The 214962-nt window shown below is 35.4% G+C and overlaps 8 protein-coding genes across 17 annotated transcripts; 4 read left to right on the top strand and 4 right to left on the bottom strand.

The window, feature by feature from the left end:
* The first annotated feature begins 17833 nt into the window (after nt 1–17833).
* On the top strand, nt 17834–32578 carry LOC111049828 (zinc finger protein 287). 6 transcript variants are annotated; one of them, XM_039423605.1, is made up of 7 exons: nt 17834–18168; nt 23537–23641; nt 25365–25477; nt 25762–25857; nt 28919–29056; nt 29810–29867; nt 31049–32578. In XM_039423605.1, exons 3-7 carry the CDS (start codon nt 25385–25387, stop codon nt 31675–31677), a joined length of 1014 nt encoding a protein of 337 aa, XP_039279539.1. In that variant the 5' UTR covers nt 17834–18168; nt 23537–23641; nt 25365–25384; the 3' UTR covers nt 31678–32578. The 6 variants fall into 6 exon arrangements, with proteins under 6 accessions (XP_039279539.1, XP_039279538.1, XP_039279541.1 ...); XM_039423606.1 differs by lacking the exon at nt 17834–18168 and adding an exon at nt 20674–21310; XM_039423604.1 differs by lacking the exon at nt 23537–23641.
* A 5798-nt stretch (nt 32579–38376) lies between these two features.
* On the top strand, nt 38377–54005 carry LOC111049839 (zinc finger protein 470). Of its 3 annotated transcripts, XM_039423609.1 has the most exons (6): nt 38381–38779; nt 42799–42927; nt 43133–45712; nt 46314–46529; nt 51943–52030; nt 53413–54005. In XM_039423609.1, exons 4-6 carry the CDS (start codon nt 46338–46340, stop codon nt 53907–53909), a joined length of 777 nt encoding a protein of 258 aa, XP_039279543.1. In that variant the 5' UTR covers nt 38381–38779; nt 42799–42927; nt 43133–45712; nt 46314–46337; the 3' UTR covers nt 53910–54005. The 3 variants fall into 3 exon arrangements, with proteins under 3 accessions (XP_022191706.2, XP_039279543.1, XP_039279542.1); XM_022336014.2 differs by lacking the exon at nt 43133–45712 and having other exon boundaries at nt 38377–38779; XM_039423608.1 differs by lacking the exon at nt 43133–45712 and having other exon boundaries at nt 38381–38650.
* Nucleotides 54006–75459: 21454 nt separating this feature from the next.
* On the top strand, nt 75460–77631 carry LOC120350215. The gene has a single exon (XM_039422774.1). It carries the CDS (start codon nt 75460–75462, stop codon nt 77629–77631), a length of 2172 nt encoding a protein of 723 aa, XP_039278708.1.
* A 1387-nt stretch (nt 77632–79018) lies between these two features.
* On the top strand, nt 79019–87696 carry LOC111049838 (membrane magnesium transporter 1). 2 transcript variants are annotated; one of them, XM_022336013.2, is made up of 3 exons: nt 79019–79335; nt 81140–81192; nt 87298–87696. In XM_022336013.2, exons 1-3 carry the CDS (start codon nt 79254–79256, stop codon nt 87508–87510), a joined length of 348 nt encoding a protein of 115 aa, XP_022191705.1. In that variant the 5' UTR covers nt 79019–79253; the 3' UTR covers nt 87511–87696. The 2 variants fall into 2 exon arrangements, with proteins under 2 accessions (XP_022191705.1, XP_022191704.2); XM_022336012.2 differs by lacking the exons at nt 79019–79335; nt 87298–87696 and adding an exon at nt 82589–85416 and having other exon boundaries at nt 81135–81192.
* Nucleotides 87697–87800: 104 nt separating this feature from the next.
* LOC111049837 (clathrin heavy chain) lies at nt 87801–94070 on the bottom strand. The gene has a single exon (XM_022336011.2). The coding sequence runs from the start codon at nt 92911–92913 to the stop codon at nt 88006–88008; it is 4908 nt and encodes a 1635-aa protein (XP_022191703.2). The 5' UTR covers nt 92914–94070; the 3' UTR covers nt 87801–88005.
* A 3351-nt stretch (nt 94071–97421) lies between these two features.
* LOC120350405 (long-chain fatty acid transport protein 4-like) lies at nt 97422–99458 on the bottom strand. Its single transcript, XM_039423612.1, has 2 exons — nt 99301–99458; nt 97422–98270 (listed from the first exon to the last, which is right to left on the bottom strand). The coding sequence occupies exon 2, from the start codon at nt 98241–98243 to the stop codon at nt 97965–97967; it is 279 nt and encodes a 92-aa protein (XP_039279546.1). The 5' UTR covers nt 98244–98270; nt 99301–99458; the 3' UTR covers nt 97422–97964.
* Nucleotides 99459–104636: 5178 nt separating this feature from the next.
* LOC111049836 (long-chain fatty acid transport protein 4) lies at nt 104637–143731 on the bottom strand. 2 transcript variants are annotated; one of them, XM_039423611.1, is made up of 8 exons: nt 143423–143731; nt 115143–115293; nt 112914–113151; nt 111802–112033; nt 110142–110343; nt 108995–109187; nt 107712–107858; nt 104637–104798 (listed from the first exon to the last, which is right to left on the bottom strand). In XM_039423611.1, the coding sequence occupies exons 1-8, from the start codon at nt 143584–143586 to the stop codon at nt 104653–104655; spliced, it is 1473 nt and encodes a 490-aa protein (XP_039279545.1). In that variant the 5' UTR covers nt 143587–143731; the 3' UTR covers nt 104637–104652. The 2 variants fall into 2 exon arrangements, with proteins under 2 accessions (XP_039279545.1, XP_039279544.1); XM_039423610.1 differs by lacking the exon at nt 143423–143731 and adding an exon at nt 130020–130225.
* Nucleotides 143732–145620: 1889 nt separating this feature from the next.
* On the bottom strand, nt 145621–206520 carry LOC111049835 (long-chain fatty acid transport protein 4). Its single transcript, XM_022336009.2, has 13 exons — nt 206275–206520; nt 185531–185814; nt 173657–173807; nt 172658–172895; nt 169665–169899; nt 168331–168532; nt 167156–167348; nt 157561–157704; nt 156442–156579; nt 155737–155803; nt 153140–153230; nt 150491–150644; nt 145621–148606 (listed from the first exon to the last, which is right to left on the bottom strand). The coding sequence occupies exons 1-13, from the start codon at nt 206326–206328 to the stop codon at nt 148452–148454; spliced, it is 2106 nt and encodes a 701-aa protein (XP_022191701.1). The 5' UTR covers nt 206329–206520; the 3' UTR covers nt 145621–148451.
* Between the last annotated feature and the right edge of the window lie 8442 nt (nt 206521–214962).

Genomic DNA, 214962 nt, shown 5'->3' on the forward strand with positions numbered 1-214962 from the left:
TTAGCGTTCAAGAGAGAAGTCCAGTGCGCGGGCTCCCACAACCTGCCGATACCATCCGGAATCAAAAGAGGACCTCAAGAAAGGCTAGGGAAAGCCTTTGCGAGAACTCCGAGACCGATCTGGACCCCAGGAGGACACCCGGTGCCCGAAGACTAGGACTTAGTCCTGTCACAGAGATCTTCTTCGTTGCAGACACCGCAGCGTTCCTACTCCTTTCACTCCACGCCCAACCCTGTTTGGCAGTGCGAAAGCACGGCACCTCTTACCTAAAAGAGGGAAACATTTCTCTAAAGTACTCAAGACCCTGTTTCAACCCCCGACTCGAACGAGGGTGGTTGACGGACGCCCCACCAAGATTCCCGTCCCCTGCTGCGGCCCACCCCAGTCGCCGACTGAGTTTAGCCGGCCCAGAGTGACACTGGGAATTCTAGTAGAAGAAGGTGTGGGCAAAAATCTACTCAGAAGATTGGCACATGAACGTGGGGCCCAAGGTAGGAGGAGAAAAGCAGCAATGAGTGCAGAAGAGAAGTGTAATCGCGCCGGAGAAGACAAGGAGGCGCGAGAGGATAGCAGCGATTGAGGAGTGTCCTGGGTTTACAAACTCCACCGGAATGAAGCAGTGGAACTAGCAGCATCAGCAGGGCTACCTACAACAGGTACAATGGCGGAGCTAAGGAAGGTTCTTGTGGACCATCACAGGAAGACGGCAGACAAAACCAGCAATCCGAACCAGGCTAGCAATGGAGCTAGTACAAGCTACCACGAGGCGGAAGGAGCAACGTCTCTGTGGCCTCCTGTAGAGGAGGATCATCAAGAGTCTTCTAGACTCAAGAAACTGCCTGAGGAGGCGTCACCAGCTTCAGATGGCGAATCATGCCATTCATGGGTGTATTGATTGCGGAGCAGAGACGCTGTCGATTTACTCCTGGACTCGGTGCCCACAGATGGCACCTGTTCCGAGTTGCGGAGAGCATTAACGGAGCAGCGGCAGCGATGTCTCACAATGCTACCGCTGCCTCCAGGTGAAGAGACTGTGATACAACCAGCACTGCCGAGGTCAATGCTGGCACATGCGGATACTGGCCCACTGTATCATGCGAGACCTGCATTAGTGAGACCAGAGGCATCGTCGGCTCACCAGTACAGGCCCCCACACGCACCGCGCTCACCGATCCGAGCTGCAGCCCCTCACACTCCATTTATGGACCCAGGGACGGTGTGTGATAAGGTTTGGGGATGGAGGTTGTCATATGATGGCAACGGAGACGCTCCTAGTTTCCTAGAGCGCCTCGAGGAGTTACAACAAGCCTATGGGCTGACAGGGGAGCAGTTGTTCCCGGCGCTACCAGAAATGCTAGCAGGAAGGTGTTCCTTATGGATGCGGAACCGAAGAGGGTTCTGGCATCATTGGAACGATTTTGTAAGGGACTTTCGGTCTCGTTATTATCCAGCAACCTATGAGGAAGACCTGGATACTCAAATCCTGGGTCGACAGCAGCGTGAAGGCGAGGCTATCGACGACTACGTAGAAGAACTTCAGACCCTCATGAGGCAAAGAGGAGATTTTTCAATCAACCACCAGGTTCAGAGGCTATACAAGAATCTTCTACCCCGGTACAAGCTGTACATCAGGGAAGCCGAAGTCTATTCGGTGGACGATCTGCTCAGGCTGGCCAGGCAGTATGAGAGGATAAAGTCGGAGGAGAAAAGTGCTCAGCAGAGGCAGAGGGCTGCAAAACAGGAGGAGGTTCGTAAACCTGTGAAATCGCGCCCCGAGCCGGAGCCTACAACAACCCAACGATGAGTGGAGTCGACTCCAGTGGGACCTGTGTGCTGGCAGTGCAAGAAAGCGGGTCACTGGAGGTCAGAATGCCCTGAGATTTCTCTCTGTGCGGCCTGTGGGAAACCTCGTCCCAGTTGCGCCTGTGAGAAGGACCAGAAGAGGGCAACAGACAAAGCCACAGTGGTGAGAACTGGGAACCAGCTTCAACTGGAACCGGAGTTGCAGTTCGACAACAGACTGTATACCACAGTCGAGGTAGCTGGGCACCAATATCGAGCTTTACTCGATACAGGAGCTGAATCCAACTACTTAAGCTTGGCAACGTTCGCAAGCTTAGAAGCGGCTGGATGTGCAAGGAGAACTCCGACGGAGAGAGGCGCGATTTTGGCAAATGGAACCGCGGCGCAGCTGTATGGGAAGGTGGAAATCAACCTGAAAGTCGGCCAAGAAGTCCTCCCCACAGTGATGACGATCATGGAGGGATTATCTCCCGAATTTTTATTCGGTATGCAGTTCCTGCAGGAGCACAGGGTGAAAATCGACACCCGCACACGCACGGTGGAGTGGGAGCCCCAACCCAGGGAGAAGAGTGCTCCACCCACCCAGGAAACTGTGAAGGCCGGAGGAAGGGAGGTGAAGTCCGGTGCAGCCGCGATAGACATGCAAGGAAAGTGTCCGCAGCCCCAGGAGACACGCATCTTCATGCTGGTATGTGTCCGAGATGTCTGGCTTAATGCACTGGTCGATACCAGGGCTGAGTCGTCCTATGTCTCTGGAGAGGCAGCACGACAACTGAAGAAGTCTGGCGATTGCCAGATTAAACCAATTAGTCATCAACCTGTTTTGGTGACTGGAGAAAAGCTTCCCGTGGTGGAGGAGCCGAAGCTGACCGCCGAGGTGTGTAGTAGACGAGTCTACTGGAGGGTGGCAGTGATCAAAGAGTTAGAATCCGAAATGATTTTGGGATTAAGTCATTTGAGAGCAATTCAAGCAAGACTCGATCTAAAGCAGAGGAGGATGATTTTTCCTCCGGCTTTAGTGGGACAGGTGGCAGCAGTCGCTTCAGAAAAGGAGGAGTTCGAAAAATTCCTGGAGATGGAGCTGAGAAAATTCAGAGATGTACCAGGTGCGACTCACCTCCTGGTTCATAAAATCAGGCTGAAGGAAGGAGCTGAGCTGTTCCGACAACGTCCGTATCCCCGCAACCCACTTATGCAAGTGGTGATAAACGAGGAGGTGGACAGTATGCTCGATCAGCAGGTCATCGAGCCGAGCAGTAGCCCTTGGAGTTCACCAATTGTCTTGGTGAAGAAGGCTAATGGAAAGATGCGATTTTGCATCAATTTCCGGCAGATTAATGCACTCACGGAACGAGATGCATATCCCTTGCCGAATATGACAGGTATTTTGGATCGATTAAGGAATGCTAAATACCTTTCTTCAATCGACTTGAAGAGTGGGTACTGGCAAGTACCATTGGAGAAGCAGAGTAAGCAGCTTATGGCGTTTACGGTTCCTGGAAGAGGGCTATTCCAGTTCTGGATGATGCCATTTGGTCTACACTCGGCTGGAGCTACATTTCAGCATCTCCTAGACCGGGTAATTGGACCAGAATTGGAACCCTGTGCTTTCGCTTACCTAGACAACATCATTGTCCTGGGAGAAACGATGGAGGCTCATATGCTAAATTTAGATAGAGTGTTCAGTAGGCTGAGAGAGGCTGGCTTAATAATCAACCAAGAGAAATGCCAGTTCTTGAAGTGGGAGCTACGCTACTTGGGACACATAGTGACAGAGCAAGGACTCAGGACCGATCCTGAAACGGTGAGAGCGGTAAATGAGTTCCCAACTCCGCAGCGGCTCAGGATGATCCGGAGTTTTCTAGGATTGGCATCCTGGTATAGGAGGTTTGTCCCGAATTTCTCAGACCTTGCAACCCCTTTACACCGGTTGCTGAAGGCAGGAGTGAAGTGGCACTGGGGACCAGAAGAGGAGAGAGCTTTCCAGGAGATAAAGGGGGCCCTCACTAGATCTCCAGTGCTCACGTATCCTCACTTCGAACTTTCGTTCATGCTCCAGACAGATGCCTCGGAGTATGGATTAGGATCTGTGCTTACTCAGGAGGTCGATGGAGAGGAGAAGGTCATCGCCTATGCAAGCAGAGGGCTCAAGGGGGCCGAACTGAGGTATTCCACCACCGAGAAGGAATGCCTGGCTGTGATTTTCGCCCTGAGAAAATTCAAGCCATATATAGAGGGGTACGAGACTACAGTGATCACAGATCACCAGGCTCTAAAGTGGCTTAGAGCTATCCCCAACCCGACAGGAAGGCTGGCAAGGTGGGCCTTGGAGATGCAGCAGTACAACTTGGTCATCAAATACCAACGAGGAAAGCTGAATGTGGTCCCGGATGCTCTCTCACGAGCGTTGCCAGGACGCGACGTACTGGCAAATCCACAGGAAGTCCAGAAGGAACCCACAGGAGCAGTGGCCACCATTGTCATGGAAGACGACAGATGGATAAGGAGGATGAAGAGCAATCTACTCCATCATCCAGAGAAATACCCCGACTATATGGTGAGGGGTGAGGCTTTGTATCGACATATATGGACCCGTCAGCAACCTCCTGATGCGCCGGAGGGTGATGGCTGGAAGCTGTGTATTCCGAGAGGTGCAAGGGTGGAGATACTTCAACAAAGCCACAATGCACCGACAGCAGGCCATCAAGGAGTATTCCGGACTTATCACCGGATAGCCTGTTGCTACTACTGGCCAGGCTTGTATGCGGACGTCGCGAAGTATGTGAGGCGCTGCGAGACCTGTATGAAGCATAAAGTGGAGCAGAGCAGCGGCCCCCATATAGGCAGATGAACAGCCAGAGGAAGGTGGTGCGACCCTGGGAGACTGTTAGCACTGACATTGTAGGCCCATTACCTCGCTCGAAGAGAGGGAATAAATACCTGGTGGTATTTCAGGAGCAGTTCACGAAGTGGACGGAAGCTTGGCCGCTAGCTCAGGCAGACAGCAATGTCATAGCGCGAGCTTTGAGAGAGCTGGTCGTCACCAAATTCGGGGTGCCGAAGCTGCTCATCTGTGATAATGGAACACAGTATACAAGCAGACTTTTTAAGTCATACTGTAAAGATAATGGCATCACATTATTCTACACTCCACCTTATACACTGAGCTGCAACCCTACAGAGAGGGTTAATAGAGTCATGAAGACTATGATACAGCTCTAAGTGGGCGAACACCATGCAGATTGGGATCGCTATGTGGAGGAATTCCGTTTTGCCATGAATACAGCAGTACACGTCGGTACTAAGTATACTCCTGCTTTCCTCAACTTCAGAAGAGAATTGAGAGCACCAGGAGATGCTTGCTGTGAGGAGGAAGGCGATCCCCGACAGGAGGATGGAGGCACGAGTCGAGCAGCCCAGCTGAGGAGGCTGCAAGTACTGAAGCATGCGCAGAAGCTTGTTTTAGATAACCTAAACGAGGCCTATAATAATGCCAGGAGGTATTATAATCTTAGGCGAAGACCGCTGGAACTAAGGACGGGCCAGTTGGTATATAAGAGGGATTATCATCTCTCATCTGGAGTGAACCAGTTTGCGGCTAAGCTAGCTCCAAAATTTTCTGGGCCCTATGAGGTAGAGAAAATGTTGAGCGCTTCTGTAGTGTTGCTAAAAGGAGCTGCCGGTAAAAGGCTGACTGTTCACGTGAAAGATATAAAGATCTTGCCGCCCCTTCCCGAGGAGGAAGAGGAGGAAGATGGAGGAGATGGCAGCGGAATGCGAGCCGGCCGCAACAGCCGAGAGGGCAACAATGGAGGAGCCAGTGCAGAGGAGAGCGGTGACGACAGGAGGAATCGTGTAAGCCGGGTGTCGCTGCCCACTCGGCTGATGGAGTACCGAGGAAGGGTAATTCAACATCAGTAATAAGGTGAGTGGCCAGAAGGAGAAATAGCACCAACATTTTGAGGGAAATACATTTTGAAATATAGCACACTTAATTATGGGGTTCGAGATAATTAATAGCTTTGGTACTAGTTGAAACTAGCTGTGATATTGGAGCATGAAATAATTATTTCTCGGTTGAGAGAAATACATTGACATTAGGCCTATATTTAAAGGTAGCAATCATAACAATTTTTTCTGAGTAAGAGGTCCTGTTTAATCAGAGTCAAAATTAAGCTGAGTGGCAACTCAACCATTTTAGTTCAATCGATCAGATAATCAGTCTCTGGGCTTTATCTGTTAAGTCGGGAAAATCTTGTTGCTTTTTCTTTCATCTCCAATAATATCGCCATTTCATCGTCTTGGAACTCCTAATCCAATTCCCCTTACCAAGCACGGGTTAAAGAGATGGAATTTGTACTATTTTATTTTTCAGGTCGTCAATTGCAGCCTGTGAACTGTATGACGATTAATAACATTGGAGTAAATTAATTATCAGATTTTCTGATTGATATTATTTATCCACGAGGTTATGGATTAAATGTTTATTATGATCATAGAGTGAAACCGGCAATAATTTCTTGGGTCCATGGTAATTAGTAAATTACAATGCAGTAAATAACAGGAGTTATTTTTCTGTGGATATAAGTCAATTATGTTGCAATGGATTATTCATGGTAATTGTTGCATGTGATTGGGAGTCATGATGCACTACAATCGTATTTTTGTTGGTTTCAAATATGATTAATTTGCTCCAATATTTTATTGAAAATGAAAAGGACCAGAAGGTGTTTTAAGTGAAATAAAATCTTCATTATTTCAACTCGTTTAATTCCATCTCGGTTTTGAAAATTGCTGGAGCTGTATTGGTATTGCAGTAGTCGAAGTTCTATTGTGCTATTGTTCGAACTGTGATTTAGTCACATTTGGTAGACGGATCCAAGTTTCTCATGGCCTGTGCTTGTGGACATTTTCAGTGGCTATATTTTTATCTTCAATAAATCAATTCTATTAAGGAATTTAATGAGAAAAGACTTTGTCATCTTCTCATATTAGAATGGGCATTGGGAAACAGCATTTATCCTGTTCTGCAGTTCTGCCAGTTTAATCTGAATCTCAGTGCTACGTGCCTGTTGAGCGGTCGTCGCTTGCGATAAGATAAAATAATCAACTTATTTTGTCTATTAAACAGATTATTCTCGTCTGATCCTGCATTGTTTTTCATTTTATTCAAGCCAATAATTCCAGATTATTCCTGTTTTTCTCCCGTTTATTGTTGCTTCTCTGACTTCACTCTGTCAGTCTGTTGTGAGCTACCGTGCAGTTAACATCAGGTTACCGGCTATTGTGAAGCAACTCTTTACTATTGGACACTGTGATTGTTTTTTATTACTTCTTTGAGTCTCTCATCTCTGTACTGTGTTCTTTGCCTTCTAATACAAACTTTGTCTCGTTTCCTGGTGTATTTTTCTCGAGTTAGTTGACTTGTATTTTTCTTCGAAATTCCTTTTCCTTCAGTGCCGTTCATCTCTCTTTTATCACCTTCCTCTCGATTTTACTTCGTTCTCCTTCCTCAGTCTGCCCTTCGGAAAATGCCATCTTTCCGCACCTCATTCACAGACCAGGTGCTCCGTGAGATGGAGCGGTTATCCTTGACCAAGAAGGCAAGGTTTTCACCATTCCAAGCCCTACGCAATTGGCATGCGGGTCGCTCCCCGGAAGGACTCCGGGAAGTGCTAAAAAATTTGAGGAGTGACACCCTCCTCGGTTTCCCGCTGATTCGGTGAGGAGGCATCGCTCTCGCCGTAAGGAATCGGAAGGAAGTGCTTACCACTATCCTTGATCCGGGACACAGGACCACCACTGAGGACTATGATGCGGTCCACGCCGTCATGGCAAAATTTTGCCAAGTGAAAAGGCTGCGACGCATCCAGGGATGGAACGTTCAGTGTTTCCAGCACACCCGAGAAGGCCTGACCTGCTGGCAAGCCGAGAGGATTATCGGGCAGCAGCTCCTCCGGCTCCTCCAGCGACAAACCCCTCCTGTGGATGCCTTGGTAGAGGCTGCCTCCAGTTAGTTGTTCGAGGTCCTCCCCACTCTGCGAACGGGACGCAACCACGATATAGTGGTCACTGTGGGCCCGTCCTCTTCCAAGACCCCTGCCGACTCAGATAGAGCCGAGGTCCATTTCCCCTCGACCTCTGCCACCGCCGACTCCCCGATGGAGATTCCAGAGATCCCTATGGAGGATGCCCTGCTGGAAGGAGGAGGTGGCGATTTTTCCATTTCGCCGGCGTATGGAACTCCTGAGGAGGTTGTGTGACCCACAACTCCTCCCTACACCATGACAAGGCCGGCAACCCCGACTCTTCTCACCCCGTGCTGGATTCAGGAGAGGGGACTCACCGAGGCTTGGGGAGCGGCCTCTGCTGGACCACGCGGACCACCTGAGAGTGCTGGTGGGCTACCACTATCCTGCAGCCAACCGCCGACACCTCCCCGCCCCACCGCCACCGACAGCCATGGAGTACCGGAGATCATGGAACTTTCCTCCCAGGACGAGGAGGAAGGCACTCCGCTTCTGCCAGCTATCCGCCTGACTGCCGCCAACCACGGACGAGGCCTTGCCCTTGTAACTATTGGGGACTGACCTTCGGTCAAGAAGGTGACTCACCAATCTTTCCGCCCTGGGAAGCGCCCTCACTCCGGGCGCCCGAGGATCAGAGTGCGACTTCCCGATGAACGTCGGGCTTAGGTAAAGTGCAAGCACAGCACACTTTGGCAATGCGAGAGCACGGCCACGCAGGGCGCAAGCCCGGCAAATGCAGTGCGCAAGCACGGCGAAGCTAGGCAGTGCGAGAGCACGGCCGCGCAGGGCGCAAGCCCGGCAAATGCAGTGCGCAAGCACGGCGAAGTTAGGCAGTTGCGAGAGAACGGCCGCACAGGGCGCAAGCCCGGCAAATGCAGTGCGCAAGCACGGCGAAGGTAGGCAGTTGTGCAAGCACGGCCGCGCAGGGCGCAAGCCCGGAAAACGCAGTGCGCGAGCACAGCACACAGTGCGCAAGCACGGCACGCAGTGCGCAAGCATGGCATGCAGTGTGCAAGCACGGCATGCAGGGCGAAAGCCCGGCCTGCAGGGCGTAAGCCCGGCAAAGGTTGTGCGCGAGCTTGACCACAGCAGTGTGGGAACACTGCGGCCAGATTACTAGCTCGTCCAAACGTCATGCGCAAGCATGACACATTGGTCAGTGTGTGTCTGGATTGTCATTACGCGGATGCACACCTTCGTGGTGTGGAAACACCACAGCAGTGTGAAAACACAGCACACAGTGCACAAGCACGGCCTGCAGTGCGCAAGCACGGCACGCAGTGTGCAAGCACAACATGCAGTGCGCAAGCATAGCACGCAGTGCGCAAGCACGGCATACAGGGCGAGAGCCCGGCCTGCAGGGCGAAAGCCCAGCAAGGGTAGTGCGCGAGCTTGACCACAGCAGTGTGGGAACACTGCAGCCAGATTACTAGCTCGTCCGAACGTCGTGTGCAAGCATGACACATCGGTCAGTGTGTGTCTGGATTGTCATTATGCGGACGCACACCTTCACAGTGTGGAAACACCGCCGCAGTGTGAAAACACAGCACGCAGTGTGCAAGCACGGCCCGCAGTGCGCAAGCACAGCACGCAGTGCACAAGCACGGCACGCTGTGCGCAAGCACGGCACGGAGTGCGCAAGCACGGCATGCAGGGCAAAAGCCCGGCCCGCAGGGCGAAAGCCCGGCAAGGGTAGTGCGCGAGCTTGACCACAGCACTGTGGGAACACTGCAGCCAGATTACTAGCTCGTCCGAACGTCGTGCGCAAGCATGACACATCGGTCAGTGTGTGTCTGGATTGTCATTACGTGGACGCACACCTTCACAGTGTGGAAACACCGCGGCAGTGTGAAAACATGACACACAGTGTGCAAGCACGGCACACAGTGCGCAAACACGGCCTGCAGGGCAGAGGCCCGGCTTTGTGTTCTGTGTTACCCTTTATCCTGCAGTGCGCAAGCACGGCTTGTCCGGACGGGGCGAAAATCCTCATGCCTTGCTGTGTGCAAACACGGCCCTCCAGCAGAGCGTGAGCTCTGTTTCCTAGTGTAAAAGCAGGGGCCAGTTTCCCGGTAAGTCAGCGGGCATGTACACACCGTGACGACTCGAGCTCTCAGAGCCATTCGGGTGTGCTGTTCACCTTTTATGTTTTGTGTGTTTCTGTGTTCTGTGTTACCCTTCTATCCTTGCAGTGCGGAAGCACCAGGACTCTCACCTGCAGTGCGGAAGCACGGCGTCCTTTGGCAGTGCGGAAGCATGGCGACTCTTGCAGTGCGAAAGCATGGCGTCCCCCTTTCAGTGCGAAAGCACGGCGTTTCCTTACAGTGCAGAAGCACCGCGACTCTCACCTGCAGGGCGGAAGCACGGCGTCCTTTGGCAGTGTGGAAGCACGGCGACTCTTGCAGTGTGAAAGCACGGCGTCCCCTTTGCAGTGCGAAAGCACGGCGTTTCCTTGCAGTGTGGAAGCACCGCGACCCTCACCTGCAGTGTGGAAGCATGGCGTCCTTTGGCAGTGCGGAAGCATGGCGACTCTTGCAGTGCGAAAGCACAGCGTCCCCTTTGCAGTGCGAAAGCACAGCGTTTCCTTGCAGTGCGGAAGCACCACGACTCTCACCTGCAGTGTGGAAGCACGGCATCCCCTTTGCAGTGCGAAAGCACGGCGTCTCCTTGCAGTGCGGAAGCACTGCGACTCTCACCTGCAGTGCGGAAGCACGGCGTCCTTGGCAGTGCGGAAGCACGGCGACTCTTAAGTGCGAAAGCACGGCGTTCCCTTTGCAGTGCGAAAGCAAGGCGTCTCCTTGCAGTGCGGAAGCACAGCGACTCTCACCTGCAGTGCGGAAGCACGGTGTCCTTTGGCAGTGCGGAAGCATGGCGACTCTTGCAGTGTGAAAGCACGGCGTCCCCTTTGCAGTGCCAAAGCACGGCGTCTTCACGCAGTGTGGAAGCACAGTGCAGTTCTTTGTTATCACTGTGGAAAGCTAGGCCGAGGGCGTGGCCAGATAGCTTGCTGTTTTCTTTGGTTGGTGCCAACGCACCGCCACCGGTTGGCAAGGAGCCAACCTGGCGCCCAGTTGTTGCTCGGTCTTCTATGACTGGTGGAGAGGCGGCAGAATGTACTCAGTCTCTTGGGACATTCTGTCAGCCATTAACCCTTATCATCCTCACCCCCCCTCTCCTCCCCATTTCTTTCCCCCCCCCCTTCCCTTAGTAGGAACAATGTGTAACAATGTATATCATAACTAATGAAGGGAATTGAGTTTAGGGCTCATTATTTGACGCTCAGTTATCTCTGATGGAATAACAGGGGTCAACGACCAAGCCAGCTGCTGGGCTACCGCTCAGCAATGCTGCGCATCCTTACTCCCCTCCCTCTCGGCCACTGAGGGATGCTCGTGCAAGGCTAGTAGGAGGCAGTCGTGTTCTGAAAACAAGTGTGAGTGGTCGACAGAGGTGAGAAGGAAGCAGCGAGCAGCTTGCAGTAAAGTACAACTCGTGCTTTGAGTGTACTCCAAATCCTTCGACAACCGGGAGTTGTGTCTGAGGTTAAAGGCGGTTTATCTCAGTCACTGGAAGCTCCGCAGTTCCACACCCACTTGGACGAGTAATGACCGACGTTTAAAACGGGTTTGAACTTCAGCCTACCTGTTACAACCAACAGCAACACGTCAGGTTTTGGTCAAAACCTGACTACATCTTGGTACATCATCGGCGGAACCTGGAAGCGCAAGAGGACCTCAAAAAAGGCTGGGAAAAGCCTTTCCAACAGCTCTGAGACCGATCCAGACCCAAGGAGGACACCCAGTGCCCGAGGACTTGGACTTAGCGTTCAAGAGAGAAGTCCAGTGTGCGGGCTCCCGCAACCTGTCGATACCATCCGGAATCGGAAGAGGACCTCAAGAAAGGCTAGGAAAAGCCATTGCGAAAACTCCGAGACCGATCCGGACCCCAGGAGGACACCCAGTGCCCAAGGACTTGGACTTAGCATTCAAGAGAGAAGTCCAGTGCGCGGGCTCCCGCAACCTGCCGATACCATCCGGAATCAAAAGAGGACCTCAAGAAAGGCTAGGGAAAGCCTTTGCGAGAACTCCGAGACCGATCCGGACCCTAGGAGGACACCCGGTGCCCGAGGACTTGGACTTAGCGTTTGAGAGAGAAGTCCAGTGCGCGGGCTCCCGCAACCTGCCGATACCATCCGGAATCGAAAGAGGACCTCAAGAAAGGCTAGGGAAAGCCTTTGCAAGAACTCCGAGACTGATCCGGACCCCAGGAGGACACCCAGTGCCCGAAGACTTGGACTTAGCGTTCAAGAGAGAAGTCCAGTGCGCGGACTCCCGCAACCTGCCGATACCATCCGGAATCGAAAGAGGACCTCAAGAAAGGCTAGGAAAGCCTTTGCGAGAACTCCGAGACTGATCCGGACCCCAGGAGGACACCCGGTCTTCGAGGACTTGGACTTGACGTTCAAGAGAGAAGTCCAGTGCGCGGGCTCCCGCAGCCTGCCAATACCATCCGGAATCAAATTCAAATTCAAATTCAAATTTATTGATTCTCAAAAAAAATATACAACACTTTCAAGACAAAAAAATATAAGAATCTACAATCGAAAGAGGACCTCAAGAAAGGCTGGGGAAAGCCTTTGCGAGAACTCCGAGACCGATCCGGACCCCAGGAGAACACCCGGTGCCTGAAGACTAGGACTTAGTCCCATCACAGAGATCTTCTTCGTTGCAGACACCGCAGCGTTCCTACTCCTTTCACTCCACGCCCAACCCTGTTTGGCAGTGCGAAAGCACGGCCCCTTCATTGACATTTCTCCAATGTACTCAAGACCCTGTTTCAACCCCCGACTCGAACGAGGGTGGTTGACGGATGCCCCACCAAGACTCCCGTCCCCTGCTGCAGCCCACCACAGTCGCCGACTGAGTTTAGCCGGCCCAGAGTGACACTGGGAATTCTAGTAGAAGAAGGTGTGGGCAAAAATCTACTCAGACTATAATAGTTCAAAAAGTTGAGTTGGGATTTAAAGTTAAAAAGCATAAATATGAATGAGAACACAATGAAATTATTTGTTGAAAAAGTAGTAAAACATTTTGTCATAAAAAAGTTGTATACAGTAAGCATTTCATTACAAAATTTCAAATAATTCAAGTCAAAAGGTCTGAAAACTTGTACTTGCAACTGGAGTTGTAGAATTCGAGTCATGGTAAGTGTGAGTATAGTGAGGTCCACCTTATAATGGCAGTGGATGAATATAGGAGAATGTTATCGATTCTCTGTCTTGTCAATGCCTTCTATAGACACAGCTGATACAGGGTTATTGATGTGATATTAATACTGTTCATTCTTGTTTAAAATAATCAATTTTATTCTATTGAGCAAGAAATTATTGACTAAACATAGTGAGGTCTATGTTTCAACTCGATTTACTTCTGCCTGTCTGTATGTAATGCCATTGATAGAATTCAATGAGATTTGGCAGAAATACTCCTTTTTCAACTGCACATCGATGTATACACAAGGTTTTTTGAAATTTTGCATTTTAAGGATAATATCAAGAGGAAAGCTATTCCTCCATACTCTGATATCACATCTACTTTGAAGATAGGATCAATCAAACTATAGAATTATTCATAATCAATCAGCTGACACATGGATTATTCATTGCATGCATTACACAGATGTCTATCAGTATTGATATTCTCACATTTGAAAAACAAATTTAATAGGTGATTGAAAATGAACTAAAAAATGATTGAATAAACAAAATAATGGTGAAAAAATTATTATATTCTTGATTGAAGAAAAAACATTTTAAAACAGTTGAGAAATATTTTTATCAGATGGAAAGATTATCACGGAACTGAATAAATTATATGGGATAAGAATTCAAAAGTGAACTCAGTTTATTATCATAAGTGAGTTTTTGATCTTGTAGAAAACAAATAACACTTTTTAAGAGTAAATTATGATTAAACTGAATCAACTAGAACAGGTGACATCAGATACTTGTGATTTGAGAATACTGCGTGAGGTCTACTGTTCACAGAACTACTAGTATTTTCAATAATTTCATAATGAAGATGAAATATTTTGCTGATTAATTATTAATTCTACATTGTTGAAAGACGATCTGGCAACAGAGCAAAGCGAGAAAGAAATAGCACAATTTGTTTTGTTGAATGATAGGCAAGGATAGCAAAACCCATTGCTAATCAAACACTGCCATGATATGCTAGTGAGGTCAAACACATGCTAGTGAGGTCAATGTTATGACAGTGAAGAAAGATAGTAGAAAGACGTAGCTGATCCTCTGTCTTGTCAATGCCTTTTATAGACGGTATCTGATACAGGTTTATTGATGTAGTATCAACTGTTCATTCTCGTTTAAAATAATCTATCAAACAAGAAGTTATATTTTTCAATAATTTCATAATGAATTTTCATAATTAAGAGGAAATATTTTGTTAAATAGTTATCAATTCTACATTCTTGAAAGACAATCTTGCAACAGAGCTATTCGAGAAAGAAATAGCACTATTCGATTTGTTGAATGACAGACAAGGATAGCAATATCATTGCTGAACAAACATTGTCATTATAACGTGGACCTTACTATAATGTTGATGCTGCTTGTGGGTATGCTTTCAGAGACATCAAAATACGGTCAAATTCCTCAACGTAGAATCTATTGATCCATTTTTGATGCCCGAGAGGCACTATCTATACTTCGTCTTTTTGATTATTGCACAGAGCAGAGCCAAGACCTGACCTCACTAAGGCCAACCTTGGACCAGTTATAACGAGTGTTTCAAAAAGGATGCACATGGAAGTTTGAGAATGTGAATTTATTACATTAAGTTATTAAAGTAATTATAAGTTATACTGTATGAAATTATTACCTTTATTATATTCAAATTACCTTTAAAACTTCACAATAAATGTTCAAAATGGCTTCCTCCACTAGTAATGCAGGTTCAAACACGTTTCATAACATTTGCAGCCACTTTTCGTAGTGTTTGGTCAAAAATGATTTTAATCTCACTTTCAATATATGCCTTCAATCCGTCAAGTGTATGAGGATTGTTGTTAAAAACCATACTTTTTAAATTCCCCCAAATGAAAAAGTCAGCTGGAGTAAGATCTGGGGATCTTGGCGGCCACAATCCTTTTGATATCACACAATGGTAAAAAGATTCATGTAACATATTCATTGTTTCAGCAGAAGTATGGCATGTTGCATTATCCTGCTGAAACCAACAATCTCGATCATCTAATTCTAACAACACTATAAATTGTTCAATAAGGTTGCGATACACAACACCATCTACAGATGAGTCGCATGAATTGGGAATATCTGGAACTCAAAATATCTTGCAGCTGAGTTTGAAATATATGGAACTCCGAATATGTCGACAGGCAGAACTCGGAATATCGTGCAGACCGGCGGAACTCAAAATATCTTGTCAGCTGGTGTGTGCCAATATATCGAATTCACAATATCGATCGTTATTAGCGAGACTGTGTAGATGTGGGATGAAACAAATTTATCGCAAAACAAATGAAGGGTTCTACAGTTAACCTAGAATAAATTCATCAACACATCAACAGTCGTCAGTCTTGTTTGTTGAAACAGATAACACAGTTTTGAAAACTTGCATAATATGTATGAATATAATGAGTATAATTGAAAAAGAACGACAGACCAGGTCCAAAAGTATTCTATTCCCAAATTTTGATAATGAAAAACAAGTCCAAAAAGATCAGCAAAGTTGTTTCTACTGTTTAGAGTTCAATTTCAATATTTCTGTCCAAAATTAATATATAATGAGCTATGAATTACCCCAAGTGGGCTAATTAGTCCATATCATTCCAGAAAATAAGTCAGACTTGAACCATTTCTCAATAACAAACACATTACCAGTACTCCCACTTTGGCACTGATATTTTGAGTTTCAGATATTTCCAATTCCGCCATCTGACAAACAAATAATTCGAGTTCCAGTTACTCCCCAATTCTGCCTAGCAACATATTTCGAGTTCCGGATATTTCCAATTCTGCTGTCTGACAAATATTCGGAGTTCCACCCAGCAACAGTTTTCAAGCATAGGACATTTAACATTGATATTTTGAGTTCCAGATATTTCCAATTCCGCGGCCCCCTACAGATTTGTCAAAAATAAAGACCCTACAATACGACGCCAGGAGATCGCACACCAAACACCAATATTATGTGCATGTAATGGTCGTTCTTGAAATGTGTCCATACTCAGCGGTTTTGGCTGTTGACATAACCATCCAAGTGGAACCACGCTTTGGCACTGAAATAAGCATGATCCAATATTTCAATACTGTTGTCATTAACAATGACAATACTGTATATGTTTTCCATGGTCAACATCCTTCAGTTCATGAATGACTCCGATGCGGTAAAGATGCAGATTCGTTGTTTCACATTGTCCAGAACTTGTTCTGTTAACACTGACAGTCGACCTGTGCTTTTCCGATCCTGTATACTTCCAGTCTCACGAAATTTATTGATCAGACGCGTTATTGTGGCGTTATTAGGTACTGAAGAGTTGAATTCAACCTGAATTCGTCTTTCACTCGTTTGTAAGATTTATAATTATGCGAAATAACTTTCAATAATAAACACACATTCATCCTTCGAAAAAGCCATAGTTGAACATACAAAGACACTACAGATTACAAATGAATACTAACAGGCACTATTAAATGTAAAAGGTGCATGCTGGTGCATGTAACAATGAGTACGATAGTGCTAACTGTTATTTGGGGGAACAAGATATTCCCCATACAGGAAATATATTAACTCAAACTTCGATGTGCGTCCTTTTTTAAATACTCATTAGAATAGACACACTGGGAAGTCTAGCCTCTGTAGCCAACATGTACTGCCATATTGCCCTATCGTGACGTCAGCATCAGATAAAAAACTTCTCTGCAGAGTTTGTTTACATTGTTTTCCATAGCTTATTGTGTCTATTTCAGATGGAAGTGGATTATTGTTTATAAAAATGATAAACTCCCGCTGAAATAGAAATCAATGTAAACAAACTTCACAGAAGTTTTCTATCCGATGCTGACGTCATTATTGGGCAATATGGCAGTAGATGTTGGCTTCATCGACTTTCAGTATGAATATACTATGGGCCGTGTCCATTCCATAACTGGTATAAGAGGCCTTAGACCAGTTATAGAGTAGAGAGACCAGTTATAGAATAGACACGCTGGAAAGTCTAGCCTCTGAAGCTTACGTCTACTGTCATACCACCATATCGTGACGTCGGCATCGGATAGAAAACTTTTCTGCAGTCTGTTTACATTGTTTTCTATCCGATGCTGACGTCACGATATGGTGATATGGCAGTGGATGTTGGCTTCATCGACTTCCAGTATGGATATACAATGGGCCGTGTCTATTCTATAACTGGTCTAAGTAAGAGGCCAACAAACTATTCAATTCAATTATTCTAATTCAATTCAGAATTTCAGAATCAGTTTGTATGGCAGAGCCTGACCACAGTATACATACAGTATGGTACAAAAATCCGCCATCTTGTTAGGAGGTTCCGCATTGTAATATATTGATGGGAAGTTCGGATCACATCCGGATCAATAATAATAATTATAGTTCACTGCCACAAGCCAATCAAAATACCAGGATTGGAACTTTCTAAGGCCACGTGACGTGTCTAATTATATAATATAGTGAGGTTCACGTTATAATGACAGTATTTGATTAACTTTGGTTTTGCTATCCTTGTCTATTATTCGACAAAGACGGTGGTACTATCCTTTTCTAGATTCACAACGATGCCAATTATGTTTTTAACAGTGTAGAAATATAATTAATTAATGCAGAGAATCGTCGGCATCGCTATTCTTCTATCTTTATCCACTGCCATTATAACGTGGACCTCACTATAGTATTTGCGCCATGTAAATAGAACATTGGTTGGATAGGCGTTTGATTGACAGTCTCTATTCTGTGGCCTGACTGACTTGAAGTGTTTACATATTAGTTTTTAGGTTAAGTAATTTTATTTTTAAATTATTTTTATATCTCAGGTAAATTATGCCTTAATTGATTCAATTTGTTGAAAGTAAAACAAACAAGTTCAAAAGTAAAGATTTTATTGAAATTTTTAAAACTCGAAGTTTGAGGTACCTACCTACCTGTGTATGGCTATTCAAAGTTTTATTTTTTTATGTTGTGAAGATAAAATCCAAAAAAGAACCAAATAATTATTTAAGTAGGCTATATTTAACTTAAAATTGCAAAAAATATTTTTAAATGCCATTATACATTATATGGTAAGTAGAAATTTGAAAATTTAATTAGTATAGTAATTAGGTTCAGTCTGAATGTTTGCAGCACAAAAATCATTGAATTGCATTGGTGTCAAATTTTTCAGTGTCTGGCTCATCCATGGTTATGAAACCCCTACTTGGCATACAAACTATATTTCCATATCAAGGTCTTGGGCTAAATTTTAAAATTGCATGATTGAAAAATGCATGGATTGGTGGATTTTAAAAAGAGATATTGAGTGCCCGAATTGTAGAAGCAGAATGAATTTGCGTAAAAACAAAGTGTCATTAGATGGGTACAAATGGGAGTGCACAAAATTTGTAGTTAAGGGAAGCAAAAGAGGAAACGATGCCAATATTCAATGAGCTTAAGAAAAAACAGTTTTTTCGCCCCACTTGGATGTAATGAGCTGGTTTTCGTGCGTCATATGGAGGCCAAAAATGATTGTTTTCTGACCAGGCCGGTAAAATTTTTACGGCCCTAGGGCTGTAAAATAACCTTGAAGTCAGCTGATTCTGATTCGATGTAATAGTATATTTCGCACCTAGGGCCGAAAATGAGACTTTTCTGGCTCGAAATCGGTTTTCAAGTCCGAGGCCGTAGACCGAGGACTAGAAAAGATTGAGAGCCGGAAAAACATTTTTGCCCATGGTGAGAACGTTATTTTTCGCCACACCGAAAAATAAACAATAAATATATGAAAATAATTGTCTATTATAAGCACTTCCGAAAGCAAAAGTGGAAGGTCATAGCTCTAGCAAATCTGAGGTAATCTGAATATCAAGAAATTGTCCAAGTATTCTTATTTTTTATTCTGATTTGTCTAAATAACCTAAAAGATTATGTTCAATTATGTAAGAGGTTGAGTTTATCCTTTTTATTCTTCCAAATGACAATAAGATGATATTATTATAAATGTTTTAATTATTGAATGATAAACACAAATAATGAAAAGTTTTTGATCAGCTGTTTTAGCACACTTGAAATTTAGCCAATCTGAATGCCAACGGAAGTTTAGGTTAGAAGTTCTATCCTACTCTGAAAATCGAATTATTTGAATAGTTTATAATATATATCTTATCTGTATTTTATTCATCCAAATAAAATGACATTATATTATTACAGAATACTTTATTGAATTCTAGAAGCATAAAATGATTCCGTTTATCCACCATGTTCCGTGATAAACGCTGCACTAGGTGGTTTGAGGTTAGATTCTATTATACTCTGAAAATTGAATTTGAATAGTTTATAATATCTCATTTGTATTCCATTCATCCAAATAAAATGATAGTATCTTATTGCAAAAACTATTCAATTCTAGAAGCATAAACTGATTCCGTTTCATAAACTATTTTGTAAACACGTTCACATCAAATCAGAATCAGCTGACTCCAAGGTTATTTTACAGCCCTAGGGCCATAAACTTTTACCGGCCTGGTCAGAAAACAATCACTTTCGGCCTCCATATGACGCACGTAAACCAGCTCATTACATCCAAGTGGGGCGAAAACGTGTTTACAAAATAAGTTATGAAACGGAATCAGCTTCTAGAATTTAATTGAGTATTTTGCAATAAGATACTATCATTTTATTTGGATGAATGAAATACAAATAAGATATTATGGGTTATTAAAATTCAATTTTCAGAGTATAATTGAATCTAACCTCTAACCTGATCATAGTACTGCGTTTATCACGAAACCTGGTGGATAATTTTGGAACTACTAGGGCAAATCCTTGGTGCTGAACATTTTTACAAATAGCTTATGAAACGTAATCAGTTTATGCTTGTAGAATTAAATACAGTATTCAGCCATAAGATACTATCATTTTATTTGGATGAATGAAATACAGATAAGATATATTATAAACCATTCAAATTCGATTTTTAGAGTAGGATAGAACTTCTAACCTAAACTTCCACAGTGGACAACAACAAGCATTGTTGATGTTGGCATTCAGATTGGCCAAATTTCAAGTGTGCTAAAACAGCTGATCAAAAAACTTTTCCTTATTTGTGTTTATTATTCAAAGCATTTATAATAATATCATCTCATTGTCATTTGAAAGAATTTAAAAGTATAAACTCAACCGACCACATTAAAACATAATAATTGAACATAATCTTTTAGGTTATTTAGACAAATCAGAATAAAAAATAAAAATACTTGGAAAATTTCCTGATATTCAGACCTCAGATTTGCTAGAGCTATGAACTTCCAGTTTTGCTTTCAGAAGTGCCTAATAAACAATTATTCTCATATATTTAAATAGTTTTATTTTTCTGTGTGGCAAAAAATAGCATTCGCACCACGGGCAAAAATGTTTTTCCAGCTCTCAATCTTTTCTAGTCCTCGGCCTATGGCCTCGGACTTGAAAACCGATTTCGAGCCGGAAAAGTCTCATTTTCAGCCCTAGGTGCGAAATATACTATTTTGAAAAACCATTTCTTCCATGACGGAAAATTTTAGGATTAGTCTATTTATGGTCCAAAAACGTGTCATCAAAAGTGATTTGTGAGAAGTTGAATATAATAATGTAAAAAACTGTTGTAGATTGGAGCTCTTTTTGTTGAGAAGTGACATTTGATGCTGTACATGGTGTAGGTAGAAAGGTACAGATTGACGAAAGTAAGTTTTGGAGAAGGAAATATAATAGAGGCCGCCTCATTGAAGGGCAATGGGTTTTTGGGGGAGTAGATAAGGAGTCAGGTTACACTTTTATGGTTGCTGTAGAAGACAGAACATCCGATTCATTGGTAATTATAAAAGAATTCATTTTGCCTGGTACAACCATTGTATCCGATTTTTGGAGGGCCTATTACAGTATTGCCTAAAGGACGAGGGCTATGAGCATCTGAAGGTGAACCACAAAATTAATTTTGTGGATTCTGACTCGGGTGCTCATACCAATAAAATTGAGGCCTCTTGGATTCAAAAATCAAGTTTGCCTCGATATCATAGAAAAAGCGTTTTTCCTGGATATCTATCCAAATACCTTTTTATTAAATCATGTAAAATAAGAAAGGTGAACTCATTCATTGAATTCTGCAAAGAAGCGGGAAAACTATGATCCTGCCAGAAAAAATTATAATGATGAGAATGAAGACTTGGAGGATGATATTGGAATGATTTGAATGAGGTATGCATAATTTTTTGATATTTTGATTAATATGATTGATATTATTTTATAACTAGTTGATGATGGTTACAATTAATTTAGAAACTTATACAATAACAAAAAACATGTTGAAGTGGAATAATAATTTTATCAAATATATCCAAAGTCTTGATTGTTAGCCAGGTGTTCCCGGATAGATCGCGTGAAAAAATAAAAAAAACTTTAAACTTGATAATCAAGATGGCGTGGCATCACACTCCCTCAAAGCTATCCCCAAGGAAATCATTGATACTGTAATAGCTTCTTTCAATCAGCCACCTTGACAGCCTCTTCTTGAAAACACCTATAGGAAGATCCCTCACCGAGCCCAGCAGCAGGTTGAACATTTTGAGTGCCAACACTGGGAAAGAGTCCTTCACTCTTGACAACCTACAGCGTGGAATCTCCAACTGTAGCCTTCCGCGAGTACCGTATGAATGCACCTGACACCTACTCATCATGTTAGCCCTGTTTATCTTCACAGCAGTAAGAGAGGCCAGTATATACAGTTCAAAGACGGTGTGCACTTTCAGGCGTCTGAAGATGGGTTGACAATGGGCAATGAAGTCACTGTAGGTAAGGATCCGCAGTGCCTTCTTTTGAAGAAGCAGGATGTCATTGGCATGTGGAGAATGGCCCCAGAGAAGAATTCCATACTGCACATGACTGCCAAACACCGCATGATACATCATTAGAAGTCTCTTGAGACTCACGAGCCTTCTCAGCTTTCTGAACAGGAAGATTACTTTAGACAGTCTCCTGCATACCTGGTCAATATGCGGCTCCCAACTTTATTTGGCATCAATTCCAAAGCCAAGCAAAGTGACTTATTCATCCCCTGGAGTGTGGGTGCTAAGAGCACAAAGCATCTCCTGTGTCTTGGCCTCGTTCAACTTGAGTTTGTTTGCAGCAAACCACTCTTTAGCCTCGGAAAACAGCTCCTGTTCACAGCGTCTAGCTTCCAGGGGTCCACTGCCCTTACCAACTATGGTAGTATCATCAGCAAACAGCAGACTAGAATTCTGGAGGTGGAGATCATTGATGAGTACCAAGCACAGATCCTTGAGGAACTCCATGTGTTACTCTCCTTTCCTCTGAAGTGGCACCCATCACCGACACAACCTGCCTCCTGTCGCTTAGATAGTCTGCCACCATGCTCCATGCACTGTCCCTGATGCCATACCTATGTAACTTGTCCAGCAGGATGTTGTGCGACCCACAGTCGAAGGCTTTGGTCAGGTCACACAACACAAGGTCAACCGATTTGCGCTCCTCGAAAGCCACATGTATTCTTTCGACCAATGAAAGCAATGCAGAGGTGGTAGATCTGCCTTTCCTGAAACCATGCTGCATATCCCCCATCAGGTTGCTCCTCTCCAGATATACAGTCAGCTGCCTCAACATGGACGTTTCAATGATTTTACCCAACACCGGTACAATTGATATTGGTCTGAAGCTGCCTACATCAGTAGGCTGCCTGCTTCTTAAAAATCGGGACTATCTTTGCGATCTTGAGGCAGTTAGGAAAAACACCTTCCATGAGGCAGCTGTTGACCAGCGACAGCAGAGGTTCCATCAATACCCATATCAATTTTTTCAACAGGAACACCGATAGGCCATAGACGTCCTGGCTGTGACTTGTCTTGAAACCCTGAACAATGCTCATCAGGTCCTCCTCACTAATGGGTTCGAAACAGGTAAACCTATGATGAGACAAAGAGACAGATAATGCTGGATCTACCACAGATTCTGGTAGACCTTCAACAATCTCAGCGACAGCATCCATGAAAGCATTGTTGACCTCATCTGGACTCTTTCTGCATCGAACCACTGGCCTGGTTTTGTATGAGTCGCTGATAATGCTCCAAGCCGCCTTAACAGGATTGTGAGATTCGTCAATCACTCTAGCATTGTAATCTTTTTTAGCTCGATCCACTTCCTGTCTATGTTTTTGGCTCTGATATAATGCCTGTGTTTCTCATCAGATAGCACAACATTTGACTCAGTCTTGTAAGCATTGTACAACATTTCAACAAGCACTCTCAAGCTTTGCAAATCAGATGTGCAAAATCAAATTAAGGCAAAAATATTTATTTCACAGATTGTAATTATTGTGATTCATATCAGATTCTCATTTAGTTTTCATTGAAATATTGTTTTTTTTTACGTGCTAACACCTACAAAACTAACTATTTCTATATCCCACAGCCATAGCCTACAACAACAGCCTACAGCCTTAGCCTATAACCACAGCCAATGGCAAATATAGAATACTAGCTTACCCGGCGAACTTCGTACCGCCAAAAAGTCAATGTAAGTTATCTCATGTCACACTTGACTTTATTTGGTTAATCATGAAATTAATCTGATAATCAATATTTTCATTTTAGTACATCTCAAGACTTCCTATGTGCTTAGTCATGCAGCATTTATTATCCCGAAAACATATTCTTCTCAATCAATTGGTAGTAATATCTATCAGTAACGTGTTGAATTAAAAAAATAGATAGGTCAAATCAGTGTTCCAAAGATGAATTTATGTTTTTATAATGTTGATTGTCAATAGATGGTCCAGGAAAAATGCGATGTACCATGAATTACACAGAATTCCATATTCTTCCCATCTTTCATTTTAGGATAAATATAAGCTTAGCTAAATTGAAAAAAAATTAATTTAGTCTCTCATTCTTCAGTAATTAATGAATTCAATATGAATTCTTTCATGAGGTGAATATTCTATCCAACCAACATTTTCCAGTTTCTCAATGATAGGGGTGTGATAATTATTTCTATAGGTCTTCTAAGGAACGATTATCTACTGCTGGTACCAATCAACTACACTAACTTCAACTCCAAACTACCAGTACACTAGTTTTAATACCAGTACACAATCTATCACAGGGTGACGTATTTATTATACCGCTGGTAACTCTAGATGCTAAATCATATCACAATATGATCTTGAATCATGATCATCATGCTCTTCGGTAGCCGCTCGGCTGAAAAGTTCGAAAACATAGGTCTGTAAAATGGATTAATAAATAATTATTATTAGCCTCCCCTATTAAAATTTCTGGTTAGAAACCATCCCCAATATTCACACAACATATTCCCAAAGTTTTCTGCAAGCAAACACCATGCACATTGCATGCCAATTTTTGACTGGGTATCCTAACAGTAGCCACCCCCTTCCTTCTCCTCTACCTCATGTATATTCAGAAGAATCATCAAAATGTGTTGTCCCGGACTGATGTACAACACTAGGCGTCGAGTGCTGTTCGACATACCCAGGGTGCGCCTCCAGAGATCGTGGGTATGCTACAGGAGTGCAGCTCTCCGCTACTTCAACAGGCTACCTGCAGGAGTGATGCAGTTGGATACCAGCAAGTTCGAGAGGGTTGTGACCAGTTTTTTGAGAGCCAGGGCTTATTATGATAAGGAATTTTCAAACGATCACCTTTTTTCAAATGCTATCTGTCCAATTTGACAATAATTCAAAGAGCTAGGCCTTAAATGTCAACTAAGTGTGAGTTATCTAGATCTCTGCCATCTTGATGAATTAGTGTTTTTATTGTTTGACTTTTATTGTGACCGATCTCACAAGTGTGGGCAATGAATGAAGAAGAAGGTATAAGCCAATGTTTTTAGTTTTTCAATTTTTAAATAAACCTAATTATTTGTACCTTCCATCAATTTTGGATTCCATCACGAACTGCGGTTATAAATAGATCAATCATGACTATTTTTTATAAATTAACATTCTATTTTCTGAAACTTTTAGGTTTAAAAGTTGTGCAAGTGAGTATTGTTTACCAAGTCAGTGATATAATTGTAGCCTGTTTTCAATTGTATTAAATTTTTATATCAAGTAGGTTAAAAAGTCAAAACAGAAGTTTCAATTATCAAGGCCTAAAATACTGCCAAGAAATGACATGCTATAAATAAATTGAATAAAACACATCATCATCACCTTTAATCACCTTTACTTGCTTGAGAAAGCATACTGCTAAGTTTCAACTACGATTATCCGTTTCAGGTAATGCCAATATAGAGAATATGGAGGAAAATAATACTACAAAGGAGACAATTTCAGATGCTCAAATCAGAGTCAAAAATGAAATTGAAGCCAATGTACTAAAACATTTTCAGGTAATTTATAACAGAAGGTCTTGGATTCTTTTGAAAAGCACTGGATAGTGACTTAATCAGTTATTACTTAACCGTATATGGATGGTATGATACTTTTTGATATTGATAGAATACTTCAAACTTTACGATTGATAGAGTCTTGCTGTTCGATCCGATTAAAATGTGTATTGAATAAGAAAAATAAAAATATAGGTGACTATTCCAACAAGTTTTGGAACTTATTTTTGAAATTATTTTGGGAAAATCCATTTTCTATTTTCCTTTTTCCATTCATATGATTTTAGATCAAGGAAGAGAAAGATGAAGACTATACTGATGCCAGTTCAGAAAATAGCAAAAATATAGCGGATGAAGTACATAATAATCTAGTGCAATCAGAGGTATGTGATTTGTATCATGTAGATGATTCATTCAACTTGATATTTAGTAGATTTTCAGTGAGTGCAAATTTTTAATTTTTTTATTAATTCACTTAATTTAAAATAAAAACAAAAATTCACAAAGTGCAAATTTTTAGTTAGAAAACATGAAGAACCCAATATATAACCTATAAACTTGAGTGTTGATAGGAAATAACATTGGGTAATACGGCAAGGCAGAACATCCGAAAGGATCTCTCTATGACTTTGGTGTAAACGCAGCTTTAGCAAGTTCTCATTTTTGACTTACTAGAGGCCAAAGTCGTTTTTGTCTGTTTGTATGTTCTACAAATACTTGAAAAAGAATTGATAAATCAGTCAAATTTTGAACACGTATCCTTCGAACCTTTCTACAGCTCAAGCTTGTTGGACAACAAAATTGACTCACTGCCACTCCTTCGTCCTTTTTCATGATATAAAAATCTGGTGTGGCGCACTACACAACTTTCCTTGCCGTTATGAAAATTGATCACCTGACGCTAGTGGTCACGCGCATCAAGTCTACTATTCAAAGTTTTGAGCCAGCTGGTGACAGGACAATAACGCTGGATACACACGAGATCTCTTCATAGTGAATGATTTAATAGAATCAACAGTTTGCAATAATTGAATAATCACATTTTCTCAAATTTCTCACACACACACACACCACACACACACACACCACACACACACACACACACCCACACCCATTGTTCGTGTCGGATCCTTATATTGTAAGGACCTTAAGTTCCTTCCAAATTTCAAGTCATTCCGTTTATTGGGAGATGAGATATCGTGTACACAGACGCACATACACTCATACACACACACACACACACACACACAACACACACACACACACACACACACACACACACACACACACACAGACCAATACCCAAAAACCACTTTTTTGGACTCAGGGGACCTTGAAACGTATAGAAATTTAGAAATTGGGGTACCTTAATTTTTTTCGGAAAGCAATACTTTCCTTACCTATGTTAATAGGGCAAGGAAAGTAAAAATAACATTAAAAGTGCATAAGAAAAAAATTGTTGTGATTTAGTCAGCTGAACAGTTCATTGCATGCAGTCACTACAGGTTTTCCATTCATTCATATCATCAGCTGGGGATTTTTGGGAACCAATACTCGCTCTGACCAATGATTTCAGCTGGTTAATATTACACTAGTAGCTCTGTGAACAGTAGACCTCACGCAGTGTTCTCATCCACAAGTACCAGATATCAACTGTTTTAAATGTTAACAAACTCAGTTCACGTTTGTATTTGTATTTCATATGATATAATTGATCCAGTTCCGTGATGATCTTTCTATCTGATGAAAATTAATTTTTTAGAATCAAAAATATTATAATTTCTCCAGCATTATTTAGTTCATTCGTTTATTTTTATTCACCTATTAAATACGTTTTTCGAATGTGAGAATATTGATACTGATGGGCACGCATAATAATACCATGACTGCAAAACAAAATATTGAAACCAAAGACCTTAAAGCTGCGATTACACCAAATTTATTAAAAAAATGTTAATAACTCAATCCTTTTAGATTATATTAGATTGCACATAACTTATCATACACATGATGAACATATGTGTTTGTCAACTTAAGGATTAAGGTATAACCATTTTGTTAATAACTTTGGTGTAAACCCATCTTAAGATGCAAATTAAAATCTTTAATGTCTTTGATTAAAACTATAGACCAGTATAGGCTGTATTACAAATACAGTAATAGACTGGCTTCTCCACACATCTGTGTAATCACTTGTCAGCTGATTTATGATGAATAATTTATTCTATAGTCTGATTTTTACTCTAATATTGGCGTATGAAGGAGGCTCCTTTTTCCTTTTATATTATCCTTGAAATGCAAAATTTCCAAAAACCTTGTATATACGTCGACGCGCAATTTAAAAAGGAACATACCTGTCAAATTTCATGAAAATATATTACCGCGTTTCGCCGTAAATGCGCAACATATAAATATTTAAACATTAAGAGAAATGCCAAACCGTCGACTTGAATCTTAGACCTCACTTCGTTTGGTCAATTAATATAAAACTTTTACATCAACAAACTGATAAGAGTAACTCTTATGTCTAGTGAGATATCAATGTGCGGTTCTAGGTACCTTGGTTTTCACTATATTCATTTTCTCTTGGAACTCATGACCACCTTCTCATTTGAAAAAAATCAATTTGGATTAATATAAGGAACAAACATGTTTGAAGAGTCATTTCAAATAGAACCCCAATGAAGCCTACTGTCAAATTATTCTTGTAAAAGAAATATTTTGTTGTTTCTATCATTTTCACCAACTCTTTATGATTAAAAGTTACAATACAACAGTCCTTGAGCGAGTTCTCCAACCCAGGGGGTCACTAGTATAAGGAAGAACAATAGAAAAAGACTAGATTAATACTGCAATTATAAAGATAAGAAAGCTAGTTTCAGCGAGCGTTCATACATACTTCATCATTCAAACTTTCTCTCTAAAAAATATAAATGAATAAAAATCAACTTCTTTCATATACAATGAATAATTAATTTCAAAGACATAAAAAATATCTTATTTAGTTGAGAACAAGAATGTTTCTCTCCTAGCAAGATTCGAACCTTCACATTAGAATGACCTCTATCCCACTAAAGCACTCAGCAATAAATTAAGGCATGGTAGCATTCTTACTGGCCAAATCAGACATGTACTACATTATGACACTAAAGCTTCTGTGTAAAGCAAGCTTTACATCAATCAATGATGTCCTGGTGTCCCAAGTGTAATGATCGCAATAACAACTAATGACCCCCCCCCCGCAATTCGCTCAAGCACTTGTTCTGCCACTGGTGTTCCAATCTAATGTGGTTCTGATAGTCAGTGAGATAGATCAACGTTATAAAAAACGAAATAGAAAGCAGCAAAATACAGATTTTCCTTTTTTCCTTCTAAAATTATGTGCATAATCCAATAATAGTAATTACAGATTGCACATCATGTTATATAAATATTCGTTTTCAGGTAAAAAGAGATGGCCCAGGTGAAGAAGAAGAAGATGATGGATGCAGAGACAATGTTAATTTTGACATAGATATTCATTATAACTATGATATAAAAAGGGAATTTCAATTGCTCGATTTTGAAAGCGATGTTTCAAAGGTATTAATTACAATTTTCTATCAACTATCTAACTTGAAGCTTGCATCTCTTGTCTAGTGTATATAGTGAATATATAGTATATATTATTATATATATAGTATTATAGTGTATATTATTGAAATTCTACGTGAAATCTTTGCTGCATTATTGCATACATAAACGCAACCAATGCCAAGATATCCAGACTGGTCTGTTTTCGAAAAGGCTATTTAAAATTCCGCATCCGCACTCGACTATGCCGTTAGAATACTGCAAAAGGCTTGTCAATGCTAAACATGCCTGAAATCATATTCCCAAGTTAATCTGAGGAGCTAAACTTGACAATTGGGCGTGGTAAGTGCTAGAGACTTGCAGTTGGTGATACTTGCTTTACACTGAAAATTCCAGAACTGAGCCATGGTAGTGGGAAATAATTTCCTCTAAAAATTATTTGAATTGATGAGTAAGGGGTTAACTCGTCGTGTGCCATCTATAGTATCAATTTATCATACACGAAAAATATCACCGGTTGTAGATTCAGAATCTATGTAAAATTACAAGTTAATCAATTCAGCAGTTTAGACATAATGATTTGTATGAATTCATGAATTTCCTATCCCGTACAATTCTTTCCTTTATTATATTATAAATTATATTTATAATTCATAATGTTTTTTCAATAATACCAATATTTTCTTATTTTTTTTTTTTGATTGTTGAATTGATACGAATATTCCTATTTTGTAACTAATAGTGTTGTTAAATTGTTTTTAGACAAATGAGACACTAGGGAATGAATCATTGCCGAATAATCACTCTCTTAAAATTGAAGGTTAGTTTCTAATGTTATTTCTATTATATTTTTTTAAGTAATTATTATTATTCTCATAAAAATATGTTTCAACCATTTTTATCTACAGAAACCTTTTCGGTTCTTTTCAATCCAGTATTCTGATGATAGATGGGAAACCAAATTTTATATCATCAAGTTACTATAGTTTTTGTCTTTAGATTTAAATTTTCTTCATCTCCCATACTTTAATTAATATACAGGTTCAACATTCATGAAATACATTCTATGATGGCTTCAGAATCTTGAGAATTAAACTCTTTACCTTTCAATATAACATATCATCAACTCAGCCATCATTTGAACATGAAATCAAGCTCTCCAAATCTACTATTTTGTGGAGTAACTCAATTACTACCGCACTAACAGACTATCACTCGTTTGAATTTCATATAACTTGGGATCTTGCAGTCTCTTGTAGAAAATATTGATCCATTCACGTGATATGGTTTAATATACCTTTAATATATCATTATTATTCTATTTTGATTTCATAACAGTGAAGTCAGTATTCATTGCAGACAATGTTCGCCATTGGCAGGACTTTGGTACATCTTCCATCTACTCTATTGATAAATGCTCTCATAATTCAATTAGACCTATACTGGGCTGAGTACAACTAGCATGCCATATTTTTTCTCTGTGACACAAAGTTTTTTGTTACTATTATCACTCATCATTGTGTTTTAACACTTAGGCTATGTGTTGTATTATTCACTTTTCTCAGCATAAAAAATGTGATTTTGTGTTGGAAATCGGCTTAAGGCAATACTTTGACAAATCATCATAAATATATCTATGTTCAAGAATGACCTAAATATTATTATAAGCGATTATACATTTGCAAAATACGAATATTTTAAATCCTGTTAGCAGATTTTTCTTGCTAGGTATAGTAACCTTGTTAAGTGTTTTAATTACATTTTATTGGAAATAAAAATTATTTGATTGAATTATTTAATTTAAAGAATAAATCTCTCATCAGTTATCAAGACTTATTTCTTGCTGGTGGTGCCTAAAGAAGATGGGTTAGTATTGAGGTTTCATGTGACATTAATTTTAGATTAAGAAAAATTGTTTGTCAAACTTGAATTAGTTTCAACCGAATATTTTTTTAGTATTTTATGAGAAATTCCGGCTTATAAATCGAATTTGAATTTCAGATTGTGCCAGTAGAAGCAGTGATTGGTCATCAACAATTGAATATAATATGGAAGCAGATTTCTGTAACGATCGAATGGAAGCAGAGCAGGCGATGAAAAGTGAATTCTGTCAACCAAATGCTTGCAGTTTGGTTGAAAATGAAAACAATAATTTACATACATTGAAGGACTACCGACGTGCTTTGGATATGGAGAAGAATGACAAAGAAGGAAAAGTGTTTGTTTGTAGTCTGTGCGGCAAGAAATGTGCATCCGAGTTCCTGCTGAAGAAGCATTCTAACATTCACTCGCCGTCAAACCTCTGTCCGATTTGCGGCAAATTGTTTTCGCACCCGCATAACATGAGTATACATATGAGAGTGCACTCTGGTGAGAGACCATTCGAATGCACAATATGCAAGTGGAAGTTTCCACGAAAGGATCATTTGAAGAGGCACATGGACACTCACACGGGTGTCAAACCACACAAGTGTTCGATCTGTGATAAAACGTACCGAAGGTCGACCCATCTCAATAGACATAGAAAGAGTCATACTGGGGAAAAACCGTACCATTGCGTAGTTTGCAATAAAATGTTCTCTGATATCAATTTTTTAAAGCGTCATCAGGCTGCTATGCACAAGTACTGATGTTCAAATACTAGGCATTTTCGCTGGTTATTGGTTGCAGAAAATATGGTCGTAAGAAACAAATTTTTTTACTCGCCTGCTCAGGTGGTAAGAATTTGAGTTGAATTCAGACTGTCACGCTACGCCTGCACCGGTATAACGGACAAGGCTAGCACACACGTTCCAGTTTACTTGAAACCTCTCCGGTATTACGTGTTTAATGCCAATCGAATGATGGGATTTGTCCTCGTCTTTCACCATTCAGAAGGGTGTCTCCTGGTGGGTCGGAAGCCACTTAAAATTGTAGGTCCATTCATCATTCCTTCCTTTACCTGTATCTTGGGCATCATCCTCATAAAAATAAGCTTAAGAATAGTGAGAGACATTTTAAAAATATATTTGTTATTTATTTCATTAGTTGCAATAATGATAATAATACTTTTAGGAAGACCCAGAAGGGTTAAATCCAAAACTGTTACTTAGTCCAAATAAAGCTTGTGACACATATTTTTCTAGTTTGATACTACTATTCGTGAAGGGGGTGAGGGGCAAAATAGTTGATACGCATAAGCATCTCCGAAATATTAGTGAATAGGAATTAAATGTTTTGTTGACCACTTGTAGGTGACGGCTACTCTATTGATGCACCACCTTCTATTGTACATCATCATTCAGAGTGTTATGATTTGAAAAGTGCCTTGTTGAAAATTGGTTTTAACATAATTTTGTTGAAAACTAAGCTCATACATTAAAAATAATCAAATAAATGTTTTATCAAGTTGTACTATGATATTATATGCTAATATGCCTAATAGATTTTTTATTAATTTTATACAATGAAAAACAGGATATATTTTCTGTGATGTTATACTTTAAAGATGTTTAAATATGGAATTACAATATTTACAAATTAATTATAGGATATTTTTGATTCATTTCTCTTTCCCACTAAAGACTACAATTATATACTTTTTTCAAAACTTGGTACCTTAGTGGAAAATGACATAAAAAACGATAGTATTTCCATGTTATTTAGTAACGGTATTCATTATCCAGTGGAATTTTCTGTTACTTCTTCTTATCCTCCTACACCAAACCTCCTCCTAATCCTCTTGATTTTACTGTATTTAAATTTTATGCTCTTCCATTTAATTTTTCTTATAATCGTATGCTCTGAATATTATATTTTTCAACTCCTCTGTTTTTCTGGAAATGCTCTAGAAATCACTAGCAATATCTTTTATTGTATTCTGCAATGATCAAAGAGTATTTCTCTTTATAAAAAGTAAATATTTTTCTTCACTTTAATAAATATATATATATTTTTGAAAATAAGAGACAACTGTCAACCAAGGGTTGGGGTGACTTTTTCTCACTTCACAAAAATTGTAGAGGAAGAGTTTTAAAATATGTTCGTTCAAAAAACAGTCAAATAATTTGAACGGTTTTTGAAATACGAGATATATATCAAAACCCTAGAAATTTTGGCGGCCATCTTGTTTTTGAGGTGTTTGCCTGTGATTTTTACTTATCATCTTCATCATCACGATCCTTATTATGCTAGATCTGACGAACAAATTGAGACATATTTCACGGCTGTTACACAAAAATGACCATGGAGCGCCTTTTTCATGACATTCGCGCCCGGACTATAATGTAGGTACTGTAGTTATTTCTTGTGTAACTAGTGCGCAAAGACTTGACACTGAGGAGTGACACACCATTTTTATGGCACATGCGCTTTGTATTCAATCATAAACCACTGCCGGAGATGGAGGTGGCTTGGATGAGTGTGGTGGGGGGTGGTAGAAATGTAGCGACCATTGATATAATAGTATCAGAATATATAGTATAGAGAATTCTCTATATCAATGGTAGCGACGCAGTAGGCGCCAAGACCTGGTTGGGCATTTGAATTCCAAAAAAATATTTATAGTCTGAGTATTTAGTATTTTTAGTATTTATTTAAATAGGTCCATAAAAGGGATCACTAAAGTGAAGCCCACTGGGACACGTCAAAAATGTAAAAGAAAAAACAACTGCCCAGAGGCAGAAATCAAATGAGAAAATAGGCACTCACCACACTGCTCTCCAACATACAGAACTCACGGAGTGAGTACAGAGGGTGATCCGTCAGCAGGCTCCTCAGAGCCCCTCGAAACCGCACAGCAGGCAGATCCCTGGCCAACAGAGGCAGCCTATTATAGAGGCTGATAGACATATGAGCCAGACCAGTCCGAGTTCTGCTCAGCCTCTGGTAGGGTAAATCCAGCCTGAGTCTACCCCTAGTCTCATATGGGTGGAAGCTCTGTCGGGTCACGAGCAATCCCACGTTTGCATGTGTTCTGCAAAGGGTATGGAGAACATAGAGGGAGAAGACGGATCCTCTCTTTGATAAAGAGCGGGCGACAGTGGGCCAATCTACCAGCCCCACAAATAATCCTCAGGGCCCTCTTCTGGAGACGAAGGACTCGGGTGACATCTGTGGCTCCACCCCAGAGGGGGAGGCCATATAAAATCACGCTCTGAAAAAAGCCAAAGTAGCACATTTTAAGATAATGAGGTGGCACACTGTATTTGAGACCCCTCAGCAGGAAAACCACTCTGCTCAACCTGGTGCAGACTGTCTCAATGTGCTCGCCCCAAGAGAGCTTCCTGTCAAGGGTAAACCCTAACAGTTTGATGGGGGCAAAATTGTATTCATTCCCATTTCTGAGACTGAACACAATAGACTGAGTTTTGTCTTCATTGAGGAGGAAGCGATTGGCAGAGAACCAGTCCGATGCAAATGCTCCAGTCTCCACCATAGCCGCCCTCAGTCCTCCCATCTCACGACCAGCATTGAAGAAGGTGGTGTCGCCCGCATAACAGACAACACACCTGCCATCCACCTGAGCTATATCGTTAGCTGAAATAAGAAACAACAGAGGCCCCAGGACAGAGCCCTGAGGCACTCCACAGTCAACACAATCCCTGATCTCAGAGAGAACTCCATTAGCCAGCACCGCCTGTCTGCGACCCCCCAGGTAGGCCTGAATCAGTTTGAGAGGAGACGGTCCCACACCATAATGCCTAAGCTTGTCCACGAGAATAGCATGATCCATTGTATCAAATGCCTTGCTGAGATCACACAAGGTGAGCCCAGCAAGTCCACGTGCCTCAAAGCAATCAAATATTTTGGAAAGCAGGAAATCTACTGCATCAGTGGTGGATCTATTTTTCCTGAAACCAAACTGGGTGGTCGCAAACAGGCCACACTGGTCACAATAAGCAAGGAGTTGCTCGGCAATAAGAATTTCAAAAATCTTTGATATAATAGGCAGGATGGAAATAGGCCTATAGTTAGTAGGATCATGCCTATCACCCTTCTTAAAGACAGGCACTGTCTTAGAAATTTTAAGCTGAGAAGGATATACAGACTGCTGGAAACACAGATTAATACAAACAGTCAGGGGAGAAACAATTAGAGCTAATACATCCTTAATAGTAGCACTGGTCATACCATAAATGTCTTTACTAACCGAGTTGCTCAAACAGTTCACAACTCGAGTGACATCATCACAAGTAATATGGCGCCAGGTCAACAGCCGAAGAGCGGGGGGCCGAACCGAAGCCGAGAGCAGATCCGCTGCCACCACAGGGGAAGCTCAGATCCCCTCGCAGATACCGTGAATAGAGCTGGTCCACGCATCGTGAAGATCATCCGCAGATACTGGAACAGCACCAGGAGCTGGTACACCCGCAGCGGCCCTGATGATACCCCAGGCAGCTTTGCACCTATTGGGTGCCTGGTCAATCAGCTCAGAGTTTTAGCGCATCCATGCCGCACGAGCAGCCCGCTGGTAAGATCTCCTCATTCCCATGTAGGTCCGTTTAGAGGACAGAAGTCGATCAGCCCGAAACCGCTCATATGCCATAAGAACCAGGTCTCTCAGGTCAAGAAGGTCATCCGTAATCCACAGTGCACCACGTTTACGAGGCCTTCCAGAGAGGAAACGTTTTAGTGGAAAGCAGTTGTTGAAGCCAGTCAGGAGTCTATCAAAAAACGCCGTGAAATTGGGCTGTGCATCAGGATGATCCTTCAGAAAGCTCCAGTCAATCAGAGTCAGATAATGCAGAAAACACTCACTGTGATAGGTCGCACCCAAGTGAATCGATCACACCCTGCAGGTATAGAGGCAGGGTAGGTGGAAGTTGGCAATTCCACATTGCAGCCAAGTGCCAGGTTGTCACTGAGGAGAGGATTTACAATTGAACAACTAATGTTATTGCCAATGTTCAGATTTGTAATCACATTATCGAGGCAAGCATCAAATCTAGTGGGCTGCCAGTTAGCCACATAGAGGTCCAGAGATCTCAGTAGGTTAACGAACTCCCTTGTCCTGTGGTCAGCCTTCAACACGTCAATGTTGAAGTCACCGCCAACAATTATGTTAAAACCTGGATTTAAATTAGCTAACTGAACGACAAGCCCCTCAAGTGAGTTGAAAAAATTTTGAAGGCAACCAGCTGGTGACCGATAGACTGTAACCATGTATAACTTCGCATGCAACAGGGATACACATGCGAATTCATGCTCTTTTTCAACACAGTGCATAGAAATGTAAATGCATGCAAAGTGGGCAATCACAGATTTGTCTATATAAATAGCAACCCCACCACACTGGAACTCACTTCGACAGAAGTAGGCTACCAACTCATATCCAGCAATTTTAAAAAGTTTTAGATCATCCAAGCACATCCAATGCTCAGACAGACACAGCAATTTAAATCTCATGTTTGTGCTAAGAAACAATTCAAGTTCATTCACTTTATTTTTAATGCATTGCACATTATAAAAAAGCATGTCAAAAAGCAGTTTATCACAAGGAAAATCATGCATATACGAGTAGTTCCTTCCGCGTCCACTTAGCATGCAGTGCAGCGCTAGTGTCGGATTGTAGGAATAGATTAGACTTCCTACAACGCTACAAGCCTTCTTATGTTGCAAAACCTTACTGCTCCGTATCTTTCAATTCCGTATTTTCTATAATATTTTGATAGGTATTCGCATGCTCCTATAACCTATAGATACACTATGAAGACATTATTATTATTCTGTATCAAAGTGTAGGAACTTCCTCACTTCCTACATGGAGGAATCGCCCTAGAGTTTTGGACTGCCTAAAAAAACATTAGATGATTGCTTATTTTTCCTGTTTGCAGGGATGTATTTTTTAACTAAAGTCCCCTCCGTCCAAAATTCAGCAGACAGCACACGATCAAAGAACTTATCGGCTACAGCCAACTTGAAAGAGGAATAGGAGTCATACCTGGAATTCAATTTTTGGCAGTCAAAATCCGTGCTGGCTATGCCAGACTGATTCAGATACGTGGTAACTTCAGACACCGTCACTTCAGGCTGCAGCCTAGATACAAAGATTGATCTACGCTTATCAACCGTTCTCAGAGGCAAAACACCACTCTCAACAGTCACAGTGGAAGAACTTTTTACTGAGCCAATAATATGTTTTGACTTTTTACCTACAGCGGCACTATAGTTCATACGCGACACTCGCGAAGTATCAGATTTCTTCTGATTGGAAGCAGAAGCACTTTGTTTGCCACTAGAAGATTTTGTTTCAAACGTTTCGACAGTTCGTTAACACACTAACAGCAGGAAGTTTATCAGCTACGATTGTTTTAACCTGTAACTGCTTGTGTCTGTTGCACAAAAGCCGGTTAAGTTTTAATCGTGATTAACTCCACGAGAACCAATCAGAGAAGCCGTCTTATCAAAAAATCCTCTGATTGGCTCTTGTGAAATTAATCATGGTTAAAATTTAACCGGGCCTATGCTACAGATAACTCAACTAATAAATCAACAACTATTTGTGGACAATATTTATTGACCGAACGCAGTGAGATTGTTCTGACTTGGATTTTCTTTTGTATTGTATGAAAAGCATTTACGGCCGAACGCGTTCATAGAATTCTATAAACTTTGGCAGAAATATTCCTTTTTTAACTGCGCGTCGATGTATACACAAGGTTATTTGAAATTTCGCATTTTAAGAATAATATGAAAGGAAAAAGAATTTCCTCCATACTCCGATATCACTATAATCCTATTATATTAAGCGAGCAATATCTGTATTTATTTATTTATATATTTGGTTATACAGTATATCTGGTTATAATATTTATATAATAGTTCTGTATCTATTTATGTCCAACGGATCTCGAAAACAGCTCCAACGATTTTCACGAAATTTGGAACATAGGCTACCGGTAAACCGGGGTGACTTTGTTCCAATTTTGGGGAGTTGAGATTTTAAACCGCTTGCAATCAATACTCGAGTTGCAACAAATCTCTTGACATATTTTTTTATTGTATACTGCAATGTTTGAAGAGTACCTATTTCTCATTATAAAAAGTTAGTATTTTTCTCTACTTAAAGAAAGATATATTTTTACTTTCCTTGCCCTATTACCATAGGTAAGGAAAGTATTCCAAAAAAAATTAAGGTACCCCAATTTCTAAATTTCTATACATTTCAAGGTCCCCTGAGTCCAAAAAAGTGGTTTCTATAGTGAATATTATTATAACTTATTTGATAGAAACCTTTTGCCTGTTATAGGTTTTATAGACCTTTGATTTTGCTCGTTTTTCAGTTGCACCAAGTGGCTATAGATGGAACTACCATTCAATATAGAGCGCATGCGTCATTATGGGTGCTTGTGTTCAAATAGTGTGGCGTAGTCAGAGCAGAGGCGATAGACGTAGACGTAGTCACAGCTTATCGTGTTTATAATGAGCTTACGATCTCTTCACTTTTCAAAATGGTTCATATTAACTTTTGATGACTATTGATAACGATATAGGATATAGTTACTGTACGATATTACATTTATTCAAGCCATAGAAGCCTTGCAGAAAATGCAGACTTGTTAGTAGACAGCTGGGCCTGGGCGTGGCTGGGCGAGGTTTACATCCAGCATCTCCTTGATTCAAGTAGGACATTTTCATGAGTTTCTGAGTACCGGTAGACTAGGCCTACTTAAGACTGGACTACCTAATAACATGTTCTCGTCTTATCAGTGCTAACGTAGTGAGCTTACGACCTTTTCACTCATCAAAATGGTTCGTATTAACTCTTGATGTCTATAATTGATAACGATATAGGATATAGTTACTGTACGATATTACATTTATTTAATAATATCTATAGTTATTTGTGTAACTGGTGCGTAAATAAGTGAGGGATTGCTGCACCGAGAGAAATAGTTTCTTTCACGAGCCACAGGCGAGTGAAAGAAGTTTCTCGAGTGCAGCAAACACTTTACTCACGAGTTACACATTAAATGTTTCCAACAGTTACCATTGAATATGAAAAGTGAGTGATTAGGGGAAATATGTAGTTCAATTCATTAAATGTTTGTAATTTTGTAGGGGTTTTTTGCTGATGATGAAGATTGCAATCAATCATTCCACACAAGAAATTCCCTCAGAAGAGGGTGTAAATGACCTAAGAGATGATATTCCAAAGCTATCTCAAACTTAATTATTTTGATATCCCATCTATAATTATTAAAATCACAATTTTTAATGTGAAAAGTCAGTAATGTCATAAAGGCCTATAATATTTCTGTCAGAAATTTATTCACAAAAACAAAATAATTATACCTATCTATTCATTTTCAAATATAAAATATAATTGTTAACTTTTTATTAAATAAAAAACTGATTTTTAAAAATCAAACAGTTTTGAAATTAATTGATTAAATCAGATTAATAAATTATTAATCGTATATATATATATATATATATATTATATATATATATATATATTATATATATATATATATATATAATATATATATATATATATATATATATATATAATTGACTATATTATTTTCATATACCATAGCTATTATAGTGAGGTCCACGTTATAATGTTCAATTTATTATAAAATTATAACGGCAGTGTTTGATTAGCAATGATATAGTTATCATAGTTACTGATTGAATATGTTCCATATTTAAAAGTATTGTGTTGGTGACCTTGTTATTTTTTGATAGGATTACAAGTTTTGTGTTGGTGACCTTTCTCGCTTTGCTCTGTTGCCAGATCGTCTTATAACATGTAGAATTAATAATTAATTAACAAAATATTTCATCTTAATATGAAAATCCATTATTAAATTATTGAAAAAAATATAATTTCTTTGCTTAATAAAATATAATTGATTATTTTAAACAAGAATGAACAGTTCGAAATTGAGTGCGATGGCCAACTATTAAAGCAGACTGACAACTACCAGTACTTGGGCACAAACATAAACTGCACTGCCAAGCTGCAAGAAGAAGTGAGACAAAGGACTCAAAAAGCTATGCAGGCATACTATTCACTCAGTAGAAGCATTTTTGGAAAGGCTGAGATGAGTAGGAGAGTAAAATCAAAAGTTTATGTTTCAATCATTGAGCCCATCCTGTTGTATGGAAGTGAAAGTTGGACAGTCAATAAAAAAGAAAAGAGCCAAATAAATGCGGTGCAAATGAAATGTCATGTGACATGGGAGACAACTGTTTCACGGATAGCAGCAGAAAGAGGCAAGACCGTGAATCAGTTGAAGAGAATGGCTATGGATTGATTGATTAGCTGCCTTTATTAAAAACCTAGGAGGGCGAAGTTAGGGCGCAGCCGGCCCTCTCTTACACTTAACACTCCAATACAATTCTAAGTAAAACTAAAACACTGTACAACAAAGATTATAAGATGAAAAAAAACTAATTTTACAAAATAATAAAAAACTTCCAAATAGCGAATGAAAGAAAGAAAAAAAATTCTTTCTAATTTGAATCAGTGAAAAGAATACAATAAGAAAAAAGAGAAAAGTGAAAGTGAAAATGGAAGAAACGTCAGTTCAAAATCCATAGATCATTTCGATAGAAGTAGAAAAAGAAGAAAGAGAGGAATAAATTGAAGAAGGAAGAAGGGACACACACACACACACACACACGTCAAGATTCAGTGAACATTCCAGCCGAGTCCACCACCTCTGATCCACCGCAAGACAGCCGCGCCGAACCGACGATGTCCCTCAACAAGCCTTAGCACAGCAGGCAGAGAATTCCACAAACTACAGGCTGTCACAAGGAACGACTTGTTTTACATAACAGTCCTATGTGTTGGGACAGCCAGCAGATGGATCCATGCCGCGTTCCTCCACGACCAAAATCACCCAAGTAACGGTACTCTACTGCCAGATACTTAGGGGTTTTAGTTCTCAATATCTTATAGAGGAAGCACAAAGCATGATGGACAGAGAGCAGTGGAGAAGATGGATCCGAGGCGACCACCCAACGCTGTGAAAATGGCACATTGGGTTAGAAAAAGAAGGAGAAGAAGATTATCAAATTATTGAAAGAAATATCATTTCTTTGCTCAATAAAATATAATTGATTATTTTAAACGAGAATGAACAGTTAATATTACAACCTGTATCAGCTACTGTCTATAGAAGACATTGAAAAGACAGAGGGTCGGCAATGTTGCTCTCCTATCTTTCTCCACTGCCTTTTCTACTTTCCTTGCCCTATTACCATAGGTAAGGAAAGTATTGCTTTCCGAAAAAATTAAGGTACCCCAATTTCTAAATTTCTATACGTTTCGAGGTCCCCTGAGTCAAAAAAGTGGTTTTTGGGTATTGGTGTGTGTGTGTGTGTGTGTGTGTGTGTGTGTGTGTGTGTGTATGAGTGTATGTGCGTCTGTGTACACGATATCTCATCTCCCAATAAACGGAATGACTTGAAATTTGGAAGGAACTTAAGGTCCTTACAATATAAGGATCCGACACGAACAATTTCGATCAAATGCAATTCAAGATGGCGGATAAAATGGCGAAAATGTTGTCAAAAACAGGGTTTTGATCAAATTTATATACCTAAAATAGTCATTGATAAGCTCTATCAACTGCCACAAGTCCCATATCTGTAAAAATTCCAGGAGCTCCGCCCCATCTATGCAAATTTTGATTTTAGATTCCCGATTAGGCTTCAGATATAATTTAAACAAAAAAATCCAAGTGGAAAAGATTGAGCATGAAAATCTCTACAATTAATGTTTAGTAACGTTTTCACCTAAAATTTAAAATAAGCTCGAAATTCGAGAAAATGTTATTATTTCAATATTGCAAACTGTTGGCAACTGTTGATTCTATTAAATCATTCACTATGAAGAGATAGCAGACTTTGTGTGTCTCCAGCGTTAATGTCCTGTCACCAGCTGGCTTGGATTTTTGAATAGTAGATTCGAGATGCTAGACTCGTGAACACTAGCGTCAGGTGATAAATTTTCATAATGGCAAGGAAAGTTGTGTGAGTGCGCCACACCAGATTTTTTATTCATGCACTTTCAATGTTATTTCCATATCCTGAGAAAGGACGGAGTGAGTCAATTTTGTTGTCCAACGAACTTGACCTGTAAAATGTTCGATGATACCTGTTTAAAATTTGAAGCTGATTGATCAATTCTTTCTAAAGTTATTATAGATCATACAAACATACGGACAACAACTTTGGCGTTCAGTAAAGCTGCGTTTACACCAAAGTTTTTAACAAAATGTTTATTTCTGCGTCCTTATAAATTCTATTAGATTGAACATAACTTATCATACACAAGATGAATATATGTGTTTGTCAAGTTCCGTTCAATCTAATAGAATATATAAGGACGGAAAATAAACATTTTCTTAATAACTTTGGTGCACCTCAAGTCAAAAGTGAGAACTCGTTGACGTTCGTTCAATTATCACACACTAGCTAAAGGGTAAGAGGGTAACAAGACTAGAAAGAAATTGCCACACACGCACTAATTATAGGATAGGCCTAACAGGACTAAAAATCACTCAGTATAATGTTCCATTCACTATTTTACTTATTTATTATTCTATTCTGAAAACTGAAGTTCCAGAGTTGATCCTCTAAAACTGGAGGAATGCTATCTACGTTATTAAAGTACCTACTCTATTTTAATTGAACTGAGATCAATAAGCTTTATCATAGAAATTTAGTATCAAATTTATATATTTTATAAAATCTTCTTAGTCTTAGTATCGTAGCTTACGCTATTTAACATTGAATGCTAATGTTTTCAGACTGAAGGTGAATATGAAAAGGGCATAGAAGAAGTGGAGCTTGATGATGACTTTATTTTGATGGATGATGTGCAAATTATTGAAACTAGACACGATGATCATGAAGAGGATTCAATCATCTACCAACAGGTAATAAAATTTGTCTAATGCTCTAATCTATTCAAGTGAATTCAAGATTTTAAAGAAATCTGTTTAATAATTGAATTAGGGTTGCGATTTCCTATTTTCAACTCCGTTGAAAATAGTCAACACCGTTGTCCGTATGTTTCTTTGTTCGTGTATATGTTAAATACAATAATTTTTTAAAGCTTTGATGAAAATTTGACGCTTTCAGGTATGAAGTGGGACTATGAAGCAAACTGCGTCATTGAAATTCTGGAGGAGGAAAAAGTATTCTGAGGAGAGGGTGCCAAAATGATGTTGAAGAGGAGCAACAAAGTTGATAGGAATAGAATTAAACTGTTTTTTTTTTGGTGGGGGAAGGAGTGGGGTTTACTCAATTTGAGGACGCTAGTGTTAAATGTTTTGTATAAATATTTTTAGTACTTTATTCAGCATTGATTCTGAATTTGGGGGATCACTCCTGTACTTTTAATTTGGCTTTCTATACTTTTTGAAGTAGAATGAGCATTGTAAATGAATACTGTAACCAAAGTACCTGGAATACATTGAATTGCATTAATTGACTGTAAAATTGCTATTTGTTGAGTTTTATGATGATGTTGCTTAGGATGATGCCCACATGAGCTCCTCCAGGCTTGTGCGTGGGTAATGAGAGATGAGTTAATCTACAGATTTAGGTGGGTTCCAAACCACCAAGAAGCGATTTTTAAATTCATGAAATGTATTTAGAAGAGTTCATCTCATCCTTACAACGGGAGTAGCAGGTGCAGGAAGCTTAACTTATCTTTTAGATAGCTTATCAGCATGGCCACTATACCAATCGCTTCCTAACATACGTATCATATAAAGATAGATAGAATGATACTTTTAATAAATATACTAACTTGATATTTGATGTCACTTTTAAAGACTGGGGATTCCATATAGACAGTGTCACGAACAGTTGTGAGTTGGTTGCTAATTTGGCTAGTCAGGGAGGCAGCATACAGCTTCTATAAAGGGGCTCATCTTCAAGCTCTCAGCAAATGCATGTAGAGTGACCTGTAATTTATGTTGTATTTCTTTATACCTAGCAATTTACCACGTGGTAAATTTCTCAATGCACTAGGCAACTTATTGATGATCCGAATGTCTGCAGATGAGTAGCTATTGTACGAGCTACTCAATCTAGTATGGGAGGCCTCAAGGTCAGCTGCTTAGCGTGTATCATTGTGACTGTGGATTTCACCTCTTCTTGTCAAGGCTTCCTGGTTGTCCATCAAGCGAGTGAGAGAGCTCAACACTTACTGACTGTACATGGTGAGGATCCCCATCTACCAGAAAAGTGGTTTAAAGTGGTCCCCACTTGCAGAAAATGTCATTGAGTACGAATAGCAACACATTCCTCACTGCTGGCATATGCCCCCCCCCCCCAAAGGATTAGTCCGTACATGATGTGACTGTGAAAGAGAGAGTGATACAGTGATACAATATCACCATACTCTCCCTGTCTACCAAATGTCTGAGCTTATTTAGCAATTAGAGTTCCTAGAATGCTTCCTGCACTCTTCAGACACATGCGGTGACTCCACTCCAACATTTCATCCAGCCAGAAGACAAGCAGCTTTCCTGGCTCTTGTTCTGCCTCCTGTCGTCTCAACGAGCAAATGAGAGTGTTTCTTGTCTTTTGTAAGCTTGAGTCTATTCGCTGACAACCAATTTTTTGCATCACTTCGTTGTTCTGAAGACCTCACACATGCCCCACCACTTGTTGGACCTCTGGCAGTTATAGTGGTGTCATCAGCAAAAATCACTACTTCCTCGATTGCTGTCAGTCATAAGAAGAATGAAAAGCAATGGTTCTAATATTGAGCCCTGTGGAACAACATACTGAACTTCTCTGGTCCTTGAGGTTTCCCCCTTTATTGAGACAGCTTGCATTCTATTTTGCAGTTAGTTTGCTATGGGCTTGAGCACAGTCGTTCATCACAAGGTTTTTATTAGAAATTCATGCAGCACAGAATCAAATCTCTGAGGTCACACATTGGGGGCTAGGGCTAGGGTTTCACCTCTGCTACCACCCTCGAAGGCACTTTATATTCTGCTAATCAGGCTGAGCAATGCACTTGTAATGAGCGTCCATTTCTAAAACCGTGCTGAGATGATGTCAGGATTTCTTATTCTGGATATATAGTCAACGTATCTACAAGTTGTAATATTACATTTTTATTGATTAAAATCGAATCTTCAATTTGATTTTCAAAATATTAATGAAACTTGATAGCAAATATCGGTGTAATCGATATGCGGACTTAACTTTTTACTGAAAATTGATCAGCTAGGTACTCAAATGTTGGACAACTAACTTTGACAAAGTTCTTTTTCTGAATAAACACATAATTCTAAACAACATAAAGGGTAAATAAATTTTCAAAACAGTTTTAAAATAAAGTTTTATTGAAAACAATAGATATAATGTTTGTGGACTTGTGTTCTTTGCTAGTTGACAATTGATGACGTGTTTATGCTTTGAAGCTCTAGGCAAAATATAAAACTTACAAATTGAGAATACTTATCTATCGTTGACAAAAATTTCAACAGCAAATAAATGTTGAAATTTTTCTAAATAATTGAAATTTAAGATGTTTTATTTGTGATCTAAATGTTTTTATAAAGTTTATTGACGTTATTGAACATATGTGAAAAGTAGATTTAAATTTTTCTTTTCAATTTGTGTTAAATTTTTCGTTTAATGTTGAAAGCCTTAAGCCTGCCTTGAAACTTGTCAACGATAGATAAGTATTCTCAATTTGTAAGTTTTATATTTTGATCTTTATTTAAAACAATAATTTATGAGTTTTAGTGAAAGTTTTGAATCTATTTTGATGAACGTATCAAACATAATTGTAACCTCAGTCATGTTTAATCTATGCTCGGTCCATGTATGATTATTTATTCTGATGTAAACTGAAATTTTTAAATCATTTAAAAATTATAATTTGATTTGCTCTGAACTGGACTTATTATTCATAGGCCTTAAATCCATTCATAATTTATCAAGATATTAGCATATTTGGAACCAATGACTTTCCTTAGATGATAGGTGAAAGCTAACCAACCTATTTGGATAACATTTGGTGGCAAAGTTTATCAAGACTTAATAAATTATGACACAGTGTGTGGTGAGATGTAGTGATAATTCATTCATATAATTGAAACACAAATATTTTTATATATTTAGTCAAATATTATGAATTCATTTGGATAAAAACACTTGCATGTTTCAACGCCAAAATGGTGTAATATTCAGTGTCAAACATCTTTGTGTTTTGATTATAAATATTTATATAAGTGCTCTTTGGATTAGTTGCTACCCTTTTAACTCAGACCAAAATAACTCCATATTTTTTCAGATTGAGGATGATGAGTTTAGAAAAATGTATGAAGATGATGCTCATGATGTTGAAGGAGAAGATTATATCTTGATGAAAGATATTCTTCTGCAAGAAGATGATTGTGGTGGTGATAATGATGATGATGTCGATGACCACTCTAAGCATGAGGAACACGTTGAATTTGGACAGTCTTCTCCAACTATAATCAATGATAACATTATTAACGAACAAGAGGTAAAGAAATTAAGCCCATTCAGGATAAATAAAAATGAACAAATGTGAAATCCAAACAAGTAATGTATGCTATAATTTATATCCTCCCTGTTGAGTAAAATTTAATTATTTCAAAAATATGACTTCAGAGAATTAAAAATTCTTCAAATAAATCGATTAAAGATGATATGTGCACAATTCATAATTGAGAATGATATTGTATGTATCAATGTATAAATAAATGATAAATGAATGTATAAAACTCAAGCCAGGTTGACGGAACTGTTTATGTACATATCGTCATTAATCTAACTGGATGAACTACTGTAGTAAATAAATTCAACACTTCCACTTCAAATTCAAGGAAAATTTTAGACAATCACAAGAAGAACCAATAATATCTTTTGCTAAGATTCGAACTTCAAACCCTTAAAAACCATTGTTTAATATCCCAAAAAAGTTGTTAGCGAGCAGGAGTCTAAATTCTAAGTATTATTGCAGGAATGTTTCATAAATCGTATAATCAGTGGTCAAACGCCGCTTGTTTAGTTCAAACTGTTTCCAATTGTCTTCAGTCTTCTCTTTTATATGTACATTTTAGTCTATTCCATGTAGCAATCAAAATCAAATCCAAGCAGAAGTTCCACCATTCATTTTGTCCATTAATGAACTACGACAATTGACAATGAACAATAAAGTTGGCAATGTTTTGAATTACGGTGCCGGTTCAATATTTTAGTATTTTTCCTTCACAAGAAAGGTGATTGTAAGGATCCGGAAAATTACAGAATGATAGCTCTTTTAAATATTATGGTTAAAATATTTACAAAAGTATTGGAACTTAGACTCGCGACGTGGGCAGAAATGTGTAACGTGCTCCCAGAAGGCCAATGTGGTTTCAGAAAGGATAGGGGTTGTGTAGACAACATTTTTGTTTTGCATTCCGTAATAACCCATTATGTTGAAATGCGTCATAGGAATATATTTGCACTATTTATTGACTCCCAGTATGCGTTTGATAATGTCCCCCACTCTAAATTGTGGTACAAGCTTGGAAGCATGGGAGGAGTTAGCAGTAAAATTATCAGATTGCTCGATCATGTGTATAGCCATGCAATATTAAAAGTAGGTGATAATATCATTCCTGTGGAGAGGGGTGTTTTGCAGGGCGATTCCATCAGTCCGCTGCTCTTCTCTCTCTATGTAAGCGATATAGAGGATTATTTCAGGAATCAGGGTTTACACGGTGTAAATATGAATGGCCAGTTTGATCTATTCATGCTCCAGTACGCGGACGACATTGTAATTTTGGCTGACAGTCCTTCAGACATGCGTAGAAAACTTCGGTGCTTGGAGACCTACTGTGAGAGCATACAATTAAAAATAAATACGGATGTAAAATAAAATAAGACAAATAAAATAAATAAGACAAAGGTGATACCTTTCCACAAAGGAAGATTAGGGAAGTTTTTACCTTTTTACTACCTCAATGACAAAATAGAAATCGCAAAAACTTATATACTTGGGGGTTGAGTTCTCCAGTTCAGGTAGATTCAATTATTTTTGCTCATCCATGTGTACAAAGGCAAAGAGCATCGGTGCAGCTATTAGACATGCTCTGGCTAAGGCGAAATGCAATACTTGGGAGGGTAAAATAAAGTTATTTGAGACTGTCTTATTACCGGGAGTATTATATAACTCTGAAATATGGGGTCTGTTCAGCATAGAAAAAATTCAATGTCAATTTTTCAAATGTCTCCTTTTCTTGAATGGCGGCACTCCTGACTGGGCAATCTGTATTGAGTCAGCAAGGTTCAAATTGGCTTTCATTGTGTTCTGTTAAGACGTCAAATGGTTGATTCGAATACTGGAAATGCCAAATAGTAGATACCCCAGGAATTGTTACGATATTATGGTATCAGAATTAGCGCAGGGAGGAATTGATCATTCAAAGCTCAGATTCAATTGGGTACATTCACTAAAAAGCCAGTTTTTCAATGCCTCAGCAGAACGCTATGAGGAGCTTATAGAAGCATATTGTGGTAATCTGTACAACTTAGATGTAGGAAGAGCCATCGATTCCCAATCCTCTCCCAGTTTCACGCAGTTGAATCCAAATTTCATTTTAGGTGAGCAGTTCAGATATAGATTGGCCTTTTCAAAGATTCGTTGTTTATCCCAACTAAGATTGGCTAACGACCTGAGTATTTACCTGTATGTTGAAGGGAAGGGTATTTGGATAAATTGCAAAGAGCACTGTCCAATCTGCAACTTTCGAACTGATGAGACCGTAAAACATTTTTTATTAGTATGTCCCATGTATTGCCACATCAGGAGGCAATTCACTGCAAAATTTACTTAGAATATTGTAAATGACGCAGATAAAGTAATGGTACTGCTATCCAACTTGAGTGTAGAAAAAATTAATTCCGTGTACAATTTTACAGTAGAGGCGCTCAAATAAGATCAGAGATACTAAGCATAACAGGTTGAGCCGGCAGTGAGTCTTTTTAACAATCGCAGCAATTTAATCATGACGTTTCACTCAATTGAATGAATTGTGCTATCCTGTTTGTAATTATAATCAATGTTTCCATATTGTTTGTGTATTTTGTCTGTTTGTATCATGATGATTGTGACTTTGTATGGGGCGTGGCCCCGATTGCAAATAAAGACATTTATTATTATTATTGAAAAATATTTTTTGTCTTAATAACTAAGTAGCCGGAGATCAATTCTGATCTCAAGACTAAAATAGTTGCAATTCAAAGCAGAGACTCATTCACTCTTTCCCAGATCAGAGGCTTAGAAACTTACGTACAATATTAGTTGTACCAAGGACTGCTGCTTTCTGCATAATTCTCATATGCCAGTTCTCTAACTTCAGTTGTTCCATTGCTTGTCTCCATTCTTTTGTGACCAGTCCATTGGCAGACACTACTATAGGGATTATCACCACCTTCCTTAATTTATACATATCTTTCAGTTCTTCTGACAGGGGCTGGTATTTTCTTTTCTTTTCGGCAATGGTACTCACAAGATTCTCATCAAGGGGCACTGCCACATCAATAATTATGTAAGCCTCTTTATTCTTTCTGTCAAACAAGACGATGTCTGGCCTGTTAGCCTCCACTGCTCTGTCAGTTGTCATACAACAATCCCAAAGAAGTCTTCCCTTTCCACCATTCAAGACCATTTCTGGCTTACACTTGTAATAGGGCATCTCACTCGCTATCAACTCATATCTTTTCGCCATTGCCTGATGAACCACTTTGGCCACATTGTTGTGCCGCTGCAAATACTCTGTATTAGCTAGTACAGAGCAGCCACCACAAATATGCTGTATCGATTCTATGGCTTTCCTGCAGAGCCGACAGCTACTATCCACTGTGAGTCCCATCACATATCTTTTGTAAGCTCTAGTGCTGATTACCTGGTCCTGAATGGCAAACATGAAACCTTCAGTCTCACCGAATATTCCACTAGTCTGCAACCATTCAATTGATTCTTTTCTGTCAACACAATCAGAATAAAGTGCTGCAGCAAATCTTCCATGCAGCTCTTTCTGCTTCCACGCTTCCAGCCTCTCTTCTACTGTACTGGCTGTTAGCTGTTGGACTCCATGTGCCAGCTGCAATGGGCTGTACTCCCTGTCTACCAGACAAACAGCCTTTAGCAGACCACTGTTTGCATTCTGGAAGTATTTCCGCAGTCTGTCTTCCTGTTGACGACACATAGTCTCCAGACTCAAGAGGCCTCTTCCACCAATACCTCTAGGCAGGTAGAGCCTCTGGATTGAGCTACGGGGGTGATGAAGTCTATTCTTTGTCAAAGTTGTTCTTACCTTTCTGTCAAACTCTTGCAAAGCTGTATCTGTCCACTTGACTATGTCAAATGTATACATGGCCACAGGGACTGCCCAGGTATTTATAGCAGATATTTTATTCCTAGAGCTAAGCCCTGTTCTGCATACCTTCTCAAGTCTTTGCACAGTCTTCCTTTGAATTTCTCTTCTTATGACAGTATCAGCTCTGCATAAGAGCTGAGCAAGACCCAAATACTTGTATTCATCTGGCCTGCCTAAACTCTGAATAAGCACTTCCTCAGTCAACTGTATAGCTCCATCACCCTCTCCTGATATTTGGCCTCGTTTCACATGCAGCACTTTACACTTTTCCAAACCGAATTCCATACATATTGAATCACTGAAGTTCTTAACAAGCTGGAGCATATTTTTCAACTGGTCTCGGTTGGCAGCATAAACCTTCAGGTCATCCATATATAAGGAATGTGATACCTTCACCTGAGGATTTCTTTTAAGCACATACCCATAGCCTGAGTCACGGAGCATTCTACTCAATGGGTTTAGAGCCATACAGAACCACAGGGGGCTCAAACTGTCCCCCTGGAATATGCCTCGACTGATTGGGAGACCTTGTGTTCTGTATGATTCACTACCCCATCCCACCTGTAGTGTGGTCGTCCACTGAGTCATCACACCAGACAAGAAGTTCACAATTCCTGGGCTCACTTTATACAGGTCCAGCACATGCCTCAGCCATGAGTGAGGGACTGAGTCAAAAGCTTTCCTATAGTCCACCCAACCTACAGATACATTGTGGGATCTCTTTCGTACTTGCTGGGAGATTATGCCATCAATCACAAGCAACTCTTTACATCCCTGAGACCCCTTGCGACAGCCATTCTGTTCAGGTGCTAATAGTTCATTATTTGCTAGATGCTCATGGATTTTCGCAGTCAGGACTGATGTAAGCAACTTGTATATTGTTGGCAGGCAGGTGATTGGGCGATAGTCCTTTGGATCAAGTGAGTCTTTCTTCTTTGGCAGCATGTATGTTATTCCCATTGAGAAACTATCTTTGAGTACATCTGGTTGTTGAATTGCTTCCTGGAACAGATTTGCCAGTACAGGATGTGTACTGGGTAGGTACTTCCACCACACATTGTGGATACCATCTATTCCAGGGGCTTTCCAATTTTGAGTCTTGCTGATGGCCTTTTTTACATCAGCAGCAGTGATCACTACTTCTGCCATTCTTGGCACATCTTGAAGGGCAACATTCTCGTCCTGCAGCCAATAAGATTGGCTATGCTGCTTTGGTACTGACCATATTCCACCCCAGAACTAATTATTATTATTACTATTATTATCATTATTATTATTATTATTATTATTAATTACGGTGCCGGTAGCCTAATCGTCATTTTTGACAATTAAATATTAATAGAACCTTCGTTTTGGTGCAAACCTCCTAAATTGACCCAATCGAGACTCAGTAGATGTCAATATAGTTATGCAATGTATTACTAGTAATAATACAAGCATTACAATTTGAGTTTTAAAAATATCCTACAATTATTTTAATATTGATGTTTTATTTTTATGTGCTCATATGAAAAATGTTGTTTTCAGGGTACACAGCTATTGGGTGTTGAAAATAGGAAGCAAGTCCAACTGAAGACAGATAAAATACTCAAAAAATCTGATTGCTTACAAGAAGGTAATAATAATTTAGGAATAGTAAATATTTATATTTTTATTTAAATATAAAAATTTATATATGTTTATTTAAAAATTCATTCATTTTTTTGGTAATCAAAAGATTTGTTCGTACATATCATGAAGCTTTGACCTTTTTAAAAAAGTGTAAGGTAGGAAGGACATGGTCGTTTGGGAAGATGGATTCTTGAATTGCATATTTTTAACATTGGGTGGGAATTTGTAGCAGGAAAGGATAACATTTTGCCAGATATCATCTCCAGAACTGATTATGAAGGTAATTTAGAAAATCGAAATTCAAACGAATTCAGAGTACTAAATATTATCAAGAGTGACAACAAGTTAATTGAAATAGTAAAGAAAATCAAGGCAATTCAAAAAGATGATGTTTGGTTGAAAAATGTAAGAGATAAGTTAGAGACAGTTCGTCTACAAGATGTACTGCAAAGAAGATAAAGGATACCTGAGTGCTTTTGAGCTGCGACAGGCTCTGAATTCGGCCGGATATCGGCTCAACAATCACATTCTGAACATATTGGTGCACCGCTACGCATCCAAAGAGGGCAAGCTATCGGTCGACGACTTCATGATGTGTGCTGTCAGGCTAAAGTCCATGATAGATCAATTCAAAGGCCGGGATCCAAACAACACAAATGAGGCGACTTTCAAAATCGATGATGAGTGGGTGGAGATGACTTTGTATTCATAACTTCTAGTTTCTATTATTCTAGTTCTAGTTCCTATTAACATTTTTGTGGATAAAAACTGTAATGATGATTGCGATATCTGCAATTTATGACGTGCAAGATGTATTTTACTAGACTTTTTTGCATAAAAACTTGTACTAAAGCAAAATTAGTGGCATCCCGACACATATTCATATATATATATATAGTGGGGGCCACATTTTTTTCTCATATCAGCAAAATCAAGATGAATCTAAATAGAATAATTCAGAAGGAATAATGATTTATTTTACTATATATATATATTATATATATATATATATATATCTATATATATATGGTTTTATTCAATCACAGTATTCCTCCACTAAATTTCCATAACATCTTTCTAGGCTAAAGTTGAAATTTATTAGTTTTTTCTGGTATCAAACGTTCGATTTATCGGCTGTAAACATTCACATTCTTCGTCCTGGTGTAGAGAAAATGGCAATTTTGCATGATTAGCTTCAGTCAACATGTGAGCCCGAGCTGAAAGCAATTCCTGTGAAAACTTTGTTTTGATAACTGCATCCATTATCTAGTATTATTTCATAAGTGGTAAACATCTCTGCTCACACAACTGTACTTATAGTATGTAGCATCAGTCGTAAGTACCTATTTTGTAGCATCCTTATTAATATCCTATTGAATTTTACAGATCTAGTGCCCCAACACCAACCAAAGCTGCAATTGAACTGTGCAGTCATAGAAGAGACTGCTGAAATTTCAGAAACCTCAAGAGACAAATATTCATCAATATTTCTGAAAGTAAATGGCGTTTCGTCAGTTTTGGGTAGAACAATGACCGATAATGCTAATTCAGAACTTATATTAATAGGTGAAATGGTCACCGAGCCTAATGTGCAATACCACCCTGGCCATAAAGTACCCAGGTTTAGTCGTTTTTTCAAATGTATATATTGCAATTATAAAGCTCGTACCAAGAATAAACTAAAAGTACATTACAGAGTGCATAGCTTAGAAAAGCCATACGATTGTAAAATTTGTGGAAAATGGTTTAAACAAAATCATCATGTAACTGAACATTTACGAATTCATACAGGCGAAAGACCTTTCAAGTGCTCTGTCTGTGAAAAAACATTCATGAGGTCTCATCACCTCAAAAGACATTCCATCCAACATCATAAAAGATAATTTTTCAAAGTACTGTACAAATATATTAATATGATCGTAATCTTTTCTTTACATTTTGAAATAAATCACAGTATTTTGTTGTGCTCTATAAATATAGTTTCATTTGAATCTGTATCCCAAGACCAGAATATCATATGTAATTATTATTTGAATTTGAAAACTTTTTAAACTATTGATGATCATCAATGTTGTACGTTGAGCGGAAACTGCTATAGCCTATGCTATGATAATAACATTAAGATTAACTGTAGCATCAACTCTAATATAGATTTGTCTTTATTTTTCAATGCTGGGTGAAATGAAATATACAGTAGAGCTCGCCACTACTAATATTTGTAGTTGATGATAATGAATTGTAAAATGAAGATTCAAATAAAATTCTTATGAGTTTGAAATGCAGATACCGTCCCGAACACAATGAATAAGTTTCATAGTTTGCTTAATTTGTTATTCAATTTCAATTTGGTCCAGTCAAGGAAAGGTTATAGAGGGAAAAGTTGTGAAGACAATTTTTGACCCCGCATTTCTGTTTAGGGTAGTAAGGAGGTAAACATATCAAAAGTCCCCACCCCTGTGCTAAGGGGGTGGGGGTGGTTTAAAGGTACCATTCTTTGGTTTCTCGCATAAAACTCAAAAACTATGTATCTTAAGGACTTGTCTGTCATAACACAAATAAAAGCTTACATAATTTCCTACAATATTCATTCCACAACTTTCTTTTATATCTCCTCTAGTTTTCGAGATATCCGCTCTTGAAGGTGTGACATTTTTGAAAAAACACGTTTGCCAACAATTTGTTTTCTATTTTTGCTCTTATAACTTTTTTAAAAATCGATGGAAAAAATCCATGCTGATCATGAGCTTATAGGGCATTAAATTCTCTTCAATTTTATGTATAATTTCACACTTTTACAAATTTCTCTAGACCTTTTGCAGCAGCTTTAGTGATGAGTGTGAAATCTCCATTTTTGCAACAATAGACCATTGGACAAAGGAATCTGGAGGAAATGTTTTTAACAAAATATTTGGCATTGCAGCTTTGTTGAGACTATTCAGAAGGAGAAAATATCAAAAGTCCCTATTCCCAACTCATGTGCTGAGGGGATGAGGGTGGTTTAAAAGTTGAATTTTTCAGCGTTTTGCTTCCACGTTCATATCTTGAGTTCAACCGACATAACTACTCAAAAATGAAGCTTGATAAATTCTCTACACTTTTTGTTCAGTAAAATTTTGTGATATTCCCAACAGTTCCCGAGAAATTCGCTTGTAAAGGTGTGTAATTCTTAGATTAACAGGTTTCTTTCAGGGCTTATAACTCTCCAACAATGCATCATAAAAACTAGTGATGTGGATCGGGAATATTCCCAGTGGGAAGGAACTTATGATTTGGCAATATTTCCAAGGCAAAGCAATTTATGGGAACTTAAGGGAATTTATAAAATTGTTCTAAAAATAATTGAAATTGATCAATCCCACTCATATTTTACATCAATATAATCAATAAATCATCATTCTATTCGATATTGATCAAGCTCAGCCACATTCTACATTGATATAATCAATAAATCATCATTCTTTGAGCCTGTTTTTGCTCACTCACTCACTGTCTTTTTACTCATATAGTCCAGTCAATGTAAGATTATAGAGGGGAAATTTTGGAACACAATTTCTGACCCCGTAGCTCTTTTAAGGATGGTAAGAGGGTAAACATATCAAAAGTCCTCACTCCTACCCCCTGTGCTAAGCTGGTGGGGGTGGTTTGAAAGTGCCATATTATGTTTTTTGCATATATCTCGAACAATATGCGCCTTTAGGAAATTTTTGTTGAACACAATCATAATATTAAAGCTCAAAAATTATCCTACAAGTTTCATTTCCAACATTTTTCCATATCTCTCATAGTTATCTATTTATGAGCTCTTTAATGTATGACATTTTGAAGAAAACCCCTTCCGGCTCCGATTTTTTATCTTTTTGGCCTTATAACTTTTTAAAGATTCATTGAAAAAATCCGTGCTAATCATGGGCTCATAGAGCATTTTTATATCCTCTTCAATTTCATCTCATCTATGGTCTCATTATTTTACGCATCTCCCAACGATTGTTGCAGCCGTTATAGTGTTGAGTGTGAAATATTCAGTTTAACAACAATAGATCAATTGTCAGGAAAATTGGGAGGGAATGTTTGGAACACAATATTTGACTTCGCAGCTTTGTTTGAACTAGTTAGAAGGTGAACATATTAGAAGTCCTCATCCCTACTCCTTGAGGGATGAGGGTAGTTTAAAATTTGCATTTTTTTCAATTCTGGCTGACACGCATGTAACTGGGAAACAATGCATTTCAGCGACATGGCTGAGTAAAAATGAAGCTAGATACATTTCCTACAAGTTTTGTACAGTAGAGTTTTGTGATTTCTTCTTTAGTTTTTGAGATATTCACTTTTAAAAGTGTAAAATCTTTGAAAAGACAGTTATTCTTCCAATTTTTTGCACTTTCAGGGCTTATTACTCAACAAGAATGCATCGAAAAAATGTATTTTTTTTCACACAGGGGGTAGGAGTGAGGACTTTTAATATGATTACTCCCTTACTATCCTCAAAAGAAGAGCTACGGGGTCAAAAATTGTGTTCCAAAATTTTCCCTCTATAATCTTTCATTGACTGGACTATAGGAGTATTTAAAAGACAGTGAGTTGTAGAGCATTCAATTCTCTTCAATTTAATATATTATTTCATCATTTTATGCTTTCCATCAATTTTTATTGCAGTTTCAGTGTTGAGTGTGGTAAGAGTGAGGACTTTTTATATGCTTACCCCCTCACTATCCTTAAAAGGACTGCGAGGTCAAAAAATTGGGCTCCAAACGTTTCCCTCTATATCTTTTTGAGCATTCGTTGCCTGGACTAGTATCTCATTACAAGTTAAGTGAGCCTCAATGACTCTTGAAAGGTTGTGAGCTGTGGAATTATTTTCTTTTTAATATTGAATTAAACTGGATTATGCTCCTTGTTTTAGTTGAACCTATTTTGCTGTATTTTATAATTTCTAATTTTTGGATTAATATTTGTCACATTATTTTTTATAATTAAATAACGATTAGCCTCCTGCTTGGCATCAATCAGTAGAGCATGAAAATATTTAATAATTATTATAAAAATCAGGTCGTGGTTTTTACTAGGATATAGTCTCATAAAAATCTTTATAGGCCCAGATATGAGCTTCCACAATAATACTGATAATTTATTAAATATATATATATATATATAAAACTTATATCCTACAGTATAGAGGAATAAAAAATAAATCATACACCATAAAAAATTTGATACCTATATTAACAAATATCTCAAAAATAAATCAGAGCAAAAATATATAGAGCGACAGAAATATATAATATAAGACAAAACAATAATCGAAATCAATAAAATATCACAGGCTAATACTATTCTTTACGTTCTACAGCACGAAACGCTACCATGTGCTTTCATTTTATGATCATATACATTTATTTGCATGCAGCTTCGATATCAGCTTGCTGATATTTGTCAACTTGGATGATTCTATTTAGAATCTAAATTTCTTAAGTCAGCATGATAAATTGACAAACATCCAATATATATATATATATATATATATATATATATATATATATATATATATATATGTAAAAGAATTAACCGGGTACATCCGTTTGTTTTGACTTACTTGAGTCTGACGTTTCGTCGCCATCGCAGACGACATCTTCTGAGGGTGGCGTCGAGATCCACACTGAGTCCTAGGTATTCTTTCTGGGTCGAAGAGCATATCTCCTACCCCCTCCCTCCACTTGCTTGTGCTGGCGCTGTTGGGTGAGTGAAATTCCAGGAAAGTTGTCTTGTTTTGGTGACAATGGTGCTGTAGCGGGTTTCATTGTACCAGGTACTGGGCAATGGTACAGTTATATTTTCCACCTGGCTGATAAAATCGTATGAATTCTTCACATATGACTGGGATTTTTCTATTATGGGCTGGATAAGGCCGGCTAAGTATCTTTCTAATTTTTGAGTGGGAGAGTTAATTGCACTGACGATCGGTCTCAAGGGTGTGTTTTCCTTATGGACTTTAGGAAGACCATAGATTTTTGGGGATCTGCTGGATTTTTCTCTTGGAATTAATTTCAATTGGCTGTCTACATCTATGTCTGAGGCTTTGATTTTTGATTTTGTGATTTTTTCTAGGTAGGTGGTGGGATCTCTTTGAACAGGCTTGTAGGCCTGTTTTCATACGATTTTATCAGCCAGGTGGAAAATATAACTCTCAACTCGGGGGATATACTAGCCAGCTTGGACGTTATCTCTCTATACCCCAACATCCCAGTCGACGAAGCCCTCTCCATCATGAAACAGAACAAACACTTCTCTAGATCAACAGTAGAGTTGACTAGCCACTGCTTGAAAAACACATATTTCATACACAAAAATCAATATTACAGGCAAATTGAAGGAGCACCAATGGGATCATCTCTCTCTCCAGCCATAGCAAACCTTTTCATGACACATTTTGAAGAAGAAGCCTTGAACAAAGCTTTTTTCAAACCGAGCATCTGGAAAAGATATGTTGATGATATTTTCATAATTTGGCCTCATGGTGAAGAAAAACTATTGAATTTCTACAGCAGCTAAATGAAATACACCCCAAAATCCAATTCACACTAGGAATAGAAAAAGAGTCATCTTTACCCTTTTTAGACGTTCTATTGATGAGACAAACCGATGGAAGTTTGAACTATTCAGTATACAGAAAGCCCACCCACACTACAGGTACTTACATTTCCAATCACATCACCACCCGGCTCAATCCTCCTCAGTTATAAACAGCTTAATCTTCAGATCTCTTCATCTCACCAATGAAAAAGGAGAGAAGAAGAAATAAAGACAGTGACTAACATTCTCAAATCCAATGGCTACCCAACTACAATCATTCAAAAATCAATAGTAAAAAATCTGTCTCCACTTAAAAAAGGGAATCAACAAGAAAAAGAAGAATATTTTGAAAAAACAGTACTCCTCCCATACATCAAGGGCACCACAGACAGAATTGGAAGAGTATTAAAAACCCACAAAATCAAACCATTATTCAAACCCCACCTACTCATTTCCCAAATCTTAAAAAAACCCATCAACAGACTGGAGCTAGAAAACCAAGGAGTCTACAGTATCCCCTGCCTGAACTGTGACAAGCAATATGTAGGCCAAACAAATAGGAGAATCTCTGCTAGAATAGATGAACATAAATTAAGCATAAAAAATCAACAATCAACCTCAGCCCTATATAACCATGTGAAAAATACTGGTCATACAATAAATTTCGTGAATTCCAAACAAATAGCCAGCATTCGAGATTTTCAAGTCAGGATTGTGAGAGAGGCGTTGGAAATCGAAAAGCAAGGCTCTCTAAATAAAAGAGACGACAGCCTCAACGTGTCTCCCTTATGGAAGTTAATTTTGAATACCAAACGCCCAGTACCTGGTACAATGAAACCCGCTACAGCACCATTGTCACCAAAACAAGACAACTTTCCTGGAATTTCACTCACCCAACAGCGCCAGCACAAGCAAGTGGAGGGAGGGGGTAGGAGATATGCTCTTCGACCCAGAAAGAATACCTAGGACTCAGTGTGGATCTCGACGCCACCCTCAGAAGATGTCGTCTGCGATGGCGACGAAACGTCAGACTCAAGTAAGTCAAAACAAACGGATGTACCCGGTTAATTCTTTTACATATAATATATCCATCCGCGAAACACTCAAATGTAATATATATATATATATATATATATATATATATATATATATATATATATATATATTAAATTCTATAGTTTCTAATAGATTTCTTTGTAATAAATATATTTTTTATCTCAGGGTGCAAGATTCGGCACCTGATGGAATAGATAGATCAATTCATCTAGTGAATCAGAGCTACATTAAATTATCGCAAATTATATTGTAGAAATTAATGATCATATAAATAATGTATTACAGCCTAGATCTTAGTATTCTTTGATTGATGGATCATTTGATATATGGACTGATTCGTTACTATCTAATAAAATACCTTTTATACTATCTTTACTTGCGCAAGTATTTTTACCAAATTCTTAATTTATAAAAAACCCTTTCGACAAGCTAGCTTTGATTCTTATTTAATTTCGAAGCACTGAGGGCGCCCTATCACTATTTCAATATTTTTCACTCACGTGCCAGAATTTTCTATGAGCTGCTGGTGTCGACCCAAACTCCTGGTGGTCCTGGATTATTGTAGCCAGAGTCGTCTCTTCTAAGGGGTTATAAAATTATTCAAAAATGACTTTTGCTTTACATTAGCATCACAAAGTCTTATGAGGAAATTTAGTAATTTAATTTAACTTTAAATTATTAAAAGGTACAGTAAGGTATTTCGCTCTATAATTTTTGGTGACCTCTCATGGTGGTAGTTGGCAGGCGAGTGGTGGTTCTCCTTTCTCATTTTTACAATTTTCATTTCTGATTTCCAAATTTACATAAAATTTAAATATTCTGTTCCTCCGCCATTAAAGGCTCAAATAGATCGTACCAAACTATTAAATTATTACTTATGTTACATCTTTCATAATTTCTTTGCTTTCGGGCCGTATACAAAATAAAAACTGTACAACAATAATTTACAAATTTTTATCATTTGTAGAAATATATACAAATATATTTGAACTGGCTCACTATTGCCGCCTATCAATTGCCACTATTTGATTGGTGCATGCAAATTATTACAGTATTCATGCGCCCAGTAACCTCCTACTTCCTTAATACATTTAATTATTTTTGTTGGGGTTTTTTAATATGCCTTTTACATGCCAAGTAATTTTATAAAGGTTATAGATTGATTCCTAAATTACAACAATTAGCCACGTGTAACAATTAGTTCCTCAAGTTGCATGCTGTTTTGCCACAATAAATTTCTGCCAAGGTGTTTGGTCAGATTCTACATTGTGCGACTCGGTCAATCATTAGGTCGCCGATCAGTAGATGTTTTATGCCTGACCTCAAATTTTCAATATTTTATATAATATTATACCGGTGGCAAAAATTATTTCCATTTCTATTAGGCTGTTGTACAATTTAGCCAGGATGTCTGATATTATCTAATCTTTAATGTTATCATCTTTGGCAATATTAGCCTATTATTTCACTTAGACCTATAAATCTTTCAACTAGGGATTTTTATTTATCCATCCAAATTTAAATATGTTACATATTCTACTCTGATCTTCATTTAGGGGTCAATTATTTTTGTGCGGAGGAATTGAATAAAATAATGCAATGAAAGTTAAATTACACTCAATACTTTGTTGACTTTGTTTACCTGATTTACAGGCATTTATTAGTAAGTAAAAAAATCTCATTCAACTTTTAAGACATGAAAGTAGCATAATAATAGTGGTGCAATTCAATGATTTATTGAGTACTCATTTCTCCTTTCAGTCTATGAGCTTCAAATTACTGTTTTCTTTGAACTTACTACCATTTATAAGTTATTCATCCTCATATTTTTTAAATAAATCTGTTGTATAAAAGGTGATTGAGACCATGTGTAACAAAAAACGTCTTTAACGGTCATTTTTTATGAAAGAATCATAAATTTCCTTAAGTTCTCATAAATTCCCGGGAATTTATGATTTTTGGGAATATTTCCCTCAAATTCCCTGGGAATATTTCCTCGATCTTAAATTCCCGGGAATTTTACATCACCAATAAAAACTAATGCTTATGGTAGGTTTGTAGAGCATTGAATTCTCTTCAAAATGATGTATTATTTCACTATTCCAAGTGTTCCATTCATTATTATAGCAGCTTCAATGTAGGGGGTAAATTTTCATTGCTGCAGCAATTATTATTGATCGTTTAACAATAACATTTGAAGGGGGTGTCTACGACACAATATTTGACTTTGCAGCTTGATTTGGACTAGTTAGTAGTTGAACATTGCAAAAGTGCGCATCTCTATCCTCTCTGTTGAAGGTGTGCAAACGCTGAGTTGACACTTGTTGCAGCAAGGAAAATTTTACCCCCTACATTGAAGCTGCTATAACAATGAAAGGAAAATGTGGAATAGTGAAATAATACATCATTTCGAAGAGAATCGAATGCTCTACAAACTTACAATAAGCATAAGTTTTTATGATGCATTGTTGGAGAGTTATAAGCCCTGAAAGAGCAAAAAATTGGATATAAACCTGTTATTTTAACAATTACTCATCTTATCTTTAAGTCCGAATATCTCGGGAACTGTTGGTAATATCACAAAATTCCACTGAAGAAAAAGTGTAGAGAATTTATCAAGCTTCATTTTTGAATAGTTAGTGATGTCAGTTGAACGTATTGTTCTGAAGATATGAGCGTGGGAGCAAAACGCTGAAAAATGCAACTTTCAAACCACCTACATCCCCTTAGCACATGAGTTAGGAATGGTGACTTTTGATATGTTCTCCTCCTAACTAGTCTCAACAAAGCTGCAAAGAGAAAATTCTGTTATAACATTCCCTACAAATTCCTTCGTCAATTGGTCTATTGTTGCAAAAATGGAGATTTCACACTCAACACTAAAACTGTTGCAAAAGGTGTAGGGAAATTCATAAAATCGTGGAATTATACATCAAATTGAAGTGAATTCAATGCATTATAAGTGCATAATAAGCATGGATTGTTCCCGTCGATTTCCAAAAAGTTATAAGAGCAAAAATAGAAAAAAAATGTTGGCAAACGTTTTTTTTTTTTTTCAAAAATGTCACACCTTCAAGAGCGGATATCTCAAAAACTAGGGGAGATATAAAAATAGTTGTAGAATGAATATTGTAGGAAATTATTTAAGCTTTTATTTCTTATATAACAGTCAAGTTCTTAAGATACATAGTTTTTTAGTTTTATGAGAGAATCCAAAAAATGGTATATTACTACCACAAATAAAATGGTATATTAAAAAAAATTACTACCCTTAACAGAACTGTGGGGTCAAAAATTGTCTTCCAAACATTTCCCCCTATACCCATTGAGCATACCCATACCCATATACCCATTTTTGAGCATTCATTGCCTGGACTACGGTAATTAATTTCAGAAAAAACATTACAATAAAACGAAATAATTCAGGACATAATTTATAAATACTTCTAGCTGGTGGCTATTTGGAGTGAATTGAAAATAAATTTATAAGAACTGATAAAATAAAGTTCAAATTGTGGAGGAGATGTGGCTACCTGTTCTCTCCATTAATAAATATGTCATGGTTCAATTTCTATCTCCAAAATGTTGGGTAACAATGAGATTCTCTACAACTAACCTCATAAAATATCTTAATTTACTTCCAGAAACCCTTTCTTTCTGCTATTGAACGTAGTGTAATCATATTATTATTATTGTATGCTAGTATCGATCGAGCAGTCTTAGCGAGCAGACGTAGTTTTTTTAGTGAGAGTAGTTGAGATAGTGTATGCAATAGTTAAAGTGCTGAGTTCAGTGTTTTAATTGTTGTGCGCGAGTTCAGTGCCCTGCGCCGAAAAATCAGTTCAGTGCTGAATTATCATCTAGTCCGGCTAAGGAATGTAAAGAATGTGAGGAATGATGACTCCCAAAAGATTGCCAACCTTCCTCATGCCAGAGTTGGAAGAGGAGGAGGAAACAGTGGATGACGCAACTATGAGTCAACTAACACCGGCTAGGATTGTTGAACCAGCGTCAATGACTGGAAACGTCAACACTTCCCCAGAATCGTTTCTAAAAACGAACCAACTAAAAACTTCAACGGAGCAGTTTTTTGTACAATGCATGGAAAGAAGTCACTTTCCAACAGAGTGAAGAGAGAGAAAGAATGCATAAGCTGGAAAAGGAGTTTGGGGAGAGCACGGTTGGAGATTAATCAGCTGAAAGAGATGTTTTCATCAGCATCTACAACCACACAGAATCTTCAATCTTCAGCTTCACATACAATGCAACCAGTAGCATCTTCTAGATGTAGCAATAAAAGTTATTCACCACCGAATTGGGAGGAAGAAGAGAAAATGGTAGCATCAGAGACTGCATGGATTCTCCCTAAACAAAAGAAGAGAAAAATCCGTGACTCACCAGAAAAAATAAGGCCTGCAACTGATTCTACAAGTATGAAACCGACAGAAAAGAAAAACAAGCCACCACCAGTCATATTAAGCAATATACAAGAGTATTCGAAAATTAAAGAGGCATTGAAATCGAAAAATCTCAATTTCAGTGCCAACATGATGAACAACAACCAGCTAAAATTGAATGTTGAAACTGAACAAGAATACAGAGATTTAACTAAGATGTTGAATGAAGCTAAATATGAATGGCACACGTACGAAAATAAACAAACTCGTCCAATTCGTGTCATGGCTAAAGAGCTTCATCCATCATGCGATCCAGAGAATATAAAGAACGATTTTCTAAGCAGAGGCTTTCAAATAATCAGTGCTGTCAACAAAATGAAAAAAGTGAAGAAGGATGGAAAAGAACACATTATCAGACTTCCAATGTTCATGTTAACATTCAAGAATCCAGAAGATACAAAAAGAATATTTGAAATTAAACATATTTGCTACATGAAAGTGAAAATTGAATCAATTAGAAGTAATGAAATGATTCCACAGTGTAAACGTTGTCAGCGGTTTGGTCATACACAGACATACTGTCAACATGAACCTGTGTGTGTGAAGTGTGCTGGAAAACACTGGACTATTTCGTGTACCAAGGCTAAAGAAACCCCAGCCAAATGTTTCAATTGTGCTGAGGCTCACCGCTCATCCAGCTAACTACAGAGGCTGTCTCATCGCTAAAGAACTTCAGAGAAGAACTGAAAAAGAAAACCTAGTTAAAAGAAGTAGCGAAGTACCACATACAACTAAACAGAGAAATTTCACTTCAAAAAAGTACACTGGAGAAATATCATATTCCCAAGTAACGAAACCCACTCCAAGCCTACAACAGGAGAGCCAACCAAAGCAACAACAACAACAACAACCAGTTGAAGTCAATAAGGTTTTGCTGGAAATTTTGAACAGTTTAAATATTCTTTCAGGACGACTTGTCAGCTTGGAAGGGAAGAGTAAGAGTATCGAGAAGAAAACTAGAAAATGAATATTGCGAACCAACAAGATATAAGGATTGCTACTGGAATGCCAATGGAATAAATAATATCAATAATAATAGAAAACAAGAAATATAAATATTTCTAAAGACACGAAATATAGATGTTTGCCTCATCTCTGAAACCCATTCAACTGAGCAGACTCACTTCAAAATCAATGGATATAATGTTTACGAGACTATTCATCCTCAAAATCAAGCAAGAGGTGGAAGTGCTGTAATAGTGAAGAAGAGTATTAAACACTATGAAGACTTCAGTATTCAAAGTAATGAAATACAGCTAACTGTAGTTGGAATAGAGTCCATCAACCAGAAAATACTTGTTGGAGCTGCATATTTTCCACCACATTACAATTTAAAGAAAAATGATTATACAAATATTCTTCATCAGCTTAGAGATAGACTCATAGTGGGTGGAGATTTTAATGCCAAGCATAAGGATTGGGGTTCAAGACTCACGACTACCAAAGGAAAAGAACTCAGAGAGGCTATCCAGGAGCTGGGCTTCGAATTCCATTCAACAGGGACACCTACATATTGGCCAACAGATTTGAATAAAACTCCAGATCTTCTAGATTTCTTCATAACAAAGATAATATCCAGTAATTTTATCAACATTGAAGAGAGCTTTGACCTGGATTCTGATCATTCAGCTGTAATTCTCAGACTTACCGGTAGTGAATGAATAATAAAGAAAGAAGACAGACCAATGTTAGTCAACAGAACAATAGACTGGGAAGCTTTTAAAGTGTATTTGGAGAATGAAATCAACTTGAATATTCCACTTAGAACAACTGAGCAGCTAGATGAAGCCGCAGAAAATTTCATGTGGCAAATCCAGGAATCAGCCTGGAAAAACACCAGACAATATACCAGGAGAACAAAAGGATGCAATTACCCTCTGGAGATTCGACAACTTGTTTTAGAAAAACGAAGGGCAAGAAGAAGATGGCAACAAACTCATGATCCTGCTGACAAAAATATCTTGAATAACAAAACACAACAATTGAGAAAAGAGATAAGGAAACTAACTGAGGAATCCATTAATAACTACCTTCAAAATTTGACAGCTGATGCCAGTACAGATTATTCATTATGGAAAGCAACAAAAAGAATTAAGCGGCCAATATTACAATCCCCTCCAATTAGAAAACCAGATGGTACTTGGGCAAGAAATAACAGAGAAAAGGCAGATTTATTTGCTAATCATCTAGAAGAAATCTTCCAGCCAAACAACATTCAATCTGAAATTGATCCTGAAGAAGATATAATAGATGATTTAGATACAGAGATTTATCCAGTTTCTATAAATGAGGTTCAAGAAGAAATAAAATATAATCTGAATACCAAAAAAGCACCTGGGTTTGATCTGATTACAGGTGAAATCTTGAAGGAACTTCCAAGGAAAGGTATTGTCACACTAACATACTTATTCAATGCATCACTCCAATTACAGCATTTTCCTACAATTTGGAAGGTGGCAGAAGTCATTATGTTGCAAAAGCCTGGGAAATGTCCTCAAGAAGCAAAATCATACTGCCCAATATCTCTTCTACCTGTAATTTCAAAGCTTTTTGAGAAATTGCTAATGAAGAGATTGACTCCCATCATAAGTAGCAGGAATCTGATACCAGCCTATCAATTTGGTTTCAGGCAGAAGCACTCAACCCTGGACCAAGTACATAGAATCACCAATGTAATAGAGAAGTCATTAGAGAAAAATCGATATGTTCAGCAATCTTCCTTGATGTGGCACAGGCATTTGACAAAGTGTGGCATGAAGAACTGATCATTAAACTTCATAAAATTCTCCCCACCCAACTTGTAAAACTTTTAAAATCATACATCAACAACAGATTATTCAGAGTAAAACAAGGTGACGACATCTCCGAATTGAAGGAAATAAGGGCTGGAGTTACACAGGGTAGTGTTCTTGGACCAGTTCTTTATGTGCTGTACACAAGCAATCTTCCTGAATTAGGATGCAGTGACAATAGCTACTTTTGCTGATGATACTGCAATACTGGCAGAAGGGGAAACAGTACAAGAAGCAGCCACAAAACTACAGAATGCTAGCAACAGATTCAGTGACTGAGAATTCGATTAAATTAAATGAAGTCTATTCATATCAACTTCACAAACAAAATTATCAATGACCCGATTCAAATAAATCTGAATGGGAATGTAGTACCACACAGCAACACAGCAAAATACCTTGAAATGACTCTTGACGCCAAGTTGAAATGGAAAGAGCATAAATCAAGATGAAAAGGAGTGAGCTAGGACTCAAATACAGTAAAATCTATTTGCTGTTGGGCCGTCAATCACAACTCTCATTGAACAACAAGTTATTGATTTACAAACAAATTCTAAAACCTGTCTGGACATATGGAATTCAACTTTGGGGCTGCTCTAGAACTTCTAATATCAGTCAGATTCAAACATTCCAAAACAAAGTACTGCGGAACATGGTGAATGCACCCTGGTACATAAGGAACAGCGAATTGCACCGAGATCTGCACATCCCCTATGTGACCTGTGAGATAAGATGATTGGCAGCCCATCATGAGTCATGTCTTCATCAACATGACAACACTGAAGTCATCCAACTACTAGACAACACTGAACTCACTAGGAGGTTGAAGAGAACAAAGCCCTTCGAGTTGGTGTAGTGCTAGTGGAGTGATTAAAGTATATTGAATAAAACTGTAGTGAAATAATTTAAAGTAGTGAAATTAGAGATTGGAACTGTAGGCTTCACTGGAGGACTTTAGCAATAAAAATTAATTTAGGATAAGAAATAACAGAACAAAATTAATGGTTAGTCCTAGTGACTAGTTTTAATAGAAATAACAAAAAAAATTGTATGCTGATATTATACTAGTAAAGATAGTGGTATCAATCATTAGTCACTCTCGAACCTGCAGTGTACCACTCAAACCCCCATATTACCATCACAGAGGAGAAGGCATAGCTCTCAGAGGCAGCAGTCTTCCTTCAGTTGTCACTGGTTCATCACCAGACCTTCATGTTCTCCCACTGTTGTCACTGGTTCATCACCAGACCCTCAAGTTCTCCCGCAGTTGTCGCTGGTTTATCACCAGACCCTCAAGTTCTGCCGCAGTTATCACTGGTTCATCACCAGACCCTTATGTTCTCCCACAGTTATCTCTGGTTTGTCACCAGACCCTCAAGTTCTCCCCCAGTTATCGCTGGTTAGTCACCAGACCCTCATGTTCTCCCACAGTTATTGCTGGTTTGTCAACAGACCCTCAAGTTTTCCCACAGTTGTTGCTGCTTCATCACCAGACTCTCAAGTTCTCCCGTAGTTGTTGCTGGTTCATCACCAGACCTTCATGTTCTCCCGCAGTTATCACTGGTTCACCACCAGACCCTCATGTTCTCCTGCAGTTGTAGCTGGTTCATCACCAGACCTTCATGCTCTCCTGCAGTTATCACTGGTTTGTCACCAGACCCTCAAGTTCTCCCACAGTTGTCGCTGCTTCATCACCAGACCCTCAAGTTCTCCCGCAGTTGTCACTGGTTTATCACCAGACCTTGATGTTCTCCCACAGTTATTGCTGGTTCGTCACCAGACCCTCATGTTCTCCCGCAGTTATCACTGGTTTGCTACCAGACCCTCATGTTCTCCCGCAGTTGTCACTGGTCCATCATCAGACCTTCAAGTTCTCCCGCAGTGATCGCTGGTTCATCACCATACCCTCATGTTCCCCCCAATTATCGCTTGTTCGTCACCAGACCCTCAAGTTCTCCTGCAGTTGTCGCTGGTTCATCACAAGACCCTCAAGTTCTCCCTTAGTTATCCCTGGTTCATCACCAGACCCTCAAGTTCTCCCACAATTATTGCTGGTTTGTCACCAGACCCTCATGTTCTCCCAAAGTTATTACTGGTTTGTCACCAGACCCTCAAGTACTCCCGCAGTTTTCGCTGGTTCTTCACCAGACCTTCATGTTCTCCCGCAGTTATTGCTGGTTTGTCACCAGACCCTCTAGTCCTACCGCAGTTGTCACTGGTTCATCACCAGACCGTAATGTTCTCCTGCAGTTGTCGCTGGTTCATCATCAGACCTTCATGTTCCCCTGCAATTGTCGCTGGTTCATCACCACACCCTCATGTTCTCCAGCAGTTATCACTGGTTTGTCACCAGACCTTCAAGTTCTCCCGCAGTTGTCGCTGCTTCATCACCTGACCCTCAAGTTCTCCTGCAGTTTTCGCTGGTTCATCACCAGACCTTCATGTTTTCCTGCAGTTATTGCTGGTTTGTCACCTGACCCTCAAGTTCTCCCGCAGTTGTTGCTGGTTCATCACCAGACCTTCATGTTCTCCTGCAGTTGTTGCTTGTTCATCATCAGACCTTCATGTTCTCCTGCAGTTGACGCTGGTTCATCACCAGACCCTCAAGATCTCCTGCATTTATCACTGGTTTGTCACCAGACCCTCAAGTTCTCCCACAGTTATTGCTGGTTTATCACCAGACCCTCATGTTCTCCTGCAGTTATTGCTGGTTCGTCACACCAGACCCTCATGTTCTCCTGCAGTTATTGCTGGTTCGTCACCAGACCCTCAAGTTCTCCCACAGTTGTCGCTGGTTCATCACCAGACCCTCAAGTTCTCCTGAAGTTGTTGCTGCTTCATCACCTGACCCTCAAGTTCTCTCACAGTTGTCACTGGTTCATCACTAGACCTTCATGCTCTCCCACTGTTATCGCCGGCTTGTCACCAGACCCTCAAGTTCTCCCGCTTTTGTCGCTGGTTCATCATCAGACCTTCATGTTCTCCTGCAGTTATCGCTGGTTCATCACCAGATCCTCAAGTTCTCCTGCAGTTATCACTGGTTTGTCACAAGACCCTCAAGTTCTTCCACAGTTATCGCTGGTTTGTCACCAGACCCTCATGTTCTCCTGCAGTTATCGCTGTTTCATCACCAGACCTTCATGTTCTCCTGTAGTTATTGCTGGTTCGTCACCATACCCTCAAGTTCTTCCACATTTGTCGCTGATTCATCACCAGACCCTCATGTTCTTCCGCAGTTATTGCTGGTTCATCACCAGACCCTCAAGTTCTACCTCAGCTATTGCTTGTTCATCTCCTGACCCTAATGTCCTCCCGCAGTTATTGCTCATTTGTCACCAGACCCTCAAGTTCTCCCACAGTTGTCGCTGCTTCATCACCAGACCCTCAAGTTCTCCTGCAGTTGTCACTGGTTTATCACCAGACCTTGATGATCTCCTGCAGTTATTGCTGGTTTGTCACCAGACCCTCATGTTCTCCCACAGTTATTGCTGGTTTGCTACCAGACCCTCATGTTCTCCCGCAGTTGTCACTGGTCCATCATCAGATTTTTATGTTCTCCCGCAGTTACTGCTGGTCATCATCAGTCCCACAAGTTCTCCTGCAGTTATCGCTGGTTTGTCACCATACCCTCATGTTCCCCCCAATTATCGCTGTTCATCACCAGCCCTCAAGTTCTCCCGCAGTTGTTGCTGGTTCATCACAAGACCCTCAATTTCTCCTGCAGTTATCGCTGGTTCATCACCAGACCCTTAAGTTCTCCCACAGTTATTGCTGCTTTGTCACCAGACCCTCATGTTCTCCCACAGTTATCGCTGCTTCATCGCCAGACCCTCAAGTTCTCCTGCAATTGTCGCTGGTTCATCACCAGACCTTCATGCTCTCCCACAGTTATTGCTGGTTTGTCACCAGACCCTCTAGTTCTCCCGCACTTGTCGCTGGTTCATCACCAGACCTTCATGTTCTCCTTTAGTTGTTGCTGGTTCATCATCAGACCTTCATGTTCTCTCACAGTTGTCGCTGGTTCATCACCAGACCCTCATGTTCTCCCCCAGCTATTGCTGCTTCATCACCAGACCATAATGTTCTCCCGCAGTTATCACTGGTTTGTCACCAGACCCTCAAGTTCTCCCGCAGTCATTGCTGTTTGTCACCAGACCCTCATTTCCTCCCACTGTTATCGCTGGTTTGTCACCAGACCCTCATTTTCTCCCCCAGCTATCGCTGGTTCGTCTCCAGACCCTCATGTTCTCCTGCAGCTATCGCTGGTTCATCACCAGACCCTCAAGTTCTTCCACAGTTGTCGCAGCTTCATCACCAGACCCTCAAGTTCTCCCGCAGTTGTCGCTGGTTCATCACCAGACCTTCATGTTCTCCCGCAGTTATTGCTGGTTCGCCACCAGACCCTCATGTCCTCCTGTAGTTATTGCTGGTTTGTCACCAGTCCCTCATGTTCTCCTGCAGTTATCGCTGGTTCGTCACCAGTCCCTCAAGTTCTCCCATAGTTGTCACTGGTTCATCACCATACCTTTATGTTCTCCCGCAGTTGTCACTGGTTCATCACCAGACCTTCATGTTCTTCAGCAGTTGTCGCTGGTTCATCACCAGACCCTCATGTTTTCCCTCATCTTACTGATTCCTTCAGGCACTAGATTCAAATAATGCCTCATTCTATAGCAGCTGAGGAAGCTAACTTCACTTCAAACTGTCAGCATTACTCACATTGGGGGTATTCACAATGTTGGAGTTGGGCTAAGTCAAGCTATTCGCCAATTCCTGCTTCCTGGTATTTGCTATGTCTGTGTTAACTCAATACTATAGTAGTATATTAGAAAAAAGTAAATTCATATGGCTTTTGTTGGTGAGTAGTCCCTTGCAGGAAGGTCCCACCACCTGAATATATAATTTAAGCCATCAGTGGGCCTTATGACTGTCATACTTCAGCCGGAACCAACTAGTAGAAAAAAATAGCAGATAGCGCAGGTTTGAGTCTGCTAACTCTGTTACCACGGCGGCCATATTTGGTAGCATAAGTGTGGTTATAAACTTTGAGTTACACAAATTAACCGCTTGGACCTCTATATTGCAGTTAGCTAAATAGAAGATGGATTTAGATGGGGCTTCACAATCCATAGTTATCAAATAGCATTTTAGCTGACTATAACAACAATGTGAATACCCCTATTATAACTCTGGCTCTAATAATATTAGAGAATGACTGTTCCTTTTCAAGGTTAGTTACAATAAGCAAAAAAATGAATTAATAATATACAGGGTGATTCATAATTATGGTAAAATAATTTAATACATGATAGTAGAGGTAAAAATAAGAAAAAAAGTTCTTATAAACATATATCCATAAACGCTTCATTAGCGAGCTATACAGGGTGAAAGATTTCGCCTGGAATTCAGTTCCTCTGGTGAAATACACCGATGCTGAATTGTTTGGGGACTAGTTTTTGAAAAACTTATGCTGGATTCATATGGAAAAATATTTGAAAAATTGAATAAATTTAGTCTGGAAGCTGTAGTGTGAGTAGTTTTTGAAAAAGTTGAAATATGCAAAAATATAAGTGGAAAAACACAGACTTCTACGTTTGATGCCCAATAACTTTCTTTAATGACCAGTAAACAAATAATTTTTCACAAGAAAATTGTAGAGAATTTAATTCTGAGAAGAATGATGTAAGCTGTGTAAACTAAATTCGAATAAAAGTTGGATAAAATGTATTCTTATGTAGTACATTACACCACAAAAATTTGCTGTTTTATGAGGAGAGAACTAACTCATAAGTTGTACCTGATTGCAAATAAAATATTCGGTTTTTTATGAAAAGTTTTTTTTTATATGAAAGTAACATATCTAGATGATATTAAACTTATAACAAAAGACTAGTAGATTATGCCATTAAGCCTAGAAGGAAGCTCGAACAGAAGTAGATGATCTCCTATGATTCCTGCCCAAATGTTTACTGAAAACTGATGTTGTGGAAGATTGGGATTGATGGCATGAGGATTCTCAGCTGCCCAAATATGTTAGTTGTGGACGTTAACGATAGCTGTTCTTGTAAAGTGTGCCTCATCGGTAAATAAAACGGTTGTTAAAAAGTTTGGGTAAACAAGTTTTACTAAAAACCATCGGCAAATACCAGCACGGGGAATACAGTCTCGTGGCAATAGAGTATGAACTTTCTGGAGGTGGTATGGATGTAATTGTTGCTCTTTTAGTATCCTCCAAATGATAGATTGATTGACATTAAACTGCACTGACAATTCTCTTGTGTTCTTCTCGGGATGTTCATAAATTTCATTAAGAACTTGTTCTTCTAACTCAACAGTCTTAGTAGATCGGGGTCTGCCTGCATAAATGTGCTCTTTGGATATCAAAGAATCTGTCTCAGACAGACGTTGATGAATAGTGGCAAAAAACCTTGAACTTGGACATACTCGGTTAGGAAAGTTCTCGGTGTAAGTGCAGGTCCAGTGCCAACATAGGTACCTATTATCAAATTTTTGGTTTGGGATCGATTTAGTATGTTATTTTGAGCACAAAATCACAAAAATTAAACAGCGCTCACTATTGTTTTTTAAATAAACTAAGTTCAAAGTAGCACAATTTTACATGCATTTAACCTATGAGTAGCAGCCATTTTGATTATTTAAATCATCAAATTATGATATTCCTAATCTGAGTTTTCCTAACCCAAAGCTTTTCCTAACCTAAGCTTTCCTAACATAAAGCTTTTCCTAACCTAAAGCTTTTCCTAACCTACAGCTCTTCCTAACCTTAGCTACTTATGGTTGCTACTTCTAGGTTAAATGCATGTAGAGTTCTGCTACTTTGAACTTAGTTTATTTAAAAACAATAGTGAACGCCGTTCAATTTTTGTGATTTTGTGCTCAAAATAACATACTAAATCGATCCCAACCAAAAATTTGATGACAGGTATGTTGGCACTGGACGTGCACTTTAGCCAAGTTCTCTTGATACAAACGTCTTGCTTCAGTACTATTACAGTAGTGTCTCATTCCATACATTAAATGCATGTCAGCTAATTTGGAGTATGAATAATGTCTAAAATTACCTGCCATTTTTTAAAAAGTTAACACTTAACACAAAAGCAAAGTGAAATGGTTACAAATAACTGGTTGATAGGTTAAACAAAATACACAACGTGGCTACAGTAGGCCTAACTTACAGTTTGTTTTTTTGTTCAACAGTGAGCTAAAATATTTCTGAAAATAATTTTCAGCTGATAATTTCTTTTAAATATTTTTTCATTCAAGACAAAATATATCAGCTGTTTTGTTCCAAAGGCCTACTGTAGCCGCGTTGTGTTTTTTGTTTAGCCTATTAACCAGTTATTTGTAACCATTTCACTTTGCTTTTGTGTTAAGTGTTAACTTTTTAAAAAATGGCAGGTAATTTTAGACATTATTCATACTCCGAATTAGCTGAGAATACATTTTATCCAACTTTTATTCAAATTTAGTTTACACCGCTTACATCATTCTTCTCAGAATTAAATTCTCTACAATTTTTATTGTGAAAAATTATTTGTTTACTGGTCATTAAAGAAAGTTATTAGGCATCAAATGTAGAAGTGTAGAAGTGTGTTTTTCTACTTGAATTTTTTGCATATTTCAACTTTTTTCTCAAAAACTACTCAACTAACGCTTCCAGACTAGTTTTATTCAGTTTTTCAGATATTTTTCCATTTGAATCCAGCATAAGTTTTTCAAAAACTAGTCCCCAAACAATTCAGCATCGGTGTATTTCACCAGAGGAACTGAATTCCGGGCGAAATCGTTCACTCTGTATAGCTCGCTAATGAAGCGTTTATGGATATATGTTTATAAGAACTTTTTTTCTTATTTTTACCTCTACTATCACGTATTAAATTATTTTACCATAATTATGAATCACTCTGTATATAGCTATTGAATGTTACTCCAAGTCAAAGTTAGTAGACAAACTACTAACGTTGACTCCAGGTATCTTATCCATTTATTGATTGGTGCACCCGTATGTATCACATATACTTCTCATGAATAAATTGAGAAAATTTAAGTTTTTAAATAAATTGAGAGCATGATTTTGCTTACCACACTAGGGTTCCTAGATTCTGGCTGCCGACCACCAAATGTTGGTTGGTGTCTTTCTAGGGTCCTCATCATGGCAGCCATCCAATGCTCGTTTTCACTTCAAGAAAACGCACACAGCAACAGACGACGCATGCAGACAGAGGGAGGAAAAATCTCACGCTAGAGAACGATTATTATTGTCGGCCGACAGTCAGTAAGTTTGAAAACGGCTATTCCTGGCGTCACACTGGTGCGAGCCAATTATTGATCTCTGCTGACCCATTAATGGTTGAGACTGGTGACTGAATCTGAATGCTGAATGTATGGGAACCTTAAAGCTGGATTCCCAAATATTATCAGTACTGTATCAGTGATATTTATTTTTTAAATGGCAATATACTAGTATTATTCAGAATTATTCAAACACTAGCAGGTAAACTGTGCTCCACAAAGGTCTGTTTAAGGTCTTTGTGGACGAAATGGAGCCCAGCATTATGTGCATCACAGAGCACTGGTTGAAAGAAGAGGAGTCAAATTTCTATGGAAATATCGGCACAATCAGCCTAGCCAGCATCTACTGCAGGAATCTTCATAAAAATGGGGGTGCTGCAATTTACTTGAATAAGAAACTGCAATATAAAATAGTAGAGGTTACTAATTATTGCAAGGAGTGCACATTGGAGCTTGCAGCGGTGGAGCTGGTGGACTATCATATCATTGTTGTGTCAGTGTACCATCCACCAAATGGAGATTTTGAAGGATTCACACTGCTTCTCGATGAATTTTTGTCCTTCATCTTGAGCAGGCAGCAAGACAGAATAATCATTGGTGGTGACTTCAATGTACACCTTGAAATTCCATCCAAGGAGAGAGATATCTTTGTCAACCTATTACGAAGTCACAATCTATTTGTTGGAAGTCTTTGTCCCACGAGGGGTGATGCTTGTCTGGACACTATGATAACCAACTTGAACTCCTGGGAGTATACTACCAGAGTGGTTGATCCCTTCATATCCGATCATAGCGCTGTTGTTCTTCAAGCAAATTTGCATAAGACTGAACAAACTCAGGAACCGTGGAAGGCCAACTACATCAGCTACTCCATTGTGGTGAGAGAAGAAAGAATTCCCATTCTTTGCAGGAAGCTTGAGGGCATCAACTGGACGGAGGTTTTTGGACTCACAAAGCAAGAATACATGTTGGATATCCTGTTGGCTGGTTATGTTAATGTCTTCAACACAGTATTCCCAAAGACCATGAGAAAGGTTTCGAGAAACAGCAGAAGAGGAACTCAAACTGCAAATAGGCCATGGTTTGATGAAACTCTAGCCCAGGTGAAGAACCTAGTGGTACTGCTTCATCATAAGTACAAGACAGCAGCGACACCTGAAGATAAAAACTACTGGTTGAACCAGTACCAAAAACAAAAAAAAGAGTATAGGATTCAGGTTGGCATGGCAAAAAGAAACTACACGTCAGAGACTATAATGTCTGCTGATAATAACTGCAAAGCAGCCTGGGACATTATAAATACCCATCACCCAAAGAAACCTCAAATGGAATCACCTCTCAATCCAGATGACTTTAACAATTACTTTGTTAGTGTGGCAGAAAACATTCTGCAGGAGTTGCCTGACTGTGGCTCAAATCCCATGAATAATGTAGGACAGGTGCAACAGCAGATGATGGACTGGAAGCTGGTGAGTGCAGACCGTGTGACCAAAATTGTTTCAAACCTGAAAAACTCCAGGTCTCAGGATATCTATGGACTTTCAACCTTTGTGCTAAAGGCAACAGCAAAACAAATAGCTGAACCATTGGCTGCAGCCATTAACAGCTGTTTTGTGGCAGGAAGGTTTCCAGACTGTCTCAAGACAGCAAGAACAGTGCCAATTCACAAGAAGGAGGAGACCAGTGATCCAGCAAACTTCAGGCCAATCTCCATGGTGCCTATCTTCTCAAAGGTGATCGAGACAGAGATGAAAATGCAGATGACCAACTTTTTTGAGGGGAATGGGCTGCTGTCATCATCGCAACATGGATTTAGAAACAGACGATCCACAACTAGTGCTCTCCTGGCTTTGACAGAAAACATTCAGAGAAGTTTTGAGGATGGTGAATCCCTTGCCCTCACATTGTGTGACCTTAGCAAGGCCTTTGATTCGCTGTTTCACAGCCATATCATTTATGGATTGCTCCTGTGGGGTCACGCACCAGCTGTCCACGATGTGCTGCTACTGCAAAAGAAGGCTCTGAGAATAGTGACATTTTCCGGCTTCAGGGATCACTGCAGGCCACTATTTAGGGATCTTGGGATACTCACAGTATACAGTCAATTTGTATTGTGCTCGCTTATGTATATCAAGAAGAACCTGGTGCAGTTTCAAAAAAGGTGTGATATACACAGCCACAATACACGACATGCCACTAGACTGGAGGTACCCCGGAGCCGACTGGCGGGGAATTACAATAGCTTTCCTTCGCAGGCAATAAGATTTTTTAACAGCCTTCCTAGACCAATTCAGGAAACACCGAACTCTTGGTTCTATACCACTCTGAAAAGTAAACTCCTGGAAAAGCCACTCTACTCACTACAGGAGTTTTACAGTGAACCTCTTTTTGGGAGTCAAGCACCTCCACAGCGTGAATGACCATGTAGGTTATTTTTATTGAGAATTCCGACACTGCCTATCTGGAAACCCCAGTCATTGGCAACGACCTCAAGTATCAAGTAAGTAAAGCACAAATAGATTTAGTTATATAGTTTCATGCTGATACCTATTGATAGTAACAACTGTACGGTAATAATTAAAAATTTGACATAGGTACTGAAAATTTGATGAACTGGAAATAGGCCTATAACCATCCTCGATAAATTCAGAATATTTTTGCAACATTTCAAGTTAATCAGTTCAGTAGTTCAGACATGATGATGCGTCATTCATATTCCCTATCCCATAATATGAGATCAGAAAATGCTCAAATACATGATATAAATGTATAAGCCAACAAAAACAATTTATGTACATTAAGCCAATTCTTTTCTTTTAGTCCGGGCACAAAAATGTATTGAAAAAAGCACTCTGTGCTCCATGGTCATTTTCGGGTAACAGCTGTGGGGAATGTCTCAATTTCTTCCTTAGGACTAGAATGATGAGAAATGCAAGACGATTATATCCCTTTGCGGATTTCAAGATTACAACACAACAGTTCATGAACGAGTTCATCAATCCAGGGGGTCACTATTAGTATATTTATATGGGTCGATTTATATCCTATTATATTAAGCAAGAAATTTTTGTATATATTTTTATATTTATCTGGCTATTTATGTCCAACGGATCTCGAAAACATCTCTAACATTTCTCACGAAATTTGGAACATAGTAGGTTTTTGATATAAAAATTTGATCGCACTAGGTCTCATCCCTGGGAAAACTCACTGAACAAGAAGGAAGAACATGAAAAGGATAATGATTATTCATCCTTGGAAGAACATATGATAATTTCGTCGTCTGTCAATAACAGAGAAAGAATTATGTTTAGCTGTTAGAATATTTGAAATCAATTAGCTTATTTTACGAGAAAAAATAGTCTATCTAGAAATTTTAATCGAGACTTGATCAAATTAATCTGATTTGTTGACATGACATGGAATATCTTTTCAAATTAGAGTATATCATAATTTTCAAAGTTAATCATTATTTTACAGTTTTAAGTGATTGGTGAGTGCTATTTTGTTATTAAATTTAGTTTGTAAACAATCTGAATTAGAACTTTTCTTTTTTCACATGTTTGGACCTAAAATTGGACCTGAATTCAAGTTTATGGAACATATAACCTACTTTTTGAAATATTTATAGAGTTTGAATCAAAATTCGGGGAAGAACGAGCGAAGCTCGGTGCCCCGATATTTATATATTACAGAAATTCATAAATTTCTATTATCAGCAATTTCAACGTTGTAGCTGACAAAATGAGCACCTGGAGCGCTGAATGCTATCGGAAGTTGGAACATGCGCATTACAATATTCGAGAGTTCAAGAGGAAGAGTGTGCAAAGAAAGTGAAATGTGACGTCTGACGTCCTTGTATACACTTAAGTAAGACATAACCTACAATTTATATTAGTAATAATAATACTAATCTACTATTGAACTTGTGTTTAGGCGCATTGCTTGTTTATATTTTCAACTTCAATTGATCTTGGACAAGTCTTAGAAAATACTTCGATATAAATATATCTTAAACTTGAAATTTTCAAAATTTGCAGTAATGGCTAGATCATCAGGTCATAAGTTGTGTTTAATTTTTGGAGTGATTGCATTACTTCATGCAGCATATTCAGCTGCCCAACGTAAGTTATAAAATTATCTATACTTATTTTAATTATTATTCAAAAGCGAGATTTCATTAAAGTTTTTCATTTTTGATTTAATAAATAATTAGCAGTTACAAGAGCACTATATTTTATACTACAGTCAGGTTCAAGGCAAGGTTCTGTATTAGTAAGCTTGTAGGCTCTGTTAAATCTTTAAATTTTTTCAATATAATTTTTATTTCAAGAACAAGTTACTACCTACAAAGGTGTAAGTCAAAACTCTTTGCCAACATAGCTTACCTGTCATCATACGTTTGGTTGGAATCTAGGCTAGTATGTCATCTTGTTCATTCATTTTTTATTATTAGAAAAAAATGAATGGCCGGAGTCTAATTTTTGTGATCAAAATAACGTACTAAATCAATTCTAACCAAAAGTGGAATGACATTGTTCACAACAATTTACAAGTGAGTGTTGCCTAAGTAGCCTATGCTATAATACTTTACAGCTATAAAGTACATGCAATTCATATAAGTTGAGGAAACTTATATGTTAAGCAAACTTAGAAGTCAGTATTAAGCAAACGTATAGGTTTCCGTATACGAAGAGTTACGTAGATTATTGGCTAATGCCCAAATTCACCAAAAATGAAAATTATGTTTGAGCGGTAGTTGGTTCTAAGTCAGATGATTTTGAATTAGTTTTGTAAGATGATTTTCTTGTCTATTAAAGCTGCGTTCACACCAAAGTTATTAACAAAATGTTAAAAGGATCAAGTTATTAACATTTTGTTGATAATTTTTTGGTAAACGCAGCTTTAGAATCAACTGGAGCTCAAACCAAGTTTTCGTTTTGGTGAATTCGATCCTCAGTAAGAATAAATCAGATATGTGTAGGCCTGATGCCGCATTCATATGTTGGCCCAATGAAGGTCAATACGACCATCGCCAGTGTGTGGTTTGCCAGCGCTGTTCTAGATTTGAACTAGGCATTACCAGGCGGGGACAGCAACTGACTCAACATGTGGACTAGGCATAATAGGTTGACTGAAATTAAGAGGCCCAATTTCTAAGCAACAACTCTAACCACGCTGTATTAAGACGGCGTTTTTCAGGCAGATCATATATGCCAATATATAAAGACTACACTACAATAGTGTACAGTACAGCTTTGAATACAGCGCCGTTTGAGTCGTTGCTTAGGAATTGGACTTTTACTCACGTGAACCCTACCGAAGAAAAAGTATTTTGACAGTTCTCCGGTCACTGGACTCACAGTGCGCTGGTGCTATCAAACTGCTTCTCCTGCAAATCAAATGGAATAATTTTGATAACCCACCATACAAACTTGACTTGGCCACTATTAACTTATATATTTTCCCAAACTCAAGACATATGAGTTTTGAGGGCAGAGCTTCCAAAAACTAACAAAGAGCTCCAAAACAAGTCATAGCTCACTTAAACTCATTTGGCAGCAACATTCTATGAAGAGGGTTTTTTCTTGTAGGCTGGACCACTGGTATGAAAAATGCCTCAAACTTTGCCTAGAATAAAAAATAAAAATCAGAAAAATGCCTAATCGTAAGTGTAAGTAACTTTTGGTGAAAAATGATACTTTTATATACTTACATGTATATAAACATAGATAATTTATCTTTATCTATGACCAATCTGAGGTTGAAAAAAATGTCCCTCATATATAGTGTTGAAATAAAGTTTGATTTAAAATTTTCACTTAGTTTTCAGCGTTTCAGTGATAGTCTTTCTCAATTTAAACAGAAGAAATATCTACAAACTAATGTTGTGTGTGAAATCTATTATAAATAAATATTGTTTTCCAGATCGAGCTTACTTAAGAATTACTGAGCAGGAATTTACGTCTTTACCGCTTGATGTGAGTACTCTACATTTTCAAGGTTCAACTTCCTTACTTGGAAACAAAATTAATAACTTAATTCACGTTACATAGAAGCAGACGATAGACCATGCAAATATCTAGATTGAATATCAATGGTTTCTTTGCGTTATTCCTCACTTGATAATCAGTTTTTCTTTGAAATTTCCATGGATTTGCTAATAGGGGATTAAAAGTGTGGTTAGTGAAGGTACAACATGAATCTCATTGTAGAAAGAATTGGAAAAATGATCGGTTCAAGGTACGATGGTATTGACATGTCAATAGCCGTTCATTTTACTATTACCAATCAAAATGGTTAATTCGTTCACATGGACTACTGCACTGTTTGTACTATACTGAACACCTGAATACTGATCACTCTAAACACGACACAGATAGATTAAAAACTCTTGAAAACTTACATTATAAACGAAAATTTTCGAGAGCTGGGCTCCCTTTGTCAATCAAACAGGAAGTGGTGCAGATTTGAATATTCCAATGGTCGTGACCACAGAGACGCGGTGGAGATGTTGTGTAGAGCATAGAGCACAGACGGTGCAGTACAGACGAAGGGAGGCGTACTGATTGAAGGAGTATTATGAAAGTAGTTGGTGGGCCATTATGGGTTACAAGCGGGAGATTTCAAATTTGAGTGGGTTATGGATAAGGAAAGGTGTAGATTATGAATTGATAGAAAAGAGGAGATTTAAAATTAGAAATCAGAAATGAAGTAGAATAAAATTAGAAAATGGAATTATAGAATTGAATTGGAATGAAAATTATTTTTTATTAAATATGTTTTTATTAAAATAAATTTTTTATTTATATATGATAACTTGGTCAAATTTTATTGGTTCCATTACAGAAAATATCAGTCATTGAATTTCAAAATACTCGCCAGATCTATTTATTTGAAACTTTATCGATTTTTGTTTTTCCGCTGGTATATCACTCAGGACACCCAGCTTGCTTTACACACGCACACCACTGGTGTCCTCATGTAAATGAACTATTTTTTCTCCAAATGTTTATCCTTATAAATCTACTTTATGTACTTGTCCATACAGCAGCAGTTCAATTAACAGTTCTTACTTTTTCTCAAACTATTGTAAATAATTTGATAATTATATGTAAATACAGAACGATTAGTTAAATTTATTACAGATAACATTTCTGAATCCACTAATGTTCGGTCTCCATGATCAGTTGTATTCCTACTAATGTTCAAATTCATCAGTCAGATTTTGAGTTTTTTCAAGCTTCGAATATCTCACGACTTTCTTATGAATTCAGCGCAGGCATTCTATGTAATTCAATAATGTCCTCTATTAGATTTACCGTATTCAATTTGTTGAGAAGTGATTAGGCTACATAAAAGGCTTTCCATTTCCAGATCAAAGTGCTCTGATGTGAGAATATATCGGACGCGATATTGCTGCTTGAGTATCATCATATCATCACTGGAATTCTATTCACGATGATTGTCAAATGTGTAGAGTGTAACAAGAAATTCAGTAAAGCGAGCAACTTGTACAGACATCGAAGAGAACAACATGGAGCAAACGAAGAGTCGTATTGTGTGACCTGTGATAAATATTTCAAGCGAAAAGAACACTATCTCACTCACATGAATGCGATTCATCTTTTCAAAAATAAGAATGTGTGTTCATTGTGCGACTACTCAACGTTCACTAAGAGTGCCATGCTCCGTCATGAAAAGCTAGTGCATAAAAATCCTTACTCAGAGTTCAATATGAGGCGAAATGATCCACGATTCACCTGCAGTCTGTGCTCTAAAAAGTTCTCTTCGAAACGATCTCTTGATAATCATCAGCAGAAGAAGCATGGTTTGTTGACTTCAAACTTACGAGTAAAACGAATTTGCCCTCTGTGCGCGCATTCTGTTCTACATTGCTCTGGAGGAAAGGCGAATAAAATTATGTATGATCACTTCTTTCAAAAGCATGGAATTTATTTAGATATCGATTTTTTAGAATCTGAAAATTTGATTGCATTCCATAACTGGAAAGCGAACATAGAGATAACAACTTCCTCGAAATTCAATAGATCAAATAGAAAAGCGAAAAAATGTTTCCGATTCTCTTGTTATCGTAGTGGAGTTTTTAGCCCGAAAGGGAGTGGCAAACGCGTTTCTCGAACTATTGAATCTTGTAAAATCAATGCCTTTTGTCCTGCAGCAATCATTGCTGTTTTGAAAGAAAATGGAAAGGTTCAGATAACTTTTATTAAAACACATGTAGGGCATAAGAATGATACTTTGACAAAGACTTCCAAGAAAAAAATCCAATTGAAAATTAAAGGAATTAGGAATCGTCACAAGGCTAGTCTTAGTATTGGTTCTGAAAATGTATTTTTTCAGTCAGATGGAGAATGGCAAGTTCCCTCTTCCAAAGGTGACTGCTATTTCGGTGTTGAAAAAATCCAATCCTCAATTTGTAAAAATTGTAACATGAAATGCTACCACTGCAACGCTTGTTTTCATCAATACACATGCACCTGTATAGATTACACAAAGAAGAGTAACATGTGTAAGCACATACATTTGGTTGCCAAATTTTCTGGTGACCAAGAAGCTGTTTTTGTCAATGAAGATGATTTATTAGTAGTGAACGAGTCTTGTGATGAGAATCTCGTAGTAGTTGATATACCTCAAGAAGAAAAAATCAGAGAAGAAAGAGAGGAAGAAGAATTAGAAGACGATAGAGAACCAGAAGGAACAGAAGCGGAAGAATTAGACCTTATCAATGTTTATTCTCCCAGTAATGATGATGAAGTTGATGACCAAATACAAAAACTGTTTGACGATCCGACGGTTGTTGACAACTTCATTCTAAGTCATGTCGAAATCGCAAAGCCAACCTCTCCTTCTTCTCCCCCTCCTACTCATCTGCTGCCTCCTCCTCCAAGTCATCAAATGTTCGTCGAAGCAAAGGAAAGGTTTACTGAACAATTATTGACCACATTACAAGATAAGATCACCAACTTCCAACAACTTGAAGCTGTACAGAATCATTGGAAATGTATGGATTCGATTTTGAACTCTCTACCGTCAAATTCGTCGCATGTGGATACAGTTTCTCAGCGAAGCATGCAGCAAGTCCCTCCTGAGGAAATCGTTTCATATCAAACAAGTTCCAGTCCTACTATTACTAATACTAGGAAATACAATTCTCATTCTACTAAAAGAAAGGAAATTATATGTGTAAAAATAATTCCTCCTTCTAAATATGATGAAAAGTCTCTCAATTTTTTATAATCAGGCTCGATTGGTGTTTTCTTGAATAGATTTTTGTGTTGATGATTTTTAAAAATTTGAAATTATTTGTTAATCATTTGATAATTGAAGTGAATTTTGTGGAATCGGTTCATTGTAAGAAGAGGTCTATTTTCTCTTGTTTGTTGTGTTCTAAATGACATTAGGGTGATATAATTTTCGTGTATGATATGTATTTTTACTAAAATGTTATCAAGTATTTCTGAATTTCTGATTATTTTCCTAATTGCCTACTAAGATGTATTTTTTCGTAGGCCTATTGAAGTGAACATGCTAGTACAGTTTGAATATTCTGTTGTTTTTTTTGAAATTTGTCCATTTAGTATTTTTAATATTTCTACTTGAATGAAAAGCCCCTAAAATTATTTAAATTTCACTCCTTGCAAAGTATCTAATTCAAACTACTGCACCTATTTTCGAACATAATTTCAATTCTTAGTTCAAGCCACACCTGGGCTTGATTGATTGATCAGATAAAATAGAACGTAAGCTACATTACATTCTGGGCTTGATTAGCGTCTACTACGAATTCGTACAACATTATAGAATAATAGTATAATTGATAATAATTAATTGTTATTGATAATATAGGTTCTAATAATGCTATTAATTGACAATGGAATTAAATTATTAAATTAAATTGATTATTCAATGTACAAAGTTTTAGACACGCTCTCTGAAGAAGCGTGATTCAAATTTTCTAACTTCACGTTTTATTCATGTGTCAATATAGTTCCGATATTTCATATTTTAAACTGACATTAATTAATATTTGTTTTATAAATTACCATCAACTGAAAAAAATTACATCATTTGTAGTCATAATTACTATAGAAATTTAATGCAGGTTTGGTTTGGATGTATTATTTAGAATTGGAAAGTTATTTGTAATTTAGCATTATAAACTGGTTTTCAATATCTTGAAACTATTCTTTTCATTTATTATCGAAAGATACCATAAATCCAACTATCGGTACATTTTTGAGTTCTGGATACTTTACTATTGTAGAATGTAGCTATATAAATTGAAATTAAACCTCTCTCTATCTCTAATGATGATATACGTTTACTCCTATCACTTTCATCCCAACACTAAAGATGTATTACACTTTTACAATAAGTTAATCTAATGATATCAAATTCACGTGGCTTTTGCCGTTTGAACAGTGCCAGTTTAAATATAATCTTTATTTAAATTGAATTTTATCCATATGTTATATATTTTATCTCGTTTGTCATAGTGTGGTTCAACAAAAACTAAACATAAGTTTTGTTTTGTTTCAACATAAAACATTTCATGCTATTTTCCTACCTTTGGATAACCATGGGCCCCACATGGTGAGATCAACCCTTTCAAATATGGATTATTCATTTCTTAAAGATCATTTTTCCAATTTAAGTTAGTACAAATGTCTAAATCAATTTTATTATTCACTATTTATTTATATTTCATTGTGATTGTATCATGTGTTGTCTATAGAACTCTCCTCCTCACGCAGAGAACTGGTCGTTGTGGAGGAAGTTATTATAATGCAATCAAGTTGAACTGACAATTCTCTGGATAGACAGGGAATGTTGAGACGGAAAGTTACTGATGGTCAGCGCCAACTTTCCATTGATTTACATTAATTAGAGAGATGTTTTGTAAAAGGAAAGTGAAGTAATGAAAAGCACTGGCTGCCAACAACTTCCTTTCTCTACTTTTTCTGTCTATAAGCAATTTACTTTTATAGACAGTGAAATGTATTTTTGTCAGTATTATTATGCATCACTATAAGTAAAAAGTATGTAAAGCTATTCAAAGAGACTATATTTTTACAATCATTTTTGTCTATGAAAATAGATACAATGCTCCAATGCTCAACAACTACCTCCATAGCACTATATTTACAAGTTACATCACTTGTAGACTTGTAAAATTGTAAACTTGTAGATCATAAAGTTTTGTGAAACGTGAGTACTTGTAAACTTGTAACTACAATTACTTGTCCGTAACCATGGTTGGTAATAATGCTTGTACCTTTGTGAAATAGGCCCCTGGTAGAAATCATAAAGACGGCAAAAAATCGAACGTCCAAAAATAGATGTGAGTGTAACCACTACCTCCGTAAACAAACCCGTAGTGCATTCGTGTGACAGATAGGGCTCCTACTCCAATAAAAATTTGTCGATTTCAGCTGTTCTATATCAGCTAGTGTTTCTATTGGTGCAGGACCCCTACCTGTGCTGACGTTACCATCAACCACCTGTCATGCTTTGACACACATGTATGGCTTTGTTTATGGAGGTAGTGGTTCAGCTCGCTTTGTCAATAATTATAACTCTGTTTATTACTCTTATAATTTATTCTGTACTCTGTTCAATTAATTTTATATTACATGAAAATAATGAAGTACTGTTATATTTTCAACTGACACAACTCATGTGTTCCGTGTTTCGGACAGTTTCCGTCGGTCCCGGCTGCCTAAAAAGCAGTCGTTAGGTCATATCAGAGGCCCTGAAATTGATCAGTTGCGACCTGAAATCTCTGACACCAGACCTGAGCCAGCCAGGTCTCTCGGTATTATTATATTAACTGTCCCATAATTGTTTTTCACAGAATTATGTATATGATAAGTAGATTTTGTATTTTATGATACCTACGGTACTCACACTGATATGGCACAAGGGCACTAGTTAAACATTATTTTATTACTGTGTAAGGAAATGCGATCGACTATATTGTAGTGCTGAAAATTGCTGTAATATCTCGAAATTTTACAAGGCATTGTGTCAGAAGCTATTACGTAAATTTTCTTTAATTTCAGATACTTATCCAGGGGATAGTGAGCTTGTTTATGACAATGTACGGCATAATGCAAATTGCTGGCGAGTTCAAAGAAATACGAGCGACTGTGGAACTGGAATCAAAGTCGTGGGAAACTGTAAGGAATCTTCCTTCGTTCTACACATTCAACCATCGCGGTAAAGCTCTGTCCCCAGATTACATTCCTCCACATCGTAGGGAAGCTGCTTCGTGATTCCAATGCCACTTCGATCTGTAATTCATCATCTTTTTAACCTTCTATTCATTATTGGCTCAAAGCATTGAACGTTTTTATTGATATGTGTTCCACTATAATATAAAAATCTCACTTTTGTAAACGTCACCTTGATTATGTTTTTGTTAACTATTTGATTATAAATTGTGTTATTCGCCGTTCATGGAATTTTCATTTTATTGGATTAGTGGGAAAAGTTAAAAAATATTACTTGAACAACACTACTTTAGACTAGGATTAATATTGAGAAATGAAACTACTTCTATGATTTTCTAACTTGTTTTAATGTAAGAAATGTATGTATTGTAGAATAACAATTTGAATATCCAGTAACTAAAAGATATTTCAAGATAATAATATTTTATGTCTAATGTTGAACAAATACTGTATTCACTTTAAACCACCCTTGATAAAATAATGATTATCGACTTCAATGAATTGAATAATATAGGTTGAACATAAACCTGTTTCAAATCACTGCTGATTTGTCAATTCAAGCAATGAATTGATTTTATTCATGTAGTCATGGATTACTTGAACAAAATAAGGCATTGCATAGTTGAGAGCATCGTATTTCCATGAAAGTTCCATTATTACATCAGGTCGGAGTTGATTGTAGCACTGAAATAAAGCAGCAACAAAGAAATCGAATTTTCCTCCTTCCAAAAAGTAAATCAATAAATCTTCTATTAGTTCATGTTTGTGTGAGTCTGCAGCGTATTCGATAGCGTCTTTATAAAGTCCGTTATCTCTGCAAAGCTGCATGCTCCTATTCCATCGATTGTTCTTTTTATACAAGTATGCCGCTATTCTCCGAAATTCTATGAGCTGGTGATCTTCAAGTTTTTGAGCCAAAACAATAATATCGAAATTGTCATAATTGTTGATTGATGTTATCAGTTTGTCGTAGTTGTATTCTTCAATGTACAAACTGTTTAATGCTTCATTGATTGCCTTATTGTTTAGAGATTGCACTGACATAAGATATTTCTGAATGAATTTCAAATGTCCGGCTCTTGAAAAGAAATTTATGCATCGTGAGTGATCTATACGAGGCGCTAAAATTAATAAGATTTCGTTGAGAAGAAGAGGTTTGTACTCCAAGTAGAAAGAGACGGCGCTATAGTAGAGCTCAATGTTTGTTACTTTGGGTATCATATCTTTGAAATAACAACCCTTCCAAGCTTCGGTGGGATGATCAATCATAACACTTATTGCATTATCATAGTCCTCACACTTGTCGTAAAGAAAAACTAGGTCAGACCATAAGTGTGCTTTCATGGCAGCTTTCAAAACTTTTGGAATATTCATACGAGACCAAAATAGTTCCAAGTGTTCTCTCAATTTATTAGTCGCGAATTGAGAATACAGAATCGCCAGTTCAGTAAAAATTCCCATGTTTACATTTTCAAGACTTAGAGCACTCTCTAATAATGACATGAGCTCATTGAAATATCCTCTGTGGTTGTAGAAGTCAATAACATCGACTAATTCATCGACACATGTCACAACATTCAGTCCGCAAACTTGGGCTAGAGCAAAATGGCCGTTTTCGATGCAAGCAAAACAAACCTCTTTCCAAGTCTTCAAAATATTTGCTTTTCTGGCATTGCTTACTGCTTCCTCTAACTCATTCAAACGAACACACGTTGAGGCTAGGGCAGCAAAATTTGCAATTTTGCTGAAAAAAATTTTGGCAGCTTCAAACAAGGAGCTATTGAAACACCTTTCACCAAGTTTCAATAGATCAGCATGATTGCTCTGTGAAAGAAACTCCTCAATCTCTGTGTGTTTTTTGGAAATTGCATAAATGTACAAAAGTTCATCATCTACATATGAATTACTCATCTTTTTCCTGGCCATAATCAGAAAGTCTTTCAGTTCTTTCAAATTGTCTCCTGCCTTTCCAATCACATCCATTGATTTTGTAGGATCTTCTGCTTTTATGAATGATTGAATAGCTTCTTTAATAAAGCCTTTTTCAAGTTGTGCTTCAGCCAAGTGACTCCATACAATTGTTTCATTACAGCGTTCAGCAAAATTGTATGCTCTTTCCATATCATCTAGATAATTGATGATGGTAAGGATAGCATTAGCATTGTCATTGAATTTCGTGTGGATTGCGATAACCTCTTCAAAAAGTCCATTGTTGATTGCTACATTCGAAATCATGGTCGGATCGTACGCATTCAGCCTATCAATGTACTCCAAAACTCGTGACTTGTCCGATTTCATTGCTGTTAGTAAAAGTAAATTCTGAAGAGTGCTGTTTGTAGAGAATTCTGAAAATGTAGAATTATCGAAAAGTAATCTTTCCAACAATTCTAATAGCTCGTGAGTTACATTAGCTGCTACAAATGCTTTAATAGTGGTGGTTATTTCTTGTGGGTTCTTTGTTTCTAATAGGTATTTGACAACATGATCGACGAGTGCCTTCCTGCTCCTGTTCGTGTTTTGCTCCTCATTCAGGACTTGTGCCCACAGATGCAGCTCGCCCCTTTCAATCAGATAGCCAGCTTCAAGCTTGAATAGTGACGCATCTTGGCATAGTTTGATAACCTCCTGATCACACTGGCCGCGTTTGTATGCTATGAATGACAAGTGAGGATTTCGTTTTTCACAATACTTTCCAATTGTTAGACTGTCATAAAATCGGTTCTCTTTCAAGAAGCGTTCGGGGTTGTTGTTTGTGTCAATGTGAATTTTTGCTAGACTATTAGAAATGTAGGAATTTCCGTTGCCTTTCTCCACCTGCTGTTCAAGCCACGGCAAAAGCAATTTCAATCTGTTTCTTCTTTCAACTTGATCAATGAGTTCAACTGTGGAGTAAAGATTCGGTACAGTGCTGATCAGATTTTTGACAATTTCCTCGTGACAGCCAGCATCCAAAAGCGACCCCACTACAGCAGGAAGTCGAGACGCATTGACCTTCTGTACATAAACCTCTATATACTTATGTAAATTATTTTGGTATAGATAGATTACTAGTTCGTCAACAAAGTTGAATCTATCACAAACAATAATGATGGAGATCTGATCTTGGAGCTTAGCGCTCTTCAAGTAATTGAAAACATTCCGCCCATTATAGAAATTCGATTCTCGACACATACGCTCCAACTCTTTGAATTGATTTGTTTTACATGCAGCTTCTATATATTTAAAATGTACCTGCTCTTCATTATTGAAAGCAATTACAGATGCTAGAAAATGAAAGATACCTTCATAACACTTATACCTCTCAAAAATGTCAATTATAACTTTTATTGTTAGCTGTTCATAATATCTGACAGCTATCTGTACACACGCTTGTGTATTATGCCGCATATTTGCTAAAAGCATAGTATCAAGGCAAGTTAATGTGTCTTCAATTGAAAGTTTGCTGAAGAAATTGACAAGCCAGACTGGATTGAGCAACTGACTGTTGACCAGAATGCGTTTGATGTCATTCAGTTCAGTGTAATGATCAAGAGCTCTCTCAAACAAGCCAAATTTCTCACAAAGCTGTGCAATTCGATTTTGATCATAGTGGGAGAGAAGCTTCCGCTGGAGAATATCATCGGCTACCGCTGGCGCTGAAGTTATAGTCATTTCCAAAAGACGTGTCTGAAGCGAGCAATCCTCTGGACTATTTCTACTTAGAAAATCCAGCAAAAAATCAGTACATTCTTGAATGGAATTATTCTCAATAAATAAATCAACAATATTGTTAACATCTACTGAGATATTACTGTCAGCGACTAAACTTTTTGCAAATGAAACTGCTTGTTTTGCATCAGACCAAATTATAGATCTCAAAAGAGTTAAATAATCGGGGTTGTAACCAACTTTTTGTGAATATAAAATGATTTTCTGATATTCATGGGTTTCCAAGAAACATTGAATGACTTTATGTGGAATATTTGCACGTAAATATACAGAAAGCGCCAATAGTGTATTAGCAGGCTTAATTAGATCCCCTAGCTGTTCAGAATATTCAAATTTATCGTCTTGTAACCATTGATGGAGAATGTTGATGCGATTTTGAGCTATCACAGGTTTGCACAGTGCTATGGATTCAAATGCATTCAGTCTTCCATTCTCAAGTAATGCTTCAAAGTACAAACGAATAGGAGCTTTTTCCCCAGGTTGACAGCTTACGCTTTGGAAGACTTGCATAGTTTGCGGTGTTCTTAGTATACCATTTGGAGCATTTGCTGCTATTTTGACTGCTTCAACAAAATTTCTATTAGCAACAGATTGATTGAAATTCTCTAGAAACAGATCATCAGCTCCACTTATATTATGTTTGAGAGCTAATCGGCATGCCAATACTGGATTAGCAAGAGTGTGTCTTAGGTAATCTATCATATTGGTCTCATTGATTGCAGCAGATAGTAATTTTCCTTTGCTGTTGATTGCCAATATACCACCAGTCTCATTTTGTGGCACCGTCAGAAACACTGTGCCATCACTTGGAATGTTCAAAACAAAAATGCAAATCGCCGTCTCCACTTCAAACAAATGCAAATATCCATACTTGGTAATCACAAAAATGAAGTCATACTTTGAACTGGGTTGAATCGCTACTGGAAAGTCATAGTGCTCAGATATGAAAGTCATATCGACCGTTTTTTTAGAAAACGGTGCATTGCCAGTAGGTGTTTGGCCTGTTTCTATAATGTACAGTTTGCCACTTTGTTCCTGTCGCGACGCTAAACATATTAAATTCGATGGTGTCTGATTGCCCTCCATTTTGAAAGTGGTGAAACACGCTGAGTGCGCTTCAATGATCTGGGACCGAGCCACCTGCACACAGTAAAGTTGCATTGTGCCGACTACTCTATTATTTTGACAGCTCAACCCAATCAGTAGAACCCAATTCAATATATTATCAGCCTTGTAGCTGATAATCTGATCTCCTTTCATTATCTGATGTCTATCAAAAATCTTTACTGGATCTGAATCCCCATCTATTGACCAATGATAAACACTACTTCCAGTAACAAGAGCTATCACGCTTTCTGAAATCCATTTCCAAAATACAATATCAGTATCCATTATAAACTGTTTGATTAAGATTTTTGTTTTGAAATCAATTATTTGTAGTTTCTTATGTACTAGGTCTCCTTCTATTGTTAATTTTAAAATGATGATACTACACCCAGCATTCAAACTCATTGCCTCCGCGTTAATCATTTGTCTCATTATTTCTGATCTATTTTGAACATCGACTATAGCTAATTGTCTCTTTTCTCCATTTTTTTCTTGAACACAAATGTATCTTTCATCTTCCATACTAATTGAACTGAAATTAATACTGTTTGTTTTAATGCCGATTTTATCAAAATCTAGGTGCTCCTCTAATGTGATCGGCAACATACTGGTAGCTAAAGTTGAACTCATTTGCTCTTATAACAATAATAAATATCAAGCTATTTTAAATTATTTATATAGTAACTCATACCAAAACGTTGACCGCTTCTAATCCGGTTATAATATAATGGAATGCACCAAAATACGTATTTACTATCTAATAATATCCATGAAACAGAATATCTCAGCAAGGCCAACAATCAAATAAATCTCGTGCTATAGAAAAATCTAAATAATTTGAAAATATATGGAACATATGGTTTTGAATTCATATGTTTTGTCAAAAAGTATCTTGAATGAGATTAATATGGACCGGTTAAATTTTAATCTTAGTTAATTTCACGAGAAACAATCAGAGAAAGCTTTTTTGATCGGGTTTTGGAAATTTAATCACGATTAAAATTTAATCGGCACTATAACTGCTTGTATTCTAAACCAACCTTTTTGCAGTAGCTTGATTGAACAGCTGCACTCATGCAAAATAATTTAAGAAGCAAATGACAGTTGTCACCATTGGTTGTATTATAGTTTTGTATTATTATATTTTAATTGTATAGTCCAGGCGCTAGCTTACATTGAGCATACATGAGAGAGGCAGAGAATTTGACCTCAGATTATTGTTAGGGGGTCTTTAGTGTATAATGAAAATCGATGTCGTCACGTCCCAGGGTGGTCGACTGATTGAATGAATTGATTGCTTGCTCTCACACCTCTATTTAACTGAGGTCCACTCAATAAATTTCCAACAGTATTCTCTCCAAATATTCCAGATTCAACAAATATATCTCCTATTCCACTTCCATTCAAGTACTACCCCAATACAATCAGCCAAATTCAGCCAGATAAAAAGTAGTACCTATTCGTAGTTACAGAAATCAGTTGGTTAGATGTAGGCCTATTAATTTACTTTGCAATCAAATCACATGGATGTAATTGCCATTATTTTGTGCTTCAACTGTAAATTTATAATTTTTCGCTCCTGTTACACGGTGCTCTATATGGGGTATATTATTTTTGTTTACTCCATTACTTGACTTTTGCAATTCCAAAGTCATCATTAAACTAAATTGAATAATTATTATTCACTCTTTATAAAATATAAATTTTTTATCGACTGAAAAACACTAGGATTCCTACCAAGATGGTTTATTATTACAATATAATCATAAATAATGATAATGAGATGAAGTTTGTAATTTTGATCATAATTTGTAGAATATGATGAGAATTATCAATTATTGAGGCTTAGAGTTGAAAATTCGTGTTTAAAGACCGAAAATACAGAAGATAGCGTCCCTGAAATACATAATTTGAATAAATAGACTAGTAGGAGCGATGTGATAGGTAGGCCGCTACGCGTATTAATCATAGGGTTGTACCGCGCCGCAGTGTATCAGTGCTACTTATCCCCCTCCCACTGCCGCATCTATGATCGTAACCCCCAAATTATAAACATCATTGGATTCAGGAAGAAACGGCCTACAACGTTTATTGGGAACATTTTCCTCCAAGTCGGCTAACGACTTAAATATTCGAGAAATAAAAAAATACATTTTTCGAGATATTTTATTTTTTACGGAAAACTACGGTTTATCGTAAAAATGTATTGATTTTTTTCAATTATTGCAGATTAACCAATTTATTACTTCTTTCTCACTCCAGAAGGTTAGGGTGCGATTACATTGGATGTTGAAGTGCACTCTTGGTTGTGCCTGACCAAGCGTGTAGATGAGAAAAACTATGGAGAGAGCAATAGAAACACACACTGAACCACTACCTCCGTAAGCACGTCACAACGTGTTAGTATGGCTCTCTCCAAATTTTGTTTTCGGCTGCATGCATCATGAATCTGACGTCCACCTGTACAGATACACAATCAAAGTGATCATACCTTAGGCGGATTTCACACCAATGCTAGGCCGGACCGGGCCGAGCCGAGCCGGGCGGATCGATACGATGCCGAGCCGAACGGAATCTGCCTGCGTTCGCACTGAAGCCGATTGCCTTTTTAAGTCACTTTTTAGTTGAAAATACAAAATACTGCACAACTCACTACCTGGGAAGATCGAACTAAGAGATTGTTCACTTGACAGCGATTTACGCTCGATTTGCCAGCCTCGTACACATGACAGCAATTCATGAGCGGCTTGCCCTCGGTTGAGACTTTGCAAAGGCTGAAATTAGACTTTCTACTGGTGATGTTTTTCAAAGTTTTTTGATTTGTATATAATCAAGCTATCAAAATGGAAAAATTTTCTCAAAAAAACATTTTTTTTCGATCATTACTTTTTGAGATTTGAGCGCCTAAAGTTTAAAATTTTGAACAGAACATTTCAAATACGAAGAGATAAATCCTTGAGATTTGGAAGATAAATCAAATACAAAGAGATAAATCCATGAGATTTGGAAGATAAATTCTTCATGGTATTTTTGATTGAATAAAACAGAAATTTTCTGAAAATAGCCTATCAATTTTTGAGAAAGCTATTCAATTTACTAAAAATGACCAAAAATAATTCATTATGTACCTAAACAACCTAAAAGATTATGTTCAATTATGTTTTAATGGGGGAGATTGAGTTTATACTTTTTAATACTTTCAAATGTCAATATTTATTTATATGTTTATATTATTAAAATTGTTTTTGCAATAAAAGAATCAATTGACAATCAATGCAGTTGCCATGAAAGTGTAAGCAAATACAATCAATATAAAATTAAAAAAGGAATAATTTTTTTATTTTTGTCCAAGTTATAGCTGTTTGAATTTTGGTGACCCAACGTGGACTAGTTTACCCTACTATGAAATATGATCCTCTAAAAACTAACTTAAACTGAACTGAAAATTGTAATAGAATAAATTTTTATTGAACTGAAATTGTAATAGAATGCTGATTCCGCTCGGCTCGGCTCAGCCCGGCCCAGCTTTGGTGTGAAACCACACTTAGGCTAGAAACACATAAGGCGTTTTATTAGACGAAACGGCTCGATTAGACCAGGACTTCCTATATACCGGACCTGCGCCTACAAAAAAATAATGGCCGCCATTGATATTTTAAACGGAAACTAGACGAACTGAGATTTCGAGAAACTGAGACGATTAGTGATACGAAACAGATGATTAGTGATTTTTTCTCAGTAGGAATTTCTATAAGACCACAAACGGCGGCCATTTTTTTCTAGGCTCAGGTCCGGTAGTATATAGGGGGTCCTGATTAGACTTTGATTAGGAGCCGATTCATCAATTATTGTGCCGAGTCCACCAGTGCGCATAACAAAGATCATATCGGAAATCATGCGACGAGTCGTCTGCCACCAGACGGCTCCATTAATCCATTACATTGCCCGAACCCGAACCGCCGCCAGTGCAAAGACCATGCAAAATCCGCTACGTTTGGGTGTGCCCTTTTTGAGCTACAACACACCTGTAGGCAATAAAAAACAATTTTTAAAGGTCAAACATTGTGGAGCGGCGAACTTAAGAGGTTAGTAGAAAAGAAAGCTGAAACTTGAATCTCCTTCTACCTTCGCCATTTCACTAGATTCTGACTCATCTGAATATATTTCAGATTAATTTTCAACACTCAACTACCATTATATCGTTGAATATAGGTTTTACAGAATCGTGATTAGTGTTGTCTTGAATTGAGTATATTAACGAATTAACGAAAGAAACAACACATGAGAAACCATAGAAATCATAACCATAGACCATAGGGATATGACAGTCTATACTATGGATTGTATCGTCTGTGAAGTTTAAATTCACAGAAATGCCTTTTCTTCTTCACGATCTTCAAATATCTTCACTAGGAATTCGGCCGGAAATTTTATTTTCACATGCTAGTGGTGCCGCACAATACCAAAGTATAAAATATTTTGTACTTACTTTTACTTACATTGGTAGATTTTCACTAGGAATTAAATTGGGTCGGATGTAGATACGTTGCCAATTGTGATCTTGGAGGAAGTTGAAGCTAAAGTTGAGTAGGCTAAGCTTTCCATTATCAACAACACTTTCCCTTGAGCTGTAGTTGTCAAAACGTTTCAGGTTGGGTAACAAGAGAAATGTATCTTTCTTTTGAGTCAAAATTTTTGAATATGTTTAAAGAACTGGTGGATCTAGGTTTTCAATCAAATTTAGCAAATTATTAATTATATCTCAAATACATCATAATATTCACTAAGAAATCAACTCTTTTTATGATTATAACTTAGAATTTTCATAATTGAGATGAACTATTCTGTTAGTTATATTTCTGCATAGCCTTCAAAAGTAAGTTTTCTATCAAAAAAGGAGCTATCTGCTTTGTCTCATGACAGAAACATATAGCAAAACAATGCTAATCAGGTACTGATTTAGGCTATACATAAATTTATAAGATGAATCTCACAATAGGTATCTGGTCTGCAGAATTTAACAGCATCTCATCATACATAGAACAATACCTAATACGATTATTGCCTTTTATTACAAACTTAAAAATCAGGTCCATTAATTATAACTTCTATTGGTATGTGAAATCATCAACGACACATGAACAAAATTAATATTTTAATAGATAAAAAACAAGAATACATCACCATAAAATTACATGGTAAGTACAATCTCCTTGGAACAAATTAATATACTATATCAGTAAGAGGTACTAAACGATTCTTTGGCTAGTGTTTTTAGCTTTTATACGAATGTTTTGATCGTTGAAAAAGAAAAATATGTTATAATTATTGAAGAGTGAAGAGCACTTAAGTAGAAGAATTGAGAAACTATTTTTCCATTCCAGTACTTTAAACCGTAGTTCAAAATAATGGATATTTATCAATATTTTACAACCTTCTATAAAATCAGATTAATTGACTACTATTTATTCCACTATCATTAATAATGTGACACCGTTTTTGAAGTGAGAGTTACTAACAGACTTCCTCAAGGATGGATCGAATCCGTCGTAGGAATTCAATAAGATTCCTAAAAAGTGAACATTTCTCTAGATTGATACGAATAAAATGAAATCGTAATTTCTCAACAGAATTATTTACAAATTGTAAATAAATTTGTCTAAGCGCGCTAAATCAATATCTCATAACCGTTCCTCGCCGGATACGATTTTGGGAAACACGTCTAGTGTTAATGGAATGTAAGTGCTGCCTTTCCTATAGAAGAGCTTGTCGGTGACTTTGGCAGGGTCGAAGCCGTCCTTCTGCAGGTCGCCCTTCTTCATCTTGAAGGTGCCGGTCATCTCGACCGCATGCAGCAGGCGCACAAACAGAGGCCTCGCATAGGCTGGCAGCTCCTTGTCGAGTCCCTCGGCCAGCGCCGCCAAGTCCACCTGGCCACTCGCGTCCGCAATCGCCGCCATCCCCGCCTTGCCCTCATTGTCACCCACCTGCAACGCAACGCAACATCAACTTCATTGCTCTCCTCTTCTACATGACTACTACTTATTCTCGTAGATGACAAGGTTTTTTATAAATTTCAAAGTCTGTGACTAGAGAGACTAAGAGGAGTACTAATCTACAATATTATTATATAATAAACATATCAAGTGTTTCTATCATGTTGATTTTTTAGAAAAAACTTTCTCATTCCTTCATTCATAGCAGAAAATTAAAATCAACTAGATTAGTTTAGTTTATTATTAATTTTCTAGAGGAAAATTATCCCGGCAATAAACCTGAGTTTAGGAATTGGTCCCTATTGGAATGAAGAATAATAAAATTATTATTATTATCTTTCAATTCTATTCTATGTAACCGAAAATGCAGACATTATAACAATGAGTAAATTCATTGTAGAATTGAAAGATAATGATTATATTATTGTAGATTTATCTACTGAGAGAAATAGTGGAAGATATCACGAGATATACAGTGACTTGATTGTTCAGTACCGAGAAAAGGATTGATTGAAATTGCTGTGGTGTAAGGGCAGCCGACTTTTTTCTCATGACTCAACCATCTATAACTCGATGATACAAAAATTGTAAACTGATTGTTCTATTGACAATTAAAATTTTGAAGATAAATGATTTGATGTGATTATAATAAATTGAAACTAAATGAGACAAAATCTCCTGTTCCATCTTTTCTAAAATATATTAAACTCGATTAATATCTTCATCCGAATTACTGCATATTGAGTAGTTTGTTATTGAACAAAGAAATTTCAATATTTTATTCAAGAGATCCAATGCATCAATCTATCTAATCGATATAGAGGATACCTTTTTATTAGCCCATATAGGAATATCGATATAGAACACATTATTATTATAGAAGTTAAAACTGATCTTCTAAATTTCCAACACTTGAAATTATAAAAATCAATTAATGTATACTTATTAATTGGAAAAAGTACGAGTATTGAAATTAATTTTAGTGCACATTTGAATGAAAAGAATAAGGGGAGATACTAACCTCAACACCGTATACGGTACAGTCTTTCAATCCTAGTATACTGCTTATCACAGCTTCAACTTCTGTGGTGGCCACATTCTCCCCTTTCCACCTGCAAATTGTATATTTGAATATTAGTATCTGAATATGTTTTCGTAAATTCCAATGAATAGTACATAATTATCTAAATTCATATAAATTGTCCGGAGTTAGCTTGTAGCTAGGTCTAGTATAGCAAGTCACTTGCTCTTCTCTGCAGGAGGAAGTCACTTAAACCCTACCTCTTGTGATGATTCGTTCAAACCTCTCCCTCAAAGTTGCTAGACAGTAATTTCTTATTTGTTGAAAAACCTCAGTTAGTTAAACCTCGTTATTTCGTTTTACACCTCGTCAAGTGTTTCCAGTGAAAGTGTCCAGTACTCTGAGGGATTATATTATGCAGAGTGATTCTTAATTATGGTAAAATAATTTAATACGTGATAGTAGAGGTGAAAATAAGAAAAAAGTTCTTATAAACATATATCCATAAACGCTTCATTAGCGAGCTATACAGAGTGAAAGATTTCGCCCGGAATTCAGTTCCTCTGGTGAAATACACCGGATTAGTATGGGGGAAACATACACTGGGGACTAGTTTTTGAAAACTTATGCTGGATTCATATGGAAAAATATCTGAAAAATTGAATAAAACTAGTCTCAAAGCTGTAGTGTGAGTAGTTTTTGAGAAAAAAGTTGAAATATGCAAAAAATCCAAGTGGAAAAACACAGACTTCTACGTTTGATGCCCAATAAATTTCTTTAATGACCAGTAAACAAATAATTTTTCGCAATAAAAATTGTAGAGAATTTAATTCTGAAAAGAATTATGTAAGCTGTGTAAACTAAATTTAAATAAAAGCTGAATAAAATGTATTCTTATGTAGTACATTACACCACAAAAATTTGCTGTTTTGTTTTATGAGGTGAGAACTAATAACTCATAGGTTGTAGCTGATTGCAAATAAAACATGGATTTAAATAACAGCTGATTTATTACTTTCTTTGCCCTATTACCATAGGTAAGGAAAGTATTGCTTTCCGAAAAAATTAAGGTACCCCAGTTTCTAAATTTCTATACGTTTCAAGGTCCCCTGAGTCCAAAAAAGTGGTTTTTGGGTATTGATCTGTGTGTGTGTGTGTGTGTGTGTGTGTGTGTGGTGTGTGTGTGTGTGTGTGTGTGTGCGTCTGTGTACACGATATCTCATCTCCCAATTAACGGAATGACTTGAAATTTGGAACTTAAGGTCCTTACGTTATAAGGATCCGACACGAACAATTACGATCGAATGCAATTCAAGATGGCGGCTAAAATGGCGAAAATGTTGTCAAAAACAGGGTTTTTCGCGAAAATGTCTCCAACGATTTTGTGTGTGTGTGTGTGTATGTGCGTCTGTGTACACGATATCTCATCTCCCAATCAACGGAATGACTTGAAATTTGGAACGTAAGGTCCTTACAATATAAGGATCCGACACGAACAATTTCGATCAAATGCGATTCAAGATGGCGGCTAAAATGGCGAAAATGTTGTCAAAAACAGGGTTTTTCGCGATTTTCTCGAAGACGGCTCCAACGATTTTGATTAAAGTTATACCTGAAAATAGTCATCGATAAGCTCTATCAACTGCCTGTAAAAATTTCAGGAGCTCCGCCCCATCAATGCAAAGTTTGATTTTAGATTCTCAATTATCAGGCTTCAGATACAATCTAAATAAAAAAAATTAGTTGGATAGATTGAGCATGAGAATCTCTACAATTAATGTTTAGTAACATTTTCACCTAAAATTAAAAATAAGCTCGAAATTCGAGAAAATGTGATTTTCCAATTGCAAACTGTCGGCAACTGTTGATTCTATTAAATGATTCACTATGAAGAGATAGCAGACCTCGTGTGTCTCCAGCGTTATTGCCGTCACCAGCTGGCTTAAACCTGCGTAGTAGACTTGAGATGCGCGGGAACACTAGCGTCAGGTGATCAATTTTCATAACGGCAAGGAAAGTTGTGTGAGTGCGCCACATCAGATTTTTTTGTTAAGAAATAAGAAAATGGGCCGTATTCATAAAACTGAAGGATATCCTTCCAAGTAAAAGGTAGGAGTATAAGGTTATCCTTGTGGAATAAAAGGTAGAAGTATAAGCTAATAAGCATTTCCTTCTTTCCGTATTCATAATGATTACCTTATACTTGAAGGAAAAGGTTGGCTTATACTTTCCTCCATATCTTGGAGTCTATATCTATGCCAACTAACGTCTACATTAGTGAACATTTCTTTAGCATCATTTCTTTTAGTTTAAGCTTCTTGGGCAAATCATTTCAAATTAGGTAAGAGATGAATTCATGAAACTATATGGATAAATTCTTCATGTTGATTGAATAAAACAAAAATTTCATAAAAATGCAATTTTTTGAGAAAATTATCCAATTTACTAAAAATTACCAAAAATAACTTTTAGTTGACTTATTTTTGGTAAATTGAATACTTTCACAAAAATTGATATTTTTAGAAAATTTTTGCTTTATTCAATCAAGAATATTATGAAGAATTATCCTCAAAATTTCATGGATGTATCACTTACCGAATTTAAAATGATTACTTCCCAAGAAGCAATAAGTAATGATAGGAAAAAAATGTTTTCCGAGAAACTTTTTTTTCGATAGCTTGATAGTACTGTATAAAAATCATTAACTTCGAAAAATAGAAAAATATCACCAGTAGAACCATGTCGAACCGAACTCGAACAACGCGGCACACCGCGCAATCCGCCGTGCAGCGAATTTAAACAATTTGTTCCTAGAAAAAGCTAGATGTTTTATTTTTCAATCATGTACCCGCTTTGTGATTTTAAATATATTGGAGAATTCGTTGAAATAAATAAGAGTATGGAATTCACCGAATCTATTCCAGACAATTTATGATTAGTTAAATCAAATTAATCATTTGTATATAATAATAAAATGTTTATAATTTTAAATGAAATAATTTTATTAAACGAATTGACATTGTTGCTGAGTTCATGGTCAAAAATATTGGAATTTATCCATTCATTCGTTTTTCAGAAGTTATTCTATTTGAATTCTCCAAAACATAAATTTAATAAAATAAGAAGAGCACTATACTTGTATGCTGTCAATCACTGCATTTATAGTCCGAGATCCAGTTGATAATCGATTACCAAGTTAGTGTATGCCCGAATCACTGAGACAACGCAGACAAACCTTATTCCTATAAACAGATGACAAAGCATCTGCCCGAGTTTCAACACTTGTTCCTAAGTGTCTGCAAGCCACTGTACATTTTCTTTTTAAAGCCGTATAATGCTTAAAATTCACGAAAAAGTGTAGGTAAGCGGGTCTTGTAATACTTAACGTCCCTCATATCCACAACATCTGCCATCGCGCCGAAAATCTTGAAAACAACCGTTCACTACCAAAATGAGTTTGCTCTTGACCAGACTCATAATTTTTGAAGGATATGCTTGTTATGTGAAGTAAATTGTCTAGTTTATGAATACCCATTTACTTTTCCACGAGTATAAGGATAAGTTTTTGCTCTACAAGTACAAGGTTTTGCTCGAAATTATTATGAATAGAAGTAGAATGATTTCCTTCAGATTTCACAAGCATAAGCATATCCTATTTTTATGTATAAGGCCCAATATTTAAAAGAAATTATCAGCTAAAAATTATTTTCAGAAATATTTTAGCTCACTGTTGAACAAAACAACAAACTGTAAGTTAGGCCTACTGTAACCGCGCTGTGTTTTTTGTTTAATTTATTAACCAGTTATTTGTAACCATTTCACTTTGCTTTTGTGTTAAGTGTTAACTTTTTAAAAATTGCAGGTAATTTTAAACATTATTCAAACTCCGAATTAGCTGACATGCATTTAATGTATGGAATGGGACACTGTAATAGTACTGAAGCAAGACGTTTGTATCAAGAGAACTTTCCTAACCGAGTATGTCCAAGTTCAAGGTTTTTTTCCACTATTCATCAACGTCTCCTTCGAAACAGATCCTTTGATATCCAAAGAGCACATTTATACAGGCAGACCCCGTCTACTATGACTGTTGAGTTAGAAGAACAAGTTCTTAATGAAATTTATGAATATCCAGAGAAGAGCACGAGAGAATTGTCAGTGCAGTTTAATGTCAATCAATCTATTATTTGGAGGATACTAAAAGAGCAAAAATTACATCCATACCACCTCCAGAAAGTCCATACTCTATTGCCACGAGACTGTATTCCCCATGCTGGTATTTGCCGATGGTTTTTAGAAAAACTTGTTAACCCTAACTTTTTAACAACCGTTTTATTTACCGACGAGGCACACTTTACAAGAACAGCTATCGTTAACGTCCACAACCAACATATTTGGGCAGATGAGAATCCTCATGCCATCAATCCTAATCATCGACAACATCAGTTTTCAGTAAACATTTGGGCAGGTAACATAGGAGATCATCTACTTCCTCCCAGGCTTAATGGCATAATCTACTTAAACTTTTTGAGAGAGGAGCTATTTATCTTACTTGAAGATGTACCTCTTCAGTTGCGCCAAAACATTTATGCATGATTGAGCTCCAGCACACTTCAGTGTTGCTGTTCGTGAACACCTGAATCACAGCTTTCCAAATCAATGGATAGGCCGAGGTGGGCCAGTACCATGGCCAGCTGGGTCACCAGACTTAAATCCTTTGGATTTATATCTTTGGGGACACTTGAAAACCTTAGTATACAATACTCCGATTGATACCATTGAAGATCTCCGATTAAGGATTTTGAACGGAATAGAAATGATAAAGCAGACTCCTGGAATATTTGAACGGGTCCGACAATCGACGAGAAGACGTCTGAACATATGCATTCAGAACAAAGGAGGTCAAACATATTTCATTTTGTTAGAAAAATATAATAATAGAAATTGGCCCTCAGTAAAGTTTATAACAAAATATTATTTCATTATATAATGATTCAAAGATAAACAAGATCATACAATTCACTCGCATTATGTATTAGTGTAAAATCTAGTATTATTGATCATGAAAAGTATTGACGCAAAAGTCTTCGGGGTGATTTAGAGCATTTAATTTTGATTTTCGTTCAATGATAATGATTAAACATTTCCTAACGAAGAAATTGAGACATCTTCCACGGTCGTTACCCAAAAATAACCACGGAGTGACATTTGCGCCCTGACACAATGACACCAGAGACAAATAAATAGGTAGACAAATTGTACAGTATCTTTACTCTATGCTAATACTTTCAAACGTTAAATTCAAATGGAATTCTCATAATTTTGTTGCTTCATACATTTTGTGACTTAAGATTATTTACCTGATACGAATGCTCTATCACCCTTCTTGAACACATTTTCAATGGTTTTCTTTTTTGACGATTCGCTATCAACGTATCCATGGAATTGTCTGGTTGGATCATTCTGTTTTATTAGTCCTACGAGCATTCCAGGTTCGTCTAGGAGAATAAACACATACTCTGGTTAGTATCACACTTATAGTAATATCAAAAATTGAATAAGAATAGAAATAGTTGAAAAATAAATCAAAAACAAAGTTGAAAAATGGAAGATCACATGTATATTATTGTTGAATGAAAAGAGAAATAAAAACAAAATATGCTTATAGTTTTCATGATATCCAATAATATAAAATAACTGTATAAAATACAGAATACACAATATAATCCAATAAATGAACTAAAGTATAATCAAATCCAATAATGCTAGACCATTTACAATGTGTAATTTTTGAATGCTATTTTACAAAGAATATTACTACGATGGTAAAGTTGAAAATTTAGCCTGAAATGTTGAACCTAGTACCACAACAGTTACCAAGTGAAGAAAGCTGATTCATTTGTAACTGTTAAGGTTACTTTTCTAAAAGAAACAATACTCGATTCCTTAGCAGTGGTCGATTAGGAGTTGAAGTTGAACCTGACCAATTTCATAGTGTTCACAAGAGGCAAAAACTTGATTTCTGTTTTCATGATAGGCATGATCAATGAGATACGCTAATAATTATTAACACTTTAATCAAATTCCATTGGTAGTACTTTTTCATGTGTAATAATGAAAAACGATTTTTTCATGTGCCTATGACGATATTTCATAATTTTCAAGATAAGAAAATACATTGAAAATATTTTTACGTAACCGTTTCGTCGTTACAATAATGTAGTTGAGAGATTTAGTAATAACTTCACCATAAAACTTCCCTCCCATCAATAGGCTAACCAATACTATAGTGAGGTCCACGTTATAATAGCAGTATTCGATTAACATTGGTATTGCTATCCTTGTCTATCATTCGACAAGCAGGACCTATCCTTTCCTAGCTCCGTAACGTTGCCACATCGTTTTTCAATAATGTAGAGATATAATTAATTGACAAAGTATTTTATCTCAATTATGAAAATGTATTATTATCTGATCATTGGAAATATTTTTTGACGAATAAATATATTGATTATATTTAATAATTAATTTTCTTGGCGAATGAAATATAATTGATTGTTTTAAACAAGAATAAACAGTTAATATTGAATCAGATAAACCAGTATCAGCCATCTTCTAATGGCATTGGCAAGGCAGAAAATCGGCAACGCTGGAAATCTTTCTTCAATGCCATTTTTCTTGACGCGTACCCCACTATAGTGGGAGAGAATCCGCAGTAGTGTCACATGAATTAGGAGCTTCCAATGACTGCAACTATACCATTTTTGAGCGAAGAATGCGATTGAATAAAAACTAGAATCTACTGACTAGCAACCAATGTACTTAGAATACAATGTATTCTAGGTACCTTGACTAGCAACTAGTAATAAATTCTAGCAATACGAGTAAGATTATACAGCTGACTCAAATCCTAGCATTGCTTGAAAATTATTTGGAGCTAACAATTGAATTATTTATTATTAATTCTTTAATTTTCTTTGATGGAAAAAGCATATGAACATTCTATTGACCTACACATGCTGTTTGTGAATTTCCGTGAGGCATTTGATAGTGTAAACAGAGATAGCCTCTACTGTTACATGGAGCAAAAAGGAGTACCCAAGAAGCTTGTGAGGTTGGTGCAAATGACATTGGATATGCTAGAGCCAGAGTACTTGTGGAAGGTAGATGCGGGTCCCAGTTCAGATTGTCGAGAGGAGTGCGGCAGGGAGATGCTCTATCAGCAACTCTCTTCAATATTGCCATTCAGAAGGTACTGGAATAGTGTGACCAACACAGGTTGCATTGTTCACAAATCTGTGCATATGCCGATGATGTTGAACTCATTGCCAGAACAAAAGAGAGCTGAAAGGTATGTTCGAGGAGCTCCTGATGGCAGGGAAAAAGATGGGCCTGGATGTAAATGCAGAAAAAACACATATGATAATAACAAGAAATGCTGCTCAAAGAGTAGGCTAAATGACTTCGAAGCTGGAGAATGGTCCTTTAAAAGCATACAGCATTTCTCATACCTGGGTGTTGACGTGAATAGTGCCAATAAAGTGAGTGACGAGATAAGATTGATTGATTGAGTACTTTATTTATGTAGATTACAATACATACTGGCTTATATACACTTATATACAACAGCTTACAATAGAGCAAAATTATAGATGAATTTACATAATATAGACTAAGAAAATAATTATTGAACTGTATATAATATGAAAAAGCAATTTGTAATATAATAACTATAGATGTATTGTTATGAATCTACATAAATTGGCGGAGCTTTGGACATATCAATGTCCATTCTTCGGAAAGAATATTAAAAATATCCTCCCCACTAACTCTCTACCAAAGACAGAGATTGATAGCTGGAAATCATGCCTACTTTGCGAATATTAAATTAATTACCTCTCGGTTACTATCTAGAGCAACCAAGCTCAAAATTTACAAGACACTGATAAGACCAATAATCACATACGGCTCAGAAACCTGGAATTTAACTGCAGTTGATGCCTCTAAACTGAGAGTTTTCGAAAGGAAGATTATTAGGCGCATATATGGAGGCATCAATGACAATGGAGTCTTGAGGAGACGGTCAAATGATGAAATAAATGAAATTCTAAAGGGTGAGGATGTAATACGATTCATCAAATCACAGAGATTGCGCTGGGCTGGTCATGTAGAGAGAATTTATAAGGCCTGGATGGAGGATAGATGACGGCAAGGGAGGCCACACAATCGATGGAGAGATGAAGTGGAGGATGATCTCCGGAGGATGGGAGTTGTGGCATGGAGACGAAAGGCATGTGACCGTGATGTGTAGAGGGCTCTAGTACGAGAGGCTTAAGCTCACATCGAGCTGTAATGCCAGAAGAAGAAGAATTCTTTTATTCAATCGACTTAATGGAATGTTAGCTACTCACCAATATCACAGCGTTCACAGAAGCCATGCTTGTTTCGGCACGGCTGGCCTGTTTCTTCGTCAACTTTGATGATTGCGATTGGAAACAAGAATTGCGGCAGGCATTTTGGGAAGCAGCCGATCGCACCAATTGTATTGTCTAAGTTACCTGAAACAACGCAACGCACACAACATGTTATATTGTTAATATTTCAATGCGTTTCAAATTGTGGAGATCTAGCAGTAGATTGCCTGAGTAGATCTATAATCTGTACATCAGTAGATGGACTAAGATAACTTCTGGGTCTGATAGCTCATCAATTTTCTTCCATCCCCTATTTCACCAACCCCCCCACCTCCACCACCACCACCTTAAGTAGGACGGGTGTGTCACAAAGTGTTTTATGACGAAGGAGTGTTGATGTGAATGATGTTACAAGCATCCCCACTCTTTCTCCTTTCTTTGAGATAACAGCTGAAGAAAAGCAGCTTAGAAATCATTGAAAAATTAGTTTGTTAAATTTGAGCTCCTCTCGTGATAGGAAACTCGGTTTTAACCCGAGATAAGTTTGAGCTCCTCTCGTTACAGGAGGCTCTGTTGAAAACTCGTGATCGGGTTGAGGCTGAGATCCAATCCTGGAGATCAGTCGGTTTAATTCCTCGTAGAATTGTTAGTTAGAGCTGATCCTTTCCGACGACAAGGATAGCTTACGGACTTCCGAGTCGATAGTGTTGGCGACGCTCGGACGGTCGCAGATGTACAGCAGACGATCGAGAGCCCCTTCTCGACCATAGTGCGCAAAGGATGGTAATAACCCCCACAGTTACTGTGGCTCACTTCTCAAATTCACTTTTCCTCATACCCCTTTACCCCATAACCCTATACCAAAATCCCCTACAACCTTAGGTAGGGAAACGATCTCGGCTGTAAAGCCTTCCGGACATCCAGGAAGTCCGTATTAAGGTTAGTGAAACCTAGATAGGTGATAAAGTGGGTAGCACTACTGTTTTTTCATTGTAAATGGAAGGTTGAAGATTGATGAGATTAAAAAATTGAGTGGAATTTATGCATCTCATCTCTTCAAAAAATACACCGGAATTTCACATTCATTTACAAATGTGAATTCACACTTCCTTGGGTCAAAACCTAAAATCCAGTAAATAACTATAATAATATGAAATCCAGAGAAGGCTTATCCTTAGTATAATTAAATGTTTTAATGAGTGAAGTACTCATATAATTTGCTTAGGATCTGGATATCTTTGTATGATGAGTACAGATTATATTACAATATGTTGACTTACATATATTTACATTTCCCTCGGTCGCCCCGTAGACCTCAGTGATCTGTGGAATCTGGAATCGCTGAACAAATCTGGACCAAATAGAAGCTCTCATTCCATTTCCTATCATAAGTCTCAGTCTGTGATTTGTTTCTCCCGCTTTCACTGGCGTAGCTAGTATATATCTACACATTTCACCAATGTACTGACCAATCTGTAATTCAACAAGAAAATAATTATTATTTTCTGAACTTATTCTTAAATTATTTCGGTCACTGTGATATTGGAATTCTATAGTTAAGCACTACTGTGTGGCTGACATTCGAAAGTAACAGTCACAAACTTTTAAGATGGAATTGGGGTTATAAAAATATTAAATTTATTTTAAATATATCAAGATTTTTCAGAAAAATTAAATAATATATCTTTTACATTACTAGATTTACAACTACTAAACTGTAATACTTTGAATTTATGAAACACCTAAAAAATTAAAAATTTTATCAACTCCTAAATCAAGGTGCATTTTGATACAATGTAATATAATATTTCATTTATTTTTACAACAACAAACTATCCTGATTTTTAATGGCTTATTGGCCAAAAGTCATGTTCTGACCATCATTACTAATATAACTGACTAATATTACCAGAAATATTAAATTATTTTAAAAATGACAAGATTTAGAGGTATGAAGACATGTTCCTTGTCGAAAAGCTGTAAAAAGCCTATCATTTTAGATTCCACTACCAAATGAGTCTTCATCTTTGAAAAAAAAACAAATAAGTAATTTTCTCCTGAGTACGACTAGGTATTTCCTTCTGGTTGAACTTGAATAAATTCCCAATTACAACAACAATACATTGTAAACAGTAACACATCGTAAAACTAATTGCTGAATTCATCCGAAGATCAACCCATGTTTTATTAGCGTAAAAAATGAGAAAACACTCAAAAAAGATTCTCGATAATTTTTTTAGGATATATAAATGCATTTTCAATATTACTTCATTCCCACCATCAGGAATATATACTCATTTTCTAAATCTCGAGCAGTAAAAATTTATAAATTATTTGAAAGGTCTAGAATTTCTGAACGAGGCAAACAGTTAAACCCGGTGTAACAAAAGTTCAAGACCTTAATGAATATCATAAAAAGATACTCACAGTGCATTTGTATTTGACACAGTCGGAGAAATAGTTGGAAGCGGAGAATTTGGGCCGAATGACAACAGAAGTGCTGCTCATGAGCGCGGCTCCGATGCCAAGGGCGCCTCCCGCCGTGTGGTACATCGGCAGCGGATTGTAGATTATGTCGTCTTTTGTCAGTTTCAGCAGGCATATAGCTGCTAACCCAGCCAACAGATATCTGAAAATATTAAAGGTTTGGTAACATACAAAATTATGTCAACAACTGATTATAGACTTTATAGGCTAGCGAATCAGATACATGAGTATTTTTAATAATTAATATAACACTGAAGAACTCATAGAGAAATGATGCTTTTTGTGGTCTACAAAGTATTTCAAAATAGTTGAAAAATCATGATGTATCATTGTATTATTATATGTATTATTTATTATAATGCCTATTCATTAGTATGAAATTAGATCTGTACCACCTTTTTCCCATACATTTGTATTAGAACTTCAAAATGTATTTAAGTAGAGATATGAGCTTAGCAAGCTAAACTCACCTCGTGTGGGACTCAATTCCTGATCTACTACTGTATCAGCTACTGTAGTTGTGCCGCTACGAGAAAATCTCTGAACTTCGAGGGACTTTCTCTTATCCAGGAACTTTTTCGTGGTGATTCCAATACATTACATACGTATTCATCAGTCTCTTATTGGATGACAAAATAACTAAATTACCTGCATTCCTGCATAACATCTATTTTGTATGTATGAATTGTGATAATGGTATAGTAACTGACTTTATACTGTAGAATTGTGTTGTTTCTCTCCAAAACTGTATTTTATAGGCTTGAAATTTTGTAGGCCTATATGACGTTGACCATGCATTTGTAAAAAGTGTCATATGTCAATAGAGAAATTTCTATTTCTATTAGTATTGATTTAAAAATGAAATGACTGAGTAATTAAAAAAATTATCTAATAAAATAACAAAGTAATATTGAAAAAAAATGATCTAACAAGAGAATTCTGAATAACTCAAAACTCTTATTATTTTAACACAGTTATTTACCTATCCACCTATCGTCTATTCACTTAGAACATAATTGATTAAACATTTGTATGACTTATTTGCTTCATATTGTGTTCCAATACTTGACTTGCGGAAAGGAGCAACAGGCTCATACACAAAACTGTCCTATTTCTAATAAACTATTCAGTCTACAGCACTTTTCAAGAGAACTTGCATTTTAGATCAGAAAAAACAAGCAAACTTCGAATTGTAAATAGTTGTAAAAAAGTCATGGATTAACAAAGTCTAAAATAATAGTTATTCAAAAAAAGTCTAAATTTATATGAAACTAGAAACATTTTAGACGGAGATTTCATGCACTATTTTAATTATAATGTACATGAAATTGAATAGAGAGGTGAATTCTTAAATCATTATATTAATGCTCAATTAGCATAAATGAGCAGAAATTAATATCACTCCTGAATTCTATGAGACATTTGGTACCAATACATCTTATTATTTGGTACTTGAGAATTCTGCAATTTATTCGAATTGAGTATAGAACTTGGATCTGATCTTAAAGGATTTAGATGTTCCAAATGAAAATCTGTAAGGTTGTGGGTTTTTTATGACTAATCTATTTTTTGGAAAAATGAAAGATGTCCTTGAATGAACCTTGAGTGAGGCATGACAGCAGCTTTTGGCATTCCGGTGGTGCCTGATGTGAAAATGTACATGAGATGATCTTTGTAGCTGGGCCGAATGGTGACGCTGACAGGAGTGACGGGCGCCGCTTCCAAGCACTTCTTCAAATTAATGATCTTATCGGGCTCATTAAAATCATCGCCGTCATTCAGTCGATACCACGTCATACTTTCTGGAATGTCACCTTCAATTTCTTTCACAACTGAAAAAAGAAAATAGTAATTTAGCTAATGTATTATACAAATCCAATGAACCCCATTCATAGCTTATCACAATGATAAGCTAAGTGAAACATAGAATGAGAGATAGCCTAGGTTACCATTGATAGAATTTGATAGAACTGTGAAAAAGCATGCCAAAAAGAAATTCTGCCATATTTTCATAATGTTTTCCAACTGTAATGCCATCACATTCTACGGCGACACCAGTCCATTGTAGATCTTATTAAAAAAAAAAAAAAAACATTTTTGGACAGTATCATTTTAGAGGATGTTCACATTAGAACAATTTCAAGGAAGTTATGATGGCCTACTTGAATTGTATTCCAACCAAATTTTCCATTAAAATGAGCTACTTTTCTATAAAGGAAGTTTTAGAGTTGAGGATTCTTGAGGTTTGTTTTGAAGCGAATAATAAAGAATGGAAGTTTATATCTGTATGGTCTAATTCCAAATTAAAATCTCTCGCAAACAAACCACCCAATTTCCAATTATCAGATTGTCAACTATCAGCCCACCAATGAAACACTAGTTCACAACATGTGTAAACAGTTGAATGTGAACCGCGTCAAGACCTTAACAAATATAATCCGGAGTCCGCAGCACATAACTTTTTTACCCTAGATTATTTCTCACTGGTAATGGCTAGTCTACAGGTAGAAGAAGCTCTACACATAACGTCTATCCTGGACGGCACTCACAAGTGGTCAACTAGTAGAAGATAGTCCAGGATAGAATTCAAGTGTTTCAAAGTTTAGTATACACTGAAGGTATAAGCTGACAACAATAATATATTGATGATATATGGAATATTACCAACCAACAAATTTAAACTATAGGTCTAACAGAGCACTGAAAACATACCTTCGGCATAACTTTCAGAGAAGATGATTGCTTTGGATTTGGCAGTCAAGAAGCAGTGCAAGAGCGAATTCTTTTTGAGATTTGTGTTGATGAGAGCTGTGATGACTCCGATCTTGGACAATCCGAGCCAAATGCACACGTACTCGGGCCTGTTGCCCATCAGCAGTGACACCACATCGCCTCTCTTGTAGCCCGCTTTTTGGAAAACATTCGCCACTCGATTGCTGTATTCTTCCACCTGTAGAACAGAAAAGTATTCTTTATTCAACACATAATGCAATAGACATAGTCATCAGGAAACAAAAAACACACAATATTCATACAATGGTCACACAGACAAATACAAAATAAAGCAATTCACAGAAGTCAATATGGAGTCTGGACACATCACAATAAGCTTTTATACATTTGAGTTCTATACATGAATGAAAATAAATAGATATATCCTATAAATACATTTTAACAGTAAAATAAATCATGAAAAAGAAAGGTTCTCCATACTCAAATCATGCCATTCTTGGAGTGAATAGAGTGGTTTAGCTTTCAGAAACTTGTACATTATAGATTTAAATTTTTTAAAAGTAAAATTTCTAGCTTGTAAAATTGTTAAATAATGTTATACTCATATAATCAAGGTTCATTCGAGTCTTAGTAATCTAACTTGTGTTACCTGCAGCTGATACCTATTTCTTGTGATCTGACTATGAATATCACTTCTTTCAAGATTACCTTTAGCAAAATACCTGTAGCAGACAACAATGTTCAAATTAATATGAACAGGAACCATTTGGAAATAACATGCATAACTTTGGCCCGGTTGCACAAAAGCCGGTTAAATTTTAACCGTGATTAATTTCACGAGAACCAATTAGAGAAGGCCTTTTTGATAAGACGCCTTCTCTGATTGGTTCTCGTGGAATTAAAATTTAACCTGTTTTTTTTGCAATTGGCACTAAATCTGATAACGAGAATGATAAAGATTTGAATATACTTTTATAATTTATAATGAATTATGAATATAAAATGTATTTTTGTACGAGTAATGGTTGTACCTTTGTACCTAATTATTTTCATTATTCAAATAATTATTGATTGAGAAGATAAAACCCCTTTATCAAGGGAAGTGGGGACTAAAAATCAAATCAAATTCTTCATTTACACATTGCTGTACAATTTACTATGATATTTTAGCAAAAGTAGTAGATAAATATAGATGCAAGGCATAGTCAGAATACCCTGAGTCACGAACGCTCCTCTACAAGATTGACCAAATTCAAGTCCAGCAAGGCATCTAACAGCTTTTTTCTGAGATTTTTTTCTAAATTTGTTTTACTAGCGCTACCCCAGAGTTCAATGCCATAAACCAAATGCGAATATTTTAGGGAATAGTTTAAGTTTTTCCACTACCAGGTGGAGTAATTTTGATAAAAGAGCGCAATAAGAATAAGAATATACCTACTTTTTGAGATTTTACTGATAAGATTTTGTATACGTGGCACGAAAGTGAGCCTGCTGTCAGGAAGCGCTCCAAGTATTTTCACTACATTCCAACTTTCTATAGGTTGAGATTCAAGAACGAGCACTGGCTGAAAGATTAATGACTTATTTCCGAACATATTCATATTACAAATATTTATACACACTAAGGATAATATCACTAAAATACTGGGCCACATTATTGCTATTTAGATTCATGCTCACCTCTAAAAATGTTCAACACTTATCGCTGAACATTAGAATGGTATCATCAGCATACAACGTAATAGGGAACTTGTGTCCGTAGCGTATTGGATATCATTAATGTATATTGATGGGCCCCAATATAGATCCTTGAGGTACCCCTGTAGATAGTCTCAATTTAGTCGATTTAGCACTATTATTTACCGTGACAAGCTGAACACATTGAAACCTATTTGTGAGATATGAGCTGAATAATTTATGGCTATTTCCTCTTATTCACTAATCTATAGAGCTTATCTAGAAGAGTTTTAATATCAACACAATCGAAAGCTTTCGACAAGTCTATCATCACCCCACATGCAAATTCTGCATCTTCAATATCTGATATCAATTGCTCAAAAATATTTATTAAAGGAGTTTTTGTCAATTTACCTGGAATAAATCCACTCAACCTTATTAAGGAGAATTCAAAATACAATGAAGTAAAATAATGGAAAACACTGAAAAACAAAATTATCATTAGAAATAAGGAACAATGATACAACTTACATCGATAGCTTTCCACGTTTTGCCCTCAAAATAAATACAGTCTCTATTTGGATTTTTCTTCAGTTGCTCGGCAAAAACATCTCCAACTGAAAAGTCATTGTTTTTGTATCGGCTCGATTCTATTTTCATCTGCGACATACGATACAAGAACCTGCAACAAAGATATCAAGTTAATAAAATTTTATTTTCAAATCATCAGAAAAAACTTAAGATTGCTAGGATTGAATGATTCACATACATATACATACACCTTAATCAAGTGAGATTGATTCACTCATATCACTTTTTCCATTATAATCTTGACACCTTTCTGTAATATTTTATTCTTTTAATAAATTGTAATACAGTAGTTTTTAATTAGCTCATTTTAATACCGGAAAAGAGCTTTTGCTGATTTACTACAAGCTACAAATCAATAGTGAAAGTGAAGGTACGAGATTTCAGGTTGGGAGAAGAAACTAATAATCATTGTCAATTTTTATATTCGTTCACAGCTCCTACTCAGCATTTCTCTCCAATCAATTCACTCCTATCAATTTCCCATTGTATCATCATCAACTTAATCACAATAAAAATTGAATAAAACTATTTTATAGAAAAATACAATGATAGTCGTCCTTCAAGAATAAGAAAGATGCCTGTTCAAACTTGAAAGGTCTTTCTACACGGATCCTTGACGTGGTGTGCCCACTGCCCACGTCTTCCAACTGGCTGATAAGGAGGGGACTGGCTGTCCAGGCAATTCGCACATTCTGTACTCGTCTTCTTTCCAGTGTATTTATTTACAACATTTTCGACAACATTTTGAGTTCCTCTCTTATTTAAACATTCCGAATACTATATTTTTTGGAACATATCTCAAAACCCGTATTCCAGCCGCATGAAGCCAGCTCTATTCTTTCTCTTTTGACAGTATGTTAGCACACGGATGTATTACATTTTGACTGTTGTATAAATTAGAATTGGAACCGTTTTGGGCTTATGCCGTGTTTTTACACGATGAAATTGAATAGAATGAAAATATTTTTCAGTATTGTAAAATATTGTGTCTTTGATTAGATTTGAAACGGTTGTGGACAACCTATCAAAATCTATTAAAAGATATCGTCTTTAAACGTAAAATAGATGTGTACTTTAAAACTTTTCAACTACTGGACTTTCAAGGAATTCAACTCTTGTACGATATTGCACAAGATTTATTGGTTAAAAATTTTAATTGATTACGAAATATGAACGGTTTAAATCAATGGCAGTATATTTATAAATTAAAAGATTTTAATTTATTATATAATATTAATAATAATGAAATTTTATTCTCCAGTAAAGAAAGTGATCAAAAGTACAAACAAAATAGAAAACATAGCTTCTGTGAAATTAAGCTTCTATTAATTAAATTAAATATCTAATACGAAGTAAACATTATTGAATAATCATTCATGAATGAAATAATTGACTACCATAGTTTAGAGGATCAATTAATATTCACAACATGGATTGATAGAATTATCAAACTTGTAACTGTTGTAATGTTAATTTTTTTGGACTATTGAATACAAATTATTAACTAATTATTCAATTAGTAAATATTTTTACAAACTTATGTTGTGAAATCTTCAATTAAATTACGATGGTTTAAGCTTCTCGGTGGTTCGGTACCCACCTAAAGCTTTGGTCCACTCATCTCTCATCATCATCCATCTCATTTCCCATGCACATGCCTAGAACTCATGTGGGCATCATCCTCAGCAGATAAAAAACAATCAGAAGTTATTCTATTCTATAAAAAACAGTAGTTCAAGAGTTGTTTCTCATGATTCCTGGTTCCCACAAAGAACTTCATAAAATTTATTATTGAGACCACATAACTATCATCATTTTTTCTAGTCAATCTCATCAAACAAATGTTTACTATGATGTGGATTATATCAACCAATAGTTACATAATTATAATAATTAATAAAGGCTGGAAATTTCCACTGGCAAAAATTGTAAAGAATTCATCAAGCTTAATTTTTAATTGGTTAGTCATGTTGGTTAAACCCACTGTTCCCAAGATCTAAGCATCTAAGCAAAAAGTTGAAAGTTCATCCCTCTTAGCATGAGGGATAGGGATGGGAACTTTTGATGTGTTCATCTTCCAACTGGTCCTAAAAAAGCTGCAAAGTCAAAAATTATGTTCAAAACATTCCCTCCAAATTTTTTTGTCAATAGGTCTATTGTTCCAAAACTGAAGATTTCACACTCAGCACTAAAGCTGCTGCAACAGTCGTAGGGAAATGCTTAAAATTGTGGAATAATACAACAAATTGAAGATAATTCAATGCTCTATAAGCTCATATACAGCATGAATTTTCCCCATCGATTTAAAAAAGTTATAAGAGTAAAATAGCAGAAAATTGGAAGCAAACAGGGTTTTTTACAAACAGGGTTTTTCACACATTCAAGAACAGAGATCTCGAAAACTGTAGAAGATACAGAAAAATTTGTAGGAAATTATGTGAGCTTCACATATGTGGTAGGAGTGGAGACTTTTGATATGTTTACCTCCTTACTACCCTGAATAGAACTGCGGGGTCAAAAATAGTCTTCCTAACTTTTCCCTCTATTGACTGGAGAGAACACAGAGAAGGTGAAAAGTCCGGTGAAAAGAATGGCTTAATATCTCATAGACAAAGGTAATTTGATGGTGGGTGCGATTGAGGATCCTACTCAAATTGAAAATATGACTTTACTATGACTTTAAAAATCTGGTTCGCCATCTTGGAACCTCCATTTTGAATGCAACTTTATTTTTTTAAAAGGAAGGTTGTTATGCGATGCATGATTTCAATACGGAATTTCAAGACAAAATGAATGGCGAAAACCGCATATCGATATCTCAAACCGTTTCGAAGATATTCACATTATTAATCAATACCATGCAAATCAAAAATGAAATACATGAGATTAATAATGTGAATATATTCCAAACGGTTTGAGATAACGATGTGCGGTTTACGCCATTCATTTTGTCTTGAAATTCCGTATTGAATTCATGTATCGCATAACAACCTTCCTATTTAAAAAAATAAAGTTGCAGTCAAAATGGCGGACCAGATTTTAAAAGTCCTAGTAAATTAGTATTTTCAATTTGAGTAGTATTCCCAATCACACCCACCTTGAAATCAGATTTTTTATGAGATACTAAGTCGTTCTCATACTTTTTTCTTTCTTTTCTGCCTTGAATAGTATTGATTAATAATGTGAATATCTTCGAAACGGTATGAGATATCGATATGCGGTTTCCGCCATTCATTTTTTTCTTAAAATTCCATATCGAAATCATGTATCGCATGACCTTCTTCCTATTTAAAAAAGTAAAGTTGCATTAAAAAATGGCGGATCCAAGATGGCAGACCAGATTTTCAAAGAAAGTAGTATTTTCAATTTGTGAAGGACCCTCAATCACACTCTCTGTCAAATAATTACCTTTGTGTATGAGATATTAAGCCGTTCTCGGACTTTTCACCCACTCTGTATAAGTGTTGTTAGTGTTAGTACACAAAGCTTGAAGCGGTCAAATAAATAGTCGCTAAAACTGACCTTTGATTCAAGATTGTTGTGAATATAATCACATCTGAAATATTAGGTTTGCCAATGGAAACAATTGAAGAAAATAGACTTTGGTTTATTGATAACCTTTGTTCTCCTAGGTTTAAATTTATCATTGATTTGTTTGGACAAATTTTGCCTCGATGCCAGAAACCGTTGGTTTATATAGCCTAATATATGACAATAACAGTATTCAAGTTAGATACATTTCTCGGATCTAATAATATCTTACGCTGATTTGACTAAAATTTCCATGATTTTCCAAGGAAAAATACAGAACTCTAAACAAGAGAATCAACTAGTTTGATGAATTTACAAAAAAGCTACCGATTATAATGAAATAAGGAAGTTGAATCCAAATTAATGAATCATTAAAGTTTCATCAACTATGATAAGTTCTTTTTCTAAAAATCTATATTCTTAGCCACTATAATGAGTGTAAATGGTATATTATATCTGTACTCTGAAATTATGGGCAGTAAAAAGTTAAGATTACGAATTATGGCCTTCCACATGTTTTCCATTAAAACACGAAAATCAGTTAATTAATTAACTACTCGACCGTTCAATTAGAAAAGCATCACTTCAAAATATACAGAATATTAATATAACTTTTTTGCGTTTTTTCAAAGCCATTAACAATTTGGGCAGTGAATACAGAATAAAAGTGTAATAGGCTAGTTATGAACTATGCAATAAAGTTGTCAAATTCATATGATAAAAAATGGCTATCTATGTAAGTTTTTTGAATAGAAGTGAAAACTAACAAATAATTGAATGATGGAACATTGTAGAAAAACGGTTTCATTTTACTTTATTCAACAGAAAACAAAACTCCTGCTGTATGAAAACATGTTATAAAATAACAATGGCTAATATAATAATTGAAAATATCAATGAATGTATTTCTGCTCAGTTCTGTGAATGATAATACAGAATGTCTTCTCAAGGTGTGATTGGCATCTTTCCAATAATCTCGAGGAACGCTCATTTTCACTCCGTATAGAAACAATTTATTAACATCAATGTAATCTTCAAGACAGAATTATCACAGAATATTTCAATTACTATATTCACTATTCATTCAATCAATTTATTTTTCTATTTGTTTTGGATTTCTTCACATTTTTCCAAATAGAAATCAGTATTGGAGTAAAATAATTGAAGAATCTCTCTGCGTCCAACTTGTTATTTTTTGAATAATGAACCGGCGGTTCCCTGAATGAATCAAACCCTTACTTGAGTTGTATTCTCAGCTAGACATAGCAAATCAGGTCATCTCTTCTATTTATAATACAGTCTTTTTATTATCTACTCTAAATTTAAATCCTCACGATTCATCCCTATCCGTCCCTTCTAACCAACCTCATTCCTTATTCAGTCGATCCCCTTTATTTTTATTTATCAAAGAACAAAATAGCTCGACAAAGAAAATTCAAATTGTCTTAGAGATCATCTGATGATTATTATCAATTTGCTCTTACATGACAATGATTCGATGCTATAAAATGGTGATGAAGTTTCAAGACTCCTCTTAAAACAAAATTCACTGATCTATTTCAACAATTCGAAATAGTTTTCTTCTAGAGTATTTCTAGAAAACACAAAGTGCTCTATTATTTCTTTCACAAAAAATGATCAGAGTGAATCTCCTCTGATATTGAAATATAAATTTAATTACTAAATTATAGATAACATCAACGTAACACTAATAACAGATCATATTTCTATTGTCTTTTACTTAGATTTCTGTTACACACTGATCTCATTTACTAGCAGTGCCTCCAGTTTCCTTTTTTAATAGGATTTCTCATGGATATATATAAATTATTATTTCATAATTATTGTACTAATAATGAACTTTTAAAATGGCACAAAGGCTACTGCCCACCTATTTCAATTTATACAACATTTCGAATCTAGATTATATACGCTAGTGGCACATGTTTGAAGATTTACACTCCAAAACTATTTTTCCCGGGCCAATCCCATGTTTCGGATGAACACTTTCAACGTCGGTCCCGGCTGCCTAAAACAGTCGTTACGTCATGTCAGAGGCCCTATTGATCATTGATCAGGTGCGACCTGAAACCTCTAACACTAGACCGGCAAAGTATTATGATATTATTACTTACTCATCCATAACTCATAGCTATTAAATTCAATTTATTCTTCATAAATTGTATGTATGTGTCTGCGGAAAATATTAATGTTGGAAGTGTTGTTGATAAAAAATGTGAATTTTAATAAGCTAATAACCTTCTTACTTCCTACTGCTAATTTGCGCATGCCAAGTGTATAAATTTTCATGTCATCGAACTACGCAGCATGGATTTGCGCGCCTAGAGAACGAAAGCTAAGTTATCGATAATTTTTCTAATCATTTCCCTGACAAGAGAAACCACAACTCTACTCCCAACAGTCTCATTCAGTTTTCAACAAATATCAACTCCCTGTCAAATTTAGTCAAGTTTATAATCCCACTCCTCAGTTGATTCTTCTTGAAAATTTCACATTCTCTAGGGCACGTGTCATTTCATATAAAAATCATACACGACTGTTTTCCATCCTTACCTACCAAAATGCTGTAGCCTATTCTTTAAATAAATCAACAGCAACTATTTTTACAAACTTGATCCTCTGTTGATTTTTCCTCAAACAACTACACCATATTTGGCCCATTCCATACTCTGTAATCCTTCCAAATTCGTTGCACATTTCATGGTCTATTAGATATAGTAGTGCCCTAGAAACCGACCCAAAAACTTCAAACTAATAAGTACACATTTCTAAAAATAACACCTTCACAGTCAGCTCAGTTAATAAATTGATTACAGATAGGCCTATGTACAAAGGTTGGCGACCAACTGTCTATTCGGCCATGTTGCACTTCTTTATTAATATTATTATTCTAATAACAACTGACTCGACCTCCGCTCCACTCGCACCTGCTATGTGCTAATTACAGCTGCCCTACCTATAAACCCTACTTTTAGTGCCTATAAATGCTATGGTGAGATCCACTTCAAACTGTCAGCATGGGAAGTATGAATAATTGATGTTATTTATAAGTATTGCTGACAGGATAAAGTGAATCTCACTAAAGCAATAGATAGTATGTATATCTAGACAGTATGTATATCTAGATAGTATGTATAGTATGTAGACTAGGCACTAGTATATTGTTGGCAAATATAGTTATAGTTAGCAGTGTGGTGTCACCGGCCGGCTTCAAAAATCGATAACCGTCGTCTGCAACTGTTTCGTGAAGGCACTCCTCACTTATAGCAAGAGCAAAATTGCGTGAATTTCACTTCCTGTTATCCTGTTAGAATGAGCTCGAGTGACATTTAGATTGAAATTATCCCATACACTGAGTTTATGTGAGAACAGTTTGCTGCAAAATAATGGTTGTAGCTTGAACCTTGGTGTGGCGAATGAAAAGCAGACAGATAAAACAAGGCTACAAAACACCTAGTAAAGACAAAGTAAAATACTGCAAAAAATATTTGGTCGATTTTAGTATTGATGGGACGAAAGCCTCGCTTTTTAATAAATGTCTGCCCTGCTCATTAGAGATATAATCTCATTGGTCCTTATGAAGTCTACACACATTGAAAGACTGAACATCTATTTATTGATTGGAAAGAACAAACAATACAATAGTCACAGTATAAAGTGAATCTCACTAAATCAATATATAATATGAATAGTTATAGAGTATTATTTTGGTAGTAGACTAGGCACTATGTGTGAATACTCTTATAAGAACTAATGGTATTCTGTTTCTGTTCGACAGAGCCCACATTCATAGAAAAGGGAGGCTTCATAGCCTACTGATCAGTGTAAATGATGAATTAGTCGGTGCAATTACTGAGCTTGAAAAAATAAACGATTTATAAAGGTTTCGTTTACAAAACATCGAAATAAATTGGAAACTCCACTTTCCTCATAGTGTCAATCCAGGCTTTAACAATATTCCTAGTGATAAATCCTCAGGATTGGAACACTATTTAAGTATTTATTTTGTGAGGGAAATTGGAAGATCTCTAAATGTATTTATAGAAAAGAGAGGTACATATTAAAAGACCCATTATAGCCTTATTTAAATGAAAACTATTAAGAAATTGTCAAAAAACCACGATTAATGAATAATCTGATTAATATGAATAATTACAGATTAATATGAATAATTACCACAATATCAACTTCTCAACTACACAAAATGTGATAGCCTTATTTTATGTTTGATTGTAATCTATGACAAACCATATCTGTCTTATTGTTATTTGAAATGTAATTGACACATGGACTGAATGAAGACCTCAAAACACATCATATTGCGTGTGAAAATAATATTTAACCACACATTAATCTCATTGGAATTGGGACAGTTATAAAGATTTGCTTTATAATTACGGAAGTCAACCAAGATGAGTGGTTATTAAAATTTAATTTCAATGAATTTTAATTCCTAATTAAATTCTAGATGGCGAATTAAGATGTATTTATTGTGTCAAGTAAACTAGTGTTCATGTCTGCAATAAATTGGTATCTTCATACATACAATACTTGGTGACATAGAAGTCACCACTTCTTTGTTGATTCAAATCAACCCGATTTCAATCGGGTTGCAGTTGATTTCATAGTATTTTCCTGATTCATTTGTCAATTTTAAACAAAATTAACTGTTTTAAGGTTGAAACAATATAAATGTGAGGATGTGTAATTTCAAAACACTCAACTATTTAATAGTTGAATCAGCTAGTAAAATTCCACTACTACTGCATAACAAAAGTACTGAGATAAACAATATATAGATAACTACTATATACTCCACATTCTTCTAGCTGTTAGTCGAATGTTGTCTATATGTTGATGCAGATAATGGGTATGTCATGTTATTATAAAGTTCGGATTATCCGAATTTCAACGTCTGTTGTTTGTCAATCATTGTTATTATTCATAGTAGATGAATGAGAAGATGACAACAAAAACTTATTACACTGACATTGTAGGAAGAACCGGAAAACAAAATTTGATTATAAAAAACTGCGCAATTCGCAATTCGATTCAGATATACAGAGTGATTCATAATTATGGTAAAATATTTTAATACGTGATAGTAGAGGTAAAAATAAGAAAAAAAGTTCATATAAACATATATCCATAAACGATTCATTAGCGAGCTATACAGAGTGGAAGATTTAGCCCGGAATTCAGTTCCTCTGGTGAAATATACCGATGCTGAATTGTTTGGGTACTAGTTTTTAAAAAACTTATGCTGGATTCATATGGAAAAATATCTGAAAAATTGAATAAAACTAGTCTGGAAGCTGTAGTGTGAGTAGTTTTTGAGAAAAAAGTTGAAATATGCAAAAAATCTAAGCAGAAAAACATAGACTTCTACGTTTGATGCCCAATAACTTTCTTTAATGACCAGTAAACAAATAATTTTTCGCAATAAAAATTGTAGAGAATTTAATTCTGAAAAGAATTATGTAAGCTGTGTAAACTAAATTCAAATAAAAGTTCATAAACGTATCATATATATTTTGCTTCAAAGTTCGTTTGAATAAATTATATTTTTTCAATAAAACAATATTGATCAGCAATAATCAATATTGATTATAGTCTAATAATCTATAAAAAAAACCCTATAATCTAGAACAACCTTTCCACTTCTAAACAATAATTTCTTCTCTGCCAAACGTAAAAAAATCATTCTATTCAAAATCATGATTGAACGGGATTAGTTCTATTTCCTAGCTACAGCAATTCCTCTAAGAGGAAAAAATAGAATTATCAAGGTTAAATATTATTCTCATCCTTGATCATTCCTGAATGGTTATTCTCACAATAATGTGAGGCTAATTATTAGCCTCAATATTCAGTACACACCTCAGTACAGATTCCCATGATACAGGAATTATCTTCAACTCGACAACTAGCATTTTCAGTCTCAATTATATCGAGTAGTACAAGCAGACTTATGAGAATGATGACAGTAATGTAAAATTACACTGATTATCTATCATTCTCCGATGTAATTTGTCTCAGTGAAAATACACAATATATAATACAGGCCCATTTAAAATGTAATTAATCATAATGTGACAAAATATTTGGCAGAGAAACCAGGAACCTCTCAATTACAATGATTAGGAGATGAACGTATTGTATGACAATATTGTATTTCTTCAGTAATAATGTTTATTATTTGGGTATTATTTATTCGATTTTTGCTGCATTTTATAATTTATCAAGTATTATTGCAGTATCACTTATTGGAAAATGATATTATCACTGTATTATAGTTTTATCATCTATAATGTATTATTACAGTACAATAGACTACTGCATTATAATATACTACAACCATTATATTTACTGATAGGCATAGACTCCACACAACGGATGTCCAGCTTGAGATCAATGATATGAAAATAATAATAGTGCACCACTTCCGTTGATGATCGAATAAAATTCAATTCAGCTCCATTAGGTGGCATTACTGCTGTACTACTTCTCAAAAGCCAATCTATTATTGGAACAAGAGAAGAGTAAGTTGCAACAGCATAGGCAAACTCCGAAGATAGTCGTCCTTTGAGTACCGTACTTCACGCACAGAATTCTCGAAACACTACAAAAACCGTTACGCAACGATTTTGTTGAGTACGTTTCTATAGTAAAAAATAGAGCTGAAGAGAGACTGAAAATGTGGCGTGATCAGAGCTAATCTTCTTTTAAACACGCAATGGGTTGTGGGCCTGAAAGCATCCAAGCCAATACCACTACCCTATTTGCTTTACAACATAGTCCTGTATTGAATGTATCTGCTTAGCTCTGATTATCAACAATTATAATAAATAATACTGAATCTAATCCAGTATGATAGATAGAGGGTTATTGTGAGGAATATTGGATGGCAATTAACATTACAATAATAATTGTTTTTGGTTTTGAATGTACTGTGAAAAATAATAAACAAATGAAAGATTGACAGTATTATTATACATGTAAATGTAAAACTGAAATTTCTCGTAAGCTTAGGAACTAAGCATTAAAATTCAACGTGTTAAAAATACAGAACTAAAGAAACAAATGAAATAGGTTTATAAAAATGTAAATTCAAGATTTTAGAACAAGGCACAAGGCCGAGATTAATATTTACTGTATATTACAAATAATGAAACAAAATAAAAAGTCATATTAAATGTAGCATGATAACAGAAAGGCATAAAGTGAACAGACATTTCAATTATTCATTGATCCACTTATTCTATACTCTGCTGTGCTGACCTTGAAAGATACAAAACTTTAGTGGGTATCATAGAAGATATCGTATCTAATATAGCATAAGCATTCATCAATTTCAAATAATTAATTTTGAATAATAGTGGAACTAGTATAAACATTAAGTGAATAATCGCAGTTCTCAACATGACATGCAGCGTTGTAAACAAGCCAACATCATACAGTGGTCACATCAAATTGACAAACTTGTCAAGGAATACATTCCTGGTTGGTTGCAAACCCCTAACCACTAAACGACTACACTACCGTAATTGGTCCTGGTAAGTGGAGGGGTGCAAAACCAACCCCTGACAAACAGGTAGGGTTGTTCTATTAAGTGGCAAAACAAGAACAACGACCTCTTTAGGTATGAGTGCAGCATGATTTTAGACATCAGAAAACGTTTCAGACAACCAATTACGTTGGTACACGTTTTTTCAATCAATTGTCAAGTTTACAAATAACACTATAAACAGGAGAAAATAAAAGTTTCAATCCCAAAACCTCTTCACTTCACAATGTTGATAAATAATACTTTGTAGTAAAAATAAGAAGCTAAACTCGTTAGATATGATACCCAACAAAACTATTTTTCTTAAATTTGTATGAAGTAGGCCTACTATGAATACACTTCTTGTCTTCATCCAATTTCCATCAAGTATTTATTCGTTATATCGTTTCATGATAAGTTTCATCAACACATTATCCTATAATTAATGGAAAATGACTAGATGTTTCACCAAGACACCTCTAGACATGCATAGTGCATATCACAGCGTGCATGTCTGTAATGAATTTTACACGCCTAGAGTTTGATTTTTAGAATTTTATTGAACAGGGTCCATAAACTATTACTTCAAAGTGATCGCTAGAAATCTTCTCTCATCTAATTATATAACCAAATTCAAGTACTTGATCATGATTTTTGGAAACATCTTTTTTCATTCATTAGATTTATTAGGACAGAATGCATTTATTCTGAAAACATCTAAAGTATGTCCTGTTGATCAGAATTAATTTTGTAGGTTGAAATTGAAAAGTAAACAAACTTTTCTGGCCATGTTGACGCTTGCCGCTTTACCACCGGGATCCGTAAATGAGATTTATGATAATGCAAAATATAATGTGACACGAAATGATCGAACAAACGAGTTCTTGTACCACCCTCCACTACAGTTTGAACTAGTGAGGCTTCTGCCGGGATAATTAGCGAATATAGGCCTAGCCCTAGAAAATGTGAATCTGATGAATGACAGCAGCAATTGGCTAAACATTGAGAGAAAGGGAGAGAGAGAAGTTGGCAAACACGTGACTGGGAGTGACAAAGATTGAGAGAAAGCTTTGAGAGAAACAAGTGAATGAGGTCGACTTGAAATATCGATTCGACAACCCTCCCCCTACCTACCCCTAGTCCCTACACCCCTCACAGGGCACCCTTGCCAACAACCCCCCCTCCCACCAAAGGAGACGCCGCGACGCACCTCTTATACATATATATAGAGCTTGAAAGCCGGTCGCGACTCAGCACTGGGTCAAAACCATTCAAACGTGGCGTGACAATTCTGCTACAAGCTCACTAAGCGTTGCTCAACAACCATTTTCCTCCCTTTTTTCAATGAAACATATTTGCAGAACTCATTTTCCGGATTTAGAGGGATTTTCTAGCACGTACAGTTACGTTTTACAGATATTACACTACCAACAACTACCCTAGAGAGTCCTGTTAATAAGAGTGTTATTATTGTTGACTTAAAATTATTGTACAACAGGCTTATGCCCAAAACTGTCCCTTTTCAAATTTATACTACAGTCCAAATCAAAATTTAGGTTAAGCAACTTATCACTCATCAAAATAACAATATTTATTCACACTTCAAAAAACAAACACATCATCAATTACGAGAAGATATGACGATATGAGACTTGTGGCAGTTGGTATAACTTATCAATGACTATTTTAGGTATGAATTTGATCAAAATCGTTGGAGACATTTTCGCGAAAAACCCTGTTTTTGACAACATTTCCGCCATTGTATCCGCCATCTTGAATTGCATTCGATCGTAATTGTTCGTGTCGGATCCTTATAGTGTAAGGACCTTAAGTTCCAAATTTCAAGTCATTCCGTTAATTGGGAGATGAGATATCGTGTACACAGACGCACAAACACACACACACACCCACACACTACCCAAAACCCACTTTTTGGACTCAGGGGACCTTGAATCGTGTAGAAATTTAGAAATTGGAGTACCTTAATTTTTTTCGGAAAGCAATACTTTCCTTACCTATGGTAAATAGGGCAAGGAAAGTAAAAATCTACCGGACCAAAAACGTTCAAATTTGGTAGGTATGTTCAGTTGGCCCTTACAGGCGCACTAAGAAATCTTTTGGCGATATTATAACTCTAAGGGTGGTATTTAAGGGTTTAAAGTTCGTCTTTTATCATGTATATTCTTCTTATTCCAATATCTTAATTATAATTGAAATGTCCATACCATATGTTAATATAGAACTATAATCTAGAGAGAGTACCTCTTCGAAACAGTTGTTCTGGTAACTAAATTAATAATTTTGTCAGGTTGGCATTAAGTTGAGTTGACTTTGTTAGGTTGGCACCAAGTTGAAGATTGAAATGCATTTATCGCGGAAAAATTGATTGGGCACTGCAATTTACTACAAAAGCTCAGCTGGGATGCAATAATGTTGTGTAAAGGTAGGCGCACACAGATCGGACGGACGGCATGCATCGTACGGATCAGATGATTATATTTGATGCATTGTTTTCAATTGGAGTTCGCATACCTATCCGCATTGTATAGGTATGCGCACTCCAATTGAAAACAATGCATTAAATATAATCGTCTGATCCGTCCGGTGCGTGCCGTCCGTCCGATGACGATCTGTGTGCGTCTACCTTTAGAAGGAATTTGAAATAACGCCAAAGATACGCCCAAAATTAGCGTTTCTCAGCTTTTCTGCGTTTCCTGACCTTTTTCAATAATTGATGGAAATATATTAAAAAAGTTCAGTACATAGGTTTAGCTGAGGTGGAAGAATTTTGTTCGCCAAAGATACGCCGATATAGTAACAGGTGTTTTTCGAGATCAAATTGACATAATACGTTCAAATTCGGTATAGAGGTTCCGCTGCGGTCTACGTGCAGGCGAGCGAAGCGAGCCCGCTGATCTCATTTTTGGACAATCCAGTCGTGGGTCCAGAATTCGGTACAGAGGTTCCGCTGAGGTCTACATGCAGGCGAGCGAAGCGAGCCCGCTCATCTCATTTTTGGACGATCCAGTCGGGGGTCCAGGAGGCGGAGCCCCCTGGCTAGACGGATATGGCGAGCGAAGCGAGCCTGACGGCTAGTCAATAAATAAAATTAACGAGCGAAGCTCGGTGCACCGATATTTTAAGTGAATCAGTGAAAGAAAGTTACTCAAGTGCCGGTAATTCAATCTTGAACAAAAGACAAAATGGGTGTCATTGTTCGTAATATTGTTCTATATACGGATAAGTAAAATTCTATAGGATTTTGGATACATAAGAGAAGAAACCCATGAGGATGTTTAGTCAAACAAGAAAGATAGTTTATTTTGCGAGAATGAGAGACAAATGAGAAGATACGAAAGAAACTCAATGATGATGAGAGAAGCCACATAAATCAAGTTATTTTATAACTATAGATGACCTTCCTCAGTATTAAAAATAGATTATTTTAGTAGTCTCTAAAACGAAATATTTTGTTGTGACATCACTATTGAAAGTATTTCTATTATGAACTCGGCACTCAAATAATTGGATTGACAATAATAAAATAATTATAAAATAAATTATAGGCCTACTTCAGTACGACGTACCTACTGATTTAAAATGTTATTAAACAGTTGATTGTGTCAGGACAGTCAGAAGCTACTCAGTAGAGCTCTGAGAGTTTTCAAAGTACTGTAATGAATTTAGTTTTAAACCTTATATAACAACTAGCAGGTTACCTGTCCTTTGCACTGGGGAAAATTTTGTGTTGTAAATGCAATCTTCGTATGTCCAGGAAACATGAAAAAATGGAATAATAATTTATTATTTTATCAAAATTACGTGAATAAGCTTTATCAGAATTGAAAATTCTCAGCAAAAAAATTATTAAACAATGAGTTTGATCGGTTTCGAACCAGCAACCTTTCATTCGTCAGTCATACGTGCTACCAATTAAACCAAGGAATCACTTGGGAGTAACCAACTCCGTTTCGTTGAGCTTTTATCGTTGTTTAAACTTTGAATCACAAATTGGATAATTTGTTTTATTATATAATTGATTGATCAATAAGGATAAAAATAAGCCTATAAACCATCCTCGGTTAATTCAGAATATTGATGTGAAAGTGTAAGTTAATCAGTTTTATAGTTCATAATTGATACGTCGATCATGTATAGCCAATTCCTTCCTTTATTATTACAGATTGATAAAAGGTCCTACAATTCCAAAATTGTACAAAATACCTCCTATTAGCAAAATGAACGCAAATACGATCCATAAACGTTCTAGTTCGCCTTTTTCACTGATAGAATATATCCAAATTGATGTATTATTGGCTCATTTGATTTAGCATGAAAATTGATAACAGCCGGGTTTCAAGTTGAACTACGACCTGAATTGTTGATATGGATAACATTATTATCTGACGATGAAATATAAAACAATTGAAACAATTCTCAATAAAATTATAATGGAGGACCAGTAAGTTCTTTGAACTCTTGAAGCTGTCCCTGATAATATTATGTCTTAATTAAATTTACCATAAAATATTAATCTGTCAAATCCAAAAGGCTACCACATATTTTATGTATATTTGCAAGATTCGTTGCAATCATTCAATGTACAGTATAGTAGAGAAAAAATGTTGACAGACGAAAACTGAGCTTTATGTAATCCTAGTCAACAATCAGGTTATTGACCGCTTATAACTGAAAGTATTATTGAAATTACAATTGAACAGACCAAATATGGTTTTACAAAGCTTGTTACGAATCGGCAACCACATCTACATTACTATTACAATTTATACTGTTCAACCCTGCAGTTCCAGCGGAAGATATTTATTTAGAAATTATTATATTAATGCAAGCAAATGATTAAATAAGTACGGTAACTCTCAATAAATTATTGTTCATCGGTCAGTTTTTTTTCTCTGAACGGGTGATTAAAATGCGTGAGGTGCACTGAAAATGGCGTCTATTGATCGTTTCCTTTGTGCGTGAGCCAAGTTGATAGCATAGAACAGAATGGAATACAAAAATATTACAAACAGGTAAGGGATGGGGGAAACCGGCAACGAGATTGCTGCGGGATTTCTTCGGCTACTTTCATTGATAGGATGGAGACAAAAGCAACGGCCAGCGGTTATGTGATCAATAAACAAACATCAATACGAAGGCGAGAGGAGAGGGGTGGTAAACAACCCTACTCAAAGGTGAATCTTCCAAATGGATAGACAGAACGAATCAGCGATAGAAAGTATTGAAGAATTTTATTCTGAAATTTCATGGAACGTTAAAATTATACTGAAACTCTATCAAATTAACTTCGAATGAAAAAATAAAAATCAAACAATTCTTTACATAAAAAACTCTCCTGTATTTTATCTTTGCTATAAAACGAAGCCATAGTTAGGTTTCATCAGATCTAGGATTCTTTTGAAAATGTAATATTATTCTTTCATTTATGTTATCTATATTATCAATAGTAAGACAATAAATAAAGAGGAAAATCGATAAAAGTGGAAACTATGAAAAATTATAAAGTAGATTATTTTTAAATAGACAGATGGATAACGTTAGTAAAATTGATAAATGTAAGACTTGGATCAATTAAGCGTTGAAATTCAGAGCATTCATCAACATTCAATGCTTCACTGACATGGATAAAAATAAATTTGACAAATTGTTTAAGGCAGGCCACTAATGGTAGGACATACATGATAAAAATGCATGATACAAATGTCGTCATACATTGATGTGTCATTACAGCGAAAGGCTTCCAGCAAAGTTTTTTGAGGTTAGGTTTTTGTATCTCCGATTTTTTTTTGTTTTTTTTTCTTCAAAAAGGTAGAGTATTATTTGATGTTAAACTATTTATCTATCATTATAATTTTGTAATTTCCAGTTGGTTTATTCATTTATTTCCATGGTTTATTTACTGATATTGGTTGTTTATTATATGTTAGAAGCCTCTCGCTGAAGACAACATGCATGATGGACATTTACGTGTGCATGATAAACATGCATTTACATGCATCTTTATCATGCATGTTATACTGCTAGTGGCAAGCCATAGCTGACAAATTGAGAGAACTGGTGATAATAATATCAGGTTAAAGAAATAATTATTATGGACCACGTGCCACCTGGAATATGAACCAGTTATAATATTACAATAAGTGTTTTTCAATTTATTTATCAATAATTATTATCAAACGTGAAGTTTCTACTCCTCTTTTCCTAATAAATTATTCGTCTAATATAATTATGTAGAATAAGAATGAACAAATGGGAGCAATTCATAAGATGTTTTTTTTTAAATTGAAAAATTATAGATATGGGTTGTCAGGATTCACAGTTTTCAAGAGCCAAATCGTTCTTAGTTGAGCTCTGCTCTACTTGCTTCGTGTTAGATAACAAGTTATCTCTTCACTACAGTTAACTCATTAACAAACCGAATATCAAGCTTTTGTTTATATTTCTATGAATTGATTGAGTGGCTTAGTTTTTTTTTTACTTTTATTATTCTTTGTGTTCATTCATTACTTGGGATTGCATAGCAGAATAAATTTCAACCTACAGAAGTCTGTGATCTAATTGAAAACTTGAAACTTGAAGTAGTTTATTCCATAATTTCAAAGGAATTGTGTTTCGGACGAATCTTCAAAAATACAATAATTTTCCAATTCGTTCCTCAATGAAACCTTAATAATGCAATCGATAATAGATAAAAAAATTTTTTTAATATAATAATGAATTTCAAGTACATCTTACGTACATCCCCTTAGCACATGAGTTAGGAATGAGGACTTTTGATATGTTCTCCTCCTAACTAGTCTCAACAAAGCTGCAAAGTCAAAAATTTTGTTTAAAACATTCCCTCCAAAATCCTTTGTCAATTGGTCTATTGTTGAAAAAATGGAGATTTCACACTCAACACTAAAGCTGCTGCAAAAGGTGTAGAGAAATTCGTAAAAGTGTAAAATTATACATCAAATTGAAGATAATTTAATGCTCTATGAGCTCATAATCAACATGGATTTTTCCCATCGATTTCCAAAAAGTTATAAGTGCAAAAATAGAAAAAAATTGGTGGCAAACGTGTCTTTTTCAAAAATGTCACACTTTCAAGAACAGATATCTCGAAAACTAGAGGAGATATGAAGAAAATTGAATAATGAATATTGTAGGAAATTATGTCAGCTTCAATTTGTTATATGACATTCAAGTCCTTAGGATACATAGTTTTTGAGTTTTATACGAGAAACCAAAAAATGGTACCTTTAAACCACCCCCCCTTAGCACAGGGTGTAGGGGTGGGGACTTTTGACACGTTTACCTCCTTACTACCCTTAACAGAACTGTGGGTTCAAACTTGTCAAAATTGTCTTCCAAACATTTCCCTCTATACCCTTTTTTGAGCATTCATTGCCTGGACTAATTGCAATTCAGCAACGATACAATAAAATCGTTTTGAGCCTACCAAGCTATTTACTGGACATGAATAATTCACAGTAGGAAGAATGCTCAAACCATATTCTGACCAAAGAAGTAGGACCTAAGCTCTGAATAGAGTTCAGTTGATACTTTATAAAACTCTATAAATAAACTTCATGAAAGGTGTGGGATGGGAAAATGTGATATTATATCGCAAATTACATATTCATGACAATCGATTTCTCAATTTTATTCAAGAGATCTGCCAATATTTAGATATTTATAGGCAGGTATAGTTAACTTTTATAGAACTGGTTATCTTGAAAGATGAAAGAGAAGTTTAACTTGTAAAGGAAACGTTCAACTGTTTAACTATTACAAAAATATATAAATTTAGCATTGAAATTTTCCAGGAGTATTTCATTGCTAGTTTGTTCTTTTTTATGTAACTTGATATATTGTTTGTACAATAGTAACTAAGTTGAATATTGCAAAGGAATTTGTCAATTACGGTAAACGGCTGCTCTGTGGTGAGATCGCCGTTATAATGACAGTGAAGGAATATGGGAGAACAGCGTTGCCGCTTTCCTACCTGCCACTGCCTTCTATATAATAGGAGATATCTGATAACAATGTTAACTCATCATTCTTGTTAAAAATAATCAATTGCATTTTATTAGCAAAAAATATTTTTTCAATTATATTTAATAAAACTTTTTTCCTCCAGCTACTGTCTAAAGTGCTTACTTTACTCCCTGGAACATAATACTAAAGTGTCACTTTTTCGCTCTCGGGACGAAAAAAGAGAAAAAAATCCTAGAGCGTAAAAGTGACTCCATTTAAATAACATGGGAAGCATCTCTATTTTAATAACTTACATTTGAAATATGTTAGAAAGTCTAAGCTCAGATGAGGAAGCATAATAGAGGTGTCTGTCATTGAGTCAACTGAATTCAATATCACAACCAGAAATTTGATCAACTCATGAAATATGATATTACATACTTAATATTAGTAGACGATAAAAATTTATACATATTTTATTCTATTCAAAATACCTGCCAACAAATATTTTTCATCTGCAATTCAAATTTGAAACTTATGATCTGGAGTCAGCTATTTATGATAGCCGCCCAGCTGATAATTGTTACAACTTTTGCTGATAGAGCAATCGATAGTGCCAATTAGACGACCGGTTTTTAGGTTTTAGATTTTAGGTTATGTTGTTAGCAAACATTGTCACCAATAACGTAAGTTATTAAAATGATTTGATTTGCAGTTTCTATAAAAAAATGTTGATGGAGGAAAAATGTTGTGTACATCACTAGCGAAAAATAAATACTTTTTCTCCCTCAGGAAAATTGTTGCCCTCGGCTTCGCCTCGGGCTTCAAACTTTTTTCCCACAGGGAGAAAAAGTTGTACTTTTCACTCTAGATATACAAATAACTAGATTGTAACAAATAACTAGTGTATTCATTATTGAGATTGAATATTTTGTTAATTAGTTACATTCCTTGATTGTTAAAAAACAATGTGGCAACATTGCGGAGCTAGAAAGGGATAGCACAGTCTGCTTTGTCAAATGATAGACAAGGATAGCAACACCAATGCTGATCAAATACTGCCATTATAACGTGAAACTCATTATAGTACAGCCCAATAGCCACGACCAATTTCAGTAATGGTCTGAAACAGTAGACCAAAACAAAACATATCACCATGGTAGTATACTAAAGCATAGGCCTACATTATTAATTATCTATTTTCGGCATACAAATTTTAAAAGGTTCCAATTTGTAATAATTAAAAATATGTAAAAACCATTAATTCTACTTTTTTATTGCAAAATATTTATGCCTAATTTTTCTATTCATAGCCAGAATAGAGTAGAAAATCACGGGATCTATAAATTATTAGATAAATAGACAACTCTCCTGTTAAATGTATCAAGTTAGGGGCTATAATGTTATACGGCATAGTAGCCTATAACATTAATGTTGTCATACAATTTCAATGCATTTTTATGTAAAAATAAGCCAAACTAACTGTATTTTCTGTACAACGTATAATCTAGCTTGGACAGTGCAGCCAGTGTGTACAGCCAGAGACAAGAAATATAGGTGCTTATGCTTATCCTTTATCTATGGTACAGCTATGATCTTGCGTCTGTGAATACGCGCATTGCTCCATAAATGAGAGAGAGACACGTTATAATGACAGTGGATAGAGATAGGAGAACAGCGTTGCCGATTCTCTGCCTTGTCACTGCCAAGAGGATAGATGATACCGGTACCGTATATCTGTTGTAATATATGTAAATTTAATTATGATCTGGACTGATTCAGCAGTGGAACAAATAAGCTGTGATAAGATTTATATTAAATGGACTATTGAAATGGAACTTATATTAGTATTGTATTGATTCTAAATTACTGAATGACGAAACTCTATGTTTGTAAAAGCTCTTGAGTTAATGAAACATTATTATTAATATTAACTGTTCATTCTTGTTCAAAACAATTTATTATATTTTATTCGCCAAGAAAATATACTGTATTTTCTGACTATTTAATAATAAATTTCCGCAATTGAGATTGAAGAGTTCGTTAATTGATTACGGTATATTTTTGTATTGTTAAAAAATACAAATGTCAACATTGCAGAGGAAGAAAATGATAGCGCTATCTTAACATGGCGTTAGTTGATTAACATTGGTGTTGCTGTCCTTGTCCATCATTCGACAAAGTACGTTACCAGATCTTTTTTTAACAATGTATAAATATAATTAATTGGGGAAATATTCAATCTCAATTATAAAAGTGTATAATTAAATCATTGTAAAATATATTTTCCTGGCGAATAAAATATAATTGAATATTTGAAACAAGGATGAACAGATCAGGATGAGCAATGTTATAATTCGGAAAAAAGGCTGAAACAGGCACTTCGTTCTAGCGTGTTTCGGACGCTATTTTCCAACCGATAATCATGAAAATGGTACCAAATTGTTCAGAAAGATTTGGACATCTGGCGCCGTACCGCCAAATTCCAATTTTCCAACTATAAAATGACTTTAAAATTCGATGAACTTGGAGAAAATTTGGCAAAGTTTGACGTTCAATAGAAAAAATTGATAAGTGATATCAAAATTTGGCGGTACGGCGCCAGATGTCCAAATCTTTCTGAACAATTTGGTACCATTTTCATGATTATCGGTTGGAAAATAGCGTCCGAAACACGCTAGAACGAAGTACCTGCAAAGAACTCTATATCGAGAAAGCTTCAATTCCCTACTAGCCTTTCGAAAAAGTGTGGTCGAACTCACTAACACAGTCCCAACTGCTATGAATGTGAGTACACACACTCACACCGGAGAACCGGAAAACTGGTTTTCGGTTGTAGAAACAATTGATTGTTTTTGTTCAATGAGATATTGCCCGTCTTCTTGTCTGCGCTATTGTGTTTTATGTTATATACTATATTCATATAATATGCTCTATTATTCTATATGCTTATACAGTAGTTTGACATCCATATTATTATTTATTCCCATTTCATTTCAATATCACATGAAATCTGTACTATATTCTATTTGTACAGCTATTTTGGAGACATGGTTCATTCTTCTCTCATCGAATTCTTTATTATCCATGTTGGGCCATGCATGGCAATTCAAATTCAACCCAACAACTTTACATGATACTACCCGGGAAAAATTTAGTTTTGGAGAGATCAAGTTTTACATGTTTTTTTCTTATACTGTAATTAGAAAACAACCAATCATTCCTAAATTCTCGAGAAAAAGTAAGTTATTGGATAATATGAATGATTAATAGTTCATGCTTCAACGAAAATTTCTGCAATAAAAAAATACTTTTAGTATACTGCAAGATTTCCAAGATAAGCCAATTCTCTGTTCACTTTTTTTCATTTAGGTACATTTACTTTCTTTGAAGTAGTAATAGGGTACAAGTATTCAATTGGAAGAAAGGTGAAATGCAAAAACTAATGTACAGTATGACACTGTACATTGTCATTGTCCAGGAGTGGTAACGTTGGGGGGGGGGGGAGATTGCGCAGACTGCGTCCTTGTCATTGTAGTGAGGGGGGTTTCCAATAGGGTCTATATTGTAACGACTGACGATCTTCTTCTTTGGAATGTTTTCTGAAACGTGCAGAATCACAAATACTTTGCTTCTGAATAAAATTATGCTTATATGAATCATAAATTTTTTGGGTTTAGGCGCCTGCTGGCGCCTGCGCGGTAGATTCTATTAAATTCATAATTGACCAGAAATGAATTCGATTGTTTATAAAATAGAAAAATAGACAGTTATCAACTGTCTATTGTTCAGTTGTTTACAGGCCGTTGTACATGGTGATCTGCACTTGTTTTGGTGAATCAGGAATTAGGTACTTCTCGTAATATTTGCTACCGTATATTAGCCCAGTTCTGAATCGTGCTAATACAGTCACAAGTACTTTGCTTCTGAATAAAACTATGCTTATGAATCATTGTAGCGTTATAATATTTAGCGTTGTTGTATGATTTGAATTTTTGTGCCCTGTTATTTATTTATTTATTAGATTACCACAAACAATATAATGATCGGGAAAGAAAAAACAGGCTATTGCCCAAATTTTTTCAATTTCCTAATTCAGTTTCAAATTGTGCAAATATTATACATAGGTTATGTCCATTTCAATTTTCTACACCAAATCACAATCTGAGAGTATAGATTAGAATAAAACAAACAATTTTAAATTTTGATAGATTGATAGTAAAACTTTTGTAAAAAAACGTTAAATTCACAAAATAGAGAATAAAACCACTTAAATTTGGAGCTCGAAAATATAACGTTCACCTTAGCTATATAACAGCTGTTTCATGTTATCATGTATAATAAAAACCAATTTGATTTGATTTGATTTATTATATTATTGGAATCATTTTTTGTTTGTGATTTTCCATGATAATATACATATATACATTGAAATATTTGTTCATGTACTCCAAACAATATTATTACTGGAAAAATTAATTCCTATCTAGAATCAAAATAAATATATTTAAATCTCAAGAATGAAGAATCATGATTTTTATTTGTCTTTGCATGAACCATTTTATTAACAGCCTTCAGCACTTACTGTATCTATATAATACTGGTCGTCAGGCTCGCTTCGCTCGCCATATCCGTTTAGCCAGACATTTAGTCTGTACCCCCGACTGGATCGTCGTAACATATGATGAAAATGCTCAAATGAAAAATGCAGGCAAGCGAAGCGAGCCAAATCATATGGTCGAAATTAAAAAAGGTACATCTCTTTCTATGTTGCTTTCTACCTGAAAAACATAGTTTTGAAACTTCGTTTTCCTGATGCAATGTTTAGGCCTACACGTGGCATGGATTATTAAGTTTTCAGCTAGAACAATTCTTGAGACAAATGCTAAATAAACGTCTACAGTTTCATCAATGCTGTATCGGCAATATGAAAACGCATGCAGGTCTTTCAATGAAGGTGTTGTTATTTAGATAAAGAAATTATATTCTTCCAGTTTTATTTAATTAAAATTTCAAAATTATTCGAGCCCTGATAGAATGACTGACTCACTGTACATAGGCCTATTTTGAATTCTTCTAGATTTCATTACGTCAAGTTTTAAGAAAGACCCTTGCGAAGTACGGGTTACCTGCTAGTAACTAAATATGTTGTATATCTTTAAATAGCTGAGATATAGGCCTTGCTCAAGCCTGATAGAGCATTTTCTTCCAAACCTTACGTTGACAAATATTGATAAGTACATATATCTCAACACTCTTCTACCGGTTTGTATTATAATCCAATTATCAAAAGATGGCAAAATTTGATAAGTGTATGTACTGGTAGGCTATTATAAAATCTGAAAATCAATAACCTCTATTGAGAACTACATAACCCATACAACTTTGCAAACAGTTCAAGTTTGTTTAACTTGATCAATACTTGTAAATAATATCAATTAATTGTTGAAAAATATATTCAAATTTCTAAATAATCGATTTTTAAGATATTTCCTATACTGTTACATTGTGATTTGAAACATTTGGCAGATGGCAAAACATGATATCTCTGACATCACTAGCAAAAATCCTCAATTAAATAAATTCAATCCTCAATTTAAATAAATGTTTTATTCCTTTATATTTTATATTCGAATAGTCAATGATCAGCTGATTATATTAGTGTAAAATGGGTAAGAAAAAATATGATAGATAATTTTTGCAGCTATGCCAAACTTTCAAATTGCTCTCCTGAAAAGTTTACAAATCAGCTTGTGTCATCTACCCACAGAACTGTTTCGAAGAGGTACTCTCTCTAGATTATAGTTCTATATTAACATATGGTATGGACATTTCAATTATAATTTTAAGATATTGGAATAAGAAGAATATACATGCTAAAATTCGAACTTTAAACCCTTAAAAACCACCCTTAGAGTTAAAATATCGCCAATAGATTTCTTAGTGAGCCTCTAAAGGGCCAACTGAACATACCTACCAAATTTGAACGTTTTTGGTCCGGTAGATTTTTAGTTCTGCGAGTGAGTGAGTGAGTGAGTGAGTGAGTAAGTCAGTCAGTGAGTGCCATTTCGCTTTTATATATATGGATAGTGCACTCATATATTAATGAACTTGGATGTCGATTTAGAAGAATTAGTCAAATGAAGTGTTCTTTGATAACACTGTTGAAGCAATAGAATACAATCAATCTATAGCCAGGCTACTCAAAAGCAGATCAGTCATGTTAGAACAGCCGCAGAATGAGTAGACAATGCAGTGTATAATAATAATAATAATAATAATAATAATGGACTTTTCTAGGAAGAGAAGACTGATGTGAGAGTGAGTGCGCGTGTCAATTGTGATAGTGGTGCTACTCAATGAACTTCTTTCTCTAGAAAGAGAAGACTGATGTGTGAGAGAGCGCATCGATTGAGAGAGAGTAGAGCTATGAAGACCGATGTTTGTGGGCCAGCATGCTTTTTCACTCCGCTCCCCATCTCATCTGTTAAATTTACCTAGTACTACACTTTTTGAACAGCCTTCCTAGACATGCCCCTTATTATACCGGTATCAGCTATTCTCTATAGATGACAGTGGGAAGGCAGAGAGTTGACAACGCGGTTAGTGAGCATTTACCCGTACTTTACCTACTAAATATTACTATTATTTTCCATCAGTCTATACATACAAAAACCCTGCTTCTGTATGTTACATTTTTGAGAGCTAGGAAAGGAGTGCCCATTATAGTTGCTGGGATAATAATACAATGACTTTCACGGACATTAAATTACTTGATTACATAATGCGATAAGCGATTGCAATGAATGAATTCATGATATTCTAGGCATGATCTCCAGCCAAGGCCAAACAAAACAATCTGATATAGTTTACATATCTTCAACATCTGCGTACATCATTTCCTCTCAGATTTCATTAATATTATCAAACATAATTGGAGAACAAAACATACAAGCACAGTAATAGGTTTAACTAATTAACAGTTACAGAGGCAAAGCTGGAAACTGTAAAACTAAAGAAAATTACAATAAACTGAAATACATAAACTACTATTTTGCCATTTTAAACAAAGACATGCAGTAAATTAATAACAAAGTGTTTAAAATGATAAAATAGTGTGTTGATGCATTGCAGTTCCAAATGAATCAAGAAATCATTATAATCAATTAAATTAATTGAGTGAAATGATCTTCTAGTTATTAAGAACAAGTTGTCACACCATCACAAAAACAACATTGGAGGGTACAATATCTTCAACTGTTGTTATTTTTTTATAACTTCCAGGCTTGTTTGTGGGTAATGGATGCAGATGTTGATGAAAGATGAGTGGACCTACAGCTTTCGGTGGGTTCCTAACCGCTGGAAAGCAATTTTCAAATTCATAAATAATAATTGGATAAGTTTGTTTCGACATTGGGTCTAGAATGAGGATGGAATGCGCAAGAATACTGGAGGAATGGCCTGGTCCTTGATCGTTAATTTGGATATAATGTCGACTTAAATAATCGATACTGTAGCTTATTGTCAGTGCGTTAACGGAGTCAAACGCTTCCCCTAGGCCTAGTGCTAGGGGAGTCCAGTCTACTGCGTTTTGCTAGATACTTTAGCACAAAATATTTCACGCGATTTTTCTTGTGATTCTTTGAATTATAACCATCTATATAGTCACATCGTCACATTCGTTTGCGACTCCAATTCGGGATGCAAAGCGATTACAAAAGTCAGAGACCATCCACCACTGTGAAAACTAACCGGTAGGGTAAACATTCAACTATAGTGTTGTCCACGTTATAATGTCAGTGAAAAAGATAGGGCAACTGCTTTGCCGATTCTCTGCTTCCATAGAAGACAGCTGATACAGGTATATCTGATGTATATATTAACTTTACGTCTATAGTGATTAATGTATACTGATGTAATATTAATTCAGTTTATTTGTCTGCTGTCTCATTCAGGTTTCTGATTCTTCAGAGGCACCCTCAGGGGGGGGGGCTAAGACACAAACTGTGTCATTATAGGTGCAGACTTATGCGCCTATATATCTATATTTGTACAGAAACAGTGATACAGATTTAAATCAGCATAGCATCAGCTGATGAAAAGTGGAATGCACGTGTTCGTGGCGCATATTATGCCAGTACGCACCTTTTGAAAATGGAACTCTTGGGAGGGTTCAGATATATAAAACCTTGATGGGGGTCCTAAAAAAATGTCAGAAATGTAAGACATGACTTATAAGACCGAAGGGTGCCTAAATTAGAAGCTAGTAATGATATTTAGGATAGGTACCACAAGATATTCAAGTTGGAGATTAAATGGAAGAGCTGTTGTCAGATCCACTGAATATGAACTGAATAAATCTCTTCAGTAACTACATTTTAACGCTATAGTTTTGTAATCAATTTTATATGACCATCTCAAACAGGTTTAGTACCTCGAGATGCAAATACTCAATTGGCATTGCATTTTATTTTGTAATAGTATTTACTCATGTTGTAAAATTTGTATTGCTTTTATTATGTATTTTCTAAGATTTTCAAATTTGTATTGCTTTTATTATGTATTTTCAAATTTTTCCTTAATATGGACTTGAATAAGTGTAATGTAAAATATATCAGATTGATGGAGATTATTATTTGGTACAATAGATTTTGAAATCACAAAACTTGTAAAATCTGTTTTTTAGAGCTGGTCAACAAGCGGTCACCAGTCCTATAAGGGCACTAGACCTAAGTAAATCCCTTCTGCTTCATCCTTTAAAAGCAAATTAAAACAAAAAAAGAGGGAATCCAAAAATATAAAATTTTTGAATCCTGAATTCCAATTTTCAATTTAACTGCAATATACATACGGTAACGGTTATGCGCAAGGCGCAAACCATGTGTTTGGATATTGACGGCAACAAACAATAACCTAAATTATATTAAATTCCTAAACATAAAAACAATAGAAAATTAATTTCAAAGAGTCTTCTGTTTTATGATTATCAGTCAATAAGAAAAAACAAAAGAAACACAAACAACAAATCGCGGAATAGCCTAATGATCTTTGCTGCTCAACGCTACAATTATGTGTCTGTTTGTTTTTGAAATTGCACTAACCAAAAAAATACTTTTAAAAATTGATAATAAATTCCTACCTTATGTCACGAGGTAAAGTCTTTAAAACTATGAAGATTTTTTGGTGCTTCACTATCAATAACAGTGCAACCGCTGTTATTGCTAGTTCCCATGCTTTTAGATAGATCAATATTCCAAATAAAACTGGGACTAAACACACTGTAAAGCTTGATAATTCAGGCATTTTTATATTAAATTGATTTATATACTACATCAGACAATGCTCATATTGAGCAAATTAAATCTTTGATACAAAATGAACGGGCGCGGAGAAAGCAAGAAATCGACAAAGCTGAAGCCGACCGAACACCGAACTGAAAAACCAATGCTGCATGCTGGTGAGCTCGCTTGTGGGTGTCATTGTAAACAGCTGATCTCAATATTTCAACGGATTATATAAAATATAATGCATCATTTATTGGTGAATGCTAATTATTAAACGGCATTTCTAACAACAATTTCAATTAATTCTCTTGTTAAAAATTGTTCTATTTTCTATTTATGAAAGTGAACACCGAATTTGCCTTGAACTAACCTCAAAGTTGCAGGAACAAGCGCGAAAGTTCAAACAAAAGATCTGACTACTCTGTGATACGGTACCTACTATAATAATAATTATAGTACATTAGTAATATCTAATTTTTATTTTACCACCCATCAAATTGCCAAAATAGCATTTAACTTACATTCCATTAGATTTCCGTTGTAAAACATGAATGATATGATCCGTTATATAAACATGATGATTGAATGATACAGAACTAGCCAAGTAAATAGAACTACAAAGTTGCCGGTACAACACTGTTGTACAGTAGACATTTTTTAGTACGGTACCTACTAAACAAAGTTATGGCACAGATAAAAAATATAACATAAGTTTATACTGTACCTAATGAGTTGCTAGCTTTAATCTTAATTAGTTAAGATTTTGTATTTATTTTAACATTATTCTTGTAGTTTAATCATTTTTCTAGGAGACTCAAAAAAAAAGAAAATCACATTTAAAAAACTAAACTCAACTGAGTAGGCTACTTATACTTTTACGCGTTATGCTCTCCAAATAGAAAATAAAGACGATACTAATATTAAGACATTTGAAAGTAAGAGACGCTTTTAGAACAATCTTCTTCCTCAGTGGAGGCCTCGAATTTTCTGACCCGTCAAATGGTGAAAGCTATTGGCACTCTTTTGAATAGGGATATCTATATTTTCAATTTTTCTTCTGTCTGTGACCAGTGTATATACCGGATAGACATTGTCGATTAATAAAAACACAAAAGTTCAAATATGTACACTATAATCTCAAGATGGCCGATCGAAGAGACTGACAAAACATACAATCTCCTCCTCACTCAAAGAATAGAGAGGGAGGTTAATTAGCTTCTCTCGAAGCACTTTCTTGAACACTCTCACCTCCAGCTCCCGCACATGCAGTGGAAGTCTATTGTAGATTTTTAATGCGCGCATTGGGTAGCAAGTGTGCAGCTTAGCCAATCTAGAGTAGGGAAGGTCAATGTTGTCTCGCCCTCTAGTTGAATAGTTGTGTATCTGGCCTCTTGCTTAGAGTGTGTGAAGTTGGCCTTTCAGAAGCACAAGGGAGTTCAGCACATATTGACTGAAGACAGTGAGTATTCCCAGCCTCCTGAACAGCGGGCGACAATGCTCCAAGTATGGTGATGATGTTATTATACGAATCACTTTCTTCTGTAGGAGGAGAATTCTGTCCCAAAGTGCAATCCCATAGTTGATGTGGCTATGAAACAGACCATGGTATGCAGTAACCAGGTAACTCCTTGGAACATGGCTTATCAGTTTCCGTATCAGATATGTTACTTTGGAGAGTCGGTTACATAAATGATATATACTATATACAGTGGTCAGTCTTATGTAGTGAGAGGCCAGGAGTCTGAACTAAACACGATGCCTCTAGCGAATCTCTAATCTGGCTGGTACGTTCTAGCTTGAAAACAGATGAAGGTCCTGGTTTCCTTCATGGAAATTATATAGTCTATATACTAAGCAGGGTAACAAAATGTGAGATCAATCTTGATCAGGATTAACAAAATTCTAATGAGTTTTTAATCCAATTTGGTGCAGACAAGCCTGCAATTAATCAGGATATCTAGAAAAAATCAAGACCATGGAACATCATCTGAAAAAAAAGAATCATCGCCATAGAACTAATCATAAAATGGATCCGGGAATGACAACGGCTTGAATTGACTAATAGTTTTATTCATCTATGAATACATATAAAACAGCTTGAGATAGAACCATTCTAATTCGACATTAAATGCATTTTTTAATAAGTTGGTCCTTATTTTTCCCCACATTCAAAATAAAAATTACATGCAAAAACAAACAATTTAATTCAATTTACAATACAATCTTGAATAATACTTAATTTCGGAAGAAAGGCTTATTTTAGCACGCAGTCTTAGATGGTTTTTATTAAACTTTCAAACAATAATATGTTGCAGAAGAGCCATGCTTTAAATAATGAATGCAATTGGAATATTATCACAAGACACTATAAGTGAAAAATATCGAATCTTGGATGGAAGAACCCGTTTATACAAAAAGTGATGATCGAAAACCCCCTAATAGTTATTGATTTGATAAGCTTCAGTTTACAAAAATTATGGAAGAAAATACTGAATTCAGTACTATTTATAAATTCCATGTTTTTTATACTTGCAGTTTAAAACAAAAAGTTTAACAGTTGTTAAACAGAAAGAATCTTATAAGAGAAGACCGAAGCAGCTCTACCGTCTTCAAGGAGTTGTATGGTCAGCAGCTGTGCTCGGAATATGAATAAGAGAAAGGTGCAATTCCTTATCGGCGGCTCGAGAAGCGCGGTTAGAGCCGCCGTGGCAAGAGCACATAACGCGTATTAATTCATTATATTCGATGAATCATTGGATTTTTATGTTGTATGAACGTTATGGCGGAGTATGAATTAGAAGTGTTGGCTTCAATACCGAAATTGGCCCACTTGGCACTCAGATCCATTAGAAGTTGTGCTGAACACAATATTCTTGCTCTCCGGCCTCATCTTACGAGCAGGCCGGAGATCTCACACAGTTTGAGAATAGGTTGAGGTCGTTTCAGCCCCAAGGCCGAATCATTCGCTTTACCGCATGGATGTTGAGCGCCAGCTATCCTGAAGGAAACTTCAGAGGGAGCCAGCTACTAGATGGTTCGATTAGTCTTTCGCCCCTATACCCAGCTCAGACGATCGATTTGTACGTCAGATCGCTGCGGACCTCCATCAGGTTGATATAATCAGGATATCGAATGAATCATCGAATTTAATTAATTTATAGGTTATATGTGCTCTAGCCGCAGCAGCTCTAGCCACGCGCCTCGAGACGCCGCTAAGAAATTGTACCTTTAGGTAAAAATTTCAATGCAATTATTTTATCACTAAGCCAAAAAATGGTAATTTTTTCGATCACTCGACGTATCATAACCATTCGGTTTGAGCTAAAACTTGAAATTAAGCAAAGCTAACGGAGTAATGACGGTTTATAGCAAGTTCATTATCATTTCTTTGGCAATATAAGGAACAATTATCATTGAAAGAAGTTTATTACAATGCTGAACAATACATAATCAAGGGTATTTGAACTTCTATAAAAAAGTACCGGTATTATAATATAAATTGAATTGTCAATTGCAATTTAGAATATTCAAAATTAATATGAAACATATAAAAAGTTACATTTTAAAGAAAAAATTAAAATAGCACATTATTTCATGATGGTAAAAGTTCAATTTCTCTTAATAATAAGATCTAATAAGATTATATTTCGCACATAATTTGTTGCTATGTTGAGCTATGCTCATTTTTATTTGCTATGCTATTATTTATGTATCCATTCTAGGAACTGTTCTATTCGAACCAGTTTGAGAAAAATAACTTCCTTTTTCAATCCAAATTATTTCAAAGCTTGTGCGTCTGGTTTGAGGTGAATAATAGTACAAAAATGCTTGGCCTGGGCCTAGTAGACTCAAACCCAAGATGAGCTTGTAATGAACCACACTATAGTGGTTACATCTTTTCAACTAGCTCATTATTGGCCTCAAAGTATGCCTGCTTCCAACCATGAAAGGATTTATCTATTTTATTATTATGCTCCATTCAATGACTTTTAAAATCTACATTCTATCTATTTATTCAGTATTTATATATATTTATTAATTATATTGAACAATATGAAATATTCAGAGTATTTATAATTAAAATATGCAGTTAGAACAGTCTAGCTTTTCAAGTAAAAACGTAATTACATAAAAACGTGAAGCCAGATGATTTCTTCAGATCGATCATAATTTAGGTGTGAGAATGTCTAGCACAACTAAAACCTAAAAAAACAAAGAACAATAATTTTGAACCCACAATGGAACCCCATTAAAAAGCTATTTGAATGGTATAATGGATGCTCTCATAAAATTGTACAAATTAACAAAGAAGTCCATCATTATGATTTTTTCGAACAAATAAAAGATAAAACAATTCTACAAGAAAAATCAATGCTCAAAAAAAATGTATGATGAAATATTTGAAAAATTACTAGATATAATATCTTCGGTTGTACTAACTGTTGGCATAATTAAATAGCTCATAACACTATTAAAAAGCAATACTAAACAACATTGAGAATTTGATAAAATTGTTTTAAAAATTATATTTCTTATCTTTAAGATGATTTTTAAAAGACTTGCTTCAATAAACAATTTTAATGTTGAACATTATACATATTATTCATAAGAGATAAAACAAATTGAATCAATATAGCCTGATGCATTAAGCTTAGCGTTGATGCATTTTAAAATAGTCACAGCCTTCAGAAAAGTCACTCTTAACACAAGTTCACCAACCACTAAACCACTTATACTTGAATATAAAATAGAATAATTATTTAAAGCAATCATTTACAGATGCCACATTGTGTATTATGCAACGCTGATCGTAAAATAATTATTGACTTATTAATATTATCGTTGTATGACGATTAAGTAACATTTTATTGTGGAAGGAGAAAATCATAGTCTGATTTTACCAGTTTCAATCTGACTGTAGATATCTTCAGTAAGAGGTTCATAAACACCTTTTGAAGAAAGATAGAACAACTTGTCCTTCACAACTTGCGGATTGTATGCTTCTTTCTGTAGATCGGCTTTTTTCATTTTGTAAGTCCCTATAAAAAAGAAGAATTTTAATTAAAAGATTTTCAGCTATAAATTATTGCCTTGAAAAGGCTGATGAAAAGCTAGAACACCTTCTATTGAAACACATCAATCTGATAGTATTGATGAGGGGAAATAATATGGATAAGGGATATCAGAACTAATATACCATAAATAATAAATCACGGCACAAACACGTGATTAAATCAACTGATACAGTGACACTATGGCTAGCTACACACACATCGATTTTGGTCGTTCGATAAAAGTTCGTTCGAATTTTCAACGTACGACCAAAATTTGAAATAGCTTTCAGACATCATCGATTTTGATCGTGATCGTGCATTTTTGATGATTCGCATCAGCTGTTTGCTATGTGGTAGTGAAGCCGATGGAACGCTCGACGTTCAAACAAAATCAGTTTTTCACACACATCGATTTCGGTCGTTCGATAAAAAATCGGACGTCCAAATTTTTATAGTGGCGCAATGGTATGAATGGGTGATTAAAAACACGTCGATCAACGATTTTTATCGTACGGACGCCGTGTAGCAGCCTTAAGAGCAAAAGTAGTTTATCATCAGCATTTATGTTGCATTTTTCCACATGACGATAATCTGTCGTTTCCCCTTCCCCCTAATGACACACTTCAATTCAAACGACATTCACTTAGTTTTTGCTATTGTACACGTTTCTAGGATTATTACATGATCTGTAACCATCAAAATTAACCATATAGTAATGTTATTATTATTCATCTTTGTATTTTCACCAATGATGGACAACGCGTTTGAAATGTTTTTGCTGTAGGAAGTTGAATGTTCATTTCAAAGACTCAATTTTATGATAAATTGCTTCAATTATGACAAAGCCAGAACTAGAAATATTCCAAGTCTATGATCTATGATCTAAAAGAATCCATGAATTCGGCTCTTTGCTGGTGTAGACCGTTGAGCTCTTAATAACATCTGGAGATGGAATAGGTACCAGCTACTATGCCAGAACAGGGTTCAATCTAAATTTATAAGGTTGTCTATTAGTTGACAATAATTTTCAAACTAGATTCAAACAAGAAGCTGATCAACTTTGTTGGGATGGCTTTGAGGACATAAATGTGAATATATAATCAAACGATTGCTATAAAGTTTAAATAGGTAGCTGGAGAAGATTGTATTATTCAGCAAAAAAAAACCCTGGAACAATACAAAGTGGTTTTGGAAAAAGTCAATTCAGTAATAAAAAGATTATCCTTAACAATAATTCTAAAAAGTTGGCTCTATTTCAAATTGAATAATATTGTTCAATAATTTCAAACTCATCCGAGAAACATCATACATCTGATAAAGACTTAAATCAATCTTGTGTATCAATTTCTGGCTTTCATTGATAATGATCTAAATCTGTAAATAATTTTTCGCCCCACTAGAACGTAATGAGCTTTCTTCAGACCTCATATGGAGGTCGGGTCGAAAGAGATCAGTTTTCGACTAGATCAGCCCGAGAATGTTTTCTTCACCGTCCTAGGGTCGAAAGTGAACATTTTGTTGAAAATGATCTTGAATAACAACTGATAGTGTTCGATTATACAAATTTCAAATCGTCAAGTTTTCAAGTTCAATATTGTCAACTTTAATAGTTGGTCAAGTTCTCATTTTTCGTGGAGTAGAAAAAAATAGCATTCGCAGCTCGGAAAAACATTTTTTGCCGGCTCTCAAACGCTTCAAGTTCGAGACGAAGTCAAAAACTGCGATCTCGAGCAGGCAAACACATATTTTCCGCCCTAGGTGCATAATGTACTATTTCGAACATCTATTGAAGTAACATAACCATAGTCTATAATGGATTACACACTGCTAGGATATTGAAGAGATATTGCGGAAGAGATTTCAACTCACCTGTCATTTCAACTTCATGTAGAACTCTAATGAACATGGGTCGCGCATAAGATGGAAGAGACTTCTTTGCACCTTCAGCCAATGCCTCCAGATCCAGTGTATTATTCTGATCAACAATGGCTACCATTCCAGCACGACCTTCGCTTCCAGTCACCTGCAAAAACAACCATTAATTATAAATCTTTTGATTTTTATATTTTTCATGAACTTTCAGTGTTTCATGGAGGACCAGATTTTTAAAATCATAGTAAAGTAGTATTTTCAATTTGAGTAGGATCCCCGATCACACCCACCATCAAATTACCTTTGTGTATGAGATATTAAGCCGTTCTCGGACTTTTTTCTCTCTTTTCTGCTTTGAATAGTATTGATTAATAATGTGAATATCTTAGAAACGGTTTGAGATATCGATATGCTGTTTCCATCATTCATTTTTTCTTGAAATTCCGTATCGAAATCATGTATCGCATCACCACCTTCCTATTTAAAAAAAATGAAGTTGCATTCAATATGGCGGATCCAAGATGGTGGAACAGATTTTTAAGGTCAAAGTAGTTTTTTCAATTTGAGTAGGATCCCCAATCACACCCACCGTCAAATTACCTTTGTGTATGAGATATTAAGCCGTTCTCGGACTTTTCACCCACTCTGTATAATAAGAGAGAAGAGAGAGTAGGGTTGTGTTTGATCATGTGTTCGTTTGTTCGCATCAAAACATGTCAACTTGTGGGTTGCATAACGGAAAAATGGGAATAATTTAGACCTCCAAATTTTGCACATAGATTCTAGAAATATCAATCTCGTGCACCTGGAAGCCCAAAATTTTAATTTTCCTTCTAGATTTTTCAGAATGAATGTTCAAATTTCATTAATGGTACATACGATTTCATAAAAAAATCACCAAATCATATGGTCGAAATTAAAAAAAGGAACATCTGTTTCTATTATTGCTTTCTACCTGATACCACTTGACCATAATAATATTGTTTTGATAATATTGATAAATATTTTTAATAATAATGATAATATTTTTATCATAGATATAATAATAGTATTGTTTTGATAATTAATAAATATTTTCATTTTCACAAACTCTTTATAATAATATGGTGAATATGAAACAGCTGCATCAAAGAAATTATCTCAAAATAATATCTATTTAGAAAAATAGTTTTGAAACTTCGTTTTCCTGATTCAATGTATAGGCCTACACGTGGCATGGGTTATTAATTTTCAAGCTAGAACAGTTTTTTAGACAAAGTGCTAAATAAACGTCTACAGTTTCATCAATGCTGTATCGGCAATATGAAAACGCATGCAGTTAATATTTCTTTGAATAGAGGTGTTGATTTACATAAAGAAATTATTCTCTCCAATTTTATTTAATTAAAATTCCAAAATTATTCGAGCCCCGACAGAATGACTGACTCACTGTACGGTCAGTCGAAAATTTTAATATTGGAATGAGGGGTATTTTGGCAAGCTGAGCAAAAAAATAAGGTCATATGCCATATGCACCTTTTCGTTATATCTTCAAATGAAAAATTAGTTTTGTGGGTTGTCAAAACTCCCTCTGGAAGGGAAAATACTCAACTTATTCTATATTTTAGTAACATAACAATGATCATCAATGATCTATCATCTTCTATACTATAATAAAGGAAAGAACTGGATTATACACTTTTACAGGTGTAAAGTATAGGAAAATTATGTTTGACGCATCATCACGTCTGAACTACTGGACTGATTAACTTGAAATTTTGCATATAGATTCTTGCTCAACCGAGGATGGTTATAGACCTATTTTAAATTCTTCAAGATTTGATTACATATAAAGTTTTCAGTTTGTAAAGTTTTCAATCATTTGTCATGCTTCCAGTTGTTGTATGGAAGCAGCAGAACATTTCTCTTAAAAGGGAAATTAGAAGATATGTATGATTGGGGGGATCCTTTTCGAATGATAAAAACAGATTTTCCGTCGCACCCAAATTTTTTCCGCCATTTTGGAACCCCCATTTTGAATCCAACTTTTTTTTAATTGAAAGGTGGTCATATGATACATGATTCCGATACAGGATTTCCAGAGAAAAGGTATGGTGAAAACCGCACATCGATATCTCAAACCTTTCAAAATTTATTCTCATTCATTACCTTTATTATAGTATAGAAGATGATAGATAGATGGATGATATATCCATCTATCATCTTCTGTACTATAATAAAGGAAATGAATGAGAATAAATTCTAATATACTATAATAAAGGAAATGGATATATCATCCATCTATCTATCATCTTCTATACTATAATAAAGGAAAGAACTGGCTTAAACACGTATACACGTGTAAAGGATAGGAAAATTATGTTTGACGCATCATCACGTCTGAACTACTGAACTGATTTACTTGAAATGCTGCATATAAATTCTTAATCAACCGAGGATCCTTATAGGCCTATTTTCAATTCTTCTAGATTTCATTACGTCAAGTTTTCAGTTTGTCAAGTTTTAAAATAGACCCTTGCGAAGCACGGGTTACCTGCTAGTCTCAAATAAAATAAGACTTGAAATAGTATGTTCAACAGTAATATTCATCTTCATCCGCATAGCAGTCACAAAATGTTGATCCTCAGAAAAATTAGAACCGCTCACCTCCACACCATAAACGACACAATCCCTGTAGTTCGCCAGGTTGCTAACGATTCCCTCCACTTCAGAAGTGGATACGTTCTCCCCTTTCCACCTGAAACAATAATTATATATTGTATTATATTATATAATAATATAATTATGACATACTCTAATATGCAGACATAGTTGTATGTTTTGATACTTCTTGACTTGCACACGAAAACAGTCTCAATAGTCCTGTCATGATAAGTAGGCCTATATTGATATTTCTAGGTATGTGGGTTATTCCTAGTGATCCAAGAAACATTTATTTATTTATTTATTCACAATATCACATCGGAAACAACAGGTAATGACCCAAATATGTTTCCTTAACACAACAATAAGTACAGTATACAATTCAATCAAAACAAAAAAAAGATATTAAAACTAACGTTTGAAAAGAAAGAAAATAATACTTAGAAAACTACTTCTAAAACATTCCTTGATAGAGTTGATGGTGAAAATGAATATATGAAGTGATGAAGGAGAGAGCATGCAGTCTCAGGATGAGGGTGATAATGATAACTGCCAGCAAAAAACTTTGAAAATAAGGGGTAAGTAAGAATAAAATGAGTTTGAATGTGCAAATAAAGAAAAATTAATGTATAAAGAGTGATATTTTTATAATGATAGAAATATTAGCGAAAATTATGGCTACTGATTAAAAATTCAGTTATTCTGATTCCCTCTCAAAAGCATCGTTATTGTGCACTAGAAACTTAATGGGCCATCAGAAAACACGTCCACCCCACAGCCAAGTCCATTCAACAATCTTGGCATGTGGTTGAGGGGGGAAAAATATGCATTAACTGTCCTACACCTCTGTACTACGAATAAGGAATGCCATCTTCGCCTGAGAGTGGGTACGGCGAATCCAATTCTTCCCAGGAGATAAGAAGAATCAATCTCATTCGTTATTATCTTACGGAAAAGAATCAAAGATGATACCTCTCTCCTGAGCTTAAGAGCATCAACTTCAAACAATGATCTTAATCGACGTGTAGGAAAACCCCTCTCACAGGAATGCCCGAATTTTTTGAAGAAGCGGAATCTTAGAAATTTATTTTGCATTCTCTCAAGTTTTATTACATAGGTGATCTGATAAGGACTCCAGACCGGCGCTGCATACTCAAGCTGGCTATTTATGTAAATAAATCAAGCTGGCTCATAATGTAAATAATGTAAATTATTCATGATAACAAGGAACATTTTTGTATATTTGATGAGATGAATGTTCATCTAACATAATATATTATTCCCAACTATAATATTGGAAGAATCAATTAATTTTTGAAAATTAAATAAAATCACACATAATTATACAGGTGAGTCATATTGAACTTTCTGGTTTTGGAAGGGCGTTGCACGAAGAAGGGAAGGAGCAGAATGGTGGGGATGGTGTCATTAGACGCGCCATGACATGCAGTTTTACTTTTAGTGTGAGCAATGGCTTGGTCGGGACAACATCGTGAGTTCTTAGTTGAAGAGTTTATAAAAAATGGCGGCTCCTTGATCACAACACAGCGTGCGTTCCGTTTACATTTTGCTAATGGTCGACGTGATCCCATTCCCATTGGACCAACAATCAGAAATTGGGTATTAAATTTTAGAGCAACATCATCAGCATTAAAAACAAGACCAAATTAACAAGTCCGAATTAGGACGTCAACGTCAGCTGAAAACGTGGATAGAGTGTGGGCTTCAATTCAGCAATCTGTTTTGATCTCCAGTGATGAGGCACATTCATTGACATCCACACTGTCACTCGAGGGCTGTGAAGTGTTCGTTCGTGTAGGTTTCGTGGGTTATTCTCAGCCCAGTATAGAAAATTCTGTTTGTTAACAGTTCAGGCGAGGTGAAAATGTGCCTCATCACTGAAGATCAAAACAGCAGTGCGGGGGATCTGTTCAATGTCGCGGCATAAATTTGTTTGTGTGTCTAAGTCTCTAACTGTTAATTCTTGCACTACCTGAATCGTGTATGAGTGAAATTTAAGGTCTCTATGCAGTATTCTGCGGACCCTACTGAAAGATAATCCTAGTGAAGCGGTTTGTTTCCGAACAGAACGCCGAGGGGATTGCTGAATTGAAGCCCGCACTCTATCCACGTTTTCAGCTGACGTTGACGTCCTAATTCGGACTTGTGGTCTTGTTTTTAATGCTGCTCTAAAATTTAATACCCAATTTCTGATTGTTGGTCCAATGGGAATGGGATCACGTCGACCAATAGCAAAATGTAAACGGAACGCACGCTGTGTTGTGATCACGGAGCCGCCATTTTTAATAAACTCTTCAACTACGAACGCACGATGTTGCCCCGACCAAGCCATTGCTCACACTAAAACTGCATGTCATGGCGTGTCTAATGACACCATCCCCACCCTTCTGCTCCTTCCCTTCTTCGTGCAACGCCCTTCCAAAACCAGAAAGTTCAATATGACTCACCCTGTATAATCAAATTCTACAGTTTTATTTGGTACAGAACCATGGTTTCGTGACCAAACAGGCAACATTTTCAAGCTGACAGACTCAGTCGAATTACTTTTTGGTTTAGGAGAGTTGGAAAATTCGACTTACCTGAATGTATCTCCAGTTCTGTCCTTGAAAAATAAGTATCCATATTCATCCATAACAAGAATGTCACCTGAAACAAAAAGAAAAGTTATTTTTTCTCTTTTTTTTGAAAATTGAGAATTATTGATGATAATTGATGCATGAAACTGAAAGGAAGGTGCATGCTGTCAGAAAATCCGTCTTACCAGCACTTAGAAAGACAAGAAGACAACATACAAAAAATAAACGATTAGCTACAGAAATTTGATAAAGTCTTGAATAAAAATATAGAAAAACAGTTGAAGACATTGAACCACTAGTCAGTGACTCATTAAGGGTTGCTTTCTCCAAAAGAGTTGAACTAAAATTCTAGTTTAAACCATCAGCTAATTCAATTGGAACGCATTATAATAAATGCGACCATACAATGATTAAACGGGTTTAGTAGTTAAACCAGTTTTGGAGAAAGCGACCCTAAGATGCAAGCTAGCTTGATTCAAATCTTAAAAAGAGATAAACGTATTTAAAAATTGCCTTATCGAGACTAAGTTTATTTAACCATCTACCGGTACCCTTATTTTGCTTAATAATCCAGTAGTGTTTATCATACAAAATAGTATATGTAAATAAGAAATGATTGGGCTTGGAATTATTGTATTACAATAACAACTACTCAGAAAAAAATCATTCGTAGTGTCATTGACATCAAGATAGAATGTAACACCTTACCTGAAAGAAAAGCTGAATCTCCTTTGGCAAAAACATCGGTTACTATCTTCTTCTGGGATTCCTTTTCATTAACATAACCCAAAAATGCTCTAGCAGGATTGCTCGGAATAATCTTACCGATGAATACTCCTGGTTCACCTGGAATATTGTAAAGAAACAAGAATATTGAGAGATTTTTACCTTACACCGAGAAAAGTTAAAATAATTAGATGGCGAAGCTTCAAGTGAAGCCTCTCGACTACTTTTGACTTTTATAAGAATAATCCCAATTATTTTTCAACAACCTTCTCGTTACAGTTATGCTCTTAGATAGAATCGATGTGATTGACAAATATATTGTCTATTAATTGAAAAAAAAAACTATGGGTTGAATGAAAAATAACATATAGCAAATAAAAAGAAGGATTTTTTTAATAAAAAGTAGTATTTTTGAATGAATAAAGCATTAGTGGATCTCATCATTCCGATTTTTTCAAGAAAATGTCGAAAAATTTCAATTGAAAAATTGACAAGTGCTTCTAAGATAAGATGATGTACTGTATTTATTTGACACAGCATTTTCACAAAAATAAATTTAACAAAAAACATTTTCACAAAAAACATTTGAATATCGTCATAGAAAACTAAAATGAATGCAGAGAAAGCAGGTACTGACTACAAAATATGTCTTGAAAGTAGTGCAGGTAATAGAATAATTTATGACTAATAATAATTTATTATCGTATTAAAATATGTCTCTATCTTATAGCACAGGAATCAGTTACAATCATTTTAGTAAGCTTTTGGAGCAAGAAATTTGGATAATTCATTTTTGAATACTCTCTTATTAGATATAGACTGCAGCTCGATTGGTAGGTAATTATAAAACTTTGTACCAATGTAAGAAGGCATCTTCTCAAACAGTCAAGTCTATGCTGTTTTAATGCTAATTTTTTTCAACTCTAGTATTGTGATTTGTGGCCAATTCTGAGATGTGTTTGTAGGTGACAACTGACAATTGATAACTTGTACATTAAAATGAATGCAACACCAATATTGATCAATAAATTAACAATGGATCGGCCATCTATTTAAAACATCAAATTGTCTTCAATGTACTTGATTATACGTGAGGCTTACCAGGATTACATGTAATGCAAAGTCCATCTTTGTTGCGGAGTGGTTCTCCGGTTTCAGGCTCGATGCGGATGATGGATATCGGGTATATAGATGGGATGATTCGCGAAACAAACCCTATGGATCCAACTTTATTGTCGATATTTGCTGTAACAAAACAATTGAATAATTCAAGAGCTCCACCAATCAGCACAATCACTTTCGTCAGTATTGTAGTACAGAAGTTGAAAATAAGGTTTCATTGATATGCGTTTTTATTTTATTTGTGACAAGTTATCGAAGAAAATCTGTAAAAGATGAATGAGCCCAATAATCTGTGACAATCATTGAATTACTGAACTCTATTTGAAAATTTGGGTCCAGTCACCCAATCAGGAATTTAATATGTTTGGTGAAGATTGATCTAGACTATCTGTTGTTTTGGCAGGATGATTTCCCTTCCATATATTATCTACGGTGGAGAAGCTACACTTTCTGCTCCACAATCTTAGGTTGTTGTTTGTATGCAGACCCATCAAGTTACCATTCGATCACGGACTCAATAAGTTTGAACTGAAAATACTCCACCATTACTCGTCCCGAAAATTCATACCGCAAGTAAGTCAAATACTCAAACATTTCAGGTTTAATTGATCCTCCGGAAAAAGTACCTTCACCAACAATGCTCTTTAGTGAGCTTCCCATTCAAAATTATAATTAATTGAAGATAGATAGATAGATGAAGAATTTATTGATACTCATAACAAAAAGCACAATTACAATTCCAAAGCAATAAAAAAAATTCAATTGGCATGGCACATGCCGTTAGCCAGAGTTGGTAGTTTATATGTATCATATCATATCAATTTTTTAATAAGCTGATTTCTCGAATCAGTTTCTTCGGACAACATCTTATCGATACTCTATCTCTATGCATTCAATCTATGAATGGAAGCTATCAATGTTAGAAAAGAAAAATTCATCATCACACCTTAGCGCAGCATATAATTATTCTAAATGGCAGCAAGACTTTTCAAATCATTTACCCAATAAATACATTTAGTTTGATTTGCATGTACAAAAATGAGAAAGAGAGACAAAAAAATACATGTATACAACTGTATCTCTAATTACAAAAATTACAAGAATTCTTGTAACTATCGGTACTATAAATGTCATGGGATATAACCGTCATGTTGTTCTTAGTAATTGAAATCTGAAACTAATTGCTCCCGATACTTCAAAGCCTCGTCAATATAGCCCACCAATCTTCTCCAGTTTTCACCATTTAGGTATCTCAGTATAGTTTCCTCTTCTATAATCTAGCGACCGAACCATTTCATCCGAAACTCTGCCAGTGCTGTGCATCGACCCAAGAAGTGGCTTGTGCATGTCCTCTATGTCCCTGCTATGCTATTGCAAAGTGAACATAATATATAGCTGTTGTCATTCCTATCTACATCAGCCCTGAAATTCAAAGGTAACGGGGACCCTCTCACTCTGAATGCCAAACTGATAAAACGTCTCTTGTTTTCGTCATTAATATAATCTCTTCCTATTGTATGTGACTTTCTAAGTCTCTGAAACATTGAGTGGAACTGCGAAGTTGAGGCCCTATTCCACCAAGTTTCTATCAATCTGTCACGTATCCGTTCAATGATAATTTCACATCCATTCCTCCATAAACTCGGCTGGATCACTGGATCAATCCAGTCCATATTGTATCGCGTATACAAATGTTTTCAATCCTTGTACCATCCACATTTGCTTTGCGCCATCAATCTTGTTATCCTTCCTGTGAATCTGAACTCAGGTAGGTTTATAGTCTTTATTATATACTTCACATTCATTCTCAAAGTATCTAGCCATAACAAGCCCTCCCCACTCTCCAGACATAATTAGGTGTGTTCATTGGTAAGCAAAACAGCCTTTCAAGAAAATATCTATGAAAGCATTCAAGTTGCTCTCTCTGTTGGTACCCCCATACCTCTGCGGCATATGTAACCGTGGCCTTGCTCACCGCATTAAAAACTTGCCGTTTCGTTGATACTGGAACATCATTGTTTGTAATTAACTTCCCCCACAAACTATTCACACCATATTTTGCTGCTGACACTTTAGCTTTGAAGTGACTAGTCAATGATAGTGCGGATGTGAATGTAACACCTAAGTACTTGTTTTCTTTGACTATTTCTATAGGCTCCTCATCCTCTCCAAACCTCCACTTCTCATTCCTGCGCAATCTACCCCCCTTCCTGAACACCATCATTTTTGACTTATCTCTATTCACTGTCAAGTTCCAGCGGCTACAATAATCCTTCAATCTGTCAATCATACTCTGCATTTTATGAATACTGCCAGTGAATATTGCCAAGTCATCCGCATGAAGAAGTGCGTCATATCGTGACCTCCAATCCTCAGCCCTCCACCGATACATTCACAGATATCATATGAAAATATGGAGAATAATATCGGGGACAACAAACAGCCCTGTTTTAAGCCGCTTTCAAACTGAATACCTCCTGTCAGCCCTTTCTCGCACCACACAGCAGATGATACATTATCATACAAGCCTCTCATCATTTGGACAAACTTATTTGATACACCTATCTCTAATAATCTATAAAATAATGCTTCTCGATCAATCGAGTCGAAGGCAGATTTGAAATCGACGTAGAAACAGTATACTCTTCTATTCTTTTCTGATACAAAATATTTAATCAAATTATACAGAACATTAATGTTATCCACAGATGAGTAACCTTTTCTGAAGCCGGCTTTATTCTCCCTAATGGTGTTTGTAAGCTTCACATATTTTTCCAGCCTATTCAATAAACATCCACAAAAATTTTATAAATTGAGTTTGTGAATGATACGGCTCTATAATTCTTTGGTTCTCTCGAGTCCCCTTTTTTATGCAGTGGGAAAATCATTGACTTTTTGAAGGCATCTGGGGCACCTTCTTCGTAAACTTTATTAATAAAACTACACATCAACTGTTTATATGCTGCAGGTGCTATTTGAAAAAACTCGCCAGAAATTCGATCTTCACCTGGAGCCTTTCCATTTCTCAATTTTTTCAATGATAAGTTGACTTCATTTATATCAATAGTCCTGTCCAGTAACTTATTTTTGCTGAAGGGCTCCGCGTACAACGTTGGGCCACTCGACCGTGAGGGATTATGAAATTCTTTATAATGACATACCCATTTCTCTGGCTTTATATTTACATTTCTGACTGTGTTTGATCCTTCACTTACTAATTCCCAGAATTTTTTTGAGTCCCTTACTGATTTCAGTTTTGTTTTCACCTGCTCCCAGTAAGCATTTTTCTTAATATTACAAGTTTCCTTGTACTCCTTAACCGCAGCCAAATAGTCTTTTTCAATTTGCGTGGAGTTGGTTCTCCTAAATATTTTCAAAAGGGAAAACATCCTATTTCTTATTTTTTCGCTCTGTCTGTCATACGAGGCGTTTTTCTATTATTCGTTTGATTGGACTCATTTTTGAAGTTAGTGGCGTCATATATAAGCTCCCTCAACTTAATACTAGCTTCTTTTATATTCTCTGGCAATAATACATATCTACATCTGAGATCTAATTTTTCTATAAAACTATTTCCGTTTTTGCTACTCCAAAATAATTTTGGAGCTATTGGCAAATAACAATTATTATTCTCTAGAGGTTCACTACATTCACAGTTAACGGTCAAACATAAGGACAAATGATCCGAGAAGCTCGCTGGTATGATACTGAAATATTTTTCTAAACTTAAACTATCTAAACTAACACAACATAGGTTGATTACTGACGCTCCTCTATTACTAATAAATGTGAATTCTCCCAATTCACATTACTCTACCATTTAATACAACAAAATTGAACTCCTCACAAAGGTTTATAATTTTTCTCCCTTTTCTATTCAACACTTTATCTTTAGAGCTGCGCTCATGCTCTATATCTGTGCTATCAATTGAGAGTTGAGTTGGCAAGCACTGCGCCTCTCCCACCCGGCCATTCATATCACCTACAATAATCATATTACTAGTATCATCACAGGAGACCAACAAATCATACAGAGCACAGTAATCAAATTCCCATTCACTCTCTAGACCTCCACTCAAATAAACTATGCACAAATTATTTTCCAACATAAATAAAACTTCTCTTCCATTTGATTTTTCTATCCTTAAAGAGTTTTTCCACCTGTCCTTAAAGGCTATTAGTTGTCCCTTCTTAGCTCTACCAAATCGACTATACCTTGTAGCAAACTCAATTCTCAATTCTCAATTCTTTTTATTTGCCATCAATACAATTTACAATAAATTATTCAAGAAATTCATAGAAATAAAAATAAAACATAGCTTACAATAAAAAAAAAAATTATAAATTAAATATATTTAAATCAAAATCTATTCATTAAGGCAACAACCCAGCAAGGAAAATCCTATCCGCTGGGCGTGAGCATCAGTTCAATATTATTATATCAAATATTATTTTATTATTATAAATAAAAATAAATATGGCAAAATTTTAGAATCACGTAAGTAAACAAAAAAATAAGGTTGAAATAAAAAAAAATGTATATTATAAAATATTATCGAGAGTAAAGAAAAATGTCTCAATTATCCATTTATTTATCTGTGCCCCATGTCTATCCTCAGTTAAAAATTGCATACCATTTGGGATTAAATTAATTAATTTTGTGCTTAAATAATTTAATTGTCGACGTAATATTGTTAGGTTAGTGTGATTTATGTTGAATAAATTATGAAAATTTAACCTGAAATTATATGTGGCTAGATTATTCCTTATTGTAAATTTATCTTTATTTTTTCTTATGTAGTAGAGAATTTTTTTAATATATAGTTGGCGTATGGTCATTACCTTGAATTCATCAAATGTGTCCCTGCTTGGATGAATTCTTGGTCTATTCAGAATAGTCTTTATTATCATTTTTTGAATGACAAAAATCCTATTTATTATGTGATCATAAGTTCCCCCCCATACTCCTAACGCATATTGCAGAATTGACTGAACGTATCCATGATAAATTAGTTTTAACTCCTGTATATTTTAATTTACGTATTTTGTAAAATATATAAGATATAAATTTTAGCCTTTTACAAATGAATTCTACATGCATGTCCCACTTGAGATGACAGTCTACCATAATCCCCAAATACTTGACCACTTTTTCCTGTTTTAGTTTCGGGCAAGCACATTCTCCCCACGTCTCCGATTCACAATTCTTGTGTATTTTAAGTACAATTTCCTCTGGTGGTTGTCCAATCACAGTGGGAGAAAAAGCAACATATTTAGTCTTAGTAGTATTCATACTCAATGTATTCATATCAAGCCACTTTTTAATATTTGACATAACTTTTTCTGCTTTTAAAGACGTTTGGGACCATGACTTATCTTTAATTATTAAGGCTGTGTCATCAGCAAAGGAAATTATTCTTGAATCTTCAATTTTTACTTTGAATATATCGTTCATATAGAGTAGGAATAGAATCGGTGATAAGACGGTACCTTGCGGCAATCCGAAATCATTCAGCTCTACAATATCTGATGTATAATGGTCATTCTCAGAAATCAGTTGTGATCGATCATTTAGGTAACTTTTGATTAATTCAAGTGAGAGACCTCTAATCCCGTAGCTTTTTAATTTATTGAGTAAGTTATTATGGGGAATAGTATCAAAGGCCTTAGCAAGGTCAATGAATATGGCAAGGCACTTATTTTTATCAGAGGACATACTATCAGATACTTCATTTGCAAAATTGGCCAGGGCATCCTCAGTATTTTTGTTGCTTTGGAACCCGTATTGATCTTTATCAATTATATCATGCTTATCAATAAAATCCATTAGTCTAATCTTTATAGTTTTCTCCATTATTTTAGCCAGGTTGCTAATCAAACTTATGGGTCTATAGTTTTCAGGAAGTTTGCGGTTACCGGATTTAAATAGAGGCTATCTTGAAACATTTTGGAAATTTACCAGTTTGAAAGCATTTGTTTATAATATAGCATAAAGGGGTTTCGATCCAACCGGATATTCTTTTTATTAAAACATTATGGATTTGGTCCATCCCAGGACTTGCTGAATTCTTCAATGTTTTAATAATATTTCTTATTTCCTCCACTGTGACAGGTCTGAGGAATAGAGATTGACATATTGACGGTAAAGGGGCTTTGTATAATTCGTTAAGATTTGTGGACACAGTTGGAATCTTACATGCATATTCTTTACCAACTTCTGAAAAAAACTTATTTAGTTTGTCAGGCTCTATTTTAACATCGTTTATTTCACTAGAGTCATTTCCTATGATCTCTTTCATAACTTTCCACAAATTCTTACTGTCATTCTTGTATTCATCTAGTTTATTTCTATAATAGTTTGTTTTGGTGATATTTATTAATTCTTTTAATCTGTTTCTGTATTCCCTGAATCTGTTTTTTAGTGTTATATTATACGGCTCCCTTATAGTTTGCGATTTCATTCTATCCCTAACATTAATTGATTTAATGAGACCGGATGTGATCCATGGTTTTAATGCTCGGTTCCTGTGTGTAACATTTCTGGTTTTAGTTGCTCCTTCTATTAGACATTGAATTCTCTCAACGAATAATTCCGTCAATAGGTCAACATCGATGACGTTATCTGAATACAAGAATCCCCAGTCTTCTACTTCAAGTCTTTTTAAGAGAATATCATAATCAATTACGTGAATACTCTTTTTTAAGCTTTTAATATTATTATTTTTATTATTATTATTATTATCTTTCATGTGCATGTGTAGAGCAGTCGAGAAATGGTCTGTGATTGATGTTTTGAAAACATTACCGATAGAATGTTCATTTATTTTAATACTATTCTTGAGAAAAATATGATCAATGCATGAGTGTGTGGTCTCCGTTACTCGCGTGTTACAATTGATAAAAGACTCGAAGCCATATTTATTTAATGTGTGTATGTATTCATCGGTCACTGTATTACTAGTATTCAAGTCAATGTTTAAATCTCCCATAAAAATACAGCTGTTTCTATCACCTAGCTGTTGAAGATTATTTTCAAGGCTATCCAAAAATGCAGTTAGATTACCGCTAGGTGAGCGATAAACCGCAATTATCAGTAACCTGACACCACTATCTATCTCAACAACCAAGCTCAGCGAGTTAGCTTCATCAATATCTACTGAATGGATTACAAAGTCAAAACAGTCTCTAACAAACACACAAATACCATCACATTTATTCAACTTTGAGAATTTATTTATTGTTTTATATCCATTGATCTTATGTTCGTATGGAATACCTTCACAAGACCAGGTCTCTGTCAGAACAATTATGTCGAATTCAAAACGTAGATCACTCAAAAATAAAATTAGTTCATCAAAGTTCTTGCCAATACTCCTAATATTCATGTGAAATATATTGAAAAATTTATGTCTATTTCCTGGGGACGGTAATTATTCACAGTAGTTGTCAAGTACATTTGTTAATTTTAACTCCTTATTAAGTAAATTGTAGATTTCCTCTATTGCTATCATTACAGTTCAGAGTTCAATAAAGTAAAAATCAGGGAAGCCGTATCTTTATTCTCCACCACTGTTTGAGCGCATTTGAGAAGAAATTGGGTCATCACACCTGAGACGATCTAGATCAGCGTGGTTTGCCAGTCGGATGGGTCTTGAGTCTTCGTGCTTTCTAACATATATTTTACCATTCATGACCCACGCAAATTTATAGCCGTTTTCCTTCGCAAATAGTTTAGCATCTTTCAGCAGACCTCGGTAGTAAGTAGACAAATTTTCGTTGATGTATACTGGCCCGTCTTGTAGATTTCTATTTATTGATGTGGTTCTTAACTGTCCTGGTGGTTCCAATTTTTTCAGCTCACTCTGTATTTTTTTATATTGAGAAAACAAGTTGTTCTTCGCAATTCTATTATTGAATTTTATTAGTATCGGTGGAATAGCATGTTTATTCGTAGTTGGGAGTCTATGAGCAATATCGATCTTCAATGCATCATTTTTCAATTTGAGAGTTTTTGAAATATCTTCGATTATAGCATAAACATCTTCGTTTGGCGTTTGCGGTATTCCGTGAATTTCGAGGTTGTTAATCCTGCTGTATTGCTGCAGCTCGATGACTTGTAATTCCATCTCGTGAACCTTCTTGGACAGTTTTTCATTTTCCTTTTTTATAACAAATTGTTCAGTCTTAAAATCATCTATTATCAACTTGTAGTCATCAATTTTAGCTGAGAACAACTCCACTGATTTACGCAATTCGAGTACATTTTCGTTCGTCTTCTTTAATTCATCCCTAAAAAACGCAAGTTCCGTAGAGATTGTACCTTTTATTTCATTCAATATTTCTTTCTTGCATTCAGGATTTAGTTCCATTTTGTTTTGCTTTTGAGTAACAGGAGATAGTTTATTAACTTTACACGATGAACACTTCCACTTGGCCAAGTTAGCTTTAGACAGTTTTTTAAAGTTAGCTTCGGAGATTCCTACACATTTAAAATGAAAAGCGTTTCGGCAGATTGAACACTTTATAAGCTCGGCCAAATCAACGGGAGTATTACAACAGAAGCACTTCAACATTGCATTTCAACAAGCAAAAATACCAGCATATTTTCAGCACGAACAAATAATTCACAGTCTCAGAAAGAGAAACAGAAAAAAATCCATCACAGTCACAATGGCAGACACGAAACACAACACGATAACAGAGCTCCGAAATTATCAACCTTTACGTTCGACGTTCGAACTGATACTGAACTCCTATGAGAAAATGTATCCTTTCAAAAAATGTTCATAAATTATTTGCTCTCCTTCCTCTATGAATGTTTCTAACAAAACAAAGCATTCATATTCTCTCAAGAAATTGATTAGTTCAAAGTGACACTTACCCTTTAATCCTGCTATATTATAAACTAGAATGTTCAAGTCTTTTGTGTATTGTAAGCGTACAAGCTGGCCGACGGCATCACCTCAGGCCTCCTCATTCCTTCCTGCCGATACCATCACATTCGCAGATCTGCGTAATATACTATTGACAGTCTCTCCATCACATCCCAGCACTTGTTGCAGTTTATCCTCGCCGCTGTGGGTGCCGCATTTCAGTCCGTTCTCATCCAATCGAAACGCCACGTTGCCGAATATTAGACGATCATGCTGCACAATCACTCACTCATCCGGTTGCACTTTCCATATTTCTTTTTTCATTGCAAAGGAGCGAGATCTCACTCTCCTGGTTTCAAACGAGAAGTCTTTATGTACGATAAAACTTGTCCCTTTGAGTTTCTTAGTGTTTTTAAGTATGTTGTTTATATCAACGTCTTCTGGAAAATGTGCTATAAGAGGACCTCCATTTCTCATTTTCCCCAAGGAGTGTGCGCGATTCACCCATATATCCGGCCTTGCATTCAAGTACTCTACACAAAAGTTTTCAACAACTGTGACAGGGTTGGACACATTCAAATCGTACTTGAGTCCCTTGAAAATGAGATTATTTCTACGGCTTCTATCTTCTAACCCGACAATACGTTTATGCAGAACACTATTTTCTACTAACTGAAGATAAAATATATTGGAATACTCACCGATATTGGCATTGCCTTCAGTAGCACCGTAGAATTCAGCTACTTTGGGGATGTTGAATCTGTCAACGAATTCTTTCCAAATTTGAGGCCGCAGTCCATTTCCAAAGATCATTCTCAATTGATGTTCCTTGTCTTGAGCTTTAGGAGGTGTAGCCAGGATATACCGGCACATTTCTCCAATATATTGAGCAATCTAAATAATCAATGGAAATTCACTTTATTATGAAGGTGAAATTTTCTAGCTAATTATGCTAGATGCTTCATTTTATCATTAGTTTTATAATTTGACGAAAACTGAGAGAATGTATTTATAAATTTTTACAGTTTGTACAATATTCATGAAATTGAAAATTCTTACAAAATTATGTTCAAATTCAAATTTGTAAGAACACTTGATGAAAAATTCAAAATACAAATACAATACAATCAAAATACTTATTTCAAATTCAAATACAGAATGACGGGCTTCATGGTGGGGTGTGCTGAATAGAATGAAAACAGGAAAAATTACGCAATTCTATGTCGCTCGTTTTCATTTCTCAAAAGCAACTAGGTCTCTATGTAGTTGCATATCAAAATAACGACGTAGAATTTTTTCACTCATTTGGTAATGGGATTGGCATAATTCTTGTTCAGAATCATGAAATTCTTGAGTAATGAGTTTCATTTTTGAATTATAATAGAGGTTGTCAAGTTGATCACAAGCCACTTCTACAAGAATTTTAGCAGCTTACTCATGAACGTGAAGATAAAAGTATGCTTTCTCTGACACTCATCAAGTCTTAATTGAATACAGTTGAGCATGAATTCATAGCGATTATCGTGAAAGAAGTATTTCAACATATCCAATACAGTTGACTGTCAATACCGTTCATCCTACTTTAGAAACGAACTCCAAGCTATAACAAAGTGTAATTGCCAATGAAATTTATGTTTCTTGATTTCTAAACATTCACTTAATATTTTTTTATAGGATTGCTTAAGAACAAAATGAGAAAAAAATGAAAAATTTGTGGGTGATTTGCTGAACCATTTGAATTGAGTAATACTGTAAATGCGATAATTCCAATATCTACAGAACAATATTGTATAATATTGTTTAGAAAGTTATCAAGAATCAAAATGGTTAGATATTCATTAAAAAAAATGGAAAATGCATTAATATGTCAACTTACAGTGCACTTGTACTTGATGATGTCAGAGAAATATCCTGAAGCGGAGAACTTCTTCCTGATGACAACACAGCTGCCGTAGAGCAGGGCTTGGCCAATGGCCATGGCTCCACCTGCCGTGTGGTACAGCGGCAGAGGTGTGTAGTACCTGTCGCTGTTCTTAAATCCAACCTGATAACCAATCGCTCCAGCCAAGAAAACATACCTGCCAACAAAAATGTACAATGATTATCATCAAAAGTAACGGCTTTTTGATATGATTGTACTTGCTACAGTGTGTAATGCAGAAAACTGTTTGTATTAAAGAATAGAATGGCATCTTCATTTGATGATAAGGCGAAATTTGTTTAGTTATAAAGACCTTTACAAGGTCTTGAACAAAGCATATTACTAAGCATAAATGCTTCTACAACAGGGCTTTTGGGCTTTTAAAGGTTAGCCTATAATTAATAAAATATTCGTTTTAGAGGGAAATTTTATAAAACAAAATTAGTAGAGGAAGTATTTTCTTTCAAAAAAAAAAAACGTTGAATACCTTGAACGGTTATTCAAATACAAGCAATATAGCAAAACCCTCAAAATTTTGGCGGTCATATTGTTTTCGAGGTGTTTGCGTGTAATTTTGACTTGTCATCATCTCGATCCTTATTATGCTAGACCTAATGAAGAAATTGAGACATCTTTCACGGGCTTTTACCCAAAAATGACCACGGAATGACATTTGCGCCCCGACTATCAAGAACTGAGAATGTATTGATAAAACGTGGCACTATACAAACACAGTGAATTTCCCTGAACTCATGAACTCAACTACATAGAATTTTTATTCATTCAAAATTGAATGTAGTGTGGATGAAGATGGCATGTATGCTTGATCAAATTTGAAAATTAATTGAGAATACGAATTATCCGTCAATGAACATATTAACAAGACTATTTATACGTTTCTACCAATAATATTCCCAATCACTTGGGATTAATAGAATAGAGCTGTATTAAGAATTCAATTAGTTTTTAAATATTATAGAGATGGATGGTATGAAGCTGTATTAAGAATTCAATGAGTTTTTGAAAAATCAAATAATTTGGGAAATATTTTTAATAACCTTAAACATGTGAATTTAAATAGAAATAAAAATAAAAATCTCAGTACCCTTTTTTTTTTGAATTATTATATCACAACATGTTTCAACATTGATGCCATACTTGTAATATAAATAGAAATAAAAATAAACATGTGATAAAATAATTCGAAAAAAAGGTACTGAGATTTTTATTTCTATATATTAAAAGTAGCCCTATAGGCTACAGAAAAGAGACATAAACATGTGAATTACCTGGCGTGAGTAATGACTGCAGCCTTTGGCAGTCCTGTGGTACCAGAAGTGTAGATATAGAGTAGTTTGTCGTGGAAATTGACTTTCTCACTGGGAGCAGTCGGCGTGCCAGAGACCTCCTTCAGCAGGCTGGTCAGCGACTTGTCATTCAGTTCTTTGTTGGCAACCCTGGTCTCATCCGCGCTCCACACGTACAGCTTGATGCCCGCCAGCTCATTGGCAATATCTTTCACATCTGAACGCAAACAATAATAGTTATAAATAACTTATATACTTGATATGTAGTTTAAATGAATACATGAATGAATTGAATGCATTTCTTTTATGAATGAATTGATGCAGAACAATCTATAAAATACAAAGTGATTTTTAGTCTTGTTACCCTATTGTAAGAGTGTGGTAATTTATTACTAATCAAGGAAATTTTGTAGCACGAAGCTGGTAGCCCTCTACTCATTGGGTATACACACGGCAGTGCGAGTTAGTTATCCTTGAGCTGTTTAACCTTCTGTGTGGATCCCGGTAGTCTTATGTTCAGAATGACTCATACCATAGAATATAGATATTAATTGTGAAAAGAGTTGAAGTATGTATAATATCAATGAGTGAAAATGTTGAGTATATCCTTTAATAATCTCCAGTAACTAAGAAATGAGTAATAAAATATTATATTTTTTGTATCCAACAACTATATATTTTATCACAACTGAATATCAGTTTCATAGATTAAATTGGAAACTGGGTATCAGGACTAAAACATCAGCCTGTACTTGGATATTATTGATACTATACTTTCAAATCTCAATTCTACTCTTACGCAAGAATACAATTGGAAAAAATTGCACTACTTCAGGAAGAAATAATAAAATCTGGGATTATATTATGTGTTTGTGTACACAAGTTATATCAAGATTGCAATTCAAACATCAATATTCACTTGAACAGTGTACAATAATAAAGATAGTTTGAAGTCTTATTTTTTAAAATCACAATGCACTGTATTATGTTTGGAGCACTGCCAAGTGAATTTATAAAAAGGTGAAATAATTTTCTCAAGAGGGTTTTAAGATTTTTTTAAAGTGTAACAAAGATCGCGATTCAAAAGCGATAGATGAGTGGTGGTTTTCTACTCTACTTTTTGTAATGTTACTTAAATTGTGTTAATTATTACACAAGACATTATAAATGGTGATTTGAATTGAATCAATTTGAATTTTTGATTTTTTGTCCAATAGTGTTTTGAATTGAATCAATTTGAATTTTTGTCTATTTTTTTGGACCAATGACAGTTCTGGAGCAGAAGCTCAATGCTTTCGGGCATCAACCCAAAAATGGTAACTCAGTGTTGAGTCCCCTCAAACAAACCGAACTGAGAAAGCAATTATCATTTATATTTGCTTTTATCATAAACCTTTATTAATGTAATCTCTACTCACAAGAAGTAGTGTTCAATTCTCAAAATGGTATTCATCCAAGTAATAGTATTCATCGTTGGCTTATATTTGAATTATTATTCTGTAGATGACTTCAATATAATATGGCTTCTGGTGGTGGCTTCAAGTATCCCCAGTTTTTGGAAAACGTAGTGTACCAAACCCTTACAGGGTTTTTTCAATGAATATTATGCCCTACTAGACTTTTGCGTGGTTGATAAAAAGGATGATGATGATAGATGAGTGAACCTACAGTTTTACATGGATCTGAATCACCGGGAGGCGCTAGGTTACCATGGCAAAATGTTAATGTGTTAATAAGTTGGTGCTTTAAATTTTTCCAGACGTGGATTAGTGATTTTTGTGTTTTGTTCTGTTTGTTGGCGTTCTAAAATCAAAAGAAACTTTTTCAAACTAAAATTCATGTGAAAATCAAGAATAACTACCTCACAGTTTTCCGTCATGGGAGATTATGGTTATGTCGGCGCAGTGGAACTTCCTATGGGATCCTTATCATGCTGAATATTCTGACTATCTTGAAAAAGTTCAAAATAAATTCCTTCGCTACCTGTATTTTAAAAAGTTTGGCCACCATCCCTATTTTGCATATCCCACTTCACAGCTCAGAATCATGTTGAAAATTCCAACATTAAAGTCCAGACGTAATATCCGAGCCATCTTACATTTATATAAAGTAGTTAATGGTCTTACGCAGCATCCTTTTCACCTGGAAAGATTGGGCTTCTATGTGCCGACTGTTTCTCGTAGGAGGTATTTTTCGTTTTTTATACCAAGATCTCGAACGTTACAGGATTATAACTCACCCATCAATCGATCCATGAGACTTTCCAACACAGTATCTCGTGATATCGATCTCTTCAATCCGTCTTTGAATGCCTTTATTAAATCATGCTCTATATTACTGGAATATTTGTTCTTTTGTCAATTTTTAACTTCAAACACTCTCTCTCTCTCTCCTCTCTTCTTCTGCTATCTATCTCTTAATTTATATCTTTACCTTACTTCTTCTCTATTTTTTATTTTCTTTGTAATTTTGTTTAGTTTATTAGTTAACTCTTTTTTCTTATTTATATTGTACGATACGAATATAATGATATAAGTAATTAGTATTTTATTTTAAGATTTAGCATGTAATTCTGAAGTTTGTTTAATTTCTGTATAAGTTGTTTTTTTTTTCTTCTTCTGTATTATTTTGTGTGGAGTGCGGTTTTGGGCAGTGTGCCTGTCGCATCCACACTGATTCACTACAATGTATATATTTTTTCCAATAGATTGAAAATTGACTCTCCACAATTCAAGCCATACGTTAATAATAATAATAACCAGAAAGCTCTTTGTACTCAAAAATAATAATTTAGTGGAGTCGGCTCCTCACGTCGTCAGCCATTCATTGGGATTCAGGACACAGAATACTTTCAGTGGAGTCGAGTCGCAAGCGCAAGTCTCTCAACTTATCAGCGCGAACACGGAGATTATGGGTCAAACACTTAGAACTTCAAATTTTTACAAAATATATCTAAGACATCAATAGATACTGACCATCGGTGAGTTCGCAACCGTAGATGAAGGCTTGGCACTTGGACACAGTGACCGAATGAGTGAGCGACGTCTTGCGGAGGTTGTAGTTTATGAGCGCCGTGATAATGCCCAGCTTGCACAAGCCAAGCCAGATGCACACAAACTCAGGTCGGTTCTCCAGCATCAGGGCAACTGTGTCGCCCTTACGGAAGCCGTGCGACTTGAACACGTTCGCCACTCTGTTGCTGTACTCTTCCACCTACCAAACAAATTTAATCAAACCACTTGAATACGAACCGGAATTGATTCATATAATATACATTACTACGCGACCCGCCAATACTCTGCAATGGAACAAGTTCTATATCCTTGCAATGATAATTACTGGAAATAGACATGTTTAACCAAGTTTTTACTCTAGAGTTACAGAAAATTGTATAAACATAAAAAACGAATCGGAGTAGCTGATAAGGATGGGGAAAAGCTAAAGGTCGAGGAAGAGGTGAATCAGCAAAAGTTGGATGAAATAAAATTAGGGCGAGGAGGAGAGGAGAGAAAATAAGCATAAAGTTGGAATAAATATTATTAGCGCAAATAAATCAATGAAAGAAGTAAATCAGTGGGTAAAGAAAAATGCTATGAAGTGATGAATGGTTGGGGAATAAATAAAAGATTAAGATCCGGTTAAATTTTAATCCAGACTAATTTCAGGGGCTTCTCTGATTGGTTCTCGTAAAATTAATCTCGATTAAAATTTGACCGGCACTAAGCCTACAACTGTTCCTTACCCTATTTCCATAGGAATAAATCCAAAAGTTGTTTTTTTTACTAATAAATTAACAAACAAAAATATTCCTATATGCAAACAATAATATTTTACTAATAACATGATGAATATATCAACTTTTTTTTTAAATGTTCCAAACTTTCACGCATATATTGAACACTCACTCAATGCACTAACAAGGATTGATCAAAAATACTATATTGATTATTCAAAAATTAGAAATTAAGTCTCACCTGAGCAAATGTCCACTCATTATCTTCGAAAATGAAGCAGACTTTGTTTGGATGTTTAGTGGCATTTCTTCTGAAGATTTCACCAATGCTTAAATCTTTTTTTGAAAGTTGTCTCACGCTCCAAAGAAATATTAGGTACCTTGAGAGAGCCCTGAAAAAATATACATAGATATATTAAAAGTTGTGAAGAAGACTTTTTGTTAGATATTCCACTATCGCAATATTATTATGTTTTATTATGGGTTCATACATCCTGAATGAACGGATTTTTTATCAATGAGGATATAAATAAAGGTCATGCATTCGGAATGGAGGAAATGGATACGCGAGAACACTGCAACTTGAATATTATTTTCCATTTTCTCAGGTAGAATTTCCTCATATAATTTGATGAGCAGGAAGCTTGAATTGATCACAAACAGAATATCAGAGAGGGAAATTATCAACCTTTAATACAAAAATGCTTTATTTCATATCTGTTTCAGATTAAGGAAGAGGCTTGCTATATTCTGCTGATGATTGTCTATGAAAAGGTCTCATGAATAGTGATTGACTATAAGATAACCCTTCGAGAATGACCCAGAAACAAAACAACATTTTCTACATTATTCTATTGATTGAACGAGAACATCAATAATCTAGTTCTTTCTAGTAATCTTCATTTCGTACAAAATCTAGGTTATTTTAATCTACATAAAATATTCTATCCAGCAAAAGATTTAATCTTCCCATTCTGTTAATATAAATGTAGAAATTATACAGTGTAATTATCACAGAATTATGTTTTATCAAACACAAACATTTTAAACCATCTAAGAAAGTAATTGTAAAAAATGTGTACAAGTTGTTTTAGGATGCTCGTATTTTATTAAGCAGATATAATGACAATAAAAGCAATATTTTGATATTTAGGAAAAATCCATGAACGTGAAGTTAATAAATTAGACAATCGGCTATTCGGGGAAACATATTGTGACATTACATTCATTAATAATATTGGAAGATTATACTGCCGATTGGAGGATTATTATTTATTTCATTCACGGTTGATAATGGTTTACTGCTACACCATTTTATTAACCACTGATGCTAACAAACTAACAATGTCAATTCCATTAATGCTATCAAAGGAATTGATAATATTACTTCACTTTAATTACTCAGATGAGCTACAGTAGTCCATTATTAGAAGTTATACAGCATTTCGAATTCAATGCCACCTGTCATAATAGTTGAACTCTCATAATAGTTATTGTTAGAAGAGAGCCCATGGCAATGACCGATAGAAATGGAAGTGTTGGAGAAATATAATATGAATTCAAGAGAGATTTCGAGAGAAATATTGATCATTGCTTGAGTTCAACAGCCATTTAAGAAGTCGTAAAATTGGCATTAGGCTAATATTGAAAAGAAAACGTTTAAATAATTCTTCATTCTCAATATTGATAATTTACTGCTTTCTTTTCCGGTTTGATGTTTTAAAATTCAGAAAACCTCTTTGAAATGCAACTTATCAATACCTACTAAGTTTGTGAAAATAGAGAATATTATGTAGTTTTTTAATTAAGATATTGAAAAAAACTATTCAAAAAAGCAAATTCACACTACAAAACTTTGATTAATCAAAAAGAAAAGAAAAAATTTGTGAATGAGATAGTAGAACCATCGATCTAATAATATGACAAAAGCATGTGACAAAGAAAGAGCTGAATCGGCTAGAAAGCCTACTCTGCCATTCAAAATCTCAAGAGCCAGCCATCTTCTAATTTCCAGCTCATTTGGTGACCAAAATCATAATCAAACACTTTTTTAAACCTCAACTTAAGAATATTTATTTACAATAATTGATCTTCACATTTTTATAAGAACAAAATTTTTGAATAATCATTAATGATCAATTTAGTTAATTATTTCAGTTATGTTGAATGTATTTTCTCAACTGAAAAGTTTCACGGGGTAGTTAATAATTCAAATCTTTTCTGGTTTTAGGGTCATTACAGCAAGATATGGCCTTGAGATCATCACATTGAGATATGGTCAAATTTATTATAATATGCTTCTGAGTTTAAACCAACAGCTGATGTATCACCGTTTAAACGGAGATTGTACATACGGCCCAAAAATCTGGAGTTTTCAAGAAGGACATTCAAAATTGTTTTTGGTCATAGAGATATTACACGAGAAAATGAGTGTACCATAGCTCTGAAGCAATCGACATAGAATTTATTGAATCAGACAGGATAGAAGTTTTGTGCGGATTCAACAGAAAAATTTATAAAGTTTCAGTAAAATTAATTGTTTTAGTTTTTAAAGTTCTCAATAGTAATGCGTCCATCAATGCATTAAGATGAAAGTCCTGTCTCAAAAGTTATTTGATATTAAATTCTTTTTAGAAGTAACGTTCAAGAATAACAATTGCTATCAGTTGATACCTTAAAATTATTTTTTCTAGGTTCTATAATGAGAACACGCAAAGCTCTCAAGTAGAACTATTATATTCAATGTCTGGGTTATCATCTTCATAATCCAATTTGTCTTTATAGTAGTAGTAGAAGTTATGAATGAGATGACTATAATTGTCATTAGTGAATGTTAGTTACTACACAGCCATTTAAAAAATCATCCAATGCTCTTTTCTGTTTTGAAGCTCAATAGTATTATAAACGAATTGGAAATCACAAAAAGCATGTACCATACTGAAATTATACCACTGATAATTAATATTTATGAGTGACGTTTAAAGATCGCGATTCAAACGTTTATAAGTGAGAATTTTATTTGGAACACCCAAGAGAAAGTTTAGAGAGATGAGATGTGCAAGTTGGTGACTGTGAGGTTGACCAGCTCTGTTAGCTGTTAGCTGTGCACATTTTAATGATAACTTCCTTTCACTCCCCACTTGACACTGAACACCACGCCACCGCCACTAACTTTATAATAATTGATCATTTCGCTAACATGATAACCACACCGATAGACAATCTGGTCTTAACATCTATCATGTCATGGTATATCCTACATTTTTCACTCTGTTAACGTTAACAACACTAGCCTATTATCATTTTCTCAAAGATGATATAGATTGTCTATCTATATCAAGAAATAGAAAATAAAAAAGTACTTTTTTAATTTTTACTCAAAGCATTTTTAACATTAATATCATTTTCAATATTAGCGTAATGATTATCATATTTATTCATAATTAAAGGTAGACAGACAGACAGAAAGTTATTTATTTATTTGCAAAAAATGAAATTCACTAAATAAAAAACGTATGTACTTAAACACAGTTTCAATACAATCAACAAATAGTCCAGGCAATGAATGATCAAAAAAGGTTGTAGAAGGAAAAGTTGAGAAGACAATTTTCGACCCCACAGTTCTGTTAAGGGTAGTAAGGAGGTAAACAGAACAAAAGGGGGTGGAGGTGCTTTTGGTACCATTTTTTGGTTTCTCGCATAAAACTAAAAAACTATGTATCCTAAGGACTTGACTGTCATATAACAAATGAAAGCTTACATAATTTCCCACAATATTCATTCTAAAACGTTTTTTATATCTCCTCTAGTTTTCGAGATATCCGCTCTTGAAGGTGTGACATTTTTGAAAAAATACGTTTGCCACCAATTTTTTTCTAGTTTTGCTCTTATAACTTTTCAAAAATCGATGGGAAAAATCCATATCAATTATGAGCTTATAGAAAATTATATTCTCTTCAATTTGATGTATAGTTTCACACTTTTACGAATTTCCCTACCCCTTTTGCAGCAGCCTTAGTGTTGAGTGTGAAATCTCCATTTTTGCAACAATACACCAATATTGACAAAGGAATTTGGAGGGAATATTTTAAAGAAAATTTTTGACTTTGTAGCTTTGTTGAGACTAGTTAGGAGGAGAACATATCAAAAGTCCCCATTCCTAACTCATGTGCTAAGGGGATGAGGGTGGTTTAAAAGTTGCATTTTTCAGCGTTTTGCTTCCACGCTCATATCTTGAGAACAATGCATTCAACCGACAAAACTAACTTTTCAAAAATTAATCTTGATAAATTCCCTACACTTATTGTTCAGTGGAATTTTGTAATATTCCCAACAGTTCCCGAGATATTCGCTCTTGAAGGTGTGTAATAATTGTTATAAATAACAGTTTGTTATCCAATGTTTTGCTCTTTCAGGGCTTATAACTCTCCAACAATGCATCATAAAAAACTGATGATTATCGTAGGTTTATAGAGCATTGAATTCTCTTTGAAGTGATTTATTATTTCAATATCCCAAGTTTTTCTTTCATTGTAATAGCAGCTTCAATGTAGGGGGTGAAATTTTCATTGCTGCAACAAGTGTCAACTCAGCGGTTCCACACCTTCAACAGAGGGGATAAAAATGCGCACTTTTTCTATGTTCACCTACTAACTATAAAGTCTAGGTGTGAACTGTCACAGGACCGACTATTGTTTGCCTTGCAGATAGTGACCCCAGGCTTGGGCCCAAAATTCCTTGTCCCAAAGTTCCGGTCACCCTAGACTAAAGCTCCAATGAAATGAGTCATTTCTGTATCATTTCGCAGAACGGTCAAGTATTTTCATTACTTCAATTACAGATAATGTAGGTAGTGAGAGAAAAGAGTGGAAGAGAAAAATATTTGATGAAGATAATGCTTTAGAATAATGGATAAATTCATCAGTTAGAGTAAATAGGATAGACAAATGAGATATTAATTACATTGAGGAGATAGTTATCTTGGAAATAATTTTAGTAATTTGAAGTACTAGTTGGGAAATCTCAGTTTTCTTAGTGCGGACTTTGACTTGACGGACTGAGTTTTACGGCAAATGAAGAAGAAGCGACTGTGACATTTTTAGACCAAGTCTTAATTGTCTCAAGTTTTAGTAATAAATTTCAATTACTAAACGCTGCACGCTACGGATGAGATGAAAGAAAAAACAAGCAATCCAGCTTGTTAAGCTCAAGTTTGGATCGATAGTTGCTCTCTCTCACTCTCTCTCACTCTTTCTCTCTGGAGGACCACCATACTTCTAAACTTAAAAGACTACAACTCAACATGGTGTTTCATAATTCCACATTCATAAGGGGTTGACGTAGAAAGTCAGGTCTGAGGATTGAAACTGAACTAAGATGTTCAAACTCAAAGGCAATTATCTTTTTGGATTTATTAATCTTTCTTATAAAATCTTCACGACTTGTCACGTTTAAGTAGTACATTTTGAAAAAGGATATTTTCCTCTCCCCGAATTCTATAGAACATAGATTATTCAATATGCAATCATTCATTGATACAATAATAAATCATTGAATGATCGTTAGGAAACAATAACTTACTCTGCTCAAAACTGATCCTCACCCGGATTTTGATAGAATAGCCAAATAAAGTCGAAAAATAGATTTTTTAGGCTATGTAGTACGGCCTTCACATCTAATAATTTATGTGTTTATACCCAATACAAATTGATTACAAAAGGCCTATTGAATTTCCATTTCGATTGATTCACGAAAAGCTCACTCAATAATTATTATACTCATCAATCATATACTAATAAAATTCAATAAAATAGAAAATTTAATAGAATAATTTATTAAAATAAGGATAGTAAAATTTATTCACATACTTTTTGCCAACCAACAAAACCTCAAATTTAATGATGCACAAACAATAAGATTAGAAAAAATACCACTGAAACGTTTCCAACTGAATTAATCGGGTTTCTAAATCATTAGCCTATTCTTATTCAATGAATGGATATTATTTAAAATGATAAGTAATGAACCAGATAGAATAACAGCTCTCAACTCCCAAATAAAAAACAGTAACATCTTGTGTGCAAAGTTTCGTCGGTTAAAATTATTGACAAATATGAAGGAAGAAATTGAAGAATGAAGTGCTTTTATTGAACGATCACTGACGCTTTTCGTGAAGAAAAATAATTGGGTTCAATTGTTAGCTCAGATTGCGTGCGAAAAACCAGCAAGATATCAAGCGAAGGCCACCAAACGCTCCACTAAAGTCACTACAGTGTACTACTCAACTCATGACACTGTATTGAGGCCTTGGCTACACTTCCATCTCAGTCGATGCATAGCACTGTGATAAAGATTGTTATGGTCTCAGAGCAAATTCAAAATAAATCATCATTTCGTTGAAAATTTTCTGAACAAAAATATAATGATTGAGAGACTCAATGGAAAAAATACTCATGAAAAACTTATAGCATTGCTCAAAGAATTGGGCTGTAATACCACCAATTTCACGGCACCACAAAAAAGAAAAGAAAAAAGAGAGGACAGCACTTATAACTGATAGACCATCGACCAATAGATCAGTAAAAAACAGTTTTCTCTCTCTTTGAGAATAATCGCAAATCATTTCAAAGAAAACACCAGCAGAATATTGATGTTGAATATCTACCGAAAAGTTTACCCTAAATGATCCCCTTCATTTTGGAGAATTATGAAAGTGATAGTATTTATTTGACAAAAAAATTGAATTAAAGTGATTCTATTATTTAATAATGATCCATATTTATTATTTCTCAATTAATTAAATTGAGCAAAAAAATATTGAAGAAAGAATAAACAGAAGTTTGTTCAAAACTTTCTCAAACAAACACAATATACTACTTTCTTAGAATAAACAATTAAGAAGTTAAAAGTATAGAAGTTTGCTACTGTGTACTGTATTGCATTGTAAATCCCTCTCAAGTCCAGTAGGTTCTTGTTTAATCAACATTAACAATATATAATAGTTAATGTAAATGAAATTACATTTCATTTGCTCCCCCCCCCCGTAATGTAAATGAAATTTTTCTAATATGAAAATCAGAGTTCCTTCAATACTCTGTATCACTATGAAATATATAAAGTGATTCTCAATACATGACCAAAAGGAAGGAACTTTTTATAGAAAATTCAAACCATTTTAACTGATTAATTTCTTGAATCTTGACTCGTTCTTTCTGATGACAGTCTGGGCGAGTGAATAGAGACAGTTATATTCTTAGTACCTACTGTAGAGAGTAGAGTGTTATGTAGGCAGTTGAGAAAACTACCTTATTCAGGATTCAACTAGAAAGTCTAGGCTGAAGAGGAAGAGACAAGTATCAGAAAGTCAGTGAGGTGGGGATACGGCTGACACTACTCTACTCACTGCAATTCAACTCACTCAACAAATCAACGATTATAAAAACCCACTCCCACACATTTAGTATTAAATTTCACAGTTCATGAGGTTCCATCATTAAGCCTTCTAATTATAATAAATTACGAATATGAACAATCGCATTGTTATGCATGTATCTAATCATTTGAATTAGTTTCTAATTAGACAATAACAAATTGAGTTTCACACGGTATATTTATTACATGTAGCTGTTCCATAAAACCCCCAGCTGTTTCGAAATATTTTCCAATTATCGCATCACAGAAACAACATTATGAGAAAGGTGAAGCAAAGAGTGTTCCTTATGCTCACACATCAAGGCCTAATAACATTTTTATTTGTTCTTTGAACTGAAAACACATACAAAATAGGCCTAATAATAAAAATACATGGTAGAGTATTAGAGTATAAGGAAAACTGAACGAAAAGAGTTCCCAAGGATGATTAATCAGTATCAACAAATTTGAGATGGCCAAACATGTAGTAGTTTCTATTTGGAAAAAATAAATTATAGGGACAACAGCCCGTTTTTCAAGAACACAAAATAGAGTAGTCAATCTAAATTTTTATTTCGTAAATTGGTTGGAAAAAAACAGATACCAAGAGATATCTGAAGGCCTCTAGAAATCGCAAATAAAATTTAGGCTATGACATAGGATGATGAGATAGTCAAATTTACGATGTGACCAATAGATTTTTGGCCAGAGAATCCTGGAATAAAGGCTCAAGGAATTGGATGGTTTTGAGTATGTAAGTAACTTGAAAAGTTTTAAAAGTATGAATATTTTTCAAGTATTTTAGAATTGACAAATGTAAAACAATTTTTCCACTGTATCCGAATATGATTTATACTCAACCATTCCTAACAAAAATAGAAAGTGTGTAACAAAGAATGCCACCAAATATTGAAAAGTTCATTCATTAAGAGTACCAAAAGCAATTCAGTACTATCAAATTACTTTGCTTTACTATAGTGAGGTCCACGTTATAATGGCAGTGTCTGATTATCAATGGTATTGCTAACCTTGTCTATCATTCAACAAAGCGGATAGCGCTATCTCTTCCTCGCTTTGCTCTGTTGCCAGATCTTCTTTAACAATGTAGAATCAATATTTAATTAACAAAATATTTCATCTTAATTATGAAAATTCATTACGAAATTAATGAAAAATATAATTTCTTGCTTAATAAAATATAATTGATTATTTTAAACGAGAATGAACAGTTAATATTACATCAATAAACCTGTATCAGCTACCGTCTATAGAAGGCATTGACAAGACAGAGGATCGGCAACGTTGTTCTCCTACCTTTCACCACTGCCATTATAACGTGGACCTCACTATAGATGGAAGGATTTTTATATTCAATCAATTAAATAGTTTTGACTTACTTTAAAACTATTCATAGTGTGAATATTATTTTTTTAATAGTTGTATTAAATATTTCTGAATTAAAAGATATTACAAAATCATATTACTCCATTACAACTACATTTGTATGAATTATTTATCTATATTCAATTGAATACTCCTTACATAAGCTGAAAATGAAAATGTGGAGAACTAGAAATAATGAGCTTCTCAAGATATTTACTGTTTTATCAATAACTTCAAAGAACCTGAATGAATTGTTTTGAAATATCTAATGTAAATTGTTTTTAAAGCAGAAGGAAATAAACAATAGCCACATTGGGTTGATCAATTCATACTTTGAGTAAGACCCATTTTAAAATAGCAGTTATTCAACGAATGAGACTGAATGATATGAACGAATTATTGAGTGAAAAATAATACTCGACAAATCAACAAGCAGCAAACATTCTCAAGCGGCAAATGAAATCTATGACGAATTGAATTGGAGTAAATTTATTGATAACGATTCGTTCCATTTATGAAGACTTGAATGAATGATTTGATAAGATCTTCGGCACTCAACTTCATCTACTTCGAACAATAATTGTAGGCCAAATCAATTCTCGTTCAACTGACACTTCAATTTGGTCCAATCTAACAACTTAACTTCTGCAACCCTCTTGAACCGATGATGATTTGCTAATTTTAAAAGTGGGATGTGGGATTTTTATGATGTCTTTTTATTCCTATTCGTTCATATTTCTAAACATTTTTCAAGTTTGAACTCAACCGAGTATGATTTGGTTATCTAGAATGTCAGGAGCCAATCAGAACTATTATAGCTCTTCTTTGGTAGGGATCCAAGTACGTTCTGAAGAATATAATAATAATATCTATAATAATAATAAATAATCTATAATAGACACTTGAAATTATTTTATCAAATCTCTTAGGAATACAATTATAATGTTGTACAATTAAGATGGTACTTGTCACATGTGAAAAACAATTTCTTAAAATATTTATTTAACTATGTAAAAATAAGCTACATTTTACATATTATTCTTTATAATTTCATCGATTTTATAAGAAAAGTGAGAATTTTCAGGCAGTAACTAAACAACATTTACTTGACTTAATGAGAGAAAGCTAGAGCTAACAGGATAAGCAGAGATTTTACAAATATGAAATACTTTTTCTTTTCATTGAATAAATCTTACAACGTACTCTATTACTTTAATACAAAAATTAAATTAAGGATGTGAACAATGTATGTCTTTATTTTTCTATCTTCAAGTTATTGAGCAATTATTTTGTGATATAATGTTAAGTCCTGGAAGTACCTAATAATGAAATACAGTATTTGTTATTTCGATGTTGATATTAGTGAATGTTTCATGAATCAGCAATATCCATTGGGGTCAAATATTCCATGGATAAACCATGAACAGTCTTAAGGTTGACCTACACAGGAGCCGTCCGTCCCTCCGTTTCTCTACTATACATAGTATTTATACTACTACTATCTCTATTATACAGGGAGTTGATTATAGTAGGGAGTAAAAGAAGATCATATTATCTTTATACATAGCTCTCGTCAATTGGATGTGGACGGTCGGACCTCCAATGAAGGTTTAGCCTCAGTTGATAAATTAAAGTTTCAACTTTAATTGGTTATTGGACATAGGCTATGTCACAATTATTATAAATAATCAAAAAGAAGCTTAAAGCATATTTATGAAGATTTTTATATCATTATAATTATTGATCATCATTTAAGTACTAATTGAAATTTATCAAGATCTATATGAAATTTAATTAGTGACACATGCTGCAGCATTTCAATCGATATATTTCAGAATAAGATTAAACACCAATTTTGGTCATTTATTTTTATAGCTAGACCTGTTTTTTATTCCATCTTAGCTAAAATAAGCCTTGAAGATTTTCAATTTGAATTATTGATATCTTGTAATAGCTATACGTCAGATGCCCAGAAGTTATGTAACCCAATCTTCTTACATGATCAATAATAGATTTGGAAGTATATTTTCTTACCTAATGCTAATTTGCTGACAGCAGTTGAAACCATGAGGATATAAGGTTTCAACAATCACTGAACAAAATTAGACAATAAAAAATTGTAAGGAATAAATAATGGAAAAATTCAACCAAAAAGGGTTTTGATCGCTTGATAAAGTTTTAGGCCTAATTAAAATAAAAAACAAGTTCCTTCTGAGCTAGTTTTTGCTCCAAACAAATAACAAAAAAGTTGAAAATCCACTGGAGCCTTCCTGACTTGATTTACTAAATTTTCATATTTCATATGTGAAAGTATTCCATAGAGAGTTCCGTTTGTCAAATATTAGGCTACATTATAGCCTATGAGTCCTATCTTTTGAAGGTAATGGGTCTCTCCATCTTGTATGAAGATCTGTAGAGTATGAAGATACGTAGTGTCTTCCATTTATTGGAACCGTATCTCAAAAGAAATTTTGTTTTTCAATTTATAATTTATACTTTCTAAGTATTAGTGTCGGACCAATTTTCAAGAAGGTTGCTGGAGCTGTGAATCATAAATCCTTTATTTTCATCAATACGAGAATAGGAGAATAAAAAGCGGAGTAGACATTGTTCTATAACATCAACATTATTGTAGGACAAGACTTAAAATTCAAAACTAATGATCCCTGTGTTCAGAAGTTTGAGCATCTTGCTGCAATAAGACACGTATTATAAGAATAATTTTTATAGGCTTAATAATAATAATATGGGTTAACCAAATTTCCTATTTTTTTGATCATATTATAGATAGAGGTTTGTGCTGCATAAAGCCAATCAAGTACCGTACATCACTTTGAATATTTCCAGGTTTAGTGCTTAAGATATTTTCAATGTCAAATTAAGAAGAGTAACAACTGAAACATCAAAAAAATAGGGATGTAATTATTTATTAACCTATACTGAAACCTTGTGTTGTAAAAAGAGATGACCGGTATAACCTCCACTTTTCTTGTTTTCAGACAAATAAGGATTCTAATCAGTTTTAAAATGCAAGTAAAACTGAAATAATAATCAATCGATAGTAGGTACACTAGGTTTTTAATTATAGGTACTTCACAAAAAACTGTCAACTTTTGTTCATTATTCTTATTAGAGAAAATATAATAATTGTAAACATTCAACATGCTTCAAGTTTGAGGTTAATGTAAGGTGTAAGGTAACTTGAAACTCAGACTACTGGTAGGATACCACGTTTTGAGATCAACTTATAATCGCTAATATTTGAACTTATAAATTGTAATTTTTAATTAGATAATAGTAATTTTTAAGAAAAGGTACTCACGTAAGATCTCTTGGGGCAGTGCGTAAGGCGACGTACAACCATTTATAACCTCTTCCGGCAGCCAGATATGCCACAAGGGCCACTAATATAAGCTGAATGACAAACATCCAGCCCATGAAATACCAAACAGTTCCAAAGAAACCACCAAGTAAAATTACACCAATACTAGTCACAACTATCACTTTCAGAAGACGTTTCAAAAATGAGGCTGACTTTCCATTATCGTCTGGTTGAGTTGTAGAGTTCCCTCCACCAGCTGGTAACCCGCTTTCTAGATCGCCGTTCTGAAACAAAATGAATGTCTGTACCATCTAGCGGTGATTGTACGAACTATAAACATTCATAATATATAGAGGGAAATTCAAAATGCCGGAATACTCTACATTATTTTAAGTTAGAATGTAATACATTTTTAGAGGTACATAATTTTCTTGGAATTTATATTATTTTGATTATGAATGAGAATATTTATTTCTTACGATTATGTCACATAACATGAAGAAAAATAATATTATCTCAAAATACAAAACTATAATATTGATAATAATCTATTGAAATAATTGTAGGCAGTAATGTTTTATGTGCACTGTTATCAATATTGAGTTCAATATTGATGTATCCATGGAATTTCGTATTTTCCATTAGAATGATGGTGATAATCAAGAATTCTCACACTTCAATACCCTGGAATGTTCAATTTTTGTTCAAACAAAACAGATGGGCTTATAGATCGTTTCTAATTTGTACTAGTAGTTCTGTGAACAGTAGACCTCACGCAGTATTCTCATCCACAAGTACCAGATGTCAACTGTTTTAAATGTTAAAAACTCAGTTCACGTTTGAATTTGTATTCATATGATATAATTCATCCAGTTCCGTGATTATCTTTCTATCTGATGAAAATTATTTTTTTAGAATCAAAAATATTATAATTTCTCCAGCATTATTTAGTTCATTTGATTATTTTTAATCACCTATTAAATTAGTTTTTTCGAATGTGAGAATATTGATACTGATGGACACGCATAATAATACCATGACTGCAAAACAAAATATTGAAACCAAAGACCTTTAAGCTGCGATAAGACCAAATTTATTAACAAAATGTTAATAACTCAATCCTTATAGATTATATTAGATTGAACATAACTTATCATACACATGATGAACATGTGTGTTTGTCAACTTGCGTTCAATCTAATAGAATCTATAAGGATTAAGTTATTAACATTTTGTTAATAACTATTAAGTTATTAACATTTTGTTAATAACTTTTGTGTAAACCCAGCTTAAAGATGCATACCTCTTCAAGGTCTTTGATTGAAACTATAGACCTTATACAAATACACTAATAGACTGGCTTCTCCACACATCTCTGTAATCACTTGTCAGCTGATTTATGATGAATAATTCTATAGTCTGATTTTTACTCTAATATTGGCGTATGAAGGAGGCTCCTTTTTCCTTTTATATTATCCTTGAAATGCAAAATTTCCAAAAACCTTGTATATACTTTGTATTGTACGTCGACGCGCAATTTAAAAAGGAACATGCCTGTCAAATTTCATAAAAATCTATTACCGCGTTTCGCCGTAAATGTGCAACATATAAATAAATAAACATATAAACATTTAAACATTAAGAGAAATGCCAAACCGTCGACTTAAATCTTAGACCTCAATCTTCGTTCGGTCAATTATTGAGGAAAATTGATCAGAATATAGTCATTGATTCAAATTGCTTTCGTTGAAATTTTATCGTAAATTAAGTAAAGGTATGTGTATTGATTTCAATTTTTTCAGATTGATTTCTAAAATGATGCAGATTTGAAGCCTAGCGAGAGACTCCCCAAGTTTATAGACATTTTTCACAAGTTTCATCAAACACCTATAGCTACATACTATTGAAAACTAAAAATCTATATAAGTAAGTTAGTTTTCTATATTCATTGAGCTACAAATAAGCTGATGTTGTTGATGTTTTATGTCTGTATTGACTTTCTCCCCTAACAATCCTCTACGTGTATAGGGCAAATTTTGTTTGCAACAGGAAAACTGTCACTTATTACTGAACGAATTTTGTTCTCGACTGTCAACCGGTTTGAAATCATGTTGAAATATTTGTGGCTTTGGTTCATACATGGAACCACAAGTAACTTTGGTTGACATGTGGACTGGAAACTGGCCAAACAAAAATAATAAATAATTAATGTTCAAGTTGAGATGATCAGACTCTGATTAATGTTATATGACTGAGAAATAGGTATATACATATACGGTAGACAGAAAGATGTGAATTAACTCACATTTATCATGGGTCCCTTATGATAAAACTCTCTGAAGAACCTTCATCTACTTTATTAGTACTGGATTTTGCAAATCAAGAGCTTCTATATTGGATTTGTTTGCAATATATGAGGGATGGATATGGTAGCAGGCATATAATAAGAGAGGTAGATTTGACATGTCATGGTTCTTTACTCTTTTTAACTATAGTGTATTGCAGGTATTACTTGAGATTAAAATGTTAAAATATCAAATTCACTATATATCAATATAATACTTTCTTATTTCGTAAATGATCGACAAATTTATCTCCCTACTGTATTATTACCAACCATTAATATATTCCATTACCCTTATAATAATATTATATTATTATTATAAACATATTATGTTTTATATTGGACTGTTATGCTCTCAAAATTCATTAATTTATTCATTTATTTCTGAATCCGCTACAGTGAAATGAAAACTCTTTTGAATACAGGTGTATTGCATTTTTTGGATTAAGGTCAATCAGATCAGCAGATGCTCATTTTTCAAAACTCAGTGCCTCTCATTCTTAAACGCTCTCGTCAAGACATGGGATACAATGAATCTACTTCGATGATTTTCCTTTCCACCAATTTTATGATCCTTTATGTCCTCTATAAGCTCTAATGTTGTTTGTGCGTGCCTTTCATCATCATTTCTTCTACCTTTGAACTCTTTTTGTTACAATATGGAAGAAGTGTGAACACGCTACCAGGTGAATTATTGATGCCAAAGCGATGAAAAGAAAAATGATATTCTTTGTTATGATAGGCTATGTGTGGAAATTTTCATTTATCGATCAATCCTGATGAACTGCGCTCCTTTGAATTTTTTCACATCATCCTTATGTATTATTAATCTTAGATTGGAATAATATTGAATCAATTTATCACATTTCAGGAGAGAACAAACAATTTTCCATCGATCAACATTTCATTGAATTAGAAATGCTTTTAACAGTGAACTTGGCTGAACCCAATGAGTAAATGGTTTGTTCAAATTTGTTACCGCATTGTTCAGTAATAACGTACTTCATCTTACACGAAAGCCCAAGCAGTTTTCTGAAGAAGCAAGATATTGATAATTCGTTTTCACTTACTTTTAAATTTCCAACCCAATTAATTTGTTTTTAAAAGAATAAATGAAAATTAACTGCACATTAAGACCACTTACCTCTATTTTTTACAAACTGTATCTAATGGTCCAGTATATAAGTTCACAGTGATTGTCATCAGTTTTTAAAAGTATCTAAATATTTTATAAAGATTAATATAGTACTTGAATATACAGCAGATTAACAGATTTTGTAATCAGATTAAGTTCTAAAGATACAATGTAGGGCAGTAGAGCTGAGCTTTCTGCAATTGTGTATACGAATATAGTTTTTATAGTTCTATAAGAATCTTATATTCTTTAAACTTTTACTGCTACTTCAAGAATAACGCTCAACACAATCCAATAAGCTTTGAGTGGATTATTAACACATGAGAAAATTATATGAGAAATCCATAATTATCTTTTTATCTATGAAATTGAATCCTATTGAACAGAATCATGCTTATTGATAGGGGTGTGAATGAAGACGGATAAACAATCATTTTAAGAAGATGGTGAAAAATTAGAGACTTATTATGTACCGGTATACCGTACTTACTGTCACTAATATTTATGTTATTACACGTTTTCCAAAATATTTGGATCAATTAAATCTTGAATTTAGCCTCCGGTCTACCAGACTCTTCAATGTCTAGAAGTCCTTTGAGGTTCAGCTGAAGTAAAGTAGGAAGTGGGAAACTTGATCACAGACAACGGATGAATTGCAATCGAGTGAAGTGCGGCTTTAAATGGCAGCCATTCGCCATTCACCATTCATTGAAGAGTGAGCAGTGAACAGTCGATCAACAATGAAAGCACCTACTGAACTTGACCCACATCTTCGCTTCTGCATTTAATTTCTCAGCTCAGCAAGGAGATCCACACTGTAATACCTTGGATAATAATATGTTGAGCGCGAACCGGAATAAATCGCAAGTCAATGAACATATCGAATATATTTCTTGCCTTTTGATTATTCATCGAAAAAAACATTGTCGTTATCACGATATTTGGAGGTTTGAGGCTACCGTATATTTGATTGCTGAAATCTCATTTTAGGCTTATTCCATCATGGAGGTCACTTAGTACACTCAGTGTCGAAATTCAATGAACTCTAGTTCTGTAGAACTGGTACATTAACATCTCCTGAATTGCCCATAATAAAATTAAATGAATTTTTGAAATATAGTGTTGGATATCTATGTGATAACATGTGACATGAGTAGGTTTGACTGAATAATTAAAATAAGTTGTCTGCTGAATTAATTTCTTCAGAACCCTTCAAATGAGGCAGAAATAAGATGAATTTAAAATTATGAAAATTAACTACGATGAGTACCTACATATTTTTTAAAATTTTTGATATTAATAAAAATGACAGGGGTTATAGTTTTATGATGGTAGTTTGTAGGGTTGTAGTTTTTGATTACGGTATGATAGATTTTATTTAGCTGGGCTACATGTTTTATGAGTTTGAAAATCCTAAAATCTTTCGCCAAATATAAAAGCGAGGCTCGGATTTAAAAATTCTGATCAAATTTATAAAACTGAGTTTTAATTATTGAGCAATGATTTGTCTGATTTGAGTAATGAGTGAAACTGAATGTGTTATTGCATAGCATTTAACACGGTTTCTGTATTTTTTTTTGTGAAAAACTGTGTTCAGGTTTCAGATTGTGCACCACTCTTCAACTGTATGAAGTGGTCAGATAACCTTAACATTGCAGAGAGTTTATTAGCTTTGGCTTATGTTTAGTATGCAGATCATGAACTACATTATCCGTTCACTAAGTAAAAGAAAGCATTCTACGACCTACACACTGTACAAAATAAATACAAAATGCACTCTGCATTGGTAAACTTATTTAGTGTGATGACTTTTTCCAATTTAGTTGGAACTTTTGTGATCCCATATTTAATCTGTTGAGTTTGTATGGTCAACTGCCTTCACTAATCATGTTATTCAATTATTAGGCCCGGTTGCACAAAAGACTGTTATTAGATTCTAATCATGATTAAAAAGTAAATATCAAGAGAACCAATCAGGGAAGCCTATTCAGAGAAGCCTTCTCTTATTGGTTTTCGTAGCAATTAAACAGGCGTTTGTGCAACTGGGACATAATCACTTAAATTGAAAATTTATAGCCTGAAATTTATCTAGAAGGCAGAGTACATAACTCATTTTCTGATTGCATTACCAAGTAGTTTAAAAATTCACTGTTATATTATGCATACAAAACATGATGTATAATACGTGTGGTATATTTTATTTAGGTTTTGATTATTATAAAATTTTAATGATACAGCTCCTAGGATTAGTTTAAGATTGAGTTGTAATTAAAGTATCTAGTTGAGATGCAGATTATGTGATCAAAGGCAAAAGATTATCTTACCTAATATGAGGAAAACACTGGCTTTATAGACTTCATAGGTGTAAGTGCATATCGATAGAATAATCTTTGGTGTCAATATCTGAGAGGAGTGGTTTCATAACACACATCGAACTAGAAATTCACAAAAAAGTGTTTATCTGTGCGTCATAATAAAAGAGCCTTAACATAATAGTTTCAACTTGCCAGTGAATATTAATTTCATTGGTTTAAAAAATTATAGAACTTAAACGTTGTTCTCAAGCAGATTTCAAGTTTTTGTAGTGAGCACCTATTTTTAGCAGAGTTATGTGCATATACTCTAGTGACGCATTAAAGTAATAATTGCTTTTACTCGTGTTTGGATTTAAGTTATTTGAGACAAATGTAATTTGAATGGCGTGGTAGTTTCAGGAATGGGTCGTGAGTCCTAAAAAATAATTACCATTGTTATAATACAATGATTATTATTATAAGTAGCCTATTGGTAAGATATTTGGAAAATTCACTACGTTACCTGTATAGTAACACCTCGCTCTAATTGTAACGATGCAAAACACTTCAGTACAATAATTTTCATTATGAATCTTGGTTTTGAAGACTGTGTGGATAATATTCTACCATCTTTCTCATTTGGAATCTTGCGTTCACCAAAAGTACTTCTTTGTAAAATAGATACAAAAATACTATATCCAAAGCCTTTCATGACAATAAAAATTGAAATTCGATTATAGAATTCTAAAAAAATCAATGTAGGCTATATATATTTGGTGAAACAAATATAGGTAAATTTTGCAAAAGAAGAATATTGCCAATAATATTAAAATCTCAATATTACATTTATTCACTCGCATACACTTGACTTGATTTTTTTTTAATTTATTTATTATGAACATGAAAATATAATTATTATGTATTATAAATCATCAAAGGGATCACCTCATCTAATTAGATCAGTACATCTAATTTTCATGTAGTTTTCTTTAGAAAAAATAATGTCTTCTATTAACCAAATTGATCTTCAAACAGAGGAGCTCGAAAGAAATGAAACTACTTATTTTATCGATAGAGATTTATATTCATATTTAAATATTTAAAAAAATATCTGCCAAAACTATATAGACTTATTTCAAATCTTCCAGAATCATAACATTTTTCAGGGTTCTGAAAATGCTGGCAATATACACAGGATTAAATACTATGAACCAATCGATTTAAATATTACCTTATTGGAACATGTCTCTATTACATTACATTGTCTCTTGATGTAACATTATTCGCTGATCTATACGCAATCTGAGTAATGATTAATTGCGTCGCTATATCAATCATATAGGTAGGTAGTAATATGGAGACGAGAGATATATCAATCTTCTTTGACTCAATTTATTACGTATCATTTTTCTCCTTAGAACAATAAGCCTCACGAGGTGAGTATGGTAGGTCTAGGATAGCATGGATGGTGAAGGTATGCAACAACAAGACTCAATTGAACTGGCTCTCGAAAAGAGAAAGTACAGTAGAAAATGATAATCAGAATTCAGGATTTTTCAATAGGTCGATAGATAATGAAAATTATTCGAAGTTGGACAACCTTTCAAGCAACACAGAAAATTCATTGAAGATGAGTTGTTTCGTCTTTCATATTCAGTCAAGATCGAATATATATATTTAGCGTGAAGGTCAATCACCAACAGCATTAATCTCATAACAATTAGTGTGATCTATTGTTTTCTTCCGTTTATTTTCTAGTAATTAGGAAGATTTCTACCTTCTTCGTTTTTATTCCTCATATAATAAACTTATTTTTTAATAAATAAAATGTTCGCCTTTTGTTAGCCAGCCAAAAAGCACAAGACAGTCAATTGTTATAATGTCTGTTGTAATGTAAAAGGGGAGTAATAGTGCAGACGTCTATGACATTAGTCCTAGGATGCTTAAACTCAGTCTTGATTATATTATAGATCCTCTTACACACTTAGTTAATAGTTCAATCCTTGAAGGTGTTTTTCCACAAAGCTTGAAGATGAATAAAGTTTTGCCCACATATAAAAAAGGCTGTAGATCAGATTATAATAACTTTAGACCTATTAACATAACCACTACTGTTTCAAAAGTACTTGAAAAGGCTCTAAATGATCAAATTGTCGATTACTTCGAAAGAAACAATCTTTTCAACAATTCTCAGTTTGGATATAGGACTGGGAGAAATACGGTTAGAGCTGCAATTGATCTATACAGGGATTGTCTGAATTCTTTGGAAAACAAGAAATTTACTCAGACTAAATTGTTTGACCTGTCAAAAGCATTTGACACTGTATCGCACAAATTGTTGCTAGATAAGCTTGCATTTTATGGCTTCCAGGAAAGATCTTTGAGACTGGTAGAATCTTATTTGGGGGATCGATTCCAGAAGGTTGTTTTTGAGGAATCTGAGTCACAGTATCTACCTGTCTCCCATGGTGTGCCTCAGGGTTCTATTTTAGGGCCTATTTTGTTCATCGTCTATATAAATGATCTACCAACAATTGTAAACCCTCCAGTCAAAAGCTATTTGTTTGCGGATGTTCTGTGTGTTTTTCTGAGCTTTCCCACAGTAGTTTCATTGAGTCAAGCTTCCCAGGACTTGGCTGATTCGATCGAAAGCTGGTGTAATTCAAATTTATTATGTGTAAACTCTGATAAAGTTCAGAACTTGACTATCAGTTATAATAGAAGACTGACCATGAATGAGGAGAAAGAGGCAAAGTTTCTGGGCTTCACACTTGACACTTGCCTTAGTTGGTCCCAGCATATTGACATTGTTGCTAGCAAGCTGAATAAGGGAGTCTTCTTAATTAGAAAACTGAGGTCATATGTCAGTTTGGATGTTTTAAAGGTGATTTATTATGCTCACATCCATTCTCATCTGTCATATGGCACCATACTTTGGGGTTCCAGAGCTTACAGTGGTAGACTTTTTAGAATACAGAGGAAGGCTATCAGACTGATTTGTGGGCTTTCTAAGCGAGCACAGTGTGATGAGCATTTTAAAATTCTGGGAATATTGACCTTCAATATTTGTTCAACAGAGCCTTATTTATGTTAAGGAGAATTTGGAGAAGTTTGTGGAGCAGGGGGTAGTTCATAGCCATAACACTAGAAATAGGGGTAATTTGACTACTTATCGGTATACCTATTCTAGTACACAAAAAACATTTTTATTTTTATCAATAAAATTGTTTAATTCACTTCCTGAAGATCTTAGAAATATGGAGAAAGGAACTTTTAAAATTCATATGAAACGTTTCTTAGCAGCTAACCCTTTAAACAAGATTGAAGATTTTTATACATTAGCTAGGAATAAGTTGAAAATCAGGTGACATATTATCATAGGGTACTGATAGTGTAACTTACTGATGTAATATATTTTTATTTTGTATATGTTGTATATATTTGACACTTGTATTGTATCTGATGACCTCAGATATTGCTGCAATAAAGATTCTATTCTATTCTAATAGGTAGTCTACATTAAAACAGTCATTTGAAGATTTGAACAAAACAAAACTGTCATTCTGAAGTAGTATAGACTGGAAAATGAAACATCAGTGAATCAAAGTGGAATATTATACTTTTTTGAAAACGTTTAGTAGAAAACAAACAAATAAGCATATTTATTATAATTTATTATCACATCCAAGAGGAATGTTCAGATATTGTTCGAGAAAAACGTACTATAAATCCCCGTAATACCTTTACTATACCAAAACCTAACATAATGTATTTTTCAAACTATGCTACAAAATTCAGCTTGTCCTTCGCAGTGAATGGAAAACAAAACAAAGTGATCATAAAAATATAGTTACCGTATACCAGTTCGTGATTTGATGGTGGAACTATTATGAATGCTCTATCAACAAGTTTTATTATGCAGATACAAGGAAATGAGTAGAAACAAAACAAAAAACAACGAAAATCTCAGTATCTCACAATGAAAATAGAGAAGAGTCTTCTCTATAGATAATTTTATGGATGTGCTAATGTAAGACCATTCTTCGTTCCTCCAGTAGTAGCTTGGATTTTATGATGTTGCAGATTTGCTATTATCACAAGCTAATTACTGATATGCACATTATTATTGGTCTTCCTGTCATCTGCTAATTATAAAAGTGTATTTCCAAACTATTCTGTATGATTCATCTTGGAGCTCCAAAATATTTTTGAAATGGTTGTTTGATTTTTCATTAAGGCAAGAGTGGTAAAAGTTGTTGAAAAATTGGCAAATAAGACACTCAGAACAAACAGGTAGAGTGGTTTACCTAACATTCAGAAAAATACTATTTCAAGCCGTTACAAAAACAACGTTCGAATACTCCCTCCAAACCCATTAGAAGTTTCTGCGTTTGATTTACTTACTAGAATTATTTATTTTCATTTCTCATTGCTCCTGTACCACCAAAAATGTATTCACACAAAGGAATTGAATGTGGGTTGAAGGTTAAATGGAAATTGAAAGCTGCGTGGGAGTACAATATGAAAAGGAAATCTTATAGATTTAAAGCAGGAAGTGAGAATAAGAAACAATATTTTGAGTGTCTTCTTGCATAAATTTTTAGACCAATATTAAAATTTACCGCATGTAGATTATTATATACCTATGCATATTGAGACCTATATTATTCATTGAAAAAAGGAATGACTTCACGGTGTATTATAATATTACTGTAATTTTAATGACAAATTTATTATTTGTACATCGTACAAAATGGAAGACATTGACAGTTTTCATGACTTTTTGTGTAATATTATTTTTTGCTATTAGTTAAAGCTTTCAAATTCCAAAGCGGATCCTGAAACCGATGAACTTTACTGAATAAGCAAGCTATTAACGACTCGATAATGAAGATTCAAGGTCAATGCCATGTTTGTCTTCTATACAACGGTTTTCGAAAATTTGAAGAAGCATCAGTTGAAATGAGACGAATCGATGAGTAAATACAGTTTCAACTTCCTTTGTATTGTGTCAACAGTGATATAACCTTTAAATGAACTGTTGAGTGTTGAACAACTTTGAAAATGTAAAATGAAAATAAAAATTTGATTTACGCACCTACTTCTTCAAAGTGCTGAATTAAATCTTATTTTATTTTTTATAAAATATATTCAAAACTGGAAAATGTATTACTGTGTACTATAAGGTGTTCAGGTTGGAATCTTGGATGGCCAAAAATGTAAAAATGTAAAATAAAAATAAAAATTTGATTTACGCACCTACTTCTTCAAAGTGCTGAATTAAATCTTATTCTATTTTTTATAAAATATATTCAAAACTGGAAAATGTATAGCTTAGATAATCAGTCACACTTCCTAGTTTCTATTCTGAATTTGTGTATGAAATGAGCCAATGCTTATAAGGTCTCTTCAAATTTAGCTACGCTGAAATACGTCCTATCTACAAATGCTAAATTCAAGCTACGAATCTGTCACGTTCACATCAGCGTAGCGTAGCTTTCTATATTGGCAGATTGAACGGCTACGTCTTCCACTAAAGACGTATTTCAGCGTAGCGTAGCTAAGTGTTAAGAGACCCTTATTCTCATCCAGATACAAACAAGTTTCCTATAGCTAGCGAGGAAAATTACTCACACTTGGTCTACTGGGAAACTACCTTCTCTTTGTACTTTCCATACTTTTGTCCAGATGGAAAAAACTCATAAAACTATAACTGCCTATACGGTACACAATTTCTCAATTTTTCAAAGAAAAATACATTGATGCATTCATCATTTAATTATATCCATTATTTGTGAAATGAAAGATTGATCACTATATTTATATCCATTTTTAAGGTAGGCTATAATTTATAAGGAATAATGTGAATTATGTGGGAGGGGAGTTTGAAATACAGTAATTTAAAATTAGCTTCTCCGGTACGGTATCTTCCTCTTAGTTTTCTTCTACAACCACTCCCCTTTGTCTTACACTACTCATTATCAGAATTCTTCAATTCTTTCCCCCTCTTTACCCTCTCATTATCAAATGACCCATCAACAATATTTCTTTACTTCTTCCACCTCTTCGTAGAAATTCTACTCTTGCTGTTATTTTCTTATTATTGTTAATTTTTTCTTCTTCTTCACCTTTTTCTTCCTCTTCCTCTTTCTCTTATACTCCAATTCTTCCTCCTCCTCCTCCTCCTCCTCCTCCTCCCCTCCTCCTCCTCCTCCTCCTCCTCCTCCTCCTCCTCCTCCTCCTCCTCCTTCTTCTTCTTCTTCTTCTTCTTCTCTTCTTCTTCTTCTTCTTCTCCTCCTCCTCCTCCTCCTCCTCCTTCTTCTTCTTCTTCTTCTTCTTCTTCTTCTCCTCCTTCTTCTCCTCCTCCTCCTCCTCCTCCTCCTCCTCCTACTCCTCCTCCTCCTCCTCCTCCTCATCCTCCTCCTCCTACTCCTCCTCCTACTCCTCCTCCTACTCCTCCTCCTACTCCTCCTCCTACTCCTCCTCCTACTCCTCCTCCTACTCCTCCTCCTACTCCTCCTCCTACTCCTCCTCCTCCTCCTCCTCCTCTTCTACTCATACTCCACCACCACCTCCTCCTGCTTCACCTCCTCCTCTTCCACAATCTCCTCCTTAACCTACACCAATATTTAAGTAAAATTGAGAACACATATAGAACTACAGAATTGAACACAAATCCGGAATAGGTCACTGAAATCACTGTTACAGTTGCGTTAGTTGGTGTCTATAATACAATCATTCATATATTATTGTGAATAGACTGAATATCAGCTCGTCGGAGTGTTTATTATATCGGTGCCGTTCGACCATCGTTATAACGGTGCAGAACAGCTGTGTGTGCTAATTTCACTTATTGTCAGTTGAGAACCGGCGTGCCAGTTGCTATAGGCCGGTGCAAGGCAGCAGTTGCACTGTTCGGTACCTCGATACCTCATTACTCTCGGTACAAGTATGACCGAGTACCGCTAATCGACAAGTAGGTGCCCATGCGCCATCGATTCCGTTGCAATGCAATGCTATATTGTCGCCACAAGTACTACCATAGACCATAGATAAATGCCTCTATTGTGCTCCGTATATGGGCCACGGTCAATCATTTTCTTATCAAAAAAATATTTTGTCAGAATTGACACATATTGCTAAACGATCCAATTGCCAATTTATCATAAATTCGAAAGCTACATGTGTGGGCACTGTGTATATTACATGTTTCACGCTTCATTCATCCAAGCTGTGTATTGTTCTCAAAAATAATCAATGATCAGAATCTCTTAATAGAATGAATTTGGACTTATTTCGATACTCTGAGAGTTTTATAATATTATTAGCTGAAGAGATATGAGCTATTCTACCTGTTGCCAATGCAAATGAGACGACGTGTGTTTGTTTCTATAGAGAGACGACCAGAGACATGAATACATTCTTTTCTGTAATGCAGTCAAACGTGGCAAATGGAAATAAGTAGTAAAAAGTATGCAAAACTTGTTTTCAATAGTACGTAGGCTAGTTTTGTTGCATAATTTTTACCTCTCACATACTGCCGTACCCAGTGACTGAAGTCATACCGAGAGTGAGAATAAGCACCCTGTTCAAAAATCTACTCTATTCATCTATATTATATAAAATATAACTCACATCAATTTTGAGTAATATATATGTTACATTTTACTTAACAATAATAAAGGCCTATCTGCACAGCTCTAGAGTTTGAGAGACATTATACTTTCGATTAGAATCAATACGTCAATTGAGTGAAAAAGGATAGAGGATTTCTAGAAAAAGGATTTCTAAATTCCAGGATTCAAGGAAAAGGATTTCTAAATTCCAAAGGATAGAAATTTCTGTAGTTTATAGACTATATTAAAACTACGGCATCAAATTTATAAATGTATAAGCTTATATGAGAGATCTTCCAGAAAAATCTAGCACGTTTTTTTCCTTCCTAATAATATTCTTATTTATCATCTCTATCTGCTGTAAGCTGTTAGACAAGTTCACAATATGCAATTGACTAAACGGTTGTCTATTCTCTATTATTTATTCATTTCGTCTAGTCTGGATTGAGAATACGGTACGATATTCAAATTACTCAACTTTATATAACTTAACTAATACGGTAACTACCGTATATTTTCCGCAAACTCGAACTCACTTCAACATAGCATTTGAACTTCAAATAACCTGTTCAGTTGGTAAGCGCTGTTCAGTCCACGTGTATGTCTTCTATATTGCTTCTTTTGTTATGTGAATGACAATCCAAAATATCCTTTGGCACGAAATAGAGAATCTGCATTATTCATACTTCGTAATCATCATCACGTGGATGCTGCTATGAGAATTCCTTCCAAAATAAACTAGGTACCGGTACCTATACTATTTGTCTCTGATGTTTTACACAGTGCTATTCGGCGTATGAAGTGTTTGAAATAGGCCTACCATTACTATGCTTATACGTATATAGAGGAGCCTATATCATCATAGGAGAGAGAGAGAGAGCCATGATATTAGGCCCTACCCTACACACGTGGTGCATCGTAATCTGCATAGCGGTATGTAATTTGATGAAGTTGATCATTATTATGACAAAAAGGAATTAGAGATACAGGAAGCCACTCGATCTAAACCTACGTACTTGATATTTTTGTTTGATAGTAGAAAATACGTACGGTATCAAGAATGAATAGATGAGGAAAACTCGTTATGCACAGATTCGATTTTTATTATGGAAATAGAATAATATTGGTTGTTTTCCTCCATATTATTTTACTATAGGCTTACCTGCAGAATTGAAAATAATAAATTTGAAAATACCGTATCACTATCTTCTGTAGGTTACGGATTATCTACTTATGAGAAGTAATATCTAAACAATTTTTTTTTCAAATAAAATCAATACACAATTCATTTAGTGTTCATCGAACAACTAAGTTACCGAAACACGTAGAAATGTTCGTCGCTTTCAAATTTAAATAGGGTATTTCGATAATATCATAATTCACACCTATTTTATCCAAGGAGAGAGAATATACAACACTATCTTTCTCTCTATTTCCACGTTTCCAGTACAAATTTTTTCTCAATACTGGAAGAGTCTCTTCATTTTGATAGACAAGAAGTCTATCCTATTTTTTTACCTATACAGAAATTGAAGCTATTATACTATCATTACCAAATTGCCAAGGTAAAAGGGTTGATCAAACTGATAAGTAGTGTTCTCTTTGATGGTTTGAAGGTGAATGACCGAATTTAAAATAATTTTTCCATTTTTATCCAAATGATACAGCCGTGACCAAACGAGTTGAATGTACAAACGCGAAACGAGTATTGTAGGCCTATATATATTGAGAAATATGACTTTCAGTTCTGAGGTTAGGCCTACCACCTATTCAAGAAGTAATACACAGTACACATTGCGTTACATCATATAGGAAAACCCGAACATAATCAAAGAATTAAATGGAGAAAATGCAAACTGTTTACGTGTAGGTACTCAACATGCTGGATGTATGGAAATGTTTATTAGCCTGAAAATGTTGAATCATTATAATTGAATTTTAGAAAAAACTTATATGGGCTACTTTTGTTCAAATTAATAAAAACAATATGAAAACTTGTAGTACCCTTTATTATCAAAAACTTTGAAATATTTCAACGACTAGTTCGACCATAGCTTAGGTCATTTTCAAGTTTTCAAGTTTTCATGTTTCGAGTTGAAAATGACCTAAGTTATGGTCGAACTAGTCGTTGAAATATTTTTAAGTTTTTTTTAATAAAGGGCACTACAAGTTTTCATAATGTTTTTATTAATTTGAATTTTAGAGTTTGAATAAAAATCTCATTGATTGTAAAATTGAAATAAAACCCGCTTCTAGTAGAGATACAATAATAATAATAATCTAGTAGGGAGAATAATAATAATTATTGCTTCAACGGACTACACCATCTAGAATATAAGGCTCTATTGATATATTAATTTTTTCCAACCATCTATATAGCTGATTGGGATGATTGTTAATTGATTTATCTCGTCAAATTCATGAAGTTATTATTATTTATTATCGACCATGTTTCCCAAACATTACATTGGGGAGACTTGATTGGAGAGAGAAGTTCTTATATTCGCTTATCTCTGGTCATACGGTGTGGTGCCAACAACCTTCGGTTCTCTGCACCAACTACACAAACAGAAGTCCAATCAATCAATATAAAGAACAAGGAAGGACTCAATATAAAATTAAGAAGTCTATATAAAAACCATCGATATGTAAAAACATTTTGAACATTTCTATATTTTTTAATATTTTAATGGTTTTCTTCGCTTCATATAAAATTGTTGTACTTTGAAGCGATAATTGAACAATTTAAATAACTTACTGAACAACTTCTTCAACCAACACCCCTATAATAATCTACCTCTAGCTACTTGATAATATCCTATGAAGTTTAATAAAATGAAAAACCTACATTTTTTTATTTTTGTTCATAAAAGGCAGGTCTAATCAACACCAATTTGCTCCACAATAATTTAACAGTAATAAGTAGGCTACACACGCGATTTATATGACGCACCAGAGAGAGGAATTACTATAATAAATCTATTTGCACTATGACTCTGCTTCATGCGAATGTAGCATAGGCGCTTGTGTCTAATTCTAGAAAAAATCAATTGTTTGAATAACATAGCCTATTGTAGTGTTGGAAGGTGAGTCGAAAATCTTGTTCATTGTTTGATGATCACACAAATAAATAAGTTAACTACAGTAGTAGGACTACGGTAGTGTTTGAATAATGATGAAAACATGTTCGTGCTGAGTGTTTGAACATATTCGACATATAATTATAATACTATATTTAATATGATTATAGGCTATATTATTTAATCTGAATCTGATTATGGGCTATTTCAGCCCATGATCTCTAATCTGAATAATAAATCGCATTCGTGCAAATAATTTTAGTTTGAATGGATTGATTAAATTTGGCTTCTCATTAAATTGGAATATAGATAGAATATATTTAACCCGTTCAATTTGCTTGTTATTATTGGTTAATCTAGTATCTGAAATATTTTCTGAACTCAGAATAATTATTCGAAAAGGAGATAGTTTGATAGCCTTATATTATCTGGGCACTATGGAACATGGTTATTTATAGATTTACAATGAGTATTCATTGTAAATCTTGAGAATAACAGGGCCTCAATAATAAAGTATTGTCAATAATAATTATTTCTCAATGTGTCCTCCAAGATTGTCATGTTATTGTTTGTGAGTTTCTGAGTTAGGTACCTCCTTCCTTGATATTCTTTATTCAACTTTAATAGTTGTTCGAAAAGTTCCTTCTTGCTCCTTCGGAGCACTAATCCATTCCAAACAAAGTGACTTCGCCATTCAAAAACCAAATGTATCAGCTATTATATTCACATTATGGTTCATTAAAGAGAGGTTCTCAATTGTTGATCTCTCACTCCCAACAACCTTCATTGCCAAATTACATCCAGGAGCTCATATATATGCTTCAATGATGCATTGTAATGTTTTTATTACTGAGACATTTCCTTGCTTTTTCATAATAAATCAATACATATAGAAACACTACATTCGAGAACCAGTTAACATTTGAGAACCATACTCTTGTATGGTTGGAGACATCGATTTCCTTCGATTAAATATTAAATAAATTTTTTTTCCTTCAAATAAGTAATACATGATGTATAGATTAATATATTTTTTTAGAAAATCAGCTCAAGACTCATGCTTATTTTATATTCAGTTTTCATATTTTATTAGTGCAATAGATTTCAGTTTTATTGTTAGGTAGGTACCGGTTGATTCTCGGTTCTTCTATTTCAAATCGAACTACTTATACCAAAGAAATGGTAGGTATGACCTATTGTGAATTATTATTTTAATTACAACTTATTTTAGTGTTAATAAATTACATCCTAGAAAGAACCATTCTTTACACTGGAAATAGGCTTTTGGTTATTTAAAAAAATAAAATTATTTTTCTAAACATGAATTCGGTGATGAGGAGTTTGAATTGGAAGTAATTATCGGTAAAGTTACTGTATAAAGAGAAATATACATATATATGCTATAGTGAGGTCCACGTTATAATGACAGTATTTGATCAACTTTGGTTTTGCTATCCTTGTCTATCATTCGACAAAGTCGGTGGTACTATCCTTTTATAGGTCCACAACGATGCCAATTATGTTTTTTGTAGTTTAGAAATATAATTAATTAATGCAGAGATTCAGCATCGCTATTCTTCTATCTTTATCCACTGCCATTATAACATGGACCTCACTATAGTAATTGTAAGAGTGATAAGGGTTTTGAATAGTGTACCATCACTATTAGCTATTTTTAATTTCGATTGAGACTGGACTCATGGTTTGAGATTGGTTAATATAAGTTACATGGAAAAAATACATTTGAAGGAATTAATTGCTATTACTGAAAGACTGTCTACCTACCACCATTATATTCAAGGATATCTCATGTGCTGTAACACATTAGAAGAAGAATTTTTTGAAATAAACTTATGCAAGTTAGACTAGTACGGGAAGAAGTTAATCGTTTATTTGTTTCAGGGTTTTAAAACGTTTCGTGCAGCAAATACTCGCATCCGCTTCACATTTTTTCTTCAACTGCGATTACGATAATTGGCAATTGGAATTATTCAAATTCTACTGAGTTTTCTTACAAAACTCTGAATCCAACAAATTCTCGTCTATTTGAACTAATTTTATGTCAACAGAATTTAAAATGATGTGTTTCCCAATAATCTACCGTTTATAGTTTTAAAATTATAGCATATAATAACATTTGTATACCTAGATAGTTTTGTTATCCGTTCTATCTTCATCATAGAAATGAATCTTAATATACGTATTCCAAAAGTTTTTTTAGAACCAAATTATTTGCTATGAATCCAGTAGTTATTCTTGAAAGTTCCGGTAGCGAATGAGAACAGAGAATTTTAATTTTGTCAAATGGAATTATAGGCAGTTCCAACCCTCATATATTTGCTAAACTCAGTTCACTATCTATCTCATTTAGGCTTAATGATGGCTTCAAATGACTATAATCTTTCTCTTATTCGAAAATTAAAACTGTCGCTGTTTCTTATTATTTAGAGTACATCTATACTGTATTTTTATTGTATTGTTAGGGTTTGTTTGTTGAAGTATATTTTTTTCATTTCAGTATTTTATTTTCAATACCAAAACAATATTGAATAGACTTATTCACGCTACAAACTTAACAAAACAATATTCTCGAAGTCGTCATGTAGAAGAGGTATCGATGTGAATAATGACTAATGGGGAAATGAAAATAAATGTGAAATGAGAAAAAGGGTAGTAGACAGGAATTCGTGTAAACATTTACATCAAGAAAACTTAGTACCGTACCAAATCTAATTATGTTGGGTAGGCTACGGTACCACACAATCTACATAGTATATTTTTCATGTGTTATCTTTAAATAGCCGAGACACTACATAAAATGAGTACTATTCATTTTTTATTTTTAATGTTATGATACCAAGCTTATTTGTGAAACAAAGTTTTTTATCGATAGGTTTTTTGAAAAGGCTGAAAATCTTCCCATTATAATAATTATCACAGAGCAATCGAAGCATGAACACAAACAAGATGCAGTTTTTATTCTTACAATGCATAATATTGATCTTTGGCTTTGAATGTTTTGTGTATTCAGAGAACAAGAGACCGCTCACTTGTTTCAATAAATTGATAAATAAATTCCCACGTTCAACGACCTAAATAAAAAAAGAACGATATTTTACATCGTATAATATAGAAATTAGTATTCGTCACACAGCACTCATCCATTTGGTCTTCCAAAGTTTTTATGGGTTGGTTGACTGTCAGAGAAGATCGTCATCAGTAAGCCCAGTGTGCTTCGAATGTTATACTCTAGTCGAATATTGAGATAAGTAAAAGTCTTGAGAAAAAACATTATTTTTGGAAGAAAAGGAGTTGTACACCAAAGTTAAATTCACAATCGAAGAATTCGAGAATTTGGAATAATTAATTTTTATATTTTCTATCAGGATACAGTTTTACGACATTCATTACTGAATGTAAAATGAAACCTAATAGGGAATAATAGATAAGACTAAAATAAGTAATAAATTTCCTTGATTTAGTTTAAATCTATTCACTGATAATTCTTTAAAATTTCTGGATAGATAATTGACAAGTGAGAGTATCTACTCTAGAATCTTTCATTCTCGTAATTTCTAAATAAAATGTTAAATACAATAAAATCATTCAATAAAATCATTGGTGGAAGTAGAAATTGGTTATTTTTCTTCCACTGAGTTTTAATTAAAATTTCTACAAATATGTTTGTAATGATTATATTAAATTTCAATATTCATCCATTATAGCCTGCAATATTTCTCTGTTATCTCATATTTTAGGCTAATAATATAGATACTAAATTTTTTATTATTGTTGAAATTTTGGTCTTTTCTCTTCATGAGATTGAATTTCAACATTTATGTGCCGGTTGAAGACCTCATTTGAATTGAATAATTTGAAAAACTCCTGTACCGGTACCATCCACCATTAATTAATTTTCATGGAAGTTCAAGCTGGATAAACAAAAGTGCATATTTTATCATTGTTGACTGATTGAGTGAATGATTTTACGCCCAGTTTTGATATGAATTAAAACATCTGAAGAAGTTTACAATCAACTGTATGGACATCTTTTTCCAGTCAAGAAGGTACTTTTACCAAAGTACAGCGTAGGTACCTACAACAAAACATAGAAAAATATTCGTTTCTAGGCAAATTATTGACTGCCAGAGTATTTTGTTGACGTAAGAAGTGGGTCGATCCGGGTACAGCGTACAGGTACAGAGGTACAAAGCTGGAGAGGTGATCAGTCTATGAAATATGAAACAGACACAACATGCATGAGAAGCCACTGACCGTTTTAGGAGCACTGGACGCTGCTCTCTCAATAGTCTCAATGTCGGATTTCATAATAACCAGGCGTCCTGAGATGAGGACGACACTCTACGTCGAAACACTCACACTAGATTAAGTATATTGGTAGCACAGATTCACAAATTAGGGGTGAATATAATGGCACTTGCGAAAAGATAGCCGCGGAGTTGTACACTTGCTGTGCTGGAGAGTCCGATGGAGAGACTGTGGATCACTGAGAGCCAACAGCCAGCAGCCAACAGAACACGCGAACGCATGGCAGATCGCGCGCACTTCTCTCTCAACCACACTCTCTCATTCCCTCATTCTCTCCTCTCCTAAAACACACTACTTTTTTCTCGCTCACACTTTCTTTCACCAGCGTTACCGACTGACATCGGTTATTATTTCGAAAGTTGACCCGACGCCGTGGTCGGTGTGAGCCAGAGACGGCAGCCATCAGCACCGTTACCTCGAATCGGGGTTGTCAAGGAAACGGCCGACGCTGGCTTTTCACAGAAAATACAAAAATATGAAGGCTAATGACACTTCAATTTGACAGTAGCCGGATGTTGAAGTGACGGTGGTGACCGAAAAGCTGTTTTGTATGAGAAGAATATAGTTATTGTATTTAAGTTATGTTTTCTAGCTGATGCTGAAATAAATGAATATCTCTTAAAAATTTCTATTATATTCGTTATTTCAGAATAACGGTTTTTTCTCCAGACTACTGAAGAAATTAGTCGAATTTTGCCCGCTCTGTATATTGTAATAGTCAGAGCAATATAGAGTGCATTATATTCATTCACATATTTACTGGGCAGATGATTCTTCATCACTACGGCATAGAATAAAGTCCTTCAAATATAAAATTATTTTATTATTTCAGTCAAATATTGTAGCTCATAGGGGTGAACTGTTATGGGGTAGCACACGGCGGCAATCGTTCCCAAAATTTTCCACTCCCTCCAATGTAAAGCCCTTTATATTGGCGTATTGTTAAAGCCCTGAATATTGGTACCTTGTGGTTGGTCCCCTCTTCCATTCATTAAAATCTTGAATAGGCTACCATACTCTTCTATAGTTGAGAGTTGACAAAATTTAGAATCAGATAATAAAATGTAATTACTCTAATACCTCGAGTGTGAAGAAGTCAACCTTTATGCAACACAAAGCCTTTGTCTACAATCAAAATTGATTTCGATCACTACATGAGAGAATATTCTCCAACTCTCAATTCCACTTGTAAAAAAAATTGCGAAGAGACGAGTACATGTGAAAACGTGGGTTTGCAGGAGACTGGTGCGGGTGATTAACACGATAGTGTACAATATAACATACCGTATACCATTCATTATGGGCTGACTAACACATTTTTTACCATACTCTTCTATAGTAGAGAGTTGACGAAATTTAGAATCACATGATAAAATTTAATTTACTCAAATAGGTACCTCGAGTCAGGACTTCCTATATAGTATATAGGAGATCCTGCTCGAGTGCAAAGAAGTCAACCTTTATGCAACACAGAGCCTTTGTCTAAAATCGAAATTGAATTTGCTTCATGAGAAAATATTCTCAAACTCTCAATGTCACTTGTAATAAAATTTGCGAAGAGACGAGTACATGTAAAAGCGTGGGTTTGCAGGAGACTGGTGGGTGATTAACACGATAGTGTACAATACAACATACCATTCATTATGGACTGACTAAGATATTTTTTTCTGTAAACATTCTTTATTGTACATGAAAAGCTACGTGATCACCATCCATTAATTTACATTGACATAAAAAGTTGATGTTATTTGATGGCTTAATCAAGGAAGTCCACACTTCATGATGTCCTAATGAATCTCCTTTCAATATTCAAATATTGTCATTGGGAAATAAGAACCTTCAAGTGCATTAATAAAAATTGTTGCATTTTTGTGTATAGCCTACTTATGAATAATTCATTAAGCCAAAATTTGCATGACATTGAGAAAGTAAACATGTCAGAATGAGGTATCGTTCAACACAGCACTGTCCATCCAAATAGTCATTACATAAAATTGACCTACTCAGCTATTGCACTGACCAAAGACAAAAATTTATTCCCTTATCAAAGGCCTATTATTATGGTTGGAAAACTTCATCACTTATTCTCAAATATTATGTAAACCAAAAATTTGTTTGATAAGTTTCAAGAATTTGCATTCATATTGGCTGCTCTTGATTCCTTGACTTTTCCTTTCAAACTACCTCTGACGTCTGACCACTTCAATAAGAAATTTTCCCACACTCGAGAATGTAAGAAATTGAGGTCAAACATTTATATATTCTTTTATAGTGAGATTTGAATTATTAGCTGAAATCAGGATGTTTTATACATGTTACTTTTTGACAGGAAATGAATATTGCTTATGAATATTACGAGATATTTTTTCTAAAAATCCAAATACCTGGTAAATCGTAATCTTTACGCAGCTCACAAGCTCATCAGTGAAACCCATTTTATGACTCGCTTTAAAGTTATGTAAAATAGCTCTCAGAGGTTGTGCAAATGGTTATTTTCATTCAACGACTATATGCCACACAAGACACACGAATATATCCAATTGCCCTTGGTATCTCTAACAGATTGACTCAACAGATAACCCATCCTGAGGAAGATATTGTTTTCATTCAAACGTGAGAAAAAGTGAAAAGGTCCTCGAATCCTTATTCTTATTCTATCGGTGGCTTCTTATTTGTTTCTGAATACATTTTTCTCAATGGAGAACAAAGAATAAGACATACAGTTTATCATGAGATTACCATTAATAAAGCACTGATTATCATGATTTAAACTAAATATAACTTCAATATAGAACTTATTTGGGTGATTCAAGTGTAATTAACTACCTATAAAGTATCCAGAGCCCAGAAATTTTCTCGGGTGTGGAATATCGTTTGAACTCTATTTCTTCTATGTTGATTATTTTAGGATGCGGTTGGTATATTTTATGACTCAGAGGCCTATTGATTGAATTAATGCACTTAAGTATTGGAATTGGAATCAGTTAGGATTTTATACACGGTAGTAGGCTACTTCAATTCCTCTATTTTTTTCTAGTTTTTGATATAGATTATTGTTCATTATTCAAGATCGCTTTACGTACTGTCCAAGAAGTTGATACAAATCCACGATTCTCTGCCATAGAATAACATGTTGAAATTTTCATTTTTTACAAGAATCAAATATTTTTAATCAATTTTTTTCTCAACAGACAAAAATCAAATTTTTACACTATTATGCAAGTTAGATCAATTTTAACAGTAGGTAAGTACCGTACCTGCTACTGCTAACACGAGAGTTCTCTAGTACTTACAAATGTGAACCTCAATAGAGAAATAGCATATAGAGATTTTTCTTGTCAAGGATAGATTACGCTGATTAAAAGATACGCGGTAGATAGGCCTAAAACAGATTATCGGTACTGGTACGCTAGTATGTACTTTCCAATATCAGTTGCTTACTAAGAAGACGAAGCACTCCATATCGACAAGAAAGCTTTTTGTCCATTAAACCGTACTCAACTATCAAGCCGATATGCATGCTGTGATCTTGATGCATTTGAGATAACTTTGTGAGTTAGATCTTACAAGTAATATACCGTACAAAAGAATAGCCTAATAATAACGTATGGAGTAATATGGAAATTCCAAAATGTTTGAACAAACAAGCCCAACCTTCATCTATCTTAGCAGTCAAGGATTCCTGTTCTCTCTTCCTGGAATCTTGAACTGGACACTTTATATGACTCTGCTCGAGGGCCGCTCATCTAATTGAAATTACGCCGAAAACATCACGTATTCTACCCACTGATTAACTTTTCCACCGCGACTAGTTTTAATCTTATGAACGGAAAAATACACATTTCCATCTCACCGGTCTAGACTGCAGTAGAAAACCGACAATAAGGGAATTCACCTCCTGTCAGCTCCTGATACAACTTATAAACTAAGTTGTAGACTGAAGAGTTGAAATGCTGAATATAAGTAGTAAAAGTACGGTACCCATGTTTTGTCAGAAGTAAATTCCTCTTTTGGAGAGAATTTATAGCTAAGACCCCCTCAACCATTAAATCATCACAAATAAAATAAAGTACCCTCGAAAAAAAGATCATAATTCGCTATGTTAAACATTGCCTTTTTTGGGACCTCCTAAAAATTGGGTTTCAACCCTTAAAACCCCCGCCCAAGAATTTTAAGGACGCATTCTAGGTCATCGCCCCCTCCCCCTCATGTTGTCACCTCTGCTCAAGCTATAAATAGAACTTTTACTAATCCTACCATACGCAAAAACGCGGCTGAATTTAACTATCTGTGTTATTTTTTGGTGGCAAGTGAAATTTATTAGCTCTAAGAAATACATTAGCCTACATGCTAATGCTTGAAAACGAATGAAATTTGAAGTACTGTATCATAGATCATTGAAAAATAATTTTAAGATATCTGTGTATGGAATCTTACATTCCATGAATTTTATATTCTTAAATAAAAAATAAAGGGATGGAATGAGAAAAATGAAATTTTATGTATAGTTTCTTGTTTTTATATTGGAATAATTAATTCTTTCGCAACTATGAGGTAGGCTAACAACCCAAACAGGAGGCTCTTTTTCACCGTTTATCTCTCTTTAAAGCCTTTAATATGCTTATTGTCAGAGGTTTGGTAAGTTAACTAATGAGATGGACGATGACAGATCATATCAAAGTATCATGTAAATAGACAGGAATTTCATGTATAGCAATAAAATAACCGTGGGCCATGATGGCTGTCATTTTGTAAATTGTTTCAAATTAATTAGGCAAATTGGAAAAAAATTAAGTATGCAATAATTAATGAAAAAATGCCTCTCTCTCTAAGCTAGACGGTTAGATAAGTACATACTCGTACACAATTTTTAAAATAAGGTACTTTCATGCAAAAAATGCCCTTGGAACAAGTAAATTTGATACGTAGCATCACATAACAGTCTACTAGAAGCAAAGCATAAAAAATCATCAAACCCATTTATTACAGTACTCTGTCAATCTGTAATCTGTGTTTAGAAGGAGTTACAGCAGTTAATCAATGTAAAATGTTGAGTTCTCAAGACAGAATATAGAAAAAAGAAGATAGTAAACTGGTTCAATCTCGAGCATTTTCCTCAAACGAAAAAAAAGAAAAAGGTTCACCATCAGTATAAGAATCAGATAGCAAGTTTTGTTGCACCTGTTTTAATTATTATGCAGCAATGAAGCAATAGAGAGGTGGGCATTTATAGATTTGGAGACCGGAGTATACGCGGTAATAACTGTATTTTGTGAATTGAGTACACAAATCATTATTACAATGAGAGATAACTGCAATGATTTAACAGAAAACAGTGATTTCATTGTAAGCTACCGAATTTTCAAATTTGAAGTATTTTTTCATACATCGGAGATGCTGAGAATGTAGGTACCTAACACAGTGTAGTAATTATTGGGTATACACTGCATTTCAAGGTCTGGAAATTCTAAGATGAAAGCAAGTATGTTTGGATTGTCTAGTGAGGATACATAATATGGAATAGTAGGTACCGGTACGCTGGAAATAATAATTAATGGAAACTTTCCCTTGCTCATCTCACAACGGTTACGGTAGATGATCAGTACTATTACATAAGCCAACTCCAACATTCACTATCTGAATGAAAGACTTTCTCTCGATTTCCATTCAGTTTGAATGACAATAACAACCATATTCTTAATTCAAAGATGTTTATTTTTAGATAAAAGAGGAGTACAAAGTGACGGTAAATGCTCTCTGGTATGTTTACCATAGTGATTGTAATCGTGTCGTGGTACGGTATCTACCTACTCATAGAGAGCATTCACTATGATGTGCATCGTGCATTCAAGTTGGATTGTTGACAGTAACAAGTAACAGTGCCGGTAACAAGTTGACAGTAGAACTAACTCAACTTCTCGAGGAAACTCAAGCACTGGACTTGAGTTTAAAGAAGATACGATCAAATGCTTATTTTAGTGAAAAGTTGAAAATTAAAACTGGAGAGAAAAATATATGTTATTTATTATAGTTATTGCCTTTATTATTACAGCTAGGACTCTTGTTCCTCTCTTCTGCATATCCCAGAATAGGCCTGCACACACTTGAATGATTTTTTTCTAAAAATACTCAAAATATTATAATTTTAGTTGAGAATTTATCTTGGAGGAGAATGATCACATTATAAATAGGAGTGATATATAGTATGAATGTATATTAATCGAATTTATTTTTAATTAGACATAGGCCTAGGCATTAATTAGACATTATAGTGTAGTTTAGTTTAATTATACATTACATTAGTCCTATCTTAGTTTAAATAGAGATTAGTGTATAGCTGTGGGAACAGTACAGAAACAATTGCAGTACCTAGTAGATTTCTAAATAAAACTCATGTATGAACATGGATAGGCTATAAAAATGAGTTACTCCAAACAAGAGCAGTCCTTTAGCAAAGAAAACTATCGGTAACGTACTTATTAATATTGTAGAATAGAATAAGCTATAGAGCAATTTTATAAAGGAGCAAACCACTAAAATCTTGATTTGCGGTTGTATGCCTATGAATATAATAATAATTATTCGTAAGCAATATGAGATGCTACATATTAGGCTATATCGTGAATAAAGCCTATATAATAGATGAATAATATTAATGTATGCAATTATATTTTCAATATATTTCAACATTTAGTAGAAATTTTAATACCAGTAAGGTAAATAATGTTTTTCATAAATTAGTAGGCCTACAAATTGGAATAATATATTTAATTCAATGATCAACCATATTTCATTCAACCAACTTAAATTTAAATCATTTTGATCAATTATTAAATTAACACAATAAAATCAGATAAATAATTTATTATTAATAAATTTAATAATACAAATAATATTATTACCGTATAGTTTGTATTTTAGGATTACAGTACTTTGTTCAATGTATCATAGTGAATACAAGATAAAACATTTGTTGTGACAAGGGCAAGATAACAATGAAGTCATTCAACTCTGTGAAGAGTTTATTTTGATTTGTTTTTAAAGAAGTTGTTAAGGAGTTGCTTGTCGCAAACTTGAACCTGAACTGTTGTCTGCTCAACGAACCGGTGTTTGATAGCAGCAAGTCTAGCCCAATCAACAATAGGAATGTTGTGCTGCAAACGCGATTGTTCTTTCTTGAACTGGTTTCCAATTTTATAGACACCGTGCAACTTGAAAATTGCATTCAGAAGACTTTAGTTGGTAGTTTATTTGGGAGTCAGAATATCTTGTTTTGTTTAAGAGGTATTTACTCACTGTGATTAACTAGGTTCTGCTCTATTATATAATATAGGCCTACCCATCCGCCAAGTAGGTATATGACTTATGAGTACTGTACTAGATCTTCTCTATTCAGAGGTTACTAATATGTTACTCATGTACTATGTGCCCTCATGTACATGAATTCTCCGGTGGTTCGAAACCCACTTGAAACTGTAGGACCATTAATCTCTCATTATCATCTGCCTCGTTACCCTCGTACAAGCCTAGAGCTCATGTCGGCATAACCCGCAGCAAAAAAAAAAAAAAAGCTTGATATATTAATATTTGAATATTTCAATATAGATGGCGATACTGTACAATCGAAATTAAGAAAGATCTCTTGCATAACGAAATATTATTTTACAATACTCTAGCCACCCTCTTTATATGTCAGTTACTGAAAAGATATGTGGGGAGTACGGTACGATAAGTACTATCAGGGGTGCCTATCCCCCCAACGTTTATGACGCCAATCCCCCCCGAATCTAAAGATCCCCCCTTATTTTTTGGTCTTCCTGTTAAACAAGTGAGAGTGGGATGGTGGGACTATTGTATAACAAGTAAGCTGAATGTTGGGGCTGTACGCCTCACAAACTACAACTTTATGAGTCCTAAATACGAAATATTGTAACTTCAAGTACGTACCGTCGACCGGGGTGACTTTGTCTACCCCGGGGTGACTTTGTCCCACCTCGCGGAAAAATATTCAAATCAGTTTATCTCCAATCTCTGTTATCCGAAATCGATGTTCAACATTGATACCCGTAGCCCTGTTCATTATGGAGGCTCTACAATCGATATATTATCGAATCTCGATATATTAGTTGAATTATCGACATAAAACCTAACTGCTTGCTTCATATTGTAATTTTGTTGTTGGAAAACTTCGAATTATAAAACTTAATTCTAAAAGACTTATGATATCGGCGAGCACATTATTTATGTTTGCCTTTTTATTATATTTCAATTGGTATATCCATAATATCCATAGTTGAACTGGTTAGGCTTCTGTTTTTAGTTGAATACAACAAGATCATTTTTAGTTTAAAATTGGGGTGACTTTGTCCCAGTATAAAAATTGTGATATTATGCAGGATATGATGCAAATACAATTCAAAATACGATTAATATAATTTATTCTACCTAATAAAACAAAATATTCACCTTTCTTAAAATTAATACGTTTTCATATTCATTTTTTGCTTATTCTGCAGTTGGAGCAGCTTATTCTGCAGGCAGCAGAAACTAAAATATTTTTCAATAAATAATTTGTGATTTTTTGAAGTGGATTTCATCTTATTGTTCATTTTAATGGTTAAAAGTTAGTTTTAC

Source organism: Nilaparvata lugens, chromosome 3 (genome assembly GCF_014356525.2).
Source record: "Nilaparvata lugens isolate BPH chromosome 3, ASM1435652v1, whole genome shotgun sequence".
Taxonomy (NCBI): Eukaryota; Metazoa; Arthropoda; class Insecta; order Hemiptera; family Delphacidae; genus Nilaparvata; species Nilaparvata lugens.

Excerpts from the sequence above, each read along its gene's own strand:
- LOC111049828 (XM_039423602.1), top strand. The coding sequence starts at position 24,561 with ATGTGTTGTCCCGGACTGATGTACAACACTAGGCGTCGAGTGCTGTTC. Across the intron at positions 24,712-25,364 it reads AGTGATGCAGTTGGATACCA|GTAATGCCAATATAGAGAAT; the intron begins GCAAGTTCGAGA and ends TATCCGTTTCAG. Across the intron at positions 29,057-29,809 it reads TTGAAAGCGATGTTTCAAAG|ACAAATGAGACACTAGGGAA; the intron begins GTATTAATTACA and ends AATTGTTTTTAG.
- LOC111049839 (XM_022336014.2), top strand. Across the intron at positions 42,928-46,313 it reads ATTCAATCATCTACCAACAG|ATTGAGGATGATGAGTTTAG; the intron begins GTAATAAAATTT and ends ATATTTTTTCAG. Across the intron at positions 46,530-51,942 it reads ACATTATTAACGAACAAGAG|GGTACACAGCTATTGGGTGT; the intron begins GTAAAGAAATTA and ends TGTTGTTTTCAG.
- LOC120350215 (XM_039422774.1), top strand. The coding sequence starts at position 75,460 with ATGGAGCCCAGCATTATGTGCATCACAGAGCACTGGTTGAAAGAAGAG.
- LOC111049838 (XM_022336012.2), top strand. The coding sequence starts at position 82,673 with ATGATTGTCAAATGTGTAGAGTGTAACAAGAAATTCAGTAAAGCGAGC.
- LOC111049837 (XM_022336011.2), bottom strand. The coding sequence starts at position 92,913 with ATGAGTTCAACTTTAGCTACCAGTATGTTGCCGATCACATTAGAGGAG.
- LOC120350405 (XM_039423612.1), bottom strand. The coding sequence starts at position 98,243 with ATGGCGGCGATTGCGGACGCGAGTGGCCAGGTGGACTTGGCGGCGCTG.
- LOC111049836 (XM_039423610.1), bottom strand. The coding sequence starts at position 130,210 with ATGAAAGGTTGCTGGTTCGAAACCGATCAAACTCATTGTTTAATAATT. Across the intron at positions 115,294-130,019 it reads TTCCCCAGTGCAAAGGACAG|GTTCTTGTATCGTATGTCGC; the intron begins GTAACCTGCTAG and ends TCTTTGTTGCAG. Across the intron at positions 109,188-110,141 it reads GTGTCAAATACAAATGCACT|ATTGGTCAGTACATTGGTGA; the intron begins GTGAGTATCTTT and ends GTTGAATTACAG.
- LOC111049835 (XM_022336009.2), bottom strand. The coding sequence starts at position 206,328 with ATGAAATCCGACATTGAGACTATTGAGAGAGCAGCGTCCAGTGCTCCT. Across the intron at positions 168,533-169,664 it reads GCAGTCATTACTCACGCCAG|GTATGTTTTCTTGGCTGGAG; the intron begins GTAATTCACATG and ends TTTTGTTGGCAG. Across the intron at positions 167,349-168,330 it reads TCATCAAGTACAAGTGCACT|ATTGCTCAATATATTGGAGA; the intron begins GTAAGTTGACAT and ends TTGATTATTTAG.